This window comes from Panthera onca, chromosome B4, assembly GCF_046562875.1.
Source record: "Panthera onca isolate mPanOnc1 chromosome B4, mPanOnc1 haplotype 2, whole genome shotgun sequence".
Classification (NCBI taxonomy): Eukaryota; Metazoa; Chordata; class Mammalia; order Carnivora; family Felidae; genus Panthera; species Panthera onca.
In genome coordinates this window covers 13,863,241-14,151,598 of record NC_138345.1, presented here as the reverse complement: position 1 = coordinate 14,151,598, position 288,358 = coordinate 13,863,241, and the positions used below count along the sequence as shown (strand labels likewise).

General features: G+C 44.7%; 1 protein-coding gene, 1 long non-coding RNA gene and 1 other non-coding gene across 4 annotated transcripts; 2 read left to right on the top strand and 1 right to left on the bottom strand.

The window, feature by feature from the left end:
- Window positions 1–43,356: 43,356 nt before the first annotated feature.
- LOC132695063 (uncharacterized) lies at window positions 43,357–65,893 on the bottom strand. 2 transcript variants are annotated; one of them, XR_014137875.1, is made up of 5 exons: window positions 65,823–65,893; window positions 65,245–65,426; window positions 59,272–59,425; window positions 47,851–47,952; window positions 43,357–45,787 (listed from the first exon to the last, which is right to left on the bottom strand). It is a non-coding gene; the product is annotated as an uncharacterized LOC132695063 (long non-coding RNA). The 2 variants fall into 2 exon arrangements; XR_014137874.1 differs by lacking the exon at window positions 65,823–65,893 and adding an exon at window positions 65,639–65,730.
- A 49,657-nt stretch (window positions 65,894–115,550) lies between these two features.
- Window positions 115,551–250,410, top strand: FAM171A1 (family with sequence similarity 171 member A1). Its single transcript, XM_060659252.3, has 8 exons — window positions 115,551–115,922; window positions 187,818–188,045; window positions 197,290–197,382; window positions 213,073–213,231; window positions 217,730–217,906; window positions 244,128–244,244; window positions 247,672–247,786; window positions 248,408–250,410. Exons 1-8 carry the CDS (start codon window positions 115,826–115,828, stop codon window positions 250,107–250,109), a joined length of 2,688 nt encoding a protein of 895 aa, XP_060515235.2. The 5' UTR covers window positions 115,551–115,825; the 3' UTR covers window positions 250,110–250,410.
- On the top strand, window positions 142,780–142,886 carry LOC132660416 (U6 spliceosomal RNA). The gene has a single exon (XR_009601767.1). It is a non-coding gene; the product is annotated as a U6 spliceosomal RNA (small nuclear RNA).
- Window positions 250,411–288,358: the final 37,948 nt, after the last annotated feature.

Here is a 288,358-nt window from a genome sequence, read left to right as displayed (position 1 = left end):
ATCATACCCCTTTCCCCACATTTCGCAGTACGAAGCAGAGGCTCTTGTGCATGGTAGACACTTAAATAGTTGAAATAAAGAAAACAAATAGCTCTCCCCCTCTTTCCTCTCTTAGATTTTGCCTTCTCAGCTCTCACCAAAGAAATTGCTTAAATGTTTCTTGCTCCAGAAACCAAAAGAGTTGGAAGGAAGTCTTGGAATGCCTGCAGGAGATTTTCTTAATCCTTAACTGACTGATAACACCACAGGAAACTAGCTCAAAGAAAACAGTGATGAAACAGTTAGGTCCTATTACCACTTCCCTGCTATACTGAACAAGACATTTTGAGAGTAATTTCCAGTGGAATGTCTTCCAAATGTATATAAATAGTCACGGTCAGCCTGGTGAAAGTGTGTGTTTCCAAGATGAACTGATAAATGAAGCAAGATAAAAGAGGTCAAGTGGACAAGATGGATTGCACAGGACATTTATAGATGAAGTTTGTGCATTTTGCTGGAAAGCAAGTGCATAAGAGCTCAGATACTCTACGGGTCTGCCTCATTTTAGAGAGCACAGTGCAAAACTTCAATCTGAAAAACAAGGATAAATACATAAATAAGGGGAAGACTGTTTACAGAACCAAATTTTCCAAACTCTACAGTAGACCAGGCATAAACAGATATTCATGCAAGAAATCAGGCTGATTCTTGGTAAAAAACGAGTCAACTCAAAACCCTCCACCATGTTATGCTTTGGCAACTGTAGTGACACAGGGGGTCCCTCCTGGAGTTGTCCTTCCTTCCAACCACTCCATACACCAAACCAAAATGTCCCAAAGTGTGTTGCCTGGAACACTAACCCCAGAAAATTTTCCATCAAGCGGGTTCCATGGTCAAGGACAAAGGAAATGTTTAACGTCATAACATCTCTTGGAGAATCACCGTGCATCTAGGCATCATGGGGGCTTTGAGAAGTCTTTTACAAATAAACTTTCACTCTTCTTAAGCATTTATTTCCTAAGTTATTTGGTCATGGAACCTTCTAAGAGAAGCAAAAGTAAGACAATGGCACTAGGCTGAAATAGTGTTCTCCAAAACCCAATCGGGAACCTCAAGACATTACCATGTCTGGTTTTCCTTCCTTCTTCTGAACCTCACCTCTTCCTTTCAAAAATCAATGGCCATATTGATGCCCAGACAGGTGACTAGAAAGCATGAAGAGACCATTTATTTCACTTAAAGTTGCTAATGGATAATGACTTTTTTATTAACTCTCCCTGGGAGCATTTACATTTTTACAGAGGCCTTCTGAAATATAATGGCTAAATTCAAGCAATAATGCAAGTGCCAAGAATCTCATGCCTCTCTGTGACATCAGGAAAGTCACCTCTTCCTTCCATTCACAGGACCCCCACCAGGGAAAAGAAGGGAATTTCCTCTCTCCCTCTCCCTCTCCCTGCCATCAAAGCAACTGCAGCAATGCGTGCTAACATTCACCCCCATCTTCACCAGACTCACTCCTTGTCATGCTTAGGGATCAAAATAAGTATTCTTCCTCCCTGACCCCTGGACTAGAATAATAAACGGGGCTATCCACTTTCGTAAAACCCAGGACATCCCCCTCTCCTGCCCCCATAGCATCTATCACTCTGTATGCCACTTCTCTGTCTCAACCACCAGCTCTCTCCATCTCATCTTCTTCTGTATGCCCAGAGCCTGGTCCAGGATAGGGCACATCATAGGAAATTATAACCTAACAAAGAGAGAAATGTGTTTGTTGGTTGGGTAGCTGGTTTTTAATCCCATGGGACTGACAATCCCATTTCCAAGAAGAAATTTAAAAGAAGACGAATATATGAAAACGACTACATAGGTAAGAGTCCAACGATCCCATTTAGCCATACATACTATTTGAGCATTGTCATACAAGGCATTATAGAAGAAACGACATGAAAATAAAAGATTTAGAAGATCCAATTCCTGCCTTCAAGGAACTTGCAACATGGCTGATGAAGGAGAGACATTCTAAGAACTAAGAGAGTCCTGAACACCTTCTCCATCTGCTAGTAAGAACACAAACAGGGTGCCTGGGTAGCTCAGTTGATTGAGCGTCCAACTCTTGATTTCTGCTCAGGTCATGATCTCATGCTCTGTGGGATCAAGCCCCACGTTGGGCTCTGCACTGACAGCGCAGAACCTACTTGGGATTCTCTCTCTCCCTCTTTCTGCTCCTCCCCCACTCACACATGCTTGCTCTCTTACTCTCTCTCTCAAAATAAATAAACTTAAAAAAAAAATAAAGAATACAAACATTTATTAGATTGAAAATTCCACCCTGGCTCCAAGTGCCAACAGCTTAAAATAGGGTGGCTTCTGGGTGCAAGGAGTGTTGCCCACAGGATACCTCAAAGACTTCGTGAGTGTCTGCTCCTCAGTACTGTGTAGGCAGTAGCATGGCAGACAAAAATGCAAGGCACCAAGCTTACAGGAGGCTGAGGAAGTCGGGGTGGGGCCGGGCAGCTTTGCTGGTGTGTGTGATAGCAGCCGAATGGGGAACATCTGTGTCTTGTCAGAGTTTCCTAGAGATCGTCTCTAACTGCAGGGTGAGCAAATTAAGATTGATAAATTGTAGGGTTCTTTCTGGCTTTAAAGATCCCAGATGCTCTGCCAAATTAATGGATGCTCTATCTCCACTCAATCTGACACCAAAACAGAACTTTGAAAACATACCAGACCCCCACTCCCCCAAACGACTGAGCACACCCAGAGCCCTGCTGCTTCTTTCAGCTTGGATTCCAGGATGGGGACCCATATATTTAGTTAGCAACTGTGTGTGTGTGTGTGTGTGTGTGTGTGTGTGCACGCGCGCGCATGTCTGTGTACATATGCACACATGTGCATTTTCAGACTTGAACTTACCTTCACCATAGACCATGTGTACACAGTTTTGACCAACAAGTGTGCATCTTCTAACATGAATTGCTCAGCTAAGCTCCTGAAACACCAGACTGTCCATTACAGAATAATTCCAAGGAAGATGAGATCATTTGTGTCATTTGGAAACTATTGTCTTACTCAAACATAACATGTTGCTAATCATAACACCTAAGATTGTTCTGTTCTTTTTCTCCAGCGCGGAGTTCTGAGTTCGCTAGCCCAGTCCTCCACACAGCCAACAGCATGTTTTATTTATATCAGTAGAAAATGATCACATGTAGCTTGAGGAAAAGTATTTGAGGCACTTAGCTAAAGCTATTCCATTTCTGTGAGATTCTAGAGATCAGATACAAGTGGAGAATGGCCTTTTGGTGACCACCCAAGTAAGCATGTAACCCCAAATGAAGGAGCCTAACAATGGTACTTCCTTTAGAAAGGAACTGACTAGAAGGAAATATCCCTCACAAAGGAAAAGCATCCTAGGAAGATACCAAAGCCAAAAACAGAAGAAAAGTCCTGCAAATTCAGACCACTGGCTCATCTACTTCCACATTCTCTTGCCAATTAGGGCATTAAAGGGAATTAGGGCATTAAACAGAATTCATCCTCTATGATATCATCCTCGGAAGTTTAAAATGTCCCTAAACATCCCTAAATTCCCTGTCAAGCATTGGTAAGAATAACAAAAAAATGATCTGCGGTGGGGCACCTGGGTGGCTCAGTCAGTTAAGCGTCCGACTTCGGCTCAGGTCATGATCTCACGGTTTGTGGGTTCAAGCCCCGCACCAGGCTCTGTGCGGACAGCTCAGAGCCTGGAGCCTGCTTCGGATTCTGTGTCTCCCTCTCTCTCTCTGCCCCTCCCCCACTTGTGCTCTATCAAAAATGAATAAACGGTAAAAAAAATGATCTGGGGTGCTCAAGCTCTTGTTAGCAAAGCATGCCTAGACACGGGCTCCACGTCAAAGGCCTCCGGTGTAGGGACCACTTTGGCTTTTTCAGCTTCTTGTTATGTGGTTTTCAAAGTTCTCCCATTTCCAGAGCCCAGTGATCGTATCAGCAAGCCAGCCTCACTTACGCACTCATTCATCCATATTCAGCAAGCACTTATGGAGCATTTACTATTCCACGTGCTGGGATACACTGATGAATAATAAAACTGTGGCCCTCAGACTCTGGTGCTGGAACCAGGAGCATCAACATCAGCTGGAAACTTATTAGAAATGCAAATTCTGTCTACGGCCATACAACCCTGAACGCTCCCGATCTCGTCTGATCTCAGAAGCTAAGCAGGGTCGGGCCTGGTTAGTACTTGGATGGGAGAAATGCAAATTCTTTTTTTTTTTTAATTTTTTTTTAAAGTTTGTATTTATTTTTGAGACAGCGAGATAGAACATTGAGTGGGGGAGGGGCAGAGAGAGAAGGAGACACAGAATCCGAAGCAGGCTCCACGCTCTGAGCTGTCAGCACAGGGCCCGATGCGGGGCTTGAACTCACCAACTGTGAGATTATGACCTGAGCCAAAGTCAGATGCTCATCCGACTGAGCCACCCAGGTGCCCCAGAAATACAAATTCTTGAGGCGCCCGGGTGGCTCAATCAGTTAAGCATCTGACTCTTGTGTTCTGCTCAGGTCACGATCTCATGGTTTGTGAGATCGAGCCCTACGTCAGGCCGTGTGCTAAGAGCGCGGAGCCTGCTTGGGATTCCATCTCTTCCTCCCGCTCTGCCCCTCCCCCACTCACGCGCACACACTCTCTCTTGAAAATAAATAAGTAAACATTTAAAAAAGAAAAAAGAAAAAAAGAAATGCACATTCTTGGGCTCCACCTCAGACCTACTGAACCACAAACTCTGGGCAGGGAAAGGAGGAAGGCTAGCAATCTGATTTTTTAGCAAACCTCCCAGGAGATGCTGAGGCATACTGAAGTTGGGATACTCTGCGGGGGCAGACGAAGACCTCCCTCTCACAGAGCACACCCCCTCCTGCAGAAGATGGGCAGTAAATAAATAGCAAATGTGTGAAATAATATGAGGCAACCATTTTCATTTTTAACTGCTTGGTTGTTGTTGTTTTTTTTTTTTTTAAGTAAATCAAGGAAACCAGGAGAGAGGAATGGGCTGCTATTCAGATAGGAGGGTCAGGGCAGGAAAGCCTCCCTTCCGAGCAGAGGGAGCAGGACATAGTCACAGTCAGCTCAGTGTCATAGCTGCGTTCTGTCTCCCTTCAGAGCTTCCGGTATGTATCAGACCACACCGGAGAGAAACTTGTCTTATCAACCATTCCAGAATGCCTCTGGGAATCTGAATTCTGAGCAAAAGTAAAAACCTAGTACCTGCTCCAAACCTCCAACTAAGTTTCGAAGTCAGAAGAAATCAAAATAGCCAAGAGCCTCAATGATTTCACTTACCATTTGGAAGAGACACAAGAGAGACCTTCCTGACAGCAGAGATTATGGAAATATAGAATAGGCTGCCAAAGAAGACACAGGGAGGCTTTCTTGAAGGAAAGATTATTCCCCAACACGTATGGTTCATGTGCAATCCTGGAGGGAAACAAGCCCAAAACAGATGACCCTTTGGGGTCACATGTATTCCAAAGATCATAAACATCTGCTTTATTGCTTTTTCCAATGCTTTTAATAAAAATCCTCAAACATATGGAAGAACAGAGCGATGATCACACACAGACCCACCACCTAGAATCTATAACGTTAAATTTTGGCCATATTTGTTTTATCTAGGTAGATGGATAGATAATAATTAGATATTGCAAATCATCAGAAAATAAATAATGTCATGTCACTTTACCCTTAAATATATAATCATACAGCTCCTAAAAATCTATTTTTTCCTACAGAATCACAGTGTTATTATCACTTCTAACAAAATTATTAATAATTTTCTGATATCTAATAATTTCTAGTCCATATTCAAGTTTCAAAGGTTTCCTTTAGTTATTTATTTAGGGGATAACTGTAACACCCTTGTCTTGGCTGGATAGAGGTTTATGTTCCATCTGGTTCTAAATTCAGACATAGATACAGGCAACGAAATTATACCAAAATCTAAGATGATGATGATCACAAACCCAATGGCTAAAATAAGCTATTTGTGGACAAATGTTAGAAAAGGAAGTAGGCACCCCAAAATAACAGATTGAGCCTGCTATCAATTACATGTTTGTGTCTCCCCAAAACTCTCATGTTGAAATCCTCACCCACCGTGTGATGGCACAAGGGAGCGAAACCTTGGGAAATGATTAGATCATGACGGTGGAGCCCTCAACATATGTACCTTTATAAGGAGAAAAATGAAAGAGGTTGCTTCCTCTCTCTCTCTCTCTCCCTCATGTGAGGATACAGCAGAAATCAGACTATATCAGCAGACTATATCTAAACTAAATCAGAAATCAGCAGACTATAAACCAGGAAGTGGGCCTTGGACAGACACCAGATCTACCAGCACCTTCACCTTGGTGAAGGCTTGGATCCCCAGCCTCCAAAACCGTGAGAAATAAAAGTGTGCTGTTTAAGCCACCCATTCTGTGGTAATTTCCTCTAGCAGCCCAAACTGACAAAGACAAAAGCCTGAGTCCACTCATTCATTTATTCAGCAAATAGGCTGCTCGTCAGACATGCAGAGATCTATCCCTATATTCTGGGGGTCCGCTCAGCCAATAGAAGACAAGTCAGAAGTGAGGAGAAATGGCCACCATGGGATGGGAATCCTTTCCTTGGCTCAGGACCTATGTATCACCTACATCTTTCATCTTACTGGCAGTCCTGAAGAATTCTTCTTTTTACTTATAAAATGGGATTTTAAATTTGCAGTGGACTCACTCATCATTTAGAGGGTGCTGTGTCTCAGGGAGATAACCTGGACTTCTGGGATCAGAGTCCCAAGCAGATGGATGGATGCTGGATGACCCTAGTCAGTGGGCCAGTAAGAAAAGACGCTGGATGACCACTCAAGATCATCTTGGATGGAGACATAAATAGAAGAGCCAGGGGAATGCCAGGTCAAGGGTGTCTGTGCCATGGTGAACGAATCTTTGGCTAGCATTTGATTTGTTGAGGGGGCGCGGAGGGTAGGGGTGGAAGGAGGGACATCTCTCCTGCATTCCGTCTTTATAGGGTTTGTTTACAAACTGGCAAAATGCAAGGCACAAGGCTTGACTCTCAGTGACAAAAGTAATCTGTAATACCATAATCATTAAACAGAATGCTAGGAAATTAAGAGAATATGAGGTCTGTTGATTCAAAAACATTTATGGAACATCTATTAGAGGAACCAGACAATTTAAGAGACTCAGACAATCAGATGCCAGTGCTGCCCTTCAGAAGGTTATAGAGCATTAGTAAGGAAAGTATCAGTGACTTTCTGAGGACACAAAGCTATTGTGGAGGCACACTTATGTGTAAAGCATAGGCTTCTTTCTTTACCACCCAAGGCTGCCTCCACTAGCCCATACTGGCCTTGATGAGATTTAATATTACAGGAGTCCTTTCTTAGTGTCATTACATGTAAGCTTCAGGAGGGCAGAAACTTCCATTTGTTCCCCTATTATATCCCCCCTACAGTGCTGAACACACGCGCTGTGTATGGCACATAATCGGTGCACAGTGTATTTTTTAACTAAATGAACATGCGCACCTGAGGTCACGCAGTGCCTTACAACATCCCCTCCCATTTTGTACTAAACACTTTCAGCATTTCATTTGCTTTACCGCCCACACTTCACAAACCCAAAGAGGTAACGAGGGTAATGATGATGATTTCAACAGCTCAGGATATTTTGCTTTCCTCAGATCTGATCTTACCTTTCAGAAGTGCTTTATTTTAATTTTAGTCTTCAGTAATGAAAACTACTACTCCAGTAGGAGCTATTTCATCCTACTCTTTGGGGAGAAAAATCAACACTATTGCAACACTGATGCAAGTTATTGGCATAACTTTGACACGAATCCATTGATCCTCTTCCCGTTTTATGAAAGCAAGAAGAACGACATCATAGCTTCTTGACTTAACAAGAAACCGAAGCTCTGTCTAGCTAACTTAGGTTGTTCATGAATCACTTGGACAGTAGCCTAATTGGCAGTGACCGTAAAGCAGTGCTCTCGACAGCAAATACATTTTGGAGACAATTTCTGTGGCTGCCGAGAGCCTTTGGCAACTCCTCTAACTGTCAACAGAAAGTAGGCTTAATTTTTAACTCCGATTGAATTTCTCAACACTGAATGGCTTTTCGGTCTTCTCTCAGTTAGAAATTTGCCAGTCGTTTGAGATAAATAGTAATTATCAAGACTTTGGCATTCTTCACAGTCTGTGAGGTAATTCTTCTAAGTTTGATAACCATGCAGACGGCTGCCATTAACATTCTTAGTGCTTCACAGCAATTGGAGGCATCCTCCAAACCTCACCATTTGCTTTCTTAACTCTGCTTGCAATTATCCGAACACTCTATGAAGAGCTTATGGCATCTTTCTGTGGAGGTGGGTTGTCTACTAATAATGGCCAAAATCTTCCACCGGGTGTTTCTCAGGCTCAGTTAGAAACTCCAGCTGACCTTCTGCTCCTCGCTAGGCAGCAGTAGAGCTGCCTCCCACGGTGCCATTTTATTAACTCGCTCCAGGAAACAATGTGGTGACAGGTAGACATTGTTCTCTGGTGTCTGCTGATCAGCCTCAGTGTGAAGGGAATGATCCCTCGGACAGACTAGAGAGAATACAAGGTCTGACAATGCATGGTCTTATCTGATTTCGTTTTTCAGAGAAGGAGGCAGTGGATAAAGTAGAGTATCACTTCACCTCAGCTCATCAGAATCACGCTAAGTACGCGCCACGCTCGCTTCAAAATCGTGACAACACAGAGAAGATTTAACAAGGCCCCGCGCAAAGCGACATGCAAATTCCTGAAGCTCACGTTTGAATGGGATGCTGTGTGAATTTTACCTCAACAAAAATATATGTAAACAAACAATAAGAAAGTTCCTCCTTGACACTGGAAAATCAGCTAGGAATTATACACATTAGGGGGTCCTATGGCGATACATCTTAAGAAGCACCACCCGTCGAGTGGTCAGTGAATGCAGCCAAGGGCAACCTTCACTCTCCCTAGCTACTGTCCTAGAATAGAAAACAAGGAAAAGAAAAAAGCCCCCAGAGTCAGCAGGACGGGAGAAAGGGAATTGTTTCAGAAAGGAAACCTCTCAGAAAATAATTTAATAATGGTAAACAGAAGAAAAATTCAAAAAACCTCCCAGGATGCAGAGAAAAGTTGAAAAGAAGGAGAGGGAGACAAAAGACACAGCAGTGTTTTTACCTAAGGATTACAGTAGATTCTGAGAAAGAAACCAGAATATTTGAGATAGAAGCAATGACTTAAACAAATGTCCCTGAGCTAAGACAAGGAATCAAGTGTGTAGATCAAAAGAAACATCCAAACCAAGTCAGCTAATACAAATCCACAATTAGATATCCTTCTGGAAGAAAAAAAGGCGGACTATAAGAATGCCTCAGTCAATGTGTTGACTGAGGAACAAGAGGAACAATAACTTCTGTAAGTAGGTTAACCGTGCATCTGTGGAGACAGAACAGGAGAACCTCACAGAGGTCAACTGATGGCAGGATAGCTGGGCTTGCTGGAAAAAAATAACTATTATCAGGAGTTTTTCCCTCTACCCCCACCCACCACAACTCAACTTCACTCCGCGACCGCTTCATCCATCCACATTTCTTTATGAACCGACTTCCCTGCTTATTTGTTTATGCAGGCCTCATAACGCCTGCTTCCAAATGAAACATCAGCACTTGAGTCTGCATGACCTTCGAGCTTAAATTCCTATAGGTGAAAAACTCAGTCTCAGGGTGCCTGGGTGGCTCAGTCGGTTAAGGATCTGACTCTTGGTTTTGGCTCAGGTCATGATCAATCTCATAGTTTGTGGGTGTGAGCCCCGCGTCAGGGTCCGTGCTGCCAGTGCAGAGTCTGCTAGGATTCTCTCTCCCTCCCTCTCTCTCTGCCCCTCCCCTGCTCATGCTCGCTCTCTCTCTCTCTCTCTCTCTCTCAAAAGAAATAAACTTTAAAAATTAAAAAACAAAAACAAAAAACAAAACCCAGTCCTGCTCCCCACTGACAAGTTTCTGGATAAGATGACTGATGGTCCAGCTCTGGAGAGCTGTCCACCCATGGCCCAATTAGCTTTAGCCAAAAACACAGGGTCATACTTCGATTAGAGCTGCCCCATCTGGGCTAAGGATGGAGCGAGTTCGCTAGGAAGGGGTTATGGAATTGGAGGAAATTATTGAAACGTCCAGCCCAGTGGATTAAGAAAAAATTCTACAAGCACCCGGGCAGGAAAGACACGTATTGACTCTGGAATAAAAACTAGTGTGGTCTTCAATGGCTCTGCAACATTAGCTCCCAGAAGACAAAGAAGCACAATCCACCAGGCTCTGAGTGGAGGAAAGGCTGTGACCCGAGAAGCGTGTATTCAACCGATACAAACATACTCTTTGCAACTGAAAGATGTCCTCAGACCTGCATGAGACTTTATTTAAAATGCCATCCACAGGACACAGTCCAGCTAACCAAACAGAGAGGCAGGCGCTACCAACATCGTGCCACGTGGAAATCTTGAACGGAGCCACAGAAGAGCACAGCCATGAGAGCTCTGCCAGTGGGAATGGATGTGCTTCGCGCTGGATGATCAGTGAGACTGACACCCACCTCACCACAGCGATGCCGGCCGCTTTGCTCTAGCTACTGTGCTTTTGTGGCAGAGGCCAAGGGCAGCCAAGCCCTCCCAACTCCAAGGTGGGAGTGGATGGGAGAGGACTGTTTATGCTATCACCGGAATCTGGCCAACACGTCAGACTCCTACGCACGTGAAAGGAAGTGAATTGGGGCCCTGAGTTGGATTAAACTGTACTTTCTGCTATTACCTGTACTGGGAGCTTGGAACCCAACTCTGAGATTGAGGCATACTACTTTATACACAAAACTAGAAACAAATGCTCCCTGGTTACAGAAGAGATTAATCACAATTACTAGTTACAAGTACTTTAAGTCATAGACTGAATACTCAGTGTTTCACTCTAAGATTTCTTTGTACTTATGGTAACAGTCCATATCCAGTGAACTGATAATGAGCACATCAAGTGGAGATATGTGTTGCCAAAGCTACTTTGTCACTGTCATTTACAAGGAAAGGAAGTGTCTGGGTTTGCTACATGAATAAGATATGTCATTTTGGTAAAATTCTGGTTAATAACAGATTAATAAATTAGTAATAAGGGGCACCTGGGTGGCTCAATCGGTTGAGCCTCCTGCTTCGGTTCAGGTCATGATCTTGAAGTTTGTGAGTTTGAGCCCCATGCGGGACTTGCTGCTGTCAGCACAGAGCCTGCCTCAGATCTTCTGTCCCCCTCTCTTTTGCCTCTCCCCTCTTGTTCCCTCTTTCTCTCTCTCTCAAATTTAATAAGTACAAACATTTTAAAAAATAAAATGACAAATTAGTAATAAAGAAAACATTAACAAATGAAAGCCTGAAACAATAATGGCGACTTTATTTAGTACTCAACTGTATACAAGATGAGCATGAAATACCTTCCTTGCGTTACATCCTTGTGATCTTTACATAAGCCAACTGAGATATATGTTGTTACTCCCACTTCATAGATCATTAAATTGCAGCTCACAGAGATTAATGAACTTATCCGCAGTTGTGTGACCAGAACCAAGCTGAGGGCTACACTCAAATCTGCACGATTCCAAAGCCTATGCTGTCAATCACAGCTAGTTTATCCTCTTCCGAAAAGGTTAAGAATTTGGGAGTTTGGTTGGACACATTATGACTTATATTACTCCTTCTTGTTATTTCTCTTTTTTCCCCCAATTTTTTACAACATGGATAATTATCATCAAAAATATAAACTTTCTTTTTTAAGGATTGTGACCTAGCCCACAACTTAGATTGACTGTGTCATTGGCTCAGTAGAAAGAGCACTAGATTCAGGAGACCCAAATGTTCTAAGGGGGAAAATCAGCTCCATCACCCCTGGCTGTCTGATAATGAAGGCACAAGCCCCACATGCCCAAGTCTCTTCATGTGCAAAATGAGAGGGTTATAACAATGATTTCCAGCGTCCCTTCCAATTCCATGGAAGACTGTACTGCCATTATGAATGCTGCATTGGGTAACCGGCGGCCATGAGTATTTGCCATGCAAACTTCCCACTACAGGAAATGTAACTGACCAAGAGGTCGAGCCACATGCTCCAAAATCCACCCTTACCTTTGCATCAAGGTCACACTTCCCACAAGCTGCTCCCAGCCCATGGCTGAGCACAACAAGACACCCCTGGGAGACACAGGGCACCTCTCAGACACAAAACCTGGATTTGGTTCAAGGGCTCCCCAGCAGCCTTGCTGAAGCTTCCTTGAACCGCGCGGCAATCCTGGATGCTTCCACCCAACCCCCTTCCCTCTCTCCTTCACTGAGGGTCAGACCCGTGTCATAGTCTCATGGCTCTCCTTCCCTTCCTGGGTCTCCCCGCATGTCTTTTCACACAGGCGTCTCCCCTACAGAAACCTTTGTATATTAATCTCATCTTGGCACCTGCTTCTCAGAGGACCCAGACTAACCCGGCATATTGGCAGATCCACAAACCACACCTGTGGTAAGAAAGACGGACCAGAAGGCTGCCCAGACAACATGGCTCCTAGAAGACTACATCCCTGGTTGGTACTGTCTGTCCTGTTGTTGTCGTTTTCTTCCTTTTTAAAATAAATGTCGATTACGGTCTAAAAAGAATAGTATTCTATCGCTTGTAGACCAAACAAAACAAAACTTTGTTCGTTAAGTCTTTCCTGGCTTGATTTTAAATTTGCTCGTTTCTTCCTCCCTATCAGCCATATGTATCTCTTCAGCAACTTCTGACTCCCTGCTTCAGATCAGATAATAAAGTCCATTCTTCATTTCTGTCATCTACAACATTACAGAAATCTTCCTCTGAGATTTAAAGTATAATTAATCATTTCCGTCCCAGGGTGACCCCCTTCAGATGGCTAAGGGGCCCTTTCTTGCTAAAGTTTTCTGTTCCTAAATCAGCAGCCTCCACCTTTCATGGTTATTTGTCAGTCTTTGTCCATCTTAGTGACTCCTTTGAAAATGTCAGTAATTCTGCACTCCCTGCCTGTGATGTCCACTTCTTCCAGGTTGAGGGTAGTGAAATCCAAAGGTCTTCCTGCTGGGCTGTTTAGAATCTCATTTGCAAGCTAAATGAGGCAGCCTCCCGATTTTAAATTCAGAATTCCAAATCAACATTTCCTAAAAGACACTTATGCTTTTGCTTTGGTAATTAGGAGGACAAATAAGCCACTCGCCAGGGAAGTAGAGTCCTTTCTTTGATGAGCTCTGAGTAATCAAGGGACTCCATGGGAGACATTTCCTCCTCGGGGTGAAGGGCAGTGGGGCCTGCGGAGGGTCACCACCTAGGATGCAGCCAGTGCCCTCTTCTGTCCCCCAGCAATGGCTTCTGTGCCTGTGGGCCTTGCACAGCGAGTGTTTCATCTTCTTGGTGACATAAGATTCGGCTCAGATTCATGGATTCTTGTGGCAGCTGTTGTGCCTGTGCCAAAACCCTCCCAGAGTGATGCTCAAAAGATTAGGGTGGAGAAAGCCCCCTCCCTGTGCACAGACAAGATGATGTATTGTGATGAAAAGTGCTTTGATCTTAACCCTTTCTCTCCCTCAGCCAAGATTACAACACTGTCTCCAAACTCGCTCTACACCAGAAATCCTCAGGACGCAGCAGATGAGATGGACTAGAGACCTGGTCGACACAGGACGGCACTGCCAAGATTCCCAGCGGAGACCTGGTCCAGCCTTGCAGATGTGGGAGTGGGTGTCATCCCACCAGATGAAGCCATCTGACTCCTGGGTGCCAGGGCACTGAATCAGCATCCCTTGTTTGACAAAAATGACTAAACGGAAGGCTTTACTCAGTGAACAAATAACCAGACTTTTCTTCTACCTCTTGTTCCTGTTTCTATTTTACCGTCCTCAGGGAATGTAGAAAAAGCAAACATTATCTATAGCGATTTCCTCTTCTTAGAGACCACATGCATGAGGCTTTCTGTCCCCAAAGAATTGGTAACCTTTCCCTAATACCCTCTCTTAGGTTATTTATTGTGACATTTCCAAAACAAACAACTAGACAACTGAAACACAGTCTTGGACAAAGAGGCTTAGGGACACATTATTGGTTTTAGGCAGCAGGCAGGACTCCTGCCTGGGGAACAGAGGACCCCATCGCTTCAGCCTGTTGAACTCTGTTGGGTTTCTCCAGTCACCCGTGAGTGCTTCAACAATACACGCTACTCCCCCTCTCCTCCCTGCTAAGGGGAGAGCACTTTGCAACAGACAAACTCCAATTTCTGTACGTAAATCTCTTGCTAATACCCACATTCCTCACACACCGCCTAGACAAGATTTGGGATTTTCTTAGTGCACTTAGGCTGAAACTGTAAGACTTGTTGTTAATCAAGTTTAATCCCAGGTTACAAATAGCCTCCCTAAGAAATAAAGAATCCTGTCCCCATCTGTATGGGTGCAATTCTCTTCCTTCCAAAAGTTATTCTTTCTACATCTAAACGTGATGGCAAATTTCCTAAAATGGAAGAAATGAAGTGGTGGGTGTCAGGGGGAGGGGACATCCTAGTGGCAGTAGCTAAAAGCATAACAAAACAGACCAAGGCTTTTGGAACTATGAAAATGTCATGAATTTAGCAAAAGAATGAGAAAGAAGACACTCTTAACCACGTTTGGAGATTTGAGATTCATTCTCTATCATGGATGATCCCTCCAAAAGAATACTCTTTAAATACATTTACCTCGCTTGTGCAGAACTCCGCAGAACACTTCAAAAATAATTTGAAGCCTTACAGCTGAACTACAAGTCATCCCCATCACTGAGAATCTAAATTCTCTAACCAGGGGATACACAGTGATGCCGGATGGTCCAGGGGAATAAGTTAGTGTGAAGCTACTGTGTCAATAGCTCAATCGCTTTTTAAAAATCTTAACTGAAGGTAATTGCAAAGTGAGTAAGAAAACGCATCCTGCAATTTTCTTAAGAAATTGGGTTGGTGACACATTAACAGTAAACTCATTTGAGGATGGTGTTACAGCTGAGCACGGGCAGTTTGGTTAATGACTTGAAAGTTGACAAGTGGCTGTCTCAGTTGGTAGAACATGCAACTCTGGTTCTCTGGGTCATGCATTCGAGCCCCACACTGGGTGTACAGATTACTTTAAAAAAAAAAGAGTAAAAAAAAATAAAGAGGATTTGAAGGAAACCCCAGAGAGAAGCAAAATGGAATTAGAGATGTGAAGTTTTAACCCAGGAAAAAGTCTACTTCCAGCAGAAAATTACCCAAAATGCAGACTTCTAGAAGTATGAGTGGGGCTGGAACAGAGTGAAGAAACCAGAGAAGGGTGTGGGGAACACGTGCCTGAATTCACAGTGTGTAATAGAGAAACCAAAGACCTGCACTCTGCAGAGACTAATGATGCTGCTCTTCCTAAGAAAAGACGATTTCCTACTCCCTACAAATTGGTTAATTGTCATCTCCAGTTCTGTAAAGCCGAATAACCAAATTCCAATGACCTGAGGGAAATAGTAGTTTAGGCTGTATTTAGTACAACAGGAATTGGGACCAAGGCTCTCACTTGCTTTAGGGATGGTAATGCCTATAATACCAGAATACTGTTGGTACAGTTTTGAGTTCACAGTGTTAGTACATCTACAGGGTTACCTGAGATCCTGCGTGATGACCGTGACCTAAGAAAAACGTTTAAAAACTTGGTGTGTGCATGTTCTGTCTGAAATGGCAGTGGGGGAAAGGGGGTGGGAACGGCACTGTAAGTCAGGAGGAAATGCTGGCATATGAGAGAAGGCAGGAGTTAAGAGGAGGGGGACATTTCACTGGCATTTAGAGGGAACAGAAGAACCGTGCTCCCAAGAATGACTGCGTTATGAGAAAAGATTTCCAGATGAAGAGCTTAAACCACTTTATCCCGTCCCTTCAGTGCCAAAACAGACAGCCTCCCAAAGATGCTAGGAATATCCTAAAGCAACTATGAAGGTAGGAACCAGAGCTACCTTCACAGGACTGACTCGATTCTTCTTCAGGGCTGGAAAATGCAGAACTGGGCAAGCTAACAGTGTTTATTGAGAATTGTGATGGACTTAGGACTGTTGGGGATACTTTAAACACATTGAAGAAGTATGTAACAGAATTATCATTAAAGCCATTTTTTTCTAATTTGAAAAACCATGATTTGAAAACAATTGGTGGGTAATAGAAGTCAGTCCAAAATTATATTGAGTTATTGGGTTAGTCATGAAGCCCAAGAGAAATTCATAGGAGTGAGAGTCAGAGCATCCATGGAAGCTTCCCAGAAAATATGGTTCTGAAGGCTAAGTCAGATGTGAATAGGCAGCAAAGCAGAAAAAGAACATTCTATAAAATAAGGTAAAATAAAATAAGATGAAATGAAATGAAGTGAAATGAAATGAAATGAAAGAAAAGAAAAGAAATGACAAGACAGCAAACACAGCTTGAGGAGGCAGCAAGGACATGGGTCCCATCTGCTCCAAGGAGCTGTGATGAGAAACTCTGCTTGACACATTCTCGGAGGGCGAGTGTGGGGTCAGATGAGGAAGAGTGTCAGAGAAAGGCAGGGTGTGTGTGCTCACTCCATAATAAGAAAAAAAGGAGCCACTTCGTTTCCAAGCAGGGCTGGCTAATAAGACTCATGCTGAAATCCAAGCATTTGCAATAAGTAAAAAGTGGTGGTTATAGCAACAGAGACAGGGGAAGAGAAGAGAAGCATCCCCAACAAAAGATGTGAGGGGCATTTCAAAGGCACAGTCCTGAGGACTTGGTGGCTAACCTCCTGACCCAGACCTCTCAGGGGGCAGCCCCAGACTGGCTGCCACCAGGAGGCACTATCTGAGCAGCACACCATGTGTAACTCATTCCCCCCAAATTCCTCCCGTCCTTGCTGGGAGTGGGTATAGAGAAGAATCTGTACTCTGTTGACTCAAAGGCAGCGTCTGAATATTGGGAATGAAGACCACAGTATGTGTTGCAAAGAAGAAAACATATTGAGAAGAAGATGGAATGTGAGGCAATGTAGCTGTTAGGTGAGCCACAAGCCCCCGAATGTCCCCGTCAGCAACACTGCTAGACCCTAACGAGAAAGTGGTGAGACAAATGGGTGATCAAAAAATACAAAAACACTAATTCAAGGGGACACATGCACCCCAATGTTTATGGCAGCACTATCAACAATAGCCAAACTATGGAAGCGTCCCAAGTGTCCATCAACTGATGAATGGATGAAGAAGATGTGGGGTGTGTGTGTGTGTGTGTGTGTGTGTGTGTGTGTATGGAATATTAGCCATAAAAAGAATGAAATGTTGCCACTGGCTATGATATGGATGGAGCTAGACAGTATGATGCTAAGTGAAATCAGTCAGAGAAAGACAAATACCATATGATTTCACTCACATGTGGAATTTAAGAAACAAAACAAATGAACAAAGGAAAAAAGAGAGAGATAAACCAAGAAATAGACTCTTAACTACAGAGAACAAACCGATGGTGACCAGAGGAGAGGAGGGTGGGGGGATGGGGAAATAGGTGATGGAGATTAAGGAGGGCGCTTGTCATGATGAGCGGGGTATTGTGTGGAAGTGTTGAATCACTATATTGTACACCTGAAACTAAGATACACGGTATGTTAACTACACTGGAATTACAATTCAAACTTCATTTAAAGAAAGAAAAAAAAAAGACAAAATGGGTGATAGGGTCCCTTCCTCAAGGAAAAAAAAATACTACACATGGAGGAAGGATGGCTCATACCATGCTGTTCCTACCTTTCCCTGTTCCAGCCCCAGCACCCAAATTCACCGGAGCCTCAGGCCCTGGGATTTACAGTGGCAGCCCCCTCAACAGTCTGTCCATCCCACTCCTGAGCCTTTCTATATGGGAGCACCTTCGTGAGGTCTAACCTTTTATCTCATGCTTCAGCCCCACTCACTTATTCGGGGCAAAGATGGAGTAGCTTAATGCTCTATCTCCTCTGCTGAAACCGATTCCTGCAAGGCAAGAGGCAAGGCTGGCTAGGACATCTCACTGATTTTAAGATTACCCATTGTCTCTGCTTCATGGCTTCCTGATTGTCTGTTCCAGAACATTAAGCAGAAAGTCATAAATGTTATTTTAACTGCAGTCAGATGGCTAATAGAGACAGCAAAGAAGCAATTATTGGAAGGCAAAGGCAGTGCAGATTCCCCCTAACTCTCAGTCCCTGCTCAAGGTTAGACAGGTTTGGCAATGACTCTGAGGTCTCTTGGGGTATAATTCTTCACTGAATCAGAGTTCACTAGACTGCTCTGAACATACTTCCCTATGCTCATTTTTATTACTTATTTTAATAGTCAGTTGTGTCAGTAAAATCTCATCTAAAATGAATAGACTAAACATATAACAATTTGTTAGGGCAAACCAAATGAAACAAAAACAATATAAATGACACTGATGTAGGAAATAGTAGAGAAATAATCTTTGCAAATTTGTACTTAAGAGAGATTTTGCAGTAAAATGTCAGTGCAAGCATTATTCAATTATCCCTGTAAACTGTTGTTTTCAAGTAATATCCGTGGACATTTTAACCTAAGGCTGCCTCACCTCACTAGATATTCTGTCTCGGGGTCTCTTTCCCTCATGCTCAGTTGCTATGTGTTCAAAGATAACACAATTACCAGACTGAACTAAACAAACATAATCATGAAGACCAATGTTGAAAAGCAATTTTACAGTGGATTGTTTGCTCCTTGCTAAACTTCTCTGCTCCTTCTGCCTAGGATGTCCTTCCCCTTACTCCCCACCAAGTCCTGTAAACCCCTGCTTATCTTCCAGAAATCACATCAGGCTTGACTTCCTTGGAAATACTTTTCTTGCTTCCAGTCCACTTTCCTTGTACCAAAAAGAACACATAGGGCCTCCCTCCTGTGATTCATCAGAGAACTTTCTGTTCACTCGAACGACAGCACTTGGTCCTGGGTCTTTCCCGCTCTGCCCTTGTCTCCCTCATTCAGAAAATAGATAAAGTCCTACTTTCTGCAAGGAACATTGCATCTAAATGCTCTACCTCTTAAATGTGCCCTTTTAGCTTCTCTTTCGTCTCTTTGATTGTTCTAATAACCATTCTATTAGTGTCTTACATCATGGTATCTGTCTTTACAGCAAACCTCCATTACAACACAGACTGGTGAATGTGGATTCGTTTATATGCCAGAACTTGGGAATGAAGAAGGGCAAGAAGAGGTAGAAGGAAAAGGGCAATCAGCTCAGAGATAGTTCCCTACCATTTCAGCAACAAATGTTATACCTAAAAATGCTCAAATGGATCAATGATCTCCTGCATCTTATCTCCAATCATTAGTGCCGTGTAAGTTCTCTGTCCCTTGGTGCAGCTGCTATTGCTTGAGAAAAAGCCTCCCGTTATTTGTAAAGACATCTGTGATCCCCCTGAAAGAGCTTCCATTTTAAGATGAAACATGAAGCAAACATTTTAGAGCAAGAAAAAGAGAAACGAGTCTCAGGCATGCAGAGAGAAGAGACATATATGTAGAGGACAAAGTTAAACTTCCTTGGCAACTCATCCATTCAACAAATGCTTGCTGAGATGTCTATGCACTGAGAATCATTCTGCATGCTGGAGGTAAAACAGTAAACATGACAAAATCCCTACCTTTATGAAACTTGAGGGAAAAGACCATTTTGAAATCATTAATAACATGATATTGATGATTTCTATAAAGGAAATAAAGCACTGTGAAGAGGAAGAGTCTGAACAGAGGGGGCAAAGCTATCTTTGACAAGATGGTGAAGGAGTCTTTTCTGAAAAGGTGACATTTGAGCAGAGATCTGAAGAATGAGAAGGTGAAGGAAACAGTCGAGTAAGATGTGGGTAAAAACCATTCCCAGAATAATAAAATGTGAAGGCTATGCAGGAGAAACACACTTAGTGTGTTCAACAAAGAACAAGAAGGCCAGAGCAGTGTGAACAAAGGTAAGAGCGATACCACAGAAACACTTCTGACTTCGAGTACGACAGAGTGAGCAAGCCCACAAATCCTTGCCCAAAAAGCAACTATTAGAATGGATAAAACTGTCAAAAACAACTAATTCAAGCATTCTGAAATATAACTAATGGCATACAACAAATTGAGAAGCATTTATTTGTGAAAATTATTAAATGTTGGAGAACAGTGGAGTCCTCAGCTGAGGCTGCTCCCATCTCCCCTCACTCCCCACCCCCCCAAACTCTACAGGTGCAAGCAGGGCGGGATAGGCCATGGAGACCCGCGGCTTTGCTGTTGCCTTCAAAAAGGCTTTCCTGACCTGAAATATTGCCAGGTAAAGCGGTCGTCTCAGGGGTAAGTGAAAGGAAGAGCCAGCCACTTGAGTAGATGGAGGTTGATGTCCTGCTTGGGAAAAGCAACAGATTGGCACACTAGCTGGAAATTTAAGAGGGAGTTCTAAAAGGAGACAAAGCTCCAGAGGGCTTGGTAAATTTGTCATATATCCTAGGTTGACTAGAGACTGGTTTCATGTACGGCAGAGACCAAAGCAATCCCATGCCACACATATATTCCTGGCCAACCGATCCTGTGCACAAGCACACAGGAGACCTAAAGAGCTTAGAGGACGGGGTGGCAGGAAGCCCAGGCAGACTTGAACGTGGCCTGAATTTTGAATTTGCTCCTCATTCCCCACATCAGTATAGAGTGAAAGCCTTACAGGCTTGAAGTGTTGGAGCATAGCACTGACATGTCTTTAGCTGAACAATAAGCTATGCAAACACAAGAAGAACTGCTCAGAAATCAGACTTAGAAATAAATCAAGAAAAAAAATAGTGTCTGCACGTTGCAAGAGAGACAAAATTCATAGATTCAGTCAGGGAAAGTCACTACAGAAAAAATGAAAATGATCCTCAGAAGGAAGAAACAGTCAGAATCCTAGCTGCTACAATAAAGTATTCAACAAAAAAATATGATACATACAAAGAAACAAGAAAGCCTGACCCATACTCAGTCAAAAGAAACTGTCTTGGAATGCTCCTCGATATTATATTTAGCAGGGAAATAGTTCAAATGAGTTGTTATAAATATGTTCAAAGAACTAAAGAAAGTAATGTTTAAAGAATTAAGGAAAAATAGGACAATGACTCAGTGCACTGGCAATCTCAATAAAGATACAGAAATTCTAAGAAAGAATCAAATGGAAATTGCGAACGTGAAAAAGCAGAATTACTGAAATGAAAAGAAAATCACTAAAGGGTCTCAGCAGTATGTTTTGGATGGCAGAAAACATCAATGAACAACTTACAAATTGAGTGATAGAAGTTATCTCATCAGAAGGGCAGAGAGAAAAAAGAGTGAAGAAACATACACAGAGGCCCAGACACTTGTGGAACATCAAGTGTATCAGCACACATGTAATGGGAGTTCCAGAAGGAGAAAAGAGAAAGAAAGGTACAGAGAGGGGAAAAAAAAAAAAAAAATATATATATATATATATATATAAAATATATTTATATATTTATATTTATATTAGAAGAAAAATATATAAATGTATATACATATATATATTTGAAGAAAAAATGGCTGAAAACTTCACAAATGTGAAGAAAAACATTACAGATCCAAGAAGCGCAAAAAATCCAAGTAGTCTAGGGGCGCCTGGGTGGCTCAGTCGGTTAAGCGTCCGACTTCAGCTCAGGTCACGATCTCACGGTCCGTGAGTTCGAGCCCCGCGTTGGGCTCTGGGCTGATGGCTCAGAGCCTGGAGCCTGCTTCCGATTCTGTGTCTCCCTCTCTCTCTGGCCCTCCCCCGTTCATGCTCTGTCTCTCTCTGTCTCAAAAATAAATAAACGTTAAAAAAAAAAATTAAAAAAAAAAAATCCAAGTAGTCTAAGCACAAAGAGATCCACCCCTACACCTATCATAATCAAATTGTTCCAAGATAGGGGCCCCTGGGTGGCTCAGTCAGTTAAGCATCTGATTCTTGGTTTCAGCTCAGGTCATGATCTCATGGTTCATGAGTACGAACCCTGCATCGGGGCACAGCATTGAGGGTGGAGCCTGCTTGGGATTGTCTCTCTCCCTCTCTATCTGCCCCTTCCTTGTTCGCTTGCTCTTTCTCAAAATAAATAAATAAACCTAAAAAAAAATGTTTTAAGTGTTCAAAGACCAAAAAAGAGAGCAAGGGAAAAACAACTTATATACAGGGAAACAATAGCTACGAATGGCTGATTTTTCAATATACATATATATAAAGAATAACAAGAGACTTCTGGATCCAGGTAAAGGCCTTTTATTTACAGAGCAGCTTACATCGATTTCCCAATTCCCCATAGGACAATGCAATGAACACCAAATATTACCTGCACTTGCAATAAGATTTCTACCGCAGGACAGGAATCCCCCAAACCAGGAAACTCAGAGCAAACCGTGTCACACCTGCACCTTTGAGAAAGAGAGAGAGGGAGGGAGGGAGAAAAGGAGAAAGGGAGAACGCCTCTACTTTGGAATACAAACAAATTTCTGAGGGGATAAGAAGTTTGGAATATAAACAATAATTGTCCCCAGGGGAGATGTTTCCAAATCTTTCTGGAGGCTTCAACCTTGAACTTCCAAAGTTTGTTGCCATCAATTATCTGTTAAGTTAAATTCCAGTGCTACTTATTCAGAAAGCATCAACCATGCAGAAACATGAAATATCTATGAAGCACTGTCTTTTGAGAGCCAGAAAACAATGAAATATAGCTAATTGTTGAAATAAAAGAACTCTCAACCAAAAATTCTGAATCTAGCAAATCTTCTATTCAAAAATAGAGGTGAACCAAGAAAATCTCAGATGAACGAAAGACTGAGAGAATTTGTTGTTAGCAGTTATGCCTTGCAAGAAATATTAAAGGAAATAGTTCAGGCAAAAAAAAAAAAAAAAAAAAAACGCACCAGATGATAAGCTGAATCCACAAGAAGAAATGAAGTATGCTGCAAAGAATGATACATGAGTGACTCTAAGACTCTGTACCGGAGATCAAAGATGGAGGCAGAGTAGGAGGACCCTAGACTCATCTCGTCCCATGAACACAACTAGGTAAGTATCAAATCATCCTAAATACCCCAGAAATTGCTCTGAAGACTGACAGAACAAACTCCACAACTAACAGGAGAGGAGAGGCCACATCAAAGAAGGTAGGAAGTGTGAAAACATGGTTTAAGGGAGAAAAGGATGGCAAGTACTACAGAGAGGAGGGCTCCATGGTCACAGAAAAGGGGGAAAGAGAGAGAGGAGAGCACCCAGGGGAATGCACAAGGAGAACATTTCTCCATAACCACGGGCTTGAAAAATGAGAGGGGCTGAATTTCATGAGTTCTTGCAACCAGGGCTTAAAGGCTGGAGTTGTAAAGGTCAGTGGGCTTGGCTGGGATTGAGCCTGGAGGGCACTACTGTGCTCCTACAGAAAAGGCAGGCAAACAACCCAGGAGCAGACAGCATGCAAGTAGTGATCTGAAGAATGTCTGGGGCACACAGTGGGGAGATTTACAATCCCCTCTGAGAGCATCCTAGGGAGGCAATGTTCACAGAGATGCCTCTCTGAAAACAGGGGAGCTGGCTGGTGACATTTTCCTCCCCAACCCCTCAGCATGAACACAGAGCCACCTCGGGAAGCACTGCAGCGCTGACGCTGGCTAACTAACTTGTTTACACCAAGCCCCACACCCCTGCACTCTGACAGGACTGTCCTTCTCAGTCCAGCTTGCCTCAGTCCCAATGTGGTGAGCCCATTCCCCCAGAAGACCAGTGCAGGCCCCTGCCCACACCACGTCTTCAAAACCTGGAGTTTAAAGTCAGCAGGCTTGGCTGCGATAGAGTCGGGAGGGCACTGCACTACTCCTGGAGAGAAGGTAGGCAAACACAACCCAGGGCAGACAGCATGAAAACAGTGATCTGAAAAACACCTGGGGCACATAGGGGTTGATTATTTGCTATTCTAGGAATGCTTCCCTGAGGCTGCCTCAGAGGCAGCCTTCCTCTCTGGGAAAAAAGGAGCTGGCTGGCACCATTTCCCTCCCCTGCCCATCAGCATAAACACAGAGCCACCTAAGGGAAGCAGCACAGCTCCAATACTGACTGCGTAACTTGCTTAAACCAAGCCCCGCCCCTCCCCCTGCACTCTGGCAGGGCTGCCCATAGTCAAGCAGGTATCAGTCCAGGGTGGTGGGCTCCTCCCCCAGAAGACCAGCACAAACCCCTGTCCACACAACATCTGACCACAGAATTCTACAGGGCCTCAGTTCTGGTGGAGTTGATTTCAGGTCTTATTTCACAAGCAGACCAGAGCACACCTAGTTGAAACTCACCACATGCAGGCCAGGAACCAAATACTGCCCACAGCAGGTGAGAAGAGCCTCTGCAGATGACTGGCGGCAAGGATAGAGCAGCCAAAATATAACAGCAGAGAGCACACAGCACATACTAGAGACACTCTCTGAAGCACCAGCCCTGGGAACTACATCACCTCTTCTTACATAAGGCCATTGCTTTCAGGAGCAAGAGACATCACTGCCTTTTCTAACACAGACAAGAAGGAAGAGATTCAGACAAAATGCCAAGATGGAGGAATTTATCCCAAATAAAAGAACAAGTTAAGGCCACAGCCAGAGATCTAAGTGAAATAGATATTAGTAACATGCCTGAGAGAGAATTAAAGCAACAATCCAAAGAATATTTACTGGGCTTGAGAAAACAACAGAAGACATCAGTGAGACCCTTACTACAGAGATGAAAGAGTTAGAAAAGAATCAATCAGAAATGAAGAATGTACTAAGCAAGACTGGAAACAGGCTTGATGCAATGAACAGCAGGCTGGAAGAAGCAGAGGGATGAATTAGTGACCTAAAAGACAAAATAATGGAAAATAATGAAGCTCAACAAAAGGGAGAAAGAAGAATTATGCAACACAGGAATAAACTTAGGGAACTCAGTGACTCCATCAAATATAATAACATCTATATCATAAGAGTCCTGAAAGAAGAAGAGAGAGAAAACGGGGCAGAAAATTTATTTCAAGAAATAATAGCAGAAAACTTCCCTAATCTGGGGAAGGAAATAGACATCCAGATCCAGGAGGCACAGAGAACTCCCTTCAAAATCAACAAAAGCAGTCCAACACCAAGTCATATTGTTATTAAATTTGCAAAATAGAATGACAAAGGAAAAATCTTAAAAGTAGCAAGACAAAAGGAGTCCTTAACTTACAGGGAAAAACCAACAGAGCTAGCTGGAAATTTCTCAACAGAAACTTCACAACCCAGATGGGAGTGGTATGATATATTCAAAGTTCTGAGCAGTAAAAATCTGCAGCCAAGTATACTCTATCCAGTGTGTTATCATTCAGAATAGAAGAGAGAAAGTGTTTCCCAGATAAACAAAAACTAAAGGAGTTCATGACCACTAAACCAGCCCTGCAGATTTTTAATTCCTAATTCAACATTTGTTCTTCTTAATGGTCTAGGAAGATTTCCTATTTCTTGTATTAAGGATTCAATTGTGGTAACTTGTGCATGGTTAGGAATTATCTGGGTTTTTTAAATACGGTTACCTAATTTGTTAGTATGTAATTGTCCAAAGCAACCTGTTATCACAGTATGTATTTCAGTGGTTATCTATTGCATTGTTTTCTCTTCCATTTCTCATTTTGGTTTTTGAGTCTTCTCTCATTTTTCTTAGTTAATGTAGTTTAAGCTTTGCCAGTTTTGTTTCTTTTTTAAAAAAAACTGGTCATTACTTTCAATGTTATGTTATTGTTTATCCTGGTCTCCATCTTACTTATTTCTGATTTTTCTTTGTTATTTCCTTCCTCTACTAAATTTCAGCTCAGTTTCTTCTTTTCTAGTTCCCTGTGGTATAATGTTAAGTTGTTTACTTGAACTTTTTTTCTTAACACAAGCATTTATAGTATAAATTTCACTCTAACATCTGCTTTTGCTGCATCCTGTATGTTTCAGAATATTGTGTTTTCAGGGGCGCCTGGGTGGCTCAGTCAGTTAAGCATCCAACTTCGGCTCAGGTCATGATCTCACAGTTTGTGAGTTCGAGCCCCGCGTCAGGCTCTGTGCTGACAGCTCAGAGCCTGGAGCCTGTTTCAGATTCTGTGTCTCCCTCTCTCTCTACCCCTCCCCTGCTCATGCTCTGTCTCTCTCTGTCTCAAAAACAAATAAACATGAAAAAAAAAAAAGAATATTGTGTTTCCTTTTTCTTTTGAGACATTTTGAGTCACGATTTGATTTCTTATTTGGTCCACTGCTTGTGCAGTAGTGTGTTGATTAATATTTACATATTAAATTTTTAATATTTACATATTAAATGTTTAATATTTACATTGTAGACTTTTCAGCTTTGTTTTATTGTTGATCTTTAGTTTTGTACCACTGTGGTTGGAAAACACATTTGGTATGATTTCCGTATTCTCCAATTGGTAATATTTGTTATGTCTCTTTTTATGTGATTTAACTGGGGGATTCTTCTGTGTACTTGAGGAAATGTGTATTCTTTTCCTTGGATGGAATACTTTATGTATATCTTTTAGAACCATGTATTCTGAAGTATGCTCCAAGTAAAAAAAATGTTCTTGTTTAAAAAGATAACAACTTTAACTGAGGGTACTCATTTAAAATAAAGTGTATCAGAGGTGGGGGGATGGACTGGGGGGTAGGCAAAATAGATGAAAGGGATTAGGAATACACTTATCATGATGAGCACAGAGTGATGCTATATAGAATTGTAGCGTTTTTGGTTTTTTGTTTTTAATTTTATTTGAGGGAAAGAGCAAATGGGGGATAGGGGCAGAGACACAGAGAGAGAGAGAGATTGAGAGAGAGAGAGAGAGACTGAGAGAGAGAGAGAGAGAAAGGATCCTAACCAGGCTACATGCTCAGTGTAGAGCCTGACATGGGTTGGATCCCAAAACCCTAGGAACATGACCACAGCCAAAATCAAGAGTCAGATGTTCAACTGATTGAGCCACCCAGGCACTCCTAGAATTGTTGAATTACTATATTGTACGTCTGAAACTAATATAACACTGTATATTAACAATACTTGAATTAAAATTTTAAATGATATATATGGTTCTTCATTACATCTATTAACTCTTTTTAAAGGCATAAGACTATATAAAGAAATAATTATGACACTCTGTTGTACTTACAACAAAAATATAAATGAATATAGATGATAATAGTAGCACAAAAGAGGAAGGGATGAAATTGTATTGAAATAACATTTCTAAACGTTACTGGAATTAAGTATTATTCTGAAATAAACTGTGATATTGCAGATTCATATTATAATCTCAGGGGCAACCACTAAGAAGATAACTAAAAACTATATGTTAAAAAAAATCAATAAATGATTTGAAATAATATGCTAAAAATACTTACATAAAAAATTAAAAGAAAAAGTAGAACAAAAAATACGATACACAGAGAAAAGAAAAACATCAAAGTGGCATTCAGAAATCCACTCATATCAATAATTATATTAAATGTAAATGGACAAGGTGCTTCATTCAAAAAGCAGAGATTGACAAGTTGGGTAAAAGAACAAGACTGAACTATGTGCTGTCTGCGGGAGACACACTTATGTTCACTGACATAAAGACATTCACATAAAAGGATAGAAAAAAAAGATATACCATGCAAAAAAGGGAACATAAGAGAAATGGATGGCTATATCAATAACAGACAAAATATTAATAGACAAAGGAGTTTCATGGATAATAAAAGGGTCAATTCATCAGGAAGATATAATAATTATTGATGTTTATGTACCTAACAATAGTGCACTCATTCTCATTTAGTTCAGATAAATGAACCAGAAGACCAGAGAATGAAAAATACCAAGTTTTCCCATCTCTGGACACACACATATAGTAAAAACTAAAGAGTCACATAGATGAGTCCCAAATAGAAGGCTATAAGAATAAATGTCTTATTCTGATTTCCAGGTTCAGGGGTTTCTAAGTCATGAACTTAGAGTAAACAAGAAAACAATAATTGCTAATCATGTGGCAACCAGAGTGGTGATATTCAAATTTTTATTTACATTTTAAGAGCATTTTTTTCCTGTAAGCATTTTATGTTTGTTTGTCCTAAAGAAACCATCATCATCAAAAATCTGGGGGTCTGTCTGTAGTTACCAGTTGCATGTTTGAGTAATAGATGCGTGCCTGTTGGTTGTGTGGATGTATGTAACTATTGATGGAATCCATAAAGCTGGGGAAACAGAACAGTGGCAGCTAATGACAGATGCTGACTTTATATTCCTGTACTGGCATGCAGGAAGTCTCGATATTTCTACGTGTATATGAGTCTCCTGCTTGTTTTAAATATGTTAATCTAATTCTAAGTGATGCATGATACCAAGCATGACCGGGAATGGAAATATTTCTTTGTGGAATTTTTAAAAACTTAATTGCTGCAAGGAAAAGACCTTTAAAAATACACAGAATGTTTCCAAACATAGAAGAGATTCCTGTAATTAAGACCATTCCCAAAATGGAATAGTATTAATGTTGGCCTATTTGCCCCACTTCTATTAGTCATGACGAAACACCCCCACAAGGACAGAAATCAGAGGGAATGTAAGAAAAGGGTGCAGAAAACAGAACCTGGAAAGCAGCGAGTGGAACCACAGAAGTATTTTTCATGTCTTCGTTTGTGAGAGGAAAGAGCTGTCTATTCCAAATGCTGCTTCAGGGGACAGGAAAACAGAGAGGAGAACACCGACCTAGTGACCTCCATGAATTGCTGGCTGTAGCTCAGCCTCCCAGCCTCATCTACAGGAAGCCAGTCATCCAGACTCCAAACTTCCAGTTCTAATCAGAAGGGGTGATGGGGCAGGCCTCGAGTGAGAAAGTCATGAGAATACTATTAGCCACATTCAAAGTTCAGGGGAACTGTTTCCTCCTGGAGCATTCTGAGAGCAGCCGGCAGAAGCTCTGAGGCCAAGAGGCCAGGGCTGCTGCTTCAAGGATCAGGAGGCAGAGAATGTTGCTCTTCTCCCAGGGGAGCTTGATGACAGTGGGTGGTCAGCTTTGGCTCTGAGTCTTAGCTTAACAGGAAATCCTTTCTTCTGGGTCACTGAGTCACTGTGTCTTCACATCACTAGGCAGACAGGAACCTTACACAGTCTCTTCAGCCCTCAGGTAAGACCACCTTGACCAGTCTATGATGTTAGCTGACCATGATAGCCTCCATGAACTGTGCTATATCGCCCCCTGCTGACCAGCCTGGTGCCACACCCAGGAAAATGCCTTTGACACAGATAAACTATCCTGGCTTAGTATAATGAGATGTCAAGTCACTGTCACTAGGACAAGTGTTTCATTAGGTTTTTCCTGTGGTTGAGGCTATTTTGCCCTTATCCACCGGCACTCTCTTTTAATACCCATGGTGACCTGCCCATGAGAATCTACCTGGATTATGTGGCTCAAGCTATTTTTGGGAACCGACGGCATATCTCATCCAACTGTGGCTTTAGCTGTAGCAACAATCACAGACAGAGATTAACAAAACCTTAAAGGACATTGAATACCAACATGTATCCAGTACTCAAGTCCCCTCTACACCTTCCCTGGCAAGGATCCATTCAACTTGCATTCAAATATCTCCAAGGTTACAGTCTTTTTCCTCTTGAGCCTGTTACTTCTGCTTAAAGAGCCTTAATATTAAGCTGAAACTGATTTCCCAATGACTTCCACTCAACATTAAGTTCTGCAGTGAAGAAAACATTTCTGTCTAATTAGGGTTGTATTTCACCACGTTCCTCCATTTCATCCACATGAATATCATGAATAATCTTGTCAAATACTTTGTTAAAATATAAAACACTGGGTGTGCCTGGGTGGCTCAGTCAGTTAAATGTCTCACTCTTGATTTCAGCTCAGGTCTTGATCTCACGGTTCCTGAGTTCAAGCCCCGCATCAGGCTGTGCACTGGCAGTGTGGAATTTGCTTGGGATTCTCTCTCTCCCTCTCTCTGCCCCTCTCCAGCTTGTGCTCCCTCTCTCTCAAAATAAATAAACAAACCGGAAAAAAAAATCTAGAACACTGTGTCATTCCCTGAACTAGAAGCCCAACAACCCTACCATTGAAAGACGTTAGTTCAATGAACTTTTTGGATTTCGTAATATGATTGCATTGTTCTTATGCAACACTGTTGAGCACCGCTTCTTTGAGAACTCACAACTCATCTTTTTAAACAATCCACTCTAAAATCTTACCCAGAGTTGACATAAACTCAGTGGCTGTCATCTCAGGATTTTTGAGAATTATGAATCATTCCTAATGCATACTTCAATGTCATCATTCTATTGAGAAGCCACACATTTCCACCATCAGAGTCATTTCTTTGGCGTAATTTGCTGTAAGTTATCTGGAAAGCAATCTGGAAATACATAGCAAAAGTCTATTGCAAACTATCGTTGTTTTCAAGTCAGGACACAAAGACATTCACTTGAGTCTACCTTTTTAGGGCTCCAGCTTGTCCCAAGGGAGACTTTTGGCCTCTGAAGTGATGTTTATGATTGCATTCTTCTTGAAAGAGTGATGTTTATGATTGCATTCTTCTTGAAAGAGAAAAGTGAAAACAACCTAAATGTTTGCATGTATGATTAAATAAGGAAATACTGTCAATCACTTAAAAAGATGGTTTTATTTTTTCTTTTAATATGAAATTTATTGTCAAATTGGTTTCCATACAACACCCAGTGCTCATCCCAACAGATGCCCTCCTCAGTGCCCATCACCCACCCTCCCCTCCCTCACACCCCCCATCAACCCTCAGTTTATTCTCAGTTTTTAAAAGTCTCTTATGGTTTGCCTCCCTCCCTCTCTAACTTTTTTTTTCCTTCCCCTCCCCCATGGTCTTCTGTTAAGTTTCTCAGGACCCACGTAAGAGTGAAAACATATGGTATCTGTCTTTCTCTGCATGACTTATTTCACTTAGCATCACACTTTCCAGTTCCATCCACATTGCTACAAAGGGCCATATTTCATTCTTTCTCATTGCCAAGTAGTATTCCATTGTATATATAAACCACAATTTCTTTATCCATTCATCAGTTGATGGACATTTAGGCTCTTTCCATAATTTGGCTATTGTTGAAAGTGCTGCTATCAACATTGGGGTACAAGTGCTCCTATGCATCAGCACTCCTGTATCCCTTGGGGAAATTCCTAGCAGTGCTATTCCTGGGACATAGGGTAGATCTATTTTTAATTTTTTGAGGAACCTCCACACTGTTTTCCAGAGCGGCTGCACCAGTTTGCATTCCCACCAACAGTACAAGAGGGTTCCCGTTTCTCCACATCCTTGCCAGCATCTATAGTCTCCTGATTTGTTCATTTTGGCCACTCTGACTGGTGTGAGGTAGTATCTGAGTGTGGTTTTGATTTGTATTTCCCTGATGAGGAGTGCCATTGAGCATCTTTTCATGTGCCTGTTGGCCATCTGGATGTCTTCTTTAGAGAAGTGTCTATTCATGTCTTCTGCCCATTTGTTCACTGGATTATTTGTTTTTTGGGTGTGGAGTTTGGTGAGCTCTTTATAGATTTTGGATACTAGTCCTTTGTCCGATATGTCATTTGCAAATCTTTTCCCATTCCGCCAGTTGCCTTTTAGTTTTGTTGACTGCTTCCTTTGCGGTGCAGAAGCTTTTTATCTTCATGAGGTCCCAATAGTTCATTTTTGCTTTTAACTCCTTTGCCTTTGGAGATGTGTCAAGTAAGAAATTGCTGCGGCTGAGGTCACAGAGTTTTTTTTCCTGCTTGCTCCCCTAGGGTTTTGATGGTTTCCTGTCTCACATTCAGGTCCTTCTTTCATTTTGAGTTTACTTTTGTGAATGGTGTAAGAAAGTGGTCTAGTTCATCCTTCTGCATGTGGCTGCCCAGTTCTCCCAGCACCATTTGTTAAAGAGACTATCTTTTTTCACTTGGCTAATCTTTCCTGCTTTGTCAAAGATCAGCTGGCAAAAAGGCGGTTTTAAAAATAATTTTTGACAGCACAATCCAAACTGTATAAACTTCAAATAGTAAATAACCATAATCCTGTTTAAAAAGAAACAATAATTACATGCAAAAAAATATATTTCTGGATAATAGAATAACTATTTCTACTTTCATTACATTTTTCAATATTTTAGACTTTTAAAATATTTTTAATATCAGACTTTTTATCTTTCTGAGTCATTCCTTAAGGGTACAGTGTTTTAGGATTGTATATAATCATACAACATACATACAACTGTGTCAAAGGGACTGGAGTCCAACAGTACTTCTTGTTAAAAAAACATATGAAAGAGCTAAAATTTGCAAGTATTTGCTTCTGTGAAGTCATTTGGAGAGGAATAAAAACAGCGGAAGTGGCACGGGACCACTGTTTTGTTACAAGCCTTTTAACACTATTCTAGCTTTCAAACTATGCATATGTTACATCTATTAACAATAAACTGAATTCTAAGTTAAAATGATTTTTTAAATTAAACAACATACTCTGTGGAAATCATTTTTAAAAAGTCATGAAAGAAAGGAAGAAAAGCTCTCCAAGGTTACTGGCATTTTCAAAAAGTATCAAAAGAGAAAGGGAGAATTTGCATTTAAAGAATAGCCTTCTGTTGGGCATTCTACCAGAATCTTCCTAGCATGGAAACAGAGGGCCCCTCCAAGACCTCACATGTAGGTCCTCTCAGAGGAAGGTGAAAATAAGTACACAAAATCAAGTGCAAGTTAGCATATGATACTATCATAAATGACATATTTTTAAACAATGTTATAGGGCTCAAAATAAAAGGAAAGGGGATTTTGGAAGGAGTCAGAAACTGCTCTGGGGGGAATCTCATCGGAAGTTGAAAGATACCTATGACTTCAGCAGGAAAAGAAGTGGGAGAGAGGACGACCCCCACAGTCTGAAGCAGAACATGAGCAAAAGCTGGAGACAAGGATGGATGGAGCGGACATGAAATGACCTTGGCTGTTGGGGTGGGAGGACTGGGATCCCAGAGAGTCAGACTAACAAGGGACACCCACGCTGGGTCCATAAACCTGGGCGACAGTCACTGTTTTTGAGCCAGAAAGTAGTAGGTGTGCTTTAGAAAGATGAGTCTGGCTAATTCTACAAAGAAAATGAAGAGCAAACATCAGAGACTAAGTAAAAAGGACAGAGCAAGACGTAGAAAATGCCTGAACTGTAGACAGGCAGTGTCTTGGCTCCTCAACGGCAGGAGTGTTCAAGTAGATGCAAACAGGTTTCCAAACTGCCCCGATTTCTTTCTGTCTAGTTTCTCTAAAAAACTGAAAAATATTTTAAAAAGTAGAAATACTTATTCTATCATCCAGGAATATTTTTTTGCATATAATAATGGTTTCTTTTTAAACAAAATTATGATTCTATACAATTTGATTCTCTGCTCATTTCCTCCTCTCTTCCCTTCCTGCAGGGCCAAGGATTCCTCTAACTTCCCTAGAGCAAATATGCCATTCAGTCATCCTGTGCACATTCCATTTGAGGTGCCAAATACGAGACTTGGGCCTTCCCTCACAGAGCGTTCCTGGAATCTTTGTAGACAGGTCTTCCCTCAACCAGGAGGCAGCTGTTATGGCAGCATTTCGACCAGGCCATTGTATGCAACCTTCAGACATCAATTCATTATTTTATAGACCTAATTTTGAATAATACATTTTTCACAATTGAAACAATGCCCTATGACTCCAGTGAGTGTCTCTCTTAAAAAATTCAAGTTTAAAGGTTATGTTAAGTAGCATTTAGGGAAAAATATCATAAAATCACAGGAAAGGCACTGGATCTCCATATAACTATTGTTTGATTAAGGAAATTACATAAAACACAGAATTATGTAAACTTCCTTAACTTAAACAAATATAAATTGAGTGGCCTCATAGACTCCAGACATAATCTATCATCTGATCTCCCATGACTCAGTTGATGTTAGGATCCCTCGCAAAATTAAGGAATGTTAAATGCTAAGATAGAAAGTGACATAAAAAGATACGTGCTAAGAAATCATCAAGAAAATTATTCCTAGCTAAATAAATATAGGGAATGTTTTCCCTCCTGAGGTCAGTCACAAACTTTATGATGCAATTTACCATGAGTAAAAAGTAGCTCGGGGCGCCTGGGTGGCTCAGTCAGTTGAGCATCTGACTCTTGATTTCGGCTCAGGTCATGATCTCACAGTTTGTGAGTTTGAGCCCCATGTCAGGCTCTGTGCTGACAGCATGGGTCCTGCTTGGGATTCTCTCCCTCCATCTCTCTCTCTCTCTCTCTCTCTCTCGCTGTCCCTCGGCTTGCTTTCTCTCTCTCTTCCAATCTCAAAATAAATAAACATTAAAAAAAAAAAAAGTAGCTCAGGAAAGATTCACGGTAAATCTCAAAATGTCTTTCCAGCCCTAACAGTAGGTGGTTTTCCAGTAACTGGATGCTGAGCCCGGGATTATAACCCCAAGATATTCAGTTGGTATGAAGCACCAACTGAGTCCCTATTACATGGAACTCTTCTCTTCCACTCTATGAGTTTCCATATGGAGGGACTCCCATCAGAGCGACACTGCTGGTCTCATGCCTCATCCTTTTTCAGTCTTCTTTGCAGGAAAGGGTGCATCCTTATGTGTGACAGACATTGGTCCCCATTTCCTAACTGAGGGGAGTTCATCTACTATAAGACTATAAGCAGAGGATTCCCTCTCTTTTTTTTTTTCTTCACTCACTTCCCTGGTTGCAGTACCTGAACAGTGAATTTGGAAGCGGGATCTAAGCACCCCACCCCAACACCTTCATGTCCTGTCTAGAGACTTATGTTCTGATCTGCTTTCCAATAAAGGGAAACGGTCTACCCTGTGTGAGAGGTCTCGTTGTGGAGCTGTGCCAGAGCTCCGTAAAAAAGCACACCTCATTCCAGGTGAAGCCTTAGTGATGCCATCTGACTACAGGCCCGGGCCACCTTCTCCCAACAACAAAGGGAGAATTATTTTATATACACCTCCCTGACTACAGGGTCTATCCAATTGCTTCTAAAATCAGGGAAGAGAGAAGTACTAATTCTTGACTCCCTAAGGTCTCAATACACAGATAATAGAAACATTAATTGTACAAACATTAATTGACAGCTGTTGAGAAGGAAAGCAGCTCTTACAGAGACAGGGCCCTAAAAGTCTTCATAGTAAAAGCTCACCAAGGATACCTTTGTGTGTTTGAAGAGCCAATTTAGATCAACAACTCATTGGCCATCGATTGCATGCAGCATCCTGAGTGCAAAAAAGAGCTGTGTGCAGTGAAGAAGAGAGGTTTATACAGAGAGAAGAACTCCAAAATCTATTGGGAAGACAGAGACATACACAAATAACTTGGATACAAGGCCAACTGATAAAAGACATAATAGATGTAGTAAACATTATGGGCAAAATGCTATCAGATTTTCAATAAATGGCTCTAGGACAGTTGAATACCCACATGCAAAAGGATGAAGTAGGACTCCCATGTCACATCAAATACAAAAATTAACTCAAAATGAATCAAAGATGTAAAACTTAAAGAGAAAAACAGATGTAAATCTTTCTGACCATGGATAAGGCAACCACTTCCTTCTTTATTGTGGTAAAATAGACACAGCATAAAATTTATCATTTTAACTATATGAAGGGGTACAATTCAGTGGCATTTAGTACATTCATAATGTTATGCAACACTATCTAGTTCTGTAACATTTGCCATCCGGCAATGGCTTCTTTTTTTTTTTTTTTTAATTTTTTTTTTAACGTTTATTTATTTTTGAGACAGAGAGAGACAGAGCATGAACAGGGGAGGGTCAGAGAGAGGGAGACACAGAATCTGAAACAGGCTCCAGGCTCTGAGCTGTCAGCACAGAGCCCGACGCGGGGCTCGAACTCACGGACCGTGAGATCATGACCTGAGCCGAAGTCGGACGCTCAACCGACCAAGCCACCCAGGCGCCCCGGGCAATGGCTTCTTAAATATAACACCAAACATACAAGCAACCAAAGAAAACAGTAGATAAACTGGACTTTATCAAAATTTTAAGCCTTTTTTGCCTCAAAGGACACTATTAAGAGAGTGAAAAGACAGCCCACAGAATGTGATAAAATATTTGCAAATCACGTGTCTGATAAGGGCCTAAAATTTATAATATGTAAAGAATGATTAAAACTTAGTAATAAAAGGGGCGCCTGGGTGGCTCAGTCGGTTGAGCATCCGACTTCGGCTCAGGTCACCATCTCATGGCTCGTGGGTCCGAGCCCCGCATCAGGCTCTGTGCTGACAGCTCAGAGCCTGGGGCCCGTTTCAGATTCTGTGTCTCCCTCTCTCCCTGCCCCTCCCCCACTCACGCTCTCTCTCGGTCTCAAAAATAAATAAACATTAAAAAAAATTTTTTAATAGAAAAAAACTTAGTAATAAAAAAGATAACACAAATTTTTCAATGAGCAAAGGACTTAAACATTTTTTCAAAGAATATAGACAAATAGCCAAGGAGCACATGGAAAGATACTTAACATCTTCAAGGAAATGCAAATCAAAACCACAAGGAGATACGACTTTACACCACTGGGATAGCTACACACAAAAGACAGACAGTAACAAGTGTTGACAAGGATGTGGAGAAGTTGAACCCTCAGACATTGCTGGAGGGAATGCGAAATGGTACAGCCATAATGGAAACAGCTGGGCAGTTCTTCAAACAGTTAAACACAGAGTTACCATACAACCCAGTAATTCTACTCCTAAGAATACACCAAGAGAATTGGAAACGTATGTCTACACACAAACTTATACGCGAATGTTTGCCCTAGCATTATTTGTAACAGCCAAAAAGTGGAAACAATCCAAACATCCATCAACTGATGAATGGATAAACAAAATGTAATACATCCATATAATGAAATATTATTCAGCCATAACAGAGATGAAATACTGATTTTGGCTACCATATGGATTAATCTTAAAAACAGAACACTAAATGAAATACGCCAGACACAAAACACCTTATTTTTTTTTTTCACGTATATGAAGTATCCAGAAGAGACAAATCGGTAGAAACAGAAAGCAAAGTTGTGGCTGCAAGGGAATAGAGGAGGGTGAGCTGGGGAATGACTGCTGATAGTAATAGGGTTCCTTTCGGGTGATGGTGAAAATGCTTTAAAGGGACAGAGTGATGAGGAGTGCAAAAACTGAATTGTGCACTTTTAATGAATTAATTTTTCTTAATGCTATGAGGGAACAAAAGGAAAGAGAAACAAGGTGGAGTAAAATACAATGCCTACAGGCCAGAAACAAACAAAAAAAACCCCATAAATTAAAGCCAAACACATTACAGTGATTATATTAAGATTCGTCACTAATAACACTCTCCATCTTTGGAACTTTATTCTACTGTTAGCTGGTTTTCTTCTCAAAGGATCCTTTGCAAATGAGTTAGTCTTTCTGGCCCATACATCAATATACCCCAATCTACTCTATGACCAACTACCATCTAGGCAATTGAAAACCATATATTCTCATAAATATAATTAACAGAATATAAACTGTAAATTACACAGTATGCGTCTAATTTGCTCACAACGTAGTATGTATGTTCTCATGGCCACTTTAACCCTATCACACTCGAGATAACAATTTATACCCCAGAAGTGTATAGCTTTATGCTTTACAGTGTGCCTTTACACCCGTCCACTCGTGAGCTCTTGCCTTGATTCTGTGAGGCGGCAAGGCTGGAATCAATATTCCCATTTGACAGATGAGAAAACTCAGTCTTAGCAAAATTAAAGTGTGATGTCAAATGACACACGGCTAAATGGCAGAGCCGTGACTGTAAGTCAAGTCTTCTAACTCCTAGGCTGGTGCTTCTGGCAGGGCTCCCACCTCCAGCTAGATCAGATTTCCCGGGATGAGCGACCTCCGTAACCCGTGTGGTCTTGGTCGCTCCCAGACTGGCCGGCCAACAAAGCAGGCTTGCCTGGACTCACAGGGCACAAGCTGACCACACCACAGATGACAGAATTACTGCTTCAGTCTGTCTGAGATCAAATTCCCTTACAACACCCGATGGACCGTACAACCTAGAGTCAAAAGGCCTTGCGTGGTCCAGCCAGAGGAAGAGAACTCAGCTGCTTCCAACACAGGGAAATTGGGAAATTGCACTCTGGGCATCCCTGTTTCGTAACTACAAAAATGCCACAACAATAAAACATCTTCAAAAAAATAGGCAAAAGGGGCGCCTGGGTGGCTCAGTCGGTTAAGCATCCGACTTCAGCTCAGGTCATGATCTCGCAGTTCCGAGTTTGAGCCCCGCATCCAGTTCTCTGCTGTCAGAGCGGAGCCTGCTTTGGATCCTCTGTCTCCCTCACTCTCAGCCCCACCCCTACTTGCTCTCTCTAAAATAAATAAATATTGGGGTATCTGGGTAGCTCAGTCTGTTAAGCGTCCAACTTCGGCTCAGGTCATGATCTCACTGTTGGTGAGTTCAAGCCCCACATCCAGCTCTGTGCTGACAGCTCAGAGCCTGGAGTCTGCTTCGAATTCTGCGTCTCCTTCTCTCTCTGACCCACCTCTGCCTTCACTGCCTTTCTCTGTCTCTCAAAAGTGAATAAACGTTAAAAAAAATGTTTTAAATAAATAAATAAACATTTTAGAAAATGGAAAAAAAAAAGAAAACAATTATATAAACACGGTGACAATGCAATGGGAGAAAGTATGAAAAATTCAACTGCTTTACTTCATGTAATTATTCAGATGAATTCTACAAACATCTTGAAATTTCTGGGAAGTTTCTTGCTAATCTCCAAATCTGCGTGCTAAAGTGAATTTTTCTTTTTCATTCAGATACTTTCACTTCATGTAAAATAAACCCACATAAAAAGGCAATTTCCTCAAAGAAAATTCCAGAAGATGTATGTATAATGAAAAATGTTTACTGTATAGAACAGCTTGCTCAAATGCTTCGTTTTCTGCTCTCTTTTTAGAGGAAAGGAGACGCAGATGATTTCTGCCAGCTGGGGGACACTCTAGAGAGGTGACAGTTCTGATAACAGATACAGCCACTAAATATTCCACTGCATTTAAACAGACTAAGCCCAGAACTAGACAGCATGTTATTCATAGGAGTGGAAGAAAGTGCGTCATGAAAGAGCTTTTGAAACACTTACTAGATTTACTAGAGATTACTAAGGATGGGACAACAGTTTATATAAGCCTCCTGATTCTCAAAGGGTCAAGAAACAGGAAACCGAAGATTAGTAAAACAGTAGAGGTGGTAGAAGAAATGTTGACACGTATGTGCGAACGCTTGATGGGAAAACACAATTCAACTTCAAATAATGTGGAATAAAGTGGAGGAAATGAATGTTGAGCAACCTACTCAAATATTACAGGTATTCTACCGTAGGACTTCAGACAACAGATCACTCCCAAAAGGTTGCTTGAAAATTAAATAAAAATCTAAAAGCACTACAAGGTTATGGAAACAATATGACAAACAGTTACATATAAAGCAGAGCCTAAGTTTTGTAATGATATATGTATAAATAAAAAGACTGAAGGGAGTATACCAAAATTCTGTAGTGCTTATCTCTGGAAGTGGGGATTGCTGGTGGTATTTATTTTGTTTTCAGTTATTTTCAGAATTTTTTGAATGCCCTTCATAGGTACATGCTATTATAATAAATGTGTACAATTAATACTCTAGAAAGCAAATAGCATTGTGGGCTTTTGCTGTTTAATTGAACCCCACCGTCAACACATTTTTAAAGATAACTATCGTTTTGTGTGGAACATTACAAACTCTAGTGCTTGTGTGCAGTGAGTTTAGACTGTGGCTTCATATCCTGATACTTTTACTTAAAACAGAGAGATTGTCTACAAGTGAAAATGCAGTGAGTGCAGTTTGCAATACTTTTTCTTTATAGTTACCAAGGATTAAGGAAGAGGGACACCTAAATGTTTCACCCAAATGTTATTCATTTTATCAAACTAAATATCAGATGTAAGATACACTTATAGAGGTATATTTCTATATGTTATTCAAATTAAAATGCAATGTTAGGATGATTTCAGCAACAGGGAATATTTAAAACTCACAAAATGACATAATTTCGTCAATAATCCTCCTGAACTCTTGAAGTAATTTTACTTACAGGAATCATTCACTTTATAATTGAAGGATCCCTTCAATTCCAACTCAAAGCAACGTACTCTATGTTCAGTGACTTGTATCTTCTTTGTTTAAGACAGAGAACCACACGGAAAAATTCACTTAGCTGTATTTGCAATGTCAGCCTGTCCGCACACAGCAAAAGATCACCCAACCAAATTTGATCAGGAAGGGAACAACATATATTTTCAAAGATTTTTGAAAGGTCTCTACATTTAAAACTTTTTTAATGTTTATTTATTTTTGAGAGACAAGAGCACAAGTAGGGGAGGTGCACAGAGAGAGAGGGAGACACAGAATCTGAAACAGGGTCCAGGCTCCAAGCTGTCAGCACAGAGCTCAATGCAGGGCTCCAAATCAGGAACGGAGATAACATAACCAAGGCCAAAGTCAGACGCTCAACTGACTGAGCCACCCAGGCTTCCCAAAACGTCTCTACCTTTGAAATCAGAGGTGAGTGATGGGATGCAGAATGCCTTCCCAACGCTTTCCTGTGTTCACAAGTATTTTCCAAATAAAGACATCCTGAACTAGAATCAGGTATTTGTAGCTTGATTGCTATCACAGAGAGAACAAACCAACAGACCTGACCTGGTCTAAAAGCAAAGGGTCCACCCATCTGTGTCCCCCAGAGAGAGGGGGTCCCATTCACTAATGAACAGATGGCTCACTGAAGGCCAGGAGCAGGCCCCTTGGTGCACCTGCAGATGACTTCAGTTCTACCTCATGAGCAGCAGGTTACAGGGCTACCCTTCGCTCCAGGAGATGGGCACGGAGGTTTTTCTGCTGTTTATATAAGGTTATACTCCCAAAACAAGACATGAGGCAGCTGTTTGGGAGAAAGCCTTGTCTGAAGAGCATCACTGATGCACAGTGTTGGTATTGGCACTGCAAAGAATAAAACACGAACCCAGTGCAGTTATCATAACAAGCAGAGAATCAGGGACTGGAAACCACGCCAATGAGAAAGGCCAATCCTTTGATTTCTGTCCACCCTTCCCCTAGCTGTCTCAAAAATCTCATAAAAGTAACTCATCCTGGGTTGTGCATCCTTCCTTTCTGGTCCCTGTGAAAAATGACACTTGGGGATTTTCAAATTTTTCAGGAGTGTCTTTTTTTTCCTCACATTTTCCAGATTTTGGCTCCAATGGCATACCTGCTCATGTCTGAATGTTCTCCCTGTCCCTTCTGATTCCTCTAAGATAAATACGACTTGTCCTAATTCTGTCCTTTCTCCTTCCTTCCAGGATATGGCTGGCTGCCATAAAGTCAAGGGTTGAGATCAAAGGGAGGTTGCTCCTACGCAAGAGAAAACATAGACTGGTCAGCGAGCTGTACTCTCTCCTGATCTACCAAACCATGTGATTCAGAAGAAGGGGGCAGTGAGGATTTAGGGATGTCTCCCACCTCTTCACGGTCTGAGTAAATGAGTCTGGCCACCAACAGAGGGAAGGAAGCTATTTTCTATTGAGATTTATGATCAGAGTCTAGCACGGCCTGCTGGAAAATTACTAAATCGGTGGGTGCGACTCTCCCCCTCAGAGATTTATTTCCTTTTTATAAAGAAACAAACAAAATTCAGAAATTCAATCACACAGGATCCCCTCGTTATACCTCTGTAGCAAAACAAGAAACAAGGAAGCCACTCCAAAATAGTCTTTCCCAAAGCCACTGAGATTCCCAATCCCGTGGTTACACTACTAGAAAAATTTTTCTTATTTGTAGGAGTTCCACTTTCTGTAAAAGGACCTTACCCAGAGATCTCTTCTAGATCACATGCGCCTTAATTTTAGGAGCTGGGAGACCATGTCCGTTAGAGGCATCGTGGCAAGAGAATAGTTTTCCCTGCCTATGTCTAAGGCAAAGCATTTATTTCCCCCCGGCCTTCTTCAGTTTGAGAATCTTGAAGGAGGGAAAGAGAGAATAAGGGAAGGAAGAAGGGAAAGAGAAAGACTGTAGACAAATCAATACCAAAAAACATTGAACAAAGATGATCTGTGCCTATTCAAAACTGACCCACATTTAGGAAGTCATGACACATGCCCTCTGCAGAGAGTTGTTGTTAAAACCAAGTACACATTTGAGGGCATGAAATAAATTGTGCTTCCAGCTCAATTTGGAAGAGCACCTTCTCCGAACCATCTTCCTGTCTCTTACTGACTTACTTTGGTCAATTGTCAAGTGTGTTCCCAAAGAAATGTCATTGGGAAATAAAAGTGTTAGTCCTCATTGGAAAATAAGTGATTGCTTCCATAGGTATTTTGTGTCAGCTAAATAATGACATCTTGGTCTTTTCTTTAATTAACAGCTGCAGTACTCAGCATATCGGGGATATTTGGTAATGTTGCTGTTGCTGTCACACACATGTGAAAAGATAGCTTATTCTCAGCTAAGTATCTCAGGCTGTTCCTATACTGAACAAACATACACAGTTGGAATTGGATATATAGCTTTACACTAATAGACGAGATAAACAATGGCAACATTGATCCCTATATTCTTTTGATCTTGAAAATTTCATATTTACTTCCAATTAGAGCTAAATACATTACCCTGTTCCATCATGAGCTAGGAGCCTTTCCTGTTTGCATAGGAATGGCCTTTGTCCAGAATATAGGCTTATTCTACAGAGTCAATATTTTTATTTTCAGACAAGGTTCTTCTCAGAACCTTAATCTCAGAGCCTAGGCCAGTCTTTGTGTATATAGGGACCTAATAAATGTTTCATAACTGACTGGTAGCCCATAGGACCTAATAGTTAGACAACAGTCAAAAACAGGTGTTACATTTGTCGTCCTTTTTTTAAAAATTCATTTTCAGTAAAAAAAAAAAAGAGTTTTAATTAAAAATGATCTGTTAAATGAAAACATGTTTGTAAACAGCTACCATTTCATTCATCATAAAATGTGGGGAAAAACAATTATGAAGTTAAAAATTTTTCAAAGACTTTATGATGAATTTATTTCACGAACAGGAATGTTTCTCCTTATAGTGTCACTGCCGCACTAGGCTTATTTCATGTTTTTGAAAATTTTATTTTGTTGTGGGAAAAGACACATAACATAAAATTCACTATTTATCCATTTTAAGTGTACAATTCAGTGACATTTGGTACGTTCGGTGTTCGGCAACCATCACCACTATCTAGTTCCAGAATATTTTCACTACCTCAAAAAGAAAGCCCGTTCCCATTACTCACTCCCCGTTTCCCCTCATCCCTCAGACCCTGGCAAACACTAATCTGCTTTCTGTCCCTGCGGACTTGCTTACTCTGTACATTTCATGTAAATGGAATCGTACCCTGTACGGCCTTTTGCGTCTGGCATAAGAGCACAGTGTGCACTTTTCAGTCCTTACAGTCGACATCATTTCTGCCTTCACACTGAAATTCTAGGCTTGATTTCCTCTCTGAATTAGAGTCTTGCCCCCGATTCCTGAGTATTTGATCCAGAACTTAAAAAAATTTTTGACAGGTTTCCAACTCACACCAGAGCCAGGAATGATTTTGCTCAAGGTTTCAGACCATAGGTCTTCAGGCTTCCATCAACACTATTACACTTACATCTGTGCTGAGATCTGTTAAAATGCTTTTCGGTCGCAAGTGGCAGAGAACCCAACTATTGGTGCATTGAACAATAAGGGGTTTCTTATCCCATATAACAAAACAATCCAAGGGCAAGGTGGTTTCAGGACAGCTCAGCACTGCGGTGCAGGAGTTTCTTTTAACTTTCTGCTCTGCTCTGCCATCCTCAGCTTGTTGGGACCTTCAACTCACCCTTCTCCCCCCACCAATGATGACCCGATGGCTTCAGCAACTTCCACCTTTTTACAGAGCTTGTCCAGAACCAGAAAAGGTCAGTTATTCTTCTTATCAATTTTTATTAGGGTGCAAGAACTTTCTCAAAATCGTCCCAGCAGATTCCCTCTCATGACTCATTGACCAGTTATGTCACAAGACCACACCCATTCCAGGGGTGGGCAAGAGCAGTGGATGTGCCTTGTCAACATTCACTCCTGGGACAGGGGAGGACCTGTGAAGCACATCGTCACCAAATACCTCAACATAATGGGGTTCAGTTAATGAGGGAGGCCAAGGAAATGATAAACAGAGAGGCTACCTACATCTACTACTTTGGCATTTGTGTTGGTTTTAAATCAATTATTTTTCCAGTCAAATAATCTAAATGGTTCCCTGAGGTTGTGCAGTCTATGACATCAGATCTGAGTAACTTGGTTGACCAGGTGTTCATTAAAAGGAGTTGTTAGGAATGAACTCTCAAAATTCACATTTTACTTAGCCTGATAGCTGGTTAACAGAAAATAATATACATTTTGCTATATCGACTTGGCAGAAACAAGATCAGAACTGCCAAACTACAGCACTATGTGGTGGAAAAGACAATATTTTGAAAAGTTTCCTTTCCATAACACTGTTGTATATGATCCCTGGATTATTTACTCACCGTTCAGAGGTTACTCTGACAGATTACATTCAACTGATCAGCAAATGGATCAATACTTTTCACTACCCAATTCACAACTTTTGTTGGGAACTAGAGCAAACCCACCAGTTGCTGTCATGTAGATAGAGCCCTAATTGAACCAATAAATCTAGAGGCCCATCAGTTATAGTGACGGCTAAGAGGGAGAAGCAGCATAGATCACTCATAATTCAAAGGGAAAAACAAAGCACGACCCAGAATGGGAGTTGTCCTCTTCCTCCTCATCCTGTGGGGAGAGGAAAGCCTCAGGAAATTTGAGGAACTCTTTAGCCAAGAGAATAATGAGGCATAAATCCTGCCCATAGATAGTGAGAAGCCTGGCTCAGGAAGTAACGCCATTAACCAAAGGATCCTCCAGTGCCGGGGACAGTGATTAATGACCCAAACTTGACACGGTTATGTGACTTGGAAAGGGTCTCCACTCTTGGGGAGAGTGATTTGCAGAAAATGGAAACAATTTTGGTGGCCATTGTCACTGCCTCACCAGTTTCCTTTGTACAGCAGCTAGCTCAGGGAGAAAAGAGAGAGCTGCTTGTAACCTTTCCTCTCTGGACTTGAGAATGAGCTCTTATCTATGCAGTGGGCTGCACTGGCTTCCCTCTAAAACTGGAGGATGGCTTGTTAAGGTTACAATTTATGGCGTGCTTATCAACATACTTCAGCCTGCAGATGGCTCCAGGCAGAGAACGTCACTCTTATCGGAGACCATTCTCTTCGGCTGTCGTTTGTTGGTCTTGGATGTTACCGTGGGCAGAGCACTGTAGTCACCCACGTGGAATGAGGGTCACAAAAATCCTGCAGACCGCCTTTTGGAGGCTGAGCTTCTGTCACCTCTTCAGAAGTCTGTCACGTCCCTTTATCACTAAGTTTTACATCGCACATATTTCCCAGAACGCAGGAGAATTAAACAGGAAGACCAGGAACTCTTTAGGACTCACAGAGCCTTCAATGAGGAATGTGGGAGTTTTCTTTCTTTTCAGTCTAAAATAGAGAGGTACAGAAAGGGCAGGAATCCACTGGTTATTCAGCAACCACTTAAGGCACAGGGAGGTAAATAATTTGGTTGCTGGAAGCGGAAGCCAGAGGGGAGGCTGTCAATCGCTCCAGTGACACCGTCAACGGACCCTTGCATTTTTGTGACTTCTTAAAAATAAGCATCCCAGAGGTCCACTGTGTCCCAATGAGTTCTTTAAAGCGGGTATCAGAAAACTACAATCATTCCAGCGTTGCCGTCCTACTTAAAACATTTTTGGAGCTGGGGGCCCTCAGAGCCACCTGCTCCTAAGAAAATGAGGCTCATTACTTCACACCTGTATTTCATTTAAGGACTAAGAATTCTTCATCGTATACACTCACTCCAGTTACCAGTTGTTTCTGAGGAACACTGTCCCACTAGTGGAACCTGTGACAGGCCAATATTTGACCCATGAAGAACACCCAGTCAGCACGGTTGTTGAGTGCTGTTTTTAAATGAGTTCTAAAGGTGTTCTCAACAATAGGAGCACAGGAATCGTTTAAAAAGAAACCGGCCCAAACTGCGGTCACCTGTGCTAAGCTCCATGGCTGCAAACCGAGACTTAACACCTCACCTAACTGCAGCTTCAGCTTCTCCCAGAAGTGGAATTTTAAACCAATCGGTCCGGGGCGCCTGGGCGGCTCAGTTGGTTGAGGGTCTGACTTCAGCTCAGGTCATGATCTCACGGTTCGTGGGTTCCAGCCCCCTGTGGGTTCCAGCTCTGTGCTGACAGCTCAGAGCCGGGAGCCTGCTTCGGATTCTGTGCCTCCCTCTCTCGCCGCCCCTCCCCTGTTTGTGCTCCGTCTCTCAAAAATAAATAAACGTTAAAAAATATTAAAAAATATATATATTTAAACCAATCAGTCTGGAATTTTCTGATCAATACTACAGTGAGATGGTCTGAATGACAGACCCCAGCCCTTTACCCAAAGGAAGGTGACTGCCTGAAATAATCCCTTTTTTGTTAAGACTTCCTTGTCCCTGCTCCCTTCTGCTTATAAAAGCCTTCTATTTTGTACAGCATCTGGTAGCTCCTTTCTACTTGCTAGATAAGAAGCTGTCCTGTTCATGAATCTCCGAATAATGCCAATTAGATCTTCAAATTTATTCAGCTGAATTTTGTTTTTTAAAAGGTCAAAGACACAGTTTTTAAATATATTTGTTTAAAAAGTATTAATTCATTGTTATATTATGACATCAGGCCATATTAAGAGGCTAATTGCTATTAAAATCACTATATCATATACCCGAAACTAATATAACACTGTATATTAACTGAACTTTACAAATATGTATCTATTTCTCACTGCTACCAATTGTCCCCATTCCCCCCCCCCCCCCCCCATCAGAAACAAACCAAAGGAGAAGTATATTGAAAATACTGGTGAAATCGTTGTACTGTTGGAATTTTTCCCAGCTTCTCGCTTGTAAATGTCTTTACATTAACAAGTAACTTGTAAGTGCCAGGTACAAATCGTGTAACAACAGCTGAACCAGAGAAAGAAGCTATTAGAAAAACCACGAAAAGCCCGCTGGTTTTAAGCATGCAGTGTGGTTGGGTTAAGCATTTGGAGTCTAGAAGTCAGACTAGGATTCAGTCCTGACACTGCCACAACTAGATGTGTACTTGGCCAAGTCACTAAGCCCTTCTAAGGGTTAATTTCCTCACCTACAAAATGGAGACAAAAGCGAGTGGTTCCACCTACCTTGTGCTGAGATGACTCGACACCTTAACGCACGTAAAACCCCTGCATCACCCCGGGGAACGTGAATTCTCAAGACATCTTAGCTATTTTTCTACTGGTCCAAAAAAAGCTGAAATTCTGAATGGAACACACTTCTGGTAGAGGACTATTTTCCTTACTTACCTATACTATGGTAAACTGAGCTATAAAATCAAAATTTGAGAAACCTGGAAAGAGATTTTTGCATCTTGCTTAAGACTCAACCTACATTCCCCAACCCCCCCCCCCCCGCCCTTGAAATTCCCTTTAGACCAAAGAAAGTAGTGGCCAGCACAAAACAGCACCTCCTTTGCCTGCGATGCACCGTTTGCTGTGCCCACTCAAGCCAAGAGTCAGTCTAGTTTACAAGGACTTGTCAAAACCCGAAGATGAGTCCACAGGGGCACCTAATTCATCAGAGAGGAAGAGAAATATCACTTACTACTGGTGACTGGCTGCCTAGATCCTACAGATACCAATGGACACTGAAAAAAATACGACATTAAAATCTACCATTTGTGTAGAAATAACCATGGGAAAATGCATGGAATATGTGCTGTAAAAGAAAAGCAAGAGAGGATACATCTCGAAACCAAAGAATAACTCCGGTATGCATCCGTTCTGAACCTAAGACATCAATATTTGGGTTGGGACGCAGGTTTGACTGCTGTAACAAAGAAATCCAAAACAAATACGGCTTTAAAAGCTAGTAGGTTATTTCTCTCTCACATAGTCAGGCAAGGCAGTCCAGGCCCGGATGGAGGCCACGCAATCATCAAGGGTCTGAGTCACTGTTTCTTGTGCTCTGAATCCTCCAAATGGCTTGCATCTCATGGTTCAAGTTGGTTGCTCTATTATGTCTGCACTTTAGCTTATGGAGAAAAGGGCAAGAGAACATCATGCCCTTCCGTTTAAGGGAAAACCCAAGAGGTATAAAGAGGGGAATGGCACACCTCACTTCCATTAGTAAACCACCAGCCTGTACAGTTACACGGCCACATCTAGCTATAGTATAAGGTCTTGAGCCCAGGCAGTAATTCATCACTATGAAAGATGAGGAAAATCAGTATTAGGACATAACTAGTAGTCTCTGGCACCATGGGGTGCATTTATTTAGTTGAGGTGTGTTAGCACCTTTTTTTTAAGAGAGAGAGAGACAGAGCTCAAGACAGGGAGAGGGGGTAGAGGAAGAAGGAGACAGAGAGAGAGAGAGAATCTTTTTTTTTTTTTTTAATATTTGTTTTTTGAGAGAGAAAGAGAGAGAAAGAGGCAGAGAGAGATGGAGACACAGAATCCGAAGCAGGCTCCAGGCTTCAAGCTGTCAGCACAAGAGCCCAACGCAGGGTTTAAACTCACAAACTGTGAGATCATGATTTGAGCTGAAGTTGGACACTTAACCAACTGAGCCATCCAGGTGGCCTGAGAGAGGCGAACGGGGGGGAGGAAGAGAATCTTAAGCAGATCCCTGCTCAGCTTGGAGCCCAACTCAAGGCTCGATCCCCCGACCTGGGGAATCATAACCTGAGCCAGAATCAAGAGTGGGACTCAGCCACCCAGGCACCCTGGAAATAATTCTTTAATGATACCATGAGTCACTGGTTCAAATGCTGCTACAACATGTGAAGTCCTATATAGAAAAGTTCCAGAATTCACTGCTTCTGTGCATTCCATTGTTTACCAAGCAGATATTAAACTGGAAGTCATCTTATTCCAGGATAGTTTGATTGCTGCGCATCTAGGTTGCCTCCGCACTTTCAATGCTCTCTCTGCAAACGCTTTAACTGGAGCTTAATTTTCTCTGTCTTTTAGGCATCAAGTGTCTCCAGGGGCTATCACAGGAAAGTCAGCTCTGGCTAGGACAGCCCTCTGAGGTCCATCTGCAGTTTTCAGAGCAATCACTGGATCCTCAATAAAGACTTGAATCACTGAATCATCCAAACATACAAACCCTTCAGCCTTTAAAGTCAATATTGAAGAGGCACCTGGGTGGCTCAGTCGATTAAGTGTCCGACTTCAGCTCCGGTCATGATCTCATGGTCACATGTTCGAGGCCCACATCGGACTCTATGCTGACAGTTCAGATCCTGAAGCCTGCTTCAGATTCTGTGTCTCTCCCTCTCTCTGCCCCTCCCCCACTCACACTCTGTCTCTGTCTCTCTGTCTCTCTCTAAGATAAATAAAATATTAAAAATGTTTTAAAAAATCAATATCAAAATTAAATCAATTTGAGTAATAGGAACAGAATGCTATACCAAACCCACATGGAATTTAGCACTTCTTCCAAAAATATATACACTCCTGGTTTGATTTTTTTGTTTAAACTCCTTTATTTTTTAAAACTTTGACACCAGTACCCCCGAACACTGCTGAAACCAGGGGAAGGCTGGCAAAGCCCTCATGTGAGGCCTGCCCTCCTTTTCACTCTTCTCAACGTACCACCTTTCAGCCTATGCCTTGGCCTGGTTTCTACTGAATTTACTGCCCTGTGCACGGCTCACCTCGAGAGTCTGGGAATTGTTGCTCCTGAATTTGGAAAGGAGGGAGAGTTGTTTCTGAGAGCTGAGTGCGGAGGCCGTTGCTACTCTGGCATCTGCGAGTGACCCTGAATTTGCTGTCCGTACGTACAGCAGGTTTTGAAAGGTGTTGAGTTGGGGCTCCACGCAGCCACATCGAGCTGAAGTGGGCAAGAAGCTAAGGCGCTGTTCTCTTCCTCCTAGGGGGAAGAAGGCTGATGTAGCTTTAGTAATTTTCCTCTATGCCAATCTCTTTTCAAAAAAGGATTCCAGGGCGCCTGGGTGGCTCAGTCGGTTGAGCGTCCACCTTTGGCTCAGGTCATGATCTCACGGTTCGTGAGTTCAAGCCCTCTGTCAGGCTCTATGCCGACCACTCAGAGCCTGGAGCCTGGTTTGGATTCTGTTTCCCTCTTTCCCCCCCCCTCCCCCCCCCCAAAATAAACATTAAAAACAATTTTTTTTTTTTAAGGATTCAAATCTAGGGGTGCCTGGGTGGCTCAGTTGGTTGAGTGTCTGATTTTACCCCAGGTCATGATCTCACAGTTCGTGGGTTCAAGCCCCACGTCCAGCTTTGTGTTAAGAGTGTGGAGCGTGCTTCCGATTCTGTGTCTCCTTCTCTCTCTGCCCCTCCCCCTGCTCATGCACTCCTGCACTTGCTCTCTCTCTCTCTCTCTCTCTCTCTCTCAAAACTAAACAAACATTTAAAAACATTTTTTTAAAAAGGATTCAAATCTGAACAGCAGAGATAAGAGATTAATGGCTTTGTAAGGGAGTATTTGGGGAGAGATTTGACAGAAGGTAGAGTCTTGAGGGGGTGTGACCTAATATACAAGAATGATTGCCTTCTCTAAAAGTTATTTAGATAAGGTTGATTTCAAATACAGAAACACGTTTCCAAGGGAGGACTGACCCCAAGGTGACCTCCCTTTTTCACACCTTGCGTCTACACTTTGATCACCCAGGGAAATCCAGATCTCCCAGAGGCTTCAGTGGAGGACTCCTTACACTCATATCGAAAAGATTACAGCAGGGGCAAGAACGGCATACCTTAGTGTGCTGCAGAGCTAGAAACGGCGAGAAGGGTGGCCCTAGCTCTGATGCTCACACTCAAGTGGGGTACAGGAAAACGCATAAAATGCTCTCTAAAATCCAATTTATAGCGCATGCTATCCGACTACACAGTCCACAAAGGGAGGTGGGAGATCTGAGAATACTTTTTTCACTCTTTCCCACAAGCTTCCCCTCTCCCCACATTTTTCACTGGTGGGAGCAGTAAAAGGTCTTCTCGCACCTGCTGGAGTACCGATCCTGTGGACAGCTCCTCTATGCCATTGGGTTTTTTTAGCGTTTATTTATGTATTTTGAGAGCGTGCGCGCACAAGTGTGAGCTGGGGAGGGGGCAGAGAGAGAGAGAGAGAGAGAGAGAGAGAGAGAGAGAGAGGGAGAGGGAGAACCCCAAGCAGGTTCCATGCTGCCAGCACAGAGCCCAATACGGGGCTCGATCTCATAAACCGTGAGATCATGACCTGAGCCAGAATCAAGAGTTGGACGTTGAACGGACTGAGCTACCCCCTGTCCCCTGTGCTGCTGTTACTGCTGTTACTTGTACTGCCTGAATGACCACCGACTACGGTCTTTGTCATTTACTCTTGCATTCTGCTCCAGTCACGGTCATAGGCACTGCACTGACATTACCTCTTTAAATCCTCACAAACCCCTGTAAGTAGGTTCTGTTATTACTCCTATCAGTCATGTGACGACAGTGATGCCGGAGGAGGAGGACTGAACAATTTGCACCAGGTCATGCAGCTGAAAAGGGTCATGCAGAGCTGGGAGGTGACAAATCGGCGGGGGTCTCGAGACAGCCTATAGGAAAGAAGCCGGTGAGGCTCGGACTCAGCAGATCAGATGAGTGGGATTGTTCTGTCATGATGAACTTGAAAGACAGCCCATTCCCCTTGCTTAAAACTCCTCCTTGTCACCTATTATGCTCCCATGACAGTGAACTCTCATCTCATTGACAAAGGCCTGCATGATTGGACACCTGTGCCCTCCCCCCCACCCCCCACCCCCCCCCCCAGGCAGACCTCCGAACACTCCCTGCCTCGTCCTGGTGCTCTAGTTACGTTTGGGCCAATCTGCCAGAAGTCTACTTGCTAGAGGCACTGGCTGGACTGCTGGCTTTGTATGTGATGTGCAGCCCTTCCATCAGACAGACTGTGAACTCCCAGAAAGCAGAGAACAAGCCCTGGGGAAGGAAACTCATGAGTTACTACTCTGATCGCAGCAGAGGGGACATGGGGATAACGGGCATGCAATGACATACTCTGAGTAATTGACTCCGTCAGGGATGCAGAAAGTGGCAGTTGCTAAGGCAGCACGTAAGAGAGCCCCTCACGCAGACCTGGAAGACCCGGGAGGGCCTCCCAGAACCAGGAATGAATGAAGAGAGACTTCTCGAGTGCATCACCTGAGGTCAGGTGAAGGACAGGAGGGGCCAGGGGCAGAGGGCAATGCTCTGGCTAAAACATATGCAATATGGAGGTCAGACAGAGCTTGGCTGGCTGCGAAAACTGAAAGAAGTTCTATGAGGCTGGAATTACCAGGGGAGGCCTGTGGAGTGTGGACAGGTGAGGACAGAAAGTTAAGTAGGGGAAAAACATGAACACCCTCAAACCAGAGTCTGTACTCTATCCAGTCAGCAATGGGCCACTGGATATTAAGTATTAAATATTACTATTTAGATATTAAGTATTAAAATGTCTTAAGCAGAAGAGCGACATGACCAAATGGGCATTTTTGAACAATCGCCATGTTCTTTATTTCTTCTGCATTTTCCTACAAGCTACTGAAAAGAGTTTTCTGCATATGGCATTGATGACACAGGTGCTTCAGGTACTGAGATTTCCCAAGGAAGATTAAATTTAACTTTTTCCCTCACCTCTGGGTAGAAAGTTGCATCCATCCCTACGGGAGAAATCCCCTCCTGGAGCCAGGAAAGGTGCCATATTGTCTGTGAGGCAAAAACAATCAGCTCTTTTGTGTTTAGGTTCAGTAAGGAAGGTTGCAAGGGTGAACTAGGCTCTGAGGGCACTGGCTTCAACAGGGTGGAATAATGACCTTATCGTAGGTGGTCCTTAATCAACCTTTTGAGTAAGCGTGCGGGAAAATGGAGGGTCCCTGAGGAGGGAGACGGGTATATGACAGCCAACACTCCCATGGAACTTATTACATGCCAGGCACTGTCCTAAGGACTCTGCATGTATATGAGCTCAGCTAATCCTAACAGCCCTGTGACAGAGGGACCCTATTAACCCCATTCTCTAGATGAAGAAACTAATGCACAGAGAGGCTGAATAACTTGTTCCGGTCACCCAGCTGATGAGCAGCAGTGCTGGGAGTCAAGGCTACACTTCCAGAGCCAACTAACTGTGCCTCTTCTACCCACAGTCCATGGGAACGGGAGGCACTGCTTTCCCTCACCTCGTCTCAGACCCAGCCTTCCCGGCCAAGCCATAGCTCTCCCGTTCATCGTCCACCACCAATGTGTCTGAAGTAGAGGATCTCTAATTTCTGGTCTCTCTGTGATTCCATAAGTGGGGCTGTGGTCCCAGCCCCAGGGATATCCAGCATCCTGAGCTGGAGGAAAGGAAAATCGCTCCCCAGTTTTACGATAAATTACTCATCTGAATTGTTCACCCCTCATTCTAGGTTTTCTGTTCAAGTATCACTTCCTCCTAGAAGCCTTTCCTGGCTGCTTGTCTAAAATACACACATAATGGGGCACCTGGGTGGCTCAATCTGACTCTTGATTTTGGCTCAGGTCATGATCTCAAGGTCATGAGATCAAGCCCCATGTTGGGCTTCCGAGCTGAGTGTGGAGGCTGCTTGGGATTCTCTGTCTGTCTGTCTGTCTGTCTCTTTCTCTCTCTCTGCCCCTCCTCCACTTGTGCACGTGCTCTCTCTCTCAAAAAAAATAAATTCTATTTAACACACACACACACACACACACACTCTTACTCTTTATTCCCTGGCTCTGCTTTATTTCACAGCACCTATTGCTAGCTGAATGTATTTGTTTAATTGGTTACTTGTTTAATCTACATAATTTGTAGGTTATATATAAATAATATATATTTATACATATGTATAAATACATATATACATAAATAACATGTATTTATCTATATAAACTATTATGTTATATAAAAAATCACATGTGTATACATAAATTTTTAACATTTATTTATTTTTTTGAGAGAGAGAGAAAGAAACAGAGCATGAGCAGGAGAGGGACAGAAAGAGGGAGACACAGAATCGGAAGCAGGCTCCAGGCTCTGAGCTGTCAGCACAGAGCCCGATGCAGGGCTCGAACCCACGAACCGTGAAATCATGACCTGAGATGAAGTCAGACACTTATCCGGCTGAGCCACCCAGGTGCCCCAACATATGTGTATATATAAATGTAAATTCCATAATAGCATTTACATGATCTATTTATTTGTTTCATTGGTTACTTGGTTATTGTCATTCTCTCTTACTAGAATATTACATATATATATAAAACATATAAAATTTGTAGATTATGTATAACACAGAACATATATTTACACATATGTATAAATACATTCATACATAAATGACATGTGCATATCTATATAAATTATTATGTTATATAAATAATAACATGCGTGCAAACATAAATGCAAATTCCATGATGGCGGAGACCTGGTCTTTCACTACTATAGTCTTAGCTCCTAGAACACTGTCTGGCAACAAAAGGGGGCCGCTCAAAAAATGTTTTTAAGTACTGAAGTAAATGAAAGGCAAGTAAAATTAATATTGACCAGCTTTGCAGCCTCACCTCACCATGGAGCCCCTTTCACCTCACCCCTTCTCACCTCTTTTTCCTTTACTTCCACATCTATAAGCTCTACTGTGGAAAAAAGAAAAAACACAAGTTTGGGGGGGTTCTGTTCTGTTTTGTTTTGTTTTTTACTTCCTCCTATGTAATGTTCCTCCTCACCCTGCATCTCTATGAGTCTGTGCTGGTTTCCCAGGGCGCACTTCTTCCTGTGTCAGGGGAGGACAGCGTGTCTACTTTGGCAGCACTGGCCCTGTGATACCCTGCATATCTCGGTGGAACCGACGCCCGACACTTGGCAGACTTCCCTCCCTCACAGAAGTGAGCTCTGTGATTCCCACTCCATGATGTGAGGCAATGAACTCTGTCATTTGGAATTCTGTCCAGCTCATTGTTGGGAGTTTGTCTAACACTGAGTCAAGAGATTTGGGGAGGACACAAATAAATGAGTGCAAACCCCAAGGGAAAACAATTCTTCAGCTATCTGTGAAAACAAACCTCAGTGGGATCTGGCCTCAATGGGCTCCAGGTCCTGTGGTGAACAGAAGACAACTTCCCTGGGCAGGAAGGGGTCTCCTGCTTCACCCTGCCACCCACCTCAACTCCCACTCTGTCCACTGTCTTCTCAATTTCTTTAGCCCAAGCAGAATGGCAGGAGACAAAACAGGGCCAGAAAGGTTGATCAGCTGGACTTCGTCCATAAAAGGAATTCTAGTGCAAAGTTCTAAAGGGAGGGAGGTATGTTTTTCAAATTGTCATTGTTTTTCTCATTCTGGACTCTCCTACAACAGATTTTGCTCACTCAAAATGGAAAAACAAGAGGGAGTTATCTTCATGTAAATATTGGAACAAAAGAATAGAATCCCAGTGGAAGAATCCAACTTAAAGGTATTTCTTCAAGAATATTCGACAGGTTGGAAATGCAAGCTGGTGCAGCCAGTCTGGAAAACAGTATGGAGGTTCCTCAAAAAATTAAAAATAGAACTATCCTACGACCCAGCAATTGCACTACTAGGCATTTATCCAAGAGATACAGGTATGCTGTTTCGAAGGGACACATGCACCCCCATGTTTAAAGCAGCACTATCGACAACAGCCAAAGTATGGAAAGAGCCCAAATGTCCATCGATGGATGAATGGATAAAGAAGATGTGGTATTTATATACAATGGAGTATTACTCGGCAATCAAAAAGAATGAAATCTTGCCATTTGCAACTATGTGGGTGGAACTGGAGGGTATTATGCTAAGTGAAATTAGTCAGAGAAATACAAATATCATATGACTTCATATGAGGACTTTAAGAGACAAAACAGATGAACATAAGGGAAGGGAAATAAAAATAATATAAAAACAGGGTCAGGGACAAAACAGAAGAGACTCATAAATATGGAGAACAAACTAAGGGTTACAGGAGGGGTTGTGGGAGGGGAGATGGGATAAATGGGTAAAGGGCACTAAGAAATCTCCTCCTGAAATCATTGTTGCACTATACGCTAACTAATTTGGATGTGAATTTTAAAAAATAAGAAATAAAATTAAAAATATATATATACAGGAAAAAGGAAAGTATTAAAAAAAGAAAGAGATAAAAGTTATGAAAAAATCATATTTGAAACAATAGCCAGTATTCAAATATTATCAACCTTACCAGTAATTAAAGAAAAAACAAAGCATTATGATGCAATATTCAAGAAATTCTATTAGTAAAATTTTTAAAAGAATGAAAATAACTACATCAATAATAATGTATTAACTAATTCTTTCTGTGTAATATTGTTAGAAATGTAAATTGGTATGCAAATTCTAGAACAACATATGTTTATATGTTATCTTATTACATCTGTTAACAAAGAATTAAACATTTGCATTTTGGACAAAAATTAAAAAAAAAAAAAAAAAGATTCAACGGGTGGGGCACCTGGGGGGCTCAGTAGGTTAAGTGTCTGACTTCTGCTCAGGTCATAATCTCACGGTTCATGGGTTTGAGCCCTTCGTCAGGCTCTGTGCTGATAGCTCAGAGCCTGGAGCCTGCTTTGGATTCTGTGTTTCCCTCACTCTCTGCTCCCCAGCCCCCACACCCCCCCCCCATTCACTCTCTCTCTCTCTCTGTCTCTCTCAAAAATAACCATTAAAAAAAAAAGAATATTCAACATGCGAGCATTCAGAAATCATAGTAAATATTCAGTATCAAATCGGAATCTGAAATATTCAGTACCACATCTCTAACATATGCTTTTACCAGGTTGATCTGAATCATGGCACATTTTATGTAAATACAGTGTTAATTAAGATAAAGCTTTATTTCTGTCTCAAATGTTTTAGGCCAGAATTAACCAAATTATTTTCTCTGAGCATCACTTCAGATTCTTATTGCATACATCAGGAAAATATTTTATTCTATCACTGATATATCAAAAAATGTTCTGAAGTCATTGAAGACATTTGGGTATGTTGCCTCACAATTTTTCTTCATTCACAAAACTCTTTTTTTCTCCATAATAAACTTTTTGTCACCAACAACATCTACTGAGTACCTCTCTGTACAGAGCAGCCTGCTAAACGCTATCATCTCAGATGACAACTGTTTAGGCCAATGTACCACGAAGCCTCTAGTTGCCAAGTAAGTCCCCTTATGCATTGGGTTCTCTTCGTTTGTGTCTCAGAATGCTTTCTTTTGATTTATTTTACATCACATGCCTTTGAAACACTGGATTTTCCCCAAAACCTCAACATGTCTCTGGATTGGAACCCTTTCTCCATTTCTGAAGCTTTTCTAAATAACACAAGAGGGACCATATTAAGAAATACTGAAATTGTCAATGCCCTTTCAAAACATGTATCTTCCAAGTGGGGTGAATATCAAGCAATCACACTCATTCAAGTCCAAAATACATGAATATAAAAAATGAAAGTTCCCTCATATTACATCTTTGAAATGTCAACATTTCATGAAAATATTTGTGTCTAGGGACCTTGTACAACTGGGACTTATTTAGATATAGCGATAACTTTCCCCTTTTCTTCTAAACTCATAGCAGCCTACACCTCGCTCCCATGTCTAGACAAAACAGAATCATCATGTTGTCCAATCTTAGATTCGTTTCCCCCTGAAATCATCTGCCAGCGAGAGGTGAAAAGGAGTAGGTTACAAACTCAGACAAGCCATTCTGACAGTTTCCATCTATCTCTCATTTTGCAACTAACTGGTGCAAATATCGGACGTCTGATTGACCTCCCGCACTCATTTCTGGCACACGTCCTACACCAGCTGCTCAGTGCCGCTTTTGGCGAGATGCTGATGGGCTCTGTATCCCCAGGGATGAGAAGGATACAGAGACACACGAATGACCGCTTAACCACGTTTTAGATATGACCTCTTTAAAACTCTTATCAGTAAAGTTTTTAAGGCGATGGTGATTGTAGACCAATTCTTTCAGAAATGTAATCATTTTGACTTTCAGGGGAAAGGGGTACTTTAAATGAGGAAAAAGAAAAACTAAGGAAGCTAAAATAGACAAGAGAAGAGATTGTTGCTTGGTGTGCGTGAAATAAGTTTTTTTAATCCTTCTGTGCTATTTGAGTTTCTTCTTATCACGTGGGTGTGTTTCCAGGTGAAAAAGAATGAGAACGTTTTACGTCCAAAATGTATCTTAATTATTGTGTTCACAGGTTAGCAAAACAGAGCCCATGTCAAAAATGGTCCACGAGAGGATGCTATAAGTGGAACAAAGGCCAGCATGGCCTAGGTTGTGAGGTCTAATTGTGACACTGGAAACCCCCCCTTGTGACACCTTGTTCATACCCTCCTGTCCTCCCAGGCATCTCACCTCCCCGAACTCCTTCATCTCCAACCCAGATCTCCTTCTTGTTCTCAGCTGTCAACTAATCCCTACGAAGGTGTTCAATGTTTAAAATGTGTAATTTCAAGCAACAGTTCATTCCAGAGGGGTGCCTTAGTTGAGGCAGCAAATCAGGCCACTCCTCGGCCTCATGATGTGTGAATCAGAGGCAAGGCCAAGAGAGCCGATGACCACATGTGTGTGTATCAAAACAGAATAAGGATGACAGATGGGGCTCCTCAACTATGAGCTGTTATTCACTTAACCAGCCGACAATATGCTATGCATCAGGCTAGGAGTCAAGGCCACAGAAAAAAAAATATTTTTTGAGGCAACGTCCCACCCTAGAGAAGTTCATATGCTCATGTGGAAGGTAGGCACATCAATAAATCATTGTTGTTCCGTGTGATAAATGGCTAAAATAGAGGGATACAAAATGCCACAGAATCCCTGAAGGGACTATGTCCTTGAGGGATTTTAAACGGAAGAGCTATGTAGTCATAAATACCTGTCTGGCAGGATCATGGAAGACCAGAAACCAGGAGACCAGAGGGAATGACCTGACACAGTCACACCACAGCAGACGAGGGCAGTGGGAACAGGCAGCAAGAGGCCAGTCCTCCAATGGAGTTATCTCAATAACTTATCAGATAATGTCCATCCTGTATGGAGAAAAAGAGAGTGATTGTCACCCTCTGGTGGCCAACCCTCAAAATGGAAGAATTCATACTGGACTGTGTGTGTCAGTTTGTTGTTAACTATTCTAAACGATGATTCTGCTTAAGGTACCATTAATGTTCACGCGTGTAATTGAAAAAGCATGAAAAAAAATGTTATTTTAAGGCAGCCTTACATCTGAAGTCTGTGTTCTGATCCGTGGCCATAAAAACACTATAGCATTCATTTAGAACAACCATCATCTAGTCGTGACAAGCTGTTTTATCTGCTGTCCTTTTCATAGTTAACAAGTTATCAGAATGTATTGAAAAGGGTTTCAATGGGGCACGTGGGTGGCTCATTTGGTTAAAGCGACCAACTTCAGCTCAGGACGTGATCTTGCGGTTCATGAGTTTGAGGCTTGCGTGGGGCTCTGTGCTGGTGGCTCAGAGCCCGGAGCCTGAGACTGCTTTGGACTCTGTGTCTCCCTCTCTGACCTTCCCCCACTCACACTCCACCTTCCTGTCTCTCTCTCTCTCTCAAAAATAAATAGATGTTAAAAAAAAAAAGGGGGGGGCCTCAATCAGGATTTCCTGGCTCTGCCTCTAATGAGGTATGGGATATTAAACCAGTTATCCCCTTACACCTTGGTTTTCCCAACGAGGAAATGCTTCTAGGGCCCCTCTGAGCTCTAACTGTCATGTGTCAGCTTGCACATCCAATTTGTCTTTCTTCTCCTTCACCTGATGGAAATGGGCCCATTCAGTAAATGTGCCCTTTATCACCTGATTTCTCCACATCTATCAGTTGTGTGTAATACAGATTGCCTACCTGCTAGTGAGCCCGTTGTGTTCAAATATGGTTCATATCTACTATCTGTGAAACCCTTCAACAGCTTAGCAATTATAGCTTTACAAAGTCCATCATTTAGTCATAAAAAGGTTAATCATCTCCATCGCGCAAAATATTCTTTGTGTGACCACACATACTCTTACCGGTTTCAAAGTAAAAAAATTTATCTTAATCAACCATCTAATAATTTACTGATCAATATTCAAACTTTGTTTTTAAAGAATATGTCACTCAAAAAAAAGATATTCACTCAACTGAATTTAAACAAGAATAATAAAGATAATCAAAATTATTATTTTTTTAAAGACTAAAGCAAACAATGCCTCAAATAATTCTCCCCAGACCTTAAAGTTGTATTTACATATAGGAAAACTTGCCATCACGGGGTAAAAGGCAAGAAGGTTGCTGGGACTAACACGCACCGGCCCTGCTCAACCACACCTGGCTTTATGAAGGGCATTTGTGCTACACGTGAGTTTTCACTCCCCCAACACCAACCCAAGGCTGACAAACAGAATAGAGAGCTTTTGCTATTCTATTTATGTTTGCAGTGATCATTTGAAATCCCTTAGATACTTAGACTAAGCATAAAAACGCCAGATTCCCCTCAAGGTTTATGACTTCGTATCAGATTAAACCCCAAGCCTCCTCTTTTCTCTTTTTTGTTTCATTCAGTTTCTCAGGTTCAGTTCCTCCATCCAGAATTTAAAGGGAAAGGAAGATAGGTCAGAAATTAAATTTCAATCCTCTTTCTTTTTTACGTAACACATTGTTCACCAAGACGATGCATTTATTTTTTTTAATGTTTATTTATTTTTGAGAGAGAGACAGAGACAGAGTGTGAGTGGTGGAGGGGAAGAGAGAGACGGAGAGAGACGGATACACAGAATCTGAAGCAGGCTCCAGGCTCTGAGCCATCAGCGCAGAGCCCAATGCCAGGAACTGTGAGATCATGACCTGAGCCGAAGTCAGCTGCTTAACCGACTGAGCCATCCAGGCGGCCCAAGATTGTGAATTTTAAAGAGCAAGGGTGGTATGAAAAAATGTCCTATCATTTACTTTGCTCTGTGGGCTTCCAGGCTACTTATTTTGCCTTCTCCCGATTCAGCCAACTAGCCTAGAAACATGTAAAGATATCTAGTTTTCTTCTTAGTAATTAAAAAGAACAAGAAAGAAGACTTTTTAAGTTTTCTGAACTCCAATCCTACAGGTACTGGCTGGATGAAAACTGAAAGTAATTTACCAATTAGAAAAGGGGCAGGGAACTCCAGGATCCAAAGTACATGGGAAGTTGTTTGGGGCTTAGAAGTTACTGTTTTGATGCACTGAATATTTCAGGTGAATGACTCCCCTCCAAGACTGTCATCGAATTTACCTAAAGGGAGAGGTGAAAATCACATAAACCAAGCCCGAACACTGCTGCCTCTCATCATGTGAACTATGACCCTAAGCCATGCGGGGCAGCTTGATTCCTTGAATAGAAAGAGATCTCAAAAGGATGTAGGGAGCACTTTGCAACCTATGGTCCAAAACATTCTAACAAAACCCTGAGCGTGATGTGACATCGGTTTTCAGAAAAATATGGAGATGAAGGAGCAAGTAAAACCAGGTGGGACACAATCAGCAAAATCCAGACTACGGGAAACTCCCTAGGATGAGCAATCCAGGTTTTTAAGAAGAAAATATCAAAAGGAGAAATAAAGGCATGGAGAAAAAATTCATAGGTTAAAAGACATTTGGGGGCACCTGGGTGGCTCAGTCATTTAAGAGTCCGACTTCGGCTCAGGTCATGATCCCTCGTGAGTTTGAGCCCCACATCAGGCTCTGTGCTGACAGCTCGAAGCCTGGAGCTTGCTTCGGATTCTGTGTCTTCCTCTCTCTCTCTGCCCCTCCCCCGCTTGTGCCCTGTCTCTCTCTCTCTCTCTCTAAAAAAATAAACATTAAAAACAATTTTTAAAAAAAAAGGCATTTGTAAGACATTATCAACAATCACACTTCATGCCTCTTATTTTGGATCTCGAGTCAAACAGTGACAATCCAATCGTGAAAACTTGAACCCTGACGGGCTATTGATGTGCTTAAGGAATGGCTGTTAATTTTTTTTTTAAGTAGGATCATGGTATAGATGTTATGCTCGAGCCCTTGTGTTTTACAGTAATATCCTGGAATGATTAAGATTTGCTTCCAATAATCGGGGAGGAGGGTGTGGGTGGATGAGGCTACAGAATTCAAGAAGAACCATGACTTAGTAATTGTTGAAACTGAATGACAGGAACTTGAAAGTCCATTATTCTGTGTAGATTTTTGAAATTTTCAATAAGAAAAAGGAAAAAAAAAGAAAAATAAAACCAACAATGAGATTGACAGTATTGGGGAGGATGAAAAGCAGCTGCTGTTCCCAAACACAGGAGTGAGAACTGTTGCCATGACCTTGCAGAGCTATTTGGCATTCTGAAGTAAAGTGCTGTGTGTACCTCTATGACCTACCATCCCACTCTTAGGTATTTAGAAAACGAACTCAGGCTGAATTGCCCTCTAAGTGGCTTTTTAACCCCTCGTCCACTGCTTTCTAATATTTTTAAATCATGGACTCCTATCCGAAATCACACAGGGGCACCTGAGTGCCTCAGTTGGTAAAGCATTTGACTCTTTATTTCATCCCAGGTCATGATCTCACAGTTCATGAAATCAAGCCCCGTGTCAGGCTTCGCGGTGGCAGTGTGGAACCTCTTAGGATTGTCTCTCTCCCTCTCTCTGCCCCACCCCTACTCTCTCTCTGTCAAAATAAATATTTAAAAAATCACACAAACTAGGGGCACCTGGGTGGCTCAGTCAGTTGAGAATCGGACTTCAGCTCAGGTCATGATCTCGCGGTCTGTGAGTTCAAGCCCCACATTAGGCTCTCTGCTGACGGCTCAGAGCCTGGAGCCTGCTTCAGATTCTGTGTCTCCCTCCCTCTCTGCCCCTCCCCTGCTCATGTTTTGTCTTTCTCCCTCTGTCCAAAATAAATAAACATTTAAAAAAAAATTTTTTTTTTAATCACGCAAACTACATTGGATGAGGGGATGTAAAGTTCAACTGGCTGCAATATCTATAGGTATCTTTTATGTCTTGTTGTTGTTACGACGTAGTTAAGGTGCGTAAAACGTACAGGTTTAAAGGACTATCTCACACAGAAACAAGAATGTGTGTTGTCTGTAATACTGGAAAATGGAAGCAATATGAATATGCATCAATAGATAAATGGTTTAAACAAAGTGTGGAGAATTCACTCCACGTGCAAATGTAAAAATGAATCAACTACATATGAACCTCGATAGTTTTCCAAAACATAATGTTGAATGGGAAAAAAAGCAAGTTGCAAGCAGACAAAGTCAGCATGATAGGTGACAAAGACACAAATGGAAAAAGTGAACTCTAAATACGAGGGAGCAGGGCCGTCAGTGCAACTGAAAATAATACAGAGCGTGTGAGCATACTCGTGACATTCTGATTCGTAAGCTGAGTGTAGGTTCATGTATGTTTGTTATATTATTATCTATCCTATTTTGCATCCCTGAAATATTTAATGAAGAATACATTGAACAAGATGACGCCTATTAGCCAGCTCCAGGGATAGGCTTGGGGCGACAGGAAAGGGGCAGCAGCCAGCCGGTCACACATTCTTAACTCATTACAGAGAGTTCATGTTATTTCTTACAGTGTTGGGGACTTTTTAAAAATCGAAAAGCAGTTTTCTGCGAGTAAAAATCTAATTTGCAGAGTAACATGATTTTCAGGACTCTGTTGTTCTACGTGTGAAAAGAATAGTAAAGGCTTTGTCTATGTTCATCCACCCATCTGAATTATAAGACCTGGAGAGAAAACCCCAGCAGAATACCTTGAGAATCTCAGATGAAGGGCATTAAAGACAAATGCCCAACGAATGGATGTTTTTACAATTTACTCACAATTTACCTTACTCAAAGCACAGAATTTTAAAAGGTTTGAAAAAATGAGACTTTAAATCTTAGTTGGTACCTATCTAGAACTTGCTGAAGAGGTCAGGGTTTTCCTTCCAACCTGTTCTATGCATATTACAAGTTTCTGATTAGTGTCCCAGAAAGCAACAATTCTGAAATCCGACCAAAAAGACAGTATCGCAGCGCCATCTACTGAACCCTAGAAAATTTCACACAAAAACTTGGGAAATGTCCTAAGAAAACGTGGGCTTTTATTTTTTTTTTTTTAATTTTTTTTTTCAACGTTTTTTATTTATTTTTGGGACAGAGAGAGACAGAGCATGAACGGGGGAGGGGCAGAGAGAGAGGGAGACACAGAATCGGAAACAGGCTCCAGGCTCCGAGCCATCAGCCCAGAGCCTGACGCGGGGCTCGAACTCACAGACCGCGAGATCGTGACCTGGCTGAAGTCGGATGCCCAACCGACTGCGCCACCCAGGCGCCCCGAAAACGTGGGCTTTTAAACCAAACATGAAATGTAAGTGCAAAGCCTCAGAACTTTTTTTTAAAGTTTTTATTTATTTTGAGAGCGAGAGAGCGCAGGGGAGGGCTAGAGAGAGAGGGAGAGAGAAAAAATCCCAAGCAGGCTCCACATTGTCAGCACAGAGCCCAACCGCAGGGCTCAAACTCACCGACCGTGAGATCATGACCCGATCCGAAACCAGGAATCCCATGCTTAACCGACTGAGCCACACAGGCCCCCGCCTCAGAAGAACTTTTTAAATCAACGTATTTATTTAACTCCTTAACACTGATTTCAGTATTAAAGTACATGTAACATAGCACTGCTGTGCAGGCTGCATTTCAAAACATGAGGTTTGGTTTTATTTTACACACCACTACTCAACTACACTATTACTCATGAAAGGACAGCCTTAAAATACCCTTTACTTCAGAACTGTGTGCTATAGAGTGGGATTTGGGGTGTCAGGCGCGGGGGGGGGGGTGCTGGAAAAGTCTCAGGGACCCACCTTGTCGAAGGGGAAGAGCCCTGGCTGGCAGGGCTGACCCGTCTCCGTGGCTCAGGTAGCCACCGCCCATGTGATCACGGCACTGCCCAGCGTGTTGCTCGATGGTTCTGGAAGCCGCTGCGGGAGCTCAGGCTCCAGCACACCACTCCGTCCGAGACAGATAGGGATTCTGAGGCCCCTGCCTAGAAAAGCATATGTTGGGGTACAGTTGCCCCAGGCCCTAATCTCCTTATAACTTCGGCCCGCTTCAAAATGAAAGCGCTTCAATATCAGCCCAGGCGTAGTCCCCTTGCCTGAGGCATTTCTTTTGCAGAGCATTTCTTTTTAATTTTTAGGAACCTGCAGGGCACGTCGGCCCCCTCCCATCCCAACCGCAATCACCCATCTCTCTAACCCAGCTCGCAGGGGCTGCACGCAGAGACGCCACGAGCTGGAGGCAAGCGCCAGATGTACCTTACAACCGGTTTGCTCCCGCACAGACCAGACTAGACCAGTAAGCCACCCCACCCACCCCCCCCCACAGACCCCGTCCCTGATCTGCCACTGACTTTTCCCTCCATTGTAACGCGAGGATTCACGCCTAGGGGTGGAGAGCTACTGAAGGAAACGTGGGACATAGGAAACAGCGTGTTCTGTCCACTGCGCCTGCGCACCCTCCGCCTTTCCCCGCCCCTACGTGCCTAGACGTCACGGCGCTCCCACCTCCGCGCCTTAAAAACCTTTCCCGCGCGTTGTTGGGAAGCAGCCTCGTGTCTCTCTTGCCGGGGCCATCTCCCTCTTGCCTGGGGTTGCCTGGGGGCGAGCTGATCATAAACGCCATCCGCACCACCCTCGGCCTCATGTCTGTTTCTATTGTCAAGAACCTCGAGGTCGGTTTCGATCCTGATCGTGCCAGAGTGGGTCCCCAAAGCCCAAGTCACGTCACCTCTCTAAACAGTAAATCCTCCACCTCGGAAAAGGATGGCGAGTCCTCACGAGGACTTTTCTGGCTTGCAGGCGAGAATTCTAAGAAAGGAACACTCGTGCTCAGTATGTGAAGCCTGGGGGAGCAGCGGCAGCATGTGGTGAAGCTGTCCCGGAAGAAGTCGCGGCACTTGCCCCGCAGCTCCGCCTAGTCTCTGCGCAGGACAGGAACAGAGGCGGCTGCTGGTGTTGTTCCTACCAAGTGGGAGGGAAAGAGTCCTGGCCCCAGTTGGGAAAGGGAATAGGACTCATATGGGGAGGTAAGTTTAAGTTGTCCCTTGGAAGACTGACCTACCTGATCTTTTTATTTACTGAGCTAATCGATAGGGACATCAAAATGCCAAGAGCACAAGCCCCAGCTCTCAAAGGACTGAGGTGGATGGTGGCCTGACCTGAATCTCTCCTATAGCGGAATCAGAAAAGGACCTGCGCGGAGAAGGGAAACCACAGCCCAGAGAACTATGTTCACCCTCAGCTTCATGGCTGGTGCAGCATAACAGTCTTGAGTAGGAGGAAGAGTCTAAAAGAAAGCCTGGGCCTCAGGGTTCTCAAAGCATCCAATGGCAGCTGTCAATAGTGGGTCTTAAAGACTTAAAAAAGACTGCTCAGAAATGTGGTGATCCTACTGTGTACAGCCATAGGTGAGACCATAATTTACTTAGCCATTCAGTTTTTGATTATTTGGTTGTTTCCAGTTTGGGGTCGTTACAAATAATCTTCTATGAACATCCTTGCATATGTCTTATGTTGCTCGTATGTACACACTGCGTGGGCCTATGCCTAGGAGTAGAATTTCTGGGTCACAGATAGAAGGACCACATATTTTGGTCATCCAAACTGGGACACTTTTGAAAGGACAGGTGATATTTAAAATAATTAAAATTTACTTCTTGATCATCAAATTCATTTAATAAATAGGTAGACCTATAAAAGATTTTGATTCAAAACTGATTTTCAAAACAAACCCCCCCTCCAAAATATTAAAGTATAACTAGGCACATTAAAATAAAATTCTAAAAAAAAGGGGGGAGGGGGTTCCTGGGTGGCTTAGCAGGTTAAGCGTCCAAGTCATGATTTTGGCTCAGTTCACGATCTCGCAGTTGGTGGGATCGAGCCCCATGTTGGGCTCCATGCTGACAGCACAGAGCCTGCTTGGAATTCTCTCTGTCCCGCTCTCTCTCTCTCTCTGCCTCTCCCCCAGTCGTGCGCTCTGTCTCACTCTCTCAAAATAAATTTAAAAACTTTAAAAAATTCTTTAAAATGTTCATATTGATAATCTGCATATGTATTTTTAAATAGAATGACTATACTTGACACATACTCACATATATGAATTGGTCTTAGCCACATCTAGTATTTTTTTTTTGAAGAACATTTATTTTTTTAATTTTTTTGTCTACACCCAACGTGGGGCTCAAACTTACAGCCCTGAGATCAAGAGTCACATGCTCTTCCAATTGAGCCAGCCAGGCACCCCAGAACATGTATTTTAATATGGTCTTAATACGTTTTGTAAAACTGCCTGCAAAATGTCTTCAAAGTTGCATTTAATGTTAAAATAACTAAGAAGGGTGAGACCGTCAACAGACCCTTCTCCACAGAGTGTATTCGTGATGCAAATGATCTCTCTGAACCTTCTGAAGTACCTTGTAAGATCAGAGCAAAGTCTGCTAAATGAATGATCATCTCAAATCTAGTTTTTGTCATATTGAACTGTGTAAATATTTATGTCCAATATTTCCCACAGATGCTGTCTTTTTGTCTTTATTCAGAATCATCTTCTTCAAATATTTTTATAAGCAAAACTTATAAAGTCAGTTGTCTAAAACACTTTCAGGCATTTTGCCACATATATTTGCAGCAAAACTATAGGCCTTCTCAATTCCATTCATTTCTGGTTAGAATGTAAATACGTCTAATTAAAAGAACGCTATCAAACATGCCAACATGTTTCAAAGTAAAAGTTTAAAATTAAATCTCGTACAATATTTGAGTTCTTATCATTTAATTTGTTCAACAGTCCCCCATCCCCAGTTGCTTTCATAGGGTTATCTTTCAGTACCTTACTGATCACAAGCTTGGTGTTCAATAATTCAAATTGGTGAAAGTTTGAAAAGCTGCATTTTTTGTGCCCAATTTTTTAACATTTTGATTAAGATTTTCAATAGATTCTGGAAAAGTTGACCAAAATATAGAGGATTATTTTCTAATACCATTGCAGGGCATTAGGCATATTAACAAAATAGTATTTAAATGCTTAAGTACTTCTAAAACCTGATTATTAATGGATAGCAAATAAAAAAAGATATATATAGGGATGCCTGGGTGGCTCAGTCGGTTGAGCGTCTGACTCTTGTTTTTGGCTCAGGTCATGATCTCACGTGAGATCAAGCCCCACGTGGGGCTCCACACTGAACGTAGAGCCTGCTTGGGATTCTCTCTCTCTCCCTCTCTCTCTGCTCCTCTCCCCTACTCATGCTCGCTCTCTCTCTCTCTCAAAAAAAAAGATACATATACACACGTATATATAATCTAGACAAGAATAACTTCTACTTAGGTTGGTAAAATAGCACATTTTTTATTGTGGCAAAATATACATAAAGTGAAATTTACTATTTTAACTAAAGTTCAGTGGCATTAGGTACTTCCATAATGTTGTGCAAACATCACCACTATTTTCAGAACTTTTTCATCATCTCAAACAGAAATTCTGTACCCATTAAACAATAACTTCTCTCCCCACTGTGCCTGGTAACCACCATTCTCCTTTCTGTCTGCGTAACTTTGCCTACTATAGAGATACCTCATAAAAATAGACTCATGCAAAATTTGCTCTTTTGTGTTTGGTTTACTTATTTAATGGTAAACTAATGTTTTCAGAGTTTATCCGTGTTGTAGCATGTATCAAAACTTCATTCAAAAACATTTTAAGGCTGAGTAATACTCCATTAGATTTATAGATAGATCTATAGAGAGTGAGATACCGATAGCTACAGATACAGAGATTTCACACTTTGTTCATCCATTCACCCACTGATGAACATTCGGGTTGTTTCCGCCATTTGACTATTATGAGTACTGCTGCTATGAACAAGTGTACAAGTATCCTGAGTCTTTGCTTTCAGTTCTTTTGGGTATATACCTAGGAATGAAACTGTTGGATCATATGGTAATTCTGTACTTAATTTTTTGAGAACTACCTATGGTTTTCCACAGGGACTGTGCCATTTTACACTGTACAAGGACTCCAATTTCTCCATGTCCTGGCCAAAACTTATTATTTTTTTCCCCTTCTTCTTCTTCTTCTTCTTCTTCTTCTTCTTCTTCTCCTTCTTCTTCTTCTTCTTCTTCTTCTTCTTCTTCTTCTTGTTCTCCTCCTCCTCCTCCTCCTCCTCCTCCTCCTCCTCCCCCCCCTCCTCCCCCCCCCCTCATACCCCACTCCTCCGGTAGTAGCCGTCCTAGTGGACTTAAAGTGGATCTCATTGTGGTTTTGATTTGCATTTTTCTTATGACCAGTAGTGTTGAGTATCTTGTTATATTCTTATTGGCCATTTATTTATATACCTTCTTTGGAGAACTATCTCTGTAAGTCCCATTTTACCCATTTCTGAATTGGGTTACTTGTTTCTCTGTTTGTTACGTTTAAGAGTTCTTTATATATTCCAGATATTAATCTCTTATCAGGTATATAATTAGCAAATGTTTTCTCCCATTCTATGGGTTTTTCATTCTTTTGATTGTGTCCTTTGATGCATGAAAGAGTAGCACATTTTTTGACATACCAGAAAATTGTGTGTGTACCACAATCAGTCCTAACTACATTTCTCCTCCCCAAGTTTCTTTTTTAATGTTTATTTATTCTGAGGAAGAGAGAGATGGGAGGGGGGAAACAGAGGGAGAGAGAAGAGAGAGGGATCCCAAGCAGGCTCCATGCTGTCAGCACAGAGCCTGTCACAGGATTTGATCTCACAACCTGAGCCAAAATCAAGATAGGGTGCTTAATTGCCTGAGCCACTGAGGCGCCTCACCTCCATAGGTTTCTTAATTTTAAAAGAATATTGTTCTTACTTCAATGTAATACTCTACCAAAATTTGTGTTTGTATCATAACCATAAAAATATTATCTTAGGGGCGTCTGGGTGGCTCAGTCAGTTAAACGTCCAGCTTCAGCTCAGGTCATGATCTCACGGTTCATGGGTTTGAGCCCCATATCAGGCTCCATGCTGACAGCTCAGAGCTTGGAGTCTGCTTCGGATTGTGTGTGTGTGTGTGTGTGTGTGTGTGTGTGTGTGCCGCTCCCCTGCTCACAGTATCTCCCTCTCAATCAAAAATAAACATTAAAAAAATTTTAATAAAATAAAAAAATATTATCTTTAGTGTTGAATGTTGTTGTTTGTTTGTTTTTTATTTTAGAGAGAGAGTGCATGCACGTGAGCAGGGGCCGGACAAAGGGAGGGGAGAGAAAGAGAGGGAGAGTCCTAAGCAGGCCCCATGTTCTAAGCAGGCCCATGTTCAGCACGGAGTCAGACACAGGGCTCAATCCCGTGTCCCTAGGATCATGACCTGAGAGAAATCAAGAGTCCTGTGCTCAACCAACTGAACTACCATGCGCCCCTAGCGTCAAATGTTTTAAATGGATCTATAGTAGCGTTCACCATCATATCATACATCTTCCCTTTGACAGGATGAATTTTAAAAGCTTTACTTTCACTCCATGGATTACAGGTAAAAATTCAACCATTATTAAGTGATTTTCTATTTGAGGCATCAGTGACACTGCCATAAAAACCATAATAATTTAGCTGTTTGAAAAGTTCTTGTTCTGCTAATGGAGTGAACACACTGACAACTATCATTTCATTTTTTGTGTTTGCACAAGAAAATTTGAAATTTAAAATGAGCAAAATTAATTTGCACTCGTCATTTGATCTTAATTAAAAGGCATGCTTCATGGAGTGATATGTAAGTCTATCTTTTGTGGTCGCTTGCTTACACCCTTCCTAAAGTTGCTATTACCTTAATGTATTTGTGGATGTTTCTTCATTTGTGTCTTCTGGTTTTCAGGTGGTTAGTGGTAACACTTTGCTCCATGATGAATAATAGTTAATGCCAAGAAGTATTTTGTAAAAAAAATATATTTAGGGGTGCCTGGCTGACCCAGTTGGTTAAGTGCCCAACTGTTGATCTCAGCTCAGGTCTTGATCTCAGTGTTGAGAGTTCAAGCCCCATGTTGGCATCCATGCTGGACGTGGAGCCTACTTAAAAAATAAATAACATAAAATAATAAACAATAATAAAAATAATACATTTGTCATCACCTTCCTTAAGAAAATCAAGCAGTACTTAATTTTTCTATTATATAAGTACGTCCACTCATTTGAGCTCATTACGTCCAAGAGAATTTATTGTGAAATAAAAAAAAATTGCCAAATAATGACATAAATAAATGAACTATTGTAGATTTACACCGTGTAATACATAACAAAACTATCTTAGTAAGAGCATTTGGACTAATCTCAGTCCACTCTTTATCAGGACAGCTCGGCTTTGTTTTCTGCACATATTTCAAATACATCTAACCCTGTAATTCTTTAACTTTACCGTTAACCACACCAGCCGGCCGCTTACTGGCTTTGTGCTTCATGCAGGCCCCACAGAGTGGCCGAGGCAAAATTAGTTGATATTACACCAAATGGCCAGCAGGGGCAGCAGTGTCAGGAACTTATTTTCACCACAGTTCCACATCTGGATAGCTATCTGGATAGCTGTCCATAGACTTTTGTGTTCCTGAATATTTATTTTTAAATTTTTTTTAACGTTTATTTATTTTTGAGACAGAGAGAGACAGAGCATGAACGGGGGAGGGTCAGAGAGAGAGGGAGACACAGAATCTGAAACAGGCTCCAGGCTCTGAGCTGTAAGCACAGAGCCCGACGCGGGGCTCAAACTCACGGACCGCGAGATCATAACCTGAGCTGAAGTCGGACGCTTAACCGACTGAGCCACCCAGGCGCCCCTGAGTATTTACTTTTAAATCAGTGAACACTCTGCATGCTCTCCATCATAAGGAAAGGTTAGATAGGTGGCATCAGGAGATCATTGGGGAAAATAAAGTGCATTATCTCTGGTTGCCTTTAAGATGTAACAGTATGTTACAATATGAACTCACTCTGTTTACTGCATATATGTCCCACACTACTAGACACACCCCTGAAAAATGCTGGATGAATAAAGAAGACGTCCACAAAATATTTCCTGCCTTATTTTAGTGTAACTGTTAGTGACAAATTTTTGTTTAAAAGTGAAAACGTTTTAACTAAAAGCATTCTGAGAAAATATGCATAAGCCGAAACTATTCAGAGTCAGGACAGGGTCACCTAGTTATAGAGAATGACCATCTTCTATTTTATAAGATACCAGCAATTTCCCAAAGGGATTATTGGAATTTACATCCCTACCAACCGCATACGAAAGATGAGAGACGTAATTATCCACTTCCCCACCAACATTTCAGACCATTTGTCTTTTAAATTTTGACCATTCTGGTATATATACAGTGGAGCTACATTTGGGTTTACTTTTATTTTACCTGGTTGATAATGAGATGGAACACATGTTTACTGACTATTTGAACATACTTTTTTTTTTTTTGAGGTGCCTGCTCAAGCCCATTTGTCTTTTGGGTTCTGTGTGTGTGTGTGTGTGTGTGTTCATTTTTCATATTGATTTGTAGTAGTTCTTAATATATTTGATAAGCCACTAATTAGTTACATGTGTTGCCAACATCTATGCTACTCTTAAATTGCCTTTTTGGCCTCCAAATGGTTTCTTTTGGCAGATCTAAGTTCTTAATTTTAATATAGTCCAATTTCCTATTTAAGCAATCTTTCTTTATTTTGAAGGTCATGAAGATATTATACTGTTATTGTCTTAAAGTTTTTTTGTTCACCTGTCGTATTTAGGTATATAATCCTACTGCAATTGATTTTGGGTTATAGTAAGAAATAGGGATAATGCTTTATTTTTTTCCATACGGATACCTACGTGATAGAGTATCATTTTTACCAAAAAAAAAAAAGTCCTTTGCCTACTGAGTTTCAGTGGGAGATTCTGTTGTAAATCAGATGACTATATGTTGAGGTCTGTTTCTGGACTCTATTCTGCCCTAATCTGCTGGACTTTTCCAATGCCAATAGGGCCTCCTGCCTCAGTACTGTAACCTGGTAATAGTTCCATTTCTGGTGGTATGAGTTTTCATATATGTACTTCTTTTTATTTATTTATTTTTTTACGTAGGCTCCATACCCCATGTGGAGCTCAACATGGGGATTGAACTCACGACCCTGAGATTAAGACCTGAGCTGAAATCAAGAGTCGGATGCTTAACCAACGGAGCCACCCAGGGGCCTCTACAGGTACTTCTTTTTAAAGACTGGCTTGGTGATTCTAGGTTCTTCACGTTTCCATATAAATGTTAAAATTAGCTTGTTCATTTTCTCCCAAACCAAACAAACTCTGCTCAGATTTTGATTGGGTTGCAGTGCATCCATCAACGGATCAATTTGGGATGAACTGACAACGATATTGAATGTTCAAACCAGGAACGTGGCATATTCCTGTGTTTATTTAGGTCCTCTTTAATTTCCCTCAACAATACTTTGTAGTTTTTGGTGCAGACATCTTCAACATCTTTTTCATTTATTCCTATATTTTTTACAGTCTTTGTGCTATTATAGATTCTGTTTTTTAATTTCATTTTCTAATTGTTAATTGCTAGCATATAAAAATGCAATTGATGTTTATATTTTGAATTTGTATCCAACAACCTTGTTAAAGTCACATAAGACCAATGTTTTGTTTATAGATAGTTTTAGATTTTTTTATGTACATTATTACATAATATGTGAATAATAGCAATTTACTTCTTACTTTATAATCTTTTTACCTGTATTCCTTCATTATACTTTATATATACCTTGTCATGTTGGCCATGACTTCCAGTACAATGTCACATACGAATGGTGTTAGTGGGTAGGTCACCACAGGGGAAAGGCACTCAGTATTTCACTGTGAAGTACAAGGTTAACCTGTAGGGTTTGGTAGATAGATACCTTTTACCAGATTAAGAAAGTCTCTTTCTACTCTTATTTTACTGAGAGTTTTTAAATCATAAATAGTATTAAATGCTTTTTTTGTACATATTAAGATAATCATGTAGTTTTTCTATTTAATTCTGTTATTTTGGTGAATTACATACTTTGATTTTTTTTAATTTTCTGCTAATTTTGTATCCAGGAATAAATCTCACTTTGTCAGGATTTATTATTCTTCTTTATATAATTGGATTCAATTGAGATTTTTTGCTCCTATGGTCATGAAGGGAATTAGCATGTAATTGTCTTCTAATAGCCTTGTCATATTTTGTATCAAAGTTGTACTAGCCTCATAAAAAAAAGGCAAAAATCATTCCCTCTTTCTCTATTCTCAAGTAGAGTTTGTGTAACATTGGCATTATCTCTTCTTTGAATGTTGAGAATAAGTCACTAGTAAAACCATATGGCTTGGATTTTTCTTTGTTGGGAGGTTTTATTTTTTTTTTAATTTTTTTTTAACGTTTATTTATTTTTGAGACAGAGAGAGACAGAGCATGAACGGGGGAGGGTCAGAGAGAGGGAGACACAGAATCTGAAACAGGCTCCAGGCTCTGAGCTGTCAGCACAGAGCCCGACGCAGGGCTCGAACTCACGGACCGCAAGATCATGAACTGAGCCGAAGTCGGCCGCTTAACCGAGTGAGCCACCCAGGCGCTCCTCGTTGGGAGGTTTTAAATGATAGATTCCAACTACTTAACATCATAATACTATTGAGTTTTTCTATTGCTTATTCTACCACTTTAGGTAAGCAGTGTTTTTTTTTTAAGTTATTTGTCTTATTTTACTTGTTGAAATGTATAAATTGTATAAGTTGTTCGTAATGTTCTCTTAGCATCTTTTTATTATTGATAAGATGCATAGTCATGTTCTCTTTTTATATCTGATATTGATTGTGCCTTATCCTTCTGTCTCTCCCATTTTGATTTTTCTTGATCTGTCTTACCACAGATTAATACATTTTATTAGTCTTTTTTTTTAGTTAAGGTCTGCTGGTAATTTTCTAAGAAAGTTTCTTTTTTCATAACAATTTGAGTAGGATATTTTTACTGAAGGTGGTGTTCTGGGTTTCCAGTTATTTTCTTTCATCACTAAGATGCCATTCCATTGAATTACAGCTTCGTTGTTTCTGCTTTGAGGTCAGCTGTCACTCTTATTGCTTGTTTGAGGGCATTATGTTTTATCCTCCAGCTGTGTTTTTGAATTTCCCTTTGGCTTTATTTCTTCAGCAGTTTACTATGCTGTGCCTACATCTGGTTTCCTTTATATTTACCCTGACTGGGAATCATAATGCCTCTTGAGCCTGATGTCTTTTTTCAATAGAAACATACAAATTTGTTTTGCTTTCTTTTAAATAATTCTGGCTTTAAGGGTGATAATTAATTAAACATTTTTCCATCTGTAAGTTTATGAAAAAATCCAGAATGCACACAGTAATTAGAGACATAGAGATTAAAATATTAACTTTATCCCTAGTAAATCTGCCATTGAAGAAAAAGAACTAATCTCAGATTACAAGCAGATTTCTAATATTCCTCCTGAAGTCTAGATTTCAGGGCAACTTTCCCAAGGGAGACTTCATTTGGAGACAAGGCCCCTTCCCTCTGAAGTACTGCCCACCACTTACAGGAACATAATAGTGAGGGAAGAGGGATCCTTAAACTAGAAGGGAAGTCTGGTGTACTTACCCCATGGAAAACTGAGCTGGAAACTAATAAACTCTCTCTGGGCAAATAAGCTAAAATTTCTCTTTCCAGTCTCATCAGTTAGCTAAGTCACGTACCCCTTAGGTGAAGGGGCAGGTACTAGTTCCATATTTTCACTCCTAAGGGATCAAGTTAAAACTCCCCCCATTCCATGGGAACAAACAGCCTGAGATAAAAATTTCCTTAAAGTAAATGATATGACACTAAGGGTTGGTGGTTTTTTTCTTATTTCTTTTCTTTTCTTTTCTTTTCTTTTCTTTTTTTTTTTTTTTTTTTTGGTCTGGTTCCCAATCCAAAAGTTTAGTGAATTTTTTAGTGTATGCCTTTGATTGTCTGGAAATTCCTAGAGACCTGATTCAAAATCCTTCAGCCTGTGAAACACTCAAATGTAGTATAAATATTTTCAAGTTTCAATTAAAAAAAAACTCATGGTTGGGGAGATAGCACAAAGTGACAGACTATGCAAGTTGAGTCAGAAAAAGGTATCATGGAAAGTCAGAATGAGCTGAATTGTGAAGAATAAAATAAACATTCAAACCTCCAGTGGTGGAAACAGTGGGGTAACGAGGTGAATTTGGGCAATTCATATTTTTTTTATTGCTTTATACTTACTATCAGTACAGTGAGAATAGATTAAATAGTCTCTAAGATTTCTAGCTCTAACGGGCCGTGTTCCTGAATTGATTAATAGATCATAGTACACCCTAGGTTTCTATGAGCTACATACTCCTTCCATGGGTGATATTATGGGCTGAATTATATTTCCCCAAAATTGATATGTTGAAAGCCCTAACTACCAGTAACTCTGAATGTGACTGTATTTGGATATGGGGCATTAAAAGAGGTACTTAAATTAAAATTAATAGGCTGTTAGGATGGCCCCTAATCCAATCTGATTGGTGTCTTCATAAGAATAGGAGATTAAAATTTATAGCAAGACACCAGGAGCATGTGCAGCATGAGGGTGGCCATTTGCAAAGCAAAAAGGGAATCCAACTGTACTATTACCGTGATCTCAGATTTCTAGCCTCTAGAACGGTGAGAAAATGAATTTCTATTGTCTAAACCACCCAGTCTGTAATGTTTTGTTATGGCAGCCTGACCAGACTGACTCAGAGGAGGACCCTTACTAAAACTTCATTAGGGGCTCCTGGGTGGCTCAGTCAAGCGTCCAACTTCGGCTCCAGTGGTGATCTCACAGTTCATGAGTTCGAACCCCATGTCAGACTCAGAGCCTGGAACCTGCTTCGGATTCTGTGTCTCCCTCTCTCTGCCTCTCTCTCTCTCAAAAATAAATAAATATTTTTTAAAAAACTTTATTACACCAGACCACCTTGATACCAGTCTTAGTAGGATAACACAGTGAAAAGGAACATATCCAACTCCAGAAAACTTAGGAAAGTAAGATAAGTCTTTCCTGAATGACTCATAAGGAGACAGCAGAAGAGGATTACATTGTACAACACACACAAAAACTTTCTTAAAATTTCTATTAATTCATTTCTCTTCCTGAAGTCCCACATCTTGTGCTTACATCTCTTCTTTCTCTCCCTGTCTCAAAAAAAAAAAAAAAACAAAAAACTTCTAAGATGAAAAAAAAATTTTTTTAAGTTTATTTAAGCAATTTCTACACCCAACGTGGGACTTGAACTCACAGCCCCAAGATCAAGGGCCCCATGTTCCACCAACTGAGCCAGCCAAGCACCCCTTCTTCTAAGATATTTTATCCTCCCTGAAACTCTGCATTTTCTTATGTATCTAAATTTAAACTTGTGTAGACTTCTTCCAATCCTCTACACCTGTCCTTCCATGAGCATAATAAAAGCCCATTAGTGAATGCTAGCAATCCTTAAATATTTTCTCCTTAAACACCGGGAAAGGATGGAGAATTTCTAGCAGGTAGAAATTAGTATCTTTAACGTCTCTTTCACTATTTATAAAAAAAAAACAAACCACACTGGAGTTTATGTTAATGTAATGATTTTTGCAAAGCCCCTACGATGGAGGCTGGTTGCCAGGGGAACCAACCATGAATACAGGCTTGGAATTTCTCAGTCCCACCCTCTGATTTCCAGGCGGGCAGAGGGGCTGGAGGTTGATTCAATCACCAGCAGCCAATGATTTAATCAGCCTGTGTAACGCAGCCTCCGTAAAAACCCCAAAAGAGGTGTGTGGAGAGCCTCCAGCTTGGTGAACCCTTAGAGATTCCAGAAGAGTGGCACACCTGGAGAGGGCATGGAAGTTCTGCACCCCTTCCCACACACTTCGCCCTATGCACCTCTTCTACTTGGCTGTTCCTGAGTTCTTTCCTTTTATAAACCAGTGATCTAGAAAGTAAAATGTTTCTCTGAAATCTGTGAGCCACTCTAGCAAATGAATCGCACCCGAGGAGGGCGTCATTGGGATTTGCAATCTATAGCGGATGGTCAGAAGCACAGGTGACACCCTGGACTTGTGACCGGCGTCTGAAGGGGGTGGAGGGGGCAGTCTTGTGGGACGGAGCCATTAACCCATGGGATCTGACGCTATCTCCAGGTAGACAGTATCTTAATTCAGTTGAATTGCAGGACATCCAGTTGGTGTCCGAGAACTGTTTGGTGGTCATGGAGGGGAGAAACCCCTGCATCAGAATTGGGTACAGAATTTCCTTCACGTACCATTTAGGAAAATTCAATATTGTTTAGAAAGTGAAAATTTCAGGGCACCTGGGTGGCTCAGTCGGTTGAGCATCTGATTTCAGCCCAGTTCATAACCTGATGGTTCGTGAGTTCGAGCCCCACATCGGCTCACTGCTGTCAGCACAGAGCCCGCTGGATCCTCTGTCCACCTCTCTCTCAACCCCTCCCCCACTCACACTCTGTCTCTCAAAGATAAATGAAACATTAAAAAAAGAAAAAAGAAGGGAAATTTTCAATAAGCAAGGTTTCGGGGATGGCAGCATAAACTGCCAAAACAACCATCTTGTGTTTTTTTGTTTTGTGTTTCCTAATTTGCTTTCTTTTGTTCACAAATTACCAGTTTCGTGAGTAAATCAAAATAGGTTATTTTGACTGTATGTAGACAGAATTTAATGTAAATATTGAATCATCCAACAAAACTAAAGCAATGCTACATTTTATAGTTAAATTATTCAATGAAAAAACTTGAATAAGTTATTGTTTTAAGAGACAAACCCATGCTTTAATGTAGGAAATAACAGGAAATTCCCTGAAATAAAAATAGTGTTTTGAGGAGTATACTGAACTCCCATGAGTCAATGGAAACATTTAATGTTTTATGGGTTTGCAAAGATGGAAGTCTACAATTCTGTGGCAGGCCCAGTAATCTTTCGTAATACACCAATGCCAGAGAGGGGGATCAGCATTTAGTTCCCTTCCAACTGGAATAAGAAATTATTCTAATATTAACAAGTAATTTTGCTTATAATGGATTCTCCAAAGGAAATAAAGATGGTTTACATAAGGAAAGCCATCAAAACAAAAGCATCCACTCAAGAGAAATCAGCAAGAATTTCTGAGCAGCTACCGAAACTCTGAGCCAATTCTAGCAGGAAGTGTTAACAGTACTTTCTACTTCAGGAAAATACATCTTCTCTCAGTGATTGTTCATCAAGACACGAAGCCAGCAACTGTTCAATATTCTGTTTTAGAGAGGATAGCTCAAGGGAATTTCCACTTAAAAACCTAGACAAGAGACCGATAATCACTAGCCCTGGCAGTTCAATTAAATGTTTTAAACCATCCCAGGAATAATTTGGGGGATAATAGAAAAAGGAAGTTTATGCACCTGGAAAAGACTAAATAAAACCTGGAGAGTTAAACGATCCTGTGTGTGCCATCCTAAATTCCTTAAATTTTGTTTGCTTAAGAACCCTGTCAGTTAACAATGGGGCAGGGATCTGAGTGGGTATCCAGGGAAATCTGAATCCACATTGCCAGCCTAGCAGACTCATTGAGGACCAGGACCTTGTCTTATTCATCCCCAAGGACTCAGTACTAGGCCTTCAAGATGTATTTCAATTAAAGTATATTAAACCGGGACGCCTGGTGGCTCAGTCCCTTGAGCTTCCAACTCTTGATTTAGACTCAGGTCATGATGCCAGTGTCGTGATGTCCAGCCTCGCATCAGGCTTCACGCTGAGTTTGAAGCCTGCTTAAGATTCTCTCTCTCTCTCGGGGTGCCTGGGTGGATCAATCGGTTAAGCGTCCGACTTTGACTCAGGTCATGATCTCACAGTTTGTGGGTTCGAGCCCCGCATCAGGCTCTGTGCTGACAGCTCAGAGCCTGGAGCCTGCTTCGGATTCTGTGTTTCCTCCTCTCTCTGCCCCTCCCATGCTCATGCTCTGTCTCTCTCTGTCTCTCAATAATAAATAAATGTTAAAAAAAATTTTTTTAATAAATAATAAAAAATAAATAAAGATTCTCTCTCTCTCCCTCTACCCCCTCTCCCCTGCTTGTGTGTTCTCTCTCTCTCTCTCTCAAATTAAATAAATAAATAAAATAAAATACATTAAACCAAATAGTTACTTATCAAAGTTAAGATATTATTTAGAAAAGGACAGAAATTAATAATGACAATTTTCCTATAGTTTTTATTTGACCAAATGGAGAACCTTCTTTGGCATATCCCTTTATTCCTTCTCTCTGCTTGACACCAAGCACCTTAAGGAAAAGGAAGCTGTCTTATCTGTGTTCTTACTGTTAGTCTAGCATAGTAAGAGTCCAATGACTACTTTTTATTTTATTTTATTTTTTTAATTCTTTATTTATTTTTGAGAGACAAGAGTGTGAGCAGGGGAGCAGCACAGAGAGAGGGAGATACAGAATCCAAAGCAGGCTCCAGGCTCTGAGCTGTCAGCATAGAGCCCGATGCGGGGCTCGTACTCAAGAACCGTGAGATCATGACCTAAGATGAAATCGGACGCTCAACCAACTGAGCCCCCCAGGTACCACAGATGACTACTTTTTAAATGGATGAACGAATAAATGAATGACTCTTTAAATTCTATCTCATTAGACAGACTTCAAGCTGTATTACAAAGCTGTAATCATCAAGACAGTATGGTACTGGCATGAAGAGAGACATTCAGAGCAATGGGACAAAGTAAAGAACCCAGAAGTGTACCCACAAACGTATGGCCAACTAAGCTTTGACAAAGCAGGAAAGAATATCCAATGAAATAAAGACAGTCTCTTCAGCAAGTGGTGCTGCGAAAACTGGACCACTTTCTTACACCATACACAAAAATAAACTCAAAATGGATGAAAGACCTCAATGTAAGACAGGAAGCCATCAAATTCCTCAAGGAGAAAACAGACAAAAACCTCTTTGATCTTGGCAACAGCAATTTCTTACTCAACACATCTCAGGAGGCAAGGGAAACAAAAGCAAAAATGAGCTATGGGGACCTCATCAAAATAAAAAGCTTATGCACAGCAAAGGAAACAATCAGCAAAACTAAAAGTCGATGGACGAAATGGGAGAAGATATTTGCAAATGACATATCAGATAAAGGTTAGTATCCAAAATGTATAAAGAACTTACCAAACTCAACACTCAAAAAACAAGTAAACCAGTGAAGAAATGGGCAAAAGACATGCGTAGACACTTCTCCAAAGAAAACATCCAGATGGCCAAGCGACACATAAAAAAATGCTCCACATCACTCATCATCAGGGAAATACAAATCAAAACCACAATGAGATATCACCTCACACCTGTCAGAATGGCTAACATTAACAACCCAGGCAATAACAGATGTTGGAGAGGATGTAGAGAAAGAGGATCTTTCTGGTGCAACCACTCTGGAAAACAGTATGGAGGTTCCTCAAAAAATTAAAAATAGAACTACCCTACAACCCAGCAATTGCACTACTAGGTATTTATCCAAGGGATACGAGGATGCTGTTTCGAAGGGGCACATGCACCCCAATGTTTATAGCAGCACTATCAACAATAGCCAAAGTATGGAAAAAGCCCAAATGTCCATCGATGGATGAGTGGATAAAGAAGATGTGGTATTTATATATATACAATGGAGTATTACTTGGCAATCAAAAAGAATGAAATCTTGCCATTCACAACTATGTGGATGGAACTAGAGGGCATTATGCTAAGCGAAATTAGTGAGAGAAAGACAAAAATCATATGACTTCACTTATATGAGGACTTTGAGACACAGAAGAGATGAACACAAGGGAAGGGAAGCAAAAATAATATAAAAACAAGGAGGGGGAAAAACATAAGAGACTCTTAAATATGGAAAACAAACAGAGGGATACTGGAGGGGTTGCGGGAGGGGGCTTGGGGTAAATGGGTAAGGGACATTAAGGAATCTACTCCTGAAATCATTGTTGCACTGTATGCTAACTAACTTGGATGTAAATTTTTTAAAAATTAAATAAAATTTTTTAATCTATCTTATTAGAAGTTACAATTCTGTACTCCTACAAAAAATCTGGTTAAAGAAATTGTGCCAGAGGAACACTGAAAAATACAACCCAACACAGGATGGGATAACAATAAATATACAAAATAAAGTAAGCATACATATCTTATCTCCATCCAGGACAAATTTAAAATCTAAAACAGATATTCTGGGATCAACAAAATTGCAAAGGACCAACATAATAGTATCAATAGGCAACAAAGTATGTGCATCAACATAGGGTCCGAACTCCATCCATTATAGTCTTAGGAGAAGGCATAAATCTGTTCAGAAAAAGCTGTTTAAATTCTCAGTGCAAAGCAAGTGGCAAGATAAGCAATAATAAAAGGGACTTCTAATCAAAGTGGTGATAATAGCCACCACCCTACCCTCAGTACCTCTCATTTTCACCATTGACTCCTACATTTCCATCAACTTGGGAAAGATAACAATAAATCCTCTGTAAAAGTTATTAGCAATTTGGCAACCAGTGTGAATCATCCCAGTACCCTAAGAGGGTGATATCATTAATTCAGCTTTACAGATGAGCACATTGATGTTCAGGAATTAAGTAACTTGAACCCAGGTCTGTCTGACTCCAAAGCCTATGCTCTTTTTTTTTTTTTTAACTGAGATATAATTACATATAACATTGTGTGAGTTTAAGGTGTAGAGTCTGTTCATTTATTCATATGTATATATTGCAGTATGATTACCACTGTAGTGTTTGCGAACACCTCTATCACGGCACATAATTACCATCTCTTTTTTGTAGTGGGAACATTAAGTTCCAGTCGCCTAGCAACTTTGAAGTTTATGATATAGTACTATTGACTATAATCACTATGCTGTGCATTAGTTCTCCGGGACTTAGTAGCTACTGGTTGCAAGTAAGTACCCTCAACAACGTGTCCCCAATTCCTCCACTCCCAAACTCCTGGGACTCTGTAGAATGGTACCATTCTATTCTGTTTTTGAGTTCAGCTTTTTAAATATTCCTCATATAAGTGATAGCATACACTATTTGTCTTTTTCTGTCTGACTTACTTCATTTAGTATTATGCCTCCAAGATCTATCCATGTTGTTGAAAATGGCAGTCTCCTTCTTTCTCATGGCTGAGTAATATGCCAATATATATGCGTATATATCACATTATTTATCCACTCATCCCTTGGCAGGCTTTTAGGTTGTTTTTGGATCTTGCCTATTATGAGTAATACTTCAACGAACGGGGTATAGATATCTCTTTGATACTCTGTTTTCCTTTGGATACATACTGAGAAGTGGGATTGCTGGATCAGATGGTAGTTGTATTTTTAGTTTTTGAAGAAACCTCTGTACTATCTTCCATAGTTAAAGCCCATGGTCTTAATCACCATCCTAAACTGCCCTGTAGCCCAGGTTGCTTGGTGACATCCCAAGCTCAGTGTGGTTAATCTTACAAAAAATACTAGTGCCCTAAGAGACAAGAGATTGGTCTGTCTTCTGATACTGAATTCTTGCTTGTCTTTGCCTCGTTACTAAAGCTAAAGAAAGAAGATACTGACAATTACCCTTCATCAAAATGTTATGCACTAAAAATTAAATAATATAGGGGGCACCTGGGTGACTCAGTCAGTTAAGGGTCCAACTTCAGCTCAGGTTAGGTAGGATCTCATGGTTTGTGAGTTCAAGCCCCATGTTGGGCTCTGTGCTGACAGCTCAGAGCCTGGAGCCTGCTTCAGATTCTGTGTCTCCCTTTCTCTCTGCCCTTCCCCTGCTCGCTCGCTCTCTCTCTTTCAAAAAAAAAAAAAAAAAAAAGAATTTATGTAATTTTTTCATCCTGATTTTTATGGATACTGACTTATCACCATAGCACAGGCAACCTGGGAGTCAGGAGTATAAACCATGACCCCAAATTTTAAAAATCTTTTATTCTAGCTAAGGAGGACAGAGAGGCAGGACCTCATTTAATAATTGCTAAGCAATTCAATATAGCCTGCAAATACTGTGTTCTTTTGCTGGAAAGTAGGGTCCATGAAGTCTTGCTTGCTGTGTATCCCCAGCATCTAGAATGGAGCAAGGCGTGTAATCAAGCTTCTGTAAATATCTGTTAAATGAATAATAATGGATTAGTCTATTCAGACTTGAGTTAATGCACTTCGGGGACAAAAATGCTATTAACATTTATTTTTAGAATCTTAAAAAGGGCATTGCCCTGTACTTGGCCATTTTTGATCCAACTGCCCTCCTTGGGTATTTCCTCACTTCCTAGGTTAGCATGTTAGAAAATCCATGGTGCCTATAATCATGCAACCATCAGGATTTTAAGAAGAATATATCCAAGGAGAACTTCAGCTTCTGCAAATACGGTGTGGACAAGATAGCCTAAAGCCTTCACGCTAAATATAGGTCAAATATGTAAGAATCACTCTTTTACATGCATAACTGAACTTAAAAGATAGTGAGGTAAATTCTAAGACCAAGAACAAAGCAGAAACACAAGTCCATTTAGGGTAAGTGGACACTGAAGCCATCTGTCACAATAGAGCACCTACTGATAACAAGTGAGTCAGAGCACAGCAGACGAGTAACAAGTTAGGAGCTCAGGCAGGGCAGGAAGTCAGAGCACAACCTCCCCTGTCTCTGCTCAAAGATTATGCAGTGTCGTAGCCTCAGAGAAAGCATCAGTGAGAAAAGGCATTGTCCTGGCTGGGGCAATAGAGAGGAAACATGACCGAGTATAAGGAGGGAGGTGGCTCTCCCGACCATTGTGTCCACGGGAAGCCCTGCACAAAGGTCTGGAACATAAATTCACTCTACTTGCAGTCTGGGAAACCACAAGCCAGGAATTTCCTTCTTAAAAGGCACCAGCAGAAGCAAGTGTAATTCCTCTCTGGGGAGCTGGATCTTCAACCCATTCTGACACCCAAGAGGTCACAATCTGAGATTTTATTTTAAAAGCAGTTTAACTCACTCGAATAGATTATGTCTTCCAATATGGCCTGAACCATGGCTGACCACCCTAGATGTCCTAGAAAAACATAGAAGCAACTGAACCCCAAGCTGGAATAGATTTCTTATTTCCATGATTTCTAGGAATTTTGCATGTAAATTGCTGTCTCCTGAGAGCTCCGTAATTCTCTTACATCTAACATGCAAATCCATTTACAATCAACATTGTAAAAATCAAGTTATATCATTAATATGTCTTTTGTTTTAAATGCGTACCCCTCTGAAAGAGAGATTGATTCACCTCTGCTAAAGAGAAGGGAGCGAAGGAAAACAGGGAGCATGCCTTTTTCCTATTTCCTTTCTGTTTTTCTTGGATATCTGGATTGAGAGAGAAATTGTAGTTTCACTACATGGTTATGATTTTGTCATGTTATGCTGGTGAGTTTTTATTTTTTATTTTTCCCTTTCACTCCTAAGGAGTAGACGTATCCTTCATACAGTATTATAAGCAGATCAAGGGTAGTATTCGGGATTCAGTAGAATCTGTTTTTCCAAAGGCTCTGTCAGGCAAGCCTGTGAGAGGCTCTGGGGTCCCATGTGAGTCAGTGGCAACGATAAGCTCAGATACACCCTTGTGGATGCTGGGGGTGGGGAGAATGGTGTTAAATCAGTAAAGTGCAACGAAAGAGCAGGAAGGACCTAGTCCAGTGGCCTGTTCCATGAACACATTACAAGTGGGGGTCCCAAAGCTCCAGGGTTTGACGAAATTTATATGAACTGTAGAACAAAAGGCAGAATTTCAAATACAAAATTTTAGATATTTAGCCAATAAACATTCCTGTATATCACAGGATTTTTTTTAAAGCAGCATCTTAGGGTTTTGTCTGGCTACCAAAGAGATTCGTGCTCACTGTAGAACATTTGGAAAATTCAGAGAAAATATGAAGGAAAATGTTTATGGCCTAAGATGCACAGACTGGGTTCCTGATATAGATGCTCATCATTGGTCTAGCACAGCCTGCTTATATTTATTATTTTTAATAATGTAGTAATATATGTATATGTGTGTTATACATTACATATATGTATACATATACATATACATACACACGTTGTGATGATTAATTTTATGTGTCAATTTGTCTGGGACATAGAGTGCCCAGATACTTGGTCAGACGTTATTCTGGGGTGTTTCTATGAGAGTGTTTTTGGGTGAAATTAATATTTACAGTGGTGGAGTTAGAGTAAAGCAGATTGCCCTCCCTTATGTGGGTGGGCCATATCCAATCACCTGAGAGTCTGAAAAGAACAAAAAGCCTGACCTTCCCTCTAGCAAGAGGGAATTCTCCAGCAGACTGCCTTTAGCCTCAAACTGAAACAAGTACAAGGTAGAGAGGAGCAGAGAGAGAGGGAGAGAGAGAGAGAGAGAGAGAGAGAGAGAGAGAGAGAGAGAGAGAATCCCAAGCAGGCTCCACACTTCAGTGCAGAGCCCAATGCAGGGTCAAACTCAAAAACTGTAAGATCATGACCTCAGCTGAGATCGAGAGTTGCACACTTAACTGACTGAGCCATGCAGGTGCCCTCACATGATCTTATTTTTATATTTCCTTTTATTCTTTTCTGAGTATTTTTGCAGAGTTGAAATGTTCAGGACTTGGTGCTGGTAAGGGCATAGGAACCAGTTCTGTCCGGAATTTTAGCCACATAGAAGTAATATTTATATAATAAAATTTAAGCTTTTTAAAATGATTTCAGAGTGCTGTCTGAGGAAAACCCATTTCCTTCAGCCTATCACCCTTACCCTCCCCAAATTATAAAAACTCAACTATTTTTTTCCCCTAGTGTTTCTCTGGTTTATTTTTTATTTAGCCTTCCCTATTTCCTATAAGACAATGGGAACTTCAGAAAATCAACTCCATGGTGTACAGTGTTCAGTAACAGTTAATTTTTCAGCCCAATCGGGAAGTAAATTCTTTAGGTGAGCATATATTACACAAAACTGAAAGTCATTTCTATTTTTCAAGTAGTTTTCCTAGAAAACTTCTTAAAACATCATATGGTCCCTTAATAAACAGAAACACTCTAAATAAATTAGCCTTTCTTGGTCCTAAGGATCATCACTATATGTGCATTATACACACACACACACGTAATATACATACATATAAATAAACATATAGATAGGCGGTTTTACTATGCCGAAAGAGGGGTTCATATAGAAAGCTTGGAGACAGTGGAAGTCACCTCCAGCCAGAGTCCAGACTGCTGCTGCTAGTTAGTAGGAGGTTTTTATTGATTTTACTTTTACTTTACTTCTCTTTCTCCCACTATCCCATCAACTTCAAACACTGCCCCCCCCCGCCCCCCGCCATTGTTAGCAGGTCTCCTTCACGTTCCTTCAGTATGGATGGATTCTCTCTGGAAGTGAACATTCCCAGGGTGCTCTGTGTGCAAAATCTATCACTTTGTTTCTTACAAATGAGTTTTTAATTTCTTTATAACAGGGGAATGTGCACACTTTCAGACAGCTGTTTCCTCCAACCTTTTCAAAGACCCCTAGGCTTAGCCTTTGGGGTTGTGGACAATTGGGTGTTAGTGGTGGGGTGAAGTGAGATAGTACCCTACGTAATGGTGAAGAGACGTGCTGTTTTATCTTATCTATATTTGGACCATTTGCACTTAGCACAACGGTTGGCACATAGTAAAACTTCAATAAATGTTGAATGAATGAGTGGATAAAATTGTATGCCACAGGAGAAATCATTTTCTTCCTTTTCCAAAATCCCTGCTGGTCCATAAAATAGACAGTTCTTCGAAGCTCCCACCCTACCTCAACTTTCCAGGGAAGCGGAGAGAAAGTTGCTGCTTGCTCTTCACTCTGGCTGGTGAGGCGGTGGAAGGCTGAGGTCTTGTTCCACATTCTGTCCAGGACCAGTGAACTCTGTGAAAGGGGACACTCAGGAAAGGCACATACATCTCTTTAGCTTCTTCTGGGTAGCTTCCTCTGCAAGCTGCATTTACCTGCCTATTAGTCCTGCCGTGTCCAGTCAAAATGCACCGCTGCGTGTACCCACCCCTGTGGGAAGCCTGCATCATCCCACCCTCTTCCCAGGATCCCATGAGTTTAGGGAAGGAACAGCAGAAAGCCCGCATGGCCAGGGGTCCAAGCACAGCAATAAAGCTCATGCATTGATCCCCACCCTTCTCATGAGTATATTCTTAATTTCAGAGCCCAGAGGAGTGACATCATTAACTGGGTTCTTCAACCCTATTCACAGAAATAGCTAGCAACTGCAAATGGCAGAGAGCATCTGAACGGAATGTGAACAGAATGTTTGTACCATGAATGGAGGAAGAGGCAGAGCATGAGGGAGGAGAGCAGTGAGTTAGTCCCTCAGGAAGACTGTCTTCGAACGAATTCTTGTGGCTTTCCCAGGCTGGGCCAAAAGAAACTGCTTCGTGATAATTCAGTCCCTTCCCCCCATCTTCCCTCGCTTTTTTCCTCCTCCCCCAGATGCATAGAGAATTTCTCAAAGTTCTGCTTGTGATCATTTCTCCCTGGGAGATGTGGAAAGGAGAACAATGTCAGTTTTTAAAATGTGTTTATATATTACAAGTTAAAGAAATGAAATTCAACCCAACTTTTCTGGTCATTGCTGACATGCTGCAAAGGTGTTTTAGTTCTCAAAATCATTATATTTTATCTCCTAATCAAGATAAAGCAGTTGTTATGTTTATTATTATCAATATGATTAAAGGAAGGCGATAAACAAGAAGGCAAAAGTTTAAATATGACTGGGGTGCCTGGGTGGCTCAGTTGGTTGAGTGTCTGACTTTGGCTTAGGTCATGATCTCACAGTTTGTAAGTTTGAGCACCGCATCGGGCTCTGTGCTGACAGCTTGGAGCCTGGAACCACTTCGAGTTCTGTGTCTCCTCTCTCTGCCCCTCCCCTGTTCATGCTCTGTCTCTGTCTCTCTCAAAAATAAAGAAACTTAAAAAAAAATAAGTATGACTTTGTTTCTAATGTTGGAGACAAACTGGTGGCAAGCAGGCCTCTAATTCTGATATCATGGGTGACATACTCAGAGCTTGAGACTGGTCACAGGCTTGGACCACAGTGGAAGACACACACCAGACTCTGGGTCTTGGTTTTCCATTGCAGACCAAGCAGGGAGCAGGCCATCCTGGCTGAAACTTAACTGATCTTACTCTGATCTTGCTGCTCTAATCATCGTTTTCACCTGGCTCCTGATGGCTGCGTGTGTCCACCTGGCCTCTCTAACGTCAGCCTCTCATCATCCTCATCATGTCAGAGAGCTCAGTTCTCTAGGAGCATCTTCTCCCTTTGGCCTGTGCCTAAAGAAGATGGCCAACCACTGAGCATCACAGAGATGCTGGGGCTGCTCTGGACAGTCAATTCCTTTCCACTTTGTTGAATGGGATGCCCTTCAGAATCTCCTGTACAACTGGTTTCTCTGGTGGAGTTTCCATGGAGACCAGAATAGGGAGCAGTGGGTCACTTCTCCAAGATCAGAGCATTCAGAGAAAGATGAGAATTCAACGTTTGCAGGAGCATCAACACAGACGTTCCCATTCTATATGTCGGGGTCCTGTCCCATTCTTCCACCGGGTGACACAGCAATGATTCCACTAAAGTAGAAGTTGAGACTGCCACCAGGTGACTTTGGGTTGCTTATGCCTCTGAATCAACAGGTGAAGAAGTGGGTTATTGTCCAGCTGAGGTGATTGATCCTGATTCCCAAGGGGAACTGATTGCTCCTATGCAATGGAGATAAGGAAGAGTGTGTCTAGAAAGAGGAGGTCCCTTAAGGTGTCTCTTAGTACCACCACGTTGAGTGATAAAATCCAGTTGAGAATTACAACAGTATGGGGTTCCTGGGTGGCTCAGTCAGTTGAGCGTCCAACTCTTGGTTTCAGCTCAGGTCATAATCTCCTGGTTCGTGAGTTCGAGCTGCGTGGTGGGCTCTATGCTGTCAATGAAGAGCCTGCTTGGGATCCACTCTCTCTCCCTCTCTCTTTGCCCTTCCCCCACTCTCAAAATAAATAAACTTTAAAAAAAGAAAATTACAACAGTATTTGTCTGTCTATATCTGACTTTTATGTGGAAAAAAAAGTTAAAAAATAAAGGTGTGAGCTAAGGTGGTAATCATATTGCAGTATTACAAGTGTTTTCAGTCAACGTGTTGTGCACCTTAAAACTTATACGATGTTCCATGTCAATTATATCTTAATAAAGCTGGGGGAAAGAAGTATAATGATAATGAAAAAAGAAAAAGAAAGTTCCAGAAGGAGGGGAAGACGGCAGAGTAAGAGGACCCTAAGCTCACTTCCTTTCACAGGATGACACTCGCATCAGTGCAAATAACCCAGAAAACAACCCAATGACTGGCAGAATGAACTCCACAACCAAAAGTAGAGAAGAGGCCACATTGAAGAAGATAAGAAAAGCAGAGACACCATTTGAAACCTAAACAGACCATGGTGGTCTACGGACCAGAGGGAGCCAGGAGCCTGGAGAAGGGCGAGAGACAGATGATTGCACCAGGGCCCCCGCATGGGGAAGACAAAACCCCATAACATTTGGCTTTGCAAGCAAAAGAGGCTGAATTTCGTGAGTTCTTACTACCAGTGGAAAATATGGCCTGGAATCTAGATTTCAGGGGGCTCTGCTCCAGGAGAGTCCTGAGGGCATCAGGAAGCTGAGTTGTCACCCTTAAAGTCGCCTAACAGCCTCAGCAGAGACAGCATGGAATTGGCAGTTTGGAGAATGCCTGGGACACATAGGAGGGAGAGTGATTTGCCCATCATGGAGCATGTCCCAGAGAGATAGGGATCTCAGAGACACCCCTCCAGGAACAAAGGAATGGTGGGCGTCATTTTTCCCCCTCTACCAGGAACACACGACCACCTGTGGGAAGCAGCACAGCTTAGCTTGCTTGCACCAAGCCCCACTTTCCTGGCATTTGGGGGGATCTGCCCTCCCAGTCCTGCTTGCTTTAGTCCCAGCACTGTGGGGCCCCTTCTCAAGAAGATCAGCCCAAACGTTGTCAGCACGACGTTTTCCTACTTGTGCCTTTTGCAGGCCCTCCATCCTAGTGGCTGAGGCAGCGGGTGGGCACTGCAGAAGGCTGAGGTGCACCTTTAAAAAGTGCACACCCTGCCCCACACACATTGCAGATCCACTTAGGCTGGCTCAATCCTGGCAGCAGTGGCTCCAGGTCTCATTTAGCAAGCAGACCAGCATGTATCTTGTTAAAAGGCACCCCACCCCCACCAAGGACCAAACATGGCCCCAAACAGACAGAAAGCCACTGTAGACAACTACACTGAAGGGGAGACCAGCAAGAGCACAACAGGACACACACAACACACACACGAGTCACTCCCTGAAGCACCAGGTCCTGGAGAACAGGGGACACTGCACTACAGGACATGTCAGGACCTTTTTTTTTTGTTTTTAAGTAGGCTTCATGCCCAGCATGGAGCCTAATGCAGGGCTTGAACTCATGACCCGGAGATCAAGACCTGAGCTGAAATCAAGAGTTTAACTGATGCTTAACTGACTGAGCCACCCAGATGCCCCTCAGGACCTCATCATAAAGCTATTACCTTCAAGAGCAGGAGACATAGCTGACTTCCTTAACACAACAGAAACAGACTCAGAGAATTAGACAAAATGAGGAGGAAGAGAAATCTGTCCCAAATGAAACAACAGGACCAAACTACAGCAAGAGACCTAAGTGAAACATATAAGAAATATGCCTGAGAGAGAATTTAAAGATCATAAAGACACCCACTGGACTTGAGCAAAGAATGGAGGACATCAGTGAGACCCTTAACAAACAGATAAAAAAAGAACCAAGCAGAGATGAAGAACACAATAAATAAAGTTAAAAGTACGCTTGATGGGGGGCACCTGGGTGGTTCAGTTAGTTAAGCCTCTGACTCTTGATTTTGGCTGAGGTCTTGATCTCATTGTTCTTGGGATCAAGCCCCAAGTTGAGCTCTCCCTCTCTTTCTCCCTCTTTCTGCCCCACCCCTGCTTGCACGTGCTCTCTCTCTCTCTCAAAATAAACATTTTTTTAAAAATACACTTGGTGGGAACCTGGATGGCTCAATCAGTTAAGCATCCGACATCAGCTCAGGTCATGGTCTCACAATTGGTGAGTTTGAGCCCAGCATCGGGCTCTGTGCCAACAGCTCGAAAACTGGAGACTCCTTTGGATTCTGTGTCTCCCTGTCTCTCTGCCCCTCTACTACACACACTCTGTGTCTCTGTCTCTCAAAAATAAACATTTAAAAAAATAAAACTAAAAAAATACACTTGGTGGAAAAATAGCAAGGTAGATGAAACAGAAGAATGAATTAATAACCTGTAATACAGAGTAATGGAAAGTAACCAAACTGAGCAAATGAAAGGAAAAAAAATTACGCAAATTGAGTCTTAGGGAACTCAGTGACTCCATCAAGTGTGATAACATTTGCAGCACAAGAATCCCAGGAGAAGAGAGAGAAAAGGGGGATAAAATTAATTTGAAGAAATAATAGCTCAAAACTTACCTAATCTAGAGAAGGATACATATCCAGAAACGGAAGGCACAGAGATTTCCCCCCCAAAAAAAATCAACCAGAGGAGGTCCACACCAAGACATGTAGTAATTAAAATGGTAAAAAAAAAAAAAAAAAAAAAAAGTGATAAAGAAAAACTTTATTTTTTTTAATTAAGTAGGCTCAACACCCAATGTGGGGCTTGAACTCACAACCCCAAGATCAAGAGTCACATGCTCCACCAAATGAGCCAGCCAGTCACCCTTACATCAATGGACAGATCATCCAAACAGAAAACCAACAAGGAAACAGTGACTTTAAATGACACACTGGACCAGATGGATTTAAAGGATATATTACGAACATGCCATCCTAAAACAGCAGAATACACATTCTTTTCAAGTGTACATGGAACGTTCTCTAGAAGAGATGACATACTGGCTACAATTCAAGTCTTAAATTCAAAAAGATCAAAGTCATAGCGTGCATGTTTTCTGACCATAAAGCTGTAAAACTAGAAAGAAACCGCAAGAAAAATCTGGAAAGAGCACAAATACAGGGTAGTTAAATAACATGCTGCTAAAGAATGAGTGGGCCAACTGAGAAATCAAAGAAGAAATTTAAAATTACATGGAAACAAATGAAAATGAAAGCACAATGGTCCAAAATCTTTGGGATGCAGCAAAAGCAGTTCTAAGAGGGAAGTTTATAGCAATACAAGACTATCTCAAGAAGCAAGAAAAACCTGACACCTAAAGGAGCTAGAAGAAGAACAACAAACAAAACCAAAAACTAGCAGAAGAAAGGAAATGATAAAAATTAGAGCAGAAATAAATTATTATAGAAACTAAAAAAACAAAACAACAACGACAATAGAAGAGATGGATGAAATCAGGAGCTGGTTCTTTTAAAAATTTAACAAATTTGATAAACCTCTAGCCAGATTCATGAAGAAAATAAGAGAAAGGACTCAAATAAAATCACAAATGAGAGAGGAGAAATAACAACCAACACCACAGAAACACAAACAGTTATAAAAGAATATTATGAAAAATTATAAGCCAAGTTCAACAACCTAGAAGAAATGGATAAACTCCTAGAAACATAAATTACCAAAACTAAAGCAGGAAGCAATAGAAAATTTGAACAGACTAATAACCAGCAAAGAAATTGAATCTGTAATAAAAAAACAAAACAAAACAAAACAAAAAACTGTCAACAAACAGAAGTCCAGGACCAGATGGCTTCATAGGCAAATTCTTCCAAACATTTAAAGGAGAGTTAGTTAATACCTATTCTTCTCAAACCATTGCAAAAAATAGAAGAGGATGGAAACCTTCCAAATTCATCCTATGAGACCAGCATTATCCTGATACCAAAACCAGATAAAGATAGTACAAAAAAGGGAGAACTACAAGTTAGTATCTCTCATGAGCATAGATGCCAAAATCCTCAACAAAATACTAGTAAACTGAATCCAACAATACATTAGAAAAAATCATTTACCACAAGCAAGTGGGGTTTATTCCTGGGATTAAAGGGTGGTTCAATATTCACGAATCAATCAATGTGATACATCACATCAAAAAGAGAAAGAAAAACCGTATGATTTCCATAGAGGCAGAAAAAGCATTTGACAAAATACAACATCCATTTATGATAAAAACTCTCAACGAAGTAGGTTTACAGGAAACATACCTTAATTAATAAAGGCCATATATGAAAAAACAAAACAAAACAAAACACAGCTAACATCATCCTCAATGGAGAATGCTGAGAGCTTTTTCCCTAAGGTCAGGAACAAGACATGATGTCTACTCTACCAGCTTTACTCAGCATAGTACTAGAAGTCCTAGTCATAGCAATCAGACAACAAAAAGAAATAAAAGGCATCCAAACAATAAAGGAAGAAGTCAAACTTCCACTCTTTTCACATAACATGATAATCTATATAGAAAACTCTAAAGACTCCACCAAAGAACTACCAGAACTGAGAAATGAGTTCAGTAAGGTTGTAAGATACAAAATCAACATACAGGTATCTGTTGTATTTCTGCACACTAATCATGAAGCAGCAGAAAGAGAAATTAAGATAACAATCCCACTTACAACTGTGCCAAAAGAATAAAGTACCTAGAAATATACTTAAAGAGGTGAAATATCTATACTCTGAAAACTATAAAATACTGATAAAAGAAATTGAAGATGGCGTGAAGAAATGGGAAGACATTCCATGCTCGTGGATTGGAAGAACAAATATTGTTAAAATGTCCCTAGTACGTAAAGCAATCTACAAATTTAATGCAATTCCTATCAAAATACCAACAGCATTTTTCACAGAACTGAACCAAACAATGCTAAAATTTGTATGGAACCACAAAAGACCCCAAATAGCCAAAGAAATCTTGAGAAAGAAAAACAAAACTGGAGGTATAGCAATTCCAGATTTTAAGTTATTACAAAGTTGTTGTAATCAAAACAGTATGGGACTGGCACAAAAACAAACACATAGATCAATGGAACAGAATAGAGAGCCCAGAAATAAACCCATGACTATATGATTAAATAATCTGTGACAAAGGAGGCAAAAACATGCAAAAAGTCTCTTCAACAAATGGTGCTGGGAAGACTAGACAGCTACATGCCAAAACTGGACCCCTTTCTTACACCACACACACAAAAAATTCAAAATGGATTAAAGATCTAAATGTGAGACCTGAAACCATAAAAATTCTAGAAGAGAGCACAAGTAGTAATTTCTGTGACATTGGCCATAGCAACATTTTTCTAGATATGTCTCTTAAGGCAAGGGAAATAAAAGCAAAAATAAACTATTGGGAGTACATAAAATAAAACCTTCTGCACAGAAAAGGAAACAATCAACAAAACTAAAGGGCAACCTACTAAATGAGAGAAGATATTTGCAAATGCCATATCCAATAAAGCGTATGTAGGGAACTGATAAAACTTAACACCCAAAAACCAAATAATCCAATTAAAAAATAGGCAGAAGACAAGAACAGACCTTTTTCCAAAGAAGACGTCCAGTGGCCAAGATAAACATGAAAAATGCTCAACATCACTCATCATCAGGGAAGTGCAAATCAAAACAAGTTATCACCTCCCACCTGTCAGAATGGCTAACATCAACAACACAAGAAACAACAGGTGTTGGCAAGGATGTGGAGAAAAAGGAACCCTTGTGCACTGTTGGTGGGAATGCAAATTGAATGCAAATTGGTACAGCCTCTGTTGGAAACAGTATGGGGTTTCCTCAAAAAGGTAAAAATGAAACTACCCTACTATCCAGTAATTGCACTACTAATACAAAAACATTAATTTGAAGGGATACATGCACCCCTATGTTTAGAGCAGCATTATTTGCAATAGCCAAATCATGGGAGCAGTCCAAGTGTCTATCAATAGGTGAGTGGATAAAGGAGATGTGATGTATATACAATGAAATATTATTCAGCCATAAAAAGATGAAATCTTCCATTTGCAACAGCATGAATGGAATTAGGGAGTATAATGCTAAGCAAAATAAGTCAGAGAAAGAAAATACCATATGATTTCACTCACATGTGGAATTTAAGAAACAAAACAAATGAGCAAAGTAAGAAAAAAGAGAAAGAGAGAAACCAAGAAACAGACCCTTAACTATTAAGAACAAACTGATGGTTACCAGAGGGGATATGAGTGGGTGAAATGGGGGATGGGGATTAAGGAGGGCACTTATCACGATGTCGTCAACCAGTGGATGCCGTATGGAAGTGTTGAACCACTATATTACACACCTGAAACTAATATAACACTATGTTAACTGTACTGGAATTAAAAATAAAAACTTAGTTAAAAAAATACATGTGAAATACTCTAATTCAGTTTTTAAAAAATTACAAATAGAAGTGCCATACAATCCAGTAATTCCACTTCTGAGTACTTACATGAAGAAAATGGAAATGCTAATTCAGAAAGATATGCACCCTTATGATTACTGCAGCATTATTTACAATAGCCAAGATACGGAAGCAACCGAACTGTCTATCAATAGATGAATGGATAAAGAAGACGTGGTTTTATATATCCGTATATACATACATAGACATACATGTATGGTATACACACACACACACACACACATTGAAATATTGCTCAGCCATAAAAAAAAAAAAAAAACAGGGAAGGACCTAGAGAGTATTATGCTAAGGGAAGTAAGTCAGATAGAGAGAGGCCAATAACATATGGTTCCACCTACATGTGGAATCTGAAAAACATAACAAATGAACAAACAACAAGAGAGAAACACGTAAGTATAGGGAACAAACTGGTGTTTGCCTAAGGGGAAGGGACAGAGGGATGGGCAAAATGGGTGAAGTGGATTAAAAGGTATAAACTTGCAGCTATAAAATAGGTCACGGGGATGAAAAGTACAGTATAGACAGTATAATCAGTAATGTTGTAATACAGTTACCATGGTGAGCATTTAATAATGTGTATAATTATAAGGACTCCTGTTTGGCTGAGTCGGTTAGGCATCGGACTTCAGTCAGGTAGTGATTTCGAGATTCGTGGGTTCGAGCCCCGCATCAGGCTCCGTGCTGACAACTCAGAGTCTAGAGCCTGCTTCGGATGCTGTGTCTCCCTCTCCCTCTGCCCCTCCTCCGCTCACCCTGTTTCTCTCTCTATGAATAAACATTTAACAATTTTAAAACATAATGCGTATAATTGTTGAATCACTCTGTTACATGTCCGAAACTAATTTAATGTTATGTCAACTACACTTCAATTTAAAATTTTAAAAAAGTGTTTTTAAATGCAAAAGAGAAAATTACAGCAACCCAATTTGGGGAGGACTGCTAATGGTCCAGAGCTTTAGGAGTGAACGTCAGGTCACCCCACCAGACCGTGACCGGCTAAGGTGCTTGCTGACGGTCAACAAAAGATGGAACAGACAGTAGAAGAAGGGAGTTAGAAATACCAGCTGTGATCACATGACCAGTCATAGAAACGATGATGGTCATTGTTGAACGTCTTCCTTATTTTGATACGAGTGTGTTTGTGTATATATTACCAAATATTTTTCTTTCTTCTTCTCTTTTCCCTTTATCAGTTAACGTAAGATACAATAATAATAGTTAACTTTATATACCACAGTATTTAAGTTAGAGAGGATCAAAGCAGAGGAGGAAACATGTGTGACCCTGTTGTTGTCTTTATTTGGAGATTAAGGAGAGATTAATCTCCAAATAGGAGATGTGCACGAATGCCAGGTTGACAAAGGACAGACTGTAAGGATCAATTTTGTGTGTTGGCTTGGCTAGGCTACCATCCCAGTTATTTGAACATTAATCTAGATATTTCTGTGAAGGTATTTTGTGGATGTAATTAAAGTTCATGATGAGTGACTTTAAGGAAGGAGGATTAGGCTTGATCATTTAGATGTGTCTGATTGGCTCAGCTGAAAAGTGCTAAGAACAGAGTTGAGACTTCTCTGAGGAAGAACAAAGTCTGCCCAGGGATAGAGGTTCAGGTCGCTCTGAGAATTCCAGCCTGCTCTTCCTGCCGGCCTGCGCTATGGATTTCAGATCTCCCTGGAAAACAGACTCCAGTGGAGATAAGGATGCAAAGGGGCGCCTGGGTGGCTCAGTCGGTTAAGCCTCTGACTCTTGATTTTGGTTCAGGTCAGGATCTCACGGTCCTGGGACAGAGCCCCACAAGGAGCCCCTTCCCCGGGCACGAAGGGCAGAACCTCGCTGAGATTCTCTCCCTCTCTCTCCCTCTCTGCCCTTCCCTACTCAAGCTCATGTGCGCTCTCTCTCTCTATCTCTCTCTCTCAAAAAACAAAAACAAAAAAACAGGACAGCAGAAATTGTGAGGGGTGCTGATGGACATAACGCCTGTTAAGAAGGACAGGGAGCGGGGCGCCTGGGTGGCGTAGTTGGTTAAGCGTCCGACTTCAGCCAGGTCACGATCTCGCGGTCCGTGAGTTCGAGCCCCGCGTCAGGCTCTGGGCTGATGGCTCGGAGCCTGGAGCCTGTTTCCGACTCTGTGTCTCCCTCTCCCTCTGCCCCTCCCCCGTTCATGCTCTGTCTCTCTCTGTCCCAAAAATAAATAAAAAAAAAAACGTTGAAAAAAAATTTAAAAAAAAAAAAAAAAAAAAGAAGGACAGGGAGCAGCAGTGAGTGGAACGCGTGAGTCCACCAGGCCGAGCGGTAGGGCTCCGCCTCTCCGCGAAGTCGGTCAGTGAAGAGAGTGTGGACAGTAGGAGAGGATAGTAGTAGTAGGTCTGGCTGGCGAGTGTTTGCCAAACATTAAAACAAATCACACAAAAGGAAGCAGTGCCATAGAAGAGTTAGGTAAGTTTAGGATGATGCAGCAAGTTTCCGCACACTGACTCCTGTTCTCCTTTAGAACATAATTTTCTTTTTTTTTTTTTTAATTTTTTTTTATTTGACGTTTATTTATTTTTGAGACATAGAGAGACAGAGCATGAACGGGGGAGGGTCAGAGAGAGAGGGAGACACAGAATCCGAAACAGGCTCCAAGCTGTCAGCACAGAGCCCGATGCGGGGCTCGAACTCACGGACTGTGACATCATGACCTGAGCCGAAGTCGGTCGCCCAACCGACTGAGCCACCCAGGCGCCCCTAGAACATAATTTTCAACAGGAATGGGATTGGTTCTTGAGCATCAGAAAACCTTATTCCTTTTATGCATAAGGCAGATGCATGTAAAGTACGCGAACAGATACATGATATATCGTGGCATTAAAATTTCACGTGGTATTGGATTTCAGGGGTGATGAGGAAAAAAGTGTCTGAAAAGGCTCTTTAGGGAGTGGTAATGCAAAAAGGGTGGAGAAACACTGCCTTAGCAGGACTTCTTAAATACTGCCCTTGTGTGTGGGTTTTTTAAAAATCATGGAAATAGCATTGTTGCATTTCCCTACTACAAAAATAATACATCCCCGCTGTAAAAATGAACATAAAAAAAGATGAAAGCTTGCTACACATCCTACCACCCGGAAATAACTACTATTGCACGTTTAGGGCTGCGTGTGGGTGGACGTGTGCACGTGTGGACAGGCACACACACTTCTTTCCTACAGATATTTTTCCTTCTACTAAGATGAAATTGCACAATACGTACTATTTTGTGCATGTTTTTTTCCTCATAATATTGCAGTTGGCTTTCTATGCGGCAAAGATAAATGGAGAGCATAATTTTTTTTATTTTTTATTTTTTCTAACGTTTGTTATTTATTCTCGAGAGAGTTAGAGAGACAGAGCATGAGCAGGGGAGGGGCAGAGAGAGAAGGAGACACAGAATCCGAAGCAGGCTCCGGGCTCCGAGCCGTCAGCACAGAGCCTGGACAGTAAACATTGCTGTGCTGAACATCCTAGACTTGTTTTATTATGGTTTGAAGATCAATTCCTGAGAGAGGAATAGTCTATACACTTTCTCTGAAGCAATGAGATATGTTGCCAAGCTTTATGTTCACATCAATAAGTACATTTCCACCACCATACTAATGCCTTCATAGTATTCCATTGCATAGGAATATCTTCATTTTTAAAATCAATACGATATTTAAGAGACAGGCGGTTTCTTTGCGATGCTGTAAAAACATCCTGGACTTGCCTCATTATTTTCGCAGGCAGAATCCCTGAGAGGAATTATTGGACCAAGAGTAAACAATTAAAAAAAAAAAAAAAACACAAACACACAACTTTTTAATGGCTTTGAAATGCTGTTCCAATTTTTTCGTCCCTTTGAAGGCAATTAACCAGTTGTGAATCACAGCATTTCTGGCCTCAGGGCTTGTGACTGTAGGTCTCACAGGATCACCTTCTGGATGTACCTGAAGGACCCCACATCCTTCGCGTACTGCTTTCCTGCAGATCATAAGGAAAGGCACAGATTTCTTCCCCTGTCGGTGCCTGAGGTCCTTGCCTACAGTTTAGAAGAGCTTGTCTCTAAAAAGCAGCTTTTGAAAGATAAAGTATGGGGAAATTTTCACCCGGGCTTCCTGGTCTGCTGTTAACTTTGGTTTATTTTGTTTTCGTTTTTAGCTTTGGACCTGCCAGGATGACACTCTTGCATTATACATTGCCTATTGACGCAGGATTGGGGAAATTATTTCTGGCCGCGGTCCTTAATCCTGCGCCCAGAGCACTCACTTGCTTATTTCTGCTTCTGTTTAACAGTGAAGTCATCAGGGGCAGGATACCTAACAAATGAGCCTCCAGAGTCTTTATAAAATCATAGCGGTCTTCCCGTTATCCAGAAAGGCATGGAAAACTGCGGCTAGTCACCTGTTTCTGTTGTGGAAACTAATGCTAGGTTGTTTGTTTTTTAGCTAGATTTTTTTTTTTTTTTTTTTTTTTTTTTTTGTAGATTTCTAAACCTCCTTTCCCTCTATTTCCTGCTTCTCACGCAGAGCTAACCTGAGGCTGTGAGCCCTGGACCAGAGGTAGGAGTGGGTGGTCTTGGTATAGAGGATCCGTCACAGAAGCTATGTTGGAGGAACCACGTGGGGGAGGAAAACAACCCAGTACTCGGAAACATCTCTGCTTTTCCGAGTCACCAGCCTAAAGTCGTCTCTCATCTTCTCGAAATCTCTTTTTTTTTTTTAAGCCCGATGCAGGGCTCCATCACACGAATGTGAAATCATGACGTGAGCTGAAATCAAAAGTAGGACACTTAACTGACTGAGCCACCCGGGCGCCCCTCAGGTATTCATTCTCTTTTTTTATTATTATTTAAATTCAAATTCATTAACATACAGCGTAGCCAAATTTTGGAAAGAACCCAAATGTCCAACAACTGATGAAAGGATAAAGAGTGGTATCTATATACAGTGGAACACTACTCAGCAATGAAAAAGAATGAAATCTTGCCATTTGCAACAACGCGGATGGCATTAGAGGGTCTTACGCTAAGTGAAATAAGTAAGTCAGGGGAAGATAGCTATCAAAGGATTTCACTCGTATGTGGGATTTGAGGAACACAACAGATGAACATAGGGAAAGGGAAGGAAAAAGATTAAAACAGGGAGGCAAACCATAAGAGATTCTTAGATACGGATATTCTTAGTCGGGATCAGACATGGTGGTCTCCCTGTGATGGTCACCTAAAGACAGAAGGTGCTGATTTACTTAGTTCTAGAGTTTTCTGGATGTCTACTTCAGGGGACTGGTGTTTCTAATCCTCAGTGGCCTGAGTTTAGAGTCATCTAAGTGAGCACCTGAATTCACTCTAAAAGTCACAGGCTCCATGGAAGTCAAAGGAAATTTGAAACATTGAGGAGTTTACTGTCAATAATGGCGTGTGTTTAGAGCTTTCGGGTTGCCAAGTGCTTTGTTTTCATACAATCACACATCAGCACTTCAACAATCCTGTTAAGTAGTTATTAGCATCCCATTTTTCAGAAACGAGAAAATGGAGTCTGAAAAAGAAAGTAACTTGGCAAAAGTCATGTAAAAGTCATGCAGTCTCTGTCTCCAGTTCTCCCAAGAAGGGAGAAATTCTTGCAGTTGTAGAAAATCCTAACTGTTGTGATTACTTTTTTGGAAAATAATTCCCAATGTGCTAACTGGTTGAGCTTTGGTTACTATTTTGATTTGGTTAGGGGAGGTTTAATTTTTTTTTTAATGTTTATTTATTTTTGAGAGACAGAGACAGAGCATGAGTGGGGGAGGAACGGAGAGAGAGGGAGACACAGAATCCAAAACAGGCTCCAGCTTCTGAGCTGTCAGCACAGAGCCTGACAGGGGGCTCGAACCCACAAACCATGAGATCATGACCTGAGCCAAAGTCAGATGCTTAACTGACTGAGCCACCCAGGTGTCCTGGTTAGGGGAAGTGTAAACTTACATTTCTTGTCTCGATTTTATTTACTTGATTGTTTGAATTACTGCAATCTTGAAAACGTGCCTAAACATTCTCCTTCCTACATTGTTTTCATTATGTTAACATAACTCCGTATGTATCATCTTTATTCCTGTGCCTAAATTTAGCTCCTTGTTATCCAGCCATAGAAAACTGGATGTTCTTTTTTCCTCTTAAATGGTCCCAGTTCCGATAGATTCTCTCCAGCTGACCTGCATCTTTCTGCATATCTGGCACAGCAATAAAAAAAAAAAATGTATCACGGATTAAAGTGTATGAAATGAAATTAAAATCTCATTCTGTCCTTTTTTCCTCTGCAGATTTTCCTCCAGCCCCTTTCTCTTTATAATTGCCCCCCACACACACACACCCCTTCAGCTTGCAGGACCTCAGCACAAAAGGTTACTTTAGAGACAAGACAAAATTATAGGAAAAATTTTGTTTTTGGCCCTCATCCTGAACTTAACCCTGCTTTTAACATTGACCAATGGAGCATGAGGAGTTTTTCTAGGGTTGACTCGTCCCAAGCTGGACCCTGGTGTGTGTTGTGGGGCTCTGTCTGCGACAGAAACTCAGCCACGAGGACTCCCTTGTCTTTCCCAGGGACAGATGGTGCGCTCAGTGGGGGAGGAACCGAGCAGATGTGAGCAGCTATCTTCAGGTTGTGGGGGAGAGGCCCAGGCCTGTGCTCCAGGAAAGCAGAAAACCATCCATTTTCAAATCTCAGCCTCCTCGCATCGAGTATCGAGCCACATTTCAAACATTCTGTGATGCGTGGAATTCTAGAGAGCCGTGGCAAGGGTGGTTCCCTCCGTCATGCTTGTCTCATCCATCATTAACTTTGGGAGAGTCTCTATTGGGGAGAAGGACCTTGGGTCTTTGTAAAATCATGCAGAAACCCTCCACTTCATACCAAGTTTTTTTAAGGTACTTAAAAGTAGTGTTGGGGTGCCTGGGTGGCTCAGTCTTTTGTGTCCGACTTTGGATCAGGTCATGATCTCACAGTTCTTGAGTTCAAGCCCCATATCAGGCTCTGTGCTGACAGCTCAACTTCGGATTCTGTCTCCCTCTCTCTACCCCTCCCCCGCTTGCGCGCTCTCTCTCTCTCTCTCTCTCTCTCTCTCTCAAAAATAAATAAACATTTTAAAAAAATTAAAAAGTACTGTTAAAGTCTTTGGAGCGGCATCCATTTTCTTTTTGGTTTCTTGATGAGTTATCTTCAATTCCCATTCAGGAGGAGGAAGACCTTTCTTCCCAGTTCTCCCTCCACCTTCTCCTTCTCTCCCTCTGCTCAGCCCTTACTCCCTCCTCATGACCTCCTTCTCCACTTTTTTTTAGTCTTCAAAACTTTCTGGCATGTATTGTCACCAAAAAGTGTTTTGGTGCCCCTACCTACAAATCCCAGCTAACCATAAACTTCACCAATGTACGTGATCAACTCTGTGCGTAACTGAAGAGCACAGTTTCGAATCCCCTGCCCCTCCCCCCATGCATGGGCTGGAGCCCCACCGGGGATTACATTTGTGACTTTGCTTTCTCCGATGCCAAACACGCAGTCCTCGCTATGAGTCTCCCATTTGTCTCATGTTCCTGATTAGCTCTTCCTTCCCCTGCAATAGAAGCTTTGGAGACAGGAAAAACAGCAGCTTCCTGTTCCGCCTGAACTGTTTATTACGTTTAATTAACTCCTCTATGGTGATTTCTGTTTTTATTGGCCAGGAGACCATTCATATTTGAAAACTTTGTTTTTGACAATGGCTGAACTCTATTTACCAAATAAGATCTGGCTTTTGTGACTCACAAAAAAAGACTACTACTACCTTTCAGTTATCCAGAAGGCACTCACGGGTGTGGTGGATTATGAATACTTGGGCGTGAAAGACATTTCAGTTCCCCCTATGGAAGTGAAAAGACAGATCTGTCACTGTCTGTGTCTGTGATGCATATGCAGGTGTGACAAAAAGAGCAAATGATAGCAGGCAGGTTAAGTTTCAAAACAGTAAGAATTTAGGATCTAGGGGTGCCTGGGTGGCTCAGTCGGTTAAGCGTCCGACTTCGACTCAGGTCATGATCTCACGGTTCATGGGTTCGAGCCCCTCATTGGGCTCTGTGCTGACAGCTCAGAGCCTGGAGCCTGCTTCTGATTCTGTGTCTCCCTCTCTCTCTGTCCTTCCCCTGCTCACGCTGTCTCTCTCTGTCTCTCAAAAGTAAATAAATGTAAAAAAAAATTTTTTTTTCTAATTTTTTTTTAAGAATTTAGGATCTAATAATGCATGAAGGACTATCGTGGTTTTGGGGACCGTCTTTGCTTGGTATGAAGTAAGATTGAAGGAAGTGATTGGCCGGCATGTCCAGAGTTGCTGGTCTCGCTGCTTTATGTCTCCCCTATGTTTATCCACCTAGGAAATACCCCCGAAGTATCTTCCTGAAAGAATCTAGTCTTCCGGGAAGTTTTTCTTCACTGTGAAAGCAACCACAGTCAGTGGGCGTTGGGAGGTTAGGTAAATGCCACTTTATCCTGCAGGCAGCATTTGGAACCAGCAAACTGTGGGCACCCGCTATCTCTGATCTCCATCTGCATCGGTCAAATTCTTTTGATTATAAGTACAGAAAGCCCAATTCAAGATGGCTAAAGGAAAAAGAAAAGTTTATTCACTTAACATATGAAGGTCCCAGGGAGGCTAGCTTCACATCCTGGCTGGATTCAGGAGGGCATCTCGCTGTCTCCATGTCTTAGTTCTGCTTTGCTGTTTTGGATCCATTCTTGGGTCCTTACCTCATGGTGGCAAGATGGCTGCCAGAGGTTGCTTGCTTTTATCCCTTCTGCTCATTAATTCCAGTTGGAAAAGCCCATCTCTCTCTCTCTCTCTCTCTCTCTCTCTCTCTCTCTCTCTCTCTCGAGTTTCAAATATTTTAAAAATTCTGGAATTGGGTCTTAGACTGACGGGGTCACGCTCCCAGCTCTGAAGTGTGGCTGGCAAGGGAAGCTTCCATGCTGACTGGCCAGGCCTGGATCACATGCCCACCCTTGAGGCCAGCCCTGACTCACCTGGACTGAAAGGAGAGGAAGGGCGGGTCCTTTAGGAAAGTATTGGCTCCATCCGTTACCAAATGAAGGGAGACCAGATGCCTCACACAGGCAAAACCGTGAACGTGCGCTATGCCCAAGTCACATGTGCAGCCGCCTCTGTGAGACAGAAGTCGAATAGTTGGCTCCACCACATGCAGCTGTGTTCTAGAACTTCTGAGGCAGATTTGAAATTCAACTCACCCAGTTAAGGTATCTCCCACCCACTCCGCTGGGTGGGCACAGCCAGGTTTTCGTTTGTAGCTCATACATAACTTCTCACCTGCCGGTATTATTTCTGGTCCTTGTGCACCCAAATCCGGCATTCTCCTGACAACTTATATCTCTGCTGAGTGGCTTCAGTCAAAAACCTGTTTAACCCTTCGTGGGTCCAGGATCACCACCTCTCCCAGGCTTTCAAATCTTTTGAAGGCTTTTAAAAAGCTGGACTGTCATTTCATGTGGTGTGTGGGTGTGAGTGTTTGGGGACAAAAATTGATAGAAATGACTTTGAAGTTCCCAGTTAGATACACTGTAGGCATCACATTCAAGATTCTGTCAGCTCTGAGTACTTGCCTGGACTTCATCTAGTTTCCAGGACACTGAGAAAACGCAATAAATGCTCTATTCTCTCCCTTGGATCCTAGTGTTAATTTGCAAAACACATTGTGCAATGATATTTATAAAAGAACCAGTTCCAGATTATGTTCCACGCTTTGTGGCCTTGTTACGAAGGAGATAATCATCATATTTTGACAACTTAGTTATTTTTAAAACTGTGAACTGGTATGTAAGTTAACATTAAAGACTCCAGACTGTGGGGCGAGTGTCTGTCTCTGTCCTGACTTTCTCGGCAGGTGTTCAGCCCCCTTGCTACTGTCCCTTATCCTTACCTGGGACTCTCCCGATATAAGACAGGCCCAGGGACTTCCGATTTCCACCTTCCTCAAGGAGACCTTGGTCTCGGTGGACGAGGCATCAGCTCCCTTTGTTTCTGGCATCCATGAGTCTTACAGCGTCCTCAGTCCAGCAGAAGGGATTGCAACCAAGATGCTGGGGCACCTGCGTGACTGTCATGGGAGGCACAGCAGTTAAAACTGTCTCCATTTCATCTGAAGAGTCAGAACCCGTAGTAGCCGAGAGAGACCCAACAGCACCTCACAGGGTGGGTGTGAGGGGAAGCCAGCCAGCTCTGGCCAAGAACCTTGTGATCTTCAGAATCAGCCTGCTTCTGCAGCGGAGTAAAGGCCACCACACGTCCAGACAGCTGCTAATGCGAGCCAGGCTCTGTCTCTGTCCCATATCTCCTTGGATCCACAGCCTAGGAGAGGTGGGGCTATTTTCACCCCCATTTTACAGACAAGCAAACTAAGGCAAGGGATGACAAGCTCACTCACCAAGGGCCACGCAGCTGGGGGTCTAAGCCCCATGAGCCTGGAGTCAGCGCTCAGACACTTCGCCGCTATACTATCTGCAGGCACTTGTAGAAGCTTTTTTTTTTAAATATGAAATTCATTGTCAAATTGGTTTCCATATAACACCCAGTGCTCATCCCAACAGGTGCCCTCCTCATTGCCCATCACCCCCTTTCCCCTCCATCCCACCCCCCCATCAACCTTCAGTTTATTCTCAGTTTTTAAGAGTCTCTCATGGTTTGCCTCCCTCCCTCTCTAACTTTTTATCCCCTTCGCCTCCCCCACGGTCTTCTGTTAAGTTTCTCAGGATCCACATAAGAGTGAAAACATATGGTATCTTTCTCCGTATGACTTATTTCACTTAGCATAACACTCTCCAGTTCCATCCACGTTGCTACAAAAGGCCAGATTTCATTATTTCTCATTGCCAAATAGTATTCCATTGTATATATAAACCACAACTTCTTTATCCATTCATCAGTTGATGGACATTTAGGCTCTTTCCACAATTTGGACTTGTAGAGGCGTTATTATGCAGGGGAAGATACTGAAGTGCTCCCCGACAGGGCTTGTGGCTGATGAAGCAAATATTTAGTGAGGCATGGATTTCAGAGCCATCGAAGGGAAAGACTCTAGGTTGTGGATTTTTTTTTTTCTCTGTTTGATGCTTTTGTAAGCTTGGGAATCTTTATGCTACTGTCGGATGCTTTCCCTCCGGGGTTCCCAGGAGTCAAATGTCAGTGTGTCCAGAGTGAGGGTCTGGGCCTCTCCTGTGTAACTTGTTCCCCATCCCTTTCTGCTTTCAAGGACTCCTGTCTGCTGATTAAATCTCTCTAGGCTCCCGCTTTCCATCATCCCTTTCCAGGATCCACCATTCTTCTCAGGGGAATACACCCAGGATCACTACTCATAGATCTGCTAACACCCTCCCCCCAGGTAAGGGCAGATTTGGGGGAGGAGGGGCTGAGCAGATGGAGGGGGTGGGGGACAATGCCTAAGTCTTGCAAGGCGATGACTCAAAAAATATATATTTGAAAAGAAAATACTTTTATTTAGACAATGTGTCACTGTTGTATAACACCTTTCTTTAGAAGTAGGTGAAAGAATAATTTTTGAATCATATGTGCACCCAAATCTAGTATTCCATGTAACAACTTACATCCTCTGAATTATTTCCCCTCAATCGAATCTATGTACACCTTCCAGTAGGTGGGTCAATGGCATTGTTGAAAGTCAACTGAGCAAGGCTATGTTGGGATCTTGAGGGAGCCAGTAAGATGTAGACAAGGAGGTTCCTTCAAAGAACTGGTACCTTGGGAAGAAAAGATATTGCTGTGGAAAATATATCACAGATTTTGAGGTGTTCTGTTTTGAGTCTAAGTGACTGAGGATGCCCTCTTTTGAGGAGGAGATTCTGGAGAATTATTGCACGCATAAAACTTTATCCTAAATGCTGGTGTCACAACTCAAGAATAACGTACTCTCAGAGGTCAAAAGTTTCCACAAATATTCCCAGATAGCCCTGCCAGTTGGTACAGTTTTGGCTGTTGTAGACAGACTGCATGCATTTTGGGCAACGCAGACCCAGCTCGCTTTATTATACATGCTGTAACTTGTATGTATAAGGCCGTTGTTTCCCACATCTGGTAACATGTAATTACAATAACTCCACAAAGTAGCTAATGATTGGAGTGAAACTTACTTGCCAGAGAGCACTCAAGATGTGTGAACAGGATGGGCAAATGTCCCGCAACAGGAAGGCTCAAGTTCAGTTTAGGGTCTGAAATATGAAGTGGGACCTCTAAAGAATAGTCATGAGAGGGACATTCAGAAAAGTGAGAGGGGGTAAGACTGGAGAGGGCCTTGAGTTGCCTTCTTAAACTTTTGGCTCATGGCAAAGATTCAACAAATACTTGCTAATTCATTAATCAATCCAATCAATCTACTTTGTGCCAAACATTTTTCCCAGATGCCGGGAATATGGCAGGAAGCTAGATAATAGCCCTGTTCTCATGGAGCTTATATTTTAGTAAGAGGATGGTAACAGTCAGATAGCTGAATAACTACATTAATATAAAGATCACGTTAAAAAAAGGGGGGGGGGGGCGCCTGGGTGGCTCAGTTGGTTGAGCGTCCGACTTCGGCTTAGGTCATGATCTCACAGCTCATGAGTTCAAGCCCCGCATCGGGCTCTGTGCTGACAGCTCAGAGCCTGGAGCCTGCTTCAGCTTCTGTGTCTCCCTCTCTCTCTGCCCCTAACCCACTCGCATTCTGTCTCTGTCTCTCTCAAAAATAAATAAACATTAAAAAAAAAAAGATCACGTTAAATAGTGATAGGCATCAGGGACACAATAAAATGGTAGGCAATAACTTGAGAGAAGAGGGATACTTTGGATAATGTGGTCAGACGGATCTTTGAGGAGGTAACATGACCGAGCTGGTGCTCTGAAGGAACATCAAACATAGAATTTTTTCTACACATAAGAGTCCACTGGGTGCCACGCGTCCTCTGTGAGGTTCTGTCCAATCAAACCCTCAATGCTAGGACTGGAGGCAACTTCCCTTGGACCTTCCTCACCGCTGCAAAGATAGCCAGTCTTACCCAGCCTAGCCCCTCATCCTGCTATAAATTTCTAGTCTTATTTGTAAAACAGAGAATTCTTTTTCTGCACTTGAGCCCTTACTAATGGAGCCTCTAACCTATGTTCAGAAAAAAACAAAAGGAGAATGGTTATGACAATTTTAAATTTATTTCTTATTTCCAAATCAGTAGAAGACCCATAGTTCCCAAGCGTATTAGTGTTCTCCAAGAAATAGAACCAACAGGGTAAGTGTGGATATAGAGAGATTTCTTATGAGGGACTGGCTCACACAGTTATGGATGGGAAGTTTCCATGATCTGCCGTCTACGAGCTGATTACCCAGGAAAGCTGGTGAGGCCCAAACCTACAGGCCCAGGAATTGGGAGCACTGATGTCTGAGGTCAGAAGAAGATGGATGTTCCAGCTCAGAGAGAGCAAATTCACCCTTCCTCTACTATTTTGTTCTATTCCAGTCATCAGAGGATTTGGTGATGCCTGCCCACATTGGGAAAGGTCATCTGCTTTATTCCGTTCACCAGTTCAATGGTGCTAATCTCTTAGGAGACACCTTCACAGACGCACCCACAGATGTTTCTCAGTGTTCCCCGAAAAGGAACTAGATGGAGAAGGATCTCCAAACCCTGAAGGAGCCACAGGACCAAAGAAAAAGGCCAAAAAGTCCAGCTTAACAAGAAATGGCTTATCAGGGGGACTTACAGACAAGCGTGTCTCCGGCAGCTACAAGTGAGTAGATCTTGGCAACACCACCTGCCTGGTAAGATCTGCTTTTATAGCCCTAAAGGCTGGGGGGCCTCCTGGGAAACCGCCTAAGAGGATTTTTCGCAACAGACATGTCTTGGGGCGCCTGGGTGGCTCAGTCAGTTGAGCATCTGGCTGCTGATCTCAGCTCAGGTCACGATCTTGCGGTTCATGGGATCAAGCCCCGCATCAGGCTCCATGCTGAGCCTGGAGCCTGCTTGAGATTCTCTCTCTTTCTCTCTCTGCCCTCTGCTCGTGCTCTCTCTCTCTCTCTAAAATGAAAAACAAACAAAATTTTTTTTTTTAAAGAATAGGTATGTCTCATTGTCATATCTCCAGGGCAGAGCAAGGACATCACTGTGTGCTCAAACAAAATTGAGAATCGTGGCTCAAGAAAGTTTCGGGTCACAGGACGGTCCTCATGGCAGATTTGTCCCAGATGGCATCAGTCTAGCTCATACTATCTGCGCATCCCTCGGCCCAGTCAAGCTGACATGGAAAATTAATCATCACGCGGAGAACTGCATCTGCCTGCGTTGAGAACTTCTCTCTGTCTACTCCTTTACTCTTGGAAATAAATACTCCTCTAGCAAAAGCCTCTGAATATTCCTTCCAACAGCCGAGACCTATTGATATGACCTGGACTCCTTTAATCACAATGGGGCATGCAAAGTGGAACAGTGCTACAGGGGCTCTGAAATGAACACTCCCAGGGATTCGCTCGCGTAGGCTAACATACTTTTGCAAACTTCTCACCAGACATGCACTCGCTGCATTAGTCCTTTAATAAGATACCTCTGCTGGCTGAGAGCCTGGCTGAGAGGAAAGAGATTGTAGGGGGAAAGAAAGGACTTGTGAAAGAAAAATCTTGCTGGAAAGTCACATGGATTAATATATGGGTGCTAAGCCCCCCAAAAAGGGCAAAGTAGGGGGCACCTGGGTGGCTCAGTCAGTTAAGCATCCAACTGTGGCTCAGCTCGTGACTTCAAGTTTCCTGAGTTCAAGCTTCTCACTGAAAGTGCAGAGCCTTCTTGGGATGCTCTCTCTCTCCCTCCCTCTCTCTGCTCCTCCCTCACTGGAGCTCTCCCTCTCTCTCTCTCCACCCCCCCTCAAAATAATAAACTTAACAAAAAAGAACTAGATTTTTGGGGCACCTGAGTGGCTCAGTCAGTTAAGCGTCTGTCAGACTCGGTTTTGGTTCACATCATGATCTCACAGTTTGTGGGTTTGAGCCCCCCCCCCCCCCATCGGGCTCTGTGCTGATGTTTTGGAGCCTCCTTAGGATTCTCTGTCTCCCTCCCTCTTTCTCTGCCCTTTCCCTGTTTGCACACTCTCTCGATCTCAAAATAAATAAATAAATAAATAAATAAATAAATAAATAATAAATAAATAAATAAGAGGGCAAAGTAGGAGCGCTGGGGTTAAGTGGAACCTATCGATTCCTTCTCAGGAATTTTTTCGCCTTTTTCTTTTTCAAATGAATGGCCGACGGGCTCTGAAAAAAATGCCAAGCGCTTGCAGCTTCCACCAATGGCTACATTTTATCCAACTTTAATACAAGCATCAGCAAACAGAAGTAGGAATGTCCGTGGCACCCTTCCTGGTCTGCACACACCGCATGATCAGCGTGTGGTTCGTATGCGGCTTCTTCCTCCGGGCGGATGTATGGGGCCCAGGGGAGAAAGAGAAGGTAGGGTGAAGCAAACTCAGACAATTCAAATTCCACCGCATGGGCACCAACATCAGGAAAAATTTCAGTAGAACAAATCATCCTGGGCTGAGAAACCTTGACACAGAGCCTCTGAAATCAAGGTCTCTGGAAAATTCAGACAGGAAAAGTTCTGTATATAGCATCACTGCTTTTGGCAGAGGACTGGAAAATTGAAATCAAATGCTGCAGTCAGGCAACTTCGAAGCAATTTCAAATAAGTACAGTCATAATTCATCTTCAGTCAAACAATGTGCGATTTTAATAAGAGCAACAGGAAAAGTTCTAGAAGGAAAGAGCACTTCTAATTTCCATTGTCCTATAAACACTCCCTCTCAAGCAGTGATTTTCCCCCCACAGTTATGAAATGGGAATCTGATTATTGGAAAATGAGAAAAGGTGAGCCATATTCTTCTATTCCAGTAGAGAAAAAGCAAGATTATTTAACTCTTACATAATTCTGGGCAGAGGATATGTAAGCATGCTTATTTAGGTGACTTAGCAGAATTTGTGCTTCTTAGCCTCCTACCCCAGTAACCGAAAACATCCACCTAATAGGGGAATGTTCTTGGGGGGCCCAGGTCTCTTCTTGGGTTTGAGACAGGCTTGCAGGGTGCACCGTGCAAAAATATTTGACTTCTTTGTGTTTCACAAAATGGATTGGGGGTGGTATTTCTAAAACTATTTATGCAAGCCTCAGCATTGCTATAAAGGTACATAAACTTCCTCTAAAGTGCTATGTCATCCACAGAAATTTTGTTACACAATAATAACAACCATTATACCCGGGCATCTACAGTGGTGAACGTGACCCAAATTTGATTTGACTAACCATTTAGTGTTCACTAAGACTTCTCCCACTCTTAAAGGTTCTACTCTATACTAGGATCACCAGTGTTTTAAGGGAACAATAAAGCTTAAAAATTAAATGGTACAGAACAGGTTTTTTTTTTAACTTTTTATTTGGGGATAATTATAACTCACAAGAAAATATAAAAATACTACAGAGAGGTCCAGTTACAACCTGCACCCAACTCCCCCCAGCAACCCTATTGTAACATGTAACTAAAGTACATTACCCAACCAGGAGACTGACAGTAGCATCATATTATTCACTGGGTGTTATTAACCAGGTGCAGAAATAACTGGGATTAGACTAGGTTTTTGGACCTAGGTTTTGGACACAGCAAGGGAAGAGGCAACTTGAATCGTTTGCATGAAACTTACTCTTGGAGGTAACATTCTTATAGGGAATTTGAGTTTGCTGTCATTTAGAGCTGGATACTTTGGGCAAATTACTTGTCACTGAGTTTCAGTTTGTTCATCTATAATTTGGGAATCCTAATGCTATCCAAGTAAGTTGTTACGAGTGAGAGTGGGATATATTAGGAACCCCCCAAAATAATAGCTTCCTTTATTCTTTCATGAGACTTCAGCTTCCGAGAATTTTTTTGGAGTCCCAGGTGGTCTAACAATCCACCTGGTTAATGTGCTTTGTTTGTTTCTTTTTTGCTCAGGCTGGTCCTGTCTCTTAGAGCCAACATCCCCAACATCCCTGACCAAGGTATATCCTTAGGAAATTTGAACTGGGAAGTTTCAACTCTAAGATGGGGCTTACTGCTTAGAAGCAGCCCCCTACCCAAGAAAGTGACTTGCAAACTTCAAGACTGCCGTGCTTCACGAAGCCATCCTCCATCCAGCCACCTAGCTAGCCTGGGCCCTGTGCTCCCGTAGGCTGGTGACTAAGCTGGGATTGAGGGCTGAGCTGAACTGTCATTGCATTCGCTTCTCTCCTCTGGCTCTGAGGGTTAGGACCCTGGAACAACCCTAAGGCTTTGACGCTGCAAGTCAGAAGGCGGAGGGATCAGGCAGTCCTTAATTGTAGGTTTTCCTTCTGCCTCCCTGACTACCTGCCACCCTGTGCAGGTGCACAATTTGCACTAATTGTAGCATTGGTCCTGAGGGTGACAATAAAACCCATATGGGCTCCTCCACCTCCTGGTTTTTATTGTGTCTCACAGTGATTTGTCTATCATAAGCCAACTGGGCAAATGCCATCCTTCATTCTCTTTTTGGTACACTGCCTGCCATGCTTTAATGCCCAATTAATAAAATCACAGAAATAACCCTCCTCTGGCCTGGTGTTCTGGAGGCAGCACTGGGCAGACAGTGAGACTGCTGTGGATTTCCTTAGAGCCTGGGTGCCACACAGAGGCCCCAGGGTCACTGCAGTGCTGGTTGGGAGATGGGGCGGACAGTCAGGGGGGACATGTGGGGTGTGTGGAGGAAGGCATATAGAGGGAAGAAGGGAAATTGGGGTGGGGGTGGAGGGGTGTAACTAGGATTAAAGGAAGCCTGAGGATTTTGTGAAGAGCTTTTAGCCTTCGGGCCAGACTATTTCTCGGGCCAGACTCTCAGCCTTGGCTCTGCCACTGACCAGCTGTGCACTTTGGACAAATTTCCATAACCCTCCTTAGCCTCTATTTTCTCATCTGTAAATGGGGATAACACTACCCCTTAGATCATGTATCCCGAAGACAAAACAAAAGTAACAAAACTACCCACGCCCTCAATACACGGAAATGTAAATTCCCTCCCGACCCTAAGCTTCTAAAACTAGCCCAGCACCATTCTACCTGGAGCCCTTCGACCGTCAACACTGCGGCACAGAGGGCCTACTTCAGTTCATACAGGCGTACAGATTCTGTTTCCGCTGACTTTTAACACTGGGCGTCAAGTCCACCTTGGGGAACATACGTGGACCGGGACCTGAGTAGTGGCGTTATACCGAGGAAACTGAGGCAGGCCACGCCCCGAGACCCAGATGCCACCCTCGGACCGTCCGTTAACAGGTGCGAACGCCTCAGCCTCGGAAAAACAGGTGTTTTTTTTTTTCTTCTTCTTCTTCTTCTTCTTCTTCAAAGCAGCGGGGAACGTGGGGTGCTGGGGCTGTCCCGGGGCCAAAGGTTTCGCTCGCGGCCCTCGGGGAGGCTCGAGGGCGCGCGGGCGGAGGCAGGGGGGCGTCGCGGCGCGGGCGGGAGCGGGGCTCTTGGGCGCGCGGCCCCCTCCCCGCGCGGCGCCGCGGCCGCCAGGTGGCACCACGGCGGGGCCCGGGCGCCGCCCCGCGGGCGGGGCGCGGGGCAGGGCACGAAGGGGTTAAAGAGTTGGCGGAGCCGCAGCCGCGGCTCTTCGGGGAAACCCACCGGGGCGCGCGGAGGAGGGAGCGGCCGTGGGCTGCGGAGCCCGGCGCCGCGCCGGGCGGGGGCGCGGCCAATCGGGCGGCGGGCCCGGCGCGCGCGGAGCCAGGCGACATGGAGGGAGGCGCGGCGCCCGGCCGCCCCTGACGCGCCGCTCCGTCCCGGTGGTCGGCGAGCCCGAGCCGCCCGGGGCCCCGCGGCGCGGAGATGAGCAGGTCCGCGGCGCTCCTCTTCTGCCTGCTGGGCTGCAACGTCTGGAAGGCGGGGACCAAGACGCTGCGGGAGCCCGGCGCCGGAGCCCAAGGTCGGTGCGCGGCGGCGGGGCCCGGGAGGCGCGAGGGCCGGCGGCCGGTGGGCTTTTGTGTCGGCCGCGGGCCTGCCGCAGCGGCGGCGGCGGGCGGGGAGGCTCTCGGGCCGCATTGTGTCGGCGGCCGCCGGAGCCCCGGCCGCAGCTTCGGCCGCCGGGCCTGCGGCGTCCCCCCACGCTCCCTGCGCCGCGCTCCCGAGGGGGCGGCGCCGCCCGGGGCCGCCGAGGCGCCCCCGGCAGAGGCTCCTTGCGGGGTCCGCGGCCGAGGCCGGAGGCGGTGCGGGCGGCACCAGCTGTTGCTGCTTCGGGGGGCTCGTCTGCATGCCTCCGAGGGTCCTTCCCTTTATGCCGTGGCGCGGACACGAGGCTCCATCCTCCCCTTCGCCCCGGCCAGAGCGGCCGCCCCGGGGTCGCCGCCGCCCGCTCTCCCCCCCTCCCGGCCCCCCCCCCCCTGCCCTCTCGGGGCTCGGGTCCTGGAAGCCGGAACGCGAAGGCTGACCTCGGCCCTTTTGTTGTGGCGTGTTGGGGGGGTGGCCGCTGCCTCTCGGGTGCCCCCGGCGCCCTGGGACCCGAGGTCCGCGGCCGCTGGCCGCCACCAGCCTGCCACAGTTTGGGAAAGTTTGGGGGTCTCCTTCTCCTCCCCGTCCGACGTCTTTTCCAGGCGGTAAGGGATTTGCTCAGCGGCCCAAGAACCATCCCCAAAAGGGGAGACAGAACTGGGAGGCCTTAATCATTAAAGAAAAAAAAAAAATCATTTCTAGGTCTGTATGTCGCCAGCTCGTGCCTTTTGTCTCATCTTTGGCCTCTGCAAATCTGCTTTCCAGACCTGGGAGTAATGTGGCCGCCTCTGAGAATGGCCACAAGCCTGTCTTTTGTTTTTAAAATAAGACTTTATTTGGAGGGGATCCCGAAGCTTCCTTTGCACGCGTGTGAGGGGACAAAATTGAGTGCTTCTCTGCTGCCTGCCTTTTCACAAGGGTGAGTGAGGCCGCCGCAAATGAGCATCAGCACCCACACCGGATCCAGTGCCCGGCCTCCCCCCGGGCCTCTCTGGGCTGTCGAGAGGGTTTCCCTGCAGCGGTGTAGACCCCCACCCCACCCCCACCCTCCGCCCACCGACTCCATGCCCCTGTCCTCTCCTGGCAGAAAGGTGTGTGTCCTGTAAGGTCTGCCCAGTGGATGCAATGAACGAGGAGCGCCTCATCCCCGCGCACACCGTCCTCTAGCACAGACCGTGCCTTCCTCCCTCTTCCTCATGCTAATAACCTCCTTCCCTTGTAACAAATACTCAGAGCTTGGATTGCCTGGGAGCAGAGAGCCGTGGGTGGGCTTCCGCCCGTGATGTTATGACAGGCAAGGAAGGTTCTACGTAGTGGCCTGGGTTTAGTTTGTTACCTACATGTTGTACGAAAGGTTTTCGCATTGGGCTCTTGCTGTATCATTTGCTGGCATCTCTTTCCTGCCTTGCTTTTTTCTGTAGCTATGACATAATAGAACCGTTATGAACTGTGTGTAAATTTAGTAATGTATATTGTGGAAAGGGGGACATTGACAAGGTACAAAAAGACCCATATGTCTCTTCAGTAGGAAATGAATGTTTAGAACATTAGATCATCGGTGTAGAATTGTAGTCTCTTTCATTAATATTCTACTGCTTCTTTGAATCAGCTGTTTTAATGAATATGATATTTGTGTTTCAACGAGGCCATTAATTCCAAAGAATGGGTTGAGTGTTTTTGCATTTGAAATAGGAATATATGGAAATATTAAGTTCATGTGCTTATAAAATAGGGGAAGACAGGGCCTCGGTTGAAAAAAAAAAAAAAGTCATGAACAAAACCTACTGCTGCAATTGGGTGAGGACCACACTAGACAGAGATTGGGTAACCAAACTCCCAGAAATGGAATATTCTATGAAGTGGGTGAAGAATGATCAACCAATGAGGATATTGATACCATGGTTTGAAGTGTCTTAGTCTATGGGATGGTTTGAATGGAGGATTAAGTGCCTTGGAATGCCCCCCGTCCCCCTGCCCCCCTGCACCAGAATTTAGTGCCATTAAGTAGAATGGCTTTTTAAAGTGTTGAGCCCAGGAGCTCTACCAGAAGTCAGGGCCTCACTATCACCTAGGTTTTGAGCTAGGACCATTTTTAGGAGAGTGGATGGTTGGTCCTTTGACATTGGAAAGTAACCTTACCCCCACTGATTTCTTTGAACCCAGTCTTGTCACTCGGCTTGTAACATAGTTATTATTTTTTTTAACGTTTATTGTTTAGGAAGAGAGAGCACGAATGAGGGGGTAGGCAGAGAAAGAGGGAGACACAGAATCTGAAGCAGGCTCCAGGCTCTGAGCTGTCAGCACAGAGCCTGACGCAGGGCTCAAACTGACGAACAGTGAGATCAAACTCACGAACCCCAAGATCACAACTTGAGCCGAAGTTGGACTGCCAACCGACTGAGCCACTCAGGCGCCCCTGTAGCATAGTTTTTAAATTCACCTCTTCGGGGCGCCTGGGTGGCGCAGTCGGTTAAGCCTCCGACTTCAGCCAGGTCACGATCTCGCGGTCCGTGAGTTCGAGCCCCGCGTCAGGCTCTGGGCTGATGGCTCGGAGCCTGGAGCCTGTTTCCGATTCTGTGTCTCCCTCTCTCTCTGACCCTCCCCTGTTCATGCTCTGTCTCTCTCTGTCCCAAAAATAAATAAAAAACGTTGAAAAAAAAAAATTTAAAAAAAAAAAAAAAATTCACCTCTTCTCTATCTCCTGGATCTCATGCACAGTGAAGAAAAATGCTACATCTGATTTCACTGTGCAGTCCCACCACAGGTCGTAGATTGTTTTGAACTTAGTTGGTGCTCAGGTAGCGCTGAATGAGCGAAGGACTGAAGACAGTTAATAGCATACACTATAGCACACTGTGGTGAAGTTTTAGAGGAAATCTTCAGTGTTTACCTTCTCGGAAACCTAATTTGTAAGAGTTTTGCTTTTATTATACAAATTGTTACTTGAATCATACTTTGAACGTGCATTGCACACATACCTTCTGCACCAACAGGGTTGAGAAATGACTTTAGGAAAAACTCCTCAGAGAACTGGAACACACAAATGTGTATGGTTTACAGTGGTGTTACAGTTACATTCCTGGGACTAAGTGACACTTCTGTATTAAATGAGTGTTGCTTCATCTAAGGCAATTAACATCTACAAAATTCCTTGGCATTGCTTTGCTCAAGATACTCAAATAAATTGCATTCAAGATACTTGAATAAATTGTACTCAAGATAGAATTTAAGATTTGGCTCCAGATTCTTTCTACTGTAGCTACTTTGACCCAGCAAAGGGCTTTCATAGACCGCGGTTGTCAGCGTGAAGTTTTGCTTTGCGAATCATGAATTTGAACTAGCTCTAGAATATGATTGCGTGTTTTCATTGTTCTCATCGAAGTTTCTCTAAAGTGTTTGTAGTGTCTATTTTTTTTTTTTCTGGGAATTTTACAGAAACTGTTATTCAATAGTACTGACTAATTTTTACTTTCTTAACCTCTTAGACAGCTGTGTATTGAGGCTGGCTTAATAGAGGGGGCTCTCCTTGGAGCGCAGTAAGCTGTGCAGATGTACTCCATAGAGATATTTTTGAAGCCCAGCACTGTATTTACGTGCCAAAAGAAAGGTCAGAGCTAGGTTAAGGACTTCATGCTCAGACTTATATTGTATGATCTTTATTTTGCTGCTCATTATCTAATAGTGATGTATTTTGCAATGATGTGCTAACTTTATGTTCATCTCAGAAAAGCTACAATCTGTCATAACATTGGAGGTGAATGGTTGGCTGTCTTTCTTCTCTCCGAGAGGCCTGTTCTTTGCCAAATTCAAATTTCGGTTATTAGAACACCGTGATCAGTTGAAAACCCATGGAGCGATGGAAAATATCAGGAGGATCGTCCAACAGGCATGACTTATGCTGATGGTATAATGAGAACATAACATCTAAATAAAACTCCTGGGCTCGCGTCCTGGGAAAGTGTAGCGCTTGGATTTGCAGAGGCCACTGGACTTTGTTGCACACCAGGTGTGGGAACTCTGTTGGAAAAACAACAGCAGCATCTAGGTAATTTCTGGCAGAGGCTTTGAGATGACTTTATGGGTTTATATTTGTGTCCTATTTGTACTTTTCCTGTAACGCTTTGTAACATACAGCTTTCATGCTTAACATTCCGACCAGAAAAGGGAGGAAATTAGGTAGATTTCTCAAGTAGTAGGTTGCAAATGAAAGTACTTTCTAAGCTTCAGTCAGTTCTTTGTTCTAAAGACATTTCTAATATCTCTGTAAGTCAGACCGTACATTTGTATTCTTGTTGGGGAATACTAATTTAGTTATTTTAGTAAATACTCCACACGAAAAAGGCACACGCAAATTAAGTCAGACCACGGACGTGTATATTACTGAAGGAAACATTGTATAAAAATTTTTCAGAAATCTAGATGGAAAAATTTGTCCTGTGATGGCACCCACCTCCCGTACTTTGTGTGAAACATGCCTAATGGAAATCATCACATATTTCAATAATACTATTATAGTTTGATCAAGTTACAAAGAAGTAATTGGAAACAAGTCATTTTCATTTGATTTTACTGAATATAACTTAAGGATTTTTAAAGACCTCAGTACTGGCTAAATGCTCAGTTCCACCAAACGTGGAACTGAAATGTATTTTAAGTGTATTTTTTTAAGTTTAGTTTTCTTAGTAATCTCTACACCCAGTGTGGGCTTGAACCTGCAACCCCAAGATCAAAAGTCATATGCTCCTCCGACTGAGCCAGCCAGGTGCCCCTAAATGTATTTTTTTTAATTAAGCTTCAGCACTCTAAATAGACCACTTAATTGTATGAAATAATAGTGTTTTTTTCTTCTTTTTAAAACAATTTTTTGAGTTTATTTATTTTGAGAGACAGTGACAGAGAGGAGGGCAGGGACAGAGAGAGAGGGAGAGAGGGAGAGAGGGAGAGGGAGAGAGAGAGAGAGAGAGAGAGAGAGAGAGAGAGAGAGAGAATTCCAAGCAGGCTCTGCACTGTTAGCACAGAGCCCACTGTGGGGCTCAAACTCACAAACTGTGAGATCATGACCTGAGCCAAAACCAAGAGTCAGACGCTTAACCAACTGAGCCACCCAGGTGCCCCTGAAATAATTTTTTAAACAATTGTACAGTGTGACCCCAACGTGTGCCCTACATTAAGTAAACCATTGTTTTTGTAAAATGCAGCTGGTAAATAGGCAAAACGTGAGGCAATTAACCACTCTAGAAAGGCTTCATAATAAGCCCCCTAAACACAAAACAGTTCAGTCAGCATGTTTAAGGTGATTCCACCTTCCTCTGATCAAGCTCTTTGGAATGACTTCGCCATTTTCCAGTCCGTCTGCAAACATTTGCTCTTTTTTTTTTTTTCTTTCACTTACCCCTTACAGAATTTAATCCACATGGATTCCAGTAATTAAATCCTTTTATGTGGATGACTCCAATTTTTCTCCCTCTGGCTTTGACATGATGTCTTGGCTCTTTTTCTTTTTATCCGACAAGCTACTGGACGTCCCCCCTTCAGGACACTGAGTCTGCCTCCAACCTCCCCCAGCCCAGCACAGCCTAAGTTCTCTGTTAACTAGGCTTAAAATCTGGGCGTCTCCTTGGACTGTTTGTCTACCTTGTAGTCTATACAGTCAGTAGTCTTACGGGCGCTTTTATGTGGCACGTTTATAGAGATGTCTTTAGATCAAGATAGATGCAATTGTGTAGTACAGAAGGAACCTTGAGGTCAAGTTTATCCTCCTTGTTCTGGAGATGAGGAAACTCAGGCCGAGAAAACTAAGGTGATCTGTGGTCACAGTGCTTTCTCCCCACACACATCCTGTGGAAGGTAGATAGAATAATGGCCCCTAGAGATGTCTATGTCCGGATCCCTGGACCTTTGAATATATAACCGCTGAAAGAGGGAGTTTGCAGGCTAATTAAGGCAAGGGTCTTCAGGTGAGAAGATTAACCTGGATTATCCAGATAGGCCAATGTAATCCAAGGATTCTTAACCGGAGCGAGGTGGGGAGATCAGAGGGAGAGGAGATGTGAGCAGGGGAACAGAGAGACAGTGGAGATGCTTCACTGCTGGCTGTGAGGATGAAGGAAGGGCCGTGTGCCAAGGAATGCAGGCAGCCTTTGGAAGCTGGAAAAGACAAGGAAATGGATTCTCTCCCAGAGCCTCCAGAAGGAATGCTGTCTCACTGACATCTTCACCGTAGCCCAGTTGATACTGACTTGGGGCTTCTGTCCTGCAGAACTGTAAGCAGTAAAATTATGTTGTTTTGAGCCCCTGAGTGGTGGTAATTTGTTAATGGCAGCAATAGGAAACTGATACAGATACTGACCCCCAAGAACTGTGAAGAGAGCCTGGCTCCCATACAGCCCACCGTGGTAATGGGCCATTTGGGGGGACCGCAGCTACTGAAGGTAACATTTGGAGAAGAGCGTGGAGTTTTTGCATCTTCTTAACAAAAGTCTGCCAAACTGGAGCCATGGTGAGGATCCTTGGGGAGTACCTCACGGACCTCCCCCGCCCCACTATCACCAAACAACTTTTTTTCCCAGATGCACTCCGTGGGCTGTGACTTTTATTTGTAAGCAAAGTGCATGAAATCCTCTGCATTCCTTCTAGAGTGGGTTTTATTCATATCTGCAGGGAGAATACAGAACCGCCCCCCCAAGCCCCCTGCCAAAAGCTAGTTTTAGAAGTCTTGCTTGCTTCTAAACTTGGCTCTAATTTTTGTTGAAACCTATCTCTTGGTTACTAAATGGGGTAAAAGGCCGCTGTGATCGAAGGGCACCACCAGTGCCTTTGTATAATGAAAGGATAGGGGACCACTCCCCCTGGAATGGCCTCCCACGTGTTGTGTGTTGTCTCGGGCTGGGCGCCCACCTCTGATACCTGTGCCTCTCGTCGGCGAATGGGCCCCAGTGCGGACAGAGAGCGGTGCGGTGTGGAACACCTGGGCACTGCACCTGTTGGGCAGCACAGGAGGAGCAAAACTGCTTGCTCTGCAGTTTCTAGCTCACCGGGAGCAACGTTCAGTCCAGTGTAGCCTAGAGAGGGGAGCTATATGACAGCTGGACAGGTCCCAGGGGAGCAGCTGATGGGGCCTCTGGTACAGAGGCGGGGATTCAAACCTCAGGGGCTGGGAGGAGGAGGCTGAAGGGTCCCGGTTGGAGGCTTCTCCCAGGGAACTGAACTCAAGAACAGAGAGGAGCTTGGCTCTTGTCGAGTTCAGGGCCTTGGTCTAAAGGTGAATAAGGAACGGACAAAGGGAGAGAACCACTCAGTCATTTTAAGACCTCGCCTCACGTGAAGGCGTCACACTTCCCTTCCCGTTGTGTCTCATAAACGCTCCCTCACTCGCTCCTCACTTTCACGGTCGTGTATCCTCACCCTCATAAGGCACCTGTTGAAAGCATCCTGTCTTCTCTCTCTCTCTCTCCGTGTTGTGGTCTCTTCTTTCAACCCAGGCTCTCTCCACGTGTCCCTCTTCAAACACCATCGTATTCATGTTTCTCTCCTGCAGAAAAACATTTAATCCTTTCCTGTTGCCCAGCATGTAAAGTCTAAATTACTAAGTCTGGCCTTGACGACTTTCCTGCCTTTCCTCATGCACCTGCTCCAACCTTTGCGCCCCCTGCTTCACCAGCTTAAATCCCCTTCTCCAGCTGGAACATTCTGCTCATCACCCCTGGATGACCACTGTGCGTCCTCACTTCCCTTCACCTCCTGCTCCACTCTTTATGCTCTTACAACCCTCCATACAGAGCATGCGCCCTGTGAAGACTTATGTAAGTATGCAAAATACCTACTAGACAGAAGAGGGTTGGGGGGGACAGCATATTTTTGGGTAAGCTTGATTATTTAGAAATCCTCGGCCTCTGATATTTTACAGTCCAGCTGGAAGACAAATGGAAAAATAAATTAAGAAGGGCATCACCAAGGGACTTTTTTTTTTTTTTTTTTTTTTTATGTAATTAGGAAAGAGTCTCTTGAGTAAAGGTGAAAGCTAGTAACAGTTGTCTGACTAAACGTCCAGCTATAAGTTGTGATGTATATTTCTAGATGTTTCAAGGATTTATCCACAATGGGACACAGGAGGTTTTATTTTAGAGAGTATAAGCATGTGGACATCTCTCAGTGCTCTTAATGGTTATAAATTAGGTTAAGAGATGTCCTGCTGGGAATCAAATATTTACGCAGTGACAGCATTGATTGGAAATGTTGGTACTCTTGTCGGATGAAGCTCTGAAATAATAGTTACAGGACAATTAGGTTAAAACTCATATTTACTTAAGTGGAGAGAGATAAGGTGGTCAAATATAGATCTGATATGTTCACCCACTATTTCGAATCCTTAATTTTATGTAACATTTAAACACATACTCAGATATGAAAACTGATAAGATCTTTTGGATTTGGGGGGAGTAGCAGGCAGAACAGGAAAACCTGGCTTTTAGAAGAAGACACCTTTGAAGTAAGCATTGAGGGGGCGCCTGGGTGGCGCAGTCGGTTAAGCGTCCGACTTCAGCCAGGTCACGATCTCGCGGTCCGTGAGTTCGAGCCCCGCGTCAGGCTCTGGGCTGATGGCTCGGAGCCTGGAGCCTGTTTCCGATTCTGTGTCTCCCTCTCTCTCTGCCCCTCCCCCGTTCATGCTCTGTCTCTCTCTCTCCCAAAAATAAATAAAATTTGTTAAAAATAAAAAAAAAATAAAAAATAAAAAATAAAATGAAGTAAGCATTGAGTTTATAAAAGGTGGGTTTTTCCTTTTGTTTTGTTTTGTTTTGTTTTGTTTTGTTTTGTCTTAAGCTATACTGCACAGGGACAGAGAAATGTGAGCTTGAGGAGGAAAGTTAATTATTTCCAAATCAGACGAGCATTTCATTTGCTTAGACTGACTTTTTTGAGCGCAGGACTTGAATGGAAGATTTCCTGAATTTGTACTGAAGGAAAGGTTTCTAATGTAATTTTTAAAACATTTTTTAATGTTTATTTTTGAGAGAGAGAGAGAGGCAGAGAGTGAGCAGGGGAGGGGCAGAGAGAGAGGGAGACACAGAATCCGAAGCAGGCTCCAGGCTCTGAGCCATCAGCACAGAGCCCGATGCGGGGCTCGAACTCACGGACCGCGAGATCGTGACCTGAGCCGAAGTCGGACACTTAACTGACAGAGCCACCTGGGCGCCCGTCTAATGTGATTTTTAGTGTAATTTTGACAGAGCCGAACTTAGTCCCTAAGGTGAGCCACATTATCCAAGCCGTCACCGGGAGCTCTGCCTCAGTGGATGAGGTGCCCGCTCCCCCTCTTCGCCCCTGTAGTGCCCGAGTGGGGTTGTGCTCTGCGTCCTTTGCACCACAGTCCACTGTGGAGGCTCCAGGGAGGAATTTGCTTGCACACGAATTCAGGTGGTAGTCAGAATGCAGCCCCTTGCGGGTGGATACCAGGCCGAGGCTCCTCTTTCCTTGCCCCTTGAGGCTGCCTGCAGTCCTTGTCCCCTTGCCCCTTCCGTTGCTCAACCGCAGCGACAGCACCTGGGCAGCTTTTCACACCTCAGATCTCTCTCTGATTTCTCCTGCTGCTGCATCTCTCGGACCACAGCCAGATTGACCTCTCTGCCTTTGAAAGGGGCCCATGCGATTAGTTGAGCCCACCGGATAATCCGGGAAAGCCCATAACCTTAATCACCCCTGTAGTCTCTTTTGCCACTTGACCTAACGTATCCGCAGGTTCCAAGGGTGAGGGTAGAGATGCCTTTTGGGGGCTCCTGCCTGCTGTAGCCAGAATGTAGACGAGGGGTCACCGGGCAGAGAGGATGGGGAGGCAGATTTCCCTGCCGTCGAGGTCAGTGAGTGCGGGAGGGAGGACAGTGGAGCGCCTTCCCTTGGCGAGTCCCGAGGAGGGCTCTGGACGAGTGTCCCCTCTGTCCTTTCCTGCGCCAGGACCTTACAACTCTGACATGGACTCGTACACAAGGAAATCCTAAGACAGCTTGTGGGATCCCAAATGCCATGTTTAAAGTTGTCCTGAGTTTTCCTATTTTGTCTCTGAGAACTTGAAAGTGAAGTTTGTTTCCATAACTGTGATTTACTGAGTTCACTGAATGGTAAATATTTATGGGATCTCTATTATATTTAATGTTAAATCTGTGAAATAGTGGCAGACACTCTCTGCTTCCTTCACAGAAACGTGAAGAATAATAATGGCAATTAGCTAACGTGCACTGGGTGCTTACCACCTGCCAGACATGATGCTAAGTACCTGGATGGATTATCTTCTTTAATCTTCATATCGTTCCCGTGAGACGTAAATATACAGTAAGAGACAGAGGCCACTGTGTGACCGTAGGCAGCCTGCCCCCTGCCCTCAGACTGTGCTATCCTAAGATTTGGAGGATTAAATTATAATTTCTCATAATTTTGATCCTGTGGCATTTTACCAGCATAAATAAGGGACTCTTAATAGGCCTGGTCGTTTTTATGCTGAAAAGACAAATCACCTCCCTTGTGTGGTCCCTGTTAGCCTTTGAACCATGGAAAGCAACCTCTAACGGTCATTTTCTGAGCGGCTCCTAAGAGCCGAGCTCTGTGCTTCGTGTTGTGTGGGGTCCAGATGTGTAGAAGCGATAGGAAGCTCCCACGAGTACCTCTCCTGAGCTCTTGAGGGAGGTCCAGTCGAGCAGGGTGGGACTTGGGGTAACACCCAGCTGGGCTTGGGGGAATCTCCTGGCTTGTGTTCAGAGCCCATTAGTTTTTGGCAAGACTATTTATATAACAAGAGAAACTTGTTAGGACCCAACAATTGGAGAGTTGGAGGTAGGGAAGGATGTGGTTGTTTGTAAAATAGTCCCGCAGGTTTGTTTGGATCCGTAAAGTGTGATGGGATGCCCTTGCTCTCCTTATGGCACCACGTGAGGGCTTTACTCACTCTGAAGTAAGTGTGAAATACCGGTGTTTATTTGGTATTTGAATTTACTTGCAGAATTTTAATCCTTTTCACTCTTTGAAAAGACTTTATTCATTCCTCTTGGCTTATACAATGATCCTGAAAGTAAAGTTTTAAATGATGCTAATTATGGCACTGTAATAGATTTTTTTTCCAACTTATTTCATGAGCATGTTTGGCCAAACAAAAAAATGGAAAGAATTTTACAGTGAAGACCCATACTCACCACTTAGATTCTACAGTTACCATTTTACTATTCTTGCTTTATTCCCTATCAGTTCATCTTCCTATCCATTAATCTTATTTTTTGATGCATTTTCTTTCTTTTAAAAAAATTTTTTTTAATGTTTCTTTATTTTTGAGAGAGACACAGAGTTTGAGCGGGAAGGGGCAGAGAGAGAGGGAAACACAGAATCCAAAGCAGGCTCCAGGCTCCAAGCTATCTGCGTAGAGCCCGGTGCTGGGCTTGAACTCAGGAATGGTGAGCTCATGACCTGAGCCGAAGTCAGACATTTAACCAACGGAGCCACCTGGGAGCCCCTTTACTGATGTATTTTAAAGTACGTGTCAAATATATGCACTTTCCTCCAAGTACAATGGCAGGCATATCATTAATTAGGATTCAGGATTCCATTTTTTCCCAGAGGAAAATTTACATACAAGGAAATACACCAGTCTTAAGTGATGACATGTGTATATCTGTGCGAACCCAAGTCCCATCTTGATACAGAATATTACCATCATTCCAGAAAGTTCCCCCAGTACCCTCTCCAGTAAATCCCTGCCTCTGCTGCTTGGGGGCAAGCACCGTTCAGATTTTTTCCACCACAGGTTACTTTTTTGCCTGTTGTAGAACTTTCACATGAATGGAATCATACATTCCATACTCTGGCGTCATTATTTGCCATGAATAGTATTCCACTGGGTGAATACCTTACAGTTTATCCATTCTCCTCTGGATAGACACACAAGTCCTTTCTGGTTTTTGGTTGTTATATCGTTGCTGTGAACATTTTTATACATTTGTTCGTTCTTTGGGCATGTTTTCATTGTTCTTGGGAAGAAACCAACATTTCTGGGTTATAGGTAGGTGAATGTTTAGTTTCTCAAGAAACTGCGAGATGTTTTTCCATCATATTTTTCTATACTCCCACCAAAAATGTGTGAGAATTACTGTTGCACCACATTCTCACCATCATTTGGTGGTGTTGGTTTCTTTAGTTTTAGCCATTTTGGTGGGCTAAAATATACATTAGGTGGCTAGATTGATACATTAACAATGCAGTGCATACATTTCATTTTCCAGCTACAGTTTTCCAGGCTTTAGTTTTTGAGGAGTGTTAGAGCACTTTGAGAAATCAGCATTGTTTCGCCATTATGTTTATTTTTATTCTCAACAATGTTTTATTTATGCAGGCTTTAATTTTTCTTTGATAATTAAAGTCTATCACATGACCACACTACCTCCTCACTGAATATCCCATCTGATCATGTAGAACCACGTTATCGCATACCTACCAAGTAAGCCGTGGTACATGCCTGTGCATCTGTGTACGTGAGGATGTGTATGTGTGTGTGTGTGTGTCAGGATAGAGAAGGAATGAGAGAGAAAAAGAAAAGTAACCCTTCCAGAGTCTAACATTTACATACTGCTCAGGTTAGATAGGTTAGTATAGGACTAGAGATTATACCGGACTGCTTCGATACTTATTCTCTTTAAAGGAAAGCAAATGTATATGCCATTTACGTGTAAGAATCCATACACCCAAAGAAGTGCCAGGATCTCTTCATGACCAGGCAGCTTCTAGGAAGTTTCTTGGGATACTTTGTTAATAACCCTTTTGAGTCAGTAGTGTATTGAGTCAGTTCCTCAAAATTAGAATACTTTGAATATTCTAATAGCCTCTTTTAATCAGTTAAGATAGTACAGTTCCAAATGTATTCATTCACAAAAGCCAGAAAAACTTTGAATCAGAGTTGAACATACCAAGAGAGCATGGGAGAAAATGAAATTCCTTGAGATTGAAGAAGCTCCCCTAATGACTGGGTATATCCTTTGGAAATTTAGACAAGATATCATCGTTTCCTTCTATCCTTTGCTTATGCCATTAACCTATACAAATATACATTTGACACTTCAAGGGAATGTGCATGTCTACCTGCAGATTTTGTGGGGCTGGGCTATTCCAGAGATCCACGTCTGGGATTAGGGAAAAAGTGGGTGTTTGAGTCAGGTCCTCTATTTTTCATTTCTGCTTCTTCCCTCATGTGGCCTCTTCTAACTTTTAGTCTGTTTCTGAGCCGCCTGCCTTTTAGAAACTATATCCGTGCAAAGAACAGTGAGACCTGTGTCCGGTTTCCCCGCTGTATATACTGTTGCCTTGTTAGTAAAGCTTCTCTCCTCAAGCCCTTTGTCTGGTTTCTGTGAACTTCTGCACAGACAGATAGAATTAGTGGCATAAATAGCCCCTCTGTTTAAATTAAAATAGAGATTTCATAAAAAGAGAAGTTTTTTCCAAACTTAGAACGTTTTCTTGTTTCCTCACTCATGAGATACATTTGTTTCCTCTGATTCCTGAGTATGGAATCTCAGAGCCCTGCGTTTATACATTTGTTTCCTCTGATTCCTGAGTATGGAATCTCAGAGCCCAGCGTTTATTCAGTGTTTACTGTGATAGAAAGTTGTTCTCTAGGAGCTGCTGGCCCCTTCTATTATGTTTTTGATATTAAGGAAGTCTGTGGTTATTCCAAGTTAGGAAAGCACAATAGGATTAGATAAATGCAAGTCCATTATTGCAAATATCGCAGTACGAAAAGGCGGTATCTGCTCAAGGATGACCTAAAAGAAGTTGCTTGCGTTTGATGTCACTCAATTAAAATATTCCCATCTAATGGGAGGTTGGAGGTAAGTGGCTTTTAGATGTCTCTTTCAGAACAAGGTTTTTCAATTTTTGCTTGGGTGATTGATCTCTTTCTTTGTTACCATCTGCTGTCCATGTTTTTGAATGTGCGATAAAGCATATGGGAAAGGAATAGAAAAGTTAATGCATTCAACTGGTGAGGGTGGAGGACAGTGTCTGCAGTCTGGTCAAGTTTACAGCCCATCTGCGAGCACAGGGAGCCCTTTTAAAACGTAGCTTTGCTCTCCAGGCTGTCTGTGCAGAGCCCCCTCGGTCCACCGCTTGTCCAAATGTCACCAGTACGGCTGTGGCGAAATTAGGTCTCTCCTTCCAAAACTATATCACTTGGTGCATGGGGCATATACTCAGTGCACAGTTTTGTGGGTACGTTTTTTCCTTTACTGTAAACTTAAAGACTGCCTAGTGAAATTAACCTTAGAAAGTGATCCTTTGATTCAGCTCGCTCACCCCTTGGCAGCACAAACCGTTAAAATGACTTTTAACGCCACTTGTGTTTTGATTCTTGTGCCGCAACGTAGATTTTGAGTTAGAGGTAAAATTGATAGAAGTCTCCCATTGTGTTCTTTCCCCACTACTGTTTGGAACAGCTTTGTTTTGTTTTTTTCACCATCTTGAACCTCATTTGCCTTTTCAAATTTAAAAATAAAATCATTGCCTTATAAAGATTTCAGTGTCTTAATGGAAACCTATTAGATGTTGCATTAAATATTAAACTGAGACATTCTAAATCAGTACACGTAAAAGTAATACATAAATGCTAAGTAAACAAGAGAAAGGAGTTAATGGCTTTCAGACTAGGATATTTTTTTATGTGCACTGATTAGATAACATGTTAATTAAGGTGGAACTATTCCCTGCTTATGTCTTCCCATTTGTTTGTTTCGTTTTTAATGTTTATTTGTTTTTGAGACAAAGAGCACGAGCAGGGGAGGGGCAGAGAGAGAGGGAGACACAGAATCCGAAGCAGGCTCCAGGCTCTGAACTGTCAGCACAGAGCCTGACGGGGGGCTCGAACCCATGAACTGTGAGATCATGACCTGAGCCGAAGTCAGATGCTTAACCAACTGAGCCACCTAGGCGCCCCCATATCTACCCATTTCTAAATTCAGAATCCTTAAGGAGACGTTTACATGAGAGAAAGGCCTGGCAAGTTAGATACTTCTTAAACTTCTTTTCCTCTTAGCTGCTTCATGGCAGATGAACCACTCTTTATCCATCCTCCCATCCACCCATCCACCCATCCATGTACCCAGCAAAGAGTCTCTGCTGTCCTTACCTCTCACCACCGGAAGGTTGATAATACTAATTTCTTAAATTGCAGATTTTCAAGTGCTTTCAGGTCCGTTATCTTTTTACTCCTCATAATCCTGAGAGGTATCAGGAAAGAGATTATTCCTTTCTGTGTATGTGGGTGGGGGAGCGTGGCTTGAAGTCATGCACTGGTACAGCATGGAGATGATAATCCCACACACATGCTCCTCCTCTGTTCTCTTAGAGTGTCTCTCTCGGCTGCTTTAGACGCTCACACTCACTGTTTCAGTCATGATTTCTGCTCAGGGATTCTCCAGTCTGAGCCACCCAGTTTCTGGGCAGCCGTCATGCTCCCTACCAAGTAGAGCTCACATATTTAATAATGAAAGTGGGCATTATCAGTCGCTTCTTATGGTTCCATGCTCTGGGGATCCAAAGATAATTAAGCCCCCACTTTTCAGGAACTCGAGCTCCTATGGGAGAAGCACAGATAAACAAACCACTGTAGGGAGGAGCAAAGCATAGAGGGATGCGGAGGAGGAAATAACTAACTGGGCAGTCAGGGAGGCTTCCCAGGAAAGTGGCTTGTGAGGTGGGGTTTGAAGGCTAGGAACCACACAGAGAAGGGGAGGAAGGCACTCCCAGGGCCACGCCACCATCCATATGAATTGTAGCTTTTTTGTAGTTTATAAAGCATTTGAAAAAGACTTTTTTTTTTTTTTTTTTTTTTGGCAAAATGACAGTGGAGTTGCTGAGCTGCTGGTAAACTCCTGTCTCCTGCTTCCTGCAGGGGCATAATGAGTAGTGGGTATTCTTCTAGGTCTGTGAGCCGGGCGCCTTGTCTCATCTATCTTCCTCACCCGAATTATTACACATCCCCTTTTCTCATTGATTCTGCATGGTTGGTCAGTCTTCAGCCAGATATCCCAACATCAAAGGGACTGGTTTTCTCAGTATCACTCATCTCAACTCTAGCCCCTGCTAATCTCATGGAATTTATTGAGGACACAGTTAGTCGCCTTTGTTACTGAGCTCCTTTACTGTCTTTTTTTAAGTTTGTTTATTTTTGAGAGAGAGAGAGAGAGAGCACGAGCAGGGGAGGGGCAGAGAAAGAGGGAGAGGGAGGGTCCCAAGCAGGCTCCGTGCTGTCAGCATGGAGCCCGACGTGGGGCTCAAACCCACAAACCATGAGATCATGACCTGAGCCAAAGTCAGATGCTCAACAGACCGAGCCACCCAAGTGCTCCTACTTTCTTTTTTCTTTCTTTAAGTTTATTCATTTATTTTTCAGAGGGGGATGGGTGCAGAGAGAGAGAATTCCAAGCAGGCTCTGTGCTGTCACCGTGGATCTTGATCTCATGAACTGTGAGATCATAAGTTGAGCTGAAATCAAGAGTTGGACACTTAACTGACTAAGCCACCCAGGTGCCCCTACTTTCTTTTCTTCACTCTTGTTCTGCTCTTGCAGTGGAGTTAAGGGAAAGTGCCCCACCACAGCAGCCAAAAGGGTATGGAAAGTTCGAACTCTTTAATGGCAACTTTGGCAGCGGAAGAGACTTTGAAAATTGTTGAACATCACCGCTTACACCCAGATCTTAGTTAGTTTACATGGGGTTATTGAACATTGCACTGCGTCTCTTTTCAGGTACTAAAAATGTTTGAGATAAGGAAGCTGATGCTGATTCTTGTTGGGATGGGGTGCGAGGGACCTAGTGCCCAGAGAAGGTTCCTCCAGTGGTCCTCATGGAAGCCATGGTAGAGGCGTCTCCATGTGGGGAGTGGCTTCTTGAATGGCTTCAGGAATGGCTGGAAGGTTCATTGGATTCTCTTTGCTTTTGCAGGAATTGAAAGGGAAGGGGCAGAGTGTGGTAGGGAGAACGTACAGTTTAAGTGCTATTCGCTCTCTCATTCATGGATATTTATTAATCCTGTCCTGTTACTTGTCAGACAGTATAAAATAGACTCACGATCCCCACTGCTCCAGTTTACAATTTCGTGGATGCAGTTAACTCTTCAGTGAGTGGGACTGCTGTTTCAGATGGAAACGCATACCTAGGCCTGTTGTAGAACACTGTCTTTAGTGTGAGCTGTGTGCATATGGCCTTGTTCTGTGCTGTGTACCGCACCGGCCCCAGCTCCTTCTGTTTCTAATTACATGTCATTTTTCTAGGTAGTGCTCTAAGTGACTTCCTAGCTTGCTCTGAAACCCAACAGGTTTGCTAATAAGCCCATTGCAATTGTCACACGCACACACACACACACACACACACACACACACACACAAAGAGAGGGAAAGAGGAAAGAGAAAACAAAAAAATTATATAATCCTGTCTAAAATTGAACTTGGGAAATATTTTCCATTTCCTCCTAGCCTATTACTGTACATAATTTAAAATTGACACTGTTTTAGGGGCTAGCATGAAGCCAAATTACTTTGAAGAATTAAGGCTAATGGATAAAGAAAAGGCAGACAGGGGCGCCTGGGTGGCTCAGTCGGTTAAGCAGCCGACTTCGGCTCAGGTCACGATCTCACCGTCCATGAGTTCGAGCCCCGCTCTGTGCTGACGGCTCGGAGCCTGGAACCTGCTTCCGATTCTGTGTCTCCCTCTCTCTGACCCTCCCCCATTCATGCTCTGTCTCTCTGTGTCCCAAAAATAAGTAAACGTTAAAAAAAATTTTTTTTTTTAAATAAAAAAAAGAAAAGGCAGACAGCTTTATGGCTCAGAGCAAAGGTGAAATAAAACTGAAAGAAGTTATAAAGTGAAACGCCAATATAATCAAAGTAGCACTTGATAACTTTCTGAGGCTACTTGCCCGGGCTCCGTGGAACCTTTGGGATGGGGAGCCAAAACAGCAAGCCAGTTCTCACCACTGCTTCCCAAATTTGAAAGCAGATACGAATCACTTGCTGGTCTTGTCAGATTCCGGGTCAGTGGGTCTAGTGTGGCCCCTAAGATGCTGTAACTCTTACCGTGCTCCTGGTTGCTGGACCACACTTGAATTGGTGAGGTTGTTCACTGCCCATCCTGTCCTAACATTTAGGGACAGGCAGAAGCAGACCCAGGAAGCCATCGATTGAATCTGGCTACTTTTTCCTCAGATTTTTAGCCTTGCGGTTTAAGAAAGCTACCTAGAAAATGTATTCTCACCTTTTTCAAAGCCTACGTTCAAGAGAGGTAGCTGGTTTAATATGTTCAGGTGTTGGGGCGGAACCCACATCACTTGTGACTTAGAAGGAATTGCGGGCCTTTTTTTAGGTAAGAATTCCCACTCGGTTACTTCATTCATACAATTAAAATATTCATTCATCATGTACTAACTGTGTAGTGAAAACCCTGCGCAGCTCTGAGTGACTTTTGGTTTGATTATCTTTAATTTGCCTGCGGCCCGTCTCCAGCCATGCTGCATATAGTTTTAAGCCAGGAAAAAATATTTCAGGGCAATAGAAACACTGATACCATTCTGGTTCTTGTTTATACTTGACACCGAACTATCTTTTTATACCTTCTTTTTAATAATTTTTAAAATTTATTTACTTACTCTGAGCTAGAGAGCACAAGTGAGGAAGGGGCAGACAGAGAGAGGGAGACTGGATCCCAAGCAGGCTCTGCCCTGTCAGCACAGAGCCTGATGCAAGGCTCAAACCCACGAACCATGAGAGATCATGATGACCTGAGCCGAAACCAAAAGTTGGATGCTTAGCCAACTGAGCCACCCAGGCTTCTGTACCTGTACCTTCTTTTTAATTGGAGTACGGCTGTTATAAACAGTAAAGCTTGCACATTTTTATCGGTTTTATGTTAGTATATGATCTTTAGTTTTGTGTGGATTGCATCTGGAATAAGTCACTTATTGCCTGCTGTTTGGGCTTGTTTAAATAAAGAATAGCTGACCACTGTTACTCAGCTACAGAGTCCCTTTTTTCCCCATAATTTTTTTTTTTAATGCTTATTTTTGAGAGAGGGAGAGACAGAATCCAAAGCAGGTTCCAGGCTCTGAGCTGTCAGCACAGAGCCCGACGTGGGGCTCGAACTCACAGACAGTGAGATCGTGACTTGAGCCGAAGTCGGATGCTCAACCGACTGAGCCACCCAGGCGCCCCTCACCCGTAGTTGTTTTTGTGTTTTTTTTTTAAGGGCTAACTAATGACTAGACTTCTGAGTCACTTTATTCGAAAGACATGGCTTTTGCACCACACTCAGATACCAGCAGCAGGCTGTGCCTGCCGCCCCAGCCGTGTTTTCTTCTCCGTCCCTGTGTGGAAGGTGGGTGAGGCCCTGCTGAGGCAACGAAATTCCTAAGTGGCCTTTTTGTAATTTATCTCCCTGGAGATTCTTGGCTGCCTGCAGAGTCCCAGAAGACCTTCAGGGGGCCGGTAAAATGATGATCCGTGGGAGCATTTGACATTCCACCTCACGAGGGTTGTATGTATTTCTGTTCTGTGCTTTTAAAAGTAGGAGGTAGAGTTGGGTGCCCCCGTCCTTTTCCTCTTGAAACGTTCATCTCCTTGCCTCCAGAAGAAGTACCACGTGTCCAGATGAGAGCCTGGGTGCTCAGGAGTGAGCTCTAGGCTCTACTGGGCCGGGCTTGTCGGCCGCAAACCAGGTTCCTGGAGGGAGTTGGAGGGGGAGGAGGTTGAGAAAACCCCCGAGGCCTGGCCCATCGCATTCCAGCTTTGAGCCCGGAGCTGTGCAGTCAGCACGTCCCAGACTGTGGCTCTGTCTCTCATCTTCAGCAGATCTGGAGGCCTTTCCCCCCACGAGGACATACCTGTGAAACAGCCCCCCCCACCGGACCCCAGAGCCCCCACGTACGATTTCTTCCATTCCGCTGCCAGGAATGCTGCGGTCTGCGCTCAGTGTCCCCACTTGCTCACCCCCACATTCACCCTGTAACCCTCTGCTGCCCATCCCCCTCCCCCACCACTCCTCAGGGACCCCTTTTGCCACAGCCAGCGCTCATTCCCCGGCCCGCTCTCCTCTGACACCGGTACTTCTGTCTCCATGACATGCGGCCCAGCTTCCATGGCAGAGGCGTCTCCTGGCTGGTCTCCTGCCTGGGCTGCCCTTCCTCAGTCCCCATCGGGTCTCCCCTTTCCTCCTCTTCCTCTTGAGAGAAAGCTGTGACCTCGGGCTCCAGCCCTGAACCCCTCAGAGCATCTGCTCCACACTGGGGCCCATTTCCAGCTGTCAGCTGATGGACCCCCAGATCTCCCCCGACCGCCCCCAGGGCAGTCCTCCCGCTTCCCCCTGAGCACCACCTGGGCTTTACTGGCCAGGGGTCTTCATTCGTGGTTGTCCAACATGCTCGCTGTGCTGCACCTTCGGACCCACCCCCCCCCCCACCCCCCCTTGCCCGAGGGCTTTGTACTGACTCATCTTTGCTCTTCCTAAAGCCTCAGGCATCCTCCCCTTCGGGAGCCATCTCTGGCTCCCCCTATCCCTTCCCAAGTCTGTGTGCATACCTTTGCTGTTCATTCAACAAATATTTATTGAATGGCTCCGTATTCCTGGCACTGTTCTAGGCGCTGAGGGCACAGCAGAAAACCCTCCCCGCCCGGTACTGAGCAGTTGTGTGGTACACATGGGCAGTCCGTCCGTCTCTCCTTGAGGCCGGAACTGCCTCCCATCTGGTCCTCAGTGTCTTTGCTGAAAGAGCAAATCCGGTAAGGCCAGTTTTCTCCTCTTTCCACTGTGCCTTTCCTCCACCTCTCTCAGGAGCGAAAACAGGAAAAGAGAACTTCATAATCACAAGATGAGCCAGATAAAATTGCATCACTGTTTCTGGTTTCTGCATCCAGTTTGTTGAATTTTCGTGTGTGAGCGTGGCACAGAGTGTGAGTTGAATGCTTCCTTTGTTTGATAAATTTGCTCAGCTGCGGCCCACAACGAAAGTTTCTCTTCTGCTGTGTCCTTTGTTCGGAGCTGAAGAACCCCGTTCTTTGAAAAGTCACTGAGATGGATACTCTGCTTATATCTTATTCTAGACAGCCCCTATGCCTGGGACTGCCAAAGCATTTGTTGGGAAACAAAACGCAGCGTTTTCAGCTGTTTTTATCTTGTAATACCACCATCCCTTTTTCCCAAAACAAACTCACACAAATTGACTTTGGGACCATTAGCACTGGAGCTGCAGATAAACTATGGACACCCGGTTGAGTGGCATTTCAGACACACAGTGAATAAATTTTTAGTATAAGGGTGCCCAAATCGTGCATGGAACATAATTACACTAAAAATTACTTGTTGGTCATCTGAAACTCAAGCGTAACGGGACATCCTACATTTGAGGTCGCTAAATCTGGCAACCCTGACTGCCAGCAGAAGGCACTTGTTGGGATTAACCGTCTTTTAGCTCTCCTTTCAGTCATGGTGATCTTCCGAGGGACGTCGTCCTCATATTTGGTGAAGGCTCCTGCCTTTGCCGACTGCAATCGCAGCCCCACCTCTGAAGCACTTCTCAGCCCTCATTAAGCGGGAGGAACAGTGACAGGCACATCTTTCAGCCTGGAGGTGTGGGACCAGCTGTGCCAGTGTTGTTTGGTTGGGAAGGTGAGGTCACAGATGTGAACCCAGTCTTCGTTCCTCGAGGCTGCTTGCCCTCTACAGACGTGGAAACAGTCCGATAGGCAAATATATTCAGTTTAGCTCAGCGATAATTTATTACGTATTGGTTTGAAAGGCAGAGAGGGAGATACCGTGTCCCCCTCCAGGATGCTCATGGTCTTGGGAGGGACAAGCATTTCCAGTGGGGCTCAACCCTGGGTGGACGTTATAATTACCCAGGAGCATCAGCAGGATTCACCCCAGAGACTCTAAGTTCGAAGTCTAGGGGGGCCTGAATATGGGTAGTTTTTCCAAAGCTCCCCCCCTCCCCCCGATTCTGTGTCAGCCAGAGCTGAGACATGCTGACTTTCATCTTTGTGTCTTGTCTTGAAATATTCCCCGAGTGTCAGCGTGCAGATAAGGGACAGAACCTCTGCTTATGGAGTAAACACAAGGCAGATTTAATGCTGGGCCATGACTCTAAGGTTGGGTTTCTAAGCTGTTCACGTAATGGCCCAAATGGTCAGAAAGTCATGTGTGTGCCAAATGCATTTTAAAAATTATATATAAATAGGACTGGAGAGGGTCAGACTTGGCATCCTGGAGTCCCTCAAATCGCGGTTAAAATTTTCTGGGAGCTGTAGTCATGTTTATTGCCATTTGTCTTCACCCCTCAAGACTTTTAGCAACGGGATACAGTTGCAGAACTAATTAGGAGGCACCCTGACTGGCAAAGAGTCTAAATCGGCAGCCTGGCTCCGCCGTTCTGCATGCGACAAGCTCGTAACAGTCAGCGCTGGCATTTAATTATACTCGACTTTCCATTCATCACTTTAACCGTCCCAGGTTAACGCCACTACAGTTACATCGACACACTGCACAGAACGAAGGATTGATGATAAAAGTCTTGAGGGGTGACTCCCGGGGTAAAGTGGGCTGGTTTGGTCAGCAGACCGCCTGCGGCTTGCACCTCGCATCACTGTGTCTCCGAGTGTCCTTGAGGACCTCCTGCATCTGAATCCCAGGATGCTAGTTAAATATGCAAATCCTGGGCCCTGCCTCACAGATCAGGACCTCTGGGGGTGGGCCTGCAAATCCTGGACATAGTCCCTGTGGTCCCGATGCTGACATCACGGGGGTTAATCCGAGCAGTATTTTGAGCGTGGCAGACTCAGAAGTCAGACGGAGATAGAAGCCTTCCATTATGTTATTATTGTTGTTGTCGTTACTGTTACTGTTTATGTGGACCTCCCCCTGTTTGGGGGGGCAGCGGCGTCTGACTCTTTGTGCATAAGGGTCCCTTTGCCTCTGTGATGTGCCTGAGGATCTCATGAGCATGCTCAGAAGCACAGGTATGTCCCGGGTTGTCTCCAGCTCTGTGGAGTAGCTGACAAGGTGTGCAGAGCTTGTCTTTCTGAAAGCCGTGTTGCCATGGTATCACTTTCCCCCCTTGATTCTTTCTTCCTGTTGCTTTGAAGGCAGATCGATTTTTTTTTTTACTATGAGCAGAGCCTTCCCATTTAACTCACAAGTAATTACATGTATCTTATCATAGATCTTCATTAATGTACAGTGGAGCTAAAAATAGGATAGTGGGTGTTACCAGCAATTGGGAAAAAACTAAGGAAACTATTAAATAAAGTTTTCAAAATGTGCCTTGTGAAGCCTCTTTTTGCTAATGTGGGTTTTGTACTGATTCGGAGAATGGCTTCTAAGTGTAGCCTTCGGTCTGCTGAAAACAGAACGTGTTACGCTCATCAGTCACCTGGACCAGTGGTTCTCAAGTAGGACTTTCTGTGAGCCAAGCAGAGGTGTTTTAATACCCAAAATGGAACATTTGGGGCTTTTTCCAGGTTGCACTAGAAAATATTATAGTTGAAAATGTTTCTAGTCCGTGCTGTTTATCTCAGTGAGAGAACCTTTGATAAGATGAGTCCTCCCTTACCCCGAATTATAAACTTACTTCAGGTTTGATGTACCTACGACTCTGTGCAGATTCCACTCCCACACCTAGACGTTCTGCCACCTGCGGAGTTCGTCACCCACTGGCATAAGCAAATTTAAAAGCATTAGACTCGGGGCACCTGGGTGGCTCAGTCGATTGAGCATCCCACTTCGGCTCAGGCCATGATCTCACGGTTCGTGAGTTCGAGCCCCATGTTGGGCTCTGTGCTGAAAGCATGGAGCCTGGAGCCTGTTTCAGATTCTGTGTCTCCCTCTCTCTCTGCCTCTCCCCTGCTCCCTCTCTCCCTCTCCCCCCGCCCCTCAAAAATAAACAAACATGAAAAAATTTATAAAAAAAAAAAAAGAAAGAAAATACTGATAAATGATTACAAATTAGATCCACCCTCCCCCCTTCCCCATCTCAGACTCTTGCTTGTTTTTCTGGCCCCATATCAGCTGTCATCTCCTCATATGACTTCTCTGTAGGGTCCCTTAGCACTTCGTACAACCTCCATTACATCACCTGCTGTGTTTCATACATAATGTGCCCCTCGCTGCTCAGTTCCCACTATCTATATATACTCACTATCAAGACCTGCAGAATTGTTTCTCCTAAATTCACGGTCTTGAGTGAAAGCCCAGGTACCGTGTACCCCACCGTGTACACAAGTCTGTGCAAGAGGCTGTAGGGTGGGCTGTAGGTCCCAGCCATTCTCCTGATAGGATGCCGACTCAGGGTGTTTACGAGCATCGTGCCTGGAGTTTGCCAGTTGCTTGACTGTGGGAGCTGAGGACAAAGGCCAGGATGGGCACTGACATGGGCAGCAGGGCTCCTGGCATATGGTGGGTTCAGCGTTTGCAGTTTGGTTGCTCAGACAGAGTCCAGAGTTCTGCAGCATGTAGGACTCTGTAATGTTACTGTGGCAGAAAGTTCACTGTTGTGGGCCATCAGTCTGGTGTGTGACGGGAGTCTGGTCGGCGTGAGGGAGGCCAGCAGCTCTGTGCGCACAGCGGCCCGTCCTCCCCAGCCTTTGCACATGCACAAATACAACAAAATCCCTTCCTGCCTCTTCCTTTTATTTTTTTTTAATGTTTATTTTTGAGAGAGAGAGAGAGAGAGAGTGTATGAGTGGGGGAAGAACAGAGATAGAGGGAGACACAGAATCTGAAGCAGGCTTCAGGCTCTGAGCTGTCAGCACAGAGCCCGATGTGGGGCTTAAACTTATGAACTGTGAGATCCTGACATGAGCCAAAGTCTGAGGTTCAACTGACTGAGCCACCCAGACGCGCTCCTGCCTCTTCCTAAAAATTAACTCTTGAGTATCCAGGAGTCCATACTGCTAGGAACAAATGAATGAACGATTGAATGAGTGAGCAAGCGAGCAAGCGAGTGGAGGAGACACATCCCTTATACAGAAGAACCGAAATAAGTGAGGTCACTCTTCTGCTGTCAAGGTCACAAAACCTCCAGCCCGTCACGTATGAGTTGTGGAAAGTAGAAAGTAATTCTACGATTACTTGTTTCATTAGGAGGAACTGAACAAACAGGCAGGTGACAAAGGTCAACATCAATAGCTGTGTTGATAGTACCCTTGATGTGACAAGAATGACACTTTCCTTCTGGGGTCTTCCTCCTTACACCCTTAATCCCAGTCTAACCGTGAGAAAACACTTCACGAACCCAAACTGGGGGCATTCTACAAAATACCCAGCAGTACCCTCAAAACTGTGCCCAGGTCATCAAGAACTAGGAATGTCTGAGACACTGTCACAGCCAAGAGGAGCCTAAGGAAATATGACAACTAGATGTGATGCGACTCCCTGGATGAGGGCCTGGATCGGGAAAGGGACATTAGGGGGCAACTAAAGAATCTGAATAAAGGAGGAGCTTCGGTTAATGACAGTGTGTCAGCATTGGTTCATTAATTATAACAAATGTACCAGATTTTTCTACAAGATGCTGGGTAAAAGCTATATGGGAACTGTCTCTACTGTCTTTGCAATTTTTCCATAAATCTAAAACTGTTCTAAAATCACATATGTCTTAAAAAAATAAAATAATCCCCAAGGAGGAAGGTAACCGTTGGTGCTGGAGATAGAAGTAAGGTGGTTTTAGAAGGTGATGCCTATTAGCTGAAAATACAAGTTTTATGGGAGAAAATATATGCCATATACCATAATCAAATTTAGGGACTCTTAATACTAGCAGAATATATTCGTCACAGATGTCCTCGATCTCTTTTACTTTGATTTCAGGGAAAATGTATATAAAATTTTAGGTTACTATCGTGAATTTATTGTTTTATGGGCATCAACAAGCAACAGAAGCAAAAGCAGAACCATAACGAATGACTTTGCTAACTGCTATTTCCTTTATTAGTTGGCATTCATTTTTCAGTCTGACATCATATCAGAAGTATTGTTTATTTTTATACGTATTGGGAAAGAGCATGCAAAATAGTGACTGTTCTCCCCAGCAGTTCCAGGTCTGAATCGGAACAAGATGAAATCTGGCTGGTGGTGGGAAGGGTACCTACCAGTTTTAGGATTACACAACTATTAGCATTTCCCCCTGTACAAAATCTATTTTTTGCACATGGGAGATCCAGGCATGAGCACTTAGTTCCTACAGCTCTTTATTTTTTTATTGTTTTTAATGTTTTACTTATTCTTGGGAGAGGGAGAGAAACAGAGCATGAGCGAGGGGAGGGGCAGAGAGAGAGAGGGGGACACAGAATCCGAAGCAGACTTCAGGCTCTGAGCTATGCGGGGCTCAAACTCAAGAGCCATGAGATCGTGACCTGAGCCGAAGTCAGACGCTCAACCGACTGAGCCAGCCAGGGGCCCCTCTATAGCTCTTAAGTTTTCACGATCAGGTCACACTCATCTGAATCAGACCTCAGAGTTAATTGCAAAATGAGTGTTTCCATGAAGACGTTTAATTGGACTTTTTATATAGTCTGCCTGCTAAAAAAAAAAAAAAAAAAAAAAAAAAAGCATGTTGTCTTTTAAGTAGAAGTTTATTTAAAACCATGATAAGTGAGCCATAACAATCTTGAAAGAGGGTTTTTCTTCCCCTCTTTTCCAAAGGCCTTCAGTGTATTTACACTAAAGATACTCTGCGAATACCTTGTTCAGATCCCAGAGGATTCAGTGGCATGAACTATAGTTTAAGAACACTTTGTACTCGCTTCAGGAGCACATATACTAAAATTGGAACGATACAGAGAAGATTAGCATGGCCCCTGCACCAGGATGATACACAAATTTGTGAAGTGTTTCATATTTTGGGGCGCCTGGGTGGCTTGGCTGAGCATCTGATTTCAGCTCAGGCCATGATCTCATGGTTTGTGAGTTCGAGCCCCGAGTCGGGTTCTGTGCTGACAGCTCACAGCCTGGAGCCTGTTTTGAATTCTGTGTCTCCCTCTCTCTCTCTGCCACTCTCCCACTCTCTCTCTGTCTCTCTCTCCTTCAAAAATAAACACTAAAAAAAAAAAAAAAAAAAAAAGAACATCAGACAAGTTTCAGGTTTAGTATGAGGCTACAGGTAAAATATCATTTGCTTACATTTTTTCCCTTAAGAATTCATCTTCCAAGAATTTCTGCTGTGGCTCCTTGACACACAGACCTGAATGTTTCTGTATAGAGATTTCATCAAGTAGTCTCCCTGAGGGAAATAGAGTTTATCAGGTAACTCTGGGTTCTAGTGAAAGGTGACAATGTATTAGTTTATTAATAAATCAGTGTTTATTGATAATTTATTAATAGCCCACACTTCACTGTGTCAAGCATACTTCATGTAACTTTTCTCTCTAAACACTAATAAAAGTCTACACTGCCCCTCTTTTTGCTGGCAGAACCCTGGTTTTGTTCAGGTGTCAGAGTACGTGGGCTCATCCTCAGGGCTGGGGTCACCCTAGTGCAGGACCCCGTTCTGGGGTGTGAAAGCATGTCCCTGTCTGCTTTTGCTTCCTGATAAGTGGATGGCACCGGGGGGAGAGGGAACCCTGTGGCCCGTTTCCTTCTTTTCTACTTGGACACTGTTGTGACAGCCCGTACTCCAGTGATGACACTTTTGACTAGGAAGTGACAAAAAGCCAACCCGCTGAGGGTTGAACCTCTGGAAGAAACCCCAGTTCTGGACAACACTGCCGAGCAGCTAAGCCCGGCCGGCCCCTGCTGCCTCCAGACTTCCTGTTCTTTGGGAAATGTAAACCCCTGCTTGTTTAAGCCACCGCTAGCCTAGTGTTCCAGTGTTCGCAGCCAAAAGCCTCCTTAACTGATGCTGCTGTCTTATCCCAGTTCTACATGTGAAAAAGGGAAGACTTCCCCAGGTGGGAACCCCTTTCTTGGGATTGCATGACTCTAAGTGGCAGAACTGGGTCTCGAACACAGATCCAGCCCCCAAACCCTTGGACTTAACCATGAATGGGTGCCTTTCCTCCAAGACAGGGCTTTGAAACTTTCTCAGAGATAGGTCTACCTGGAGCAAACCTGATCATAAATGAAGCTGTTTCCAAAGTGTTTGTGTCTGCCTCCCTTTTCTTTTCTTTTTTAATTTTTTAAATGTTTGTTTATTTTTGAGAGAGAGAGAGACACACACACACAGTGAGAGTGGGGGAGAGGCAGAGATTGAGGGAGACAGAATCTGAAGCAGGCTACAGGCTCGAGCTGTCAGCACAGAGCCCGCAGGGCTCGAACCCAGGAACCGTGAGATCGTGACCTGAGCCGAAGTCGGAGGCTTAAGCAACTGAGCCACTCAGGCTCCCCTACTGCCTTCCTTTTCTTATAAAACCACCAATCCTATTGGAATAGGACCCCACCCTTAGGACCTCATTGAACCTTAATCACCTTTTAAAGTCCCTAACTCAAAACTACAGTCACGTTGGAGGTTAGGGCTTCAACATAAGAAGGTGAGGATGACACAGATCAGTCTATAGCACACAGCCATACGGTTTCTCTCTTTGGAGAAACCAAAGCTTCGAGAAGTCTCGCCAAGCCCACTGCTGGCAGGTTGTCTCTGAATCTAACACTTTGAAACCCAGCTGTGGTCCTGGCACCCGGACCTAGACCTGTGGAGCACCCCTCCTCAGATTGTTCAGCACTGATTTGAGAACCCCAGGATTTCAGAGCTCAGGGTAGCTAGCTGAGGGTTTGAAAGTGTTATCTTCTTAAAGAAAAGTCAGAATTGGGGGGCTTTTATTTCCAGCATTAATTTCCCACCTGGCCCATGGGTGTTGGGCATAGACCTTTAGAGCAGTCGGTCTCAGCTCGTCCCTGGGGAAGACAACATGGTCCATTCAGACAGAACCACGACCAGAGCTCAAGTGCATTGTCAGAGTGGGAAAGTAGATGCGGTCCGGTCAGTCTCCACCATGTTTAGAAAATTTAGTACTGGACAGTGACCCCTAAATCCTTGAATCTGAGAGCCTGTTTCCTATCAAAATGGTTTATAGCCCCCCCCCCCCACCCCACACACACACCCAAGCATTACACAGTATCATTCGGTAGAGAAAATATGTTGGTCATGTGAGTGTCCTAACCATTCACATTTAATCCCATTTTAGTACCTGAAACCCTTTTTCTATAGGGCTGAAAATAACAGCAGGGAACATACAGGATTTCCTTGATTCTGCCCAGACGCTACCATATCATAGGCCCACACTGATTATCAAACACATCCCCGTTTACGAAATATTAAGTGGAGTAGTAAAGCTACACCTTAAAATCAAAGAATACATTGGGCGCAAGTTTTTTCGGTCCACAGAGAATGTCTCTGCACATAGCTGTGCACTTGAGAACTTCACGTATTACCTGCCCCACAACCCCAACACTGGCCACTGCTGATTTTCAAGTATCAGGTCAAAAGCTTTTCCCTCTTGCATGTGGAAGGCAGATCTATTTCATGGATAAAACTGCCCTTTGGTGCTCCTTTTCCTTTCTTATTTTGGTGTGTGTGTGTGTGTCTGTCCTTCTGGGTATTGCTCAGCCCAGCCTTGCCTCAGGAGGGATATAGAGAAAAACCAGTGACCCCAGTCAACCTGGGTGACAGATGGTGGCCTTGAACCCTGTAGGCTTCCCTCTCTCTCAGCTCCGTTTTTGAGGGTACTGTGCTCTGAATAACATCCTTTTCATTACTGCTCCCTCCTCCCTGAGAATACTGCATTGTTGACTCAGGTATAAATGACAGATTTCACAGTGGTCACTCAGAAGGACCTCTGACACCAGATGCTGTATTAAGTCCCAGTTGTTGAGTAAGAATCTAAGGACACTGGCAGAGAATGAAAGAATTTCTCTGTATTACAAGTCAAGGTAAATAATAGAAGGTTAAATGAGTCAGAAGCTTGAGTCTAGTAGAAGATAAAAATGAACCTAACCTTGATTACCAATCTTAGGAATTTATTCCCACTTTCTCACTCACTTTTTAGTCTGTATCAGAGGGAAAGAAAGCAATACATCTCCATGTACATGCTTTTACGCCACCTTGATGGAAACAAAGATAAAAGTATTGTACTTTCAAGTTGTGATTCAAACAAGTTTAGCATTTGATGTTTCAAATCTCAACACTAGTGCTATATAGGTATATATACGTCTTGTAAATGTTAAATGGCTTTTAAAATTTAATTATCTCCTTTGGCCCAAGTTTTGTTTTCCTTCTGTTTGAAAACCCTGATGAGGTACTTTAAGATGATGATTTTTGGTTTTTTGGCAACCAAAAAAAAAAAAAAAACCCTTTCCATTAAGCAAATAGATTTCTTACAGCAGCATTTTTTAATGTAAGTTTATTCTCTTAAAATTTTTTTCTTTTTCCCTTTTGAGCCCCTTCACCCATTTCTCCCATCCCACCCCTGCTGCCTCCTGAAGTTACCAATCTCTTCTCAGTATGTATGAGCTTGTTTTGTTTGGCCTTTTTGTTTTCATTTTTATTTTTTTAATTTTTAATGTTTAGTTTTCTTGAGAGAGACAGAAACAGAGGGTGAACAGGGGAGGGGCAGAGAGAGAGGGAGACACAGAATCTGAAGCAGGCTTCAGGCTCCGAGCTGTCAGCACAGAGCCCAATGCAGGGGTCGAACCCACGAACCGCAAGATCATGACCTGAGCCAAAATGGGACGCTCAGCTGACTGAGCCACCCAGGTGCCCCTGTTTGTTTATATTTTAGATTCCATGTATAAAAGAGATCATGTGGTATTTGTCTTTCTCTGTCTGACTTATTTCATTTAGCATTATACTCTCAAGGCCCATCCATGTTGCAGATGGCAAGATTTCATTCTTTTTCGTGGCTGAGTAATATTCTCCTGTGTGTATGTGTGCGCACGTGTGCGTGTCTTGAATGTTCTATAAATGCATTGTGGCATTTTGTTAAATTTAGTGAGCTGTTCCAACAGAGTATAAATGAAAGTAAGATTACTTGCTGTGGTAGTAAACCACCAAATGTTTCATAGATTGAACTTTTTGTAAATCAGTTGTTTAAGGTTTAAGAGATGCCAGCCCCAATCTTCTGATTCCTAGAGCAGCCTTGATGCCAGGAGTATTTATCAGCAGTAAGTGGCGAGCCAGGAGGTGATCGTGTCTCCTCTTTGATCACAAGACCAACTTCTAAAATCCAAGGTCAGAGGACATTTTCCATTTTTCTAGAGCTCTATTTCTCATTAAAAAGAGGAGGGGCTGCCGAAGAACCTTACTGCTGTTAAACCACTCCTCAAAAAGGTTCTGTAAAGAGAAACCTTAGTTTCACTGCAGCCAGAATAACAGAGTTGTAACATCTGGGTGAGTTCGTCTGTAGTGCCACGTTTAGGATTGGGAACACAAAGGAAAATCAGGAGCTGTAGGTCTGGGAGGAGGAATTCTGTGGCACAAGGTCTTTGGATGTTCCAGAGGCACATCTGAAAACTGGGCTAGTGAATCCAGTAGGAAGGCTGATGCCAACACCTTGAATGTTGAAATGGATCCCCAGGAAGCAGGGAAACAGTGACCAGGAGGTTGAGAAGCTATAGGGGAGAGAGTTTTAAAAGCATGAGTGGCCCCTGATCCCAGACCCCAGGAGCAGAGAGCCCCAGAGTGACACTGAATGGACAGATGTCCCCAGGACCCAGGGGTTAGGTGGGGTTAGGGGCGGTAAGAAGAGCAGCTGGGGGCTGCTGGGAGCAACGTTAGATGGTGACACGCAGCCTATCTCGTGGCGTCAGTGACGATAAAGTGAAAGCTGCTGTATGTGCATGAGGTCTGTGCTCAGCTCTGTGCTGGTGGTGTTGAGCAAGGTGGGGGGGTGTTGATCAGCTTGTTAGGACACCCCTTAATAGATCCTGTTCACCTTTTCTTACTGTAAGCACCCCAAGATCACAAAGTGATTCCAAACTGTTCCTTCCTACCTAGACCCAGACCCAGGCAAATTAGCTGAAATTCATTGCTCTAAGCTGATCTGTTCCTCAGATGAAATTTGAGGAGACTTGTCAAGGAGATCAGGAGGAGGGAACAGACGGTGTCAGATCGTAGAGGATAAGCGAATAGAGCAGCTGGAATGCTCTGGACCTTCTGCAAGCCTGGGCCCTGAGTCCCTGGGACTTGATTTGTGTTCGAAAGCCTACATCTATGAGTTTGTTAATGACACTAGTTATTTCAGGTTGGTAAGTCCCGTCTAGCTCATGAAGACGTTGTACTTGAATCACCACTGCCACGCGGTAAGATTGGAAAACCCTTTACATATATATCATGCAAAAGAGAGCCTTGGACAAGCAGCCCTCATATCAGAATCTGCCCTTCTGTGGAAGAATGTGGCCCTATCTCTGCTGGAGGCAAACTGGCATTGGGAAGTATAAAAACTCTCTGGCTTAAAAGAGAGGAGGAGTAAAAGAGGAACTGCTGGGCATCACTGACTTTGAGGAAATGCCAGGTAAACTAAATATTATTTCTCATGCCCTAGAAAGGAAAATACCAGATCGATGCTTGGTTATGTCTCTAAGAAGTCGAGTTTAAAATACAAATGCCTCGGGGTGCCTGGGTGGCTCAGTCGGTTGGGCGTCCAACTTCGGCTCAGGTCACGATCTCACGGTCCGTGAGTTCGAGCCCCGCATCGGGCTCTGGGCTGATGGCTCAGAGCCTGGAGCCTGCTTCCGATTCTGTGTCTCCCTCTCTCTCTGCCCCTCCCCCATTCATGCTCTGTCTCTCTCTGTCTCAAAAATAAATAAACATTAAAAAAAATTTTTTTAATACAAATGCCTCTAAATGCTAGTACTAGTTTTTAAGTTTTCTGGATAATTACACTTGAGTTCTTAAGTCTTAACTGTGTTTTTTAAAAATATAAAATCAGTGCTGTTTTCAGCACATAGGAGCATATATTTGGTTTTTGCACATGGGATATTCCCAGTAATTTCCAACCAAAGCTTTGTGCCCGAAGTGGGTAAGACATGGCTGTAGAAGCTGGGAGTGTGGTGGAGTGTGTTTCTAGAGCTAACTTAAAATATTTAGGGGCGCCTGGGTGGCTCAGTTGGTTAAGACTCGGACTTTGGCTCAGGTCATGATTTTGCAACTCATGAGTTCAAGCCCTACATACGGCTCTCTGCTGTCAGCTCTGAGCCCACTTCAGATCCTCTGTCACCCTCTCTGCCTGTCCCCCACTCGAGCATGCTCGAAATAAACAAAATAAACATTAAGAAAAAAAATTTTAATTAAAAAAATATATTAAGATGTTGGTCATTCCATTCTTAGATTGTCCTTTTCTCTTATACAATGTACAAAGATTTCTCTGGTGTCTGCCTGCTCACTGTGGTAGGCAGAAGATCCTTGTAGAACCGGGAAGGACAGGGTGATAGATATGGTGGAAAGTCCTTTGGAGTTGAGTTAGAAGACCAGAATCTTCCATCTCCTGGCTTTTTATTCCTGTGAACTTGAGGAAGGTCCTCAACTTTTGCAGACCTCAGTTCCCTCACTTGCAGCACAGGGCTGACCACACCTCCCGGGCACCTGGGATGGTGCCACGTTCCATTGAGATCATGCGTGTGCGAGCATGCTATAGAGGCTTCGCATGCCAACACGGTTCTTCTTAATGAGTGCTTCTGGGACAGTGGTGGAGAAGGTTCATAAAAGACTGCCTGTGGGTGGCATTCACATGCGTGCCAGAAGGAATTTACTAAAAAGCTTTTGATTGGTAGCCTGCTTTTGTTTACTGTTTAGGGTGATCTGATTAATAATGGCTGAAAGAAGTCTTCGTGCTAATCTGTGGAATCTGAATATCTGTCGCGTCTCTTCCCTTCACTATATGCATAGACGCCTTTCTCCTTTTTCCTCTTTCATTCCCTTTTGCCCTTCCGTCGCTCTTGAAGATGGTTTTCCATAACTGTAAAAGTATTAGGGAATCGTGATCTTGACAATATAGTGAAATAATTCAGTCCGGAATAGACCGAAGCTTATTGTTGATATCAGCTGTCTCGGAGGAGGAAAATATTCACCAAGCAAATTAAACCACTCGTCAGTGTTCAGCCACCTGCGGTGCTGTCCTATGCGGTAAAGAAAATGCTTTTCTTAAATGCCTCCTGCAACAGGACTTCTTCAGGTTACAAGTAAAAAGAAACGCAACTCAAGGGCGCCTGGGTGGCTCAGTCGATTAAGCGTTCAACTTTGGCTTAGGTCATGATCTCCGGGTTCGCGAGTTCAAGCCCCGCATGGGGCTTTGTGCTGTCAGCATGGAGCCCACTTTGGATCCTCTGTCCTCCTCTCTCTCTGCCCCTCCTCTGCTTGTTCTCTCTCTTTCTCTCTCCCTCCCTCCCTCCCTCTCTCAAAAATAAATAAACATTAAAAAGAAAGAAGCACAACTTAAGGCTGGCTTCAGCAATGAATGGAGGATCACTTTATGAAACTAGAAAACCGAAAGGCACCGTGCTGGGGCCGCCAGATACTGATCTGGCTTAGCAATGCCGCTGAACGTCCTGGTTTCTTTTCTCCACCTGCTTTGCTTTTCTTGGTGTCAACCTGATTCTCAGGATCTCCCCTTGGGATCCTGCATGTGGCTTCTGGTGGGTCATAGCACCATCTGCACCACTGTCCCCAGCATCTCCAGAAGAAGCTCTGTCATTCGTGCTTACTGCTTCTGCTCAGGTCATGTGCCCAGGACAGAAATCGTGGGGGAGGAGAAGGGAAATGGGCTCTGCCAGTTGCCATAATCCGGATCATGGGTCTCAGCCCTGGAGCCAAATAGAATCTCCACAGGATGTTGGGGACTCCCCATCAACAGAGGTGTCCCTGCATTCCTTACCTATTCATTACGGATAGTTGGTCAGGATTCCTGTTGATAAACTCTTCATTATTAGTTCAAGTTAGTATATGTATTTTAAACTCAGAAATGAGTGTCTGTAAAAAATACACGCACGCGCGCACACGCACACACACACACACACACACTGCACTTGGTTTTTTACATTGCTCTGTGCCCTCTAACCAGATTCTCAGCCTTTCTGCCCACGTCATGCTTAAGGGTTTCCTTTCACCTGTGGTTGTAGCAGAATCTGGGCCACGGACACAACCACGGGGACTTGCTGCTGCCGTGGCTTTGCCAGGGCTTCCTATTTATTGTGTGACCGAGGGCGGATTACTTAACCTCTGAGCCACAGGTTCTTTGTGAATTTTGTCCTCTTTACAAGGTTGTTTTGAATATTTTCTGAGCTGCAAGGACATGTGGTTTCTGATCTCCACCCTGATAAGTCAGAGGCCAAGTGCACTTCTGCCCTGGGGATGTCAGCTTCGGTAGATGCTAGAACCACATATGGAGACTCTTGCCAAGGCCTGAGCTGTTTGAACAACAGGTTGCCAAATCCCTGGGGCTGGGTAGGGATTGGAGACAAAAATCGGTGAGGAAATCAAGGCAGCCGATGAAGGAAGAGTGATCACCTCGACCCAGCAGAGGCAGCCAGACTCCTATACTGCCACAGCCCAAGAAGACTGGAGCTCAGGCTAATTCTGATCCAGGAGCGGGTGGGGTGTGAAGAGGGGCAGCTCCAGCCGTTCTCACGGGGTATCGCCGTTCCCATACTTAGAGCGTTACACTTCAGGGCACCTGCCTACTCCTGTTCAGAATATCCCAGTTTCTGATGAAAACCAATACGGTAAAACCTTGGTTTGCGAGCATAATTCGTTCCGGAAACAGGTTTGTAATCCAAAGCACTCATATATCAAAGCGATTTTCCCCGTAAAAAGTAATAGAAACTCAGATGATTCATTCCACAACCCAAAAACATTCACATAATAGTGATTACAGTACTGTACTATAATACAAAATCATAAAGAAAATACAAAATATAAAGAAAAATCAACAACCTGCACTTACCTTTGAAAACCTTCATGGCTGTTGTGAGGGAGACAAGAGAGCAGAGGGTTATTGTGTAGGACAACTTTCACTATCACTAACGGAATCACTGCTGTCTACTAGCTCAACGGAATCTTTTTCTTTTCGCGCAACTTTAACGAGGAACCTGTCCAATGACACTTGCTTTTGCCTCCTTTTGAAGATTTCGTGGAAACGTGACATTGCGTTGTCATTAAACAGATTCATCGTTTGTGCTGCTAGAACCTCATTCGGGTGATGCTTTTCTACAAAATTTGCACCGTTTCCCACGTTTTACACCTCTCCCTAATCTCATTTGAAGCGAGGGATTCCTGCATCTTTTGTCCTCCTCCTCTGCAGACGAGATACAGATGTAGACTTCTTATAAAACCTTGAAATTTCGGCCACTCGCATCCCTCGATCGTGCTTCTCGATTTCCTTCTTAACTTCCACCATAATCATCTTCTTCTTAGCGCCTTTCTTTTCAACCTTTTTCTGCATGGGGGCCATTGTATATGCTCGCACGGATGTTGACTACAGTACTAATAAACTTGTCATATACCATATTTAATGTAACTGGCAATAAGGCAGCACAGGAAAGGGTGTATATCTGCAGGCAGCCTGACCTAGAATGAAGCAAAGCATTCCTAAGCCTCCTCTTGTAGAGAAAAGCAAAGGACTGTCCCTCGGTGCTTTGGAGTGACAAAAAACACACTACTGCCAGTTGTGGGCGCCCTCCGACGTTCTGAAAAATCACTGATTTCTGCCAGACACTGCGGCCTGAGACGGAGCATCCAAGCATGGGAGACAATCACCCACAATCCTGCAGTGAGAGAGAGAGAGAGAGAGAGAGAGAGAACCATTGGCTCATTGCGACCATGTGACATCTGGCGTCATGTACTACTCATATTGCAAGACATCGCTCGTTTATCAAGTTAAAATTTATTAGAAATGTCTGCTTGTCTTGTGGAACACTCGCAGAACAAGTTAATCACCATCAAAGGTTTTACTGTAATGTAAAATTTATTTTTAAAAAGATTTTTTCTTATAGGTTATGAAAGTACTGATAGATTTAAGCAACGAGACAAGTTTCCCTACTGAGAAAGATAGAATGTCCAATTAAGTAATCTTTGCTATCCTCGTAGAAATAATAATAGTAGCTAAGAGCTGGTAAGCACTCAGCACATGGCAGGCCCTGTTCTAAGCATTGTGTGTGCATGGACTTGATATTCCCCTAACACCTGTGAGGTAAGTGGTCTGGGACAGATAGGTAGCGGCCTCCAGGCTATTTAGCTAGCAAGGAGCAAAGCTGGGAACTAAACCCATCTCTTCTGGTTCCAGAGTCTTTGACCAGCACCCCACACCACTTCCTAGTGATTTGATCTCCGTTAATTTTGTGTTTCAGGGGAACGCTTCATCTGAAATTTAGAGCTCGTATCGATTTTTGATGGGTACTCGAGGGAAGAGGGAGACAGTTAATCATTTCGAATGCATTGTTGCCACATTTTAGTGGTGAAAAACCACCAGGTGTGGCTGTGTCCTCCTGCCCCCAAAAAAACAAGAAGAGCTAGAAGCTGTCACTCCCACCAGAGGTAGCCATGTGAGACTTATTTTTAATTACTCACTGAGCCTATTTCAACAAACCAACTGTGAACACAGTAGTGGGTTACAGGAGAGGCAGGGGGAAGACACAGGACTCCAGTCGATATATACAAGGTTGTTCACAGAACATAAAATAGAAGAATCTCAACTTTTGCAACTGATAAATCAGAGGACACTTAGAGTGAAAGGCGATTCTTTTACTGAACAGTTCATCGTAGATTTCCTCATCCTGGGTGCCCTCCGAGTGCTTACAGGGAGGATGTGACCTGGATGTGCTTCATCTGCATGAGGTTGAAGACAGAAACATAGTTTATAAGTAGGAGTCTGAGGTAATAATGGTTTAAAACTGAATATGAGAAGAGAGAATGATGGGATTGTCCAAGCAATTTCTCTTTACCTTTTAGGACTCATCTTCAAGTGGGTCAGAGTAAAACAGCACTTACCCTCGGTCGTCACATGCCGCATCCGCCCCTGCCGTTCCCCCAGAGGTGGCATTTTGGCCCAGTCAGGAGGGAAGGTGAGCATGTGCTTTGGAGACAAAGAAATAGGTTCTGAGTTCTGAGGTTTCGCAAGTCTTAAAGCCTAATTCTGGGGCTGCCTGGGTGGCTCAGTCGGTTAAGCATCCGACTTGATTTCAGCTCAGGTCATGATCTTGCAGTTCATGGGTTGGAGCCCCAATCGGGCTCTGTGCTAAACAGCTTGGAGCCTGGAACCTGCTTCAGATTCTGTGTCTCCCTCTCTCTCTGCCCCTCCCCTGCTCACACTCTGCCTCTCTCTCTCTCAAAGATAAATAAACGTTAAAAAAAAAAAAAAGCTTGGGCACCTGGGTGGCTCAGTCGGTTAAATGTCTGACTTCGGCTCAGGTCATGATCTCACGGTTTGTGAGTTCGAGGCCCACATCAGGCTCTGTGCTGATGGCTCGGAGCCTGGAGCCTGCTTCAGATTCCGTGCCTCCCTCTGTCTCTGCCCCTCCCCATCTCACACTCTGTCTGTCTCTCTCTCTCTCTCAAAGATAAATAAACATCAAAAAAAAAAAAAAAAAAAAGCTTGGGCACTTGGGTGGCTCAGTCGGTTAAGCGTCTGACTTCGGCTCAGGTCATGATCTCAACGGTTTGTGAGTTCGAGCCCCACATCGGGCTCTGTGCTGATGGCTCGGAGCCTGGAGCCTGCTTCCGATTCCGTGCCTCCCTCTCTCTCTGCCCCTCCCCCTCTCATGCTCTGTCTCTCTCTCTCTCAAAATAAAGCTTAAAAAAAAATAGAACTAAAAAAGCTTAATTCTGCCAGAGAACACAGCAAGCTTTAAGAAACCCAGAGTCCCAGCAGAACAGAAGCAGACTGGAGGAGAGTTAGAGGCATAGCACATGACACATCTGTCTAATGATCCGTAACTACCAGGAGTCAAGTGGGTAGAACCCGAGCATAGATCAGAAGTGGCTGAGGTGCACAGTGTCAGGGGCAGAAGGGCCTGGAGGCAGGGGGCAGAGAGGGTGGAACTGAGCCAGGCCTGGACGGGTGGTGGGGTTTGGGCGGACAGAGCTGAGAGGAGAGGCCGGGAGAAGGGCTGGGGCGAAGGTACAGCCGCATGCTGGGGACAGTCAGGGGTCTGAAGTAGGGTTGGAAGGATGGGGTACAAGACAGGAGCCGGGATGAGGCTGGCTGGGTCTGTGAGCCACAAGATGCAGCTGAGATGCACAAGCCCAGTTAACTGCTGCCCCCACGGACAAGTCTGGAGCAGAAAGGCGAGCTGGCAAGACCTCTTGAAAGAAAGAGGCATTTACCTTAGGAGGCAGGTGGTTGTCCTCCGCTTACCTGGAGGCGGAGCTGGGTGTCGTGAGCACTCCAGGCTGGCCGGGTCACCGGCGCCCACACGTGGAACGCGGGCTTGGTGCCGTGCACGGCTGGTGGGTGCAGGGCCAGCGGGTGCACGGTTAGCAGATGCACAGCCGGCGGACCCCCCGAGCCTGCCACACAGCCCTGCCCTGGATGCCGAGGGCTTGTTTAGAGACATCCTCTCTCCCATTGGCATCGCCAGTTCTTGCTGGCCGGTAGCTGATTTTCATTCAAGATTCCATTAGCCACAGAAGCGCAGAAGGAAAGTTCCCTTTCTGTGAGACTGAAGCTCTGGAAAGATTCGGCTAAGGCCAGCCACTGAAGAAAGTTGTGGATGGAATAACAGCCCTAAGAGTGGAAGGTCGTCAGGGGCCGGAAGGATTCGGGGCGGGTTGCTTTTCAGGTGTGAACTTTTCAGGTTCTCTCTGCGGTTAAAATGAAACCGGAAATCGCCGACTGTGCCCTCTGTGTGTAGACTTTGCAAGAAAGGTGCCGCGGGACTGCGTCAGAGAAGGAGGACAGGGGAGGAGAGCGCCTCTTACTCAGATGTACCCGGCTTGCTCCTGCCACTTACGGGTCATCAGCCCCTGTGTGTGCTGTGCCCCTGCCGTGTCTCCGGTCTTAGCGCTTTCGTCGCTCTTCCATTTTGTTCTGGGTCCTCGGGTACAGGGAACAGGTGCGGGGGGGGGGGGGGGTCGTGCGGCGGGGGCGGGGGGAGGCATCAGTACAGATGCTTCTGCTCAGAGATCATGCTTCCTATCATGACAGCACGGATCCGGATGGGCTGATTCGGTTTTTTTTGTGTGTGTGGTTTTTTTCGTGGGCTCTTTTCTCTCAGCCTTGCATCTGAGGCTCGAAGAGACACCGGCGGTTAAGTAGATGTTCAGATCGTCGCTAGGAGACCTCTTCGCCGTTCCGCGGGTAGATGTGTGTGACGTGAGTCAAACCACCACTGGAAACAGACAGTGAGTCCGAGCCGGGCATGCGTGATAGACGGATAGTGCATGAGGCCGCCCGAAATGTTTTAGCGCCCGGCAGAGATGGTGATTGCCAGAGATACAATTAAATGTGGAATATTAGCATTATGTTATGCCCTGGGAATAAAATACATTCGATGGCGATATATAAAGAATGTTTCCCCCGAGGAGGATAAGAGGGTGAACCTCTTAAAAAATGTATCCTCAGATGGGCGCCTGGGTGGTTCAGTCGGTTAAGTGTCCAGCTTCAGCTCAGGTCACAACCTCGTGGTTCGTGAGTTAGAGCCCCGCATCGGGCTCTGTGCTGAGAGCTCAGAGCCTGGAGCCTGCTTCGAATTCTGTGTCTTCCCCTCTCTTCCCTCCCCCACTCATTCTCTGTCTCTGTCTCTCTCTCAAAAATAAATAAACATTTGGGGCGCCTGGGTGGCTCAGTCGGTTGAGCGTCCGACTTCGGCTCAGGTCATGATCTCAGGGCTGGTGGGTTCGAGCCCTGCGTCAGGCTCTGTGCTGACAGCTTGGAGCCTGCTTCCGATTCTGTGTCTCCCTTTCTCTCTGCCCCTAACCCACTCTCATTCTGTCTCTGTCTCTCTCAAAAATAAATAAACATTAACAAAATTTTTTTAAAAGATAAACATTAAAAAAAAGTTTCTTTAATGTATCCTTGGAGGACTGGGGGAGGATCTGGGCTGCACAGGGATGGTCTCCCGTGCCTGCTTGCGTGGACTGCCTCTCTACTTAAATAACTTCATCTTCCCTAAAGAAGAGATGGAGAAGAGGAGTGGGGTCTCAGTTGGGCATAGGCCAAGTCGCTGCCTGGGCGTTAAACTCCCTGTTAATCAAATCAGACATGATGCATGCCAGTTTCCATCTCGAATATTGCACATTTTGGGGTGGAGATTAGGACTCAGGTTTATCTTGCAGTCACTCATTTCACTGGCCACCTATTTATGGGTTTCAAGAATTCTAACTAAAAGTTATGTGGTGGCACTCTTGGAAAACTGATTAACCACCAGCCCTCTCGTTTTTGATGCCCCACTTTGAATTGGTTTCCACTCTCTGTGGATTTTTTCACCATGGTGTATTTTTAGTGGTACTGAATGTAGAAGCTTTTCCTGGCAAGTAGATAGATACTGGTTTTAAAGTGTTTGCACTGGGGGTGCCTGGCTGGCTCAGTCAGTAGAGCATAGGACTCTTTTTTTTTTTCTTTTTTTAAGTATTTATTTTGGGAGAGAGACAGCGCAAGTGGAGTAAGGACAGAGAGAGAGGAGAGAGAGAATCCCAAGCAGGCCCCGCAATGTCAGCGCAGAGCCTGATGCAGGGCTCGAACTCATGAACTGTCAGATCATGACCTAAGCCAAAACCAAGAGTTGAAGGCTTAACCAACGAGCCACTCAGGTGCCCCAAGCATAGGACTCTTGATCCCAGGGTCATGAGTTCAGGCCCCACATTGGGCGTGAGCCTACAGAAAGGAAGAAAGTAAGGAAGGGAGGAAAAGAAGAGAGAAAGGAAGGAAGGGGGGGGGGGAGGAAAGGAAGGAAGGAAGGAAGGAAGGAAGGAAGGAAGAGTTTGCACTGTGTTTAAAGATTTTTATAATTGTTGAAACTAGACAAGATGCTGAATCACACTGGAATCCTAATACCGTGTTCTTTTCTCCCAACTATATTATCCCCCACTTACTTTAAGTAAAATCACAACATGTAGGGTAGAAGATACTGTGGTTCCTTTGACAAGATTATATTGATTGTGGAGGTATATGCTTTGGGTTATTTTAGCCTGATACTGTTATGCATCTGAATCCTATGGTTTGCTCTCTTTTTTCTAATTCTCTCTGACCCACCAAATAAATTTATGATTATAAGTTGGCTTCTTGGACACCTGGGTGGCTCAGTTGGTTGAGCGTCCAACTCTTGGTTTCAGCTCAGGTCACGATCTCACGGCTCCATGCGTTCAAGCCCCACAGTCAGGCTCTTCACTGGGAGTGCGGACCTTCCTGGTATTCTCTGTCTCTCCCTCTCTCTCTCTCTGCCCCTCCCCCACTTGTGCTGTCTCTGTGTCTCTCAAAATGAATACATAAACTTAAAACAAACTAAGTTGGTTTCTTGGGCTGGCCTAGCTTTCAGGGGAGAGAAGGTACCACTTATCCAATGAGAGTATTGCCATCTTATAGAGAGGTAGTAGTACTTCCTACTGCAAAGGAAGACTTTGGCATTTTGTTTCCATACTTCAGTCCGTCAGCCTGGTAAAGGTGAGTCCATCTGGGTGCGGGGTCTCCACCAGGGCTGTAGGCCAGACCTGGACACTGACACGCATTTCCCAGGATGACCCCAGTCCATGAGACTGCTTACTGGGCAGCTTATTTGCTACTCCTGGAAGAGCTCTGTCATCCTCACGCTTCTCATTTGAAACATTAATAGTTTCTATTAAACAGTTTGGGTAACGGATTAACAGTGTCAACTAAGGATCAGCGCATTTGAATGAATGCTGCCTCCTATTGGCAGTAACTTAAAGGGAATCAGCCATATCTCCACCAGGGAAAAGTCAGGTGCGTGGAATAGCTTTCACCTCAAAGCTATCTCCTTTAAATCCACAGTTTATGTTATCTAACAGGGTGGAACGTGATACAAAAAAAAAAATTAAAAGAAGAATCATCTTTTTTCTTTAATGCTCTTAAATAAGACTAGTCTGAGTGTTGGAAAGCATTCTGGAAAAGAAAACCTGGTAGCGAACCAAATAGAAATCTCTTGGCAGCTGACTCCCTCTCTCCAGATGTATTCAGTTATTGAACAGCTGTCAAAGAAAGCAAAGCATTATTTGTCCATTTAGAACAATTTCAGAAAGCTCTCTTTAACCCCCAGTGGTATTTTTCTGCAGCCTTCTAATCTCTGCGAAGGTTTTAAAAGATCTAACAACCCATGCTTGTATAAGGCCTGAGGTTACCACTGGAGCATAAAGAGAAGCAGTTAGTGTTCATGGGAAAGGAATTATAACCGCTAGAGTTTTTAGTTCCTGCAAAATTTTGCACCATGGCACATAAACATATATAGCTGTGTTGGCTCGGGGTCAACAACAATATCTACTCTTTGTTTCTCCACTATATGATAAATAAGGTAAGATAAAAATCAGAGCTCTATGTATTCCTCGCATAACTATGGAGCTGGAAACAACTATCTGGTCAACTTCTGTTCTAAACATTTCATCTTACAGTGGGACTGAGTCTGTGTAGTTTTATGAGCTCATAATGATACAAAATACAGTCAACATGATCTTTCTTTTTGACTTGAAGTACAAACCATTCAGATTTTGAAGCATCAACTTTTTTTTCTCTCTCTCTCGGTTTTCGTTAAAGTAGGTTTCTGGCTGGGAATGCTGGTATTTGACTATATTGAGATTTTAGACTTAGAGAAATGCAAAATGTTTGTGTTTGGGTTTCCCTTTGTGGTTTCATGGTTGTCCCAAAAAAGTATTTTAAGTGAAAGTTGTTGTATAAAATTATACAACTATTTGACTGTGAAACTGGGTTATAGTTTTAGTGGGGAAAAATTTTAAAACAAACCTAGCTTCTAAAGGCTCGAGGCTGAAACCGTGGCTTTCTCAGTGTACAGTGTTAGTTAAGGTGACACGGAGAAGTGCCCTTTTAGGAACGTGAGTGAAGAGTTTGTGTCTTAAGATGCCTGGACACAAGTGAGGGTTTATTTTCATTAAAAATCACAGCCGGGGTTCCTCTGGAGTTCCGGATCACCCTCCTTTTCCTAAGCAGAAACTGTCATACAGGAAAATGGTATGAGTTACCTTATCATTTATTGAAAGCATTTAGTATTATATTTTGAGTATTTAAAAAGGGTATATATTATCTGGATTACCTTTGCAAAATAGCAAACTTGAACATGTAAGGAAATTCTTTTGTATGGTGGCCACAAAATTATTAAATGTAAAATAAATCATCGCGATGCCGACAGTGATGTGGCTTTGAATGCCAACATCAACACAAAACTCTGCTCACAGGGGCGCCTGGGTGGCTCAGTCGGTTGAGCGGCCGACTTCGGCTCAGGTCATGATCTCGCAGTCCGTGAGTTCGAGCCCCGCGTTGGGCTCTGTGCTGACAGCTCAGAGCCTGGAGCCTGCTTCAGATTCTGTGTCTTCCTCTCTCTCTGACCCTCCCTCGTTCATGCTCTGTCTCTCTCTGTCTCAAAAATAAATAAACATTAAAAAAAAAAAAACTCTGCTCACACACCACCACTGTTAAACTCACTTTTCACATATATTATCTAGAAACTGTTTGATTTAGACAAGTTCATTAGACATTGGCTGAATTGCCTGCACACTTCATAACTTTCAGTGATCATTTTCAGTACATCCCACGTGTATCATTGTATTCTAAACTACTTAGCTGGGACTAGCAGATGACGATTTCTTATGGGCGTAATTGCTGTATGGTCTAAAATGGTCTAATATAAAAAGTGGAAGTATTTTCACCTGCTGTTTTCATTTCTTTAATTAAAAGGCTACAGATGGTGAAGAGTGTTATTAAAAATTGTTGTACCTGTCCTGTGCCTGCCTTGAGTGCGTGGATTAAGGGATTGTTTTTGCTTTGGTTGGTTTTCTCCACTCCCACTCTACTTTTTTAAAAAAGATTTCTTCCCCATATGTGTCCAAAATCCCTGACCGTGTCTTAATTTTTCATGAGGGAGGAGGGACGAGTCTCTTTACTCTGGCAGTGACCACGGGCTTCCTGTTGGAATGACCAGGTGAGAGGAAAGAGAGACAGAGATTCTGTGACTCCGCTCTATGTATATGCCATCCACAGGCTTGGATGTGGAAATGAGCACTTGCGCTGTACCTCCAGATGTCTCTTCACTGTCCTCCTGAGCCCAGACATGATGCCACACGTCACCCCTCCTGGTTGTTCTCTGAACACCTTGATGGTCTTTGTGACAGCAAAGCGCAGGGAGGAGCAGACGTCTCGCCGAAGACCGCGTGATTTGTGTTTCTCTCCCTTTGTTTCCTCTGAAGCCTTTACCCTTCATGAACCACTGAGAGGCTTCTGAATTTCCCTCTTGTGGCTGACAAAATCAGATGTCACGCCATTCCCAGGTATGGTTTGGGACTGCTTCAGCTTGAGCAATAGAGACAGTACAGGCGTGATCCCCAAATAGTTGGGGTTTCTGCACCCCCGGTATGGTCCAGGGTGCTGTGCTCCCACATCAGCCACAATGCAGATCCCCGGAGAGTCTCAAAGGGATGGGAAAAGGATTAAGACGTTAAGCACACTCAAAGGATCTGAAGGAGATAAAACTAAGCACACTCTTCCGCAGGAACAGTAAGACTGCATATGCCTCAAAACTACTAAGCCAAGTTGACATTCTGCAGCCCCTGGGAGAAACCAGTTTCAACGCTTGACAGGGCACTTGACCAGAAATTCCCATCCCCTAGGGCCCAAGGGGGAGCATCTTGGGTGACACGGGCTGCATGGAAGAAGGTGAGTGGATTTCTCTGCAAGAGGCTGGAGTTAACTGCCTTCTCTCTGTTTCATCCTGCTACCCAGAGATAGGCACTCAGTTTCTTGACCCTTCTCCATGTGGCTGTGGGACTTGGTCACCGATATGAGTAGCTGCTCTCATCCCAGGAGGGCCGAGCTGAGCCCCAGCTCCTCCTGATCCTTTTCCTCTTCCAGACTCATTTGCTCTGGGCATTCCCGGGGAGGAGTCCCCAGCTCCCAGCATCCTCCCTAACAACCTGTATAATCATGTCACTTCCTGGAAAGTTCCAGTGACCCACCACTGATATCATTGGCTTGCGCACCTCTTTGATTGTATACCCCTGGCAGTAAAATGGAGCATGTGCCCCTGACCTGTGTGTATTTACTTATAAATGATGTTGTATGTCTCTGTATAAACCGTTCCTACAACCAGGTTTCTTTTTTTTAGATTGAAATGTATGGAAGTGGTTTTCATGTTTCCCTTTAGTGACCATTGGCTTACAGGAGAACCAGACCTTGTCGATGGCATTAGGATCCTCTGTTGCTGACTGCTGCCCCACCTCCCTGGCCACACGGTTTCGCTTTGCCATCTGTCTCCAGATAGTCCATGTGGCCCCCGCTCAGGCCTTCCCGGCCCTGCCTGTCAGGCCCCATCTCCACACCTTTCTTTGTCCACACGCTGCATTTTGTCCTCTGTCCGCATCCTTGAACCTTAAGGGCCTGTTTTTCTGCCCTACATAACTGTCGACACCTTCTGATTCTTCGCCAGCTCCCCCAGCAGGTATCTGTTTAGACAACACTCCCGCTAGACCCCAAGGATTTCAGACGTTGGTTGGATGTTTGTGTCACCCAAACCTGCTTCAGGACCCAGATGGACAGACCCTCATTTCTTTTACATCGTGTCAGAGAATACACGAGTGTGTCTATGAAATAAAAAGTAGAATTGCCTGTCGAAAAGTACATGCACTTGTGACTTGGATGGATGTTGCCAGATTGCCCTCGGAGGGGTTGTGCTAATTCATGTTTCCACCAGGAATGAGTGTTCAGTGGCCATTTCAACACAGTTACGCCAACACAGCGTGTCATCAAACTTTGCCATTTTTGCCAGTCAGATCGGTAAAAAAAAGTGGTACCAGACAGATGTAGCTCTTCCCGTGACTCTGCTTAAACCTTCGCCCTTGTTGAGGATTGGAAAAGCAAGTTACTGTGTCTTAAGAGTAAAAAGGGCCCGTGTGGGTGGAGTTTCCCTCCTGTATCAGTCACTAAGTCAGCTTCTGGAAGGCTGGTCCTAAAAGCTGGGATGGCTTCTCAGAATTAGGGGAGCCAAATGCAGTGCACCACCAACAGAGATGCTCTCTTGTAAGAGCAGGGCCACTAGAAACCCTTCGCTTAACGTGAAGTAACTTCGAGGTCGGAAGGACACCAAAGCGTGTCCTTCCAGCACATGGAGAACGAGAAAGGAAGCCACCCTCCAGGATGATGCCTGTGGTCCAGACACAGCCTAGACGGCCTAAATAGAAAGTACTTCTAGCTTCTCAATAAACCAAGGAATGCTAGTAGATGATGCATCAGAGTCCTCGTAGCATTATTTACAGTCATGAAAAACCGGAAGCAACCGACAGGTCCAAAATAGGGGATAATTACATGACATATCCCTACAGGGGAGTGATATGTAATCTTTAACATACGTTTTTAGGGACAAGGGAGAAGATGTCTGTATGCTAAATTTAAGCAAAAAATGTAAAAAATTCTCATGTAATATAACCATCTTGCTATGTAAGGAAAAAGTGGCAGAAAATCCAAACCAACACAGAAACCTGAGAGGAGGTATGTCAGAATGTCAGACCTTGTTGCCTCTGGGAGAGGGAGTTTGGTTGTTCTTTGGTTTGGTTTTTTTTTGTGTGTGTGCTTCTTTATTTTTTTTTCTATATTAATTTCCTACCTTACACTAAACCTCAGCCCTCTCCAGCCCCTACTTGTTGCCACAAAAAAGGACATCAGCCCTCCTTAAGGTCTTGGGAATAAGGAAGACACCAGATTTGTCCCAGGGAGATAGGGATGGGTTGCCAGTGGGCTCAAGGGCTCAGCAATCCTGATTAGTTAGAAACTTTCAGTGGAGAGGAGTGTTTCCTGAGACCTTTGTGAATAAATCCGTGTTTACAGATGTACCAGGTCTATTAGAATCATGGGATAATGTGGTCTTCACGGGAGATTTCCCCACGGCTCTGTTGCATGCACCCTCTGGGTGGTAGAGAAATTCAGTCACCGGGAAGGCAGCTCAGCCATTTCTTATAATGATGATGATGATGATGACGACAGACTACCAGCTGACGTGTGGAAGGCTAGCCGGGCGCCAGACCCGAATCTCCGTGCTCTGCACTTACCCCACCGTATGCTTCACACACCAAGTACACTGTCTTAGGTACCGCCGTTGTCCCCATTTTGCAGATGGAGACAGTGAGACAGAGAGAGATTAGATAACTCGCCCAGACACACAGCTAGTAGCTGCAGAGTAGAAGCCCTTTCTGCCCCTCTTTGTTAGATGGATCCAGTGATCAGCACGGGCCGGAGGACGAGGGAACTTGGGCAGGTAACGGAAACGTTCTGTATCTACAGGCACAGTGGTGGTGGCTCCATGGGTACGTTTGTCAGAATTCAACCAGCTGCACACTTAAGACGAATGGCCTTTTTGCATCTAAATTATACCTCTATCAAGTCAATTTTTATTTGTTTTTTTAACGTTTTATTTACTTTTGAGAGACAGAGCATAAGTGGAGGAAGGGCAGAGAGAGACACAGAATCCGAAGCAGTCTCCAGGCTCTGAGCTGTCAGCACAGAGCCCAACATGGGGCTCGAACTCACAGAGTGTGAGATCATGACCTGAGCTGAAATCAAAGGCTTAACCAATGGAGCCACCCAGGTGCCCTCATCAAGTCAGTTTTTAAAAGAAAAAGGCTTAAGCGTGACCTCTTTCTCTCATTCCGAACTAAAGTCTAAGAACGTACCATTATGATATGAGGAAAGGCGAGGCCAATCCACGGTACCAGATGGAGCTGCTTCAGCCTCTTTCCCGCTGCTGCGGCCATGTGGGCCTGGGGGTGGGGCGGTCGTGGCAGGTTGCTTCTGTCCTGTGTCACCTGGGATCCTTAGGGAGGAGAGAGCCTGGGACCAGGTGCTTCCTTCCCTTCCCCCAAGCTCGTGGGAAGGTGGGCCATTGGGGGCCTTGCTCCCTCTCTGTGGGGTTGGGATGAAACGGCCTTGATCTGCCCCAGGGACCAGGAGGAATGCCAGAGTTCCTTGAACTCTTCCCTCAGAAGAACTCATTCAACACACAGAGAACTCCCTGCTACGTTAAGCCTGTGGTGTTGGGTAGTCGGCCAGATGGGCCGACACCCCAGATGAATTACGGTTTTCCCCACATTGCCGGCCTTAAAAGGATTTGCAAATAGGCAAAACTACAAACGTTAAAATCTGCAAGTGCCCAGGTCTACTGTGTGTTTTAAAAACTGAACATTCAGGTAATCAGCTAAATTAAAGAATTCTTTTTTTTTTTAATATTTATTTTTGAGAGAGAGAGAGAGCATGAGTACCAGAGGGACAGCGAGAGGGGGAGACACAGAATCGGAAGCAGGCTCCAGGCTCTGAGCTGTCAGCACAGAGCCCGACATAGGGCGCGAACCCACGAGCTGTGAGATTATGACCTGAGCTGAAGTTGGACGCCCAGCCAACTTAGCCACGCAGGCGCCCCTAAATTAAAGAATTGTAAACCAGGCCAAGTGAATTTCTCTTCTCTTTGGTTTTTTTCACTGATAATGTCAAGATCTGAGTAAAGATGATGGCAGGCATTCAGGCCTATGTTTTTATACCATTGTATGTGGCCTCCTGTTTTGAAATCCTTTCCAATCATAGGGTGGCGGTTTGCCCTACCATATACCGTATGATCAGACTCTTGGCATCCCACCCCTCCACATCATCGGTTTTGGCACTGGAAGCTGGCTTCTCTGGGTCTGATCAGGGAAGCACATTGTCAACAGGAAATATCTGCCAGCATGACAGGGAAGATGTCGGGAAAGCTAATGGAGGAGGAGTCCGATCCCCCTGCCCCTCCCCACCGCTGCGTTGGTTGCGTTCAGCCCCGTGGACCAAGGATATGGGACAGGAGTGGTTCCTATTTGCTCGGAGTGTGGACTCAATGAAGTTCTGATCTGTTCTGGCAGGACATGAGTCGCCCTCTTTGAGGAACGTGGGGGCTTGCTTTTCTCAGATCACATACACCTGCAGATCTGAGGTGGCCTCCATAATACATGACAATTTTATTTTTTTCCAAATTCAGGATAATAATGTGAATAGTGAATGGAGTTCTCTGCCCAGAAGGGCTATATGTTTCTATACCCTTGAAGTGTTTATTTATGCACCTTAATTTTTCTTTTGGTGTGGATGTGCTTTATTTTTAAAGGTGTTTTAAAGATGGTCAGTTTCTGGGGCACCTGGGGGGCTCAGGCAGTTAGGCATCTGGCTCCTGATTTCGGCTCAGGTCATGATCTCACTGTTTGTGGGGATCAAGCCTCAAGTCAGGCTCTGTGCTGACAGCACGGGGCCTGCTTAGGATTCTGTCTCCCTCTCTCTGCCCCTCCCCTGCTCGCTCACTCTCCCCCTCAAAAACAAATACACATATAAAAAATTAAAACGGTCAGTTCCTTTATTATGATAGACATTTGTGAAAGTGTATCTGATTGGTTTAGGGGCAGTCTACGGTGTGGATGTTGTTGTCATCTCCAGATTCTTGCTAGGCTGGGTCCTCAGGAGAGAGGCTGAATGTTAATCTTTGACTCCCGAGGTCCTCAGTAGGGTGGTGAGGAGAGAGAAGTTACAGAGAGGAAAATCTTAGGTCAGGACAAGGGAGAATTTTCTCCTCTCCGGGGCTGTGCGGTCATGGAATGGGCCGCTGCCCAGGCAGGGACACGCTAGGCGCATTTCAGCCACGGGTGCTGGAGCTCTCGCTCCTGATGCTGCTGGCATCTCCTGGCCCCCCCGTTCTCTAGCTGCCGAGACCTGGGAAGAAGAGAAAGTGGTGCTGCAAAGCAGTGAGGGGGAGCTCTTCCTGCTGTTCCTGGCAGGAACACCAAACGCGTGTCCACAGAGGAAGAGACACATTCTAATCAAGTGCCGTTAGACTCCAGGACTCCCTGGGGCCAATTCCCTGGACCAGCGCTCTGTCCCTGGCATGTGGGGAGCTCCAGAGCCCACGCCAGAGTGAAATCAGTGCTCTGCTCCTTCGTCAAGAACCTCTCCCTCGAAAATGGAAAAGTGCTGAACTCAGAACAGTAGTTGATATACATTCTGGTGCCATTTTTTTTTTTTTAAAGTACCATTTCAACTTGCAGCGGGCACTTGTGCGGACCTCTGCCTGCGTGGCTCAGCATCCAGGCATGGAGGGCCAGGGGGTGCCTCTGGGAAGGTAGAGCTCCGGGTCAGTCGCTCTCCCCAGCCTCGCCCTGCTGGCTCCAACCAGAGCGGAACCCATGTGTTCATTGTTTCAGCAGAGTGTTTTAAAGTAGGGATTCTCAGACCAAAAAAGATTCAATACCTCCCCTACATAAGAGCGGACTAGTTTTGGGGCGCCTGGGTGGCTCAGTCGGTTGGGCGGCCGACTTCGGCTCAGGTCATGATCTCGCGGTCCGTGAGTTCGAGCCCCGCGTCGGGCTCTGTGCTGACAGCTCAGAGCCTGGAGCCTGCTTCACATTCTGTGTCTCCCTGTCTCTGACCCTCCCCTGTTCATGCTCTGTCTCTCCCTGTCTCAAAAATAAATAAACGTTAAAAAAAAATTAAAAAAAAAAAAAAGAGCGGACTAGTTTTATAGCTGAGCAAGCAAGGTGGCAGTGAGAGCTTTGGGGTGAGGGTGACGCGTCCGTAAGAGCATCACCTGCATTTTTTGCCTGCTGCTTTGAAACTTGGAGCAAGCTTTCTTTCCCGGTTTTCTTTCAAGTACGCTTTTCTAAGCAGGGTGCTCTCCTTTTATTGGTGACCTTCTGATCTGGTCAGATCTGAAAGGCAGTGTCTGGGGCTTGAATGGCAGGCGTTTGTTTGGTGTGACAGAAAGTGCACCAGACTTAGCAGATGTGAGCCTAGATTTCAGTCTGTGCCCCGCCACAACAGTGTTGTAGAACTTAGTTAAGGGAAGTCCCAGAATGAGTGGCGATTAAGCCATATTTACTACTCATTTTTAATGGTTAGACGGAGATCACATCTATTTAAAGGAGGGAACAAAAGCCTTTGCACAGAGAAGGCAAAGGCTACTTCATGCAGACTGGAGACTTTATATGCCATTACCTGCTTGTGCAGCTGTGGGTCCAAAATAATTAAAAGGGAATATGGGTTCAATTTTCTTTCTCCCTTCTCCCTCCATTCCAGTGCGTCGACGTGTTAAATGCAAATGGAAAATTTTGAAACGATGCATTGAGGTTATACCTGTGCTGCAGAAAGCCTGCACATATCCCATATTGTGCTTATAAAAATGCAAAAGTGTGCTCAGACTTCTACACTAATGCTTCCACAGAGTGGCCCATTTTTGGAAAGGAAGGCAACAGTTGGAAACACGTATTGTTGGGAGGAATGGGGAGAACCAATTGAGCTGTAACTGCATGAAAAGCAGAGACAAGGCTTCCAACAGAAGTATGTCGGGGGGGCCCTCCCTCCAGCCCTCCCTTCCTGCAACCCTCGGGCCTCCTATGCCCAGTGCTTCCGGGCTCTACTGCTCCTTTGGGACTTGTCTACCCACCCTTGTCCCGACGGTAAAGGTCCATCCTGCTTTCCAGGCACAGGGAGGTGGAGAGGGAGGGAGTAAATCTCCGGAGGATCGATGCTTAGACCCGACAGATCTTCTGCAAGAAGAAAGTTTTGTTTTGGAAATAGGCCAGTTGGGGACAGTTTTCAGTATAGGGCTGTGGCTGACAGAGTCTGCTTCTCTGCAGAGCTAGCTGGAGCGGGTCACAGCACACTGCACTGCTGTCCAAAGACCAGACCCTTTTGCCTCTCAACTGCCGTTTTTAGGGCATTTTTAAACATGTTAGGTCACACTTCCCTTTACTATAAATCATGGACATTGCCTGTTCTATATCATGGGATTACTTCTAAGATCAAATAATAGAACCTATTTGATAGTTTTTTGGGAACTAATATCCTGTACATATAGAAGGGTTTTTTTTTTTTTTTTTTGCAGTGTTTATTTATTTTTGAGAGAGAGAGAGAGTGAGCAAGGGAGAGCATGAGAAAGAGGGGGACAGAGAATCCAATGCAGGCTCTGTGCTCACAGAAGAGAGCCCTATGCAGGGCTCAAACTCACAAGCCATGAGATCATGACCTGAGCCGAAGTCGGACACTTAACCGACTGAACCACCCAGGTGCCCCTATACAATGTTTGTTTGTTTGTTTGTTTGTTTTAATCAATTTAGTATTACTCTTTCCCACTAAATTCTTCCCTCACCAAACTCTTTGCCTCAATCTGCACCTGCCCCCCATGCAGACAAGGTGTCAGAAGTTGGAAACTGATCGTTCTTTCATACATTCAGGGGTTCTAGGTCAGAAAGAAAATTCAACATCAAGTACAATTGGCTAGTGAAGCTCCACTGTCTTATTGTCAGGCTGGGGGGTTCCTAGACCCAAAATAACAACTTCTGTCTGTTGCTTAATAACAAGTCCCAGAGACCTGCCAAAGTGAGAGATCAGAGTTTAGAAATGAAACACACCTTTAACATTCTTTCCTCCTCATTGAAGGTCTACTGTGTCATTAAAGCAGAAATAATTTACTGATCATCAAAAGTTTGTTACCTTAAAATACTAGCATTTTGCTGTGGTTTTAATTAATAAAGGCTTAGAAAATTTGCAGATTTCTTTCAAGTCCTAGAGCAAGTCTTTAGAAGCTAGATTCGTCACCTCCAAATATTTTGTTTCCTTTGTGGATTTAAATTACATGCTCTTGAGTATCTCACTTTAAACATGGGCAGTTGGCAGACAAGACTGTGGATACAGTAGTTTGCTTCAGATGGCTTTTAAATTGTGAGCTGTGAGCACACGTCCGGTTTACTTGCATATCGGTTATTTCAGCAAATAGGTGCATTAGAAAATGAGATACACTGGGTTTCTGCTCACCCCGAATTTGTATTGCATTCATGGTTAAGTTATCTACATTCATTAATTTCTCATTTACAAATTACATCATAACAAGAGATGAGCCAGAAGATGGGATATCAAAAGTTTGAAATAGGACCAGCTTTGCAACAAGGAGGAGTTGCTCATGTTAAGATTACGTTTGTTTTTAAGTTGAAAAACTGGAGTTCTTTATGGAAATAGTGATCAAGATAGACTGTGTCAAGATAACATGTCTAAGCTGTTCCCTATCTTTAAAAACTAACTTTCCACTTTTAAAAACTAAATGTTAGCAGATGTTTGTTTACAAGACTGTCTCTTTAGAACCTTCCCGGAGCATTTATGAACTTTCACAGTGAGGTGACAGTTTTCCTTTCCGGCTGATTGCAGTATATACCCTTCCCGAGTAAATCCTGCGTACCCGGATTGTATACTTGGACACGGAGGACAGTGTATGGTGTTTGGGTTGTCTGTAGAACAACCAGTGATTTTGAAAGATTAATGCCTGAATATGGACAGCATGAGAGAGACACAAATGTTTAATCTTTTCTAATTAAAACTTTTCATTTCCCCACATTGCCTCCATGCTCCTAAATAAGCTCTAAATACTCACTGGGTGGTTTTGGAAAAGAAGAGTCACAGAATTGGAAGAATATATTCCTGTTATTGTGGTGATGAATGTTATTGTTTGGGGGTCTTCCTCAACTCACTGTCTACTTTACAATGAAATCCTAACCCTATAATCCTGGGTATGGCCTCTTGGCTCAAGCTTTTTAGGATCCGGTGTGTGCTTTACCCAGGGGGTGGGTTCAGCCCTCGTGGCCCATGTATATGGCATCCGATCGCACAGCGCAAGTGAGTGGAAAGTTGTTGCATTTGTGTTACTTCGCAGCTTCCTGAAAAATAGGCCAAAGTATTTGCCCTGTTGAGGATATGTGGGTGGTGTCATCCTTATGCTGCGAGGTCAGCACTTGGAAGCAGGAAATGAGGTCACTCAACAGAGACTGTCTCCACAGTGCCCTGCATCCAAGTCCAAGTCTGCACCCTCAAAATGTCACAACCCAGAGCCCTGAAAGGATCCCAAAATTCACTCCAAAACTACTGTGGCATGATGAAAAGCCTTGTTCTGGGAAGCTTGTCTTGGCAGAAGTGTTGGCCATGATGGATGTTTGCTGAATTTAGATCCAGTGAGAAAGCGGCTATGACCTAATTGAGCAAAAGAATGGAATCCAAAGTAATTGCTGGTTCTGTGTGTGTGCAGATTGTTGTGTTTGGGATGCAGTTTCTCCCACTGCCCTCATTTCCATTTGGGGGTACCCCTTGGGAGTCTTTACCCCAAATCGGACGGTCTTCAGAGTCAACTTCAAAAGAACATCTCGTTCTAAAACAGCTAACTTAAATACTCTGAGTTTACTCATCTTGCTGACAGGATGATTTAAACATTTGTCCTCTGCATGATTTCATTATTTTAGGGTGACCTTTTTCAAAGGAGAACCAAAAATACCTTACCTGTTGGAGGCTCTGTGGAACACCTAAACTGAAATCCATAACTTAAAATCATTTTGAATCAAATGATTTGCATCGGTGTGTGGAGATAGGGACCAGCCCCAGCAAGATACGTCACATTGCACACGAAAGTGATGCCCCGTGATGCAGCTGTCTCCTTTCTGTGGGACTGTGACCTTCCTAGGGATTTTTCTGCAGGTTAATGGCCGTGCTGTCAGACCCTTCCCGCGAGGCACTTTGGTGCCCTTTCCACTAAGAACCTCTGCCCAGGGGTCTCGTCCCTGGCGTTGAGAGGAAGTCGATTCTTATTCAAGTTTACCCATCTTCCTGTCTCTGCACACGCACATGTACACACCAGCAAGCCTCTCTCTGTGGTCTTGGGGACTGGCCTTCAACTGGAATCTCCTCATTATCCCTTGCACCCCTGGTCTCCCTTTGTGGCAGTCCATCTTGTGTATCATTGTAAGAGTCATTCTTCTACTGAAGTCCCCAGCGATCTTCTGCTGTTGAAAGTCTGTAATTTCTCATTCATGGCCCTGATTCAGGTGACACCTGTCAGGGTCTGGGAGGTAATGTAGAGCTTCATCCGGACCAATACGGAGTCCTGTGTCCCGCCTTCCTGACAAGTCAGTGTCTCCTCTCACCACTTAAATTTGTACTGTGATCAGGAACGTACTGTTTTTTCATGTAGCCGAGACTTCTACAAAGTTCTTCCTCCTGGCAAGTGTAACTTGTTCTAGCATAACTAGTTCTATACTACCACTCTGTTCATGGCTTGTCTGCAGCCAGAAAAACAGGGGCATCTGGGTGGCTCAGTCAGTTGAGTGTCCGACTTCGGCTCAGGTCATGATCTCATGACTCGTGAGTTCGAGCCCGTCAGGTTCTGTGCTGACAGCCTGGAGCCTGCTTTAGATTCTCTCTCTCTCTCTCTCTCTCTCTCTCTCTCTCTCTGCCCCTCTCCCCTGCTTGTGCACTCACTCTCTCTCTCTCTAAAAGAAAAGAGAATTTGTGTTATCTTCACATCCCCAGGAGGAAGGGGCATGGCTTGGCATTGTTGGGGTTCACAGGGGGTCAGCACTCAGAGAGAGTGAGGGGAAATGTGGACAAGAGCCTTTCTGTGGTTTTCTTGGAAAAGAATGGATAAGGCAGAGGAAGCAGAAAGGGCAGGGCCAGGATAGGCTAGTTTAAGTAACATCAGTGGGCTCAGGGCAGATTGGCTCTCTCTAGTCGTTTGGTATCTGGCCATGAGGTCACTAGGGCAGGTGGACAGTGACCTGAAATGTGAGAGCCCCATAAAGGAGGTGGCTGGGGATGTGAGCTCTGGATGGGTTCATTTACATATGAAGGCGTGCTCATGAGCCAGTGCTCACAGACAGTAGTTTTCTCTCTCTAGGAATTAGCTAGCCCTGGGACAGGTAGGCCCTGCTGGACCAGCAAAACCTTAATTAAAATGTCAAAGCCTGGGGCACCTGGGTGGCTCAGTCCATTAAGCATCTGACTCTTGGTATCGGCTCAGGTCATGATCTCAGGGTTTCATGAGTTCAAGTCCCGCCGTCGGGCTCTGCGCTGGCAGCCGGGAGCCTGCTTGGGATTCTCTCTCTCTCCCTCTCTCTCTGCGCCCCCGCCCCCCACTCATGCTGTCTCTATCTCAAAATAAATAAACTTTAAAAAAATGTCAAAGGTTAATATACCTACTCATCCTTGCAGCCCCATCTCAGTTACACGCTAGCCATGGAACCTTGCATGAGAACCTCAATTCTCCTCTGGAAAGTGGAGCATTAAAGATTACAGCACAGCCGAGAGCCCTCTGTTTCTTCTTTGTGGGAATGAAGCCTCTGACACTTCCTGCTGCTTCTTCCCCATCCCCAAGATCTTTCAGTCCAGATTCCCAGTGGGGAGGTGCACTAGCCAAAACACCGTCCCTGGCTAATGGGCAGGGAAGGCCGGCCGGCAGTGGGCCACCCTGAAGTTCTAACCTCCTTCATACGTGGACTTTCCTGCCTGTATTCCTAACTCCTTTGGCCAATGGGCTCTCTTGGGGAGATATCATCTTTGGCCCTGCCACTCCAGTAACTTCTGAATTCTTGATCTGAGCCAAGTGATTATTCAGTGAATATACGTGTGTGACCAATTTGACAGGTGACATTTAATATTGCCTTTGTGAAGGAGAGCTAATAATGGCATCGACTTCCAAGTATAAGACAAAATATGGCAGACCTTCTGTACTGACGCTTGGAAAAAATAAATCTCCATTTTATATTGCAGAATTCGTAGTTGAGCTGGCAATGAAGAAGAGTGTGGAACTCTTACTTTTTCAAGGCAAGAGTGGAAAATAAAATCCCTTTATTGACATTGATGCCAGTATATGAGCTATGAAGGCTAGAAAGTGAAATGTTAATCCACTTGGCACAAATTAAGAATGATTCTATAAACTTAAACTGGGTGGAAAATGTTGGTTCTTACTGTGGAAAAAAATCACAAGGACCAGTACTTTGTTGTTCTGAACAGTCCCATGCCACCCCACCCTCCAGCCCCCCTCCCACTGTCAGATGAAGCAGGAAATTTAAGTTGGCTGTGAAAAGTTTAAAAGTTCTTAGACAACCCCTGTAAATTGGATTTCATAAATATTGGTGTTGATCAGAACATGAACATGATAAGTTTCTGTAATATGTAGGAGTGAACACAGCGCATGGTGCTGTCTCATTAGTACAGAATTTATTCAAACACGTGATAAGCAGAAATAGTATTTCACTAAGCAAATGTACATTTTCACATGTTAAAGAACCTTCATAAGCCAAAAGGCATTACCCAAAACTTGGGACTGTCTTGTCTCTTGTTTTTTCCTCTGATTCTCCTGGGGAACTCACACATTCCTTTCCTGCCTCAGTGCCTTCCCAAATCCCGGACTTCCTTGGGCTCCTGAGAGACTGTCCAGAACTGCAAAGAGTCTGTATTCTGCCTTACTTGTAAGCTAATAAGGCAGCCTCCCGTGGCTTAATAGATCCAGGTAGAAGACACAATACTTGTGGGTCAGAGATGAAGGACTATTTATTACTCACAGCGGCCGCAACAGCCAGAGGATCAGTGTTCTTGCCCAAGTTTCCCGAGCCCTGTCTCCCATAGGGCAGTGCAGAGAGGACCAGATGATACCACACGCAGTGGGTTGCATTACAGAAGCTTAGGGAACCTAAAGAGCCTGCTTGCATTTGCTTAGAGGGAGACACGTCTATCTTGCATGGCTGTTCACTAAGCATCCTTGAGGAGATAGTTCAGAACAAAGAGTAGAATATTTTGTGTCTTATAAGATGTTCAGAAATACAAGAGACCCATGTAGAGCTCTCTCCTATCAGTGACAGTTCCTTGTGTCCTTGGGACTTGTTGGGGATGGGTGTGAAAGAGGAGGAAGAATCTTCCATGAACCTTCTCAGGAAGTCTTTTGTCAACTGTCTAAAGATGTTGATGATCCTCATTTAAGAGTTGGGTGTTGGGGGCCCCGGAGTGGCTCAGTTGGTGAAGCACCCAACTCCTGTTTTCAGCTCAGGTCATGATCTCATGGTTCATGAATTCCAGCCTTGCATCGGGCTCCACACGGACAGTGCAGAGCCTGCTTGGAATTCCCTCTCTCCCTCTCTCTCTGCCCTTCCCCTGCTTGTGTGCTATCTCTGCCTCTCTCAAAATAAATAAATAAAACTTAAAAAAAAAAAAAAGAGTTAGATGTTGGGGAACAATCACCAAAGTAGCAAACAGTTATTAAACCCCACACTGTGCTGTGTTAAATACTAAGCCCTTTACTTCCTCACTATGGCTCCATGAGCTGATCATGGTAGGGGGGCAGTGTAACCTCCTTTATTACAGATGAGAAAACTAATTAAGAGCATTAAGGAATAAGTAGGGAGATGAGAATCTTCCAGGTCATCAGAGTCCTCAGCCCTGTGCTCTGAAGAGCACGCTATCTTCCCTTTTTTATTTCTCTTTCCTTGAGAGACGTTTAGAGGTGGAGGATGGGGAGGCATTGAGATTTTGTTTCACCAGATAAACTTAGAGGAATTGGACAGGAAAGCAAGGAATAACCTCGTGCTTGCAGCTGCCTTATGGACATCACCGCTGGTCCTTCAGGGAATCCCACAAGTCTTCAAGGCATTTGGCATCCCTGCTTTATGAATGAAGAGATGGAGCTCAAGGAGGCTGAAGGCAGCCCTGGTCGCCGGGGCCATGAGACCTGCATTGTGTACACATTCCGTACTAGTTCTGGGGACTTTCGTATCAAGGACCTTCAAGTGCCCTAAGATATTTAAGCTTCGTTCTGAAACAGAAAAGAACATTTTAATAATAGGTTCACTGTAGCGTGTTAACTATCTCCATTTCCTCGGAAAGATAAGCACACATGTGTAATTTAATCACTGCGTTGACTAAACTCAGCTGCTTCAAGGACCTTTATCTTTCTTTCATAAAAGTTCAAGTGCCAGAGAGACTCACACACTTGGGCTATTCACAGCCTTCCAGAAGTCACTTCAGCTTCCATATTTTGCCCTTTATTTTTTTCAGTTCTAAAAGTAATTAGGGGCGCCTGGGTGGCTCAGTCGGTTAAGCATCCGGCTTCAGCTCAGGTCATGATCTCATGGTTTGTGGGCGTGAGCCCTGCATCAGGCTCTGCGCTGACAGCTCAGAGCCTGGAACCTGCTTCACATTCTGTGTGTGTCTCTCTCTCTGCCCCTCCCTCGCTCATGCTCTGTCTCTCTCTCAAAAATAAACATTAAAAAAAATTTTTTTTAAAGTAATGACTCTGCTTCCTCACTACTAGCTCCCACTTAGCACTTTCTGGCTGTTCTTTGCCTAGAGAAAGAAATGACTTGCTAAAAGAAAATTTTTTTTAACAATAAACATCTGTAGGCTTCTTTATTCAAAATAAATGTCATGTCCTGTTGCCCGTGACCTAGCCCTAGACAAAAAGTATGAAAAATGTGTATCCATAGATAAAAGGAGATCTGGAAACACACACACACACACACACACACACACACACACACACACACGGTTTTTCCTCCACCAGGTTCCCTTGGCAACCATCCACTAGCATCTTCCAGCAGATCTTTAAAGCTTGGCTAAGGTGTGTATGTTAATTTTATAGACATGCTTAATATTGCTCATTAACTTCACAGTTCGCAGATTCTTCCAAACTCTCCCGAGGGGACTTTGTGCCTTTGTGAAATTTTTAAAACACTAACAGAACGGAAGCCTCTTACAGTGGTTTCTTACAGTGATTTCTTTACCAACACTTGGTGGGTCCTCCTGTTAACCACCGTGTCACATCGTCGTAATTCTCTCATTCAGTTCGGAAGGATGCTTTGTGCCCTTATACGTGCATTTACCATATTTACATTTCCATGTGAGAGTCATCACATGCTTTCCCGTATCTAACTAAAATGAGGCTATTGTTAGGTTTTTACATGGCACTGATGTCTATGGAAAAGATCTCTAGAGTTGGACCCACAGCGTTTTTTAAAGCTATATTTAACGCCATTTTGATGTTCAGTAACTGCTTCAATCCATATTTCTTCTGAACAGTCGAAACATCTCTCATTTTAAACTGGCGTGAATTTTTTTGGAGAATTCTCCCCCAGGATAACTAATCCTGCCTTCACATAGTACTTTAAAGCTACATCTCAGTGATTCCTGTTACCACATATGAGGACTGGGACTGTGTCAGCTTAGGCTATTGTCAGGTTACTTGTTTAGGCGGGATCATAGAAAAATTCTGAAATGATTTTGCTTGAGAATAGTTGGTTGTGACGTAAATTGTTCAGTTGAATCAGGTCAATCCAGCAATAGTTTCCGGATTATCCTGGGATGTTTACCCAAATAACCTTTTGATTAGTTGCAGGAACGTACTCACTTTATGGTTGCTTTCATAGCATAATCCACATATGGAACCAGCCCCAGAAAGCTTCGTTTTGTCCCAGGTACAATAACAGAGAATTGCTTCTGCCATTTAACTTATCACTAAATGGATAGACTTAACAGGATCCTTATCCAGTATGTTGCAGTAGGTTGTTGGTATTTGAGGATTACATTTTCTACTTCCATTACAGAGTGTTTCAGGTGGGGCGAAAAGTCAATGTCATGCATGTATACATCAGTATTCTCTATATCATAGCTTCTTTGTGAATGTTTATTGTGTATGTCAACATTCTCAGCAACTTGGTGAGGTTGGGTAGAAGGTGTTGTTAATGGGATGATCGTAGGTTTGGCCCTCATGCATATTTCTTTTGGGGTGGGGAGCAATCCGCTGATTTATGGCCCTTGACAGCTTTGCCAAGACACAAGTAACATAAGTGAGAGGGACAGACAAGTGTTGGGGGGAGGTGAGAGAACGTGCTGTATGCAGAGCCTGTCAAGACTGTGATGAGAAATAAACTCAAAGCACACGCCTGCAGAGGTAGGCAGCCGCTCATGTAAACAGTACCCATTGGATGCCTGCGGAGATCTCTCTCTATTCCAAAGGGAAGCTGTAACTGTTCAGTCTACCATGTAGCTGTCCTTTCACGAAGTTCAGAGACGAGCCAGTTACGATCCAGAGATCATAAGACAGAAAAAGGCCCAAAATGGGATTCTGACTTCCCAGGGTCTGCAGCAGCAAACTTACCTCTCATATGCTTTTTCAAGTGAATAGAGATTCAAATGGAAATACAGAGATTGTAATCCTCCACTGAAAATCAAGGGACACATTTACAAGGAAAACCTCCCAAAGTGGGGGTGGCTGTCAGATATTGTGACCACAGATTAATAGAGAGGTTTCAGGGCACTCCCGATAGCATCGACCAGAGCCACAGGTGTCTTAAGTACAGAATGGCTGCTGGCAGGTGGACCAGGAGGGACTAGGGCCCAGCGGATTTGTCCCTCTCGAGTATACCTACATTGTCCTTTCTCCTCCTGAAGACAGAAATGTTGGTCTTTGCAGAAGAACACCAAACTGAACATTACTTTTATAACTAAGCACACACGAGATTTACCAAATGTTTGAAGTGCAGCTAAAATTGAACAGTTGTAGCAGATGTTTATTGACCTATATGTTATAAGTAATGTATAACATGTTATTTATATATAACGCAATGCGTATGTTAACATAATTGTGTATAACTAATATAGTATATGTTAATATATAGGTTATATAGGATATGTTATACAATAAATAGTATAACATATAGATCTCTAAAACATACGTATATAATTTGCTTGAAGGGCATGATTAATTAAATTTTGAGAGCAAATAAAACTGAATGATAAGGTGCATATGCACTATGTGAACCTGGAGAAAACACAAGAAAACTCTAGTGTAACGCTCGCACAAAGCGCATTCTAATTTTGCCTGATTACAAAGTAAAATACACCTTTCGTAATTATGAAAGAAATAAAGTAGATAATTGCCTCTCAGCATGCGCAGTGCCTTAGGACATGCCTGTAAATAGCTGCATAAAGGCAGGGAAACTCTGCGACTCTACCAATACCGTAAAAATGTCAGTACGAGTAACATGGGGCAGAATCTCTTAGAGCAGAGGTCCGGTAACATTTTAAAACTGGCATCCGGGGCGCCTGGGTGGCTCAGACGGTTAAGCGGCCGACTTCGGCTCAGGTCATGATCTCGCGGTCCGTGAGTTCGAGCCCCGCATCGGGCTCTGTGCTGACAGCTCAGAGCCTGGAGCCTGTTTCGGATTCTGTGTTTCCCTCTCTCTGACCCTCCCTGTTCATGCTCTGTCTCTCTCTGTCTCAAAAATAAATAAAGGTTAAAAAAAAAATTTTAAAAAAACAAAAAAACTAGCATCCCATTTGGAAACTGTTTTCAAATGATCGAGTCATGTCTTACTGTTTTACGTGAGACATGAAAAACCATGAACTCCCCCTAAATTTGGGTTAAATCTAATCATAGTGCCGGAGGCGAATGAGAGGATTCTCCCACCGCTTGGCCCGGCGTGAAGCAGCCACAGGAGCTCCAGGCAACTTGGGAGGGAAACCCTTGCTTGGTCTGCCAGTGGAAAAGGACTCCTGTCTGCAGGGCCCCAAGGCCAGCCTGGCAAACTCTGTGTTCCCAACCGGCTGGGGGTTGCCGTGGAAACCAACAGCTCTAAAACCCAAAAGGAAAGAAAAAATTAAAATCCCAGAATAAAGACTAATTTGAGGGGATATGAAAGGGAATGAAGAACAGCCAGAGGGAGCCAAAAACTTCACAGAAACAAAAACAAAACAAAAGACGGCGTCCCCACACTCCACTTTCCCGGCCCAGATGAAGCCAGAGTTTGTTGGGTTACATCACAGAGGCCGTTTCAGAGAGCAGGTGAAAGCAGCCTCCCAGCCCCGTCCCCAGCGAAAACCCAAAGGGCTTTGCAATCTGGAGCAGTCCGCGTTAGCACATGACCGTAAGAGAGATGTTGAGATGTTGGCTTTGGAGTTTGGGTGAGAGATTATAAAATAAATGTGTTCTGTCGTTTGTAGGGAAATAACTCGGGGTATAAAGTATTTGAAGAAGAAGGAGGAGAGAGAAAAACAAGGCCCCTCGGTGTTTGTGGGCAGCATGGTAATAAAACTGATGGGGGTTCCCTCTGTCCCTCTGCGAAATGTGACCGTCTTCCCTTCCTCTGCCTCCAGATACGTTCCCTTCCTCTGCCTCCGTTCAGATACGTTTGCTCTGCACTCGCCACTTAACTGGTGGCTTCTCTGAGGCCAACAATTTGAAACAGGCTTGTTGCATTTAGTTCTAAATCTGTGGCAGAAGAAAGGAAATGACTAAAAGATAATGTTTCATTTTCTACCCACAAAGCAGATGCTCTCTGTTCTACTTCAAATGGACTGGCTTGTGCCCACAGAGCCAAACTGCACATTTGCCAAGAGCAAAGGAGCTCTGAATCATGGCGGAGGGAGAATGCCCGAGTGCTTGTTGCTTCCTTCTTGATTCTTTCACTGACCGATGAAATTTTGAGAAGAATGCTCCAGAGGTGGTGACTGAATTCCTGATCCTGAAATAAATTGCTGAGTAAGAATATGTAGCGAGGAGAGTCCTGAGCACACATTCCGGGGGTCCGCCCACCGCGAGCGGACAGAATTGGAACACAGGATGGGTATTATGTTGGTCAGGGTTCTCCAGAGAGACAGCATCAATAGGATGTATGTTTATGTAGAACGAGATTTATTATACAGAACTGACTCATGGAGGCTGACAAGTCCCGGGATCTGCAGCATGATTCAGCAAGCTGGAGACCCAGAAGAGCCAAGGGGTGGTTTCAGTCCAAAGCCTGGCAGACTTTAGGCGCAGAAAAAAAAAAAAAAAAACCTGTATTTCAGTTCAAGTCAGAAAGCAGGAAAAGCCAGTGTCCCAGTCCAAAGGTAGGAGGAAGTTGGGGGAGGGTCAGCCTTTTTGTTCTATTCAGGCCTTCGACTGATTGGGTGAGGCCCACTCATGTGAAGGAAAGCAAATCTGTTTTACGCAGTCTGATTTAAATGTTAATCTCACCCAGAAACACCCAGAATATTGCTGACCAAATACCTGGGCACCCCATGGCCCAGTGAGGTAGACACATAAAATTAACCACCACAGATACTGAGAAGTTGGGCCAGAGGGTGGGAGGAGACCCTAGCGGGTGCGTCCCAAGGAGATAGCCCTCAGCTGTACAGCGTCCTGCTAGGATAGTGCAGAACTTGAGGAGTGCAAGCACCACGACCCACTCTAGCTGGTTTAACTAGACAAGACATCATTAAAGCATGTAGGTAACTCACAGGAGTTCTGGGAGGACCAGGCTGGGCAGCCAGAACAGTGCCTAAGCCAGATGGCAAGACTGAGCCCAGGACGCCCTGTCCCCCTCCTGCACTGAGACAGGGCGGCTTCCACTGCTGGCCCCAACCCACAGGCACCCTCCTCTGGCCAGAAAAAGCACCTGCGTTTTTACGTTGCTGTCTTCTAAATCAGAACCCAGCATGAGGACATCAGATTAGCAGAGCCCAAGTGTCTCTCCTTAGCACCGGGGAGGCTGGGAAACCAAGTTTCTGGCGTCTGCCTTTGGCTGAATGTGTGATGTGGGAACATAGTCAAGTAGAGAAGGCTGTTCAGAAGATGCCTTTGTCTTCCCACACTACGCATCCCGCCAGCCTCCCTTCAGTTCTCGTCTCTTCCAGAAGCATCCCTCATTGAACTCGATAAACCGTAATCATCAGGGCCAGTATTCGTGCAGGACTTTGCACAGCCAGCGTTCTCTGTTCCAATTAACAGAACGCTCACAGGCACCCCCTCGTAAGTCCTCTCCTGTCACCCCTACGTCACTCTGCCTCCACAGAGCTTTTGGGTCTGTCCTCGCTGTTTTTGTTTGTCAACTCCAGACCTTATTGGTCTCTTCTTTGCTATATTTTTTCCTCTGCCTTACCCAGCTTCGTCCTTTTTGCTCTCTGGCACGTGGGTTGGCCTGACCTCCCCCACAGCCCCCAAAACTCTAAACTTCTTAAAAACAGAAGCCGTCTCTTTTTTCTTCTATTTTTAATCTCTGACAGTGCCTAATACCTGCTACACATACAGTTGCTGATCAGTAAATATTTTCTGATTATTGCAGCGCATTAGCTCTCTGAATTAATGCTTTTCAAATGAATGTCGGTAGTGTCTGTTTAAAGCAGTAGTGACTAGGGGCACCTGGGTGGCACAGTCGGTTAAGCGTCCAACTTCAGCCAGGTCACGATCTCGCGGTCCGTGAGTTCGAGCCCCGCATCAGGCTCTGGGCTGATGGCTCGGAGCCTGGAGCCTGTTTCCGATTCTGTGTCTCCCTCTCTCTCTGCCCCTCCCCCGTTCATGCTCTGTCTCTCTCTGTCCCAAAAATAAATAAAAAACGTTGAAAAAAAAATTAAAAAAAAAAAAGCAGTAGTGACTAGGAAATAAATGGAATAACAGCCAACAACAACAACAAAAAACCAGGGATATTTAGTCCGTGTACCAGATGATATCTGGAAATGCCTGTCAGTGTTAGTGACTCATTCAGCATACATAGTGGTTGCCTACTGTGTGCCAGACATGGAACACATGATTGGACAAGAAGAGAAGAAACAGACAACATAGCTCTCTCAAAGCTGGCATTCTGGAAGAGTCAGGCAGTTAATAAGCACGTAAGTTATAGAAACGTGATAGAATTGCTGAGTGTCATGCATAAAAGAAAAAGCAAAGCAGGACAGTATCAGAAGCACAGGGTGGGGTTGGGATCGGGGTTTTAGATAGAACGGTAGGAGGGGCACCTGGGTGGCTCAGTTGGTTAAGCATCCAACTTCGGCTCAGGTCATGATCTCCAGGCTCGTGGGTTCGAGCCCAGCGTCGGGCTCTGTGCTGACCGCTCAGAGCCTGGAGCCTGCTTCAGATTCTGTGTCTCCCTCCTTCTCTGCCCCTCCCCTGCTCATGCTCTGTCTCTGTCTCTCAGCAATAAATAAATGTTAAGAAAAAAAATTTAGATACAAAGGTAGGAATTGTTAAAAAAAAAATTGCTTGAGGCAAGCAGAGAAACCTGAATATTTGCTGAGTATAAGGTGATACAAAGAGGTTGTTACGTGAATTGGGTATGATGATGGCATTTTGGTTACTTTTAAAGCCCTTATCTGTGGTAAACTGAAATATTTATGGGGAAATAATGTGACCTAATGCAACTGGGATTTGCTTCAGAATGTTGGTTTTTTGTTTTTAATGTTTTTTTTTTATTATTATTTTTGAGAGGCTGAGCAGGGGAGGGGCAGAGAAAGAGGGAGACCCAGAATCTGAAGCAGGCTCCAGGCTCTGAGCTGTCAGCGCAGAGCCTGACGTGGAGCTCAAAGGCGTGAACCAGGAGATCATGACCTGAGCCAAAGTTGGACGCTTAACCAACTGAGCCACCCAGACACCCCTGCTTCAGAATGTTTGAGCAGAAAAAGAAAAGAAAGGAAAAAATTGAGTTGGGAGAATAGATAAGAAGAATGGTAGAAAGTTGGTGTTCGAAACTTTATCAGTGCAGAGGGTTTCCTCAATACTATTATATTTTTCTATATTGTTCTCTATATTGTTCTAAAATTTCCATATTAAAAGTTAGAAAAAATAAGTGGTGGTCGGTAAAGGCCTCGTTCACGAGGTGACATGTAACCAGATTAAGCTGACGAGGACGTGAGGGAGCCAGATGCACGGAAGGGTGTTGGGGAAGAGTATACCAAGCATAGAAACATTCAGCACAGGGGCGCCTGGGTGGCGCAGTCGGTTGAGCGTCCGACTTCAGCCAGGTCACGATCTCGCGGTCCGTGAGTTCGAGCCCCGCGTCGGGCTCTGGGCTGATGGCTCGGAGCCTGGAGCCTGTTACCGATTCTGTGTCTCCCTCTCTCTCTGCCCCTCCCCCGTTCATGCTCTGTCTGTCTCTCTCTGTCCCAAAAATAAATAAAAAACGTTGAAAAAAAATTTTTTTTAAATAAAAAGAAACATTCAGCACAAAGCATGCTCCCAGAACCCTAGCCTCCTTGTTGTTCCTTGAATGGGGGGGCCACGTAGGAAATGAGGGCTGGGAGATCTTGGGGGGCAGGATAGAGAACACAGAGCCTTTTAAGTCACTGTAAGGGCTTCAAGTGCAGGTCAAACCCAAGAGCATTCAAGGGGCTGCACCAGAGTCATACTCATATATATTTTCTTCGTCGAACCATTCAGGTGCCTTCAGGTCTTTGCTCAGATTGAGACTGTAGTGCATGATCAGTACCGTCCGGTAGAACCATCTGTGATGCTGGAAATGCTCTGTCTGTGCCAGCCAGTGTGGCATCCCCCAGCCCACCTGGGGCCGGAGAGTACTTGAAATGTGCCTGGTGTGACCCAGCAGCTCAATTTCGGATTGAGTTTTATTTGGGTTCGTTGAAACTTGAATTTAGATGCCCACGTGTGGCTGGTGGCCCCGCCTCGGACAGTGCAGTGTTAGGAGGTGGCTGGCTGCACGCCAGCATTTCCCTCCACGCTGGTTTTTATTTGGTTCCAGCAGCCAGGCCGTTCTCACCTCAGGGCATTTGCTCCCCTGCCTGCACCTTTCCCTGGGTGCTTCCTGTGTGTCCTTCCCACCTGATCTTATACAACCCCTCCCAAAAGGCCTTCCAGTTTAGTATTCAGGTAGCTCGGCAGGATCCATAAGTTCCCACTGGCCGACGAAGATAACAGAGTTCATCTTAATACATAGTTAGGTTTGGGCCCTTTATAGTGTCTTCTTTTAACTTGCAAAATGAGAATAGTTTCAGGAAACAGTGCCTCACCTAGTCCCTAAGATCACTCCGTTGGTGGGAACAATTTTGTTTGCTGTTGAATGGATAACCTAATTCCAGATGTTACTCTAGAAAAATGATACCCCAGTAGTCTGTAATAATCACCCAACCATACTGACATTTCTCCCCATCCTGTCACACCAAAAGAAGCAACTAAATGATCTCTTTCAAAGTAGATAATTGCAGAACATAAACTAGGCTTCTCTAAATTGGAAGAAATTCCAATCGTAGAATCGAAGACGTCGTTTATAGTAAAACTCCCTCCTCTGTTGATTCAAGAGTTGGTTAGCTTTGTCCAACTCTTATCTGCTCTTGCGAAGCAGCCAACAGTGAAGAGAGAGCAGAAACCTTGTAATCCCAATTGTTAGTAAATGTTTCATGACCATAAAGTTGCAGAAATCGTCACTGCCGCCCTACAAAGCCACCCTTCCACTCTCCCTGTTCCGGGGGATTTCTGCTCTGTGAGTATTAATGAAAGCAGAGTTAATTTACATTATAACTTCGCATGCCACCTGGGGACCTAAGGAGTTGAGTCAAATAAGAAAACACGTGTGTGGCATATATCCCGAACATCCTGTATTCAGATAACTGCTAAGATTGGAGGGGATTAACCCAGCATATTTTGCGATGTCCTATCCTGGTTTTCCATGATGTTGATTTTATCCCTCTTTGGACATTAGTTCTCTCCCTGGATCAAGTAGCCAAGTTCAGCTTCCGTAGCATTTATCTTTTCCTGTCTACTAGGTTTCCAGAGATTTCTTTTTTTAATGTTTATGTTTGAGGGAGAGACAGAACAGGAACGGAGGAGGAGCAGAGAGAAAGAGAAAGAGACAGAATCCGAAGCAGGCTCCAGGCTCTGAGCTATCAGCACAGAGTCCGATTCGGGGCTCGATCTCAGGAACCGTGAGATCGTGACCTGAGCTGAAGGTGGATGCTTAGCCAACTGAGCCACCCAGGCACCCCTTGAGAGATCTCTAATACGTAGGCCTAGTATTCTCTAGCTGTTCTTTGTGGTCATCTAGTCAAGAAATATGTTAAGTTATTCCGTGAAAAAAAATGGTGATTAACTGAATTCAGAAGGTCGCTTTGGTATCATAAGATTGTTTGGCAAACTACCAAGGCAGAGGTCCTTGAGCCAAAAGACGTTCTTCTCAGTTTGGTTGCCACAGCGGAGGTAGGGCTTTGGATGTAAAGTTATCACCCCCTGAGAGGGATGCCTCAGCCCTGCACTTCGTTTTATCCCTTTCTCCCCTCCAGCTCCCTTCTCTGTGCCCTGGCCCGGCCCCCACTGGACGCTGTGACCAAGTGCTTTCAAGCACAGTGATGGGAAGAACGTAATGGTAACCGCTGTGTTTACACTTGCTCCGTCCGGCGTCACGCTGAATGCTTCCACCTCTGTGTTGACATATGTGTTGCTGTCACCTCCACTTTACAGAGGAAGAAACAGACCTGGTGAGGAGAAGTACCTTGCCCAGGGCCTCATGGCCAGAACCGGGTGGAGCTGAGATTCGAACCTGGCACGGGGAATTGCAGTGGAGCTCTGGAGTGTATGCCCCGGGGGCAGTTCCCACAGGGCCAGCTCAGAAGCGACTCCCTCCCCCTCGGTGTCCGGTAGGCCACTGAGCCCGGCTGCCGTGGTCCTGCACTCATGAGCCTCCCTGCACACCCGGAGAGTCCTTGCTCGTCCTTGACCCCACCTCTTTATCCCAAGGCTTCAATAGGGCTTTCAGGCTGAGGCAGCTCAAAATGTGTGGCAGGGAGGGGCTGTGTGTGTGTCAGTGGACTTATGTCACTGAGCACCAGCCACTCCTTACACACCCAGGCATAAAGGGTTCCCTGGAGCAGGATTCACCTCTGATCGTTCTGGAGTACTGTGCTGGTGTCTTGTAATCGATGCGGCCCACCTCGTCTCCTCCTGGGTTATTACAGAGGCCCCTTAACTGCACGCTCCGTCTCCAGTCCTGCCTCTTCCCCGGTGCATCGTTTACCTAGAGCCTGATGTTTCTAAACCAAATTTAATTCCCGCTCCCCTGTTTAAAAACCTTTGTAACTTCTCATTGCCCTTGGGGTCAAGAGTGAGCCTTTTACGTCCCTTCTGAAGCCCTGAGTGGTCTGGCCCCTACTCACCTCTCCAAACTTATCTCTTACTGGGCCTCATGCCCCTCACGCTGTCATCTTGCAGAAGCTATTCGTGTTTCTCCAGAAAGCATGGTTTTTATCTTGCCTCTGAGCCTTTGCACATGCTGTTCCAGCAGTGCCCCCCTTCATGCCTGCACCACACATCATAGCACTTGCCTGTCTACTCACTTTTCTTCACCACTGTGACTTGCACAATTACTCACAGTGCTAGGCACAGAGTCACGGCTCAACAAACCTCTCTTGCATGAATGAATGAAAATCATTCCATTTTAGGCTTTTAACGGGAGTCTGGATCTGGATACCCCCGCCCGCCCCCCCCCCCCCCCCCCCCCCGTTCATGATCTGGGTTTGCCAGTGTCGCTGACTCAAGTTCCTCTATCTTTTCAAATGTTTACTTCTTTTTTTTTTCTGCTTGTAAGTTTCTCCTTTCCCATTCTTCAGGCCCTCCTGTTTAAGACACTTTGGAGTGCTTTTCCGTCTAGTCTTCTTGCCCGCCAGCACAGCGATCCTGGGTGGCTCCCGTCCACGTTCAGCAGGATTGTTGAAGACTCTGGGTGCAGCTCTTTCAGACCGCAGGGTCCTTCTGTAGCAGCCCCAGCCCTGTTTGAGCCCTGTTTGCCAGCAACACTGGGAAGGATAGAAAGACTATTGTGTTTGTCACGCAATGTCTTAAAGGGATAGGATTTTTCTCTCAGTGATTTGTTGGTGTGAGCAGGGAGGAGCAAAGAGGAAGGCAGTCTTTGACTTGCATTGGCGGGGCGGGGAGGGAGGAAATCATGGAAAGTAACAAAGGATCTCTACCAAGAAAGTGTTCCCTGGTTACAAGGACTCATCTTGTGGATGTCGATCTAGATTTTCCGAGTGCAGCCCACCTTCCATGCTCCCCAGCGAGGGCAGGATCGTTGTCGAGGTGGCCCAGGTAAATAGCAGTTGTTCTTTGTTGCCTTTTCCTTATTCCAGAGGTTACACTGAAAGTCCACGTCAGTGATGCCAGCACCCACCAGCCCGTCCCAGATGCGCTCATCGAGATTTTCACCAACCAGGTCTCCATTGCCTCTGGCACCTCGGGCACGGATGGCGTCGCTTTCATCAAGTTCCAGTATAAGCTGGGCAGTCAGCTGATCGTCACCGCCACGAAGCATGCCTATGTGCCAAACTCTGCCCCGTGGAAGCCAATCCGATTACCTGGTAAGGTTGTCCCGGCCTTTCTGCGAAGCAGAACTTGTGGTACAGGCTCAGGCAGGAGTCAGGCACACGAGCCATTTTGAAAATAGGGGTTGACATCAGAGACTCTTAAATACAGAGAACAAACTGAGGGGTTGATGGGGGAGTGGGGGAGAGGGGAAAATGGGTGATGGGCACTGAGGGGGCACTTGTTGGGATGAGCACTGGGTGTTGTACGTAAGCGATAAACCATGGGAATCTACCCCAAAAACCAAGAGCACACTTTACGCACTGTATATTAGCCACCTTGACAATAAATTATATTAGAAAGAAAGAAAGAAAGAAAGAAAGAAAGAAAGAAAGAGAAAAAGAAGGAAGGAAGGAAGGAAAGAAAGAAAAAGAAAAAGAAAGAAAGAAAGAAAGAAAATGATTGCCCTCTACTGCCAAAAATAAAAAAAAGAAAGAAAGAAAATAGGGGTTTAGTCTCTGCTTTACTTTTTGGTCCTCTGATGGGAAGGAAAAGTAGGGTCTTATATGAAGGAGGTGGGAGCTCTCACTCAATTTACACACGCAATGGAATCAAAAACCGTAGAGTTTCTCCGCATTTCCCCAGCGTCCTGTTGTGTACCTTGTTGATGATAACTGACAGGATGAGATTGGGGCAGTGTTCTGGAAGGGAGCTTCAAGGGGCCCAAGAGCCACGCTGGCCAAAGAGGCAGGGGGTGATCTTTCTCTTTTCCTCCTTCTCACCTGCTAAGGGAAAACACACTCCTCTGTGTTTCCTCAATGCTCTCGCTCACGTCCAGCACTTCTGATCACCAGCCGTGTGGCAGATTTTCCACACATCAAGCAGTTCTCAGATTCTCAGATGCCCACTGGGCGTCCTACGGTTGAGCTCAGTTCTGACTCTGTCTACCTGGGGACAGCACCAGATCCCACAGGTTAAGGGCTCAGTCCCACGTGACTTTCCCACTTCAGATGCCAGTCATAAGTCCCAAGATGTCACCTGTGCTTCTGACCTGTAGATCAGAGGTTCCCCAGCCCCTCCTCAGGTTTGACTGATTGGCTGGAGCGGCTCACAGAACTCAGGGAAAACAGTTGTTAAAAAACAAAAGTCGGCCAAGTAAACTTGAAGGTCTGTTTGGCTTTATTAAGTGATTCATCAGTCAGGCAGCATTCATCCAGCAAGTAGAGGGGAGCTTCAAGGAGTTGCACAAAACAGGGGGCACCTGGGTGGCTCAGTCACCTGAGCGTCCAGCTTCGGCTCAGGTCATGATCTCACGGTTCACGAGTTCGAGCCCTGCTTCGGGCTCGCTGCTGCCATCACGGATGCTTCAGATCCTCTGTCTCCCTCTCTCTCTGCCCCACCCCCACCGGCGCTCTCTATCTCAAAAATAAACATTTTTTTAAAAAGCAGCTAACGTATGTAAACTACCTTACAGTGCCTAAAACACGGTAGAGGCTCAATAAATAGCACAGTGACTGGCAAAATACCAATGTCAGTGCTCATCTCTGTGCCACCACACCACTGGACACACACTCCATCAGGGTCCCCATTGCCTCTGGGGACACATCTCATACAGCCCTGGCATCTGCCCTCATACACAAAGTTCTCTGTAGTTGAGTTTACATGTATTAAGTACCTACTATGTGCCATGGAACTCCCCTGGCCACTGAGGATATAGATCTAAAGACACAGAACTTGCCCCTGCGGAGTTTATAACTTAGTTTGAGAGTTATGTAGTCAGCCACAGAAGCCATTCCCATCTAAGGAGATGTTTGTGTGTATATGTGTGTAGGGCATCCTGGGGGAGGACTGGTCATCCTAGGTGAGGGAATGAAGACTTCCTGGAGGGGGCGGGAGGGAAGCTGAGTCTGGAGGGTGAAGAGATATTAATATCAGAAGGTGCTGTAAAAAACACACAGGTTCCACGACTCACCCATTCATCTGGGGACACTGATCCAAAAGTCTGCATTTTAACAAGTAATTCCCCACCCCCAGATACTTACAGATAAAAGCGTTCACTAAAGTCGGAGACCACTTCTTTGTGAGCAACGGAAAGCAGATTTGATATAGATACAACTGAGGAGACAGATCATTTGGAAAAATCTTAGAGAAAAGGGGATAAACCTTTAAAGAAATATTTAGCAGGCAAAATGCAGAAAGCCTCCGAGAACAGATGGGAGAGAGTTAAGGGAAAGGACAAAACAGAATTGTAAGTTGGATCTCGCATTTCTAGCTGGTGACAGAACAGATAGAACAGATGGGCAATGGGGTTGAGACACCCACCACTCCATGCTTCCTTAAAGTTGACTCAATTGATGCAGTAAGTTCAAAGAAGCTCCCTTCTTCTTCCCCACTCCCCTGTGCTTGGGGCTCTCCCCTGGCTTGGGGCTCAGGCAGAGGTAGATGCAGGTGATGGTGGGGGTGGGGGAGATGGGAGGGAAGGAATGAATGTTGGGCTCATAGTTGATGAGTTCAGTGCAGGGGAGATTGGATTTGGGCTGCCTCTTGGACACAAGGGCATTCAGCCTTTAGTTTGAAATGATTTGAGGGCGCTCAAGGGGTTTGGAGGTAGAGGTGTGGTTTGGGGGTCACTAGCATCATGGAGGTCGGAACCGTGACCTCCCCGAAGCATGGGGAGCAGGCCTGGGACAGAACCCAGAGAAAGCCCACAAAATAGGAAGACGATCTTTACTGGGTAATATATGAAGAAAGTGTTTGACCACCTCCATTTTTCACACTGAGAAATCACTGGAAACAAGGGAAGGTTAAATGGTACCCAGACACCACAGCTCAACCTTTGCTGGGAGAGCAGCTGCACAGAATAACAGCAGTTTGTTCTGTAAAGTCACACGGGCACTGGGTTAGTCGATACTGAGCCATTGCCTCTAGGGAAAATTCAGGGTTAGGGTCCTGTGAGCCTCCTGTCATAACATTTTCATCAGCCGAGCAATATATCACCTTGGTTTATGTGCGTTCGGGGGTGTTTAAAGACACGTTATTTAATATGTACTGTTGGTTCATAAACATGGAACTCCTGGCCAACAGCTCCATAACTCATGCTTGAACAAAGCTTATCTAACATATATTTTTCCCATGAGCACCTCCCAGCCTTCCTACAGTTAGGAACACTAGACAGCACGTCAGCGCTGTGCCTGGGGGCCGTTTTAAACAGCAAAATCCTGAAAAGAAACACAGGAATGTGAAAAACTTGGCACTAAATAGATCACCAGAGGATGCTTACAGTATGAGAGCTGAAAGGAAAAAGCGGAGCATTGCCTCGTCCGACCTCAGCTGAGAATGTGTGCATCCAAGACTCAAATTTTTGACCCCTCTGTACTTGCACGGAGAAAGCATCATGAGGGCGCCTGGGTGGCTCAGTCAGTTAAGCCTCCGACTTTGGCTCAGGTCGTGATCTCGTGGTTTGTGAGTTCGAGCCCCGCATCGGGCTGTCCGCTGTCAGCACAGAGCCCGCTTGGAATCCTCTGTCCCCCTCTCTCTCTGCCTCTCCCCTGCTCAAGTTCTCTCTCTTTCTCTCTCAAAAATAAACAAACATAAAAAGTTAAAAAAAAATTAAAAAGAAAGCATCATGAGGATTGATTTGGGGGGTCACAAATGAATTTTATCAAGTAGGCACATTTGCAAACCCCAAATCCACAAATAATGAACATTCAATGTACGTTAATTACATTTGTTTTGACTTTGTTAACATGATCATACTTTAATTGCATTTGTTTTGACTTTGTTAATATGATTCTTGGAGAAAAAGCAACGTTTTCCATAATCTCCATATTCTTAAATGAGTGAAATAATGGGAATAATGAGGTTTAATTGGAAGAGATGGGAACTAGGCATGACACCTGGGTTCCTGCCCCACCCACCCCCAGCTGTCTCACATATGGGAGCCCATCATGGCTTTGGGGGCCCGCCAATGGCTTTCTGAGCCCACGTTCCTTATTTCTAAAACTATATTAATTAGACTAAATAATTTTCAAGGACCCACCATGTCTTTGATTATTTTCTCTGTTTGCCTCATTAACATAATAAAGATACTCTTAACTAGAATCTGACAGAAAAGCTGACCAAACCTTGGACTTGTCCATTGTGAGAGCAGAGTAAACTTTCGTTGTCATGCATGCTTTTGGAGGTCAAGAGAGCATTGTTGAGGGTACCTGGGTGGCTCAGTCCGTTGAGTATCCGACTCTTGATTTCAGCTTAGGTCATGATCCCAGGGCTGTGGGATCAAGGCCCGCATAAGGCTCTGCACTGAGCATGGAGCCTGCTTGAGATTCTCTGTCTCTCCCCCTCTGCCCTTCTCCCCTGTGTGTGTGTGCTCTCTCTCTCTAAAATAGTAAATAAATAAATGTTTTTTTAATGTAAAAAGATAACACTGTCGATATTGCAGATAACTGGACAAGGAATAGAGAAAAGTAGGAAGCCTCCTGGTTTTGTTTGCATGTGCACCCTTGAGAGATTTTGGAATGGATTTCTTTTTTCATCCTTGACAATAGTTCCTGGAGAATGTGTTGGTTTTGCGCTTTCAAGGAAGGAGGTGTAGATTGGAGGGGGAAGCCCAGCATTAGGAGAGCACCCTTTACCTTGGCAAGCAGGTGAAACAAATTCACCTGTATAAAATGAGTCCATCAACTAAAGACTGTAAGCCCACATCTGAATTATTTCCATCTCCATAGCCGTTGCTTCACCAGACCTCAGACCCAGTTCATTTGCCCCCTCAAATGACCCTCTATGTTACCGAGCATTCGTGTCTTAAAAATTTGTACATGCAGATATGTGTATATGTGTGTGTATATATACATATATATGTATACATTACATATATATATTTACATGCGTGCATATGTAGAATTGTGTCAATTTGCTGTCCTCGGGATAAAGTTTAGACCCTCCTCCCCTAGCTGCGTCTCCCTTACACATCTCATGGTCTAGACACCTAGGCAGTTTGTCAACTCTCCTTGTGACTCCTTTTGAATCTGACATTGTGCCCGCTCTGTGTTTGTCCACACTGTTATTCCTTTACTGATGTTTTCTTGGCAACCTCGTCTTATGTCTCCCTGGCTGTTTTCTGCTCCATGAAGTCTTCCTGACTCTCCCAGGTAGAGTTACATGTTCCTCTCTCTCTACTTACCAAAAACCAAACATCTACCTGGTATGATAAGAACCCCCAGACATCACTCAGCATCTCTTCTCTGAAGGGGGTCCAAGAGTCGTTCTGCCACCTCCTACCCTCCGGGGCACTCGGTCGATTTGAGGTGGGCAGTCCCTTCCTTCCTGCTCCAGGAGGCCCCTGTGGTGTCCCTCTTGCCACACAGCACACTCAGCTACAAGGGACCGTTTTTCTGTCCTCCAGAAAATAAGGCTTGAGAAAGGTTGCTGGAGCAGATGCCTTATGTATGGAAGTACCAAATGTTTCAGGTTAGAAGTGTTTACAGAACACCCCACAATGGTCACGCACATCTTGAGAGACTGCAGGGCCCAGGACATACCCCTCAGGATGTGCGTGAACTCTCCAATGGGACAGGGCGGCCCATGCAGGCAGCATCACGGCAATGACCCTTTCTTCTGGGCCATTAGGTACCCAGTGCCGTTGGCCGAAGGCGTCATTGTTAAAGAAGGTCAAGTGTACCTTTGAAGTGGTTGCAGAGGATTTACCCAAATTAGGACTCCCCACTTTAGTCCTGACTCACACGCGTTCCCTGGTCTCCCATCCCCCAACCTGGTATGGATTTTTCTCCCAACTTTGAACCCCTAAGATGAATTCTTTAATTTCTTACTTTTTTGTTTTGTTTTTGAATTTTAAGTCATAATTCATATACCATGAAATTCACCATTTTGAAGTGTGCAGTTCACAAGATGATACAACCAACACCACTGACTAATCCCAGAATATTTTCTGTACCCCTGAAAAAAAAGCCCAGACCCATTACAGGTGACTCACTGTTACCCACTCCGCCCAGGCCCTGGCAACCACTGACCTCTCTGTCTCTATGGTTGGCCTATTCTGAACATGGAAGATAAATGTATCTCTACAATATGTAGCCTTTTGTGTCTGGCATCTTTATTTCTTTTAAACGTTTATTTATTTTGAGAGAGAGAGTGCACACATGAGTAAGGGAGGGGTGGAGAGAGGGAGAGAGAGAATCCCAATCAGGCTCCGCACTATCAGCACAAAGTGCCACGCAGAGCTTGGTGCCCTGAACCATGAGCACATGACCTGAGCCACAATCAAGAGTCGGGACGCTCAACCAGCTGAGCCACCCAGGCGCCCCATGTCTGGGATCTTTCACTTCACATAATGTTTTTATGGTCCATCCGTGTTGTAGCGTGAATCAGTACATTTTTCCTTTTCATGGATTAATAGTGTTCCATTATATGGATGGACCACATTTATTTATCCTGTTCATCGGTTGGCGGATTTGGGGGTGTTTCCACTTGTTGGTTGTTATCACTCATGCTGCCATGAACATTCATGTGTATGTTCTTATGCGAACATATATTCTCAGTTCTCTTGGGTCTATACCTACGAGTGGAATTGCTGGGTCATATGGTAACTCTGTGTGTGATATTTTGAGAAACCACCAGATTGTTTCCCCAGCACCAAGATGCGTTCTTTTTTTTTAATGTTTTATTTATTCTTGAGAGAGAGCATCAGTAGGGGAGGGGCAGAGAGAGAGGGGGACAGAGGATCTGAAGCTGTCAGCACAGAGCCCAACATGGGACTTGAACTCACCATGCTCGAGATCATGACCTGAGCTGAAGTCAGTTGCCCGACCGACTGAGCCACCCAGGCGCCCCCCCAGGCACCCCCTTCCCAGGTGCATCCTTATTGTTGCTCATGGCACCGGCCAGCTTCCACTCATTGTGCAGCTGCTTCTGTGTCCCAGTTCTCTTCAAATGTAGAACCTTGCAGGTAGGGACTACCTCCAGCATTGATCTGTTGTCCGTGTCCAGCACTGGACCTCATATAAAATGACAGCTAGATAAGTTGACTGTAGAGCGTATATAAAAAGAGAGATCATGTCCAGGGTCAGCTCACTGGTCCCCCCTGGCACTATTAAGAGCCAGCGGTGCTAAATAATGGATATTCTTAGCACTTGATGTTTCTGGTCCCTGATAATTTCCCAGAAACTCACTTTACCTCTCTAGACCTTGCTTTCCTCATCTTTAAACTTGGACTGGATAAAGTCCAGGGCAGGGGTCTCTGAATTTGAGTCTGTGTCGCATAGTAGTGGAGGACAGACTCCAGAGTTCCAGTCCTACGCTCAGTATTTACCAGCTGTGGGATCTTGCACAAGTTAATTCCTTATCTATAAACCTGTTTCCTTACCTGTCAAATGGACGAGTTAATATCTATTTCATAGGGGTGCCTGGGTGGCTCAGTTGGTTAAGCATCTGACTTCAGCTCAAGTCATGATCTGGCAGTTCGTGAGTTTGAGCCCCACGTCAGGCTCTGTGCTGACGGCTCGGAATCTGGAGCCTGCTTCGGATTCTGTGTCTCCCTCTTTCTGCCCCTCCCCCGCTTGTGCTGTGTCTCTCTCAAAAATAAATAAACACTAAATAAAAAAATTTTTTAAGAAAAATAATATCTATTTTACAGGGTTGAGATTTAAATAAATTACCAAAATTAAAGCCCTTAGAATAATGTCTGACATGTTACTAAGGGTTCAGTGACCTTAATGAGTATTATTATTCCATAATACATTTATTTTTTTCTCTTGGATTCATATTCTATCCAGAAACTTACAGGCTTTGTGAATTTTGTAGTTAGAAGTCCAGGTCCTTAAGCAAGAATTTTTAAAATGGCACAAGTTCTCTCATCTTATTACTTACCAGAATAGGGAGTAATGTTCTCCTACCACATGGCATATGTTAACCTAAGCACATATTTTTCAAGTCTTTTTTTAAAGTTAATACCTAACTTTATATATTTTCCATTCATATAATGTGTAATTTAATATACTTCTAATGTGAAGGGGCGCCTGGGTGGCTCGGTCGGTTAAGCGTCCGACTTCAGCTCAGGTCATGATCTCGCAGTTCGTGGGTTCAAGCCCCGCATCGGGCTCTGCACTAACAGCACCAAACCTGCTTGGGATTCTCTCTCTCCTTCTCTCTCTCTCTGCCCCTACCCACCTCTCAAAATAAATAAATAAACTTTAATGGATATGTGAAGAGATTCAGAATCTTTACTAAAAAATTCTGGTGAATAAAAACTAGTTGACCATCGTAGCGTAAGCAGTTTTTATATGGGAGATTGCAGTATTCCCGTGGCAATTGGAAAGCCTCTTGCTAATCAGACTTAAATGAAAAAAAAAAAAGTTTCCTTTCTCTCTACTCACAACACTCTGACACCAAATGAATGGGGCTTTTTCTCAAACCAACCAGTTCTCCGACTCTGGACACCACCTGGGTGTCCTACAATTCAGTTCAGTTCTAACCTTAACTACCCAGAGCTAGTGCAGACCCTACAGGTTAAGGTCTCAGACCCAAAAGACTGTCCCCCACCAGTTCCCCAGCTTCAGACACAACTCCCATGGTGTCGCCTGTGCTTCTGGCAACTGGCTATGGATCAGGGGTGTCTACAATCCCTTCTCGGGTTCAGTAATTTGCTATAATGGCTCACAGAACTCAGGGAAACATTTATTTACATTGGCCAGTTTATCCTAAGGGATATCATGAAGGATACAGAGGAACTGCCAGATGAAGAGGTGTACAGATGAGGTCTGGAAGGGTCCTGAGCATGGCTGACAGCTTCTGTCCCCATGGAGTTGAGCCGTGCCACCCTCCTGGCACGTAGATGCGTACACTGATCTGGAAACTCCCCAAACCCTGTACTTTTGGAATTTTCACGGAGGCTTCACCATGTAGGCATGATTGATTATAAAGTTAATATCTAGCCCCTCTCCTCTCCCTAGAGAATGGAGAGGTGGGGCTGAAAGTTCCAAGTTTCTAATTACAGCTTGGTCTTTCTGGTGACCACCCCCCATCCAGGAGCCCACCCAGACTTGCGTCATTAGAACAAAAGATGCTCCTACCACCCAGGAAATTATAAGGGATTTAGGAGCTCTGTGTCAGGAACCAGGAGCAGAAATCAAGTATGTATTTCTTATTATGTCACAATACTAAAAATCCGTATTGTTGTTGACTGATTTGAAATCAGAATAGCAAGAATGCAGAGTCCCCAAAAATTGGAGTGGGCATTTTGATTTAAATGTCAGAATTCCCTTATGTCCATTTTTACTTCTGCAGTATTTTCTTCACTGAGCCTGGGCCTGCTTCCAGAACGATCTGCGACTCTAATGGTGTATGAAGATGTTGTCCAAATAGTCTCAGGATTCCAAGGTATGTTGAATATTGAAAAAGAAAAGTGACTAACTTTTGGGCCAGCCACTAAAATCCTATTATAAGACAGCTTCTTTTCAGATGGTGATGGCAGTAAATTTACCCAGAGCTGGATACTATGCATGTTGTCCTATGAGTGCACAAACACACTTGAATTGTGGTTAAACTCTCCCCTGGCTGTGATCTTGTTTGTTTTAAGGCCAGCCTTTAACTGGGTGAGAGAAAAGAAAGGGCTTCACCACTCTGTCCATACCACATCTCTCTTTCTTCTCCAAAGCTGAGAATATTCACCTCATGAGTTCAGAGCCCAGGACCCTGTCTGAGCATCACTGAAGAAAGGTTCATCATAAATATTCAAGGAGGTAGAGTTTCAGTCTTGCGCAGTGAAAAGGATCTGGAGATCTGTTGCACAATAATGTACTTCACGCTCCCAAACTTAAAAATGGATAAGATGGTAAATTAAATACTGTGTGCTTTTTAACACAATAAAACAACCCCTCCCCCTTAAAAAACAAAGGAAGAAGTGTTCATAGCCTTCAAGAGTGGCCTTTTTCTCTGTCTTGTCCCTCATTGTCGTAACCCCTCTGGTATGTGGTTGTGCATCAGAATGTGCCCTTATACCTTCTAACTTCTCTTGCAGAGAAACCAGTACGGAAGGCTTGAGAGGGATTTCCCTGTGTTGGTGGTGGGGTTAGAATTGGGAAGAACGCTAATGTCAAACGTATTTGTGCCAAAGTCAGTTTCTTTCTCTAAAGCATGGGCTAGAGAGCGCTATTTCCTGGCTCTCAACGTTCCATCGGATTAATTTTTTTGTTTACTTCATTTTAATACCATTTGACACAAATCATTCTCTACCTCACCACATTCCGGTGCCATTTGCAAATGAGGTGACCCCATTTATTCCTTTTTTGAGTGGCTGTGGAGACCCTGCAGAAGTGGGCATGCAGCCGTTATAATTAACATATAACACTGTATTCCTTTTAGGCATACAGCATAATAATTCGAATTATGTGTATATTGCAAAATGATCGACACTGTAAGCCTAGTTAACACCCGTCACATGTAGCTACAAATCTTTTTTTCTTGTGATGAGAACTTTTAAGATCTACCCTCTCAGCAACTTTCAAATATACACTACAGTGTTATTAACTATAGTGACCATGCGGTACATGACATCCCCAGGACTTTTTTATCTCATAACTGGAAATTTGTACCTCTTGAGACCCTTCACCCATTTTCCCCCAACATCCCACCTCCGGCAGCCACCGATCTGTTGTGTTTCTATGAGTTCGGCTTTTTTAGATTCCACGTAGAAGGGAGACCATGCAGTGTCTGTGCTTCTCTGTCTGGCTTGTGTCACTTCGCATAATGCCCTCCAGGTTCAACCATGTTGTCACAAATGGCAGAATTTCCTTCTTTTTTCTGACTGAATAATATTCCACTGTAGATCACTTTTCTGCATCCATTTATCCATTGATGGACACTTAGGTTGCTTCCACACCTTGGCTCTTGTAAATGATGCTGCAGTGAACATGGGGGGATGGCGGGGAGTGACCGGGGGTTTCTCGAAATGAGGGAATGATTATGCTTCCTTCTCATGTTCTTCACTAAGAGAGGAATTGTTAGTGTCCTGCTCTCATTTTGACTGGACTACATTCTGATAAAGACCGAAATGATTTTTATCACAATTTTGGTCTTTATCAGAATGCAGCCCAGTGGAAGATGATAGCAAGAGGTGAATGCTTGTAATTAATGTCCTGGGTACAGACAGGCTGTGCTCACCCATTTACGTCAAGATTATGTCTGTTGATTAGGACGTTCTGAGTATAATTTAGAGCTGACTTCAGCTCTTCAAATATCAAATGGAAACTACGAAGCACCTGAACCAGGCTTCCTGAAGCCTTGGAGTTTGGTAGCCTCTCTGCATTTCCGGAGGACGGGCACACACTTTGTGTTTCCTCAGACCCAGCCTGGTTGGGACCCTGCTTCTTCTAATCGGGGCTGTTGTTGCTGTGCCGTGTGCCCATGTGGCAGGGGACTGGCACAGAGCAATTAAATGCTGTCACGGCAGCCGTATATTGTTTTCTTTTTAGATATGCCTTAAGACCCATTTTTTCACAGAGAGGGAGACAAACCATAAGAGAGTCTTTTTCATTTTTATTTATTTTTGAGTAAGAGAGAGAGAGAGACAGAGCACGAGCCGGGGAGGGGCAGAGAGAGAGAGAGATGGAATCCGAAGCAGGCTCCAGGCTCTGAGCTGTCAGCACAGAGCCCGACGCGGGGCTCAAACTCACGAACGGTGAGATCATGACCTGAGCCGAAGTCGGATGCTTAGCCAGCTGAGCCCCCAGGCGCCCCAAGAGACTCTTGAATATAGAGAACAAAGTGAGGGTTGCTGGAGGGGAGGTTGGTGGGGGGATGGGCTAAATGGGTGATGGACATTGAGGACACTTGTTGGGATGAGCATTGGGTAAGTGATGTGGTGAATCACTCAACTGTACTCCTAAAACGAGTATTATGCTACAGAACTCACTTGGATTTAAATAAATCTAAAAAAGACCCATTGTTATCTTTCACAGCCTTGCATGTTTTGATTTTTTAATTTAAAAAACTGACCAGCGGGGCACCTGGGTGGCTCAGTTGGTTAAGTGTCGGACTCTTGATTTCGGCTCAGGTCATGATCTCACTGTTGGTGAATTTAAGGCCTGTGTCAGGCTCTGCTCTAACAGTGCAGAGCCTGCCTGAGATTCTCTCTCCCTCTCTCTGCCCCTCCCCTGCTCTCACGCTCTCTCTCAAAATAAATACACTTAAAAAAAAAAAGTTTAACTTATAGGGATCTTTGGTAGTAGCTAATTGATTATGGTGTTCCTCAAGGAAATATATTTGGACACTGCACTCTAAGAAAAAAAAACACAACTGACCCATATCATGTTTTACACGTTGTTCTAAAGGCCGCAGCCACCATAATTTTCATCACCTGCTCTTTCTCTTAATTGGCCCCTCCCCTACCTTTTCCTCAGAGTTAGTCTTCATTTCCTCTTACTAGCTGTACTCATTCTTTGTTCCACTTTTCTTCTGCTTCCCGTGAATTGCTCATCCTTTTCCTGAGATGTTGGTCCACCAACATACCCTTTGCTAGAAAGTTCTCAAGTAGCCAGGCTGCTGGGCTTCTGCGGTGTGGACCTGCCAGTGGGCCTTGAGAGATGGAGAAGAGGGGCACCTGGGTGGCTCAGTCGGTTAAGCGTCCAACTTTTGATTTCAGCTCAGGTCATGATCTCACAGTTTGTGAGTTTGAGCCCTGCATCGGGCTCTGTGCTGACAGCGCTGAGCCTGCTTGTGATTCTCTCTCTCTCTTCTCTCTCTCTCTCTCTCTCTCTCTCTCTCTCTGCCCCTCCCTGCTTGCGGTCCCTCACTCTCAAAATAAGTAAATAAAATAAAAGTAAATGGTAAGTAAATAAATGGAGAAGAGCCAGGCTGCGGGGTACAGACCAGAAAGGGACCTTGTCCAATAGAGCCCAACTCCCCACCACCTTCCCCAGCCCTCACCCTGTGTCCTCTGGGCACCAGTATGGCTGCAGAGAACAGCCTTCCACCTCTTCTCCGAGCACTGCCCCCCTTCCTGGTCCGAAATGTCCCTGAGACACAGCCTTCCCTGCAGCCTTCTCAGGTGGGGGCTGTGCTCACATTACTTGTCTCCTTTCTCCTTCCTTCCTTCCTTCCTTGAGGATCCTTGGAGGTCGGCTGGACCACTCATCACCAGTGTCTGGGTCAGCTTTTCCTCCTGGACTGATGATACGAGCTCCTAGTTCCCAGGTTCACGATGCTTCTAGAAACGTTTCTTGGGAATGTGAGCCTCCATATGGAGGATGCCCCCGGGTCCCAGCTGCTCACCCACACCAGGGTGCCCCCCTCTACACCACCTCCCTCTAGAGGATGCCCCCTGGTGCCCCAGCTGCTCTTGCACTCCCAGGGTCTTTTCTGTCCCACATCGGTCACCCACTTCTGCAGTCCTGCCTTAGGCCTCATCATTCCGGCAAATCAAATGCACCACCTCCAAGCTCAGCCCCTGCACTCCCTCCTCTCACCCTGTGGCAGTGGTTCGCACACCACTGAGGGCTCCAGAGCCTTGACTCACTGTGTCCTTACCCACGGATTGCCTCCCTGCCCAGCCTACGAACCATGGCCCTTCGTTGGAATCGTCTCCTTGCAGACACTCCCCGCAGAGCTGCTCCCCTCCCCTTCTGCCATCTTTGACCGAATAACTCCTGACTCTGGTTGACCTGAGCCGCTTGTGGCCACCCCAGCGCAGCTGCACGCGGCTGGAGGAAACCTCACCGGTGGTTGCCCCGACTGGTTGCACGACCACAGACCTCAAATGGGCATCGGTCCTGGGGCCACTTAGTCGTTTGTTTCGTGAGTCTCCAAGATGATTTTCACACCCTCTTCCCTACCTGCTGGCTTCCTGTGTGTTCACTCACACTCCCATCCTCTGTCTCCTCTCCTCACATCTCTGCCTGCTTCACTGAGAAGCTGAGAACCCTCACCGCCCCCCCCCCCGGCCCCCAGCAAACCCACAGACCCGCTCACTGTCCCTCGTTGCACTGGAAGGAGTGTCCCTCTTCCCTTACGTGTGAGTCCTTCTGTTTGTGCTCAGCATCTCATCTCCTCTCTTCCTTCGGGATTCCAGAAGTTTTTCCTCACCATTTTCTCCTCATCGGGAGCGGGCAGATGTTAAAGTAGCACATCTCTAATGCTTCCACAACCGTGTCTGTCTCTAGCCACCGCCCTGGGTCTCTGCTGTCTTCCGGAAGGACGTCTGCACGCCCTTCCTTCCTGCTTCCTCGCCTTTCTTGCCCTGTTCAGCACCCTGCAAGTGGCTCTCCTGCCTCGTTGCTCCATTCAGACTGCTTTATCAGAGTCTCTTACAAGCCCCGCGTGGCCCGGCCTGAGGACATTTCTCTGTGCCTTCCCCTGGACTCTCCACGGCACCCAACAGGGATGACTCTGGTCGCTCTTGCTGGAGACTCTCCTATCTTCCATAACGCCATGCCTTGATTTTCTTTCTCCTCTTGGTCACTTGCCGACACTCCAGTGACTGTCTGGGCCTACATTCCTCCTTCCCAGTACCCTCCCCACAATGTCTCATGGGCCCATGCTTTAATGCTGTGTAGACACAGATAACGCCCAGTCTCTCACCTCCCTCCCAGACTCGCCGAGAGGGCGACCCAGAGCTGGCTGCTTATTTGACGTCTCCGCTTGGATGTCCGCTAGGCATCTCAGACTTGATGGGTGTGTCCAACTTTCCGTCTCCGTACATGGTACAAGCATGGTACTTAAGTGGCCAAGCCAGACCCTAGGAACTATCCCTGACTCCTCTGTCCTCACAGCCTGGTTCTCTGGCACAGGTGTTTCTCCCCATCTGGGACACCACCACATGAGTCCAAGACTCCGTTTCCCCCTGGAGAGCTGCGGTAGGTTTTTAATCGGCTGTCTCCTTCCGCCCTTGCCGACCCATAATCCGGTCTTCGCACTGCTAAAGCGACCAGGTCACCTTGCTTCCACTCTTCAGTGGTTTTCCCTGTGTACTTGGAATAAACTCCCAAATGCTTAGCCTCAGGGCTGGACAGTCCCCTGGCCCTGAGCCTCGGTGGCTATGCAGTTACCTGGAAGGGGAGTATTGGTAAGAAGGGGTCGAGATTGTAGTATCTGGATACATGTTCCCGTGAGCAGGCTCTCTGCACCCCGACCCCCCCATGCGTACTTCTTAGACCCTACGGTTCTCATTGTGGACCTCTCTTGTCCTGCCCAGGCACCTTTGACACCCACTGCACCACACGTGTGACCCCTTCTCGGCCCCTCTCTCCCTGGGAGCCACTCTACCCTCAGCAAGGTGTTTGTGATAACGGCTCACTCTGAAACCCACAGGGTCTGTTGCTGTGGCCACACTTTACCCCACCGTGGCTGTCAGACCACCTGTCACTGCCTGCTCCGCTCCTCACTATGCCCCGCCAGCCCCGAGACCTGATCGTCTCTTCTGGTGACTGTGAGGGGGCTCTGGAAGGGTCTCAGCATCTGTGTCACACGCTGTCTGTAAGGAGTCACCGTCTCCCCTTGTGTGTGACCTTCATCTCCCCTTCTTACGCTCCGTGGGTCAAACAGGGTTACAACACGCCGGGGCCTCGTACCCCGAGTGATTTCAGAGTGTTCTGTGCTTACACACACTCGCATCGTCTCTGCTGCCCACACGTGTTGCCACAGCCGCCGCACTGATCCAGGCCCTGGTCAGTCTCTCTTGGACCAGGCAGTAGCCCCCAGCTGGTGTTCTTGTCTCTAGTCTTGGAGTTGAGATTGGAGCTGGACCTGTGATTAACCAGACTGCCTCCGTCTTGTGTCTCCCTCCTAGTCCACCTTGCCCTGAACTTCCAGAGGACTCTTCTGGGGGCAGAGCTCCAGTTATTTCACACCCCTCAATTGCCACCCCACCCCCACTTTTGCCCTAGAATAAAACCCAGTCTCCTTATCACAGCACATACCGACCTTGTGACCCGGCCTCAGCCTCCCTTCCACACGTACTTCTCCTTCAGGGATCGTTTTCTAGCCTAACTGAATTTCCTTTTGTGTTTTCCATCTGGGGTGTCCCACTCCATCTCCGAATCTGTCTTCGAGCCCTTCTTGGCCATCAAGAGCAGCTTCAGGGCCACCTCCTTCAGGTCTCTTCTGCATCTTCCCTGGAGATGTGGTTCATGCAGGTGCCTTGCCCTCCAACCTCGGCTGCCAAGGAGCTTATATCATGTGACCCCTGACTCAGGGGTAACCAGTCCACAGTGTGGCCAGGGGCTGGGATCCAGCTAGAAGAGAAAATCTGGAGCCATCAGTTCTTCGTTCTCTTCCTTTTACGGAGATCGAGCTAAGAACCAGAAGAGGTGAGAATCTCAACTGAGTAGTTATGAGGCGCAGTGGGTCTGTGACCATTCCAGGCCACCTATGGGCCCAGGGCAGAAGAGAAGAGAAGGTCGGGTTCCTGGATGGCTCAGTCAGTTAAGCGTCCATCTCTTGATTTCAGCTCAAGTCATGATCTCATGGATTGTGAGTTTGAGCCCTGCATCAGGCTCTGTGCTGACAGCAGAGAGCCTACTTGGGATTTTCTCTCTCCCTCTCTCTCTGCCTTCTCCCCTGCTCATGTTCACTTGCTCTCTCTCAAAACTAAATAAAATTAAAATAGAAGAAGAAGAAGAAAAGAGAAAGTGTGAGTAAGAGAAGGGAGCCAGGTGGTGGCAGGTCAGAGAGAAGCCGACTGGGGATTAGTGGAGTCATGGTCAATGGCACTGCATTCATGTGAAATCTACAGACTCTTGCCGTTTTGCCCAGAGCTGCCCTGAGCCCAGAACCATGTTCTCCTGCAGCTTCCATGCCCTCTGGCTCCCATCCTTGTATTCTGACACATCGCTGTATCCCTTGTGGCTCCTCAGCTCCTTATCAGTAACCAGAGGGTGGATTAAAACCCTCCAGCTGGGGTGTGTGTATCTTATTATGATACCTCCCTTTCTACCATATTTGGTAGTATACCTTATCTCCCCAACTAAAAATTTGAAACATGAAGGCAAGAAGTTTGTCATCTTCACCTTAAACCCCGCCCAGGCACTGGCCCTACACTTGCCGTATGATATATTCAATGAACAAGTCACTGAAAGATTGAATAAATAAAATTTTTTCGAGTCTAAATAACCAGTGCTTTTTGCACTTCCTACATAGGTTGTCTGCGCCCTGATCAATTATTTCCTTTGCTGTGGCTTCTAAGAACATTGCAGCTCACACAGACACACACAGACACACACACACACACACGCACATATATGCACACACGAAGTAAGAGAACTTGAAGAGCTCTCTCTCTAAGGAGTAAGAAGCATGGTCCTACAATAAGGGTATTAACCATTCAGGTAGTTTTTGTTACATTTAATGTATTCACTCTCATTCCCTCCTGTGTATAACCAAAGACTGGGAACCATCTCTCCCTTTCTAAAATCTTTTTTGCATTCCAGCTTTTTAAAAGGACAGCAATTTTGTTAATTTTTTTTAACTTTTCCTGGTTCATGAGTCTAATCATTGTTCCTTGCATTTTTCCTTGCCATGGCAGAGTTGAGACAGGACAGTAATACTGCATGACGTTGTTTCATGTTTTCTTACCAGTTGGAAGGAAAGCCATATGTAGATAATTTTGGGTCTTTGCAGTTCTGTTCTATAAAATTAATACAAAACTGAATTTACAAAAGCTACATTCAATTTTTCTCAGACTGGTCTAGTGTAGGTGCGTTTATTTATTTATTCTTTGGTGGATTCAGAGAAGAAAAAAAAAATCAATTCTTACTTGATCAGAAACGTAAGTACTAGAAGCCTTTGGATTTCAGTGTATCACTCGGATGTTATAATGTGGCAAACGCTCCTGAGAAAAGGCGGGTAGCATGATGACAGTTCAAACATGTTACGTGCATAGCCCTGGGTGATGATGCCCATTGTTTGGCTTTATGTGACACTAAAGTAAAAGCTTTGGAAGAATGAAGGTCACTAGGTGGAGATGAAAACAGGAGAGGAGGGAAGGAGCCCCGCTGTTCTCATTAGTTGGATGCTTCATGCTTCAGTTGACGTTTTGTTTTGTTTTGTTGTTTTGTTTGCACCCAAGTAAAGTAGAATAAACTCATGGGAAATGAGAGGTTTCCTAGAAAAATAAAAAGACCGCCCACTTGTTTTCTTCTCTGTAGGTATGGTCTTTATTTAAATTCTGACCATACACACCCAAACACTACTCTGTCATCAGACTAGCTTCAGACACAGGAAGCGCATAATACATGCACATTTTCAATGGAACAGTCCTTAGCAGTGACTTTCATTTAAAAAGTAAGGCAAGTGATTGTGTTTTATTGTTGACATTGTTTTATAAAGAAAGCCTGGAGCAGTCTCACGATAACAGTGTGGTGAAGGGGAAGGGCCAACTTAGTAATTGGTTAACTCTAGAGTTTTCTGCACCATAGACTGTCTGAAAATGTGCTCCTTGTCACAGAAATGCTTGCAAATTGCATTCAGACTTTGCAATGAGATGGGAAGTGAATGACAAGAGAGAACACTTACAGATTATTTTATAAGAATTATTTTCTTCAAGGGGCTCAGTCCATTAAGCATCTGACTTCCGCTCAGGTCATGATCTCACGGTTCGTGGGTTCGAGCCCCGCGTCGGGCTCTGTGCTGACAGCTCAGAGCCTGGAGCCTGCTTCAGATTCTGTGTCTCCCTCTCTCTCTGCCCCTCCCCCACTTGTGCCGTGTCTCTCTCAAAAATAAATATTAAAAAAAAATTTTTTTAAGAATTATTTCCTTTGAGTGTGTCGTGTACTTTTCCGAGGAGCACATTCACACAGAAACCTGTGGGGAGGGGATCGGTGATGTTTCTAACGTTTAAATCTCAAGATGATTAATGATAAGGCGTGGACGGTAATGATGGTGGTGTTGGAATCTGGGGACAAGACCGGCAGTTGGCCTGCGGCTCTGGCTCCCACAGCGTCCAGCAGACCTTCATGCTGTCTCACAAGTGGGGCATCTTGTCGACTCCGTATGTGAGGACGTCTATAAGAAGGTGTCATGAAGATGCGCCACTGCTCGTGGCCACACTCTCAGCACCGGCTCCCTCCTGGCTCCTAGGGATCTGCTGGAAGCCCCGCCCACCTCTTCCATGCCCCGCCCACCTCTTCCATGCCCCGCCTACCTGCCTACCCCTCCTCCTAGCAATGACCTTGCACCGAAAAGAGAGGCCACCAGGGGACGCTGACCCTCCTGATGTGCCTGCTGTGGTCCCTCCCCCCGCAGGAGCCCCTCCTCAAGCACAGGGTCCCACCTCTTATCTCCTCTTCAGGCCTCCCTCACTCTGTAGTTCTCCTCCCGCTCCCCCTCAGCTCCCAAAACCCCAGACTTTAGAGAAGCCCTTAATAACCCACCTTCCTCCTTCAGCTTCTACCCGCATCTGCATCCTCCTCCGAACAGGACAGGTCTGCAGGGGAGGGGAGGTGGGAAATGAATGTTCATCCTGCACCTGTTACGCACCCGGAGGCACCACTGGGCATCATATATGTGTGTGTTGTGATCTAAGCATCACAGCAACCATATTATGAGATGGGCGTCATTCATACCCATTTGAAAGTTAAACAACCTGAAACCCAAGGTCACTCAACTAGAAGGTGGTAGAAGAAAGACTGAAATGTAGATTGAGTGACTCCACTGCTCTATGTTCTGCTGTCATGGTGGCTCTGCTTAGGGAGATGTACACATTCACGGTTAAACCTAATTAGGGGCGCCTGGGTGGCTCAGTCGGTTAAGCATCCGACTTCGGCCCACGTCATGATCTCACAGTGTGTGGGTGCGAGCCCCGCGTCGGGCTCTGTGCTGATGGCAGAGCCTAGAGCCTGCTTCGGATTCTCCCTCCGAATCCGAAGGTGGCTCCCTCTCTCTCTGCCCCTCCCCTGCTCACGCTCTGTCTCTCTCCCTCTCTCCTTCAAAAATAAAAATAAAACATTAAAAAAAAAACCTAATCTAGGGCACAGTGAGATCAGTGCTGCAGAAAGATACACGTAGCGTCTAGAGGTTGGGGTGTGATCAAGAACGTCTCCACTGAAGAGGTGGCCTGTAGGGCACATCTTGGATGACGCGTGGGACATGCAGGTAGAGACTGTGGAGAAGAGACATGAGCACGTGTGGAAGCACAGAGCCAGGCAGTGCCACGTGGCCAGAAGGTGAGAGCCAATTGTCAGGAAGTCCAGCATCTCTTCCGAGGTAGGCGTGGTGAACCAGGAGGGGAACAGAAGCCAGGGCTGCAAGAATTCCTTTCTGTCTCTTACTAACGGGATGCCTATGGACAAGTCACTTAGCCTCACTCGGAAAGCAGAGAGGGTTCTTCCTTCACAGGACTGTTGTAAACAGTAAGTGAAAGAATGTGTATAGAAGAACTATGTACGTTCTAAAGCACTGAACTCTACCTGTCACAGGACGAGAAGCATAGTAATTGGGGTCTGCATTGGTCTGTAATTGTCGCTGCCATCATTAATTTACCAAGTGGTGGAGATCCGTTGAAGGTCTCTGGGCTGAGAAGGGATGTGACCGGAGTGCCTTTAGAAAAGTCCACGTATCCGTAAACGAAGTGGGGAAAAGGTGGTCAGGCTGGAGCACAGTTAAGGCAAGGGGTAAGGCAAGGTAATGCAGGGTGGGGGCAGAGAAGGAGGAGATGACAATGCTGGAAATGTTGTTGGGAAGGAGACTGGCCAGTCCTGGCAGGGAATGAATGCGCAGAATAATAGGAAAAATGATGGTGTCCTGGAAGCAAAGCTGGGTCTTGGGCAGAATGGGGTAGGGGGTGTTAGATGGAAGAGGAAGTAAGTGATGGTGTTGATGCGCCTGTGGGGCATCCAGGTGGAGGTGTCTGGAAGGCAGAGGAATTGCAGACATGGGGCGGACAGGAAGGCCACCGTGGAGGGGAGTCAGTGAGGAGAGAGCCCAGAAACTACTACGGAGGCAGCTGAAGGCAGCCCCTTAGGAACTGTTTCATCCGGAGGTGGGAGGAGATAAAAAAAAAAAAAAAAAAACAAAACGCACTTGCAGAGGAAAAAGCCAGCTGACTCTGGAGAGACCAGAGCCCAGGAGCATGAATGCCAAGCAGGAGGGGTTCCTGGGCGGGGGCGACGAACAGTGTTGACCATTGTGAAGAGGTCAGCGAGGAGGAAGGCTGAGAAGTGGTCACGGGTTCGCAGATTATACAGTTGTCCATTGACATTAACGAGCGCAATGTGTGTTGTAAGTAAAAGCCACATCGCTGGGCGTTGGGTGGAGGGAGAGGAGGCCTTCGCTTTTGGTGGTAACGGCATTAAGGTCATGTTTCGGTGTTATTTTTCTAGATGAGGAAGAGACGGGTGTATTTGTTGGTTGTGGAGGAAAAGCCTGTAGAGAAAGATGATGGACGGAGGCAAGATTAGTTGGCTGTGCAAGTCTTGCTGTATGACACGCAGAAGGTAGGCTAGAGGCTTGGGCTGACTGTGGAGGAGACGGGGGACAGAAGGGACAAGAGAAGAGGGAAGACAGGAAGGTTGGCCCCAGCAGTTTCGGTAACACATGATGAAGTTTTAGGGTGACAGTGGGGTGGTCCGGAGCCGGCCACCAAGAAAGAATTCTTGAAGACGTCTTTGGTGCGAAAAAGGTGATTTTATTAAAGCACAGAACAGGGCCCGTGGGCAGGAAGAGCTGCACTGGGGTTGTGACAGGTAACTGATTATATACCCTCAGGTTGGGAGGGGGTCAGGGATAGAGTAAGTCTCTGAGGAATTTTGGAAGCAAGGTTTCCAGGACCTTGAGGGGCCAGCTGTTGCTAGGGAAATATCATTTATTACCATTTATAAAACCTCAGTCTTGAGACCCTACAGATGTTTATCAGGGGCCCATAAGCTTGGGGCATGATTGCCAGCATGCAGCTTGGGGCAGTTGAGATAAAGGAAGTTGATTTATAGCATCCTGGAGGTTGGGATGATGTTAAACTAAGGTTCTCTTTTGCCCCCAGCAAAGTGTCATCCTCGAGGCAGCTGAGCTCCTAGAGGGAGGTCACTCTGCCGGTCTCAAGGACTTGTCAATGGGCTGTAGGCAGTAAGGGAATTTAATTTTCTATTTGCCTTAGTTTCCCATATTACAGTGGCAAGCACTTAAGCCCCTTTCCTTTGTTCTTGGGTAGCTGGGAGCGTCCAAGGAATATCACACAGAGTTTGAGAAGAACAGAGAAAGTTTGAAAAACCACTATTGCAGAGAATGTGGGAGAGGCATCCGGAGAAGACCTAGCCAGTCCCGTCCCCTTCTGTCCCTCCCCCGTCCCCAGCCCATCACACCGCGTCCTGGAATTACAGAAATCTAGCAGCGCTGATACAGGAAGATGGGCCTGAGGTCATGACCGCTCCCCCAACCCCACGCAGACACTTGTATTTCATTTACACACGAGGCTTAGAGTAACTTCGACCCTTAACATAACTCCCTCCTCCCGTATTTCTTTGGTCATGTCAGCAGGCAGAGGTCTGGCCTTTGCTCTGTGTCGGGAAGTGTGTTCGGTCCCTCAGCAGACAGGTGTCCGTGTCATGCTGGTCACAGCGTGTGTCCAATCGGCTGGACAGGCCACACCCCCTTCTAGTAAACCTTCCCCAGGCATCACCCGTCTGTGCCCCCCACCTGGCAGCCACAGCAGATAGACCCCAGATGTCTGGCCAGTGACCAAGTTCTCTGGCACAAAAAAGGAAGGGGAGGGTGGGGAGGAGAGGTGGGGAGGGGACTGAGACGCATCTCCCACTGAAAGGCAAGATATGCCAGAGACCATGAGAAGGCTGCGTGCCTGTTAGAGGGAGGGGTGAGGGAGAGAGGAAAGGAGACAGGAGGGGCGGGCAGGAGAGACAGCCAGTGGCCCCTGAGAGCTGGGGTGCAGTGGGGTCTGGAGCCTCCCAAGTTCCAGCCAGTCCCCATGAGGGCATCAGTCTGATTCCCCCTTCACCTTTTAGCAGCCGCCCTTTTCCCTTGGTCTAGCTTGAGGAGATTTCTCTTCCTTCCAGCCGGAGGAGCCTTTGCAAAAATCTCAGCCTTCCCATCTTACAGCAGCTATTCCTGAGGCCTGGAAAGCTGCATGTGGATCTCACCTTGCTCTTCCTCAGCCCTCGTGAAGACAGGTCTCTCTTTGCCCCGTCACACTTGAGACACCCTTCTCTGCGTATTTGCAAGTTCTTTGTTTCCCCCACTGCGTGAAACCCAGGCAGGCAGCCGGCAGCATTGTTTAGATGAAGGGCAGTGGAGAAAGGGAAGTAAAGGTCTCAGAAAGTTCACTCCCATTGAAAACCACACGATAGGAGCAGCGAATGATGTTCTGTAGTTGGGGGTGAAGAGATGAAAACAGAAGCGTTGCCTTTGACTTTCCATCTCTGAGTGCAGCGGGGTGCGGGGGGGTGGGGGAGGAGATCAGGGAAGCAGAGTGCTCCTTGCTGGGCGTGGGGTGCTCCTGGGGGACGCGAGGTGTCGGAACTCTGTGCAGACCAAGGAGGTGACAGGCGGAAGACATCAGTCTTCTGTGAAATCAAAGGAAGAGACCAGACTGAGCAGAGCTGGGAGTGAACAGAGACAGATACTTGGATGCTGGTGCCTCGCCACAGGTTGTAGGGGTACAGAGAGGCAATGGTGGTTGAAACAGCACTGCATGTGGGTCCAGTTGCCTTCAGCGGAGGTGACCGAAGACAGAGGAGTCATGACTTTGGGCCTCTGGCTCCCGCGGGCCCTAGAGCGGGGCTTGTGTTTCATGGAGTGCACACCAGTCATCCGAGACCTGTAACCAGTGATGTTCAGGAGGTATGGAGAGCATCTGGCTCTCGGCCACCTTGGTTGTGCGCGCTCCAGCCAGCCTCCCCGAGCCTTCACGTCCGTTGGGCTTCTGTGGCCTCACTTGTAGAAGAAGAGAGATGTGGACTAGTTGATCCTTTGAGCTCCAAAACTCCCTTATGCTAGAACCCTTTCGGATAAGCTTACTCCCCACTGGAAAGTTTCTGATCCAGGGTTAAAAGGAACCCTGGAGTCGGCATAAAGACTGCCCACCCAGGGCAGGGCTGTGGTGCCTGACAGCCGTGGACTGTTGGGGGGGGGAGCCCCCGCCGACCATGGGGGAAACCTCAAGCCCTGGGCAGGCTATGCAGTGACCCGAGCGCCAGGGCGGATCACTGCTTTCGAGGAATCACTCTTTCAATCCGCACGAGTGTGCACTTTCATTGGTAAGGTGCTATCACTCCCACTTCGGTTACTTTTTGTCTTAAGGATGTTTTTGCACCTTAAGGATGACTTAGCGCCTTGACATCTTGCGACTGTCACCAGAGCCATTAGGTGAACACGGGTTCAGGCTTTGCGATCAAAACAGCGTGTGGAGCACAGTCGAACTGCAGATGCTGTCACAGGGTAGCCTTCTGGGTGGGGCCGCCCTGTCCTTCTGCACCCAGGAGCTGGGTGTGACGGAGGCACAGCACCTCCACTCCACTCAAGGGTGTCTCATCCCAAAATTCTCGACATAAGCTGTGCACCCCGCAGGCACAGACCGGATGCCACGTGGCAGCTTCCACCGAAGGAAGGGGGTTCAGTACTGTCGGGCTCTTGTTAGTAATTCTTGTCCGGGCTGCACACTTAATTCCCTTTGCTCTGCTGCTGTGTGGTGTGTGGAGTTAAGCCAGATTTTGCCAGATGAAGGAGGCGTGCATAACGGGATCAAAGGGTATCTCTTGCTTTGTTTATGTAAAGAGATGAATTGTCGTCTACTCCTTTCCCTCATGTGGACTTCCTTTCCCAAAACGTTACCCCCATCCATAGGCACACGCTGGGCAGTGAAAAGCTCGCTCACAAATGGGACTTAGGAAAGCTTTTTGTTAAAAACCCAAATAACATCCTGTGTCAAAACAAATGTGACAATGGGCTATTATTCCTGTCCCCATAATAGCATGTTGTCACATCTTTGCGCCCTGCCGTGAATGGGGGAGGGGAGGAGCCGCGGTGGGGGTGGGGGGTGGGGGGAGGAGGCGTGCCAAAACGTGGAGAAGCACTTCCTGGTTTCCTTAGATTTACTGCCCCTTCGGGAGGTAACTCAGAAGTCCATTTCTGCAGGTGCCCGGCCACAGCCTCGCGTTCACTTCCAGAGGAGAGCTCTGCGGTTGCCTGAGAACACCAGCTACAGTGACCTGACGGCTTTCCTCACTGCCGCCAGCTCCCCGTCCGAGGTGGACAGCTTTCCCTACTTGCGAGGACTAGACGGGAATGGAACAGGTAATCTGAGTCTCTCCCCTGCTCAGCTGGGGCTTCCGTGTTTGGATTTTTCCGTGGGGCGGGGAGGATTCGTACCAAATGAAAGAACTGAAGCCGGAAAGTTCAAGTGTGCTGAAACTGTGTTACTTAAGGAACCCGGTCTACACCACTGCGGTGCATTTTAATGACTTTGTCTCCTTCAGTCATTCTGCCTCCTGTACCTTCTGAGCTCCCCTCTGGTAGACTTCAGAGACGTGCTTTCCACTGAAATGGTTGTGTTTGTGTTTTTCCAAGGGTAAGGTCCGAGTGAGGGGCTCTCTGCCCCTCGTCCCCACTGGCCCCTGGCAGGATGCACCCCGCCCACCCACGTGTCACAGTGGGGAGGGGAGGTGGCACTGGTCTGGTGCCGAGAGTGGGGACGAGGGGGCTGCCATTTCTAGGATCGGGAACATTTCGGAATGGGAGCCTCTGCTCGCCTCCGTCTGTACACATCCAGCGTGTTCTCACCTCTGCCCATCCTCCGTGCTGTTCCCTCTGCCTGGACTTGACAAACAGTGGCCAGGCTTTGAAGTTGACTTGAATCCTCTCCTGACAGACCTCTGCGTGAGCTCCGTCAGTGTCACCCTATGCCCGCATGACACACAGAGCTAAAAAAAATCAGAGACACCAAAAACCACCAGCTGGAAAATATGTAATAATTCCTTGTCAGTAAAAGACTGGTTCTCAGCCAACAGTGCACTGGGCACTAACATGGCCCCTGGTCCTAGTGAATGGAAAGCAGCAGACTCTGAAGTCCTGAATCATTTCTTGTATCCCCTCTTGTTTTCCCCACACTTCTGACGTGAAAACCAGAGGCTGTTCTGGGTTAAATCCTGCTAGGTGAGGAGGTGACTGCATTTCCCAGAAACGCTCTTATTGAATTTCACTGAACTGTCCAGGGCTTTGCATAAGCGGATCTTGGGTCCTTCTGAAAAAGCTTTTTACACCTGCAGCATCTGATCCGTTCTGTAGAATGCTGACAGATTTCTGGGGACCAATCAAGATGACCTGGTGATTTGTTACTCACTTTTGTGGCACCTGTCCGTCTGTGGACCCTGCCTTCACAAATGTTTCTTCATACTTTAATTTTTGTATGAAGGTGCAATTAATGCGTCTATAATTGGCCATCAGATAAAAATGTGTGGTAGCCACTCTGAGTAAGCATTACTGGGAGAGAATGTTGACTTACAGGCCTAGGAGAAAGTAGTATTTCAGGGAACAGGAAAACGTACGATTTGAGACCATCAAGAACCCTGTACCCAGTCTCCCCAATAAATGATGCACAAGCATAAAACCCTAACTTGGAGGGGCGACCTCATTGCTCAGAGCTCACTAATTTTTCTGTGCCCCGTTTCCAAGAGCTCTTGAATAAATTATGAAATCCGAGATGATGGGCAAGAACACAGAGAAGAACACAGAGACATAGGACTATTGATTTTAGAGGAGTTTGTTTTATTTTAAAATGACTGTTATTTCAAGGGGGGGAAGAAAGAAGGTCTTTAGAAGGTTACGTGCAGCCTCTTTCCCACTGAAATAACTGATACTTGACGTGGGAAGAATCAGACCTTGCCTGAGCCCTGCCGGGAAAGGCGGTGTGCTGGCTCACAGCCCAGGAGGGCGTGGGCACGTGGGGTCCGCTTAGCACCCCGACATCTCATCAGCCAGGTGCCTGTGTCCAGTTTCACGTCGTGCACAGCCTCTCTTCTTCCCCACGGTTGCTTGCCTGCTTCCCTCCTGTTTGATAAGATGCATCTAAGAGATTACAGCTTTGCGTGAGGGCCTGGCCCACGCACGCCAGGGTAAGGTGGCAGGTGGTCACGAGAGTCCAGCAAAAGTGCGTGGAGCCCACAGACGGGATTGGAGAACGTTCTGCAGGCTGGTCTCCCCGGAGTGTCCTCGTTCAGAGGACGCCGTCCAGTTCAGAGGGGGTTTCCGGAGTCGTCAATAGAGAAACCCGGCCACGGGGAGATTTGGGCCACTTCCCCATTGTCCAGCCACGTCCACCTGCTCCATAGTGTCCTGGCGTCACACGGGGCAGCCTCCTTGCACAGGCCACAGACACTGCACCTTCAGAGAATCACAGTCCCCACTCTGGTTGCTAAGAGATTTCTTGCACACAACAGTTCTGACATTCCCAAGCGGTTCTCAAGAAACAACTTCCGCTAGTAACTCTAGGAAGACAGGGAGGTGTCAGTAGAATGACTAACACCCAGCGAAGTTGGTAGCAGGATGCAAAGCCAGGCAGAACCCGAGATGCTATTTGAGCGAAACCCCTCATATTAGAAGGGATGAGTCCGGGGCTTCCTAAGCTTGGTCCAGTGGTGCTGCCCCCTCCCCCTGCTGCCTTTGCCTGACACCTGTCTTTATTCAGACGTGACAGGAGCCTGGTAACATCAAGAGGCAACAAGAAGGAAAGTCCTCACTGTATACAGAACTCAGTGTTTCCTGTAGAGTTGCAGTCTTATAACAAGGGCTGGAACAGAAACAATGGAATCCTTCAAAGTATGGATCGTTCCAGAATAAAGAAAGTGGGATGATACAAGGGAGGGTATTTTGGAAGGCGTGGGATAGGAGTGAGCATTGAGCGGAGCACTGAGAAAGCAGGTACAGCTGCCTGCAGAGAACTTTTCAAAGAACATTAAATCTCCAGAACCTAACGTATGTAACTTTAAATTAATAAGCCCTTTTGTGCGATGCTGTGATTACTTCTGAATATTTAGAGCTGAGCCTGTTTCTTTCCCTCAAGTCCTAGGTAAAGCATCTAGTCCAGATAATGCAGATAAGGAAAACAAATCCCAGAGGAGCAAAGTAGCCTGCCTGAGGCCACAGATACAGCTAGTGGTGCCTCTGGGACCGGAACCCCGGCTCCGTGGGCCGGGAATGTGCAAGAAAATAGGAAGGGAGGATTGAAAGGTGATGAATGGGGATCAGGAGGCAGAGTTAAGTGGGAGGAAAGGCTGGATGGTGAGTCTGGAAGGCGTTCCTGCCCTCCCTGCTGCTTCCCTCTCCTGCCTCGGGTTTGCTGAAAGCAGCACTTCCGGGTTTGAAAACATTATCGATAAGTTGTTTATACAGAGTCTAGTAAGTTACTTAATTTCTCTTTGCTTGCAGTTCTGTCCCATCCAGAGGGTCTAACAGAACCTGGGGAGCTACACTGTAGACCCGGCTTTGCCTCCACGTCCCCTTTGGACACTTGGTACTGCTTTAGGTCTCATCCCAGCAGATATTTTGACCAGAAATATGGTAAATTCTGGGTTTTGGCTTTCTGTGCCCTAAAGAGAAAAGGCCAGACTAAAAGATTTCAGAACTTGAGCCTGTGATTCCAACATGGACCTTTTGACAAAATTCCTATTACCGTGCCCGTCCCTTCAATGACAAACAGACGGCCATAAATCGTAGAAGGTAGTGCTGTTGTGACCTATATATAATTTGCTCTACAAAGGGTTTGGCCATCACTTGTGTTGAAAACTCTAAAATTCACTACAGTTGCTCTAAACGTTTACATCTAGTCCTAAGTGGTGGTTTGCATTAGCTCAGGTAGTTGATGGGTAGATAACCTATGTAAGCAGCTTAATAAGAAATCCTATAGATTATATTCTAATGGAGCTTAAATTTTTTTTATCACTGTGCGTTTGTCATTGTGCTCAAGATTTAAAATTACGACATAAACATTTTGTGTGATATTATATTTCACTGCAGAAAAATTGCTCTACAATGGATCGCTTAAGTATATAAATATAATATCGCTGTCCTCAGCAGTCCCTAATTTATCTATAAAGTAGGCAGTCGTTAAAGGCTTGGCTTGGAGAAAAGTCCCCTGACGTACAATAATTGGCATGTTAAATTCCTTTTAAACAGATCAAAATAACAATGGCACCTAAAATTAACTCCTAAATCTTTCAAGGCCGAGCTTTCAGTAGGGTACTTTTAGTACAAGTAAGTTAATATTTTGAGGCACTCCTTGAAAAAACCGCCCCCCCCCTTCTTTTTCAAAGCAGCCTCTAATGTAAAACATTTGGTTTCATTATGGCGATCTGCCGAGTCATTAACGTGTGTGGGTCTCACTTTGTGCAGGGGTTGATTTCAGGGATTTCTACACTTACCCTCCTCTGACACCACAGAGGAGTCTCTTCCTTTCGAGGCCCTTTCTGAAAGCAAAGCTCAGTAGTTAGAGGCAGCAAACCTGAGAGCTTCGATCCCAGATCCCACCATGCCCTTGGGGCCACTTCCCATTTCTACCCTCTCTGGGCCGGTTTCTTTGTGTGTCAAATGTGGATTTTACTTACCTTATGGAGCCGTGATGAGGTATCTGTACATATAAAGTGGTGAGGATTTTATACACGTGAAGTGCTCCGTATAGTCCCTGGCACACAGGAGGTACTCAGTGAATGGTAGCTGTTTCTATTTTCTAGCAAACGTTTGCGGCAGCCCCACATAGGGCCCTTCTGTGCACGTGATGGATACTCCCTCTTGCTTCCAGGAAACGGCACCAGGTATGACCTGACCCCGGTCACGGCCGTCAGTGTCCATTTGCTCAGCAGTGATGGAACGCCAGTGCTGGTGGACGGCCCCATTTATGTCACCGTGCCCCTGGCCACCCAGAGCAGCCTGAGGCACAATGCCTATGTCGCGGCGTGGCGATTTGACCAGAAGCTGGGTAAGCAAGACTCCAGTGATTGGCTAGCAGGTGACTTCATTCCTGTTTGATTTTTCCTTTTAAGATATCTGTGCAAGTCTCCTTTCCTTGAAGTTACTGAATCCTGCTGCCCACAGCGTATCGCATGGTTTCTGGTAGGTGAAGCTTACTCCAGTGTGCCAGGCAGGCACCTCTTGGGAGGGTTTTTTGTTTTTGTTTCTGTGTGTACATTTAACTCAGTTTACTTGAATCTTTAAAGGTTATTAGAGCTAAAATTGGCTCCCCTGATCTTTATCATTTTATGCTCTAGGTTCTCTGATCCCTCGTGGTCATGTGGTTTTCTGTTTCATGAAAAAGGAAAAACACTGCCAACAACACACCAGAAGAGAAAATAAAAATTACCCACAATGCCACCACCTAGAGAAAAACCACAAATAGCATTTGGGATTATATCCTTCTGGTCATTTCGCCATGCACACACGTGTTCGGTATCTATTGCTGCTTAACAAATTGCCCTAAAACGTAGCGGCTTTCAACAACCGTGCACATCTCCTGCGTCACATGTCGAGAGGGTCAGGAATCCAGACACAACTAGCTGGGTGGTTCTGGGTCGGGTTCTCCAACAAGGTAGCCGTCTGGAGGGCGGGGGGAGGGGGGGTGCGTTGCTAGTGACTACGCATCCAGTCTCACTCACGGGTGTTTTGCAGGCCTTAGCTCCTCACTAGATGCTGGCCAGAGCCCTCAGTTCCTTGCCATGTGGGTCTCTCCATAGGGCGGCCCACAACATGGGCACTTGCTTTCACTGGAGCCAATGATCCAGAGGAAAAACAAAATAAAATAAAAATACAGAAACACAGTGGGCAAAGCAGAAGTCAACAGTCTTCTATAGCCTCACGTGAAAATGACAAACCATCGCTTCTTTCCGTGCACCGTTGGTCACGGAGCCCGGCGCTGGTACTGTGTGGGGCAGACGGCACAGGCGTGTAGACACCGGGAGGTGGGGATCACTGGGGTCCTCTCGGAAAGGCTGGCTTCCACAAAATAGATTTTTAACAGAAACGAGATTACATGCTAGGTACTCCTCTATAACTTGCTTTTAAGAATCGCTCGTATATCATAAACATCTTTCCGTGGCATCAGCTGTTACTCTGCAATGTCAAAATTGATGATTGCATAGCATTTCATTATATGGATGTGTCATACTTTGGTTGCTCCCGGCCCTGTAATTGGAGAAAACATTACTATTCTTACCGGTGCTGTGATAAATATCTCTGTAGCTAAATCTTTAGGCACGGCCATGATTATTTCCACAGGATAATGTTTTAGAGGAGGTGGAGCTGTTGGATTAAAAACATACATGGGGACGGGGCACCTGGGTGGCTCAGTCGGGTGGAGCATAAACTCTTGATCTCAGGGTGGTGAGTTCAAGCTCCACGTTGGACACGGAACGTACTTAAAAAAATTTTTTTTAACGTGTATAAAATTCTAGGAGTGCCAGGGGTCCCTGGCTGGTTTGGTCAGTTGAGCATCTGACTCTTGGTTTTGGCTCAGGTCACGATCCCAGGGTCATGGAATGGAGCCCCACGTCAGGCTCTGTGCCGAGGGTGTAGCCTGCTTGGAATTCTCTCTCTTTCCCTCTGTCCCTCTCCCCCCCCCCCTTCTCAAATTCAATAAATAAGTAAATAAGTACAAAATTCTAAAGCTTTTAATACATGTTTTCACATTTTTCTCTGGGAAGTTTCACATTTGACGATCATCACGACGTTATGGGCACACGCGCTCGTGTGCTTAGATTTTCACACCACCTGCATTCCTGTACCCCTTCGGTTCTTAGCAGGGGTCGATGGTTGATATCAAATGTGTTTTCAAAGGTAACCTCTTTCCTTGAGTAGTCAAATTAGAGTTCCGGGAATTTATATTTGAAAATAAACGCCCGTTCGGTATTCAGGGTTTGGTGGGGTTTTGTTTCGTTTTGCTTTGCTTTCCAAATAACTACTAACAGGCGCCATAATTATTTGTGTGGAATTCACTGATTTTCCCAGATGTACTAAACTTGATGTTGAGGAATGGATGGTGCCACTGCAGTAACATATCCTGCACTGGGACAGACGTGCTAACCGCTGATGTGTGTTCTCCACAGTGTAGTGACTTTTTGAGGCTCTGTGATGAAGGTTAGGTCGTAAGCAGCCCTGCGCCTCCCAGGAGAAGACAGATCGGGAGGGTTGTGACTGAGAGAATCTCAGAAGAACCCAGGAGAAAGTAGCAAGCAGAAGGGAGACAGCTTGTATTCTGTCTCCTGAAAGCCTGGTTCTGCTCCTTGTAAAGCTGTAGGTCCCGCCTGCAGCGAATCACCATGCCTGTTTTCTCATTTGTGAAAGACATGCTTTTGTCGGGGCTCCTATTCCCTTTTATATTCTGCTTCTCTCCCTGGACCTCCCAGTTGGCCCCAAATGTGCCCGGGAGCAGCAGCATGGCATGTGCTTAAGAGCCAGGGCTCTGGGGACACCCTGGATTGGGATTCCAGCTCAGCTACCCACTGGCTGTGTGCCCCTGGGGCGAGTTACTTCCCCTCTCTGGGCCATAGTTGCCTCAACTGTGACATGGGGTTGGAAATAATAGTACCTCATGTTATTACAAAGAGCGTATCAGTCAGAGTTCTCCAGAGAAACAGAACCAATAGGCTATGTGTGTGTACCCCAAAGAAAGGAACGAGACTGATTTATTTCAAGGCAGGGGCTCATAGATTTGTGGAGGCGGACAAGTCCAAAATCTGCAGGGTGGGCCAGCAGGCTGGAGACCCAGAGAAGAGTTGATGTTGCAGTTTGAGCCCGAAGGTAGTCTGCTGGCAGAATTTCTTCCTCAAGGGATCTCAGTCTTTTTCTTAGTGCCTTCAACTTACTAGATGAGGCCCACCCACCTTATGAAGAGTAATCTGCTTCACTCAGCCTCCTGATTGATATGTTAATCGCATTTTATTTTTTTATGTTAATCTCATTTTAAAAATGCCTTCACGGCGGGGCGCCTGGGTGGCGCAGTCGGTTAAGCGTCCAACTTCAGCCAGGTCACGATCTCGCGGTCCGTGAGTTCGAGCCCCGCGTCAGGCTCTGGGCTGATGGCTCGGAGCCTGGAGCCTGTTTCCGATTCTGTGTCTCCCTCTCTCTCTGCCCCTCCCCCGTTCATGCTCTGTCTCTCTCTGTCCCAAAAATAAATAAAAAACGTTGAAAAAAAAATTAAAAAAAAAAAAAAAAAATGCCTTCACGGCAACTTCCATACGTGTTTGATGGAGTATCTTGAGACCATGGCCTAGCTGAGCTGACACAAAAAATGAACCACTCCAAGGACTAAATGAGTTAATGTCTGCGAGAAGTGTAGTACAGTGCCTGGGACATAGCAAGGACTCCCTAAGGGTTTATAAAGTCAGCAGAAGGCTTCCCGTTCTGTAGGCTTTCACGGGCCGTGCCTCCCAAACCGCTTTCCCAGATTTCCCCTTAGCCCGGATCTCTCAAAGGATTGTTCTCCACGTGCGGCTTCCTCAACCTGCCACAGTCCCGCTTCTGCTGCCCACTCTTTGGAAACAAATGTCACTGAGGTCACCAGCAGCTGCGTGACAAGGCAGGTGACTTCCTTCAGTGTCTCTGCAGCGTTTGGTGGCTTCTGTTCCTTTGTGAAGGGCTCTCCTCTGTTGGCTGTCTGACTCAGTGTCCCCCTGGGTCGTCCTCGTCTGCTGGCCGCTGGCCTACGCCCAGCTCCCAGCTTACCTCATATCACTTGCTGGGGCATCTAATCACTTCGCACACTCCCACGGACCCCTGTGCACCCAAGTCCTGTTTTCTGCTCTCTGTTCCCGACCTTCCATTAGACATTGGCTGATGGATGTGCCTTAGGACACTCAGGTTCGACATGCCTCAAATTGAGCACATCCACTGCCCTCACTCCAGCATTTAAACCTCTTCGTTCCTGCGTTTCCTCTCTTGATTAAGGGTATCACGCACCAGACCATCGAAGTAGAAACCTCGGAGTTATCCCCACTTTATTCTTTTGCTTCACCTCTCCCCCTGCAGCCATGTGTGGTCCCTTCCAAAGTCCTGTTGCTGTCACATCAGCGTTTCTCAACCCTCCCCTCTCCTCTCCTTCTCTGTGTCACTTCCGCCTTGGTTCAGACTCTTCCCGCTTCTTTGACCTATTCCAGCAAGAGTCTGCCTGCCTTCCGCCTCTGCTTCCCTCCACTGGCTCTTGTGTATCGCTGCTTAGGTTATCTTTTAGGGGCGCCTGGGGGGCTCATTCGGTTGAGCATCCCGACTTCGGCTCAAGCCATGATCTCGCGGTTCGTGAACTCGAGCCCCACATCGGGCTCGCTGCTGTCAGCCTGTCAGCACAGGGCCTGCTTTGGATCCGCTGTCCCCCTCTCACCCTGCCCCGCCCCCACTTGTGTTCCCTCAAAAATAAACATTAGAAGAAACTTTGAAAGCACGGATCACTTCCCCTCGTGAGATGGTCTCTCAGCTGCTCGCGGTGAAGCAGTCCGCCCTCCTCCCGGCACAGCCGCTCAACGGTGTCATCAGAGCCAGCCCTGCCGGTCACTCGGCCTCACTTCCAGCGCCGACTTCTGCACGCCCACCGTTGCTCCCGCGCCGGACTGTTCACCCTCCCCCGGCTGTGCCTCGCTGTGACGGTGTAACTTCTCACATCCTATGGGCAGGATCTCAGTTTTGCAGTCCCTCTGTCCGTCCCCTAAACAGTAACGTAGCCCCCTCTCAGTTACAGTGTGCATATTGCAGTGACACTAGAAATGCACGGGGATGGGGCCTTGTAGTTTCTTGGTTATCAGGGCAGTTTAGTAGACTCTGATACAACATTTGTACTTGAGATGACTACATACAGGGGCGCCTGGGGGCCTCAGTCGATTAAGCATCCCACTTCTGCTCGGGTCACAATCTCACGGCTTATGAGTTCGAGCCCCATGTCGGGCTCTGTGCTGACGGTGCGGAGCCTGCTTGGAATTCTCTCTCCCCCTCTCTCTCCGCCCCTCCCCCACCTGCACTTTTTCCCTCTCTGTCTCTCAAAATAAATAAACTTAAGAAAAAGAGGTAGGATAACTTCTTAAAAAAAAAAAAAAGATGACTGGGGCGCCTGGGTGACTCAGTCGGTTAAGCGTCCAACTTCGGCTCAGGTCATGATCTCACAGTTCATGAATTCAAGCCCTGCTTCGGGCTCTGTGCTGACAGTGCAGAGCCTGCTTGGGGATGCTTTCTCTCTCCCTCTGTCTCTCCACCCCTCCCCCACTTGCACTTTCTCTCTCGCACAAAATAAATAAACTTTAAAAAAAGAGAGGTAGAATAAGTTGTTTAAAAAGAGAGAGAGAGATGGCTATATACATAGACAACAATGGTATACATACATAGAGAGAGAGACACTGCGATCACTGGTCCTTCTGAGGGAGCCACGAGGAATCAGAACTAGAGGACATGGGACCATGATAGTGGAAGCAGAGATCAGAGCAACGTACTTTGAATACGGAGGAAGGGGCCATAAGCCAAGGAAACAGGTTTTTCCCCTCAGAGCCCTCAGATGGAGCCCACCCTTCTGACACCTTGCCTTCAGCTCAGTGAAACTGACTTCAGACTTGACTTTCAGAACTGTAAGAGAATACAGTTGTGTTGTTTTAAGCCCCCAAGGCTGTGGTCATTTATTACAGGAGCAACAGGAAATTAATACGATTAAAGAAGTCCATGAAAATGAAGAAATGCGCATTGTTATGCAGCCTCTGAGATGTAAGATATCCAGTTTCTGGGAATAATCCCCACAGCATTGAGCCTTCTGCCATTGGGAATTCTTGTTGGGTAATTGATCTGTTTCCTTTTTTTTTTTTTAATTTTATTTTTTATTTTTTAAAATTTACATCCAAATTAGTTAGCATATAGTGAAACAATGATTTCAGGAGTAGATTCCTTAATGCCCCTTACCCATTTAGCCCATCCCCCCTCCCGCAACCCTTAGTTTGTTCTCCATATTTATAAGTCTCTTCTGTTTTGTCCCCCTCCCTATTTTATATTATTTTTGTTTCCCTTCCCTTATGTTCATCTGTTTTGTCTCTTAAAGTCCTCCTATGAGTGAAGTCATATGATTTTTGTCTTTCTCTGACTAATTTCACTTAGCATAATACCGTCCAGTTCCATCCATGTAGTTGCAAATGGCAAGATTTCATTCTTTTTGATTGCCGAGTAATACACCATTGTGTGTGTGGGTGTGTGTGTGTGTGTGTGTGTGTGTGTGTATATGTATATACATATGTATATACATATATATATATATATACGTATATATACCATATTTTCTTTATCCATTCATCCATCAATGGGCATTTGGGCTCTTTCCATACTTTGGCTATTGTTGATAGTGCTGCTATAAACAAGGGGGTGCATGTGTCCCTTCGAAACAGCACACCTGTATCCCGTGGGTAAATGCCTAGTAGTGCCATTGCTGGGTCATAGGGTAGTTCTATTTTTAGTTTTTTGAGGAACCTCCATACTGTTTTCCAGAGTGGCTGCACCAGCTTGCATTGCCACCAACAATGCAAAAGAGATCCTCTTTCTCTGCATCCTCGCCAACATCTGTTGTTGACAGAGTTGTTAATGTGAGCCATTCTGACGGGTGTGAGGTGGTATCTCCTTGTGGTTTTGATTTGTATTTCCCTGATGATGAGTGATGTGGAGCATTTTTTCATGTGTCGGTTGGCCATCTGGATGTCTTCCTTGGAGAAGTGTCTATTCATGTCTAAATGATCTTTTTAACCTAGCATCTACTGCAAAAAGCATAACTGCCAAATTCCTGGTTATAACAGATTGTATGTGTACACAGAAAAGCCAACGTTTGGCTAGTCATTCAAAAATAATCAAATGAGTTAAAATACATTTTCTGAAAACCTTAAGATTGGATGGACATTTCAAAGAAACCATGTTTTCTTCAACTTCCTCAACTCAGGAGAAGCTACATATTTCATAAGGTTGTTGTTTTTTCTACTGTTTTTTCCTTTACTATTAAGGTTTTTATTTTGTTATATTTAGTCAATAATATCATTCTTTAAATAGAAACTAAGTTATCTCTGGACACCTGGGTAGCTCAGTCAGTTAAGCACCCAACTTCGGCTCGGGTCACAATCTCACGGCTTATGAGTTCGAGCCCCGTGTCGGGCTCTGTGCTGACAGCTCAGAGCCTGGAGCCTGCTTTGAGTTCTGTGTCTCCCTCTCTCTCTGCCTCTCCCCCTCTAGCGGTCTGTCTCTGTCTCTCAGAAATGAATAAACGTTAAAGAAAATTTTTTTAAGAAATTAAGTTATCTTGGTTAAATAAAAAGTTCCAAGACTGTATTACCAGATCAGGAAAAAAGTAGGAACACATCTTAAGCATCTAACACTACTTACTAATTAGCAGCTACTTATGATTAATTCAAACACAAGAATCACTCCAAACCATTTTAGCACTTTAAATTATCTGCTTTTGAAGTAAATCAAAGTAACTGTAGTTCCAAACAGTCAAACAGCCACATACAGCAATCTGTGAATCCATTACAAATAATTGGGGCGCCTGGGTGGCTGAGTCAGTTAAGCGTCCGACTTCGGCTCAGGTAATGATCTCACTGTTTGTGAGTTCGAGGCCCGCGTCGGGCTCTGTGCTGACAGCTCAGAGCCTGGAGCCTGCTTCGGATTCTCTGTCTCCCTCTCTCTCTGCCCCTCCCTTGCTTGCACTCTGTCTCTCTCTCAAAAATAAACATTAAAAAAAATTAAAAAAAAAAAAAAAAAAAGAATTGTTCGCCCAAATCAGGGCCGGCAGACAACATGTTGCAAAGCTAAGAATGGTTTTTACATTTTTAGATGATTGAAGAAAGAATCGAAAGAAGGAAAGTATCTCATGACACATGAAAATTACATGAAATTCAAATGTAAACAACCCTCAATAAAGTTTCATTGGATGCTATGGACAGAATGTTTGTATTCCCCCTCCCCAAAATTCATATGTCAAAATCCTAAACTGCAGTGTGTTTGGAAGTGGAGCCTTTAAAAGGGGGTGATTAGATCATGAGGGTGGAACCCTCATGAATGGGATTAATGTGCTTATAAAAGAGACCCCAGAGAGTTCCCTCATCCCTTCCAACCTGTAAGGACACAGCAAGAAGACGCCATCTTTGAACCAGGAAGCAGGGTTTCAGGAGACATTGATTCTTACAGCACCTTGATCTTGGACTTCCCAGCCTCCAGAGCTGTGAGCCATGAATATCTCTAACTCATAAGCCACTCAGTTTGTTATTTTTTTATAGCAGCCCAAAGAGACTAAGATACTGGAGAATAAGCATACCCGTTTCTGTATGGTCTGCACGAGTGCTATCTCATTACACTGGGGGGTTGAGTAGTTGTGACAGAGATTGGATGTCCCCACAAACTGAAAATACTTACTTGTCTGACTTATACAGAAGACTGTTGTGATTCCTTGATCTAAAAGGCATTAACAGGGAAGCTCTTACCATTTTAGTGTTAGAATGCAAGTAGATTCAGGGCGCCTGGGCAGTTAGGTCAGTTAAGCGTCTGACTTCGGCTCAGGTCATGATCTCACAGTTCGTGAGTTCGAGCCCCACGTCGGGCTCTGTGCTGACAGCTGAGAGCCTGAAGCCTGCTTTAGATTCTGTGTCTCCTCTCTCCCTCTGCCCCTCCCCTGCTCATGCTCACTCGCTCGCTCTCTCTCTCAAAAATAAATAAACGTTAGAAAATTTTTAGAAAATGCAAGTAGATTCTACGCTCTGCAGGGCCAAAGTGGGGTGACCAGTGTGGCCACAGTACTTGCTGCTGTCCGGGTAGCCCTCCAGCATTTTGCCAGGAGGGCGTATGGATGCTCAGAGTGGTAACAGCTCGTTATAGGGCAAGACTTCAAACTCCGTAAAGAAAGATGAAGTTGTTTTTAGTTCCGTGGGACTTCTATTTGAAAAATACATCTGCATTTTGACACTAACTCAAATACTCCAATCCAGGACTGCCAGATAACTTAGTTTACTCTTAGGACAAAGACCAATCAGTGCTCCCTTTCAAACACCATTATTAGAGTGCAGTCAGTGTTTGGTGCCACCATTTATCACTGTGGCCTTCTTTTTATTTTTTTAATGGCTGCAATTGCCTTTTTTTTCCCCCTCCCTTTTGGAACAGGCGAAAATTTTTCCATGAACATTAGCATCTCCATGCTTCAACCCACACAGTTCATCAGAGGGTGACCTAATAGATCAGCACTCTCTTAGAGCATAAGTAAAGTTGAATTTTGTTTAGTCAGTCAGAGCAGTATGAACTGGGCCATTGTTACATGCGCTGTCCATAAAAATGGTCTTTTTTAGAAATGCAACTTGCAATATGCTAGAATTATACCTCGGCTGCATTTACATGCAGCAACTGAACATGTCGTGTAAAATGCCCTTGATTGTGTTGCAAGGGAGGACTGTGTAGTGAGCCTAAGTCTTTCTTTGGAGGAATTAGCGGATTTCCTTCGCTTATGATCTTCTGACTTTCTGTTGGAAAGTAGAACAATGCCGGTGTCAGGGGGACGGGCTAACGTGGACAGACACGGGTTCTCATCCATATGTGCTGGGGCGCACTTTGCCCTTGGAAGAAAGCAGTTTTCCTTCGCCGGTCTGGCAAACGAAGTGTCATTGGTCATGGTGAATGCATCTTAGCGGAGGCTTTCTGGGCAATGGGAGATGATTATGTCAGCTCGCTTTTGCAGGCATTTACTCTCTCGCCTATAACTGGGACAGCAGATGGCTGTCCCACGTTCCGGGTTGTCAGACCGTGATCTGACTCGTTGCCCTGGAGAATGGTCACTTCTGAACATGCAAACCAGGTCAGTGGTTTGGATTTCAAGCGACCGACTGACATTGACTGGCACAGAAATCAACATTCCGGATCCTGTAGGTGATGAGGTTCTGCTATTTAATGGTAACTTGGGTTACTGGCTTTGAATACGCTCATTCTAATGAGACGACAGAAATAAAAGCATCTTCTAAGCGGAGCTCCGTTGTAGAATCTGGTTTTAACTGCCTTCCCAAAACACGGCCTGCAGAGTGTGTGTGGGTTGCTATAGAAATGGCAGTTACCAAACCGCCTCTGATCATGTATGGTGTGTATGTATCAGGCACTCAGGATCCCCACTCATAACTGGCCTAGAGCGGATTTGTCTCCGCTTCAGATGGCGAACGTTACTGCTTATGCTGCGCTCTTTGAACTAGTCCATTTGGGTAAGTCACAGCCAGCCCACCCTTGAAGGCGGGGCTTGATTTAAAATATAGATCTGGATGTTTTTCCACTTAATTGTTTTTTGGGGGAATAGGAAGGGATGGGAGCAATGCCCTGGTCCTGTCATCCGAGGGGAGTGCCGTCAGGCCGAGGAACATGCACACAGTTGCCCGTGGGGAGAACGGATACACAGTGATCTCAGAACATGGCCATTTGTTTTTCAATGTTGCCTAGCAACTAAAAAAAAAAAAAAAAAAACATTCGTGTGATATCAGTCCATTCCTAGGAATCATTAAGCCTTTTGTGTTTGTCGCCACCCGCTAGCCCCAAAATGAGAATTTTCAGAAAATAATGCCATCACGTTAACATTAACCATATTGTAGTTGTGGTTCGGGGACCATATTTGTTTTAAAATACTATTACAAACTTAATCTCCCTAAAGTGTCATTTTATATACAGAACTAGAACCTTCCATGCTTGCGTTTAACTGAAACAGCTTTTGGCAAGCTTTACAAATGACAGTTGCCCACTTTGTGGTCTTAGAGTGTGGTATAGATCAGTATGTTCCCCTGGAAAGGAAATGTGTCTTACTGTCGACTTCTCATTACCACTTCGGGAATATTCACATTGTGGATTATCTGGGGCAAATTTGTATCCTCCTGCCAGCTTCCCGAACACCTAGAAACCTCGGAGCCCCCCGTGCTTTGCTGCCTCTTGGCCTGAGTTTTAAGCATGGCATCTAACATGCTCATTCTAAGATCAGCCTAGGTGAAGAAGAGGAAGGTGGAGCTGCCATAATTTACCTCAAAACCAAATAATAATAAAAATTAATTTTAATGTTTATTTTTGAGAGAGAGACAGAGTACAAGCAGGGGAGGGGCAGAGAGCGGGAGACACAGAATCCAAAGCAGGTTCCAGGCTCTGAGCTGTCAGTACAGAGCCCAATGCAGGGCTTGAACTTGAGAACTTCAAGATCATGACCTGAGTCGAATTCAGATGCCTAACCGACTGAGCCACCCAGGCGCCCCCAAACCAAATAATTTTAAAATGTCTTCTGTTTTCAGTTATCTCCACCGAAATGGATAATTAAAGGAAAAGGTGTGTGTGTTTTTTTTAGTTTATTTATTTTGAGAGAATGTGTGCATGAGCAGGGGCGGGGCAGAGAGAGCAAATCCGAAACAGCCTCCACACTGTCAGCATGGAGCCTGATGTGGGGCTCAGTCCCACGAACCGTGAGATCGTGACCTGAGCCAAAACCAAGAGTCGGATGCTTGACCGACTGAGCCACCGAGGCACCCCAAAGGGAAAGTAGTTTCGATAGAATACTACATTGGTAGTCCGGCATCTATCAGGAGTCGACAGGATATAGGCAGCATGAAGCCCAGCAGTTGAGACAGCTTGGACTTGGACACTGGTTCCTCCTAGTAACCAACTAAGTTACTAGCTGTGATGTTGAGCAAATCCTTTAACAGCCCAGGAAATGGAAACAGCAACTGGTACTCCGTAAAGAGCTCTGTGCAATTTCGCCATTATGATTATAATCATCACTGCTATCATGGGGCCCATATTTAGTTTGTGCATCTTAGGTGAAGCATGATAGAAGAAAGAAGGACAGGTACAGTGAAGGCCTAGCATCTTCAATATCCACTCTCAGCCAAGGCAGCGTGTAGCTGGTAGGCCCCAGGTATCCAACCTGATTGGTTGGTACCTCGTTTCCTGTTTCCACCAGTTGTTCCATGTTTTGAAGGGCATTGCTGTTTCCCTATTTCCAAATAACTCTTACAGTCCAGGATAGGTAATGCCTTTAGTTTGAGCAAAGCAAGAATAAATCCCCTGGTGTGCCGGGCAAGTGTTTGCCCGGGAGCAAGTCCGGCCCACTGCCTGGTGCCTGAACTTCAGCCCAGCCCTGATCTTCCTTCTCGCAGCCCCACGCCCTGGTCTTGACAGCAGCTCATGTTGTCCCCACTTCACAGGTGAGGAGGCCGAGGACGAGGGCTTGGGATGGACGAAGATCCCAATGTCCAGGCTTTCCTGAGTAAGATTCCAGGTTTTTCAAACTAGAACCTGTTGGCCCAGAGAGCTTCTTTTGGGGAATGGGAATTGTCCACAAGGATTTTTAAATCTGAGGCTTGGGTTTTGATGATAATCCTATACGAGGTAACATGAAAAATACTCTGTGTCATCAGGAGTCGGTACAGAATTTAAAGCCATCGGGTACTCTCATTGCCTGGATGCACACTTATGAATAGACTGTTGGGTAGGATAGAATCATGGAGAGAAAACTGAACCGGGGCAGCTGCTGTACATCAAGGACCCCACCATATTAAGGAAAAGTAATTTCAAAGTATGTTGAAAGAGGAAAATTTCTTGGCAAGTTCATCTAGAAAAAGGTGGCAGGAGAGTCGAATCGTAGGCACACCAACGCTCAAAAGAAGCCTCACCCTACGCTGTCATGTTCATGTTGCAAGTGATAAGTGCCCTTCAGTCATCAGGCACTACATTAAATTGCTGTTTTTATCTTAATTTTATTTTGAAATTTTACAGCCTGCTTCTATTTGTTTTATAAACTTGTTTTGGTTTCATACTTCTATATGAGCCATACTGTTATATTAGGATATTAATTTTAACACATAATTTTTTTAAGTTTATTTATTTATTTTGAGAGAGGGAAAGAGAGAGCTCAGGCACAAGCTTGGGGAGGGCCAGAGAGAGAATCCCAAGCAAGCTCCACACTGCCAGTGCAGAGCTCAACGCGAGGCTCAAACTCACAAACCGTGAGATCATAACCAGAGCTGAAATCAAGAGTTGGATGCATAACCAACTGAGCCCACCCAGGTGCCCCCCAACACATAATGACTTTTTAAACAAGTTGAACACATTGCATATGAATTTTTTTTTCCTCCTTCTACATTAATTTTGTACCTTAATCAGGTCTGGAAGTCATCGGAAGGAAAGATAGTCCAGGCCTGGTATCTAGGCAAAGCTTCCTCAGCATGCCACAGATTTAATCTTGGAAATATATGCATTCCTGAGAACACCTTTTAGCTAGGTCATTTTACCTTTTAGAATAAAATTCTACTTCTTGTGGCTCTGCCCCTTGGGAAGTACCACCCTTGGACTGAGCAAGAGGGATGGCTTCTGTAAGCACCCCCCTGCCCACTTTAGAGGACCTCACTCTGGCCCCCATCCAGCTGTGCCCTCTCCCCATGGGATAAGGTATCTACTGACCCAAAAGGATGTGGCCACCTGGAATCTGAGACCCCTTTCTAGAACACCCTCCAGGTAGCCTAGATCCTAGGGTTCCCTGCCCACACAGCCTAAGCTGATTTCCAGGCACTCTGCTCTATGCCCTTCTCCCAGGGGCAGACCTCTCCGCCCATCTACACGCGCCATGTGCATATCCTCAGGCCAGAGGGTTGGCCAAGGAGTGCCTTCTGGCTGGGGCATGAGCTTGGACATGGAGTTGGGAGTCCACATCCATGGTCATGAGGCAGGGTGTGAGTTGGGAAGGGGTATAGGCCGCAGACCAACTCTCCTCGTGCTCTTTGTTCCAGCATGTACTCTTTAAAGCACTGAAGAATTCTACCTTCAGCCCTAGCCTTTAGGTCCTATAAAGTTACAGTTGGGGAGGTAGGACACGTTTATTTAACCACATAATCACTTGCTCTGTAACTTTTAAATATTTAGATATGTTGTAATGGACATCCATTTATACTCCTGTCTTGAGTTCTGCACACGTTAGGGGTGAGCCTGTCCTTGGGAAAATCACTCGCTTCTCTGAGCCTAATGTCTGCAGCCTCAGATATAAGTTCTAGAATACCCACCTTTCAAGGTTGTAGAAGACTGAAAAGCGGTTATGTCCATAAAGCACCTAGCACGTCACCAGGCGTAGATGATGTCCTTACTCTGTTGATTCTTTTTGTCCCTTATCTTGAATCACCCTGTTAAAATTGTTTGTATCGGGGCGCCTGAGTGGCTCAGTCGGTTAAGCATCAGACTGCGGCTCAGGTCACGATCTCACAGCTCGTGAGTTCGAGCCCCATGTCGGGCTCTGTGCTGACGGCTCAGAGCCTGGAACCTGCTTCTGATTCTGTGTCTCCCTCTCTCTCTGCCCCTCCCCTGTTTGTGCTGTGTCTCTCTCGCTCTCTCAAAAATAAATAAACATCAAAAAAATTTTTTTAGTATTTAACATTGTTTGTATTTACACACGTGCACACGCATACACAGAACGCAGGCATAGAACAAACCCAGCCTACACAGGACGCGCGTCATTAGAGGTGTCTGCGGGAGCACCTTGCTCGCTCTGTGGTACGACGTGTAGATGGAGTTGTACGTGGCAGGCCCAGTCATTTCAAGTGTGCAGTTTGAAGTGAGCCTCAATTGAAGGGGAAGAAACATAGGATCATCTGGGGAAAGCCTTTTCTTCTCCCACTCATTCTTAGCTGAGCGTATCCATTAACAAAGCAGGTATTGCCCTGAGGCAACGTTTTGCATCGCTATTCTCAAAGCAGCCCGGGAGGTGGGGAGCTACCAGCTTTCTTAATAAGAAAGAAGCCAAAACTCGGCACACTCAGCCCATGCACAGCATCCCAGGGAGCGCAGAAGGAGAGACGCAGAACATGATTTTCTTCGGACTTCAGATCCCTTCCTTTTCTAGTATATCAGCTTTTTGTGCAATCCTGCTTCCATGCCAAGACTTGATGTGGCTTGCTAGAATAACGGACTAAATCTGGGAATGCAAAACACCCTGTTCCCAGGTGTGTTTGATTTGGCCCGTACAGTCGGTTTGGGGGCAGTTGTTTGTTTGCTGTGTTTTAATTTACTGCCAACATTTAAAACTGAAAGATTTCCCATGGAGTTGTTTCCTTGGCTTCTCTTTTTTTCAAGATCGAGCAGTCCATTCATTTTAGCAAATATCTATTGAACATCTTCTTTGTGCCATACTTACTCTGCTCCAGTCCCTTGGAATAAGGCAATGACGTACCAAGCAAGGGAAGGTCTCCATGGTTATGAAGCTTTTGTTCTAAATGAAGGAGACAGTGAGCCAGTTTGCTTCATACGACCTAAGTACCGTAAGACTGTTCAGTAGGGTGATGTCAGAGAGGATGATTGCTGGTCAGAGCCTTTGGAGCAGTGACATTTGAGCTGAGATCCTGTAGACATCTAGGAGCCTAATGGAAATATCTTGGGGCGGGCGGCAACATTCTGGGCAGAAAAAACACAAAGGTCTTCAGGTCGGAATCAATTTGGCCACATTAGCAGCCGGTTCCGTGAGTGGCGTTGCCTCTTCAGGCAAGGGCAAGACAGCATCTGTAGGCGTTTGAATTTGCCAACTGGCAGTCTGGCCGATAGTCTGACAAGTGACTAGATTATTTTTTAAATGTGTAGAAATATTTCTGAAGTGGCTTTAAACACGGGCTGCCCAGGTGACGCACCGTGGCAACATCATGGGAAACGCCATCGGGGGTTTCCTTGAAAGAATCATGATTTAGAGCTTTGCTACTCCAAGCGTGGTCTGCAGACGGGGAGCATGTTAGAACCACAGACCCACTGAGTCAGAACCTGCATTTTAACAAGGCTTCCAATGTCACAGGCTCTTTAGCAAGCCCTGCTTGGGAACACCTTGCCGCATCTGTGAAGATGTTTGTAAACTTTGTTATGCTCTCGTTCGTTTTGAGTGACTTTTCTAATGCTAGGGATTAGTGGCTGTGCCTTCTACGTCCCGGTCAGCTCCCCCAGCCCAATCCCTTCTGACATATAATTGCAAGGTGGATGTTGGATGTAGTGGATAGTGAACAAAATTTCTCTCCGTCTGGGCCTAATTAGCCTATACTCTGATACAGAGTATCAGAATAGAAATAGCTACTTTCTAGGAATTTATACATACCTGTTATAAATCCAAAATTCTCTCATTAAGTTTTATTAATGCTATTATGTATCCTAATACTTCTGGCTACCTATTTAAGGCATAGACCTTTCTATAACTTTGCCAGAATCTTTATGGCTTCCCATTACTGCTCTTTTCTAAAAACTCAGTTCTGTAAGTCTTCTGAATAGCCCAGCTAAAGCTTAAAGGAAGAAAGAAGAATCAGTTGCTTAAGGTTATTTTTAAGAATCTACTTTTCGGGGCGCCTGGGTGGCTTGGTCGGTTAAGCGTCCGACTTCGGCTCGGGTCATGATCTCACGGTCCGTGAGTTCGAGCCCCGCGTCGGGTTCTGTGCTGACAGCTCAGAGCCTGGAGCCTGTTTCAGATTCTGTGTCTCCCTCTCTCTCTGCTCCTCCCCTGTTCATGCTCTGTCTCTCTCTGTCTCAAAAATGAATAAACGTTAAAAAAAAAAAAAAAAAAAAAAGAATCTACTTCTCAAAAATTACCCTAAAAATACCCAGGGAACATGCTGTAGCTGAATACAGACTCATTTCTTGTTTTAATTTCTAATAATTCAGCATATCTCTCTGTCTTTATGCTTCAAACAGAAGGTCTTTGGTTATAGTGAGTTGCCTTTAATTTTATTCTTATTTAAATCAGTCCTGAAATGTACTTGCCTGAAGCTGTAAGAATCCAACCATCTGTACATAACTTTTGCTCTTCAGTTTGATTGCTTTCAACAAGAACAGTTGGATAATTGACACCAGGTAAATACATTGCTGTGTAATTAATGAGGACTGTATCCCCCTCACAAACTTCATGGAAAAATAATCCCAAAGAAGGAAACATAGCTACTCAAAGGCATGGGCTTGAATTTGGGAAAAAATGAGAAGGCTACTCCACAATATCATCAAAGTTTCTACTCCACTGGTAAATGTGACTTAGGGCCGATGGAGTTACACATTCTGTTGTATGACAGTGATCCTGTCATAGTTTTGTAAAAGCATGCAGCGAAGGTAGATTTTTGACCTTGATACTTCTATGCTATACGTAGAAAAGTATAATAGAGGTGATAGCCTTAGGTAATGCAAACTAAAGCCCTGAAAAGTAAGGGATTTGGATTGTAGAGAAATCCAGCATATTCGGGGATCAGGAAAGACCCTGTGATCAAAACTGGCAATAAAGGGGCGCCTGGGTGGCTCAGTCAGTTGAGCATCTGACTCTTGATTCCGGCTCAGGTCATGATCCCAGGGTTGTGGAATCGAGCCCCACATCGGGCTCCACACTGAATGCGGAGCCTGCTTAAGATTCTCTCTCCCTCTTCCTTTGCCCTTCTTCCCTGCCCCCCTTGCATGTTCTCTCTAAAAATTTAAAAAAAAAAAAAAAAAAACTAGCAATGAGCAGCGGCACTTGCTAGGGATCTGAAAGGTACCTACTTCTTAAGAAATTGTTCTCAAAAAAAAAAAGAAAGAAAGAAAAAGAAGATTCTTCTGAGAAGAGCCAGTGCCCCCGCCATGCCGAAGGCTGTGCAGGAGCTACCACAGCTCGAGTGAGATGATTACTGGCCGCGGCCAGCAGCTGAGGGGCAAGACGGCCATGTGTTCCCACCAGGAAATTCACGCTTGTGTCACACATACGTGTGTCTCACCTCTCACCATAAATGTTCGCAGATATCTCACGGTGAACATGTAGGTGGAAGAGTAGAAATAGCTATTTGGCAGCGTGGACACTCAATACTCACCTTTTGACCAGTAGAACTTCTCTGAGGTGGGTTTTCGGAGGGACTGTGGGATTTCTTCACGAGTGCCAGCTTACAGACCCGATAGAATTCACTCCGGTCTCTTTCAAGAGACACAGATCAATTAGAATATGTCAACTGACATATTCGTGCAATTGCACGAAGTAGAACACCCAACTACAAGTATGTGACTGATGAGCCGTTTCTCGTTTCCACGACGAAAGCCACGTGAAACAGCCCCAGGATCGCTCCCAGGGCTGAAAGGTCTCGCCAGCGCCCTTCAGGCCCCACTGCTGTGCCGTCCTCGGGACGCCCAAGTTCACGAGGTGGCAGAGCTAGAATTCACATACAGGGTTATGTTACGCTGGAAAAGCCGTCCGTGTGGTCAGTTGGCCCTTTATATGCCTGGCTTTTCTTCTGCCCCGGGTTCCGAGGTCTGACGCGGTGACAGTACCTCACCGTAAGTGCAATGACTTGTGTCCCTGTGCACTGCCTAACGCGCAAGGTGCCTACTTCAACTCGTAATTAGTGAAGTTGTGGGCTTTCATCTGCAGTTTCCTTTGCAAAATCAGTAGCGCTCCTAATATCAGGGCTTGATGCTTGTTTCCAAACGCTGAGATGAGTTAGCATGGCTGCTAGAATAGGGACTTGTGGGCAGAGGACAGACACGTAGCAGGCAAGGGGAGAGAGGGAAGTCTGAGCCCTGCAGGCTGTATTCAAACAAGACGTGGTTTGAGCCCTTTTCTCATGTTTCAGGGTTCTTTTCCCTTTTGATAGCCATTTGTTATACTTTTTAACTCACTTGCCTTTTTTTTAATATTTATTTTGAGAGAGAGAGAGCGAGCATAGGCACACATACGCATAAGGGAGGGGCAGAGAGAGAGGGAGAAAATCCCAAGCAGGCTCCTCGCGACGTGGGGGCTCATGAAATCATGACCTGAGCCGAAATCAAGAGTCAGACGTTCAACCAACTGAGCCACCCAGGCACCCTTTAACTCACTTTTCTTTATATTTTGCAAATAAAGGCTGATTTCATTACTGCTTAGGAACATAGCAAGAAGGCACCCTGGGTGATTGCTAAGAGAGCCCATCAGATCTTACAGACGAGCGGAAGGCATGTCTTTTTCTGCCTGTCAATAACTGTGTGTAATAATCTTTGTGGTTAAGCATAGCTTCCAAATTAAGAACTCACGGTGCTTTACGCACGGTGAACCTTGCCAGCTGAATACATAGCGAACTCATTTTTTAAAGATTAGAATGACTTTTCAACAAAGTATTTATTCCTGAAAATATCTCTAAATCTTTTCTATTGTGCAAGGTTTAATTCTAGAAAATGATAATTCAGACAAAAACTGATCTGAGGGTGTAGTGTCGAAGGAAGGAGATACTGAACTTGGATTAGAACACCACTGTTGGATAATTGCTTCTGTTCCCCAGTCCCTCAAACTGCCTGTGGACGTTACTCGGACACGGTTTTACTAAGGTGGGTCGTGTAGTTCTGGATAGGAGACCGCCCCAGTTATAGATGTTGGGGGTCTTGATGGTGAGGGAGAAGATCTGATAACAGAAACACTGATAGCATTTAGGAAGGGAGGGAAGAAGGAAAGGAAGGAGGAACCAGGAGGGAGGGAGGGACAACATGGGAGGGTATATCTAATGTAGGAGCAAACAATTACAGTCCTCAGCTGGGACCTAAGGGCATGATATTTTTTTTTTAATTTAATGTTTATTTTTGAGGGAGAGAGACAGAGTGCAAGCAGGGGAGGCGCAGAGGGAGACACAGAATCTGAAGCAGGCTCCAGGCTCTGAGCTGTCAGCACAGTGTCTGACACGGGACTCGAACTCACAAACCATGAGATCATGACCCGAGCCAAATTCGGATGGGGCATCAATATTTGAGAAGCTAGCATTGTAGTTGATCGTGATCATGGCCCTGAGTTATTGTGAAAAATCGAAATTGTATTCAATTTTATTTTATTTTTTGAAATTGCCTATTGACTGATGTATTTAATGTTCAGCTACGAATACATATTATAGCATAAGCTGGCAATTAAAATTTATTTATTTATTTGGGAGGGAGGGGCAGAGAAAGGGGGAGACAGAATCCTAGGCAGGCTCCGCATTGTCAGCAAGAGCCCAATGCAGGGCTCGATCTCACGAACTGTGAGATCCCAACCTGAGCTGAAATTAAGGGTCGGACCCTTAACCAGCTGAGCCACCCAGGTGCCCCTTATATTCAATTTTATAAGGCAGGAGGAGTAAATGGTCCTTTTTTAGACTATTTGTAAAACTTCGATTTCAAATTTTGGGAAATGAAACCCAAGTTGTATAGAAGAAGAACTTCCAGGCCCTGTTCAGGAGATGTCCTGGGGTTGCCACGGTGGGCAATGTCGGGGAAGGGGGGAGGGAAGGGGAGGGAAGGGGGGAGGGGTGGTGTTCTCTTCATCTTCATGCAGAAAGCTTATCTTCTATCTTTTATATATAAATTTCTGCATAAGATTTCATCAAAGGGAGAGAGTTCAAATACTTCAGAAAACTATTTGAAAACTACCGACCTAGAAGTTTCAGTAATGCAGAATTTCATTCCTTGGTGATGCCAGAGGGGTTACTATATAAGTTTCACCCACAGAGTCCCCAGTGATCGACGTGTCACAGACCTCAGTCACAGCAGAGAGGCGCCCAGAGCCGCCAGCCTGCTCCCAACAGACCCACTTAACAGCTGGCCAGGTGCTCGGTGCATTAGCAGCTGTGCGTGGAGCAGGTGGCCGCCTGGCTGGGCCAGTGGGGTGGGACGGGAGAAGTCCCAGGTGCCTGCCTGCACACCTTCACCAGGTGACCCGCCTTGACCCGGTGCATGTCCCAGCGGCTGCCTCGACTGCCCGCTTGTGAAGAGGATCCTGAGCCTAGCAAGGCCTCCACGGGAAGTGGCGGGAAGGGGCTGGAAGGAATAGGCTGGAGCGAGGAGACAGAGAAGCAGAGGCGTGAAGTGGATCTAAGGAAGCAGCCGTGCTGGGCTGCTTTGGGGACATTGGAGGCTTCTCTGTGTCCGGACCACGGACGCTGCCCCATCCAGGAGGCAGGTGGGCAGGCTGGAGATCAGGCAGCTGGAGCTTTCCTCTGTCCACACCGCAGGAGCAACCCAGGCCCTCCCGGTTCTGTCTGAGCAGCGCCTGAGACCCCCCCGCCCAGAATGGCGGGATCCCCACCCTTGGCACCCTGGTTGCAGGTGCTGAGCTCCCGTGGCCTCATGGAACAGAAGAGACTTCACAGAGGTCTGTCTGCTCTGCCGTCCGGTATCCCCGGCTCCCGGCCGGCGAGCACAAGAATCTCTTCCCATGTGTGTTGGCTCCTCGGGTGGGGAGGTCGCCCTCATCCCGCGGCACCAGGATCTCACCCTAACGAGAAGCATATGCTTCAGGGCACAGCTCGGTAGTTCTCTTCCCTGCTGCTGACTTCCTCCCACCGAACACAGAAAGCTTGGAAATGGCTTTTGCCAATAACAGCATGATTGTTGAGTCCTGAGATGGTGTCACCCTTTAGTCACTGAAGACGTGTACGTTTTGCAGGCAACGTAGGCCAAAATAAATGCCTCTTTCCCAGCTGGCTTTGTTCCCTTAAGTTTGAATTTCAGCACACTTCTGTAAGGATCCCTTTCCTGATGACCACACCCAGCTTTTCACAGAAGGTCATCCGACGCGACTTCTTGGGTTGCCTGCTGGGCTTTCACTCGTTCTCGAGTACTATTCAGCTGGTACGCCAACGAGATTTCTTGGTGCTGAGAAGACAAAAGGAATATAGGACCCAGGCCCAAACTCGCAGAGGCTACAGTCTGACAGAGGAGGCCAGACGTTGGCGACTGAGGCAACGTGTGATTTGGAAAAGAGATGCAGTGACACGTGTCCCAGGAGGACGAGGACAAGGAAGATCCTTGAGTTCTGGAGGGACTCGGGATAAGCACATGACGTGACTTGAATCTTGAAAGATGGGTAGATTTCTGGAAGAGAGAAAAACCATGTGAGGGGCGCCCGGGTGGCTCAGTCAGTTAAGCGTCCGACCCTTGATTTTGGCTCATGATCTCACGGTTCTTGAGTTCGAGCCCCGCCTCGGGCTCCGTGCTTACAGGGAGGAGGCTGCTTGGATCCTCTGTCTTCCTCTCACCGCCCCTCCCCCTCCTCTCAAATATAAATAAGTGTTGAAAGAAAGAAAGACCTTGTGAGATTAGAGCCGCAGTTGCCAGCAAAGCCACGGACTTGGGTGAAGTGCATACTGCGTGCTGGTGTTTGAGGAGCTCAGGGGCTGCGGGGATGGGTGAGGGGCGGGTGGGGAGGAGAGGTCTGACCACACCGTGCCTCCATTTACAGGGCCCAGTGGCTTCCATTTCTTTCTTCTTTTTTATTAAGTTCTTTATGTTAATTCCAGTTAGTTAACACACAGTGTCACATTCGTTTCTGGTGTACAGTATGGCGATTCAGCACTTCTGTACGTCACCCAGCGCCCGTCATGACAAGTGCACCCCTTAATCCCCGTTACCTATTTAACCCACCCCCCCACCCACCTCCCCTCTGGTAACCAGCAGTTTATTCTCTATGTAAGAGTCTGTTTCTTGGGGCGCCTGGGTGGCTCAGTCAGTTGAGCGTCTGATTCTTGATTTTCCTCAGGTCATGATCCCAGCGTCATGAGATCGAGCCCTGTGTCTGGCTCTGCACTCCGTGTGGAGGCTCTTAAGAGTCTCTCTCTCTCCCCCTCTGCCCCTCTCCCCTGTTCATGTGCTCTCTCCCTCTCTCCCTCTAAAATAAAATGAGGAAGAAAAAAAGAATCTGTTTCATGGTTTGTCTCTTCCTCTCTTTTTTCCTTTGTTCATTTGTTTTGGTTCTTCAATTGCACATATGAGTGAAATCATATGATATTTGTCTTCTTCGGACTGCCTTATTTCACTTAGGATGATACTGTCTGGCTCCATCCACGTTGTTGCAAATGGCAAGATTTCAGTCTTTTTTATGGCTGAGTAATATTCCATTGTGTATATATCACTTCCTCTTTATCCATTCATCTATTGATGGACAATTGGGGCTGCTTCCACATCTTGCCTGTTGTAAATAATGCTGCAATAAACAGGGGTGTGTGTATCATTTGAAATAACGTTTTTCTGTTTGGGGAGTAAATATCCCAGTAGTGCAATTACTGGATCTTAGAATAGTTCTATTGTTAACTTTTTGAGAAACCTCCATACCATTTTTAATGGCCCTAGAAGCCCTTCCCAGCCCTTCCCGGGCAGACAGCAAACTCCTTTCCAGCCCATCCCTTATGCCCCGCCGACCCGACCCCCACCTGCACCCCATCCAAAGCATCTTCCAAGCCCACTACCCTGTGTGCCTTCCTGCACACTGTTTCCTCCTCCTCCTCCTCCTCCTCCTCCTCCTCCTCCTCCTCCTCCTCCTCCCCCCCTCCTCACCCCCACCCCCAGCTGCCAATTCTTCGAAACTTGACTCATCCGGAAGCCTTCTCTACCCTCCCTGTGCTCCCAAAGCATATTCTCCAGTCACCGGCCTTGCTGGCTGTGGCCATCGTCACCACCACCGCTGCCAGGCAGGGGCCCTCCAGGCTGGACTGGGGGCGGGGTATAGCTCGAAGGGATTTTAGAAGCGTTTCTGCAGTTGATGTGCTTGTGTTGGAGAAGGCAGAAGCAACTTCGCAGTCGAGTTAGACGCTTTGAAGGAGCAGCAATCAGGACCCGTGAGCTTCAGGTCCTTCCACGTGGGTCCCTTCAGCCTGACGTAGTATCCGCTCCATTTGAAGAGCAGCAGTGACTCAAGAACCCCACCTGGGGAAAACCGCAGACCAAAGAGTGCACGCCACCTCCTGGCTGAGGCGGAGATCCTGGCAGGGCCGTGTTGTGGGGACAGCCAGGGGAGTGGGGTGGGGTGTGGAAGTCAGGGCAGGGGCCCAGCAGCGTGGGATCCCCAAGCGGAAAACTGGAACCGGTCACCAACAGCCAGCTCTCTACCTTCAGAGAAGCTTTCTTACCAAATAGGCAAAGTCTTTAGCTGAATGTGTCAAATGTCCTATGTTTTCCATTTCCTCAGTAGCTCTTGTTAAAAAACAAAATTCAGCAGAGTAAATTTGAATACCTAATTGACTTTATTAAATGATTCGTGAATGTGGCAGCATCCCATCTAACAAGTAGAGGGGAGGTCTGCTGAGCTAAACAAGAGAAAGGTTTTTAAAAGCAGGGAGGGGGGCGGGGGCGCCTGGGCAGCTCAGTCGGTGAAGACTCCGACTTCAGCTCAGGTCATGATCTCACAGTCTGTGGGTTCAAGCCCCGCATCAGGCTCTGTGCTGACAGGTGAGCCTGCTTCTGTTTCTGTGTCTCCCTTTCTCTCTGCCCCTACCCCACTCATGCTCGCTCTCTCTCTCTCTCTCTCTCTCTCTCTCTCAAAAATAATAAACATTAAAAAAAATCTTTTTTAAAAGCAGGGAGAGGGGCATAAATAAAAGAAGAATGGATTTTATTAGCAAGGAATGCATTGTTTGGGCAAGGTTGCCCTCCGAAGGGGAACAGAAGGGGTCAATTAGTAAATTCCCTGGTACTGACCAGGAAATTCATGTTGTCTGGTTAAAGGTTACGTGCCTGTGCAATTGAAACTGCAGTTAGTTTGGGTATCCAGTCTCGGTGTACCGACCGGGGGCCTTCCCCTAAGTGACACCATTTTGGGCCTTTGGTTTTGTTTGTAACGCTCTGTAGAACGGAGCGATGCTCTAAGTAACTAAATCATCTCTGGGCTGGGTGTTCTTCAGCAAATGAATCTGAATTGGGCATCCTTATCCTCACACTCACTTTAGAAACTTTCCCATTTGTATTCCTCTTGTCTAATGGGAATGGAAATCATCTCCAGCCGTGATGCAGCCTGTCTCTTGGGAAGGTCAGACAGTGCAAGGCGCCTCCTGATGCCTAGCCTCTCCCTTCTTCCTCCTGTGTTTGACGTCTGAGCAGTGGAGGAGGCGAGCAAGATCGGAGGCTTTGCCACCGGCTCCTTTCCACCCACTGCATTTCAGTGTTGCTATGGCAACTGGTAGGCCGTAGAAGCACCGCCAAATATTGTTTCCTTCTTCAACGGAGAACAATCCACCGTTGCCACCTCAGTAACGTGTGTGCACGGGAAGGGCAAGGGTTTAGGAACCAGAGGGGAGAATGGTTGGTGCACGGTTGGTGCATTTAGGCCTCGAGTGGACACAGTTACACATAAGGCCATTTCAGGTAGTGGGGATTATGGGAGCAGGCTGAGCGGTGGAGGGCGTGGGCCTCGAGGCAGGAGGAGCCCTGCGAAGCAACTTGACTGAGGTGTCTACACTGGTGGGCTGGGCGGGTGCCTGTCCTGCTGGGGGGCCTGGCCAGCACTCTCCATTTGTCTTCTGCTGCCGGCCGCCATCACGGGCCTCAAAGCAAGGCGCTCGGCAGGTGGACCAGGCAACAGGTCTGTGTCTGGAAAACTTAAAAAGTGAAAACGTCACGAACTGTTGGGACAGTTTATAGAAGAATGCAACAGGGTAGATCAGATCCTGCCCTGAGGACAGAGAGACAGGCGTAGGTCTGCTCCTGCTCTGCTCTCTACCCCTGAGGGCCCTTAGAAGAGTTCTGTACCTCCCCAGTCTCTCCAGTCCTTGTCCAAAAAGAAAACGAGTCCTACTCTGTGGCGGTGCTGTGAGAATTATAATGTGTATAAGACGCATCTGCTGTGACCAGCCTGTACGTAAGAGGTGCTCATTAACGTTAACTACCAATTAATAACTGAAAGACAGTTCAGACCTGGACATATCTGGTGTTTCCCAGTGTCAGAAGCAACTGGAAACTTTTTAAAATACTCACCTAAGCCAGGTTTAGTAGGCTAGAATTTGCAAAAATAAGACCAAGAAGTCTATATATTTTTTTTAAACTTTCCTAAGTAATTCTGATGTAACCAAGTGTATAATCTGGGGTAGGAAATTTGCTTATTGGCTTGAGAAAGAAGAGTAGAAACGGTTCTGGATTTCTCCCGACCGCCTTCTTTGTACTCCCCCCAACGCTTACCTTGCTACCTTTCTTCTACTTCTAAACTCCAAAGCTTTTGGGTAGAATTATCTGAGTTTGGAAGCAGGGATGTTTGAGAAAGTGGTTGAAAATAAATTAATCAGAAAAGCAAGAAAAAATCAAAGTTTCCCTCACCCCTGAAAGAAGTTGAAAAGAATCTATGGAAAGGTGTATGCAGTCCCTAGATGACATCTGGACTGTCTTGGCTACCTGCTGTGTTACAAAGATGACATTTAAGGTACAATATGTGTAAGCCCTAAATAGGGGTGTAGTGTGTGTCCAGCTCAAGTTTTTTCTGCACCCCACAGGAACGTGGCTGAAGAGTGGTCTGGGCCTCGTGCACCAGGAAGGTAGCCAGCGGACGTGGACGTACATTGCCCCGCAGCTGGGGTACTGGGTGGCAGCCATGTCTCCTCCCAACCCAGGTAACATGAAGCCAGCACCTGCGATGATGGGCGTTGAGTTCTTTGAGGGTTCAGGCTAAGTATGCTTTGGAAAATTACTTCAGCAGCGAGACCTCATCTTACTCAAAAATGGTAGAAAGGGGCGCCTGGCCAGCTCAATCGGTAGAGCATGTGACTCTTGATCTGAGGGCCATGAGTTCGAGCCCCACGTTGGGTGTAGAGATTACTTAAAAAAAAATGGTTAAAAGTCTGAAAATCAAATGATGAAACTAAGGTATTGTGTGGGGGTGGGGGAGTTCTGGTTGCGACTCTCCCGTCTAGGATAACAAGAATGCACAGAACATACTCCTGTCTTGTATCTGTTTTGCTCAGACAGCTGCCATAGGGAATTCCTAATCTAAAGCCCATGGGGGCGGTTTAGACCTCCTCCCTAATTCCTGAAACAGCTGTGGCCTGTTGTAAGAGAACATGTGGGGAAGGGCACTCCTTAGACAGGCTAACACAGTCACCACTGGAGCTTTCTTGGGGCAAAAAGCTTGTTTTGGCCTTTCCTGAAGGTTCAGAAACAAACCAGTTTGCTTTGTGTCTAAAACAATAATCATCTCTACTTAGGATACGTGAATTAACTCATACTTTTTTTAAATTTTTTTTTTTCAACGTTTTTTATTTATTTTTGGGACAGAGAGAGACAGAGCATGAACAGGGGAGGGGCAGAGAGAGAGGGAGACACAGAATCGGAAACAGGCTCCAGGCTCCGAGCCCTCAGCCCAGAGCCTGACGCGGGGCTCGAACTCACGGACCGCGAGATCGTGACCTGGCTGAAGTCGGACGCTTAACCGACTGCGCCACCCAGGCGCCCCTAACTCATACTTTTTAAAGCATGACTTAAAGAAAAGTTTTAACCTATATGCCCTAATTTATCCCAAGGAACATTCTAGAATTGTTTCTTAAAATAGTCATCTTCAGAGAATTCTTTCCAGTCATGGCTTCTGTCACTCAAAATGCCTTTAGAATCTGTATCACTGGGACTGCCTTCATTAGTGAAACGTTTTCATTGGTGGCAAATCTTTATGCTCCGAGGGTCCCTTTGATTCTTCTTAGACGCATCTAAAAGTCATGCACATCCTGGTCTGGTGAGTAAAGTAGGTAATTGAGCCAGGTCAGAAATGTGCTATGATTAAAAGCTGTCTCTCATCATGAAGGCAGTTCCAAAATGGGAGTCCAAGATATTTTAGCAGTGGAATTGTCACTGGAATGACACTCACGTTCCCATAGTAGCGGATTTGATGGAGGTGCTGAGAAATTGGCCCCAGACTGAGAAAATGTTGATTTCCCATTTCACAAAGGGAATTCTGTGTTTCCCTTTGTGATAGCGTTCTTGTAGCAATATAGGCACGAACCAGGTACAAAAATGCCCCAGGCTCCAAATCACAAATATCTAGAATATGAGTAAGAGTAAAGAAGGAAAGAAAAGAAATTCCTGAAGTACCCAAGTAGAGGCCATAAAGCCCATGCATTACAGTTAACTTTCATTTTAGATATATTTCGGGGGCACATGGGTGGCTCAGTCAGTTGAGCACCGACTTGGCTCAGGTCATGATCTCACGGTTCGTGGGCTCAAGCCCCACGTCAGGTTCTGTGCTGACAGCTCAGAGCCTGGAGCCTGCTTCGGATTCTGTGTCTCCCTCTCTCTCTGCCCCTCCCCCTCTCGCATTCTGTCTCTGTCAAAAATTAATAAACATTACAAAAAATTTAGATATCTTTCAGACAACTGTGATTCTCAGTTTGCCCATCATGCCACAGATTAATAGATGTTTTGTAAAGAGGGGAGAAAGAACGGCTTGGTATAGGTCTGCCAACCCTTCCGAGCAGTGAAGGAAGAGACAAAAATCTATAAAGAGCATATATGACAGAGCCCTGATGGCATTTAATGTACAGACACATATATTAGTAACCTCACAGCCATCCCCTTTATTAAAACAAATTACAAAGATGCTGTGCCTTCATGAGCCCAAAACCAACAAGAAAATAGTTAGGGTTTTTTCTTTCATTCTCCAGTTAAGAAGGAAATTGAGTACAGCTGTAAATTTTATAGAGTGTTCCATTGGCAGAAGTTAAGATAATAACATTTTAAGTACTTAAAGGACAGAACTTGAATTATTTGGAAATGATTTTTATGTGTACCCCGGATTTTTGGTGATTCCTGCCAAGGCATTGCCTAGGTCCATGGGGGTTGTCTCTGGGTAGAAAAAAAAAAAAATGGTTTCTCTGAATGATGAATGGAGTATACAGTTGTCAATTGTTTTTCCAACTTTGGGGCATATTAACTCCACACTCCCCCACTGAAGTGAATTATGTTTGGCAGAGAACGGTGTTAGCTTTTTCAGCTTACGTCATGTCACAATTTTCAAAAATTAGCAAACCTCTTTGGGTTTATCTAGCTCTTAAGTGGTCTGCTTCCAAAGATTTTTAAAGAAATCTGTCCCTTAAGATATCGAGAATCAGTAAGTAAATGGGTACCTGTGGTATGTAGTAATTATAACCATGCTAATCTGACATAACATAAAACCACACCCCTTCCTTCGATGCTTGGACACCAGTATGTCCCCAAATGTTATAAATAGGGGAGATTTTTGTTGTTGCTGTCGATCTGTTGTCAGTGCATTAAGACAGATTCTTATTAGTGTTGAACATAAACTTCGCCTTTGGATTCTTAACAACGTAAATTAAAAAGAAAATATATTTGTCTCTGATACTTTGTAAATTCTGAAGGAGGTCTGTGGCCACATACGGTTAGCAATTTTGAAGAGGCATTGTAGAGGAAGACTTTATTTTTACAAATGGAAGGCATTTGAGAAACACTTGAAAGCCCATAATAAGCTGTGGACTTTTTTTTTTTAAGTCCTAGCCGATTTTATATCATACATTTTAACTGTTCATTTAAGCAAAGGGCTCTCTCCACATAGTAATAATTATCCAGGGAAAGTGAGAATAAAATCTTGTGGGTTCTTTTTTTCTCCTGCAGTATAAAATCCCCAGATATTCAAGCCATCTCTCGTCTAAGAGTCTCTCTCATTGTGTTATCATGCATCCATTTTCTTGTATTAAAAGATCATGTATTTACAATGCTGAACCTGCTGCAAGTGCAGCTCTCTTCTGGGCTAAGGAGGGACCCTTAGCACCACATGGAGTGTTTGGGTGTTCACGCTGCTCCCGGCCACAGCTGCTCCCGGCCACAGCTGCTCCGGTGACGGTGACGGTCGTGGTAATCCCTTGTCATTGAGAGAAATTACAGTGATCTGTAAGCACATCATCCAAAGGGTGTTTGCCTCTGGCCCCTGCTCCGCACCCCAGCCAGGAAGAGGAAGAACATACGCTCTCAGCTAATTATCCCTCTTATCCTTTCAAGGTTTTCTGCAATCTAAAATGCCCTTTTCTGACCTTCTAGGTCCCGTTGCCACACAGGACATTACCACGTATCACACGGTGTTTCTTTTGGCCATTTTAGGAGGGATGGCTTTCATACTTTTGGTTCTGCTGTGTCTCCTTTTATATTATTGCAGGTAAAGTTTTACCTTTTTGGCAATATCTTTTTTAATTTGGAATTTCTTGTGCAGGCATTGATATTGAGGTCTTTTTTTTTTTTCTTTTTCTGAATCAAAGTCCTTTTTTTCTCATGAAAAAAAATCTCTAAGAACTAAAACATTTGTCCTTAAAGTTGCAAACAAATGAACAGGATGTGGGGGGGCATGCTGTTTATGAGGTTGCTCACAAGGGGAGTTCTTATTTCTTTCTTTTTTTTAAGTTTGACGGTTGTCATGATTCGTTCAGAATATTCCTAAACACTGATTAAGAGACAATATTCTCAAGGACAAAGCAGAACTAAAATTCTTTATTTTGATGCCTCGTCTTTTCGGTTTGTGAGAATGTTTGCTGTCAACTCTTGGGTAACCGCTTTTGAACGAATAACTCAGCTGTGCGTCTAAAACCCTGAAGGTGAAATCTGCAGATTGCGCTGCTCTGAATCAAAATAAGGCTGCGGGTGTGGGGTGAGAAGGCTTCTGGCTGCTGAGTAGTTGTTTTGTTTCTTCCTGTGGAAATTGAGAATTAGGATCTTGCTTGGAACCTTCTACCACTATGAGAGTCTTTAACCGTTGGGTTTGGATTTTTATCTTTGATCGCAGGCGGAAATGCTTGAAACCTCGTCAACACCACAGAAAACTCCAACTTCCGACGGCCCTCGAGAGCTCCAAAAGAGATCAGTCAACTTCCATGTCTCACATCAACTTGCTGTTTTCACGTCGGGAGTCAGAATTCCCCGGCCCGCTCTCTGTCACCGGCCACAGCCGCCCGGACGCCCCTGGGCCGAAGGAGCTGATGAGCGGGGTCCATTTGGAAATGATGTCTTCCAACGGAGAGGCAGACATGCACACCCCCATGCTAAAGCTTTCCTACAGCACCTCGCAAGAGTTCAGCTCGCGGGAGGAACTTCTCTCCCACAAGGAAGAGGACAAAAGCCAAATCTCCTTTGATAACCTGACACCAAGTGGGACGTTGGGAAAAGAGTATCGTAAGTCCGTGGAGATTTTCCCCTTGAAGTCCAGGAAATCTGTGGAAAGAGAAGGCCGTGAGTCCCCTGGCAACAGCGAGTACAGGAGGAGCTACAATGCCATGCTCTCGCAGCCCCTGTTTGAAAAGCAAGACCGAGACGGCCAGGCCTCCGCTAACCATATTTCCACGGGAAGCAAACTCACCATTCAGGAACACATGTACCCCACGCCTTCATCTCCCGAAAAGGAACAGCTGCTGGACCGCAGGCCTACTGAGTGTATGATGTCCCGGTCAGTGGACCACCTGGAGAGACCCACGTCCTTTCCGCGGCCCGGCCAGTTGATCTGCTGTAGTTCCGTTGACCAGGTCAACGACAGCGTTTACAGAAAGGTATTACCTGCCTTGGTCATCCCCGCGCACTATATGAAACTTCCCGGGGACCACTCCTATGTGGGCCAGCCCCTGGTCGTCCCAGCCGACCAGCAGCTGGAGATCGAAAGACTGCAGGCTGAGCTCTCCAGCCCTCACGCGGGGATCTTCCCGCACCCCTCCTCCCAGATCCAAGCGCAGCCCCTGTCCTGCCAGGCAATCTCCCAGCAGCACTTGCAGGATGCAGGCGCCCGGGAGTGGACCCCGCAAGGCGCGTCCATGTCAGAGTCCCTCTCCATCCCGGCCTCCCTGAACGATGCGGCCTTGGCTCAGATGAACAGCGAGGTCCAGCTCCTGACCGAGAAGGCTCTGATGGAACTTGGGGGTGGGAAGCCGCTCCCACACCCCCGGGCGTGGTTCGTCTCCCTGGACGGCAGGTCCAATGCGCACGTTAGACATTCCTACATTGATCTCCAAAGAGCCGGAAGGAACGGAAGCAATGATGCCAGTTTGGATTCTGGCGTGGATATGAATGAACCAAAATCTGCCCGGAAGGGAAGAGGAGACCCCTTGTCCCTGGCACAGAACCACCCGGCCGTCCAGGAGCATCCGCAGAAAGAGCCGCGGGCGGCGGACAGCACCTCCTACACGCAGCTCGTGTACCTGGACGACATGGACCAAAGCGGCAGCGAGTGCGGCACCACCGTCTGTACCCCCGAGGACAGTGCCCTGCGCTGCTTGTTGGATGGCTCAGGCCGGAGGAGCGGCGGCCAGCTGCCCAGCCTGCAGGAGGAGACGACAAAACGAACTTCGGACGTCCCCCCGGAGCCGCTAGCCAGCCCGGAGCAGAGAAGATCGGCCCAGGAGGACGACGAAGAGGAAGACGAGGAGGACCAAGGAGAGGACAAGAAGAGCCCCTGGCAGAAGCGGGAAGAGAGACCCCTGATGGCGTTTAACATGAAGTGAGCTGTCACAGCGCCACCCGTCGGCGGAACATAATAAAAATTGCCAAAAATTCTTTTCTTAGGGAAGCGTTTACTTGTTCGTGGAGGAGGTGGAGCAGCGGCAGCCGTGGAAGCGGACTTAAGCTGCATCACGGTTCACTGTGTAAATGTCAGAACGGAATTAAAGTTACCGGATGATGTTCGTGGACGCCTCACCGCCAGGGAGAGGGCTGAACAGGAGTGTCTGAATGTGGCTCCTGCGTCTGGGACGCGCCTCCCCCACCCCCACCCTCCCCACTCCCACCCCCACCCCCACCCCCACCCCCATCCCAGGACACTGAGAAACCACGAGTGATGTCGCTCAGCTCTGCTGATAACCTCAGTTCTCCCTCAGATTCTAGGAACAGATGAGACTCTTTTCACATTGCTTGAATCCATTTTATCACGATAATGCTCCTGTGACGTTATTATTGGGAAATTAGCGTAGCACTTAGTGTCTCGAGGTATGCGTTATCTCAAAGGAAAGCTATGCACCGCTGCTTCGTGCTCTTGGTTTGCTTAGGTGTTTTTGCTTTGGTTAGCTTTCGTTTCGGGTTTGCTTTAGAAAACACACACACACACACACACACACACCTTGGTTGTGAAAGATTTTATTTGTTGGTTTTCATCTGTTCTGCTTCTCGACGGTTTATTTCGGTGTCTCCTTTCGCGAACTCCTGAGTGTCATCTCTTAAACAAGCCTTTTAATGAAATCGTACTGAAGTTTTTTATCAGCTGAGAGCCCTTCAATTCTGGTCCCATTAACTCCAAGTGCCTTTTTTACAGTGACAACAGCAGTCCCCTCACCTTTTCTTCTTGTTGTTGTTGGTTTTTTTTTTTCCTTAACTCCTTTCATTGAACTGCCTGGATTTTATAAGGTTATTAAATGATTCCCCTTTTCTTTAAGCTGCATGCTGCCAAATGCCCGTTTCTGCTCCGAATTCTCATTTCAACGCAGTGTTCTCTCTAGTGCCCATGTGTGACGTGAATTCTGTTGAGCTAAGGTAGACTAGAGGACACTTTAGAGATCCCCTGCCCTCCTCCATCCCTTCGGCCACTAGCCACCATTATGGTTTCATTGGCTGTTTGTATATACGGTTATGTATTAACTCGGGAATCCTATGGGCTGACCTTGCTCACCAGACACAGAGTATGGACTGAGCAAGTGAATGTGACTATTACAGAAATCGTATGTACTATCCAAAAGTGCCAGAATGACTCTTCTGTGCATTCTCCTTAAAGAGCTGCTTGGTTATCCAAAAATGAAAATTCAAAATAAATGCTGAAGAAAAAAAAAACAAACTATCTTGTGGTCCTTTTCATTCACTCTGAGCCAGCCACTATTTGTTTCAGAGTCGCTATTACGAATTTGCTCTTTGTTCCTCGGCAGTCTGCTTTGCTGGTGGTTGGACTTCTGTTCAAAGACTCCGGAGTAGACACCTAGGAATTTACACCGAGGTTAAATCCCACCTTGTGTTTATTTAGTTTATTCAAGAACACAAGGTGACATTTTGTTGTGTTTCAGATAGGGAGAAATGTCTGCACATTACAAAAAACTCGTGTGTTCTTTGATGTTCAGCATTGATCCACTTGGAATCATACAAAAAGTTTCATTAAAATGACCAGAACCATCCCAGCTGCATGAAACTATTACTCACAATCAGTAATGGAGACATCAGAGCAGAGCAGAGAACACAGTAAGCTAGCTATGTATTCAGTAACAGCTTCATTACAAAATCTAATTTGTGAATTCCATGTGGACAGAGAACCAATCAAGTTGATTTTTATCACTTTAATTCTCAAATGTTGATACGTTTTGCTTTTCAAGGGGGAAAAAAGTTGAAATTCCCTGAAGCTTTGGGGCATTTAAATGGATGGGAGTCTGGGGCACCTAGGTGGCTCAGTTGGTTAAGCGCCATACTGTCGATTTCCGCTCGGGTCCTGATCTCCGGATTTGTGAGATCACACCGCACATCGGGCTCTGGGCTGATAGCGCGGTGCCTGCTTGAGATTCTGTCTCCACCCCTCTGCCTCTTAAATAGATAAACTTAAGTAATAATAAAATGATAATAAATACATAAATGGGAGTCTGTGGTTTCACAATGAGGGACTGTTACCTTGAGGGTAAACATTCTCATCAGTAGGTGGCAGGTGAGCCCATGCAGACTTCACTAATAAAGGCCAGTTGTCAATTGCCTCCCAAAGGAAAAGTAAGTGGCTCTCCAAGAAATACCCCAGGGCAGACATAGATGACTGGGAGACTCTCAGCCCTCTCTAGCCCTGCCGGAGGTTGCTGCCAATGCAATCATCTTTTTAAAGCATCAGTTTCCAGAAAAGCCTCATTTACCATGCGTATTACCTGTGAAAAGTAGGTAACACGTTTGGAGGGAGAGGGGCTTTTCTGCCCCTTTATTAGGCAGGACGTACCTGGGTTGGCCCCGGTTATGGAAAGTATGCACCAGCCAGCAGTGGTCACATTATGTGCCTAGGAGGACAAGGCAGTGGGTGGGTTTGCCAGAAGAAAACTGGTTCTGCCAGAGGTGACTCTTAACTCATTTTACCCTTGTCTGAAAAGAGGCTCAGAGGATAATGGTTTTTGCTCAGGGCACCCGTACTGATTACCAGACTGGAACTGTCTAGACAGAGCACTGTGACTATGGATTTAAACATTTCATTTATGTTCTTTCTAGCCTGGTAAGAGTAATAAAACACATCTCATTATTAGGAACCAATTGTATTGTCTGAAGAACTAAAGCCATCAAAGGCACCTTGCTTATGCCACCTAGTGGTGAGCTTTCATCTGCCTGTTGAGGAGACCAGACAGACCGCTGTCCAGGGCCAGCTCTGGGAACGTGGCGTGGGTGTGTGTCCACAGGAATGGCTCGGACACTGGTTCTGCCCTCCAGACAAGGTGAGGAGATGGGGACGGACGTTTGTTGAATCTCTACGCTAGAAACCATATCAGAAACAATCGTGCATTCAGTTCTCAAAATCTTGGGAGGAAGTGATGTTCCTTCTTTGTTTTACCTCTAAATAAATTGAGGCTTGGGGGTTAAGTAAGTGAGGCCGCTCAGCTAGAATCAGTGGGATGCTGCTTAAACAACCAGCCCTCTGGAAATGAATGCGTTTAAAGTCATAAGTGTTCCTGATAAAGGATGTATGGGACACAACTTGCACATCGTAATAAAATACGTAATTGTAAATGCCGTTTGACACTTGATAGCCACAGAACGCTTTTGTTGATTTTTGTCATAGCCAGCCTGTTGCAGTTGACAAAAGGGTATAGTTCTGACGTGAACATCTGTTGATTTTTTTTTTTTACATTAATGATTAACGTGAAACAAAGGAGGAAGACACACGTCAGAACTTCACTCGTTCATCGATCACCGAGTGACTTCTTTGCTGAGGCACATAATAGTGTTTGACTCCTGGGAAGGTATTCCCTCAATTTTCTGTGCTATTCTCAATGTAATGGTTCCAGACATGGTACCATTTTAAGCTTAATCTGCATTATTAATATCTCCCCATGTCTTTCTTTAAATCTAGCCAGTCAGCAAGTCAACCCTCTCTTGGGAACATTTGCCAGTTCCCATGGTGTAAATGCTCCCACGTGGCCAATTTCAAACAATAGAGTGACATCACCACTCTCAGGACTTGGGAAGGGGTACACAGTAGCAGAGCTATATTTCCACCAAAAAGGTACAATACAGGGAAATGACCCCAAGAGCATCGTCACATGTACAGTTGATCCTCATCATTTGGGGATTCCATATTTGCAAATCTGCCCGCTTGCTAAAACTTATTTGTAACCCTGAAATCAATCCTCATATGCTCTTGTGGTCATTCACAGACACGCAGAGCAATGAGAAGCATGAGAATACATGTATCAGATAAGCGTTGTTCAGGCATTAGTCAGAGGGCTGTTGGCTGGGAGTTCAATGTTAATGTGTCAACAACGTGTATTAAAGAAGATGTCTTTGAACGGAAACACCCATGAAGGTGATGTTTTGATCGGCTGATGAAAATGTGACCAGACACTTTCAGGAACGTAACCCTGTATTTCCCCTGATTACAGTGGTTCTGACACTGGACTCACAAAATCTGAGTTCAAGACAACTTTACAGAACATGACTACCACCGATAACAGGAATGGACTACAGTAAATAATTAGGACACGATGCACTTTAAGTAATTAGTACCTTTTTCTTTAAGTTATTTTTAATTAAATTATGTATATATTTTATTTTTTTAATTAAATTATTTGTAAACTTGAATATGCTTTTTAAGAAAGGCTCTAACAACTGACTCGCAAAACTCCTGACATTTCGAGGCACCTCTCAAAGGTCTGCCTGATGCCATCACCTGGTCTCTAGCTTTTTGAAGTTCATCTGGAAACCTCTACTTAGGACAAAAGAAAATCTAGGTGCAATTGCTTTCCAGGCTTTGGTCTAACTTAGTGCAAGGTGGGTAGTGTTTGCTAGAAAAAGGACCACATTCCTTCTGGGGCAGGTCTGGCTGCAGGACTTGGGAGGGATTTATGAAAGAGCATGCCCTACCCCATGCAAGGGAATATGCAACACCGCTTAAGTAACAGACCCTGTGCCTCAGAACTTTATTTCGTGTAAGCTAGCACAGATAAATGCTAGAACAGTGAGGCAGAACACCCAGAAAATAGACCAGAATCAAAAAGGAAATAGACCATAAAACCTAAAAATAACCAGCCGAACAAGTGTGATAAACTGTATAAGATTTCTTGCGGTTAGCCTCTTTTGCTTTTATTTTTTTATCTTTTATTATTATTATTTTTTAAATGTTTATTTGTTTTTGAGAGAAAGAGAGAGAGCACAAGCCAGGGGAGGGGCAGAGAGAGAGAGAGAGAGTGAAGACCTGACACGGGGCTTAATCTCATGACTGTGAGATCGTGACCTGAGCTGAAATCAAGAGTCACACTTGACCCACTGAGCCATCCAGGCACCCGGGATTAGTGGAGTTTATTTGATTAAAAAATTTTTTTAACCTTTATTTATTTTGAGAGAGAGCACGCACAAGTAGGGGAGGAGGAGAAAGAGAGAGAAAGAGGGAGACATAGAGTCCGAAGCAGGCTCCAGGCGCCGAGCTGTCAGCACAGAGCCCGACGTGGGGCTCGAACCCACAGACTGTGAGATCATGACCTGAGCTGAAGTCGGACACTTAACCGACTGAGCCACCCAGGCACCTGTTTATCCTTTTATAAATTTTGTTCTTGCTGACCTCTGTATTGGGGGGACATGGGGATTAAAAATGAGTATAGCTATAGATAGGATTTGTGATGAGTTTTCAACTATTTTGAAATTGCATTTTTTTTGTTTTAGATTTTTTTTTGAGGTATAACTGACATAGAACATTACACCCGTTGCGCAGCATGATTCAGTATCTGTATATATTGTGAAATGATCACAACATTAATCGAGTTCACATCCATCACCACACACAGTTACAGGATATTTTTTCTTGTGATGAGAAGTTTTAAAATCTACTCTCTCGGCAAGTTCCAGATATGCTGTACCGTATTAACTGCGGTCACCATGCTGGTGTTACATCCCCAGGACTTAATTTTCAACTGGACGTTTGTGCATCTTCCATGATTTCTTGTTGGCTATTTTGACACTATAATTAAAGCAAGTCGCAGTGATGTTTTGGGACTTTTATGACAACACCTGACATCCTGGAAGACCCATCCAAGTGAACTTGATGGTTTTCAGGATCCATGGAAAAGGAGAAGGAACGGTTGACGTAGCAGATGTGGGAGAGATTCAGCAGAGCTCTTTAGGTAAAGTAATCACAGCCTTTTCTTTTCCCCCCTGGTAGATGTTTTTGTCATTCTTAACAGAGATTGCGACCCCGTTGGTGCTGGTGTTCTGGTACCTGAGAACTGGCTAATAATTCCTGTAAGACCTTTTACTCTCCTGCAGGATGAACGGGAAGGAGCGCACGGGAGGACGTGGAACATGAGAGAGCCTTGATGACCTCGCGCGGGAGGAAATGGGAGCCAACCGTGATGAGATGACCACTCCACACCGTGAGTGACCACATGGGGCGTCTTAGTTGCTGTGACAAAAACACATAGGTTGGTAACCGGAAGTCTGAGGTCAGGGCCCCAACACGGTCACGTGAGGGCCCTTTGAGGGAGCTCTGTGAGGTCTGTTATAAGGGCACCAATCCCACTCGGGAGGGCTGTCCTCTCATGACCCAGCCACCTCCCAAGCCTCTACCTCCTGGTGCCATTACCTTGGGCGTTAGGATTCCAACACATGAATTTGGGGGAGGACACAAACATTCAGGCCAGAGCATGGGACAGGGTGCCATCTCCTGACTCCCAGTCCCTGTGTGCACCCCCCTCATCAGGCCACCTCTCGATCCCCTGCTCTTTCTGGCCAGCTCTTCTGCACTCTGCCATCTGTTCACCTTCTGTGTATGATGAATATTTAATCATCAGAGTAGAAGGCATTGTCAGCCATGCTAATCATTAAAATTTTAGGGCTGGGGGCACTTGGGTGGCTCAGTCGTTTGAGCATCCGACTTCGGCTCGGGTCATGGTCTCGCGGTCCGTGAGTTTGAGCCCCGCGCCGGGCTCTGTGCTGACAGCTCAGAGCCTGGAGCCTGTTTCGGATTCTGTCTCCCTCACTCTCTGCTCCTCCCCACTTGCGCCCTGTCTCTCTCTCTGTCTCTCTCAAAGATGAATAAACTTTTTTAAAAATTATTATTATTATCAAAAAGAAAAAAACTTTAAGGCTGTGGGAAGAATCCTGACTTGGACTCAGAGCACCTGGGGGTCAGACCCGGCCCTGGGAACAGACAGGTGACTGACTTCTACAGCTGTAGAAGGGGGACAGTGTTATCTTCCCTGCTTACCTCTCTGGGTGGGTTGCATTGAAATGAGCCAACAAATATTAAAGTTCCTTATAAACTGTAAATTGCAGTAAAATAATTATTCTGGGAGTCTTGTAGTCCCCTAATCCAGTTGCTACGTGGAACAATGATCATTTTTTAAATTATATCAGCTGCTTCTCAGCCTCTTTTTAGGACAGTGGTTGACAAAACAGCCCGATCTCTTCTTCGCCATGCTTTCCACTTTCCGAAAGTTTCAGCTGGGTGATCTCTCCCTTTTGTGCGAGGAGGATGGTTTTCCAGGTGTCTGACATTACCCAGAGGGCTCAGTGAAGATACCACCTCCTTACCTATCGGTCTAGAAATACGTATGAGCACACTGCTTACAAGGCAATAAGGCTGGGACAGGTGCCCCGTAACCATAGTTTATTCGCTACTGGCCACAAAGATGAATTCCTTTGTGATGCATGCCAGCAGCCTCTCCATTCCTTCATTAAGTTGCTCTAGTAGGAAGATCGTGTGCTTGGAACTTCCGAACAGTGGAAATCCAATTCAGATGCACATTGGGATCAGCTGAGAGCAGAAAAAAGTACTGACATATTCAGGCCCCACTGCAGCCGAACGGGACACAGAATCTCTGCAGGTAACACCTGGTGCTGGTGTTTCTTTGAAAACGCTTCCCCCGGCTGACGCTGATAACATAGGCTTACCAACCACTGCTTTAGAAATTCTGAAGATATTTCACAGTGTGAGAGCAGCTCCTGTTCTGTATTTCAGGGAATGACGGGTCTCCCCTTCATTTCTAGGGTAGGTCAGCCGCCCTGCCCTAGATTCGCGGTGGGGGAGGGCAGACATGTTCAATAACAGTCCCCACGCTGAGCGGCATGTGCCCAATACATGGCGATCAGGGCCCTGCTCTGCATTCTTCACACCATTTGTTGACGATCCAGATGCTGGGGCGCCCAGGGGGCTCAGTCTGTTAAGCGTCCGACCTTGGCTCAGGTCATGATCTTACAGTTTGTAGGTTTGAGCCCTGCGTCGGGCTCTGTGCTGACAATGCAGAGCCTGGGGTCTGCTTCCTCTCTCTCTGTCTCTGTCTCTGTCTCTGTCTCTCTCTCTCTCTCTCTCTCTCTCAGAAATAAATAAACATTAAAGAAACCCCAGATGTCGACCAACCCTGGGTTCTGTCCTCTGTCCTGCTCACACACTACACATTCCCCTTATTACCACACCCACAGCCAAGGACTCCCATCACTGGACCACCACTGTGTCTGCTGCCCAAACCTGCTGTTGATCAGCCCGGCTGCTGACGGGGCATCTCCATCCCAGATGACCCTCAAGCATCTCCGACTCAGCTTGTCCCAAGATGGAGTCACCATGCATCACCCCGTGAGCTTCTCTGCCTACCCCCTCAAAACAGCCCAGTTTTCCCAGTTTCCTCCAAATCTGCTACCCCACTGTAATGGTTTTACCGTACAGTTTCCCCAGCCAGAAACCTCAGGGCCAACCTCACCACCCAAATTCAGGCACCAAGTCCTATCAATTCCGCCTGCTATCAGGAAACAATGAATATTTCACGTGTCCAGCTGGCCAGGGCTTTCCGAGTAAAATTTACCGGTGTCCTAGGTTTAAGGATGAGTGTAACCATTCCTCAGAAGACAGAGATAGTGAATTACTTCAGAGAGATTTACGGGTGTATCTCCCCTCGAGCCACTTCTTTGCCATTCCTTTATGTTCATTTACCTGTGTTGTAACACATAGGGACCTTCTTCCCCTTCTCTCCCAAGATTTGTTTCCATTAAGAAGGTAAGGTTTCTGGGGCGCCTGGGTGGCTCAGTCGGTTAAGCGTCGGGTCATGATCTTACGGTGTGTGAGTCTGAGCCCCACGTTGCGTTCTGTGCTGACAGTGCGGAGCCTGGAGCCTGCTTCAGATTCTGTGTCTCCCTCTCTCTCTCTGCCCTACCCTGCTTGCTCACATGCACATGCTCTCTCTCTCTCTCTCAAAAATAAATATCAAAAAAATATATTTTTAATAAAAAAAAAGTTAAGGTTTCTCTTCACTGAAAGGGAGGAGGCAGCTATGCAGTAGATCCTATGAAGCACCAAAATTTATAATTTGGGGGTCCTCTTCTATAGCATGGATCCCCTTTATACGTGCAATCTGACACTTGCCCTCTGCATTGCCCCAAGGGGTGAAATGGGGCAGCGTGTAAAGATATTTTTTAAAGTAAATAGCCTGCCTCTGATCCAGAAACCTTGTTTTTGCTATCAGGATAAAATAACTACGGGTATAAAGACTTCTCAGATGCCAAGTGTGTCCCAGACCTGTTCTTGTGGTTGCAAATGACAGAAACCGAGCTCAAACTAGCACAAATAAGGGACTTCATCACTAAGGGAGATTTGCCAGCCAGATGACAAGGTGTGATATTGTCATTTAAAGTAAGAAATATATATGTGGCCTTTGTCCTTCTTCCTGGCAGAGCTCCTAAAACCCTTGTTATTTCTTAAGTGGTAAGAGCGATTAAGGTATCTTGGTATTCATAACAAATCCTTTCAGCCATACCTGAGTTTGTTCAGGAAGTGACTCTTGGACTGCTCCTAAGGATGGGGGCTGATTGCACGGAGACCCAACCATGTGACTAGAAAGTAGGAGCTTCAATCTCCCCCCCAACCCCCCTCCCGCCTCAGAGGACGAGGGAGGGGCTGGAGGTTGAATTGATTGCCAGCAGTCAGTGATTTAATCAACTGTGTCTATGGCAGGAAGCCTCCATAAAAACCCAAAAGGATGGGATTCGGAGAGTGTCTGGGTTGGTAAACCCGTGGAGATTGAGGGAGAGCGGTCCGCTCAAAGAGCATAGAAGCTCCACCCCCTTCCCTGCCCCCATACCTTGTCCTACACATCTGGTTCTTCCTGAGTTACATCCTTTTATACTAAACTAGTAAGCAAAATGTTTCTCCAAGGTCTCTGAACCTCTCTGGCAAATTAATGGCATGTGAGATTGGGGTCATGGAAACCTCTGATCTATAGCCAGTGGGTCAGAAGCACAGGGGACAATTTGGGACTTGTGATTGGCATCTGAAGTGGGGGGGGGGGGGTAGGGGGAGTGGGTAGGGTGACAGTCACATGGGACTGAGCCCTGAACCTGTAGAACCTGATGCTGTCTCCAGGTAGGTAGTGTCAGAACTGAGTCAAATTGTAGGACACCCAGCTTGTGGTGGAGAATTTCTTTGTGGTACTGGAAACCCAAACACATCAGAATTGGGGTCAGAATTGTACAAGGGTTGGGGCGCCCCGGGGGGCTCAGTCGGTCGGGCCTCCGACTTTGGCTCAGGCCATGATCTCACGGCTCGTGAGTTCGAGCCCCGTGTCGGGCTCTGCGCTGACAGCTCGGAGCCTGGAGCCTGCTTCGGGTTCTGTCTCTCCCTCTTTCTCTCTGCCCCTCCCCTGCTCACACGCTGTTTCTCTCTCTCTCAAAAATAAACATTAAAAAAACATAATACTAATTTTAGAATTGTACGAGGGAACCAAACCACAGAACACAAGGTGTAAAAATAAGGGTTTCGTGTTTATAGATGTCGTCCCTAATGCATTCTCTTTTGATTCTCACAACTCCCCTGTCATGACTAAAGCAGGTGATATTAACCCACTTTGATATCCAAAGATACCAAAATTGAGTGGGTTGCCCAAATGGTGGTAAAGACCCAGGATTTGAACGGACACCCAGATGCTTTACTCAGAAGTGCGGTATTCCCCCCATGACACGCAGCTGCCTCACAGAGCTTAATTCCAGGGATAAACAGCAGTGACACTTAGTACTTCCTCTGCTTAGAAGCAGGTTCCAAGCACTTCCCTTGGATCATCTCATGTAACCATTCTGCAGTGCTTATGGAAAAGTGTTACTTTCTTTAAAAAAATTTTTTTTAATGTTTATTTATTTTTGAGAGAGATAGAGTGTGAGCAGTGGAGGGGCAGAGGGAGGGAGACACAGAATCTAAAGCAGGCTCCAGGCTCTGAGCTGTCAGCACAGAACCTGACATGGGGCTCGAACCTACAACTGAGAGGTCATGACCTGGGCCGAAGTTAGATGCTTAACTGACTGAGCCACCCAGGTGCCCCCAAAGTGTTACTTTCTTAGGAAAGCGAAACATTATGTCTCCCAGCATGCTAGCAATTTGATAAAGAGTTAAAACAACTATATACATTCTTTTAAGAAGCATGGGGGTGGTTACTGAGGTCTTCAATGATCCTGTGTGCACCTTAGAAAGAAAACTCAATCCTTCCTCCCAAAGGTGGGAAATTTTGGAGTCCTGTGGTGTTAGTCGCTCCTTAAAGGCCAGGCAAGGAAGGAAATTTGGTTAAGAGAGATCAACTACCCAGTGGTGGAAATTTTCATGTTTTTTAAATTTATTTTTTAAGTTTTTTTTTTTTTTTTTTTTTTTTTTTTTTTTTTTTTTTTAGAGAAGGCACAAGTGAGCAAGAGGCAGAGAGAAAGAGAGAGAATCCCACAAGGGGCAGAGAGAGAGACAGAGACAGAGAGAGAGAAAGGGAGAGAGAGAGAGAAATGGGTCTCACCCGAAGCGGGCCTCAAACTCACAAACCATGAAATCATGACCTGAGCCAAAGTTGGATGCTTAACCCACTGAGCCACCCAGGTGCCCCGAAAATTTCATGTTTGTTATCAGGAGACACACAAAAGGGGGCAAAAGGATGACAAATATAATACAACCACTTGGAATTAGAGAATAGCTCAAATTGCCCTGGAGATCAGTTACATTTTTCCTTTTTAAACAAGGCCGGAAAGACAGATTTTCCTTTTCTTGAGTGAGAGCGGAGGATTGTAGAGGAAGTTTGCCTTTTGTCCAGGCTGGAGGGTGAAAGAAAAACCCGAGAGGGACATCTTCAGAGGAGTGCCACCGAGCGGAGAGGATTCTTGGCCAGAGACACTTACAGAGGTTGTTTTTGAAAAAGGTTGCTGTTCTCTAATACTGATGCTAGCTCCTTTCCAGTCAGCATGGGAATGAGACAGTATCGACCAATGAACAGCCAAGGGTGTCTCCATGAACGGCAGTGAAATGTTTTGTGCGAGCCTCTGCGGTCCTTTAATGTGCAGAGAGCTGTCCTCACTCCTTGTTCTGTGTTAACAATACAGCACACTGTCTGAACTTCACTTTTTCACAGGGCCAACAGAATAACGCTTGGACCTTCAGGAAAATCTTATGGTTGGGAAAAGCAAGTATACTTGCAGAGACGTGCATGATGCATCAATAATATGGGCTATTCAAGTAGAATTTTAGCTCACTGAAGTAGAACGTCAGGACGCAAAGAGGAAATGTAATTGCTTCTAGAAACAGAAACATCATCTTTCAATTATTTTGTAGGCAGAGACTTGCACAATGGTGTGTGTGCGTGTTTGTATGTAAAGGAGAAGAGAGCCAGTGCATATAAGAGCTGATAAGAAACACTAGCCACCAGATGAATTTATTTTAAAATTATGAAAACAATGTTACTGAACCATGTAGTGACTTTCGGTGTTTCCTCTCTTTATAAAACAAATTATTTGGCAGATGAAAAGCTGTTTGCTAAGTTCTCTCGATATCCTTTTTCCTTTACATTCTTAGACGTAGTACCAAAATGACATCTTTTGTGTGTTTAGAGGTATTTTCTCTGCCTCTTTCTGGTTAATAATCCGTTTCTTCTTTGCAAATGATGCCCAGTATACAGGGTGGAACCCAACGCCCTGTGTCTACTAGGGAAGTATAGTGATTGGTCCACATCCACAGTGATTGATCAATGTAGCAGCCAATCAGAATCCTCCTCTGCCTTTTTTTTTTCACTAGAGCTAGAAAAGGTAGGGCCAGTGGTAGAACAGCATATATGAACCGCTGAAGCTGTTAATAGTCACATTCCTTTAACTACTTGAGCCCCCCACTAACTTTCCAATGACATCCCCACTTTGCCAAAGGTAGCCAGGCCACAATAAGATCACATGAACTTGACACGCAGAGAGAAGGGCTGAGAGAAGAGCCCTGCTACGTTCAGGACTGCGGTTCCAGTTGCTTCCAAGACTCAACTGGAATCACTTTCATTCCTTTCACTTTATTATTCACCCCTTCCCTCCATTATTTAAAATATTCCAGGGGCACCTGAGTGGCTCTGTTACGGAACTAGGCTGGAACGCTGGCGGAAAAACCAAGCGGCACTCGGAGATCTTGGTGGATCGGAGATTTATTTAACACCGGCGGGCTCAGAGGAGACCCTTTCTCCAAAGATCTGAGCCCTGAATGCAAGTGGGGAGGCTAACTTATAGTCGTCAGCTTCCATATCTGTGGGGGTTTTCGCGTGCCCAGCAAACAAAGGAAGAAGAACCCGGAGAAGGGGTCTCCAAGCTAGAGACCAGAGCTTGTTTTAGTCCCATCAGCCATCTTTGGCCTACTTTATTCACTTCTCCAACAATCCTACCCAATTATTACACTCATAAGTCACCACGATAGCAATCATGAGACACCATGACAAGACAAATTCTCATTCTGCTGCATTTTAATGTTTATTTATTTTTGAGAGAGGAAGACAGAGCATGAGTGGAGGAGGGACAGACAGAGAGGGAGACGCAGAATCCGAAGCAGGCTCCAGGCTCCAAGCTGTGGGCACAGAGCCCGACGTGGGACTCAAACCCAAGAACTGTGAGATCATGAGCCAACCAAGCACTCCTCATTCTGTTGCGTTTTAGACGCTCTTCATTCTTTAAATGAGAACTAGAGCATTCCTAGCTCCCCCTGCCTCTGTATTATAGTATTTTCCCATTGGAGATAGGAAAGTATGTAAGAATCATGAATTGTGTGAATGGTAATCAAAATCATCCTGTTGACACAATCTCTGCCTTTGATCTTAAGGAGGGGGTGGGAGCAAAGTTTGTCATCAGAGCTGAGATCAGAACTGTCTGACAGAATAGAGTTTTAAATGAATTTACTTGTCTTTTATATCCCATGTTTTTGCATTGACATAACTTTTTAATTCATTTAAAAAATCTTCCCCACCTCCTTTTTTTATTTCCTCACTAACTCAGCATCTTACTTTTAGTCCCTACATCAAACCTTCTAAGACCTCGGCAGGCTCAGGGACAAATCCATTTGTGACTTTACGATTGCACGTTGCCTTAACATGCACCCATACTGTAAGCCCAGAGCACATAAAACAAACCTACAACCAACTCACCTGACTGACCCTCCTATTCCAAATGTCAATTTAGAAATAAATGCCTCTTGGGGCGCCTGGGTGGCTCAGTCGGTTAAGCGTCTGACTTCGGCTCAGGCCCTGATCTCATGGTTCGTGGGTTTGAGCTCCTCGTCAGGCTCTGTGCTGACAACTCGGAGCCTGGAGCCTGCTTCAGAGTCTGTGTCTCCCTCTCTCTCTGTCCCTTCCACACTCTCACTCTGTCTCTCTCTCTCTCTCTCAAAAATGAATAAACATTAAAGAAATAGATGCCTCTTCGACTGAGACAAGCCCAGAATAACAACCAAAATTCAAAGGTAAAATAGGTGAGGGTTGAAATGATACAGAGAGCCCGAAGAGTTGGCCTGGGAAGGTCCAAGGAGGAGGTGAGGCTTGCACTCAGTTTACAAAGTCAAGTGAAAGAGTTTTTCCAGACCAGAGAAGAGAGGCCAAGGTTAGGATGAGGTCAGCTTATTTGCCAGGACTCAGCTATCCAGCTCCCAAATTATGTTTCTCTGCGTGTTTATTCTCTGTGACCAAGACTCCAAACAGAGGTACCCACAATGATGAAGTTTCAGGGTGATGGTGGTGTTCGTGGGGTTCGGAGCTGACGGGCAAGAAAGAATTCTTGAATGAAGACGTCTTTGGTGCAAAAAGGTTATATTAAAGCTTGGGGACAGGACCCATGGGCAGGACGAGCTGCGCTGCAGTTGTGGGGGGTGACCATTTGATGGAGTGGGGTGGGGGGGAGATAAAGTCAAGTGGGAGTTTCCAAAGAGGCTCTCACATGCTAAAGACTTCCTGGAAGCCTAGCTATTGTCAAGCTAAGGTGGTTCTGCCTCCACCAAAGCATTAAGATAGTAGGGAGTTCCTGGCCCTTGGGCCATTGATGGGATTTGCCTTTTTCTGGTAAACTGGTGGAGAGTCTTTTGTCCTTTCCTGTTTTGGGGTAGCCTGGAGTGTCCGAGGAATATCACACATGTCTGAAGTGTGGGGGGGGGGGCGGGGAGGGACAGGGCGGGGCGGATGCAGCTTGTACTTTGCCCTCAGCCTGCCCCACAATCCCTCATCAACTAGATGTGGAGGTAAACTGACTACCCCATAACATCTTGAATTTTTCAACTATAGCTTAATTATTTATTTTACTTGAATGAAAAAAAAAAAAAAACTTTAATCCTGCCCTTTGCAGCAATATAGATGGACCTTGAGGGCATTATGCTAACTGAAGTACCCAGACAAAGGCAAATGCTGCTGGCATCACTTATATGTGGAATCTGGTTTTAAAAAGTCAGATTAATACAAACAGAGAGTAGGAGCGCCTGGGTCAGTTAAGCATCTGACTTCAGCTCAGGTTAGTGATCTCACAGTTCATAACTTTGAGCCATGCATCGGGGCTCTGCGCTGACAGCTCAGAGCCTGGAGCCTGCTTCGGATTCTGTGTTTCCCTCTCTCTCTGCCCTTCCTCCGCTTGCACTCTGTCTCTCCCTCTCAAAAATAAGTAGACACTAAAAAAAAGAAGAAAGCGATGGGACTGGGGAGGGGGGGAAGGTGAGAGGGTTGGAAAAGGGTACAAAGTTTCAGCTATAGGACGCATAAGGTCAGAGGATCTTCTGGAACGCAGGTTGACTATAGTGGATAACACTGTGCTACATAATTGCAATTGGCTAACGGAGCAGAACTTAAATGTTCTCATACATGCACAAAAAGGTGAATATGTAAGGTGGTGGATGTGTTAATTAAGTAAATGGTAGGAATCCTTTCACAAAAATGTTTCTATTTAACTCTAGCCTCCGGGACATTAGCTGTCAGATGATGACATCAGTTGTGAGTCAGAAGCTCTCAATTTTCAGGAATACCATAGTAACAATGTTCTTTTTTTTTTTTTTTTTTTTTTCCATTTGAGAATAACCTTTGGAATAATTAGAGAAATGCCTTTGTATGACTCCATGTTTTTTCCTCCCTCCGTCCTCTGAGGCCTGTAACACTGACCTGCCCTAGGAATCCTGGATTCCAGAAACCCTTGGTGGATTAAGTCAGCGCATTGTCGTTGAGATTGCTCACAAGTGTGATTACCCCTTATCTGTTTCCTTTGAGAAAGTCACTGCAATTGTTTCCATGTGTGAATCTACTGATGAAGCCATTACACGTCTGTCATCCACTCACACCCTCCTGTGCTGATCGCTGAGATAATGACAGGGTGGTGGTCCCACATGACTCAGTTCTTCCAAGCATAAGCAGCCCCAATATGAACGTTTTTAAATCGTTTAAAAGGAGTATGAACGAGAAATTCACATTTTTTACTGCAGGCTGTGGAACTCCTGACCAGTCCAGGGACAATAGCCCCCACCCCCCATCCCGAGCCACAGCATTTGCTTCTATGGCAGGCCCTCCAACCACTGTATCTGTAACATCGCTGTGATCCAGAAAGAGCCCGTTCCTTCCCCATGGGATGGAGGGCTCTCAGCCTTGAGTCTCCAGATAAACTTACAATTTTGCCGGGGAAGCAAATACACATACTTGAGAAATTAACGGTGCAAGTAGAAAGAAAGGATGTCAGCCTTTGACATCTATATACGCAACCCTCCCACCTGGAGAATGGCTGTCAGGCTGATTCCTCCCAGAAAAACGAAAGGGAAAGGGTATAGGTTCCATGCGGGTCTGAGGCCCTTCCCAGAAGACTGTGGGAAGAGTTGATGCGTTCCTAGGTGCGGTCACATGCCTCTCCTTTAAAACCACCAGGGATCTTAAAGTTGTGATCAGAGCAAGCGTCTTCGAAGGACAAATTCTGACTGTTAGAGAAAACGAGACTGTGGGCTCATTTAAAGTGGCACATCGGCTGCCTCTCTGTGGAAGTGACCACATAGCACAGGGCAGGGACCCCTTTTGCTAAACAGTGTTGCAGCCACACATGGCAGAGTGTGAGGCTTCGGGGAGGGCAGGGGCTACTACTCCCCAAAGTTCAGCCTCCGGTCTCTTGAGAATGAGTTGTCTTGTAAAGAATGCGTCGGGTGAATCAGTGAAAGGACTTCCCCAGAAGCTGATGCTGGGGTAGCAGAGCATCATGGGCAGAAACTTAAAAAGGAAATGTCCAGGAACTGGTCCCACAACACTTAGCCCACTTACAAAAGGGTCATGAGAGACAGCGGGAGCATTTGGGAAGATTTCTTTGGACAAAACAGTGCTGTGAACTCCACGCACAGGGCCAGACCCTGGGGAGGGGGCCAAGGCCACTGTGGGCAGAGAGGCTGGAGTCACAGAGGAGGGGCACTGACCACAACCCTCCCCTCTCTCTGGCCACATGTTCTGCGTTATGGCCAGCCCCATCGAGAAGAAGAGAAAAGACTGAAGGCTAAAACTAGAAGTTTTGCTCATTTATAGGGCTGAGCATTCTGACTGATGAATTGAAATGCATCTTGTCAAGACTGTTGACTGTTGCTCCTTGAGAGTGACCAGAAATGTCACCAACTTGACAGTTTTTGACGGATGGACAGAGGGAACTTCCCCCTGCCCCCAACAAAGGACAGCGGGAGAGAAAACCAGGTTTAAATTGCGTCTGATTATGCAACAAGTTTAGTAACTTAAACCTGGTTCCCTCCTATAGTTTCTCCTTCATTCTCCTCCAAGCACGTAGTAGAATCTCTTCCATTTCTTTGGAACACCTGGGTTCCCATCCTGTGTAAAAACATCTGCTAATTTAAAGAGTTTGTGTCAAGAGTGCTCTTGGCAGTTGTAGGGAGGAAGAATTATATGTGTAGGGACAAAAAGATTGACAATAAACAGAAGGGCCGAAGGAGACTGAAAATGCATAGTGAGACAGAGATGGCTCGTGTATGTGGAAGGATGCTGGGCCCTGGGCAACAAGTGGCCAGTCTCACCCAAGATACCCATACCCTAGCAAGACTCGGGGACTGTAGAGCCACTGGACAGAGAGGAGCCATATAGACCTGGATCACAATTGTCCAGCACAAGCTGCGAGGAAAGACGCTACCAAGTGCACTGGTGCCAATTAAGACCCATGGTGGGGAGATGGTCCAATAATGCCTAAGAGTGAATATCCTGCTAATCCAGGTGCCTGGGGTCTCAGACTCACATCTCAAAAATAATGAAATCCATTTGGATGTGCCTTCTGTAAGTTTGTAGCCTGAGATCCACACCCGTCACAATAGCAAGGAAATGTTTGGCACTAAGATGTGATGGGCAACCAAAGAAATAATCAGCCAGCAGGCAACAGACTGACATTTTCACCAACTTTTGATTTTTCAAATTCCAAGATTTAGGGGTTTTTTTGTGCTATTTAACAGATTGTTTTCTTCCCAGGAAGTATTTTTCTATGGTCATAATAAGTACAGTAAAACCTTGGTTTGCGAGCGTAATTTGTTACAGAAACATGCTTGTAATTCAAAGTGCTTGGATATCAAAGTGAATTTCTCCATAAGAAATAATAGAAACTCAGATGCTTCCTTCCACAGCTCAAAAGTATTCATATAAAAATGATTACAATACAGTAATATAATACAAAATCATGAACAAAATACAAAGTATAAAGAGAAATAAACAAATGAACCTGCACTTACCTTTGAAAACCTTCGTGGCTGGTGTGAGGGAGATGAGAGGAGGGTTATTGTGTAGGACAATTTTCACTATCGCTAACGGAATCACTGCTATCTATTGGTTCAATGGAATCTTTTTCTTTTCGTAACAAGGAACCTATCCAATGACATTTGCTTTTGTCTCCTTTTGAGGATTTCGCGGAAATGTGACATCTTATTGTCTTTAAACACATTCATTGCTCCCATTGCTACCACCTTATTCGGTGGTGGTGTTTTCTACAAAATTTTGCACTGTTTCCCACATTTTACACATCTCCCTAATCTCATTTGAAGTGAGGGATTCCTTTGCCTTTTTCTCTTCCTGCTCTACAGATGAGATGCAGACATAGACTTATAAAATCCTGCTATTTCGGCCACTCTCATCCCTCACTTGTACTTCTCAATGATCTCCTTAACTTCCACCATAATCATCTCCTTCTTCTTAGCGCCTTTCTTTTCAACCTTTTTCTGCATGGGGGCCATTGTATACACTTGCACGGATGTTGACTACATTACAGTATTAATAAACTCTGGTCATATACTGTATTTAATGTAACTGGCAATAAGGCAGCAGAGGGAAGGGTCTATATCCGCAGGCAGACTGACTAGAATGAAGCAAAGCATTCCTAAGTTTCATCTTGTATGGAAAAGCAAAGGACTGTGCATAGGTGCTTTGAAGTGACAAAAAAAACAAAAAAAAAACACACTCATGCTGGGCACCTTCTAACATTCTGAAAAATCACTGATTTCTGCCAAACATCAAGACCTGAGACCGAGCATCCAAGCCTGGGAGATGATCACCCACAATCCCGCAGTGAGAGAGAAAGAACCGTTGGCTCAGTTGTGATCATGTGACATTCAGCATCAGGTATGCCTCGTGTTACAAGACATCACTCGTTTATCAAGTTAAAATTTATTAGAAATATTTGCTCGTCTTGCAGAACACTCACAGAACAAGTTACTTGCAATCCAAGGCTTTACTGTACCTAAGTGAGTTGGCAGACAAGGCAATTTAAGGTGTTCTTTAAGAAAAGTGAGAGAATTGTGGGTTTTTTTTTCTTGGTGTAGTAGACAGCCCTGGGTTTGTCTGCCAGGAACCCCTTTCTAGAAACAGCCCTCTCGTTCCACCCAATCCATAGGCTGCAGAAGTGGGCTACTGGCAGACATGTTTTCAGAACACCACACTATCCCTGCAGTTGATTAATCCACAGGTTCTCCGAAGGGTATGGTGCCCGTGGTCCAGGTGGCCTTTCCGCCTCCATCCGTCCCTGACACTATGATGTAGCAGCTGAGCAGCTTGGGTAGGAATGACTGCAGAAGTGGGCCCTGACTGGCCAAGACAGTGAGCATAAACACATCCTCCTTGCCCAGTGAGTGGTTGACGAATGAGCACATGGTCTAAGTTGGTCTAATTAAAGTGAAATTAAAGGCTTTTGTGCACCCCTTGGAGGAAAAATAAATATTCTCTTGCTGTACAGTGAAGGCTGAAACTGCCTGGGTCCTTTTGCTATCAGGAAGAAAGGCAGGGAATGCACCTGACAGAAAGACGGAGGGCAAGCCAAAAGCATCACAGAGACACTGAATGGGAGTCTGGATCAAACCAACCCCAAAGCCTTCCAATGCCATCGGACTTTTGAAATGTGGTTTAATAAGTTCATTTCATTATTTAAGTCTGTTTGAATTGTGTTTTGTGCTGTATCCTGATCTGTAAAATTTGGTTCCATGAAGAGGGGAATTATAAGTAACAGACCCTAAAGTGTGATCTTGACTAAGTGAAGTAAGTTGAGTGGAAAACAATGAGAACAATGCTATTTTATGTAATGGCAGTCATAAATTAGAGTTCAGAAGATGTGCTTACCAAGATCTTAACACGAGATTTGGTAGAAAAATTCAACATGTTGGAGTGTCTTGATTGCTTATTGTAGCCTTCCATAAGATTCCACAAGAAAGAGATGTGCTTAGGCTTTAGAGAAAGAAAATATTATTTTGCTAAAATATAATATTAGTAAATGTCTTAATAGAGCCTGAAATTCAAGAGATCGGCAGGTTTCAAAATATGGAGTCTGATATGGTTGAAAAAGCCAAACTCTTTACTTCAGGTCAGCTGAGGAAAATCTTGCAGGAGAGACAAGCAGGGTTTAGGGAGGCATGATTCTGTCTGCCAAACATAGACAATGACTCTCCATGCACGGATGGTTGCAGCACAACATCAGGGAACAGAGTAGCTGTCCCTCCCCATCCTAACTCATTATTCTGAATTTTCCTGGGGGCAGAAGCCTAGGCAGAAGCAAGGTCATTAACCAAAGGCTAAGAATGGATGAAGTGGAACTAGAAGAAAGACAGTTCCCTCTCTAAAGGCTATCGGGCTTTGGGTATAAGCCCATGACATTGACTATATTCTTGTTATACTTTAAGTAGAATTTCTGTAACTGCCACCTCGTGCTATGATGTTGAACATTTCCTGTTCATCTTTCTTTTAACTGGATCTAGTTCTGGTAAAGAGATAGTTTTGTTTGACTCACAGTCTTTGGCTTCCTGCTCTCAGTATGTTTTTTCTTTATTTGGTTGGCCTGGGTCATAATGCCTCCCAATATGAATGGGAAAATGAAAGATCCCCCTAACAAAGCTCTCTTTTTATTTTTATTTTATTTTATTTTATTTTTAAAGTTTATTTATTTTGAGAGAGAGAGAGAGAAAGCACAAGCAGATGAGGGTCAGAGAGAAGGAGAAACAGAATCCCAACCAGGTTCTGTGCCATCAACACAAATGCAGGTTTCCAACCCACAAACTCTGAGATCATGACCTGAGCCGAGATCAAGAGTTGGTCGCTCAACCATCTAAGCCATTCAGGCGTCCCTATTTTATTTATTTTATTTTATTTTATTTTATTTTATTTTATTAAGAGAAAAAGAGAGTGCACACAAGCACAAGCAGAAGAGCGGGGAGGGGAGGGGAGGGGCGGGAAGAGAGAGAGAGAGAGAGAGAGAGAGAGAGAGAGAGAATATCTTAAGCAGGCTCCATGCTAAACCTGGAGTCCAATTCAGAGCTCAAGCTCACAACCGTGGGATCATAACCTGAGCTGAAATCAAGAGTTAGATGCTCAGGGTACCCAGGTGGCTCAGTTGGTTAAGTGTTCGAATTCAGCTCAAGTCATGATCTCATGGTTCATGGGTTCGAGCCCTGTGTCAGGCTGTGTGCTGACAGCCTGCTTAAGATTCTGTCTCTGGCTCTCTCTGCACCCCCCCCCCCACTTGTGCTCTGTCTCTAAAATAAATAAACATTAAAGAAATTTTTTTTTAAAAAGTTAGATGCTCAACCAACGGAGCCACCTAGGTACCCCCGAAAATAGCTGTTTCAAAAGTGCTTAATTTGGTCTTATTTCCTGTTGTCGTACATTTGTAACAGCTAAGGAAGCAGGTAGAATATTTTTGCTGATGCTTATTTTTTCCCATAATTTCTATGTCTTCGGTATCCTAAGCAATTGGTTTTTAGATAATTCTAAAGTGTTCTGGGGTTCCGTGAGGTAGGAAGCCAAGATAGGATCTTCTGATCTTTGCTGATTTGTGTATTATGGGACTCGTGTAATTACTTTTTCTAAAATGATTTCCCTTTTAAAAACCAGTAATAATGTTTGAAAACTGTTGTCCTAGGCACTGGCCACAAGGATCTGTTCTTAGCTAGTAGTTGTGTTGTTATAGTAAAAAATAAAAATGAAAATGAAAAATAATAATACTAATAGTACCAGAGGGAGAGAACTGGGTAGAAGGAGGAAGTGGGGGCATCAAAACACAGGAGGGTGGGGCCACCTGGGTGACTTAGTCGGTTGAGCATTCTACTTTGGCTCAGGTCATGATCTCGTGGTTTGTGAGTTAAAGCCTCCCATCGGGATCTCTGCTGTCAGCACAGAGCCTGCTTTGGATCCTCTGTACCCCTCTCTCTCTGCCCCTCCCCCAGTCACACTATCTCTCAAAAATAAATAAACATTAAAAAAAAAAACAAAAAAAAACGGGGACGCCTGGGTGGCTCAGTGGGTTAGGCGTTTGACTTCGGCCCAGGTCATGATCTCACAGTTGGTGGGTTCAAGCCCTGCATCAGGCTCTGTGCTGACAGCTCAGAGCCTGGAGCCTGCTTCGGATTCTGTGTCTCCCTCTCTTTCTGCCCCTCCTCAACTCACGTTCTGTCTCTCTCTCAAAAATAAGTAAACATAGAAAAAAAAAATTTAACAAAAACAAAACCAGAGGAGGGTGTTGCCCTGTATGCAGAGAGGGGCTCATACCCAGAACAGAAGTAGCCCGCCTGGATTCTGTGTCTTCTGGGGTAGCAGCAAGACATGTACATTGGCTCTCGAGGTAAGGATCAGGGAGAACAGGAGTTGCTAATACTGAGCCATTTAAGGGATTTAAAAAATTGACCTCTCGAGGACCTGAACGCTGTAACTCAGGAACGGGAGAAAAACATGCAGAGAGAGAGGGTCGCCATTTCTAGAGCTCATCGGATGGTTTAATGTCATCACAGAACAAGGAGCAGAAGCCCCTCGGAGGTCACGTGGTTCAGTCTTCTCATTGGCAGACTTAATGAAAGACTGGACTGAGGGAGGTTTCGCTGTCGGCCTAGAGGCGGTCTGCAGCTGTAACAGGCCGTGATGGCCGGCCAACCCTCTACAAATGGCTGTCCTCCTTTAAAGATAGAATCATTTGGGGGCCTTCAGAGATAACACATCAGGAACTTGATCTACCTGGTGAATTTCTTCCCCCGCTCTTTGCCCGACATATGGATTCCCTGGCACAACCTAGCGGAAGCATTCAGCAGCAAAGATATTTGGGGGAGTGATGGCTGAAAATATCTATGCATAAATTGTATGTTGCTATTTTTAAAGTGAATTTGCATTAACTACTCTCCCTCCCCTTCTTTATTGGAGAAGGCGGGTGAGTTCCGTTAAGCAATATTTTGCTGTCGAATAAGAGTTCGATGTAGCCCATCTTTAACTTTCCAGATTTTCTAATGATTCCTCTCACGTATATCTACATCCTTAGGGGCTGAAGTACCGGAGGAGAGACCCTCTAATAATTGTGTATCACGTTTTAGTTCATGTGATATCATTCAATCTTTAGCGTCATTTCTCAGCGGGCAGCGAAGAAAGGCCTGTGGTAACAGAATAATCACAACAGGTTTCTGTCCACAACGCTCCCTCACACCAGCAGTCATAGTGTCAAAGCATAACTTGCAGTTATGTTGGTGATCCTCTCACCTTGTTAGGACCATGAAAGGTGAAGCAGTTTTCCTGTGGGTTGGGGCTTTCCCTGTTGTACGTCGTTACAGCCGTGCTGAGGCGCAGAGCTCAGAGACAGACGTTTTAAGGCATTCCATAGAGCAAACCAGTCAGCCCAACATGAGCAGAGAAATGGACCGAGGTCTGGTATCCATCGGCATTGCGCTCCTATGTAAAAATGATATGGGGCAATAAAAGACAGGCCATTCCTGTCTGCTGTAATAGCCTTGGGGATGAAGGACCAAAAAGATGGGCTGGAGGACCTAGGACGTGAGAAGAGTTCTGTAGGAGGGCTGAGCCCATGCAGGGCTGCCGGCAGCGATGTCTGGCTTATTCAGATGAAATTTTGACCTTCTGTAAGAACCAAAAACACCACTGAGTGGAGGCTCAGGGTCAGCCAAGTCCTGGCTTAAGACAGTCATTGGTATTTCTGTATCCTTTTTCTCACCAAATCCCTCGTGAGGGAAAATGTCCAGCCTTTGAGGACATCCTACTGTGGGACCAAGGGTTATGAAATTAAAAGTGCCTATGTTTTCATTTGCAGTTTGCATCTTTTCCTTTTGTTCATATACGCTTAAATAGGCTTTTTCTTTTTCTAAAGCCTGGCGCTGAAGAACGCTGCGTTTGATTCAGTCGCTTGGTGTATGAGGGAGAAGTGATTGGAGACCTGTAAATCCTTCACGGGAGCCCCCCAGAAGTCACCCCGATGCATCGCAAGTCTGAGAGACGCCACAGTAGGGGAGTGCAGAATGTGCCGGGTGATGGGTCACACTGTCACAGCTACTGCAAAAGAAAATGGGCTGTGATTTAGGCTATCAGTACAACAGGTAATTCAGAAAATTCTGACGTAAGTAAACCTTCTTCCAGCCTCTCTATCCGCTGCGCCAAGGGTTTATCTTCATAGGCAGACATGAAGATTACCCTCTAGCTTGTAAAAGAAAGAGGAACTGAAAATAAGATGTAGGAACACAGAGCTCGTGGACACAAAAGATGAGACTGACAGTCCTTTCCTGGTAATCAGCAGAAGGAAAGGCATTAGAGCCAAAGGTTTGTAGAAGCAGAAACTGCCCCTTAGATATCCTACTTACTTGCAACGATTAAAGGTAGAGACCCAGTCAGATGCTCTCAGTTCTTAGAAGAATCACTTCAGTTGAATCAATGTAAGACAAGCAGCATCCACTGACTTAGGAGAAAGGTCTATAGGACCTGGCATCTTCGGCTTGGCAAAATTGCCTTCCTCGGGACGGTCCCATCTACATAAGGTGCTAAGGCCATATGAGAAAACTCACACCCCAATCCCTTCTCTGTGGTATTTAAACAGACCCGACAGACGGGTCTGTTAGCTGTGAAAACAGCAGCAACAACAACAACACATAGGAATAAAGGTCTATAAGATCTCTGAAATAAAATGACCGTGAGGATTGAAAGAAACAAGACCACAGTGGGTAGGCTACCGCTTTGGGTCAGGAGGGGGAAATCAAAGAAGGAGCACTTCTGTCCATGAGGTGGCAGAACTTCTTCTGGGGGCAGGCTGACATTCCAGGGGAGGGGTTGACGGAGACAACCCCGTGTGTAGACCCATCCTGTCAGCAGCAGCAGGGAACAGAATTTCCTCAGGGCACCCGTGGGAGCGGAGAGGTGCATTCTAAAGTAACCGACTTCCAAGAGGTATTGAAACATTCCCCAGCTCCCTGTTTGAACGCCGCCCCTCGGGCATGATGGGGTGGGGCAGGCAAGTCAGGCCCTGAGATTCCCAGCTACACATAGAGTCACATAGAAAGACTTAGAGATCAGGACAGGTTAGATCTTGTCCTGCTTGTCGCGTCACATGGGGTGGAGAGGGAGCATGGGGACCCTAGGCAGGTGGAGGGCATTATTTTGTAAATCTGAGCGGAAATAAACATCTTCGGGGACCCTTGAGATTTGGGGGTTGGGGCGAGTGGTATACTGTCTCTGATGGAATCCAAAGATGGAAATCTAGGATGCCAGGGGTGGGAAGGGGCCAAGGCAGGCTCAAGGGGGTCCCTTCTTCACATCAACATAGACCAGGGGGCGCAAACAAGGAGAGCCGTCGTTTATAACGCTTCATGCCGACCTGGAAACAGAACACGGCCTTCACAGCTGTTACCACCAGGCGAGCTGCGGGCGTTCTACCACTTCCTGGACACCTGCTCTCTGCCCAGGCTTCTGCCGATAATGCCGGGCCTTTAAATCCCCTCAAAGATGGGCCACAGGGACGCCTGGGTGGCTCAGTTGGTTAAGCAACTGACTTCGGCTCAGGTCATGATCTCACGGTTCGTGGGTTCGAGCCCCATGTCGGGCTCTGTGCTGACGGCTCAGGGCCTGGAGCCTGCTTCGGATTCTGTGTCTCCCTCTCTCTCTGCTCCCCCCCTGCTCAGGTTCTGTCTCTCTCTCTCTCAAAAATAAATAAACATTAACAAACAATTTAAAGAAATTTTGTAAATGTCAAAAAAAAAATTTTTTTTTAAACAATAAATCCCCACCAAGGGCTCATTTGAGACCTTGTACATACAGCCCATGACCAAGTACAGTCACTTGCACGGTGACTCACAGGGAGGACCTGAGGAGCCTGCACCTAAGAGAGAACTGTATTTGCTGGGACATGTCCAGTAGCCAGTTGCACGGCCAGCTGAGGACCCAGCGATGTTCCCTGGCCTGGCCTGTCAGAAAGCAAGCTGGAGAATGCAGAACAGCAGGGGGGATGCATCTAGGCTAGAAGAGCAGAAGCAAGGAAGCAGCGTAAGGTTCTGAAACCCAGGATTGAAGCCAGATGCAAGATGTCAGACGAGGATACACCAAGAAGCCAGGAGTTCAGAGCCAGGAATTAAATGAACCTGACTCCGGGGCGCCTTGGTGGCTCGGTCGGTTAAGCGTCCGACTTCGGCTCAGGTCATGATCTCACGGTCCGTGAGTTCGAGCCCCGCGTCGGGCTCTGTGCTGACAGCTCAGAGCCTGGAGCCTGTTTCAGATTCTGTGTCTCCCTCTCTCTCTGCCCCTCCCCTGTTCATGCTCTGTCTCTCTCTGTCTCAAAAATAAATAAACGTTAAAATTAAAAAAAAAAAAAAAAAAATGAACCTGACTCCACAGTCCAGATCAAGGTGTCAAGTCAGAGGCAGGCCCTGGTGAGGAAGCATGAATGCTCAGGCAGGAGGCAGGCAGTAAACGGAGCCCACACTTTCGTCTCCACTCATCCACTCAGGATCCCTACTCTTACCCAAGAATGAAGGATGGCTTAGCCAGAAGTTGAAAGGGAACTAGAAATTCAGCTTTCCTTCATCCCTTTGGTCAGGCTCAACTGTGCTGAAAGCAAAAGCAGGAATCTGGAAGTACCAGCCTGTTCCTCCTCTGCTAAAAGCCTGAACAATCAAAGGCTCTAGGCCACAGTGGAAGAACCCACAGGAGAGCCAAACAAAAGTCTGAGCTTCACCATGGTCAACATCTTTTTTTTTTTTTTAATTATAAAAAAATGTTTTTTAATTTATTTTAATCATTATTATTATTTTTTTTGATAGAGAGTGGGCATGAGCAGTGGGGAGGGGCAGGAGGAGAGGGAGAAGGAGATCCTCAAGCAGGCTCAACACCCAGCAAGGAGCTTGATGCAGGGCTCCATCCCATGACCCTGGGATCATGAACTGAGCTGAAATCAAGAGCCAGGCATTCAACCAACTGAGTAACCCAGGCGCCCCTCCACAGTCAATTTCACCTTTCTTTACTTTCTGTTATACTATATGTGAGAAATAAAGCCACTTGACCCATCAAAGGAGGGACGCAGAGACTCTAAGCACAGTGAAGAGAGGCTTTAATGAATGTTCTTGCAAGAGGGGGTGTCTGGTGGACAGACACATTCAGAGCGGTTACAGCAGGCAATTAATCTCCTAGCGTGAAGTCCCTCCTCTGATTCCTCATTGGCTGCGCACTACAGAGGTTCCGGCCTTACCAGGAAGTCGCCTATGCCCATGTAAGGCCATGTAAGCCTGATTGGAACAAATGTGCATTCCCTGAGGTGATGCAGACTTTCAGTTCTTTGGCACGTGCTCATTGCAAAGCCCGTGAAAAGTAAGCTGGCAAAATGGAGAGGGGAAGAGCCAGGAAGTAAAGTGTCTAAGGGTTTGGGACTCCATTTTGGCGAGGGAGGGGTTCCTACATATTTCCAATAGGTTGTAACCCTTTTGTTAACTAGACAGCACAGCTTTTATTTGGTGTTTCTGAAAATGAAATATCTCCCTTACTTTTCACACTATATTTGCCCTCCAGGGAGATCTGGTCCCTGAAAAATCTCTACAAAGTGACACCTGTCATCATTTCTTTGTACATTATCCAAGGAAGAAGCTAAGGGCAGAGACTGGCAGGGCAACTATATGGTGACTTGAAGAATGACAGCAAGAAAGGGCTTGATGTAAAATAGTGGGACGTAGAACATTCGGTCCAAAATCCACTGTTAAACTTCACATTGAAGGAAATGTAGCTTGACTCTTATGGTCTCAATAATTATTCTCCTAAGCCCCAAATATGCTCAGACACAGTTGGGGTGGTGGTATGCATACAAAGGTTGAAAGACTAAATACAACAAATGTACCAACCAATTCACTAAACATGGAAAGTTGTGTGATGTCATCCAAAAGGATGATCTGAAAGCAACGTAAAATTAAAAAGCTGACTTCTCTTCATGTTTCACCACTAAAAGGAGTCACAGACATACACATAACCATATAAGAAGGAGCTTTCTCAAATGGCCACACTTCCCAAGAGCTTCTGGCTTACTTAAATTTGTATTAAAGACTCTAAATGTTTCTTCAGTAATTTTCAAACATCACTGTCTGCATAGGCTGACCCAAGGAGTGGTGTCTGGGGACAGATATGATGACCCATTGGAGATAGTGGAGGGTGGGAGCATAATGGCCTTCAAGCTTCGAATTTCTTAACATTTAGAGAATAGTTCTTGTTATCACGCCATCTGAATATTTTCCCAAGAGTTGATGTGGTTTTCAGTTGCTATGTTCAACTACATGCGACCTGCCATGTTATTCTGTTTTGAAAAATAGAGTATTTTTAGAGTTTTCTCCCCAAAGCTCTGAAAAGTAAATATACAAAAGTTTTGGTGTTGGGTTTGATCTCTAAAAGATTTCCTTGAGTTCCCTTGTACCAGACAATAAATAATTTTAGAAAAATGAAGTACAAATTAAAGCATGAAGCATGACTGCAAGTGTTATATAATCTGATACACTGGTTGAAAAATATATGAAAAGATATACCTAGTTATATATATAAAGAATTCACTTAAAATTTCATCATGAATATTGGATGCACTTCTGACTTTAAAATGGTAGCATTTTGGGGCACCTGGGCGACTCAGTCAGTTAAGCATCTGACTTCGGCTCAGGTCATGATCTCACAGTGCATGGGTTTGAGCCCAGTGTCGGGCTCTGTGCTGACAGCTCAGAGCTTGGAGCCTGCTTCGGATTCTGTGTCTGCCCCTCTCTCTGTCCCTCCCCCACTCATTCTCTCTCTCTCTCTCTCTCTCTCTCTCTCTCTCTCAAAAATAAACATTAAAAAAAATTTTAATGGTAGCATCTTCTGCAAACATCAATAATCCATGAAAAAATGTATTTCCTAAACTCTTCACCATTAATTATTATAGCCATGAAATAATTTCTTTTACTGAGGAAAGGATTACATTTACTAGTAACTTTCTTTAAAAAAAAAAAAAGATTTTATTTTTAAGTAATCTCTTTACCTAACATGGGGCTTGAACTCACAACTCCAAGATCAAGAGTTACATGCTCCACCAACTGAGCCAGCCAGGCACCCTTTCTAGTAACTTTTATATGGTTGGTTAAAATGTCAGACCCAATGTCCTGAGTGGAGAGTTTATTTTATTTTATTTATTTGTTTGTTTATTTATTTAGTTTAGGTAAGCTTCATGTCCAATGTGGGGCTTGAACTCACAACCCCAAGATCAAGAGTTACATGGTCTACCGACTGAGCCAACCAGGTGACCTGAGAGGTTACATTAGACTTTGAGAAGTCACCCTCTCATTCAGAATCCTCCAGAGCTCTCCAGGTTTCATCCTGCTGTCCTCCCCCTCCTACACTTCTCTTCTAGGCCAACTGGTCACCTCACTGCCTCCTGGACCATCATGCGGACTCTCAGACCTTGATCTCAGGTCTCAGATACCAAGATTTTCTGACTGGAGAGCCCTTCCTTTCCCTGCCCTCTACTCTCCAAAGTCCTGAAGCAAACCAGCCTCTTAGGACAACTCATGTTCCTCCCTTTCTGGAACCTCTTCCGTACCTCCCAGCCAGCCCACCCACCATGGCATGATGCTTTATGACATAGTCTATTTCAGTTGGATGGCTTGCCTCCATGATAAGATGAAGCTCCCAGAGGGCCAGCGAAGTCTTATTCTTCCTCCAACTCCCCATGGTGTCCAGCTGCGAAGCCCAGCTTTGGTGCTTAGAAGGCCCAAGTTAAAATCCTAGCTCTGTCATCTCATGTATGACTTCCCTGAACTGGCAATTATTGACACTGTGTTATGTCAGCACTGTGTTCTCCTGGGGGGGATTGGAAGTTGAGTCAGATGTAGCTACCACTTTCCAGGCCCTCAGGACTGAGATGTGTCTCCCCCCATAGCCACCATACATTCCTATGGTGAAGCCAATATTCATATATCGAAGCCTCAACATCCCGTATGGCTGTATATGGAGATGGGGACTCAGAGGAGGCGATCCGGGTGAAATGAGGTCCTGAGAGTGGGGCAAGGAGAGGGCGTGGTCGTGTCAGTGGAGGGGAAGGCTGAGGCTGCTCTGAGTTCCCCGAGTCCCTGGCCTGGGGTTGCACGAACCTCAGCATCAAGTAAAGCTCAGGTGTTTTCCAAGAATCCAAGGTCTGCTTTCCTAAGCCTTTCAAGCTTAGGGAGCAAACAGCAGCGCTAACCTACCTTAAACAGTACTCTCAGCATGGGCTCGCTTAGCCTCCTCTCCCCTCCACCAATTCTCCCCAGAAACTATAAATGAAATTGAAAACAGGGGATCATTGTACCTTCAGTGGAGGCAGGGCTGAGGCCTCAAGCTTTTTCTATAGAACACGTAGTAACCTAGGACAACTGGCCCCCCACCACCTCTCACCTCCACTTATCCTACCCTCCAAGAGGGGTTGGAAATTTACGGATGGGTGGGTATTCACTGGAGTCCACCTTGACATGACTCAGCTTTTCTCTTAGCCTCCGGGGTTTTTTTTTTCTTTTCTTTCTTTTCTTTTTTTTTTTTTTTAATTTTCCACCCTGTGCTAAATGAAGAAAAAAAAAAAAATCTTCCCAAATCTCCAGTTCAAATTCCCAAAAGAGAGTCTAATTTGATTTTCAACCCCCCTTTTGAAGGATGTGTTCATGCAGTTGTCTTGACGGTCCTGCCCTCCGGAGGCAGCTGCCCTGGTCTCCCTGGCAGTAAGCTGTGGTCGGGGCCCTCTCCCTCCCAGTGGGTGGTGAGCATCCAGGTGATGAGGGACCATGAACCTGGCTGAGGACCAGGCACAAGCTAGCACCTCCCCCCACTGGTGGGATAGGCGTGACAGTCCTCAGGCACGCCTGGCTGCCCAAAAACAAAGGAAAGAAAAAACCAGTGGTTAACTGATAGGGATCACAGTGGTGCAGGCCAGGAGTCTCCATCAGTTTATGGATATCTTAGCCAATTACAAGAAAAAGCCAGCCTGGGGCCCCTGGGTGGCTCAGTCGGTTGGGCGTCTGACCTCAGCCCAGGTCCTGCATGATCTCACAGTTTGTGAGTTCAAGCCCCGCATCAGACTCACTGTGGTCGGCGCGGAGCCTGCTTGGGATTCTCCGTCTCCCTCTCTCTCTACCCCTCCCCTGCTTGCATTCTCCCCAAAATAAATAAATATTTTAAAAAAAAGAAGAAGAATAAAAGAAAAAGGCAATCTTATCAATAGCCTAATCTCCAGAAACCTAGAAGACTCTGTTTCCTGGAGCCCCTAATATCACCTTCCCCTCCATAGTGATGTGAGAACAGAGGCAAGAAGGAAAAAGCAGGTAAAATTAAATTTCCTTATAACCAGCAGCCCACTGACAAATACTTGAGGGAAGTTCAGAGAACATTTCTCCAGGAACCCCCTACCGTCCTGATGTTAATGCCTTACTAGCTGAAGAACAACCTTAGATTGACAATAGCAAGGCCTCAGGTATCTTAAGAGTCCTCTTGAGCATATCAACGTCCTTCTGGAGGCCTGCCTTTTGCCTCTCTCTCCCCCAACTCCATTAGTATACAACCAGTCACTCTTGCACCCCCAGTACACCCTTTCCTGCCCCCCGGGTCCTGTCCCGGTACTGGAATAAAAATCACACTTTTTGCACCAAAGACGTCTTCAAGAATTCTTTCTTGGCCATCAGCTCTGAACCCCCATCCCTCCAAAACCCCATCACAGGCATCCGGGGACAAGCCTGGCCTGCCCATATGGGATGGAATGCTTTCAGCTGCAAGTAACACGATATCCCAAAACAAGGAAACTGAAACACTAAGAGATTCTTTTTCTGCCCTGACAAGAGGCTGGCAGGTGGAGGTCCTGGAGCTCAGAGGGTCTGTGACCCCACGAAGACCAGGCTCTTCCCATCCTTCCCCTCTGTCAAGTGGCTTCACGGTAGTTGAATCAGCTCCATGAATATGTCACTCGTTCAGGTCTCCCCTGGGCCCGCAGGGGGCATCTTGATGTCTCACTGGTAAAAGGAGTCATAGTGCCCCTTCTGGCAAGGGTGAGTAGTTGCCATTTACAGTGTCACAGGAGCAAGTGGATGCTGGTGACAGGTAGAGGATGGTGCATTGTGGACGCAAGTATCTGCTCTCACAAGCAGACAACCGCACCAGTGCTGTGAGTGCTAGAAGAATTTGCTAAGACGCTATTTTGGATAAGTTACATAACCTCTGTGAGGCTCAGATTCCTAAATGGAAAATAGGAATCATCCCTACATGACAGAGCTGTTGTAGAGATAATGTGAAATAATATCTAAGAAAGTCTCTGCCTCTATCCCTGGCGTCCAGGAAACACACATTTGTTTCACCCTCCCCATCACCCACGGAGGAAATACTCCATAAATACTCGTTAACCACAGAAAACACTGCTTACCTGGGATTTTATCCTCTTGAAAGTTGTTGGATATTTGTTGTGAAAAAAAAAAGAAAAGAAAAAATCAATTTGACGTGCCAAGTAAAAGTAAACATGAAAAAATGCAAAGGCTGGCATGCTAGGAGTTAATTTAAAATGCAATTGTGCCTCACTGTATTTATAAGAAAGCCGGGTAACTACATTTAAGCATCCAACACATTTCCCCTGGATCATCTGATTGTCCATTGTCACTCTCCCTCAGGCACGGCACCTCCGAACAATCTTGCATTCAATCTTGCATTCGTTCCTGCCACCGGATCATTGCTGAAATTGAAATGTTGGGGGATTTTTGTTGTTGTTTATTTAAAAGTGTGTGTTTGGTTTTTATGTTTTGTTTTGTTTTGTTTTTGATTTTTCGTCTATTGCAGAGTCTCTGGGACAGACTGGGGTCGCTTCTCGTCTGAAACAAGTCAGAGTAACTGGCAGTTTCGCCTCCAGATGCTGTTCCTCATAAGAAGTTCAAGACATTATAGTTACATCAATTTCCCCCACCTGTATCTTTGACAACATAATCGGTGGGTGCTTCTGCGGTGGATTCAATTTATTCACATTTGATTTCAAGACTCTTTATCAAATTATCCTAATTATATCACTTCCCAGATCCTTTCCCTGCCAATTATGCACAAGGCATGTGGTTTCCGTCTTTCCCCTTCAGTGTGTCATCAGAGGCTCCTGCTGTCTACCCGAGATTCAAGAATTCTTCCTTTTATTCAAAATTCATCTCAAAGCCCATCTCCTCCAGGAAACTCATACCTGCTAAGTGTGATGTTGTATTTGTTTCCTGGGGATGCCATAACAAATTACTACAAACTTATTTGGTGGCCTAAAGCAACACAAGTTTATTCTCTCCTGGTTCTAGAGGGTAGAAGTCCAAACTTAAGGTGTCACCAGAGCCATACTCCTTTTGAAGGCTCTGGGGGAGAATCCTTCCTAGCCTCTTCCAGCTTCTGGTATTCCCATGGCATAGCATTCCTAGGCATGGGACTGTATAATCCCCATCTCTGCCCCTGTCTTCACATGGCGTTCTCTCCTGGGTGCCCGTGTCTTCCTCTTCTGTCTAATCTCCCTCTGCTTCACGCTTAGAAGGACCTGTCACGGGATTTAGGACCCACCTGGGTAATCCAGGATGATCTTGTCTTGAGCTCCCTAAGTTAATTTTATCTGCAAAGACCCTTTTTCCAAAAAAGGGCACAAATATTCAGGGGCAAATTTTATGTTACATACATTTTACCATGATTACAATTTTTTATTTTATTTTTTATTTTTTGAGAGAGAGAGAGAGAGAGAGAGAGAGAGTAGGGTGCAAGTGAATGATGGCAGAGAGAGAGAGAGGGAGAGAGAGAAGCGGGGCTCACCTGATGCAGGGCTTGGGCTCGTCTGATGTGGGACTCGAACTCAAGAACCGTGAGATCATGACCTGAGCTAAAGTCAGATGCTTAATGCTGAGCCACCCAGGTGCCCTACAATCTTTTAATAAAAAAAATAATAAAATATTTTGTTAAATAATAATAAGAAAAAAAAAACACAATTGTTTCCCTAAGGTCAAGCTTCTTCTCCTGAGAAGTATACTTCTGAGAGTGCAGCCATTCACTTGCATCGCCCCTGTGGGACTTGGGGACAAGAAGAACTGACATAAATATACTCGACTCCTGCATCTTACTGTGCCGTGAGACAAAGTCCTTTGTCTCTGAACTAGGAAGCTCGTGTCTTCTGGCAGCAATAACACCGTAACAAGCCCACTTGTTAGCTTGTGAGCCAGGTAACATCTCAGACCGCTCGCAGTTCTTGACACATACTATTGCATTTCGCTCTTACCAAGGGGAAATAAAACTGTGTGTGCTGAGCCACGGAGCCCGTGCTCCAGCCTTGGAAATTCTGCTCACCAGTCCTTGCACATAGCTCTCAGAAAATTGTGCCTGTGATTCCTGGGGAAGACCACAGTGATGGAAGGAGGCTAAAAGTAAATTTGACTCAACAAAATGTCATTATGTGCCTGCTATATGCCAGGCCCCCTCTAAGACACTGAGAAGATGACCGACAACGGATCTCATTCTGAAGGAGCTCAGTGTCCTGGAGAAATGCAAACACAGGACAATACTAAAGTGTGATAATCACCAAGTCCAGAGTCAGCATGTTAGAGGGTGGCAACTGCGGGCCAGAATCAACTGCAGACTCATGCTCTCATTCACTACGTTATGTTTCTTGAGACAGGCATTGTTTATATTGACATATGATTGCTAAATATGAACACAAAAATGTATCATCTTTATTGATAAAAGAAATAGGAACTTTGGCAATACACTGTCTGGTGCTGCCCTGGTGGACAAAAGCTTGGATATATTCAAGGGATTGGGCAAGCAGTGTGGTTTCAAAGACGTTCCTGTTCACAGAGGTAAGGGCACCCTGTAGTTCATGGTATGGCATCATCTCTGCATCCCCTGGCACCTTCATTCACATCGTCCTCAAGTCCCACCTTGTCCTCCGGGAGGCAAGGCGTGAAGTTGCATAATGCAGCTGGTCTGCAGGGTTCACTGTGGTCCCACCCTACTGGTTTGAGCACGTATGAAAACTTTTCAGCAGAACGCTGAGCAGTCAGAGGTGAAAATTACAGAGTGCTCATCAAAAGTGCTTCTCAAATGCATGTAGTCATAGGTTACTTAACAATTAGAAAGGGAGTCACTTTAAAAAAAAAAAAAAAGAAGAAGAAGTGAAACAGGAGCCTGAAGAGAGCAGCTCTCAGGAATAGGCAGTACGATGCAAAAGTCATGGGCAGGGCTTCGGGGGCATCGACTGGAAAGCGCCAACTAGGGATCTGGCAGCATTTTCCAAACATCCCCTGTTATACAGACAGCAATCACAGCTGGAAAGCAGGACTGAGTCTGTCTTTAAGACTGCAAGTTCTGGTCCTTCTAGATTCCTTCCAGTGCTGCTTGCAAACTGGCAGCTTCTTTCCTTAGCTCATCTCTTTCTTGTTGAACCCTGTCACATGCAGTTAAGAGTAACCAACTGACACTTTGAATATTCGGCCTCGAAATGATCTTTCTTGAGTCTAACGTATATTAGACATATTTTCTATCTTGTAAGTTACTGAACACAAGAATTTTACCCAAATGTTTTGAAAATACACAACATGGGACACCATATTGTTTTTAGCCTTTTATGGTTTCCTTACCACTTTTCCAACCTTTGCTTCCTTCTTAATTGTAAAGCCAATAGCACACATTTAGTGTGGTAACATCCTATGTTTACAATTTTTTCTTTTTTTTCAGAGAGAGAGAGAGAGAGAGAGAGAGAGAGAGAGAGAGAGAGAGAGGTGGGGGGGAGGGGCAGAAGGAGAGAGAGAATCTTAAGCAGGCTCCACACCCAGTGCAGAGCTTGATGAAGGGCTTGATCCCACGACTTGAGCTGAAGTCAAGAGTTGGACGCTTACCTGACTGAGCCACCCAGGCATCCCATACATCCCAATTTCTGTGTCAGTTACCAATTGTCATGTAACAAAACACCACAAAATTTAGTGTCTTGAGAAAACACCACTCATTTCTCACAAATCTGAAGGTCTGCTGGGCGATTCTGCTCATCTAGGCTGAGCTCAGCTGATCTTTGCTGAGATCATGAGTGTATCTACAGAGGGCAGGTGAGCTAATGGTTGGTTCACGCTGGGATGGTCTTATCTGGAAGATCCCTATCCATGGAGTCTCTTATCCTTCTGGGAGGCTATCTAGGCTTGTCTTTGTTGCAGCGGCAGGATTTTGGGAGAAAGATTGAGAGAGAGAGAGGAATCACACAAGGCCTCTTGAGCCTAATCTTGGATCTGGCACACCATCATTTCCATCACATTCAAATGGCCGAAGCAGGTCAAAAAGCCCCAGCCCAAATTCAAGGGCTTTTCCTGGAAAGAGAGCCAAAGTCATACTGCAAAGGGTATAAATACAGGGAGAGGTTAAGAATTAGGTTCATTTCCAGGGCGCCTGGGGGGCTCAGTCAGTTAAGTGTCTGACTCTTGATTTCAGCTCAGGTCATGATCTCACAGTTTGTGGGATTGAGCCCCACATCAGGACCTGAGCTAACATCCGAAGTCTGCTTGGGATTCTCTCTCTCCTTCTCTATCTGCCGGCCGCCCCCCACCCAATAAATAAAAAAAAATTTAAAAAAAGAAAAAAATATTGCTGGTAACTTGATAATACATAAATCCAAAGGTTCATGGTTTTTTTTTTTTAATCAATGGAAAATACACTTCCATTACTTCCTCAAATACAGTAGAACCTTGGTTTGTGAGCATAATTCGTTCCAGAAACATGCTTGTGATCCAAAGCACTTGTATATCAAAACGAATTTCCCCATAAGAAATAATGGAAACTCAGATGATTAGTTCCACAACCCAAAAACACCCATATAAAAATCATTATAATACTGTAATTTAATACAAAATAATAAAGAAAATACAAAATATAGAGAAAAATAAACAAATTAACCTGCACTTACCCTTGAAAACCTTTGTGGCTGGTATGAGGGAGACGAGAGAAGGTTATGTCACAATCACTAACAGAATCACTGCTATCTATTGGCTCGATGGAATCTTTTTCTTTTTGTGCAACTTTAACAAGGAAGCTATTCAATGACCTAGAATGAAGCCAAGCATTCCTAAGTTTACTCTTGTATGGAGAAGCAAAGGACTGTCCACTTTAAAGTGACAAAAAATACACTAGTGCCAGTTCTGGGCACCTTCCAACACTCTGAAAAATCACTGATTTCTGCTAAACACCGTGGCCTGAGACAGAGCCTTGGAGCATGGGAGATGATCATCCATAATCCCATAGAGAGAGACAGAAAAACCATTGGCTCAGTTGTGATCATGTGATGTTTGGCATCACATACTACTCATATTGCAAGACATCGTTCGTTTATCAAGTTAAAAGTTTTTAGGGGTGCCTGGGTGGCTCAGTCGGTTGAGCAGTCGACCAGCTCAGGTAATGATCTCAGGGTCCATGAGTTCGAGCCCTGCGTCGGGCTCTGTGCTGACAGCTCAGAGCCTGGAGCGTGGTTCAGATTCTGTGTCTCCTTCTCTCTCTCTCGCCCACTCATGCTCTGTCTCTCTCTCTGTCAAAAA

Coding starts and splice junctions, on each gene's coding strand:
- FAM171A1 (XM_060659252.3), top strand. CDS start 115,826: ATGAGCAGGTCCGCGGCGCTCCTCTTCTGCCTGCTGGGCTGCAACGTC. Junction 213,232..217,729: donor ACTAGACGGGAATGGAACAG/GTAATCTGAGTC, acceptor TCTTGCTTCCAG/GAAACGGCACCAGGTATGAC. Junction 247,787..248,407: donor CTCCTTTTATATTATTGCAG/GTAAAGTTTTAC, acceptor CTTTGATCGCAG/GCGGAAATGCTTGAAACCTC.